This window comes from Pogoniulus pusillus, chromosome 28 (assembly GCF_015220805.1).
Source record: "Pogoniulus pusillus isolate bPogPus1 chromosome 28, bPogPus1.pri, whole genome shotgun sequence".
In the NCBI taxonomy this organism is placed as follows: domain Eukaryota; kingdom Metazoa; phylum Chordata; class Aves; order Piciformes; family Lybiidae; genus Pogoniulus; species Pogoniulus pusillus.
Genome location: NC_087291.1, coordinates 1 through 253913, shown reverse-complemented (window position 1 = coordinate 253913; position 253913 = coordinate 1). Strand labels below are relative to the sequence as shown.

General features: G+C 46.1%; 1 protein-coding gene and 3 long non-coding RNA genes across 18 annotated transcripts; 2 read left to right on the top strand and 2 right to left on the bottom strand.

Annotated features, from left to right (window-relative positions):
- Positions 1-11403: 11403 nt before the first annotated feature.
- LOC135188065 (uncharacterized) lies at positions 11404-90239 on the bottom strand. Its single transcript, XR_010307552.1, has 2 exons — positions 90178-90239; positions 11404-12877 (listed from the first exon to the last, which is right to left on the bottom strand). It is a non-coding gene; the product is annotated as an uncharacterized LOC135188065 (long non-coding RNA).
- Positions 90240-100594: 10355 nt separating this feature from the next.
- LRRC3B (leucine rich repeat containing 3B) lies at positions 100595-158089 on the bottom strand. Of its 15 annotated transcripts, XM_064166804.1 has the most exons (6): positions 157681-157871; positions 109099-109220; positions 108119-108217; positions 107943-108009; positions 103575-103720; positions 101686-101840 (listed from the first exon to the last, which is right to left on the bottom strand). In XM_064166804.1, the coding sequence occupies exons 1-3, from the start codon at positions 157801-157803 to the stop codon at positions 108214-108216; spliced, it is 249 nt and encodes an 82-aa protein (XP_064022874.1). In that variant the 5' UTR covers positions 157804-157871; the 3' UTR covers positions 101686-101840; positions 103575-103720; positions 107943-108009; positions 108119-108213. The 15 variants fall into 15 exon arrangements, with proteins under 15 accessions (XP_064022861.1, XP_064022860.1, XP_064022866.1 ...); XM_064166791.1 differs by lacking the exons at positions 108119-108217; positions 157681-157871 and adding an exon at positions 157929-158089 and having other exon boundaries at positions 100595-101840; XM_064166790.1 differs by lacking the exon at positions 108119-108217 and having other exon boundaries at positions 100595-101840; positions 157681-157830.
- A 352-nt stretch (positions 158090-158441) lies between these two features.
- Positions 158442-159139, top strand: LOC135188004 (uncharacterized). The gene is made up of 2 exons (XR_010307533.1): positions 158442-158868; positions 158972-159139. It is a non-coding gene; the product is annotated as an uncharacterized LOC135188004 (long non-coding RNA).
- Positions 159140-240343: 81204 nt separating this feature from the next.
- LOC135187921 (uncharacterized) lies at positions 240344-244024 on the top strand. The gene is made up of 3 exons (XR_010307495.1): positions 240344-240602; positions 242667-242846; positions 243483-244024. It is a non-coding gene; the product is annotated as an uncharacterized LOC135187921 (long non-coding RNA).
- Positions 244025-253913: the final 9889 nt, after the last annotated feature.

The following is a 253913-nucleotide window of genomic DNA, read 5'->3' as shown; positions in this document are numbered from 1 at the left end:
CTTGGATGGCAACACTCTGTGCTGGGTTAGGAACTGGCTGGAGGGCTGAGCCCAGAGAGTGGTGGTGAATGGTGCCACATCCAGCTGGCAGCTGTCACTAGTGGTGTCCCTCAGGGATCAGTGCTGGGCCCCATCCTCTTTAACATCTTCATAGATGATCTGGATGAGGGCATGGAGTCAGTCATCAGCAAGTGTGCAGATGACACCAAGCTGGGGGCAGATGTGGCTGGGTTGGAGGGCAGAAGGGCTCTGCAGCAGGACCTTGACCGCCTGGACAGATGGGCAGAGGCCAATGGGATGGGGTTCAATAGCTCCAAGTGCAGGGTGCTGCACTTTGGCCACAACAACCCCATGCAGAGATACAGGCTGGGGTCGGAGTAGCTGGAGAGCAGCCAGACAGAGAGGGATCTGGGGGTGCTGATTGATGCCCACCTGAACATGAGCCAGCAGTGTGCCCAGGTGGCCAAGAGAGCCAGTGGCATCCTGGCCTGCATCAGGAATGGTGTGGTCAGCAGGAGCAGGGAGGTCATTCTGCCCCTGTACTCTGCACTGGTTAGACCACACCTTGAGTGCTGTGTTCAGTTCTGGGCCCCCCAGTTTAGGAGGGACATTGAGATGCTTGAGCGTGTCCAGAGAAGGGCAACGAGGCTGGGGAGAGCCCTTGAGCACAGCCCTAGGAGGAGAGGCTGAGGGAGCTGGGATTGGTTAGCCTGGAGAAGAGGAGGCTCAGGGGTGACCTTATTGCTGTCTACAACTACCTGAGGGGTGGTTGTGGCCAGGAGGAGGTTGCTCTCTTCTCTCAGGTGGCCAGCACCAGAACGAGAGGACACAGCCTCAGGCTGTGCCAGGGGAGATTTAGGCTGGAGGTGAGGAGAAAGTTCTTCCCTGAGAGAGTCATTGGACACTGGAATGGGCTGCCCGGGGAGGTGGTGGAGTCGCCGTCCCTGGAGCTGTTCAAGGCAGGACTGGACGTGGCACTTGGTGCCATGGTCTGGCCTTGAGCTCTGTGGTAAAGGGTTGGACTTGATGATCTGTGAGGTCTCTTCCAGCCCTGATGGTACTGTGATACTGTGAGCTGGGGGTGTGCAGCCTGCAGCAGAGGAGGCTCAGGGCAGACCTCATTGCTATCTACAACTACCTGAAAGGATGTTGTAGCCAGGTGGGGTTGGTCTCTTCTGCCAGGCAGCTAGCAACAGAAGAAGGGGACAGAGTCTCATGCTGGGAGGTATAGTCTGGATGTTAGGAGGAAGTTCACCACAGAGAGAGTGATTGGCATTGGAATGGGCTGCCCAGGGAGGTGGTGGAGTCACTGTCCCTGGAGGTGTTCAAGAAAAGACTGGATGAGGCACTTAGTGCCATGGTCTAGATGACTGGATAGAGCTGGGTGCTAGGTTGGACTGGATGATCTTGGAGGTCTCTTCCAACCTGGTTGACTCTATGATTCTATGATTCTCATCTGTGGATTAGTGGGAAAATAAAATATACACAAATGGTTGTGGATTTTTAAAGTCACCAGGGAACTAAGCAACTCTTGGCTTTCTTACTCAGATGTCCAAATTATGAAGTACGCTGGGTAAAGTTAAAAGATCAAGAGTAGAGCAATGGAATTAAAATGTGAAATACTGGAGATGTGATGGCTTTTAGCATTGAAAAGCAGCAATGCTGCACCCTATGGAGGGAAAAATCTGTGAGCGTCTGAGTGGTGATGAGGGGAGTGAGAGCCAGAGTTATCTGTGCTGGGATGGAAGGATCCCCTTAGATCATTCGTCTGTGCTGGGAGAAGAAAGTCTTTTGAGAACATCAATTATGAAAACTTTGGGGGACTTGCTTTAAATTTGCAGCATATTTAAATTAGTGATGAACAGTTAAATAGAGCATGGTTACTTGTTTCTTTAGAACATGAATCAGCTCCTATCAGAAAAATGGATTGGTAGGAGGAAATTTTGAGAATCTGATCTGGCTTAAATAATCTGTTCTGTAATAATCTGCTGATAAAATGATTTAACTTTGTTATATTTGCTATAAATGAGATAATTCTTCCAGGGGAATTTGAACAACACATTGGTGTCATCTCCTAATTTCAGAGTTCTCAGTTACCAATCTTTAAAACTTGGATCAGAGAGTACCGGGCATACACAGTCACTGGTCTTAGCTTCTAAATGCTGCTGCTGTGTCCCCCAAATATTTTTTACTAGTTTTCTGTAAAACAGATCACAGCAGTATTTATCAGAAAGTGCTGTAATTGACTGCTTTTCCTGGCCACCTCCTAAGATTTGAAGTCACAGAATCAATCAGGTTGGAAAAGCCTTTCAAGAGCATCAAGTCCAACCTATCACCAGCATTAATCAAAGCACCACATCCAGTGGTGTCTTTTTTTCAGACACCTCCAGGAACGGTGACTCCACCACCTCTCCACGTAGCCCATTCCAATATCAATCACTCTTTCCATGAAGAATTTCTTTTTAACATCCAGCCTGAACCTCTGCTGGTGCAGTTTGAGATTGTATCCCCTCATTCTGTTACTGGTTGTCTGAGAGAAGAGACCAGCAACCACCCTCCTTTTAGGTAGTTGTAGAGAGCAATAAGGTCTCCACTGAGCCTCTTCTTCTCCAGGCTAAACCTCAGCTCCCTCAGCCATTCCTCATAGGCCTTGTGCTCCAGGCCCCTCATCAGCCTTGGTGCCCTTCTCTGGACATATCCAAGCATCTCAACATCTTTCTTAAATTGAGGGGCCCAGAACTAGACACAGTACTCAAGGTGTGACCTGACCAGTGCTGAGTATGGGGGCAGAAAGACTGCTCTGGTCCTGCTGGCCATACTATTTGTGACACAAACCAGGATGCCATTGGCCTTCTTGGCCACCTGGGCACACTGCTGGCTCTTGTTTAGCTGTCAACCAGTACCCCCAGGTCCCTTTCTGCCTGGCTGCTCTCCAGCCACTCTGTCCCCAGCCTGTAGCACTGCATGAGGTTGTTGTGGCCAAAGTGCAGAACCTGGCACTTGGACTTCTTAAAACTCATGGTGTTGGATTCTGCCCATCTATCCAGGCTGTCCGGGTCCCTCTTCCTACCCTCCAACAGATCAACACTTACTCCCTACTTGGTGTTGTCTGCAAACTTACTGATGCTGAACTCAATTCCCTCTTCCAGCTCATCAATAAAGATATTAACCAGGACTGAGTTCAGCACTGATCTCTGGGGCACACCACTAGTGACAGCTGCCAACTGGATGTGGCACCATTCACCACCACTCTCTGGGCCTGGCCCTCCAGCCAGTTCCTGACTCAGCACAGAGTGAATCTGTCCAAGCTCTGGGCTGCAGCTTTTGCAGGAGTTTGCTATGGGGGACAGTGTCAAAGGCTTTGCTGAAGTCCAGGTAGACTACATCCACAGCTTTCCCCACATCCACCAGGTGGGTCACCTGGCTGTAAAAGGAGGTCAGGTTGGTTGGGCAGGACCTGCCCCTGCTAAATCCATGCTGGCTGGGTCTGATGCCATGGCCACCCTGTAGGTAGGTGCCATGTGACTGCGCTCCATATGATCTGTTCCATAATGTTGCCTGGCACTGAGGTCAGGCTGACAGGCCTGTAATTTCCTGGATCCTCCTTCCAGCACTTCTTGGGAATGAGCACAACATTGGCAGCTTCCTGTCTTCTGGGACCTCTCCAATGAGCCAGGACTGTTGATAAATGATAGAGAGTGGCTTAGCCAGCTCATCTGTCAGGACTTTCATCACCCTAGGATGGGTCCCATCTGGTCCCATAGACTTGTGAGGATCCAAGTGGCTAAGCATGTCTCCTAACTGCTTCCTCCTGGATTATAAGGGGGGTGGGGTGGGGTGCTATACTGCTCCCTAATCCCATCTACTGGCTCAGGAGGTAGCTGTCCTAAATACAACCTGTGTTTCTATTGAATATTGAGGTGAAGAAAGTGTTGAGTACCTCTGCCTTTTCCTTGTCTGTAGTTCCTCTGTTCCTCTCCACATTCAAGACAGTGTAGAGGTCATCCTTGCTCCTCTTTTTCCCATTAGTACATTTATTAAAATATTTTTGGTTATCCTTCACAACAGTGGCCAGTTTAAATTCTAACTGGCCTCTTGCCTCTCTAATTTTCTTCCCACACGACCTAGCAACATCCTTAAACATTTCTTAAATTACCTCCCCCTCTTTCCAAAGGTGATACACCCTCTTTTCCCCCCTCAATTCCTTCAGAAGTTCCTTGCCCATTCAGGCCATCCGGCTTCCCCGTCGGCTCATCTTTCTGCACACTGGGATAGCCTGTTCCTGCACCTTCCAAGATTTGCAACCTTCCTGAACTCCTTTGTTGTTATGGGCTCTTTCCCAAGGTATTTTCTGAGTTAGTCCCTTTAATAAGCTGAAGTCCACTCTCCAGTAGCCCAGTCTTGAAGTTTTGTTAATGCTCCTAGTTTGTGTATTACACAGTATATATTGAAATCTCTATTATTTTGTGGTCACTCCACCCAAGACAGCCTCCAACCACCACATCTCATACCAGCTCTAATGTCAAGGCCTAATGACCTTAGAAAGTTTTCTGTTTGTAATAGTTGTATATAAGTTTTCAGCAGAGGCAAGCATCACAGATCTCCCATGGCTCCACTTTAAAAATGTGTTTCAGATGATGTCAAAATAAAGCATTTCAATATAAAAGTCATGTTTTTTTCAGATAAAGGAATGGAACAGGAACTGCAGTTTCTTACAGTGTTTGAAGAATTTCCAGTACTTACAGCTGTGTTTAAGGTGGTCACTTACATAAATGCTTCCTTGCTGTTGTGCTTTGTGATGTGCCATGGTAGTACCATAGTTATTTACCAGTGTGTCATGGCGATCTAACCCTTCATGTTCATAGAGGAAAGGAAACTGATCTGTTACCCCAAAACCACAAGTAATGATCAATTCCATAGTAAGAAATGCTCCAGAAGTTGTAGCAGAACTGACTCTTTTGTTGAAGACAGAAGCACTAGTAGACAACAGCTACCCAAACTTGAGTAAGGCCACCTTTTCACCTGATCAGTGACATTCTTTGTTCTTTGCACAGTGATGCCTCCCTGATTTATTTGCTTTCATCTTTAATGACTGTAACACTTTGACCTGTTCTTTACTTCTGATGAGGGTAATCAAATAAATCAGGCAAAATAGGCAAGAGACTTGTTTACATGCAGCATCAGAATAGTTGTTGCAGCAATCCAAAAGCTTTGGGTTAACGGTGCTGTTTGTAGCATTACACCAGTTCTGGGCCCCTCAATTCAAGAAAGATGTTGAGGTACTGGAACATGTCCAGAGAAGGGCAACGAAGCTGGTGAGGGGCTTGGAACACAAATCCTATGAGGAGAGGTTGAGGGAACTGGGCCTGTTTAGCCTGGAGAAGAGGAGGCTCAGGGGTGATCTTTTACTGTCTACAACTACCTGAAGGGATATTGTAGCCAGGTGGGGGTTGGCCTCTTCTCCCAGGTAACCAGCAATAGAACAAGGGGACACAGTCTCAAGTTGTGCCAGGGTAGGTATAGGCTGGATGTTAGGAAGAAGTTTTTCACAGAGAGAGTGATTGGCATTGGAATGGGCTGCCCAGGGAGGTGGTGGAGGCACCGTCCCTGGGGGTCTTCAAGAAAAGACTGGATGAGGCACTCAGTGACATGGTCTAGTTGACTGGCTAGGGCTGGGTGATAGGTTGGACTCGATGATCTTGGAGGTCTCTTCCAACCTGGTTGATTCTATGATTCTATGATTCTATGATTTTTTTTTTAACCATGCCATTCTCGTATAATGCACAGCAGCAGCGCCTCTGCCAGTCACAGCCCCCGACCTGACTCCTGATTCTACCTCTGCATAAAGTAACTTTTTGTGACACTGGGGAAATCTCTAGAGGTGCATGTCTTTTTTTCAGTGACAATCTGTGAAGGGTTTGCCTTTCAAACCATCTTTTGATGTACTTCAGGCTGACAAGGCAAAACTTGTATCTCCACATAGGTGTTCTTGTAGCATCTTACTTTTCTCAAAGCTCCTTTATTTGGAGGCACGTGTAACATACATTTTAGATGTGCTTTTCCCGTAGGTTTTTAACATCTTGCCTTAAAGAGAAACCAGGCTGGTGATTTCTGCTCTAATGTATAAACAAGATAAAAAAGTGTCATAAAGCATCATGGAGTCGTTAAGCAAGGAGAAGCGTGAAAGTAACTGTTGTGGTAGGCCTGATAGGCCCAAAATAGGCTTATACACGTCCTGCCTTGCCTAGGCATGTTTTTCTGCTCCACCAGAGAGGCAAGCACAGGAAACACAAAAGAACCTGGAGCCAGAGAGCCTGGCCTGCCCAGGGTCCTGTGGTGTAAGGTGCACACACTTAGCTTGTGCCTGCCTAGTGCAAGGCCTGTGCTGTTCCCAAATTAGGGAAGAGCAAGCCTATGGCTTTGCCTAATACAGTAAGCTTTGGCTAACTGCCATCCTGAGTGGCTGTTCTGTGTCCAAAGGGCAATGAATCTCAGCCCACATGGATCAAAGGAGATAGGCAGATGAACAACCTGCTTTTGCTTTGCTGCTCTGCTCCTCTGCTCTGTGCCTGCTCTCTCTGCTGTGCCCAGCCCTGCTGCTACTGCACACTGCCTTAGTGCTGCCTGCTGAACTCCACTGCCGCCAGTTACCAGGAGCAGACCCTGGATGCCTGCATGCGGTCGGCCTGTGTGGCCAGCTGACATCGTGCTGAGACTGCACCACCTCTGCCTCTGCACCTGAAGGTTTTGCCTAGAGTCCCTGGACATATATACAGACCATCCAGAAGAGCCAGGACACAAGGGCAGAGATTGACTGCATCCTTTCCCCAGAAGCCGGGAAGATTCAAGCCTCACCGTCCAACAAGACACTGTCTGGACTGTGGCCAGCCCCTGTGAGGGTAATAATAATAAAAAATCTGTGAGGAAATGCTCAGTGCCTCCTTGTAATTCTCTACTGCCTTCTGCCATAGAGTAGAAAGAGCTAGAGCCCAGCTACTGGGCAAATGGCGTATTGGCCGCAAGTGGCATTTGACCGTGGGAACCTTCTCTTCCAGTTCAATGACTGTTCAAATATTTTGCTGGTTATTACTAGATCTAGATATGATCTGTGGAATGTTTCCATGATCACGTAAGAACCGAAATATTATTAAAATCAGTGGTCAGGGGTGGTGAGAGATCTGAGTATCAAAATTAATAAACAATATTAATTTTGAAAAATATCATCTCACATCAATTAATTTTCCCTCCCCAACATTAACAACAGAATGATAGCTTAATTTTTTAATCATTTCAGCCTTCTTGAGAACTGTAAAGCATGTGTATGTTACTGAGAATTAATTCTGTTACTCAGAATTGAAGTGTAAGGTCCTGCCTCTGGGTTGGTGCAATCCCAAGCACAGCTCCAGGATGGGTGGCAAATGGCTGAGAGCAGCCCTGAGGAACAGGACCTGGGGGTCTGGGCTGATGCAAAGCTCAACATGAGCTGGCAGTGTGAGTGCAGCCCAAACAGCAACTGTGTGCTGGGCTGCAGCAAGAGCAGTGTGGCCAGCAGGGCAAGGGAACCCCTTGGCTCTGCTCTCCTCAGACCCCACCTGGAGTCCTGTGTGCAGTTCTGGAGCCCCCCAACACAAGAAGGACATGGAAGTGCTAAAGTGAGTCCAGAGGAGCCCATGAAGGTGCTCAGAGAAATGCAGCAGCTCTGCTATGAGGACAGGCTGAAAGAGTTGTGGCTCTTCAGCCTAGAGAAGAGAAGGCTTCGAGAAGACTATATAATGGCCTTCCAGTATCTGAAGGGGGCTACAGGAAGGCTGGGGAGGGACTACTGACAAGGTCTTTGTAATGACAGGATGAGGAGGAATGGGTTTAAACTGGCAGAATGGAGATTCAAACTAGATGTTAGGAAAAGGTTTTTTACAGTGAGAGTGATGAGACAGTGGCACAGGTTGCCCAGGGAAGTTGTGGCTGCTTCCTCCCTGGAGGTGTTCAAGGCCAGGTTGGATGAGGCCTTGAGCAACCTGTTCTAGTGGGAGGTGTCCCTGCCTATGGCAGGGGCTTGAAAGTGGATGATCCTCAAGGTCCCTTCCAACCTAAACTATTCTATGATTCTTAGACTGAATATTTCATTAGATTTTGATGAGAGAGAACTGTGGCCCCAAACTCCTTGTTTGCTATGGCTGACAGCCTGCATCATGTGATTTGGCATTGTGTATGCCTTATGAACATACCGAAAGGGTCTCCTGTATCACTAGTTTCAGTTCCCTCCTTTGGTAAGTCTCCAGTATGTCTGCCATGAAGTTCTAAGACCTTTTACAGCAACAAGAAGAAGACTACAACAGAACAACAGAAGGACCAGCAGGACTGGACTTTGGGACCAGGGAGATGTCTTTGGGACCCTTGCATTGTTGGTAGCTATAGGACCTCTTCCCCTTTTCCCTCTTCACTTTACTTTTCCTCCTCTCACTCTTCTCTACTTCTTATGGCCAAACAATAAAGTTTTACTGTTGACTGAAGTAAAATGCCTTGGTGTGAGTCGCCTGTGTTTTGCACTTCGAGATCACACTAACAAACCACCAGAAGTCCACTGTTCGGACTGTAACACATGGCCTCGTGGCTGTGGCACTAGCCTGAAGGTCAGGAGTTCTAAACACAGTCTCTAGTTTTTCCTGTTTGTTTTTTCTGACAATTGGCATCTGATGTTACTCATTGTGTGACGGGAAAGGGGCTAGCTGTTGTTTATGTGACTTGTAATATATTCTGTACTTTGTAAAGTTTCCTTTTCCAGGTTTTTTATGTTTCTTCTGCAGTTTCTGAGCTGGGGTTCATCCTTTCTGTTCTACTTTTGGTTTGCACAGTCTGTGTCAAGATTCTGTTGGTTGGTACTTCTTTTTTCTTTCCTGTTTTCTTTTGTGTAACCTGATAGCCCTGCAACAGAGTAGTACATTGTCCTTAACTAACAGCTCTGTCTCCTGGGCCCTTTCCTGACTTATGCAAAACCAGATTTGAGATTTACTGAAGGGATCAGGATAGTTTGGACACTGTACTGTTGGAAGGCAGCAAGTCCAAGAGAAACCAGGACCGGATCAGAGATTGCCTGTCTCTTTTCCAGCACCGTTAGAGCCTGGGAAGATCTAGAAGCTTCTTGCAAAGGGTTAACCCTCCTGGGGGAGTGGCCTTGACCCCTCCCCAAGGGTGGTTCTGAACACTACCAGGTGTGGTGGTTGGCCCACTCCCCCTTCCTGTCTAAAATCCATAAAAGCAGGGGGACTGCCTGTTTCTCTCTCTCTTGCCCTGCATCCCTGCTTACCAGCAACCACCATCCTATTTCCTGCTGCTCTTTGTTTTACCATGTGGCCATATGCCACCAGGTGGACAAACCATTGCCATCAAATCTGGTTGTATATTTACCTATTTTGTATCTTGTTTTCCCTTCTCTATACCTTTTCTAACTTCCCTTCCTCATATACCTTTTATTTATTGTTAAACTTTTCTTCTTTTGACTTCCAAATCAAAGTGAGATTAGTTATTTGGGTGTGCTTACCCTTCCTCCCTCTACATCTAATTCCTTTTCTTTGGGAAAGAAGGGGGAAGAGAAACAATTTATAGGGGCATCCTATAAATTGTTATTGGGTCTATCAACTATATTTGAGTCTCTGGGAAATTTAAATTAGAACCAAGACACTTCTCAATGGCTGCTAAGACACCAACAGAATGCCCTTCAAGTATCTGGGTACTGTCTGGAAACTGCAGTTAGCCTCAGGAATCCAGAGATAATATTTTGTGAGTAACTAGTCATAAGCCTCTCTATAACTGAATTCTATTGTGCCTCCTGCCTTAGCAGCAAAGAGCCTCTTGTATCTCCCTCGAGGGCGAGCAGCGTATGGGCCGCAAAATTATCTTTCCAAAATAGTTTAATGTTTGTTGTGGTATTGCTAGTAATTTCTTAAGTGTTCTAGATTCCCTGTTTTCCCTCTGTGTAATATCAAAATTAATAAATTGTATTAATTTTGGAATAGATCCTGCCTATACTGTTACAGTGGGTTAGGAACTTCACACACACACTGCCCCCCCAGTGAAATTTACCAGACCAACCCAGATATCTGGGAATTAAGATAAAGCTCTATTTACAGCAAAGCAAAATTTACAAGCATATATACACATTTACAAGTATTTACAACTATTGTCCTAGTTTGAGGCTAAATGGAATATTTTAATGAGAAAAAATACATTACAGGCTGCGAAAACAATGGTGATGGCTGCTGCACTCATAGGCTTGCTGAGATGTATGAAAACAAGGACACAAACATGGATAAGACAACGTGTGTGTGTGTTTCTGTCAGAGTCTGTGTGTTTCCCTGGGCTTCTTCTGTGTAACTAATCTTTCTGCTTCTAACCCCTCTTTGCCAATCCTCCAAACTCACCTGCACGTAAGGCAAACTCTGGGATAAGGTAGAGGGGTGGAAATAAGGTGCAGGGTGGTTGGGAGCCCCTCCTGGGGACTCTGGTTTCTGGGAGGGCTGTTGTGTTTCTGTATTACCTTTAATTTGTGTATTTCTGTCTATAGCTGTAACTATTGTAACTATCTGCTTGTATATTGTGCTGAGCTGTGAATATAAAGCTTCATTCCTTAACTTCTGGCCATCTGAGTCTAGTCTGGGTGATTTCATAAGGGGGGGGGGGGGTGGGGTGTGTGTGTAACTCCCAAACCATTACAACTATACACAAATTCGAAATAATCCGGAAATCCAAATTCCCTCCCAGACAAGGAAACTGCCCAGGAGCGCAAAGCCTCTCTTTCACTTCTTTTCCAGACAGACAAACAATCAGCAACGCTTACTTGCTATCTCTTAGTGGAGAGATTAGAGTGGAATGAAGGAGAAGTGAAAGGAGCAAGGTTTCTGGGGCAGAAGGGACAGAATTGTTTACCATTGTACAGGGTTAACCCTCCAGAGGGAGTAATCTTGAACCTGACCCTAGATGGTCTTGACCCCTCCCCAGGGGTGGGTCTGAACACTAACAGGTGATGGTTAGCTCCCTCCCCCTACCTGTCTAAAGGTCTATAAAAGCAGGAGGGCTTCCTGTTCTCTCTCTCTGCACTCTGTTTACCAGCATCACCATCCTGTTCCTCGTTCTTACCATGTGGCCATCACCCACAAAGTGGACAAAACCCATTACCATAAAAAAATCTGGTTGTGTTTACACCTTTTGTATTTGTTTCCCCTTCCCTATACCTTTGTAACTTCCCCACCTCAGATACCTTTTAAATTTATTGTTAAACTTTTCTTCTTTTTAACTTCCAAATCAGAGTGAGATTATTTATTTGGGTGTGCTTACCTTTTCCTCTCTCTACATCTAATTCCTTTCTTTTGGGAAAGAAGGGTGAGGAGGAAAGAGCACTCTACAAAATTATTATTGGTTCTATCAAATATATTTGAGTCTCTGGGAATTTAAATTAGAACCGAGACAACCTTTTGGCTTTTTATCCCTTTCAGCCAACCAATGAATGATATAGATGTCATTATTACTTTTCACAACCATTGATCTAATTTCTCTCATTAAAATATTCAAATTAGCCTCAAACCAGCACAATCCAGCCCTCTATATCATTCATTGTTTCACATAAAATTATATGTCAATCTAAAACAATATTTTAGTGAAGTCTGTATTTTCAGTTCATTCTTCATTCTGGCTATCTCAGATGTAGGTGATACAAAAGCTCAGAAAACAGGGAACAGTTTGTCTCTTCACAGATGAGATGAAAACAGGGACTCCCAGGTGATTTAGGATTTGTGCTTGTGTACTGTAGATTCCTTGTCGATTCTTTCTTTTGATGCCACATTGTACCTGAAACAGAAACTGCTAACAGCTTGTATTATACACTCTGAATTTAAACTCTCTCAGCTATAGTTAGGTTTCTTTGTGGAAGTGCTAGAAATACTCAAAATTTATATTCTTGAATACAAAATTACAAAGCTTTATTAACACAAATTCTGCACCAAAACAAGCAAACAAAAATCAAGGACGATAAACCATTTGCAATTTATTAAAGGTTCAGGTACCCAGCTGGGAATTATTTACACAAAATGTACAACAGCAATTTCTGAAAGAAATTCAGGGAAGGGAGGGAAAAAAAATTCAACACACAATTCAGAGCTGGAGAGCAATCACTGTGCCAGCCACAAGACGGACCCCTTTGCTCTCAAACAGAGCTACTGGCAGGGAACTCAATGAATCAATAGCCAAATTTACTCACCGAGCAGTATCTCATCAGTCTGAGCCACTGTGTTGAGACAATAGCCGAGGAAATTATAATCCCAAATTGTGTTCTCAGTGCAGCCACAAAGCCAAGTGAATAGCATGTAGTCCACTTGCCATGTGCTCCACAGGGTCTTACCCTGCTTGATATGCTGGGCTGGGGCAAGGATAGGATGATTTGCTTTCAGCCTTATGCTACATTGTGAACAAGCCAAAATAACGATCTGGTATGTTGCCATGGAGACAGGCCAACCAGGAGAATGGCACTCAATAGAGGTTGGATCTTCTTGAGTGTCCTTCTTTAAGCACTCAGCCAACCTTTCCCAGTCTTTTTGCTCAGTGCTAACCACATTTATCCTGGCCAGATAATCCACCTGCTGATTCCATGTAGCAGCAGGAGCATCCCTTTTGGAGTGCCCTTTGACCGACCCCCCCCTTGATGGGTCTGGCTGATTTCCAACAGCCTTTGCCAATCTCCTGCCCTCCAGACTTTGGTGTAGCCTACCTCCCACTGTCAGATCCACTCAGTGGTCCCTTTAAATGTTGCATAAGAATCAGTGTAGATAGCCTCTGCACCATTCTCTGTGGCCAGCATGAGAGTATCTTTGCTCCATATCTGTGAATGCTGTTGAAGAGAACAAAAGAGCTCTATTCAGGCCATTGGGTTCCTTTTAGAATATCCCACACTAAGAGATGTGTTCTGAAAAGCCCCATTCGGCCCTTAGGGTGTAAAGAGCCCAATTTCTAAAAGGCTTTGAGTCCATCCTTTAAGATACTCAAGGTTTCAGAATGCCTTGGTGTCCAGTCTCAGACTTTCTACCCTTTAGACAAGTCATAAAGAGGCCATGCCATTACGGAGAAGCCTGGCATATGCCTTCTCCAATAGCTCAAGGTGCCCAGTAACTGCTGCAATTCCTTTTTGTTATTGGGTATCTGGCTTCTCTTGAGGTTCCTGCTACCCACCAGGAACCAAGAAATTTGACTTCTTGGCTTGGGCCTTGACACTTACTGGGTGGTATCTGCAACCTGGTTTTGGTTAGCAGTTCCTGGATGGCTGCCACAGTTAAGCCAACTTGGTCTTTGTTGTCTCCACCAATGAGAATGTCATCTGTGTACTGATAGACAACGATACCCTTTTGGACCGTGACAGTGTCTAGTAAAGCTGCCAAGGCTTTTTGTTGAGTGTTTGTAGCCCTGTGGGAGGTGATTAAATGTGTACTGAACACCTTGCCAGTGAAGGCAACTAGAACTTATCTTCTTCTCACAGTAGGATCATAAAGAACATGTCCTTGATGTCCATCATTGTCATCCAGATGTGGGATGCTGCTTGAATGGCTGTCACCACAGAAGTCAGGCTTGGGACTGCTACTGCAGGAGGGGCTATGTTGGTATTCAGTCATCTATAATCAATTGTGAGCCACCACCACCCATCTGGCTTCTTCACTGGCCAAACTGGGGAGTTGTATGAGGAATGAGTTCTGGTGGTTATTTGCTTTTTTTCCAAGTCTGAGATCACTTCTGAGTGATCTTGCCTGGCTGCCACTGGTAGGGTACTAGGGAATGCATGTGGTACTAGAGGGAGGTAAAGCTGGAGTGGCCTGTAGGGTGTAACCTCTGTCCTACTGCCTTCCACCCTATATGAGCTGAAGCTCCACAAAGAACCATCAGGGAGGTGCCACTTTTTGCTGCCCAGAACATCGTATCCTAAAATATTCCCTGGATAAGGGTTTAGGGCAACCTGCACTATGGTATTGTCCCCTGGGAGCCATAACTTTCTCTGGGTCAAATGGCAAAGGTCAGGTGCTCCTGTAACACCATGAATTTTAAACTTCATTTGGGACGGTAAGATTCCCAGATACTTGGCTTCTTGCTCATTTAGAACACTAATTTGTGCCCCAGTATCAATAAGAAATTTAATAGCAATTTGTGTTGGTCCTGTTGGAATTAAAACAGAGGGTTCCATATTTTCAGACCATTGCAAGGTATGTATGAAGTGGTGAGAGAGGCCTGAAGCAATCACCACTGTATTTAGTTTTTTGGAATGTTCTTGGGGCCCTGGTGTTGCTGCAGAAGTGGTTTAGTCTCTTTACATGAAGCAGTGGGTAAATTGCTTTGGGGGGAGCTGCTGTGGTGTTTACTGCATTGGCCAATTTCATTCTTTATGGTAAGCTAGTGCTCACCATAATATATTCATATATAATCATATTTCTGATTTGCCACTTTGACAGTGTCCTTAATCAAGGCTCAGATACTCCCAATGAGAGTGCCTGCTGGAACCAGTACTTGGGTGGTGAGTAGGAGCACTGGAATTTGTGGAGAAGACTGCTTCTCCTGTGGTTGTCACCTCGTCGTTGGGTTCCTCCACTGCAGCACCAATTCTTCTCAGGGCTGCCACGGGGGCTTGCCTGGGAGGAAGCCTTGGCTGGACACACTGCCCATGTCTTGCCATACGGTGATGTTCCACAGTTGTTTTCATTTGTGCCAGGATGGCATGTCCTGCTGGCAGGCTGTGTTAGAGGCATGTGGTCCATGTCCCCAAGGTCTCTGCCATTACAAGAAAGGGCCACCAAAAGCTCCCGCCAGGTCACAATGTGTTCTGGGTCATTTCTTGGGTGGCTACTCTGCTCAACTGCCTGTTTGATCTGTCCTTTCAATGTATTGGTATGTCTTTTTAAAGCTGCAAGCATGCCCCTTAGGAGGAGTTTACGGAGCAGTGGCTCGACTGCAGCATCTAGAGAGGAATCAAGGAATGATCTGCTGTTTATGGCTTACATGAATGCCAGCTTTCAAATAGCTGTGGAGAGCTCAGCCAAGGTGATCACACTTCACTTTGTTCGCTCCTGTCTAGACTAAAGAAGCTGCAAGCCCAATAGGCCACTTGAGCAGTTAGGGAGAAGTCTCCTTCTGGTCCCAGGCTCAGGGAAAACCTCATGTCTCCAGTTGCCTTTTGCTTCTTTGGAATTCAAAAGAACTTCACTGTTACCCATGTCTGAGATTCAAAACACAAAGTCTGTAACAGATTCCTCTGTTCCCAAGCATATATATGCTGGCTCGTATTCAGTTGTTTGTCTATTACAACCCCCAGGTCCCTTTCTGCCAGACAGCTTTCCAGCCATAGTTCCCCAAACCTGTAGAGTTGCTTGGGGTTATAGCGGCCCAAGTTCAGGACCTGGCATTTGGCCTTATTGAAGCTCATGCTGTTGATGTCAGCCCATCGATCCAATCTATCCAAGTCCATCTGTAGAGCCTCCCCACACTCCTGCAGATCAACACTGCCACCCAACTTGGTGTCTTCTGCAAACTTGCTGATGATGCACTCTATGTCTTCATCAAGATGTTAAACAGAACTGGTCCCAACACTGAACCCTGAGGTATGCAACTTCTGAATAGCCCCCATCTCTATTTAACTCCATTGATCATCACTCTTTGGGCCCTTTCATCCAGCCAGTGCTTTATGCACCACAGCACATGATTGTGCAAGCCATGAGAAGTCAGTTTGTCCATGAGAATTCTGTGAAGAACAGTGCCAAAGGCTTTTCGGAAGACTAGGTATAGAATCATAGAATCAACCAGGTTGGAAGAGACCTCCAAGATCATCCAGTCCAACCTAGCACCCAGCCCTAGCCAATCAACCAGACCATGGCACTAAGTGCCCCAGCCAGGCTTTGCTTCAACACCTCCAGGCACAGAGACTCCACCACCTCCCTGGGCAGCCCATTCCAATGCCAATCATGCTCTCTGTGATGAACTTCCTCCTAACATCCAGCCTAGACCTCCCCTGGCACAGCTTGAGACTGTGTCTCCATGTTCTGTTGCTGGTTGCCTGGGAGAAGAGACCAACTCCACCTGGCTACAGCCTCCCTTCAGGTAGTTGTAGACAGCAATGAGGTCTGCCCTCAGCCTCCTCTTCTGCAGGCTGCACACCCTCAGCCTCTCCTCATAGGGTTTGTGTTCCAGGCCTTTCACCAGCTTTGTCACCCTTCTTTGGACACACTCCAGTATCTCAACATCTCTCTTGAATTGAGGAGCCCAGAATTGGACACAGCACTCAAGGTGTGGCCTGATCAGTGCTGAGTACAGGGGAAGAATAACTTCCCTCATCCTACTAGCCACACTATTCCTGATCCAGACCAGGATGCCATTGGCTCTCTTGGCCACCTGGGTACACTGCTGGCTCATCTTCAGCTACTATCTACCAGTACCCCCAGGTCCCTCTCTGCCTGGCTGCTCTCCAGCCACTCTGTCCCCAGCCTGTAGTGCTGCTTGGGATTGTTGTGGCCAAAGTGTAGAACCCTGCACTTGGCTGTGTTAAATCTCATCCCACTGGCCTCTGCCCACCCATCCAGCCTGTCCAGGTCCCTCTGCAGGGCTCTCCTACCTTCCAACAGATCAACACCTGCTCCTAGCTTGGTGTCATCTGCAAAATTACTGATGATGGACTCAATTCCCTAGTCCAGATCATCAATAAAGATATTGAAAAGGACTGGGCCCAGCACTGACCCTTGGGGCACACCACTAGACAATATCCATAGCCCTACCCTTATACAGTAGCTGGGTCATCTTGTCATATAAGGAGATCAGATTTGTCAGGCAGGACCCGCCATTCATGAACCCATGGTGACTGGGCCTGATCTCCTGGTCGTTCTCTATATATAACATGGTCATTCTCTATATGGCATGTAATAGCTCTTGAGATGACATGCCTCATGACCTTCCCTGGTACTGAGGTCAGACTGACAGGTCTATAGTTTCTCAGATCCTCCTTTCTTCCTTTCTTGTACATTGGTGTTACATTTGCTACCCTCCAGTCCATTGGGACCTCCCCAGTTAACCAGAACTTTGGATAAATCATGAAGAGTGGCTTGGCAAGCACATCTGCCAGCTCCTTCAGTACCCTTGGGTGTAGCCTTTTTGTCACCATAGACTTGTGTGGGTCTAATTGGCTTAGCAGATCTCTGACCACTTCCTCATTTATTGTGATGACCTTATTCTGATTCTCCCTGACACCTAGTTCATGAGGCTGGGCATCTAGGAAACTGCTGGGGACAGTGCTAAAGACTGAGGCAAAGTAGGCATTAAGCACCTCAATCTTTTAATCTTCCTGAGTCACTATGTTTCCCTCTGCATCTAATAAGGGACTAGGGAGATTTTCCCTAGTCCTCCTTTTGTTGTTCGTGAATTTGTAGAAACATTTCCTATTATCCTTAATGGGTGTAGCTAGTTTGAGCTCTAGCTGTGCTTTGGCTTTCCTAATGTGTTCCCTGCATAGATTTGCTACAGTTTCATAGTCCTCATGAGAGGCCTGTGCCCTCTTCCAAAGGCCATAGACTCTCCTTTTGTTCTTGAGGTCCAGCCAAAGGTCTCTATTCAGCAGGACACATGCCTTCCCTAACAACTCATTTTTGGCACGCAGGGACAGTCTGCTCCTGTGCCTTTAACACTTCCCACTTGAAATATGTCCAGCCTTCCTGGACTCCTATATCTTTCACACTAGCCAGCCTCATTTTGTGCTCTTCTCCCTTAAAGTTCTGTCTAAATCAAGACGCTGGTGCAGGCTGGGCTTAAGAAAGGCAAGCATTCAACTTCACACTGAAGATAAAAACTTGAGATAATGCCAAAATCTCAGAGAATTTACTCTCCTCTGGTCCTCTGGGACCTCTCCTGTCTGCCATGACTTGGCAAAGATGATGGAGAGCGGCAGAGTGATAATATCAGGCAGTTCTCTCAGCACCTTTGGGTGCATCTCATCAGGGCCCAGGGACTTGTGAATGTTCAGTGTGTGTAACTGATCCTAACCCAGTCTGCACTGACCAGTGCGGAGCACTCCCTCCAGGCTTCCTCTCCTTCATCCAGGGTCTGGAGTCCATAGGGAAGTTCAGTTAGGTGTAAAGACTGAAGCAAAGGCAGCTTCCTTTGTCAGTTTCAGTTCCAAAAGGGCTTTGGCCTTCCTTGTTGCCTTCCTACAAGCCCTGACTACTTCCCTGTAGTTCTCCCAAGTGACAAATCCCATATTTCTTCCCTGAGGTTTCCTTCAGGAGCAACTTGCTCAGCCATGCAGGTCTCCCAGCACATCCACCTGATATTCTACTCAAGGGAACACACCTAGGTTGGGCTTGGAGGACAAAGAGTGATTCAAGAGAGAATTTAGGAGAGAGGGCCTCTGGCACACCAGAGGAAGAAGAGGAGAAATACAGCCTTAAAGACTTAGTCAATATACTCATCACAATACCCTTTGTGAGATTGGCTGACAAGAAAGAGAATGGCTCTGAGGAGTTTGAATGCTCTTAGAAAAGTTCTGTTTCTAGGCCAAGGACAACCAGAGGAAGAGGATGACATCCAGGATTCCAATGATACCCTCAGAGAGATCAGGGAAGTTAGAAAGGAATATGCAAGGGAATCAGGAGAGCCAATCCTAAGATTGGCTGGTAAGATGCTGTACTATTGGTGCAAATGCCCTACAGGTAGGAAACAAGTCTGCAAAGCAGCTAGGGCCACTCACAAAGGAGTGGAGCGGACAAATACCTAGCAAGTCCTCTCCGTGAGGCTGGCTTGTGGACATGCCTCATGTTGGCTGTGCCTATGAGATATCCTTCCCGAGATGATATGCCATGGGCAGCTAAGAAATGGAACACAATTGAGTAGGGAATTAAGCTTCTGAAGGACTCATTTGGAACTTACTTTGACTTATTTTGGGCCATTTGGTCCTTCCACCATGGCTTTGTCGGTTGGTCTTTTTTGTTCAGTTGTTTTCCTCTTCCCCCCCCCCCCCCCGCCCCTTAAGCATACCTGCAATCATTTGCAGTGATGTCTGTGAGCCAGAGGGAGTACTGAATCTGCTATAATGTCCTACTTCATGTCTAACGGAATCTGTACATGTAAACATTGTATTACAGGAACCACCTATTTGTGGCCACAGTGCAGCTGACATGCAAAGCGTCCTTGTGGGAGATGCACTACAGCATTTACCTTTCTCTGGTTTTAGGGGATAGTCTCAGACCTCATTTTGCTGAAATAACGTCTTTGAATTCTTTTCTATAATAACACAAGGCTTTATTTTACAAAGTATGAAGACTTTAGCCTTTTGCAAAGATGTAACCTGGACCTAGGCCAAAGCAAACTTTATTTTTTTTTCTTCATAATAGAGATGCTTCATGAGACAGCTCCTGCCCCAAAGTGCTCATGGTTTGCACCCAGCCCTAGAGATTGGTGGAGGATGCTCCTACCATGTAAAGAGGGTGCACAAATTAGTGAGATGGTTGTCAATTCTGGAGTACATAGAAGACTAAAACATCTACATCTCTGGACTACAATGGAACTACAATGGAAAACACAAATGTGCTTGGAGACGTAGACACTTGTACACATACTTCACATACCTTTTTGTAACCCTGGGACAAAGGTAAACTGTAATTCTCACATGTAATTCTGAGCTGAAGGACGAAGTATCCAGGCTCAGGTCGATAAGGGAGAACAAAAGGGAGCTGGATCTGTGGGAGCAGGCACTGCAGATCGCCCCTGCTAAGGGAACTGCCCCTGGAAACAGGGAAGGATGGGTACAGATCCCTGTCAGAGGCAGTAAGGGAAGTCCACCCCAGCCCTCTCCTCCTCTTCCACTGCCCTTGCATAACAAGTATGAGGTGCTTCATGCAGAGGGCAGGGAGCATGAGAGGGCTGAGGAGCATCCAACCGGGACGATGCCTAGGGTGGAGCAGTCCCCACCAACTGTGGTGACCAGCTCCACAAAAAACAAGAAAAAGAGAAGAGTCTTAGTCGTTGGGGACGCAGTTTTGAGGGGGACAGAGGGACCAATTTGTCGTCCCGACCCGTCTCACAGGGAGGTCTGCTGCCTTCCTGGTGCCCGGGTTAGGGACATCACCAGGAGACTCCCTAACCTAATCCAGCCCTCTGATTATTACCCCTTACTGGTGATACAGGCTGGCAGGGATGAGATCGAGAAGAAGGGCACCAGGGCAATTAAAAAGGAATTCAAGGCCCTGGGGGAATTGATAGATGGGGCAGGAGCACAGGTGGTGTTCTGCTCAGTCCCCCCTGTGGCAAGGGAGTTCACAGAGAGGAACAGCAGAACCTATGCCATCAACAGCTGGCTCAAGGGATGGTGCCAGCAGCGGCACTTTGGGTTCTTTGACCATGGGGGAACTTTTACTGAGCCAGACCTGCTTAATCCTGATGGGGTGCAGTTGTCTAGGAGGGGCAGGAGAGTCCTGGCACTGGAGTTGGCAGGGCTCATTAGGCAGGCTTTAAACTAGGTCTGAAGGGGGTGGGTGAGGCAATTACTCTCTCTGAGAAGGAGAGAGTGGGAAGGAAACTAGGGACAATTGGGGAACCCAGAGCCCAGCTGAAGTGCATCTACACCAATGCACACAGCTTGGGTAACAAGCAGGAGGAACTGCAAGTCCTGGTCCACCAGGGTGACTATGAGATAGTTGCCATTTCAGACACTTGGTGGGATGACAGGCATGACTGGAGTGCTATACTGGGGGGATACAGCCTCTTCAGGAGAGACAGGCAAGGGAGAAGAGGAGGAGGGGGGGCTCTGTATATTAGGGAGTCACTCCATGCCACAGAGCTGGAGGTGAAGGACGAAGGGATTGAGAGCTTGTGGGTTAAAATCAGAGGGAGGACTAACAAATCTGACATCCTGGTTGGAGTCTGTTACAGACCACCCAACCAGGATGAGGAAACAGATGAGGTATTCTACAAACAATTGGAGCCTGTCTCAAGATCAGATCTTGTCCTTGTGGGTGACTTTAACCTGCCAGATATCTGCTGGGAACTTAATTCAGCAGCGAGGAGGCAGTCCAGGAGATTTCTAGAGTGCATGGAGGACAGCTTCATGACCCAGCTGTTAATGGAGCCTACTAGGGGTCAAGCTCAGCTTGACCTGCTGCTCTCCAACAGAGAAGGGCTGGTAGGAGATGTGGCAGTGGGAGGCTGCCTGGGGTGTAGTGATCACGAGTTAGTGGAGTTTTCAATATGCAGGGAGGTAGGGAGGCACTACAACAAAACCCACACCTTGGACTTTCGGAGGGCAAACTTCAATTTGCTTAAGAAACTTATTTGCAAAGTCCCCTGGGCAGCAGTCCTTGGGAACAAAGGGGTCCAGGATGGTTGGACCTACTTTAAACAGGAGCTCTTGAAGGCACAGGAGCTGGCAGTTCCCATGTGCCAAAAGATGAGCCGGCGGGGAAGGCGACCAGCCTGGATGAGCAAATAGCTCCTGAAGGAAGTGGGGGAGAAAAAGAGGGTGTATCACCTCTGGAAGGAGGGGAAGGCTTCTCCTGACGTGTTTAAGGAGGTAGCCAGATTAAGCAGGAGAAAAATTAGAGAGGCTAAGGCCCAGCTAGAACTTAGGCTGCCACCTCTGTGAAGGATAATAGAAAGCACTTTTATAAATGTATCAGTGCTAAAAGGAAGGGCAAGAAGAGCCTCCACTGCTTACTGGACCAGGAGGGGAACACTGTAACTGATGATGTAGAAAAGGCTGAGGTCCTGAATGCCTTCTTCACCTCAGTTTTCAACAGTAAGGAGGGAGGAGTTCAGGGCAAGTGGCCTCTTGAACTGGGGGATGGGGTCGGGGAGCAGTGTGTTCCCCTGGAAATTCATGAGGAATTAGTTCAGGACCTGCTGAGCCACCTGGACACCCACAAGTCCACGGGACCAGATGGGATCCATCCCAGGGTGCTGAGAGAGCTGGCAGCTGAGCTGGCCAAGCTGCTCTCCATCATTTTCCAGCAGTCCTGGCTCACTGGAGAGGTCCCAGGAGACTGGAAACTGCCAACGTGGTCCCCATCCACAAGAAGGGTGGGATGGAGGAACCTGGGAACTACAGACCTGTCAGCCTGACCTCAGTGCCAGGGAAACTGATGGAGCAGGTTAGCTTGGGGGTGATAAGAGTGCACCTGAGGGATGGCAAAGGGCTCAGGTCCAGCCAGCATGGGTTTAGGAAGGGCAGATCCTGCCTCTCCAACCTGATCTCCTTCTATGATCAGGTGACTGCTTGGTGGATGTGGGGAGGCCTGTGGATGTGGTCTGTCTGGACTTCAGCAAGGCCTTTGACACTGTCCCCCACAGCAAACTGCTGGCTAAGCTGTCAGCCCATGGCTTGGATGGCAACACTCTGTGCTGGGTTAGGAACTGGCTGGAGGGCTGGACCCAGAGAGTGGTGGTGAATGGTGCCACATCCAGCTGGCAGCTGTCACTAGTGGTGTCCCTCAGGGATCAGTGCTGGGCCCCATCCTCTTTAACATCTTCATAGATGATCTGGATGAGGGCATGGAGTCAGTCATCAGCAAGTTTGCAGATGACACCAAGCTAGGGGCAGATGTGACTGGGTTGGAGGGCAGAAGGGCTCTGCAGCAGGACCTTGACCGCCTGGACAGATGGGCAGAGTCCAAGGGGATGGTGTCAATAGCTCCAAGTGCAGGGTGCTTCACTTTGGCCACAACAACCCCATGCAGAGATACAGGCTGGGGTCAGAGTGGCTGAGAGCAGCCAGACAGAGAGGGATCTGGGGGTGCTGATTGATACCTGCCTGAACATGAGCCAGCAGTGTGCCCATGTGGCCAAGAGAGCCAGTGGCATCCTGGCCTGCATCAGGAATGGTGTGGCCAGCAGGAGCAGGGAGGTCATTCTGCCCCTGTACTCTGCACTGGTTAGACCACACCTTGAGTGCTGTGTTCAGTTCTGGGCCCCCCAGTCTAGGAGGGACATTGAGATGCTTGAGCGTGTCCAGAGAAGGGCAACGAGGCTGGGGAGAGCCCTTGAGCACAGCCCTACGAGGAGAGGCTGAGGGAGCTGGGGTTGGTTAGCCTGGAGAAGAGGAGGCTCAGGGCAGACCTTATTGCTGTCTACAACTACCTGAGGGGTGGTTGTGGCCAGGAGGAGGTTGCTCTCTTCTCTCAGGTGGCCAGCACCAGAACGAGAGGACACAGCCTCAGGCTGTGCCAGGGGAGATTTAGGCTGGAGGTGAGCAGAAAGTTCTTCACTGAGAGAGTCATTGGACACTGGAATGGGCTGCCCGGGGAGGTGGTGGAGTCGCCGTCCCTGTAGCTGTTCAAGGCAGGCTTGGACGTGGCACTTGGTGCCATGGTCTGGCCTTGAGCTCTGTGGTAAAGGGTTGGACTTGATGATCTGTGAGGTCTCTTCCAACCCTGATGATACTGTGAGACTGTGATACTGTTGTGAGAGAGAACTCATCCAAAATATCCATGACATTTAAGATCTTAAAGACTGGATGAGGCACTTAGTGCTATGATCTAGTTGAGTGGATAGGACTGAGTTCTAGGTTGGACTGGATGATCTTGGAGGTCTCTTCCAACCTGGTTGATTCTATGATTCTATGAATTCTATGATCTGATGATCTTGAGGGCCTCTTAGACTTAATATATAGTTATGCTTGTCACCCTGGTGCCATTTAGGGAAAGTACTGTGGAAAAGTGGGGAAAGAGGGGTTTTATTTTAAGTCTGGAGAAACTGATGGATGTTTTTTTCTTGATTTCAAAGAGCTTCATCTAAGAGCAACAGAGCTGAAGTCAGATCTTCAGTTCTGGCAAGGTCAGATCCAGGGAAGCAGAATTAGGTGACTATTCTGAAGGAACAGAGGGCTATGAAAGTGATTAAGGGATTAGAGCATGTGCCCTATGAAGAAAGGCTGAAGGACCTGAGGCTTTTTGGTCTGGTGAAGAGAAGCCTTAGAGGGCATCTAAGAAATGTTTATAAATATGTGAGGGCTAGGTGTCAAGAGGGAGGGGACAGGCTCTTCTCACTTGTACCCTGTGATAGGACAAGGGGCAATGGACATAAACTACCTCAAGATGAGGAAGAACTGCTTTATTCTAAGGGTCACAGAGCACTGGAGCAGGCTGCCCAGAGAGGTTGCGGAGTCTCCTTCTCTGGAGACTTTCAAGACCCATCTGGATGTGTTCCTGTGTGAATTGTGCCAGAGTCTATTGTCCTGCTCTGGCAGGAGATTTGGACTTGATGATCTTCAGAGGTCACTTCCAACATCTAACATCCTGCGGTAACGCGTGATCTTGTGATTACCCCATCTACATGACTTTGTAAGTCAAATTTCTGCACTTTTTTGATCACATAGAGAAAATGTTGAGCCAACCAGAGGCAAGAGTTTGCTGAATGGATCTTTACTCTCATGCCAGCCTCTGGTTCTGAAAAATATCAGGGCAGGCTTCAAATACACTATAAGCAGATGCTAAAACTTCTAGTTGAAAGTTAGATCTTTTCCATCTCTCTTGGAAATAATTTATGGAGCTTGAGTCTGAAAAAGTGTTCTCTGACTGCAGATCAGCACATAAGTGCTGGCATTAAGTGTTTGCAGAGGGTTTTTAAAGCTTGATGGCTTTCTTGCAAGCACAGAACAATCATGTACCATTTTGTTTTAAAATGTGTTTTGTTTCTTACATGGGAGCTGTAATAGACTCAGACAAAAGATGAAAATATCATATGCTTTTTTATTGCATTTCTTCTTCATGGTCAGTGTAACGGCTTTTATTGCCCGAGGTACTAAAAAGGAAAGTTCTGGAAACTATTTCAGAGAAATCGAAGAACACCTGAAACACACATAAACACATACTTATGTAGTTGAGCTTATGTATTGCCTAACTCCTGACTTTGCACTCCAGTGCTCTCCTGAGCTGGGCACAGAGAATATCTAAAACCAAACTACTCAACATAAAAAATGAATGATTTGCCCATGCTTTGTACCAAAAGCCCTTGCCTCACACAAAAGCACCATTGCCATCAAATCTGATTGTCTTTACCTACTTTGTATCTTGTTTGTTTTCCCTTCCCTATACCTTTTGTAATTTCCCTACCTCAAACACCATTTATTTATTGTTAAACCTTTTTTTGTTCTTTTAACTTCCAAATCAAAGTGAGATTATTTATTTGGGTGCACTTACCTTTCCTCTCTCTATATCTAATTCCCTTTCTTGATAAGAAGGGGGAAAGGCATCCTATAAATCATTATTGGTTCTATTAACGATATTTGAGTCTCTGGGAAATTTAAATTAGAACCGAGACAGACACCAAGCTATGTGGTGCAGCAGACACACTGGAGGGAAGGGATCCATACAGAGGGACCTAGACAGCCTGGAAAAGTGGGCACAAGCCAACCTCATGAGGTTCAACAAGAAGACCAAGTGCAGGGTCCTGCATCTGGGTCAAGGCAATGCCAAGCACAAATCCAGGCTGGGCAGTGAGTGGCTGGAGAGCAGCCCTCAGGAGAGGGATCTGGGGGTGCTTGTGGATGAGAAGCTCAACAGGAGCCAGGGGTGTGCACTTGCAGCCTGGAGGGCAAACCAGAGCCTGGGATGCATCAGGAGAACTGTGGGCAGCAGGGCCAGGGAGGTGATTCTCCCCCAATACTCCACTCTGGTGAAGACTCCCACCTAGAGTACTGCATCCAGTTCTGGAGCCCCTATGACAAGAGGGATGTGGAGATGCTGGAGTGTCGGGGTCCGGAGGCTGGCGAGAGACGGATCAGGGCACTGAAGAGTCAACTCTGTAGCTTCTATGCATCAGGACAATTTTATTAGGGTAGTGCAGTGTCTTATATAGTGCTCAGAGGAGGTGTACCCAACCAGCCTGGGGCTGGCACAAGTGGACAGTACCGATTGTCCCCAAGCCACGTGCAGGGTGCAGATAGGTTACCCTGTAGCAAAACAACCTGTGGTTCCACCCCAGGGGGCTGGCAGGGTCAGCCCCCAGCAGGTGTGCGTGGGTTGCTCACTTGACCGCAGCCTAGCTTCCTTGAGCCAGCAAGCTCAAGGACATCTCCCATCACAAGGTCTCATGTTTATAGTTCATGCCGCACTGCGGGAGAAATGCTCCCACACTGGAGCATATTCAGAGAAGGGTCACAAGGATGACCAGAGGGCTGCAGCACTTCTGCTATAAGAACACACTGAAAGAGCTGGGGCTGTTCAGCCTAGAGAAGAGGAGGCTCTGAGGTGACCTTATTGTGCCCTTCCAGTATCTGGAGGGGGCCCACAAAAAAGCTGGGGAAGGACTTTTTAGGATATCAGGTAGTGACAGGACTGGGGGGAATGGAGCAAAGCAGGAGGTGGGGAGATTCAGACTGGATGTGAGGAGGAAGTTCTTTGCCATGAGAGTGGTGAGAGTCCGGAATGGGTTGCCCAGGGAGGTGGTGTTGTAAATGGGACTAGTTGAAATCTTTGTTTGGGGAAAAATGCAATGAGGCAGATTTAAAAGTTATGAAATATTTATTAATATACCCAAATAATTCCCCCAAACTTATTTCCAACTCTCCACACAAGTTCTTGGATGCGGTTAGCAGAACTATGTCACAGAATGTCTATGCACAGTGGAATGTTGAAAGGTTTCAGAAGATGTCTTTGGTAGAGAGTCTGGAGGCTTCATTCGCCGCTTGTGAGGCTGGTTAAAATCCTTTAGCACCCTGAACAAAGAATGGAGAATACTCACTAGTCCTGATGGCCATGGCCCAAAACAGAGGCAGGAAAATATCCAACAGAAGTCCTGTGGCAAACTCCAGGTGGGCTGCAAAGTGGAATCCGCTGCTGGCTGAGGTGGCTGAGGCGGCAGCTGAGCGAGTGGCAGATCAGCGAGGAGTGAACGAGCACGCCAGCCCCTTCTCCCCTGTTCACCCCCATTTATAGGGTAATGGCCAAGGCTAGTGGTCTCATTGGCCACACAATCACCCAATCACCTCTGGCAATCACCCAAGCAGACACAGAAACAGCGGAACCCACAGGCTGTTGTCCTCCATAGAATGGGGGCGCATTCGCCTGCTCCGGGACAGGGGCGCGGTCCCCATGGAACCCCTCCCAGGCAAAGAGGCTAAGTTGCCTGGGTTCCTTTGTCCTGTTTTCCCACCTCTGGCTGCAGTGCAGACAGGCAGGTAAATAAGACAGGACATGCTTAAGCCCATTTTATGTCCTTTAGGACTATTCACCAGAGGTGGTTAGGCCCCATCCCTGGAGGTGTTTAAGGCCAGGCTGGATGAGGCTGTGGCCAGTCTGATCTAAGGTAGGGTGTCCCTGTCCATGGCAGAGCAGTTGGAACTGGATGATCCTTGTGGAACCTTCTGACCCTGACTGATTCTGTGATTCCTCTTGCAAGTGCTGCCACAGGCAACTGCCCATAAACCTCAGCAGCATGGATTTGAATTCCACCCATTCATTCTTAAACCCAGTAATGAACTCTACTGCAGTATTGATTTCAGTGCTGTGTTACCAGAAGGTACCAGTGCAGGCAGGAACTGTGAACATTGATCCCGAAGTAAACAAACCATGAAACGTCTCCAACTATCTCTCATAAAACCCTTATCTTACTGCATTCACAGAGATAACTGGTGGATTTTTTTCACCTTTGCCTCCTCCAGGTGAAGAAAGATTTGTTGCTGCAGATATCATGGGCTAAGAAACAGAAGTGCAAAATAAATCTCAGTAGGTGAACCACTAAGTTCTGAGTCTAATTCAAATGACAACAACTCGCTGAACAAATTTTCAGGGACTCTGAGGTAAATAGAAAGAATAGAATACAATATACCTTTAAGGTATGCTTTTTATATTTTCTTTGGGCTTTGCAACAATATACAAAGTCATGTTCACTAACTGCTTCTTCCTCCATTTCACCTTCCAGAGATTGCCTGGCAATTGGTGAATATACACTTCTATTCCTTTTATTTTAAATGACACCATACTTAGCAAGTTCTCTTTTATACCTGTGTATATGTGACATTCTGGTGTTAAAAAGACCATGGCAGATCCTTTCTCTTGATCATTTGCAAACCTGCCCCATTAGCTGCGTATTCCAGCTGTAAACTTTTCAATGCTACTGCTAGCATATGTTCAGTTGCTGCAGTTTTACTGTATTTCCATAGATAACTTTACAAGAGAAGATTCTCTTAGTTTGGTCTTTTAGTTTATATTGGTAAAAGCTTGACTAGATATTCTCCTTTAGATTTTACTTCTTATGTTGATTAGAAGTATTCTACTTGCTGCATGCAGTAAATTCCACAATGGAACTGAGGATATAAAGGATCCTCTTTGATGTCTTACTGTAGCAAGTGAGAAAGAGGCCTGAGGCCAGAACTGATTTATGAGCTAGTACTTCATGTATTTCACCTACTATAAGTCACTGAATTTCTAAATGGTAGCCTATGGAGGTTAAAAATCTGCAGTGCTTTCCTGTATTTTTTTCTTTTCATTTCAACAAACCACTTGGCCAGGAGGTAGATTATTTTGCATTAAGAGGCCTTTTTCTCATTTCCAGTAAAAGGAGAGCGGGATAAGGACAGGTCTCATTAAGACATTACAAGGCTTATTATTAGAACTGTTAAAGCCATCATACTTGATTATAAAAGTGCAAATTGGTTAACGATAACAGCAGTTAATTGTGGGTAAAATAAGGAAATTATATGAAAGTTAAATACAGTACAGTGGTTCTACACAATTAAAGATCTAGGAGGAGAGAGATTACCATGGAGAGTATAAGAAATACATAAAGTCTAAGTACATTTTAAAAGCATATTGCAAATGTCTATTAAATGAAACTGAATACAGTCAGTGGTGCATATTTACTCTGTTGAAACTCAAGTGAACCTACTTCTGCAAGACTAGAGACAGAAAATTTCCAACTTTGGCAGTGGTAAAATCTGCAGTCGTAGGGCCACCTGATAGAGATAAAATTTGCTGCTCTCCATTTGCCTTAAGATCCAGGCCTCACATCCACCCTTCCTCAAGCTTTTCCTTGCATATTGTAGTGGTTTGGGTGTTCCCCGAACTCCCACACTTGAGAAATCTCCCAGACTAGACTCAGCTGGCTCTGGGCCTCCATTTCTCTCTGCAGTGTTCCTGATTGCCACAGGAATAAGAAAATAGTAATTCCAATCTGAGGTTTGTTTATAATAATAGACTCTGAATGTTTCATCTACTGAACAAAAGCACTATGTCTTGCTTTTACATTTTGTAGAGTTGAATTACGCATGGAGCCATTTTATGTGTGTACTTACATGTACAGATACATATACGTATGACTGAGGTTTGCACCCCTGTGGAGGACATCTTGCAATCACAGACTGGAATTAATTGATAAGACAGAGTGATATGTACTCCTGGTGCTGGACTGGGCCTTTAGGGAGCAAGTTATGGCTGCCCAGCCACAGCTGGGTAACTCTGTACTGATTAAATAGGGAAGTATTAATATTAAATGCTCTCTGTATCTGCTCTGATTCATATTGAGTCTGACCTACTTGACTGAACTCCTTGAAGCAGAAGGCCTCCTGCTAAAGAGATCCCAAAAAGGGAGTTCTTCAGCCATATCTACTTCAGCCAGTCAACACAAAATTGACAAAACAGGAGAGTAATAGCCACTCATTTATTACAATTAAATCTGTTCTACTTCCAACACAATAAAATGACAGGTTCAGATGTGGGTTGGCAAAATACTGCACACTCTCTGAAGGTACTCTTGGTCATGTGGGTTCAGGTTACAGTGTCTCTAGGCTCATGGCAGGGCACTGCAAGTTAACTGTATCACACTCTGCTAGAATAGAAGGCTAAATTTTCAAACTATGATCACACTTAGGATAGTCCAAGGTAAATAAATTGTCTTTGTCCAATAGTGTACGGGCTCAATATAAATCCTTTGTGCCCCCAGGTGTTCTGCTCTCTCAGGACACCTCTTCCTATCTCTCTTGTTCCCCACACAACTGACAACAGGAGCAGTCTGTGCTTAGCAAGAGATGCTGAAAGATTATTTGTATTTTAAAACAAATTCCTTTTATGCCCACTTCAGATGTGGCACAGACACAGCCTGTTTTGCTATCATTGGCACAGCTTAAGGCATAGTCATTAGAGGACAAAAATACAGATTAAGAAATCAACAGGCTATTTTGCAGGCAGAAAGCAGAAAACCTTAGAAACCCAAAAGGTATTTGCCTCATTTAAGTTCTGCACCTGATGCTGTGAGGAAAACATTAAGTGCAGCTGGGGCAGAGTAGGGGAATGTGTTCCTTGCCTATAATTTCCCATGAATAGCTGTCTGCTCTGACATTTTATGATCAAGCTATTTCTAGAGCTAACCCTCTGCTTGTAAATACTGATGCTAATCTTGTTTTAGAAATGATTCATCTTGGCAAACACTGTGCCAGATAATGCCTGGACTTCAGCCACGCACAAGGCTTGCTGTAATAGATCAATCAACAGTGATGGTAAGTGAAGACAAGGAGAAGAATGTTCGGTTGTCTTGGTGGCACTTCAGACACATTCAGTTCATTCAAATTATTGTTTGGCTTTCCATAAACATTTGCACAAGAAAAAAACTAGCTTGAATTAATACTCCCAGAAAACAAATACTAGTTCTCAGGCTGAAGTTTGGCTGGTGACAAGAGAAAAACCTGATTTGGTAGAGAACAAGTCCTTTGCGGTGGCACAGTCACCGAGCAGGATAGCATGAGTAAAGCAAGAAGATACCTGGTCACAGTCCTGGGCTACACATTACAGGAATATCCATTACAAACTATTAATTAATCACTTACAAAAGGGGAGTCCAGGCCTTAAAAGACTGTCTCATCCTTCAGTTGTTTTTAAAAGCCATAGCCTATGGAGAATCAAAGAGCTGTTTATAAAACAACTTTATCAAGTCCAACTCCCTGTTAAATGATTAATGAATTACAGGAAGTTGACACTAGTTGTTATTGCTAGCAGGTGTGTAATTGTTAATAAAGGTTGGCACCACTGGAGATAGGCTTCCTCACTGTAGGAACTTTTGTACAAATGCAAAACATGCCCTACATGAAAGGCCATGTCAGCTTTAAATACCTTCCAATCTCAATGATGCATTAACAAAAATTTACTTTTCTTTTTTCACTGCACACCTGTCACTGAACTTTGACCACTTACCTGAAGCCAAAGCTTTCTTGTTATTTATGCCAGATGAAGCATACTAACAGCAGTTAAGTGTTACTAGAGAGAAGCAGTGAGCAAGTGTTTTGTACAGCTGGTCTGATTGCCTGTTCATCTGAAGAGTGAGATTACAGCTGCCGAAGTGCTTGAAGTGGCATGTTTAGAGCAGGTAACTACAACGAGAGGTTGCTGTCAGTGGAAACACAACATACACTAGGGCAAACACTTGCACTTGACTAGATGTGGGCAGGCTTAATGTTTATACAAGATTACCCAGATGGCATTATGTAATTGAAGAAAACATTGGATGCTTTTTTGGCTCAGGAGGCATCTGAATTGTAGCCTAATAATTTGCAGTCCCTGTTAATAAAACAAAACATGAAATTTTGAATTTTACAGAGCTATTACAAGTCCCAGACAGAATCTGGCAGGGATTTTATTCACCTTTATTTTTCCATAGCTTTTCCTTAGATTCTTGCAAGCAGCAGAACGTTTATGGCAATATATTTAGAGGTAAATTATTAACAAGGCAGAGTGTAGTATCATGATTCTGCTTCATTCCCATGAAAGAGACAAGTACTTCAGGAGAGAAGTCAGCTACTCATTACACAAGTCATAGAATCAACCAGGTTGGAAGAGACCTCCAAGATCATCCAGTCCAACAAAGTCACCACCTAGTGGTATGTAAAAACATGTTCTGATGTTCTTTAAGTACATAGGTTAAGTAAGCCTGTGATTTAGGAGATTTAACATCTCTAGTGCTGCTCAAACTGACCCTGAGTATATCTATGTGGCAAGTATGTGAATATGTGTAGTACATATATGTTGTGGTTTTTATATACATTTCATACATATTTTTTATGTATGAATATATAAGCGAGATACTTTAAACAAATGTGATATTAATCTGTGAAAATTTTCATTCAAATAAAGTTTTGCTTTATGTATTAAAAATTATGCAGCACAACAGTTTGTAAGTTAACTGGATTTCAGCCTTTTTCTCCTCCCTCTGTATACTTGTATGTGTTACTTCTCTTTCTTTATGGGCATCCATAATTGTTGTAGCTAACTACTGTTACTTTGTAACTTGCTGGAACAAGTGACATCTCCCCTACAGCAGCTGTCTGTTCAAAAGGAAGGCTATTAATAATGACAAGCGTATTCTTCCTCACTGTATTCCAAGCCCAAGGCAATTTTTCACTCTTCTCATTTGTGATAAAAACTGAGAACAAATGCATCATTATACTCTATTCAGGTCTATCTAGAAACGTTCAGAATTTATCGCTGAACAGAAGCTATATATAAGCCAGGACTTCCCTCCCCCTTGTCAACTTTTCCTATTTGCATTTATATTTAGCATCTTCACTCCAGGCCAAATCGTTGAGATCTTCTGTGACTTTTATCCAGTCTTTCTTCCTGAGGTTTGTTTGACAGAAAACTAAATGAAAAGTTCATAAAGAGGATGTGCACTGTAACTTCCGAGACGAAACAAAAACAGCCACATGGGAAACGAGATATGCCACAAGACTACAAAGGTACCCTGATGGATATATGACGTGGAGCTCGAGGCAGAGTGTGGGAATTGATATAGATGAAGTTTCACTGCCCTTATTCTTTAGACAGCACTGAGAGGGACCACTGATATGGAAGCAAGGATCAGTTTGTATCAAGGCAACAGAAAGACTTTGATGGACAACTAAGGAGGACTATGCTTCTCATCCCCCTAACATCTGTTCTAAGCTCCTGGCCCTTGTTTATTGTTTTGGCCTTGTGGAGGAAGGCTAGCTATCTTTTAGATTGTGGGAGAATGCTTTCTGTTTATGTCAATTATTACTATAAAGTTGTATGTTGTTTCCCTGTCTACGTGCTGTACCTACCACGATAAAGATACGTAAACCCTCAGGTTGTTAGAATGAATGTTCTCACTGAAATTCTCAGTGGATCTAAAGTGTAGACTGTGAATTCCTCCTGCAGCAGAGCAATGGTAAGAGGAATGTTGATCTGCAAATCAACTCCTTTGATTAGCAATTGGTCATGTGCAGCATTTGTGGATGAGACTTCCATGGGAAGAGTAGTATCTGTGACAGAGGCTAACTCAAATTTTTCATCACAGGGTTACTAACAGGAAGAACTTAATTTCTTCATGCTTGTGATGGTTTGGGCTCACTCTCAGGCCATCCCCTTTCCTTGGATGTCATCTTCCTCCTCTTCTTCCTGTTGTTCTGGTGGTGCTGGGCCTAACACAATCTTCCTCATAGCATTCCTAAACTCATTGGAACCATCCTCTCTCCTGGCAGCTAACCTCACAGCACTCCTCTCACTTGAGTATTGTTGTCTCAGCACATCTACAAGGTCTCGCAGACTAACTATCTCATCCTCCTCCTCTTGCTGCTGATCACCAGAGGTCCCCTGTCTTACATCCTCCTGCGAACCACTCTTTGTCTTAGCTTTTGCCTTAGCAGGTGCCAGAAGAGCCTGAGCAGCAACAGACTTGGATGTGTCTGCTGGAGGATTTGAATCTTTAGGATTCTGACTTGGAGGGTTTGAATCCTTAGGGGTCTGACCTGGAGCATTTGAATTATTGGAGGTCTGACTTGGAGCATTTGTATCCTTAGGGGTCTGATTTGGAGCTTGTGAGTTCAAATCTGCCTTGCTTTTAACAGGAGGATTTTGGTTCTGGTCTGCTGGCTGGGGGTTCGAATTGGCTGAGCTGGTGTCATTAGGATTTGGACTGACTGGGCTAGCGTTACCAGCATTGGTAGTATTATTATTAGTGGGATTATTTGCCTGTCCTCCTGGGATGCCTGCCAACCCTGAGGTGTTATCATTTTTGCTAGGGACATTCTGATTTTGGGTACCTGCCTGTGCTCCTGAGGCTCCTGCTAAACTCTGTGGCTTGTTTTGGTTATCCTTATCATTGTTTACGTTAGTGGCGGGAACGCTGGCTGTGTTCCCAGAACCTACAGAGGAGGGTGGAGAGGCTGGCAAGGGGGAAGCCGATAGCTGTGTTCCCTTGTTTTGCTGTGAAAGAGACTGCTTCTGAGACACAGAATTTTTCCTAGCTCTTACAGAAGCTGGTTTTGAATTTTTCACAAATAATACCAAAATTAATATGAAAATTAAAATCATAAGAGCCAGATTACTGCACACCAACCCCGCCACAATCTCTTTTCTGTAAAAATCCTTGCATGGACTTGGCATTTCAGTTTGGGGCTGGATGACCCTCATGAGAGCAGTAGATAAAGCAGCATTTTGACTGATCGTCACATTATTGACAAAAACTCTTGTAATATCACTAGTAATATTCTCAGTGACACTAAAACCAGCATAACCAAGAATAAAATCACCCCAGCTCCAGAACATGTTTGAAAGCTTAACTTTAGCCTTCTTAAAAACTACATGAAGCAAGAAATAACCAATTTGATCTTTGATCCAGTTGTACACAAAAAACCAGAAAACAGGCCACACAGCAATCCCCACCAAGTACAATAGCTGCTTGATTAGCTTCATCTTAATTCCCAGAGCTAATTTCCAGTCCTTCAAAAATCTCTAGCCCCACGTTGGGAAAGCCAATTAAAAATGTGATGGTTTGGGGGTTACCCCACCCCCCCACACTTTTGAATTTGCCCCAGCTAACTCAGACGGACCCTGGGAATATAGATGAAGCAATTTATTTACAGCTAGCAGAATTTACAAGCAGCTATTTACAATATATACAGTTATATACAGTTATATACAGAAATATACAAAGGATAAACAATACAAAAGCACAACTCCCCTCCCAGAAACCTGAGTCCCCAGGAGGGGCTCTCAAACCACCTCAACACCTCCCCCCGGCCCTCTCAACCTTACCCCAGTTCTCAGGAAGAAGAGAGGTGCAGCCAAGAGGTTAGGGAGCAGGGTTAGTAGGAGCAGGGTTAATGAGATGTGTCTCGGTCTAAGGCCAAAGCAAGAGTGAGAGACAAAATGGAGAATGTTTTCTTCTTCTTCCCAGAGCTCTCAGCGAGACTGTGAGAGAAGTAGACACAATTGTTTTTCATTTCACTGCCTGTTATCTAGTTCTTCTACCAAAACATTCCAGCTTGCTTCAAACTAGCACAATGCTATTCTATCATCCACTCTTGGGAGAGATTTAGTATAGAGACCTCTGAGGTCAAGGCTTTGTGGTAGAAGATCTTTCTATTGACTAGCACTGTGGTGATTGAGCCAGAGTCCATTAGAGTCACGAACATGAAGAGTTGCAATGAAACTATCTATAAAGCACCTGGCAAGCTTTGGGAATGAATCTATGTAAAGCCTGGACTGCAAAGCAGAGACTTCAAATGCTGTCACCATCTCGTTGCATTCTTGCAACAGAATTCTGGAAGAACAGAAAGAGTACCCTCTGTTTTGTACTGGGTTCCCTCACAGGCAAGATGTTACATGTCAGCTTAGTCACAGGTTTTGCCCATGCTTTTTATACTGTTTTAAATGCAAATAAAATATTCTACCTTAACTTCCTCCATTTAGCTATTGCATTCTCTTCTTATTTATTTTAGGCGAAGAAGAGGCATACAACTGGTCAGCTCAAAAGAACTAATTTCTTTGATCTTACTTGTGTGCTTGACTCTTCAAAGTCTGCCTGTGTGGTATTCCTTGGAATCTGGAAAATGGGAGAAAGTTAAAAGAACACCACCTCAGACTCATATGTCTGCCTCAGCCTGACAGCAATGCAGATTCACACTTCTCCAGATTACATATTACCCTTCAAAAATCAGTTACGTTCTCTCCTGAATGAATTTCCTGTAATATTTCCCTTTAAAATATATGCAACCTTACAAGTGGCCAAAGACATCCCGTGCCTGGCCTCTCTCCTTTCTGCTTGTGTGCTTAAAAAAATATACTTCTTGTAAATGCAGTCTAAAAGGCAAGATAGAATCTTAAAATTGGGACACCATATAACAAGCATAGTCAAAGAAAGAAAAGTGTTTTAAAAGAAGAAAAAAAGGGACAAATAAAAACTCTAAAAGAACAAAGTGGATTTTGGAAACAGTTAAGCTCCACCAAGGTTACTGGAAGAGCACTGGGAAGGTGAGTAGTAAGAACTATAGAATCATAGAATCAACCAGGCCAGAAAGGATCTCTGAGATCAAGTGCAGCCATTTTGCCCAGTCCACCAAGTATGTCACTATACAAGTAGATCCTCACACTACTCCAAGCGCCAGATCTATCTTTTAAACACATCCAGGGATGGTGGTTCAATCTGAGCAGCGCACTCCAGTGCCTGGCAACCCTTTCTGTGTACTTTTTTTTCCCCTAATGTCTGGTCTAGACCTCCCCTGGCACAGCTTGAGGCCATTACCTCTCCTTCTGTCATTAGTTACTTGTGAGAAAAGACCAGTGCTTACCTCTTTACAGCCTCCTTTCAGCTGGCTGTAGAGAGCAATAAAGTCTCCCCTCAGCCTCCTTTTTTGCAGACTAAACAGCTGCAGTTCCCTCAGCTGCTCCTCATGGGACTTGTTCCCCAGGCCCTTCACCAGCTTAGTAGTCTTTCTCTGTACCCACTCCAGTACCTCAATGTCTTTCCTGTACTATGGTGGCCAAAACTGAGCGCAGCACTCGAGGTGTGGCCTCACCAACTGAGTACAGAAGAACAGTCGCCTCCCTGGTCCTGTGTAGAGCCCAGCGCAAGAGAGGAAAAGAACGAGCAGTGTACAAGCACTTGACCTTCATTCCCACACTTTCAAGATGCCTCCCACAGGGGAGGAAAGCCAATGGGACACCTGGTCCAGGGGAAAACAAGTCATGGTGTAATTTAAAGACCGGTCTGTACTCGCCTGAATTATGTTAATGCATTGTTTGTATGATGAGATAAGAGTCACTATGAGGGTGACAGGAGCCTTTTTGGCCTTTTGCCTCTGGTTGTCTGTCCTGCATGGATCCTATGCTTGCACTGACCTAGAATAAAGAGCACCTGCTTCAATCCGAAGTGTGCTGTTGCACTTGTCAGATTCCTGCAGCAACAGCCATGCTGGCCACACTATTTCTAATACAGGCCAGGATGCCGCTGGCCCTCTTGGCCACCTGGGCACACTGCTGGCTCATATTCATCCTCTTGTCAATCAGTACCCCCTAGATCCTTTCCTGCCACACAGCTCTCTAGTCATTCTTCTCCAAGCTTGTAGCATTGCCTGGAGTTGTTGTGTCTCAGGTGCAAGACTTGGCACTTGGCCTTGTAGAAGCTCACAGAGTTGACCTCAGCCCACCAGTGAAACCTATCCAGGTGTCTCTGTAGAGTCTCTCCTCAAGCAGATCACCACTCCCACTTAATATGCTGTCTGCAAACCTTGATCCCCTCTCCCAAGTAATTGATAAAGAAACTGAACAAGACTGATCCCAATACTGAGCCTTGGGGAACAGTGCTTGTGACTGACGGCCAGATGGAATTAACTCCACTGACCACTACACTCTGGGCCCCAACATCCAGCCAATGCTCTATCCAGAAGAGTATGTGCCCATCTAGGCCATGAATAGCCAGGCTATTTTATGAGAATGCCATGAGAAAACATGCCACAGGCCTTATGGAAGTCCAGATGTCATGGAAATGAATAATCAAATATGAATTCTTAATAGTAATGTTGGTGTTAATAATATTTTTACTATTAATATTCCAAACATTGGGAAAATTGTCTAAGATTCTTTTGGATTCTCAGTCGACAGGAAATAGTTGCACAGGGGTATTTATTAATACAGAATTAATCAGTTTAAACAATCAGAACTTGGAAAATAGGGAAGCAAAACAGGAAAAATCTGAAACTACACCGCAGACACATATACTCACAACCCACTGGTTTCCCATATAAAAACCACTTCCAAAATCACAACAATGATCCCAGGAAGTAAAAACACAAAATATTCCAGGCAGAGACAGAGGCAGAGGAAACTATGTTGCTGCTAAGCTGCTGCTGCAAGTTGCAAACACACGGCCACCGTGATTCCAGTTAAAATGAGCCACCAATAGGGTGCTCCTTGGGTGGAGAGTCAGTGCTGAAAGGCCTGGTTTCTAAATTATACCCCCATTAAATACATTATTTTGACAATTAAACTGGCCAATAGGCACTAGCATCATTGTTTCAGCCAATGAATTCAAAGCTTTGTGCCTCTCGTGACTATGCAGGCACACTGAGGGGCAGCACCACACATGGTGGTGATGGGCTCCTGGCCATAGAGGCACAGCTTTGCTGGAGCCAAACCCTCCATTGCTTGACCGCTCATCAACTCAACTCCTGGATGCTGAAACAGGGGATGAGGAGCACAGTGGCCAAACTGGTCTGGCAGGACTTTTGCATTATCAGAACATCAGGCAGGGCCTGCCTGATCACCTGGTTGTCTTGTATATGGTGCATAAATGGCACTCAAGACGGTTTCTCCATGACCTTCCCTGTCACCAAGTCAGACTGACAGGCCCGTAATTCCCCAAATCCCTCAGCCTTTAGTATAGATGGGAGTCACATATGATACCCTCCAGTCCACTGGGACCTCCTCAGATAATCAGGACTGCTGGTAAGTGATAGAAAGAGGCTTGGCAAGTACACCTGCCAGCTCCTTCAGTACCCTTGAGTGCAACCCATCCAGCCCCGTAGACTTGTGCACGTTTAAGTGGTGTAGCAGGTCACTGACTGTCTTCTCTTGGATTGCAAATGCCTCGCTCTGCCTCCTCTTCCCTGTCTTCCAGCTCTAGGGGGCTAGATGACTAGGGAACAACTAGTTCTACTGGCAAAGACTGAGGAAAAGGCAGCATTAGGTACCTCAGCCTTTTCCCTCATACTTGGTCACTATGTTACCCCCGCATCCAGTAAAGGATCAAGATTACCTCTAGTCCTCTTTCTGTTGTTAATGTATTTATAGGCTAGTTCTTAGCTGTCTTTAACAGCAGTAGCTAGCTTAGGTTCTATACAGGGTTAACCCTCCTGGGGGAGTGGTCTTGACCCTGACACCAGGTGGTCCAGACCCCTCCCTGCAGGTGGGTCCAAACACTACCACTTCCTGTCTAGCCCCTGTATAAGAAACCGGTGATGATGCAGAGTGAGCTTGGCAGAGTGCCTGTAAAATCAGGACGGGAGCACTTGGCCTGGGAGGAGAGTCTGAGAGGGGAGCTTCTTCAAATGGGAGATTATTGTGCTAGTTTGAAGCTAGCTAGAATATTTTGGTGAGAAGAATTAGATTATAGGCTGTGAAAAAGGAAACAATGGTGATGTCTACTTCACTCTTATGCTTGCTGAGATGTATATGAACAAGAACACAAATGTGCAGAGATTTTTGCTAACAGGACATGAATTGACACACATGAGCACCCGTGCTGTGAAGTGTCCTTCAAGGCGGGAAACTAGGCGGTAAATAACAGCACTCCACATGCAGCTGCAGGAGGCAGAGTGCCAGCTGCAAGGGGGCAGGGTCGGCTAGCCATAGGGGGCTGATCCTGCAGGATTGTAACCTATCTGTACCACATGTACACCATAACCCTGGACCAATCTGTACTCTCCACATGTACGAATCTCAAACTAAGTTAGCTGTGCACGCCTCTTCCAAGTAAGCATATAAGTCACTGTAACATAGAAACACATTGGAGAACGACCATCTAACCACACTGGTGACTCAAGAGTCGTTTATCCCAGGTGCAACGCCGGCACACAGATACAGATAAGAGAGTCTCTCTCTGGGCTTTGGGCTGAATTTCTCTCTGTAATCTAACCTGCCATCTGTGTGACTAATCCATCTGCTCCCTAACCCCCCTGGTGTACCCTCCAAACTTACCTTGGACATAAGGCAAGATCTGGGGTAAGGGTGGGAGGGTGGTTTGGAGCCCCTCCTGTGGACTCTGGGTTCTGGGAGGGTTGCTGTGTTTCTGTATTATTTTTTAACCTGTATATTTCTGTATATATTGTAAATACCTGCTTGTATATTGTGCTGAGCTGTAAATATAAAGCTTCATTCAATTTCCAGAGCTGCTGAGTCTAGTCTGGGTGATTTTTCCAAAGTGTGGAGGGCAGGTAACACCCAAACCATCACAATTATGATAGCTTTGGAGTGGCTTAACAGCAAACGTATGACGTTTACAAGGAAGTTAATTGAAAAGATGGAACTAGACTATTCATAGTGGGGAATGGCAAGTGGCTGACTTCCAACTAGATTTATGTAAAAATGTTTTCACTGCAAGGACAGACAGCAGCAGTGCAGGCTGCCCAGAGAGGTTGTGCAGTCAGTCTCCATTCTGGGAGGCTTTTCAGGATCCAGCTGGATGATTCCTCAAGCAACCTAGTCTGAGTTCAAAACTGGCCATGCTTAGACTAGGGACTTTCTGATCCTTCCTGTCCAAATTATTCTGTGATCCTGATTACCAGCTGAGAAAAACGTGATATGCCAATGCTACCTTAAATGTTTTCCAGTCCTCTGGAATGCCCGGAGGCTGTGATCATCTCTTCAAGTTGAATGTTTATAATGCATCAATTATAGACTTAGATTAGACATGAGGAAGATTTTTTTCTGAAACAGATTAGCTAGAGAACGAGTCTAGGCTCTAATCCTGGCAATATGCAAGGCCAGGTTCGATGGGGTCTTGAGCAATCTGGTTTAGTAGGAGGTGTCTCTGCCTGTGGCAGGTGGTTGGACCTAGATGACCTCTAAGTCCCTTCCAAACCAAACCATTCCATGATTCTATGATTAAACTAGGGTAACTGAGATACAGCAAATTACTTCCAATTCTCTGGTGGTGTTGCAGTAAAAAGCAAGAATTGGTTAATACAGGCAATCACCTTGATGGCCTGAGATATGTCCCTTGCAAATTAATGGAAAAACTGAAACAAGATTTAATTAATAAAGATGTAAATAGAGACAAAACATGTGCACATGGTTTCGTAACAGTCACTATAATGCTGTTAAAATATAAACCTTGTCAGAGCGCAACTAATTTCATCGGGAAATATACATTTGGCTAACTAAACACTATTTGTATATTGTGTATAAATAAAAGATTTCCGTAGTTTAATTAATTCTGTTTGCTGCTAGAGGATAATCTGCATTTAAAAAAAAATAGCAACTGCATGGTACTGTTGCAAAATGAGCAATTAGTGTCAATGAAAGCTTGGATAAGATGAATTTAGAACTTGCTAAATGGCAGATTGCAAAGCTGTTGCCAATGTGAAATTTTCTCTGAATGTTTCTAGCGGCATTTCTTGCTGGTATGTACTACAAACAACATTGACCAAGCAATCTGATTAGTGATCTGGAAATAAATGCAATGTTTCTGTTGATTTAAAGCAATTCTGTGAATATCACATATGCTGGTGAAGCAGAAAAAATGATTGTATGGACTCTGATAAATTGCAGCTTTTTAATAAGGCTGAGTTACATAAACGTAACCGTAGGCTCTATCTTCAGAGTTGGGGAAGCACCAGTCTTGAGTCTCAGAGCTGCCACAGTGCAAATAAAGTCCCACCATGAACAAGCAAATGTAATGCAACACATCGCATTTGCAACCACAAATGTTGTGGCCAACACAGCTGCAAACTGCAGCCTCGAAGTGTAGGCAACGGTCCCATGAGCCAAGAGCACTGGGATGTGAAAGTGAATCACAGGAAAGCGCTCTGTGAAAGGAGTGTGCATCTGTCACTCCGTAAAGCAGCTCTGAAAAAGTCTTCCTGGAGCTGCTGCTTCTTTCCCCTCCAGTGGCAGTAACACTCCAAGAAGCCAAGCTGTAGTGTCTCTGGAGACATTCTCCAAGAACAAAAGCACAGCCCCCACATAGCTCCTTGCCATAGTGGTTCTTTTGGTTAACTAGCATAAGGACACTGTATCTGGGATTACAATTATCACAGCCAGAGAGGTTTCAAACTTCACAGTGTGAGTACCAAATATATGTTGCCTATTTCTTTGTAAAGGTTCCCTGTTTGTCTGCCACCTCAGTTTGGCAGCTGTGGAACCTGTCGAGTCTCTCCCTAGTGGACAAGTGGCGTATTGCCGTGGAAACTTTCTAATATAAAGAGTTGTTTTTGAGTTTTATTAAAGTGCTCTAAAGTGTTTAATATTGCCTGTGTACTGTACCTATCCATTGTAAAATATCTTCACAACTGAACCCTTAATAAATGTTGGCATGATTTTATATTAGCAAATATTAATTAATGATTTTATTAATACTATATTCACCTTAAAAATAATGTATAACATTAAATAATAAATTAATAATGTATTAAATAATAAATTAATAATGTATAACTAGAACCCTACTCCTGCTGAACATAACATTTCTTATACAAGCCATGATGCCACTGGCTTTGACACCTGGGCACACTGCTTGCTTATACTGAGTTACTTGTCAATTAGAACCCCCAGGTCTCTTTCTGCCAGCAGCTTTCCAGCCACACTTCCCCAAGCCTGTAGCGTTGCTTGGGGTTGCGACCCAAGTGCAGGACCTGGCACTTGGCCTTGTTAAAGCTCATTCCATTAACACTGGTCCATTAATCCAATCTTTTGAAGTCCCTCTGTAGAGCCTCCCTACCCTCTTGAAGATCAACACTGTCACCTAACTTGGTGTCATCTGTGAACTTACTGATGACACACTCTATGTCTTCATCAAGATCATCAATAAAGAAGAGAAATGGTCCCAACACCTGAAGATGCTGAGGAAGACCACTTGCGTGCTCGTGATTATGTTTTTAGGTTATCTCTCTACAAGGTTTATCCCCGGCTACGAGGCTGGCTGCGCTGTAAGCAGCACCGACCATACTAGTCCTTTTTCTTGTGTTTGGTATGGCTTTCATGGACCTATTTTTCTGAAATGAGAAGAGCCATGTGTGTCTGTTCCCCAGGTCTTCTCTGTGCAGGGAAAAAAAATACTAGGAAATTAACATACAACCAGATATTTGTTTTCTGAAAGCTGGAATAAAGAAACAATTTGGGAAAGAGGTACAAGCTACTATGCTTTCTACCTGGAAGAATCCCACCCCATATTACTATGACTGGCCTTATTACAGCCATCTCCAGCTGGCAGGAAAGTTAGGTATGTACTCAGTAAGAACAGGCATCAATGAAATTCACCTCTAGAGCTACCCCTACTGTGGTTGACTCACCTTTATTCATGCAGTGGGATACAAACTGCATTTTCAATAGCAGCACCTGATGGCTCTTAGGGCTGGACAAGAGAAGCTGCCTCATAGGAGAGCAAATTTAAACCGTTCCCAGTTGTCCCAAGGTAACCTCTTAAGGGGCCATGGTTACAAAAGGGCAGGCTGAACCAGTGCCACTACAGACCTTACCCAGCTAAAGTGCACTTTCAGAGTGGCACTTCACCTGCCTGCATAAATTGTGCATGTGAGTCATCTACCTAAATGTAGATGGGTCACCTTGTGACCTGTGAGGTCTCTGTGACTCAGCGTACTCTAAAGTCGGTGTCTGAAGTAAGGCAGATGGTATGCTCCCTAGAAGAGTCTTCTCTGTTGGCTGTGTAGGATGCTTGCTAAATAGGTCAGCTAGAGACTACAGTGCTGCCTTCATTAGCGTTTGAACAACTCAGCTTTCTGCAATCTGTCAGTGGTGGACAAAGGCTCTGATGGGCCACAGTCAAACTCATTGTGTACCACAAGAAGGAACAGATGTGATTTCATCATGAAACACATGTTCAGACTGGCTGATGCGTACTTAACCACAAGGAGTGCAGGAAGGCAGTTGAGGCAGGGATCATCAAGCCTTTGTTGGGGATATTTGGGCATTATTGATAATGAAAGTAATTTTAGACTTTTTTTCCCCTGACAATCACAAATGAGGACTGATCCAGCATTGATATCAAAAGGTGATATACTCGTTCCATTTGTTAACTGAGAGCAAAGAGAAGAAAGCCAGTTTGAACTCTGTACCAGAGACACACAGATAACATGGTGGTGCAGTTTTTTTCTGTTTTTTCTGATTATAGGTTGCATCTTAAAGCTGAGGTAGGGCTGCCACACTACCAGAATCAATGTGTCAAACAAAAGCCTGGAGAGGAGGAGGCTCAGGGGAGACCTTGTTGCTGTCTACAACTATCTGAAGGGTGGTTGTAGCCAGGGGGAGGTTGCTCTCTTCTCTCAGGTGGCCAGCACCAGAACGAGAGGACACAGCCTCACGCTACACTGGGGGAGATTTAGGCTGGAGGTGAGGAGAAAGTTCTTCCCTGAGAGAGTCACTGGACACTGGAATGGGCTGCCTGGGGAGGTGGTGGAGTCGCCGTCCCTGGGGCTGTTCAAGGCAGGACTGGACGTGGCACTTGGTGCCATGGTCTGGCCTTGAGCTCTGTGGTAAAGGGTTGGACTTGATGATCTATGAGGTCTCTTCCAACCTTGGTGATACTGTGATATTAATTTTGGAAAAAAATACCATCTCCCATTAATTCATTTCCCCTTCATAACATTTACACCCATCATTTTATCTCCTAGGTACTTCAGGTTTCCAGACAGCTTTCAAATTTTAAATTAGAAGGCATGAACAAGCCAGTTGATTAATTACAAGCAATATCTTATACATCAGATCTCAGTTTTCAGCTGCTAAGAGGGAAACAACCTCATCTGCCAGAAGTTCGCCTGTTTGCTCATGTGGCTACTTAGCATGGGAGCATACTTCTTTCTTTTTAAAGATCCTTACATGCGCCAGAGTTACACTTTGTTCCTTTATGCATGTGTGCATCGTGATACAGCGATTAATCAAACCCAACAGCCAGGTAGTGATTAAATGAGGTATTTGCTTTGCTGTATGATGTCAGATATGTAGGGAGTCACCTCAGCCCAATACACATATCAAAAAAGGCTATCCACCTACTTTCTATACAGTGGCAGCAATACCTGTTCATTTTTTTTTTTTGGGAAATTGTTTACATATGTATGAAATAACTTAAATAGATGAAGTCTTTTCACTTTTTGGTCTTTGCTGTCACCTCCTGACCTTCTAACAACATTGCAGTTTTGTTCCTTCTCCCACTCACTACTTGCCTCTTGTTGATCTCATGCCGGTTCAAAATGGGGCCCAAGCATTCTTCTTCTCTCTTTGAAGTTATATGCTGCGCTGGCGCAGCTGCAGTCTTATCTTCCCCTTTCCTAAGCTCAAGGCTTTACTGTTATTTATGCCTAGCAGCTTAATCAATACTACTTTTGTCTATAAACTTAATCCCTTAACTTCTGGGAAAGTTTCTAACAGTAAGAAAAATTAGTGAGATTCCTTCCTTCAATGGAAGTGGGAAAAAATTACATTCCCTTTCCTTTAGTGGAAGCCAAGCTTTTCTATGCCAGCCTAGAAAACAAGCTTTGAATTTCTAGTGTCTGTAAATGCGGCGCATCTGTCACAGCATGGAGGACACAATTCAAGGTGGACTTCAAAGCAATTGCATTTTCAGATATTTATGATCTGCATGAAGGATGACTGGCTTGTGCTTCACTCTGACACTTGTGATGGACATGGTTATTATGAATAATGTATATTAATACAAATATTAGTATTTACGAAAAATATTTTGTTAACTTATTTGCAAGGTCTTTATGCTCAGTTGTGCAAATAGATTACAGAATATGTACAGTTCATAGGGCAGTACCAAACAATTTCAAACAATTTAGTAAAACTAGCAAAATACATACAGTAAGCTTTTGGAAAGAGATTCCTGCAGTGCAATGTGCTGCTTGCCCTCTAGGGAAGACTTGCAAGGCTTTTTTCTGCTAAGGTAGAAGGCATAGAATAGAACCATGGAAACGTAGAATCAAACAGGTTGGAATAGACCTCCAAGATCATCCAGTCCAACCTAGCACCCAGCCCTAACCAATCAACCAGACCATGGCACTAAGTGCCACAGTCAGTCTTTTCTTCACCTCCAGGCATGGAGACTCCACCACCTCCCTGGGCAGCCCATTCCAATGCCAATCACTCTCTCTGCCAACAATTTCTTCCTAACATGCAGCCTAGACCTCCCCTGGCACAACTTGAGACTGTGTTCCCTTGCTGGTTGCCTGAGAGAAGAGCCCAACCCCACCTGGCTGCAGCCTCCCTTTAGGTAGTTGTAGGCAGCAATGAGGTCACCCCTGAGCCTCCTCTTCAGGCTGCTCCTCAGCCTCTCCTCACCGGGCTGTGTTCCAGGCCCCTCACCAGCTTTGTCGCCCTTCTCTGGACATGTTACAGTACCTCAACATCTCTCTTGAATTGAGGAGCCCAGAACTGGACACAGTAGTCAAGGTGTGGCCTGATCAGTGTTGAGTACAGGGCAAGAATATCCTCCTCCCTTGTCCTACTGGCCACACTGTTCCTGATCCAGGCCAGGATGCCATTGGCTCTCTTGGCCACTTGGGCACACTGCTGACTCATGCTCAGACTACTATATACCAGTACCCCCAAGTCTCTTTATTCCTGGCTGCTCTCCAGCCATTCTGTCCCCAGCTTGTAGTGCTGCTTGAGGCTATGGCCAAAGTGTAGAACCCTGCACTTAGCCTTGTTAAATCTCATCCCACTGGCCTCTGCCCACCCATTCAGCCTGTCAAAGTCTCTCTGCAGGGCTCTCTTACTCTCCAACAGATCAACACAATTACAGAGAAAGCAGAACCAAAGCAAATAGCTTTAATTACAAAGAATATTTCCTCACAAATTACTATCTCTGGGTTTCCGGGGCTGCAATACCCAAAACACTTGAAAGAGAGATGTTGATGGTATGATAACCCTTGGAAACTTATAGAGTTTCCCCAGGGCTCTGGCAAGGTGCAGGGGCTTGCATGGTATCCAACCTGGTCTTGATCCCTCTCGGGCAGACGGTGATCCTCCCAGGGCTCCAGACTCAAACACGGAGGTTTGCAGATGTGCAGGCAAACACAATGTGTGGTGGTGACCTGCTCTCTCTCTCACCATGTAGGCTGTGGTGAGGTCTCTATAAGTGGGCTCTCCAGCTAGAAGCAGCGTATTGCTTTTGACAGCTGTAGCTACCGATAGCACTAATATAGCTTGCTTAAGAGCAAGTTGTTCTCCCAGTAAACCCCTTCTAAATGGTCTTGGCTGTTGTTACCTGCTGATAGGGTTGTTTACACTATGGCCAGCTGTCTCAGGCAGCTTTGAGCAATGACGCTTGCCTAAGGCATGAAGGCATTTATGCTTCTCTCTGGTGAACTGAGGCACATCAAAGTTTCCAGGTAGACAAGCTTGAAGCATCAAAGCTTGTTGTTAAGCAGCAAAGTTGGTCTGAAGCAGCGAGGCTTCCTGGTCCCCAAGGCAACAGGGCAAGGCTTGCCTAGGCAAGGCACAGGAAGGAGAACCATGACAGTATGGCAAGTTGTTTACAACTTCTGGCCATACTTATCAGTTGCCTGAGTCTTGATTGCTCCATTGAACAATGGAGATTAACCAATCAGCATGTCACTTTGCCAAAACTAACCACAGTAGGTGAAAACAGGGGCTTGCTTTACCTGTATTTGGGAAAATGGGCTATGCACAAGGTAAGCACAAGCCAAGTATATGTACCTTGTTTACGACAGGATGTAAACAGGAGCAGACTCAGTGGCTCCAGGTGCTTTGTCCTTTTTCTCATGTTATTCCCCACACCATAGCGGCTCCCCCTTATGGTGTGTGGAATAATGTGGGTGTGGGGAGCAGAAGATCATGCCTGGACATGCCAAGACACATATCAGACCTATTTTTTGCCTTCCATGACAATACTCTATCTAGTCCTTAGAAGGATGTCATCATAGGTTAAGAGTTAACTAACGAATTGATCCCTGTGGGGACCCCCCATGCCTGGGGAGGCATCGGAGCATGTATCATGTTATTCCTTTCCCTTTCTTGCACACCCTCTATTTAAGGGGCAGGAAAGTCTGGCAAGGTCTCTTTCTCTTCTCTTACTTTTTGCTTTTGCTGTGTAGTGGAGCATAGTGCTATCTGGGAGCTGTTTTGACATGTGGATGGGCCTACTCCATTGACAGTAAGGGTTTTGCATATATCCTTATACAGATCCACTTTCCTGATATTTCTGTATCCTCCTTTTTTCATGAATGCCTTTTATTATTTGTTAAAATTGTCTTTTTAACTTCCAGTTCTCTGCAAGTCTTTTGCTACCCCTTTTCACCTTCCCCTACCTATCTTTTCCCTACAGGGGCAGCAGGAGGGGGAAGAGAGGGGTAACATATTTCTGTCCTATGGAGTTTTGGCCTTGAGAAATTAAACCAGGACAGATGCTTAATTTACTTTTCCACTGTAATGAAATACTACAGCCTACAATGAAGGCTTACTTCAATAGCTCTGGATCTTCAAATTAAAACATTCTGAACTCATATAAAGGCGGCAAGAGTCAAACTCCTTTTCCCCCTTACCCCAAAAAAGCCTTTTGTTTGCTTTTTTTGTTTCTTATCATAGACAGTTCTCCCATACTTACAAGTACTGAGCCCTTACTGAGTTGACCTCCTTAAACCAAAAGAATTGTCCAGCTAATTTGAGGGAACAATGAAGAATGAGCAGCATGACACTAAAGAGCAATATGCCCAACACCACCATCCTTGTCAGTGGTTCTTCATCTCTGCATCCTGGATGACCACCCAAAGAATCAACGTGCCTTCTGTATATAACTCTTTATCTCTCTCAATTCAATTTGTTGGAGGCTAACAAAACTTCAGTATCAAATGAGTAAAGTTAGGGTTCTTCTTCACTAGAGGGAAGGTGGGAAAGCCTGTCTCCTGCTTTCCAAGAAGGAAAGATATCCTGCTGCATCTGTCTCACTCCAAGGCCCCTCAGCTTGCCCACATCCATGGCAAGGTCAGCCTAAGTGTGGCATCAGCAATGGCATTCCTCAGTATCTGCCAGGTTACTGTCAGAGATGCTAAGGTCCTAATGTCTCCCTCCTAACATAAGGCTTTATGACTCCTGCTAATACTGACTTCATAGGGTTGGGACAGCCTTCCTCTTCATGCAGGAACGCTATCCCTGTAGGTACAATCTGGGCCTGCTGCCCTTTCTTCATCTTGCCAGGAAATGCCCTCCCAGGCATGGGAAATGCCTACAAAGGGTTTATCTGTGGCATTTCCCTAACAGCATCCTATTTGAATAACTTCTTACAGCATTTCCCCACAGGCAGACATTTTTAGTTGGCTTGTAAGAACATGTTTTTTTACTACCGTAGCAGAAGAGGTGACAAATGAATGACATCTGTTAATTTCCATCCCTACCTAATTCCCAAGTGCTTAAAGGCTTTAAGTGTGCAGAAAACAGCAGAGAAGGGGGCAGGGCAACAGAGCAATGCCCTGCAAAAAATGAAAGCTACCTTGGTACAGAACATTAGAATGGCATTGAAAGCAGTTGCACTTCTAAATTTGATGCCCATCCTACGTACCAAAAAAACCCCAGAAACAACACTTCTAATAAAATAAGCCTTAAATCAGGATATAAAGTGTGTGATACATCAGTACTGATCTGCAATGGCTTGGTCTGACTGCCTGATCCTGCTCTGCTGCAGTAACACTTGCCCTGACTCTCCCTTCCCTTATATGCATGGCATGACATGGCATCAGTATGGTATCAAATAGATCATTCACTGGTTTGGCTGTCTGTCTTGGCTGTACCCCTTCCCAACTTCTTGTGAAAAAATTAACCCTATGATAGCCAAATCCAGGACACTGGGGCACACAATAAAGTATTACCTATGGCTGGCAAGTGTCTTTGGACATTCGGTAGGACAGATCTTTACCTTGCTTGTATCAGCACAACATCATTTCCTTTGCAATAATTATCTGCTCCAGTATATTAAAGGCTCTCTTGTTCTTTTTTTGATGGACGTTCATATATGAACAAAAAAAATCTTAAAAGAGCTGTCTTAAACAGATGGACCAAAAAAACACACCCAACAGTGGACAGAAATACCAACATTATTCAGTGGCTTCACAAACTGTTCAGGTGACTCAGTCTGTGATTTGTTTGCAAGAAAAATAATGATCTAGGGCATGGTTTATTTCATCTCTGCCAGGATAGGCCTGTCTATTCTTGCAGCTCTAGCTGCTCTGCATGCATACCTCATTGTGCTAAACAAAATCCAATAATGGTATTGAAAATCACTCCCCACTATGACAGGACCATAGAAATGCTTAAATTAGACTAACCATCACAGAGCAAGCATGCATCAGATCTTTACTTGGGTTCTTCTATTGATCATAACTATTTATTTTTTTGCATTTTCCACAAATATATTCTAAATATAAAAAGCTGTGCTTGGTGGGGACAGATAAAGAAACAGAGCTAGAGAGTATGGTTTGTCATACAGACACTACTAGCTCAGTATGCTGCTGCCCATCTGGTTGCCTTTTCTCGGACCTGAGAGCATTTCCTTCTGCAGACCCCAAAATCTGCACTGCTGGGGTTTGAGCAGGGCTGAGTAACTGAACAGACTTAGGTCATTCTGATAAGGAGACACAGCTGCAGAAAAGTGGCCTTGGGAGGCTAGCAGAGAAGCTGCTATCTGTAGCTGAGCCGTGCGAGGAGGGCAGGCCGGTCAGCTGCGGCTAGCTGTGCAAAGGGGGATTAAGAGGGGTAGTTGGTCAGGTCTGCCTCTGTGCGTGTGGACAGCCTGTACTCTGCTATGTAAGCCTATCAGAAGTACATGCTCCTGTACTGGACTCCACGATATAAGCACCACACTTAGTTTCAATAAATGCATTGACCAACTATTGGTATGAGCCCATGTCTTTCCCGCTCCTGTGTGGCCTAAGTGAGGCCAACTCAACACTGCACATTTGGAAGCCATAGTAATAACGACTAAGAATAAACTCTATAATTATTCTGTTGGGTATTGAAGCTTACCTCAAAGACGCACCTCCTTCACTCCTATTTATTGGGTGTACCTTGACTCTCCTGTCCTTCAGTTCACTGGAAGTTCATCTACTTTTAATGAGACATCAAAAATGATTGGTAATGTCTCTGTAGTTATCTCAGAATTCTCTTCAAGAACATTCAGGTGAGAGTACATGTACTTGCTCATGTGGAGCATTTGATTTATTGTAATTTTCTTCATGCTTTTTCACCAATCCAGATAACTGATTCCATAATTGCTTTCTCACTTTATCACCAGCTGTTTTAAAAGTACAGCTTTGAATATAAAGCAAAATATCTATACATGCACGTATGTTGCTTGTGAAGCCAAACTAGGGTCAATGATAAATGCAAGATACAAATCAGAGCATATCTTAGCTTCAAATAAATGTACTGTTGTATGCCTTGATTTATTTGTTCCAGTTAAGAAGTCTGGATCCCAAATCAGCTTTGAATCCTATGCTTTCATTGGCAGACCAAGTTTCTGCATTAGAAGCCAGACTGTACGAGTTGATGGACAGTTTCACTCCTGATCACTTTTGTTTGAACTCCATGCACAAAGCAGATAGTAAAGTGAGATGTACAACCTGGGACTTCAATTTTGTGTAGATGGAATGCTCTAGCACACAGAATTTGCAATAGTAAGATAAAATTGTTTGCTTTTGTAGTAGGTAAGTAAATCCTGTCAATTTATTCAAATTATGGTACCTTGGAAAAACATCATTACAACTTAAGTCAGAGGCATAAGTAGGGCTGACAAAGCCCTGAAAAGTTTCAGTGAAAATTTCACTGAAAATTAAGTTTAAAATAAATGTTAATATATATCAGAATCATAGAATAATAGAATCATAGAATCAACCAGGTTGGAAGAGACCTCCAAGATCATCCAGTCCAACCTAGCACCCAGCTCTGGCCAATCAACCAGACCATGGCACTAAGTGCCTCATCCAGTCTTTTCTTGAAGACTTCCAGGGATGGTGCCTCCACCACCTCCCTGGGCAGCCCATTCCAATGCCAATCACTCTCTCTGTGAAGAACTTCCTCCTAACATCCAGCCTATACCTACCCTGGCACAACTTGAGACTGTGTCCCCTTGTTCTATTGCTGGTTGCCTGGGAGAAGAGGCTACCCCCCACCTGGCTACAATGTCCCTTCAGGTAGTTGTAGACGGTAATAAGATCACCCCTGAGCCTCCTCTGCTGCAGGCTGCACACCCTCAGCTCCCTCAGCCTCTCCTCATAGGGTTTATGCTCCAGGCCCTTCACCAGCTTTGTTGCCCTTCTCTGGACACCTTCCAGCACCTCAACATCTCTCTTGAATCGAGGAGCCCAGAACTGGACACAGCACTCAAGGTGTGGCCTGACCAGTGCTGAGTACAGGGGAAGAATAACCTCCCTTGTTCTGCTGCCCACACTGTTCCTGATGCAGGCCAGGATGCCATTGGCTCTCTTGGCCACCTGGGCACACTGCTGGCTCATCTTTAGCTACTATCAGTACCCCCAGGTCCCTTTCCTCCTGGCTGCTCTCAGCCACTCTGGCCCCAGCCTGTAGCGCTGCTGGGGGTTGTTGTGGCCAAAGTGCAGAACCCTGCACTTGGCCTTCTTAAATCTCATCCCATTGGCCTCTGCCCACCCATCCAGCCTGTCCAGGTCCCTCTGCAGGGCTCTCCTACCTTCCAACAGACTGACACTTGCTCCCAGCTTGGTGTCATCTGCAAACTTACTGATGCTGGACTCAATCCCCTCGTCCAGGTCATCAATAAAGATATTGAACAGGACTGGGCCCAGCACTGATCCTTGGGGGACACCACCAGTGACAGCTGCCAAATGGATGTGGCACCATTCACCACCACTCTCTGGGCTCTGCCATCCAGCCAGTTCTTGATCCAGCACAGAGTGAATCTGTCCAAACCATGAGCTGCCAGCTTGGCTAGGAGAAAATTTATTGTGGCTTTTATCTTCATAAGAAAGTGGTAGACACTCAGATCCATTTACTTCAATTTCTCTTTCTTGTAGGTTAAGACTGTAGGTAATGACTGCATTTTTTTTTACTGTTGCTTATCTGAAATAAATTAAAAATTTAAGGCACTGAAACTGTGCAGAAAGAAGTACATAATATTAAACACATCATGTTCAATTCTTAGGAACCATTATAATTCACTTGGTGCACAAAAGCATCAGTCCAATTTATGGTCTATGTGTAAAAATATCCCGGCATATGTAGTAGACTTTGCATCCTGGTATTAGAAAGAAAGCTTCACTGATCATGTTTATTAGGTTCTCCTCAAGTACATTCATCTCACTCAGTTTTAAAACATGGGTATCCGTAATAAGCACTTTACTATATTCTCCCACCAGTCAAAGGAACAAGATGAGGAGGAATCATGCTCTAAAGTAGCTCTTTTCCACTTGGTTAAAGGAACCCTTCAGAGTCTTCCTCCTCTAGGGTGGTCATATAAAGATATGGTTTTCTTTGGTTGTTTCTAGGAGTCTTTTTGAATCTTCAGAAGGCTACGTTCAGAAGAAAGATGTAAGCAAGAAACTAAGTCTTTTTTATTGTTTTACTTGTGGAACAGACATACTTCTACTGGTAAGAGATGCTCTTAGCACCTAAGTTTTAAAGAGCAGATTAAAACACATATTTTACTCCCAAAGGAAGTAAAATAAAGATGCTCCAGCTGAATTGGAAAGGAATACAGGAAAATTGTATTTAAGTATGTATAGGAAAATGCAGAATGCATGAATCCTTAACACCTAATAGAGATACAGGGTACATGAAAACTCCTCCAAAACCTTCACCCCAGCCAAACTGAAGCACAAAACCCCAGTGGTCTTTTTCTCCTCCTCCATTGTCTCCTGTTAGGCCAAAGCAGGCCTTGATTGTGCAGCAAGAAAGTCACCGCAGCCTTCAAGGCCCCATGCAAGTTTACTCCCCCCTTATTGTTACCATCTAAGACTCCCTCCAGAGAGCTGCAGGAAGGGAGAAAAGGAGAATGATATGGCTTTGATGTCCACTTATACAATGATAGCAGAATTATGGGATTGAATGACCAAACTAGGATTTCTGGAGTCCACCTCCTGGACGTCTCTGGTTTTCCTGGAGGACTCTGTGGCTTTCTTAGGGGAACTTGGGTCCCAAACCACCGCAGCACCCTTGCTGTTATTCTAAAAAGGAATTGCTACTACTGTTGTTTATCCTGGCTAAAGCCTAATAAAGGGTACACAAGAATTCACTGCCCCGATCCCTCGCTCCATTCCTTCTAAGATCTGTGTAGCTCAGATGGAGCACTACAGAGAGTGGCTACTTTCACTGTCAGTATGATCTTTTCGTGACGTTTACCCATCTCATGCAGCAGTAGGGCTTCCTGATTTGCAGTCATTAAGGTTTTAAAGATTCTTTCAACCTATCAGTTATAATAAATAGAAGCCTGATTCGTGTTAGGAGGAAACACTAGACGGAGATGTGCCTCCCTGGGACGGACAATCGGCGTGGGAACTGGCGGTGTTTTTCTGCCTGTGCCTGTGCTGGGGGGTTCAGAGCCAGGAGCACCCAGGGAGAAGCCTGCCAGAGCTGACCCTGACCGGTGGCACAGGCACAGGCGCAGGAGACAGCTCTGGCGCAGCAGGAATGTCAGGGACCTCTTTGCACACCTGATACATATGCATGACCTGAGTGCATAAATGGGACAGGATGCCGTGGGCCCCTTGCATGAAGGTGGTAGAGCAGCGACTCCCCCCGTGCCCGGTGCTTCTTGCTTCTGTTTGAAGAAATAAATTTCATATTGTCTTTGGTACTGACTGGTTTGTGCCTGAGATAATTATAACAAGTCATGCTAATACTCATAGCCAAATATGAGTTATTAGGCACCCTGCCTTAAGCATGTCCCTAAACTCCTCTTCTGTCTTAATATGGTTACCCTGGCACAGATGAATCTCGCAGTGATTTATCTACCCAGGTAGTAAAGAAAGATTTAATGTCGGCACCACCATGAATTTGGCACATAAAGCCTTTCTCCCGCACCAGGCTGGAGAAAACACACTGAACTACCTTTGTTAGTTGAAAGGATGACAACCTGAAAAGTGTATGCTGCCATGCACACTGCTCCATATAAGCAGAGAAACCTGCCCAAAGCAATCAGTTTTCAGTGTGGTCCTTTCTTTGGTGACACTGATGAGGTTATCACTGAAAGCCACGCTGGAAACAGACACGTGTGTACTAGGCGCTGAAGAGAACAGCTTAGATGATTCTTCAAAACATCTTGTGATAGTAACTTGTATAGATGAAGGTCAGAATGAAGCTAGAGAACATGCTATTTCAGGACACACATTTTACGTCTCACTTTGATGCACAAGTTGGGTGAGGGTTTTCTGGTGGGGCTTTTTGTTTGTTTTTGCAGAAGTACTCAAACTTATTTACACTGAAACTATTAAGTCACTGAGCTTAATAGTACCTTAATCATTCCAATGCTTTTGTCATTCACTTCAGGTTTTGCTTCTCAAGGAGACATTTTGAGAGGTGGGAGATCTTCATGTTTTTTCACAAGAGTTAGACGAACTTGAGTTTAAGCATGAGAAGTCAGTAAAGGTTAAATTGATGCATCTTATATCTTCCATAAGGGCAAGAATAGTCTGGACCTTCTTAACCACAAAAGCCAAATTATTAGAAATCAAAGAAATTCAAAGCAGGAAGAAAAAAAAGATAAATATATCAGCACAATTAATTCCCCACAGACCTTGTTCACTCAATCGGAAGCAAACACAACGTCGTGTTTGTCGCTGTTCATAACACCCACATAATTACTGCAATTCTCTTGCAACGCAGTAGCTAACCAGGTGTCAACGCACGTTCAGAAAGCACCACCTAGTTGCCGGTGAGATGTTAGGTCTTCCTGTACTGAGAACACCTGCTTGGGGAAGGTGGCTGCTCAGTGCACAAGCTCTTCTGCCTGCTTTTGGGCACCCTCTTGGTCTCTTGAGAGGCTGTGCTTGCAGCTCAGTGGAGCATAAGTTGTCTAGCACATCCCAGGCCTGAGTCCTCACAGATATTTTTGAAGTGCAAACATAAAACTTCTTGTATACTAATTGCAAATTATTTAGCTTTTGGCAGATTGTTTCTGCAGAAACAGATTTTGGAAACATTAGTGCTAGAGCAAATAGTGCTGTCATGGTTTAACCCCATCCAGCAATTAAGTAGTACAGCTGCTTGATCAATGCCTTTCATTGGGATGATGGAGAGAATCAGAAAGGCAAAAGTTGAGACAGAGACGGTTGAAGAGCTAAAGCAAAAGCTGTGCATGTGAGCCAAAAGAGGAATTAATTCACCACTTCCCAGCAGCAGGCATATCTTTAAGGATGCTTTCCATGGAGTGCAACAGATCTCATTCCCCAGGTGTAAGAAACTGGGCAAGGAAGGCAAGAGACCACCATAGCTAAGTCAAGACCTGCTGGTCAAACTAAAGGACAAGATGGGACTACACAGGAAATGGAAAACGGGACAGACATCCTGGGACATAGCCCGGTTGTGTAGGGACAAGGTCAGGAAGGCCACGGTCCAGCTGGAACTGAAATTGCAAGGGATGTAAGGAAAACAAGAAGGGCTTCTAAAGGTACATAAACCAGAAAAGGAAGGTTAAAGAGAGCATACCCAGCCTTGTGAGCAACAGTAGTGAACCAGTAACAACTGACAAGGAGAAGGCTTAGATTCTCAACAACTTTTTTTCCTCAGTCTTCACTGGCAATCCCACTCCTTGGGGCTCTCATGTTGATGGTTCACAAGATGGAGACTAGGAAGAAAAAGTCCCTCTCACCATAAGCAAAGACAAATTGAAGATATACAAGTCCACGAGTCCATGAGATGCATCCCAGAGTCCTGAGGGAAATAGATGATGTAGTTGCCAAGCCACTCTCCATCATAGTTGCAATGTCATGGCAGTCAGGTGAAGTCCCTAGTGACTGGAAGAAAGGAAGTATTACCTCCATTTTTAAAAAGGGTAGGAAGGAGGACTCTGGAAACTACCAATCAGTCAGCCTCACCTTTGTGCCCAGGAAGATCATGGAACAGATCCTCCAAGATGATGTGCTAAGGCACATGGAGGACAAGAAAGTAATTCAAGAGATCCAGCACCTCTGTGCCTTTACTAGGTGCAAATCCTCCCCAACCAACCTAGTGGCTTTCTATGATAAGAGTGACTGCATCAGTGGACAAGGGACAACCTATTGATGTGATCTATATGGACTTCTGAAAGGCGCTTGACACAGTCCCCCACAACATCCTACTAGCTAAGTTGGAGAGACATGGATTTGATGGGTGGACTGTTCAGTGGCTATGGAATTGGCTGGATGGTCACATCCAAGGGCAGTGCTCAATGGCTTAAAGTTCAGATGGAGAGTAGTGACCAGTGGTGTCCCTCAGGGATCTGTACTGGGGCCTTGATATTGATGATATAGACAGTGAGATTGAGTGCACCAGCAGCAGGTTTGCAGATTACACCAAGATAAGTGTTACTGTCAATAAGATGGAGGGAGAGGATGTCATCCAGAAGGACCTGGACAGGCTGGAGAGGTGGGCCCTGGTGAACCTCATAAAGTTCAACAAGTCCAAATGCAGAGCCCTGCAGCTGGGCCAGAACAACCTTCACTATCAACACAGACTTGGTGGGGGACAGAACACAGCCCTGAGTAAAAAGAACTTGGGGGTGCTGGTGGATGAGAAGCTGGACATGAACAGATAATGAGTGCTTGCAGACCAGAAGGCAAATTATATCCTGGCCTGCATCAAAAGAAGCATGGCCAGCAGATTAAGACAAGTGATTCTGCCACTCTGCTCTGGAGAGACCTCATCTAGGATGCAGAACTGATGGAAAGGGTCCAGAGGAGGGCCACAAAAATGATCAGGGGTTTGGAACACCTCTGCTATGAAGACAGGCTGAGGGAGCTGGAGTTATTCAGCTTGGAGAAAAGAAGGTTCTGGTGAGACTTAAGAACAACCCTCCAGTACCTGAAGGGGACCTACAAGAAAAGGCTGGACAGAAACTGTTTACAAAGGCCTCTACTGACAGGACAAGGGGCAAAGGCTTCGAACTAGAGAAGAGTAGATTTAGATTGGATGTTAGGGACAAGTTCTTTACCATGAGGACAGTGGAGCACTGGAACAGGTTGCCCAGGGAGGTAGTTGAGGCTCCATCTCTAGAGGCACTCAAGGTGAGTACCAGGCTCTGGGCAACCTCATCTAGTTGAGGATGCCCCTGCTTACTGCAGAGGGGGTTGGACTAGACAACCTCTGAAAATCCCTTCCAACCAAGACCATTTTATGATTCTCCCATTAGCACTTTCCACTAAATAATTTCTTTCAAAGGGATTATTGAATCTACACAGATAGTGAGTAATTTGGGTTAAATAGGGAAATAATATAATGAGCAGCAGCTACAGGGAAAGGAGAGGTCAAAAAAAGCAGCAACAGGAACTCAGGAAATACAAGGATACAAATAAAAGGCATGTGCTATCATCAGTCATGTGATGTGATGGGAACTCAGTAAATTGACCTAAAAATAGAGGAGACTGAAAGAAAACATTCTGAGAAGCACAGGAGAAATAATAACTTCAGCTGGTGTACTTCACCATACTTCCACAGACATAAGTACAGAAGCAAATCACTTCAGCAGAACAATATGAACTTACATAAGTGGCAAAAATAGCACTTGTCAGAAAACATTACTCAAAGCTAAAGAAAAACTCTTACTGAAGTAGACCAGCTCTTCTGTGAAGAGCTGTCATTATTCTATTAAGATTAAAGGCAGGCAATAATGCATAGATTAGGTTAATTTTAAACACAAGTCAAGCAAGAAACATTTGGTAACTATGATACAGATGGTAACAATCCTTAAAAAAGAAGGGATCATGTTTATATTTTCTTGCATGGCAATATTTTTTGAATGACAATGGCCAAATCAGAACACATACTTAAGTGGATCATGCTTAGCTGGATATGTATATGAAACATTTGAAACCTTGCTAGTTTTGCCTTGGATACAACTATTTTAGGCTCTGGAGAATTACTGAAGCAATTTTACTTATTAGAGACAACTGTTTATTTTAAAAGATAGGCATTCCCCATCAGTCTGTGGACAAAAGGACACCAAACACTAGATCACTTCAAACAACCAAAACTTGAGTTTTAACTTTCTTGCACTGAACTAAGATATTCGTTCTCCATTTTAACCTGTTTCAAAACAGCACTGCTCAGTTTCTGGATCACAACTGAAGTGATTTTACTGTTGAGAAACTTTGAAAGACAGAACAGATGAGGGAATGCTACTTTTCTCTTTTCTTTGATTTTTTTTTTCACTTGACTAAAAAGGTTTCATGAAGGTGGAGAAACTCTGCTCGCAAGAGGAGTAAAACAAGAGGAGGAACATGCTTCGTGGCTGATACCGTGCAGGCAAACAACACTGCTAAATCTGTGCTATAATCACTGACATTTTATGCAACCTTCTATAATTAAAAGCATGTGTCTTATGCAAGTAACATATGTTTTGTGCACTTGAGCTGAATGTTCCTATGCATTGAAGGAGCAACTTCATTCCTGGAGAAATGAAACCAGACTATTCTCCCACAATGCTGCTGGACTTCAAGAAGCCATGCTCAGCATTACCATTGCCACAGCCCTAAAGACTGAGCGTAACACTATCGCTATTGTAAATTAGCACAGCACGGGGAACCTCCACAGTACCGAACTGAACCTACTGAGACTGTGACTCCTGTTTGAGAAGGACCATTTAACTGCTGAGACTTCATGCAGTACCAGGATAATTGCATCCAGAAGTGGTTTTCTCTTACAGTGGTTACGTGAAAAACCCTGTAAGTGGAGACAGTGGCTCAAATGCACGGATGGGTCAGTGCATCCATTTTACACATTCAGGGGTGAACAGCCTTGTATGAACCATTTCAGAATGGTGTACAGAATAATGACAAATGGTAGAAAATACTCGATTTTCTGTTTCAGTAATGTCAATGAATCTGATAGCACAAATCCCACATTGTTTAATTGAAACTTTTAGTAGCCTTAAAACCATGTTAATTTACAAAATGGAGTTCCATCCTTCCCAAGGATCACTGAACACTGTATGAGTGTATGATTTGAGAACTCGCACAGTCAGAAAGTGTCAGGGAAGTATTATGCTTATTGGCTTTCAGTGGAAGCCAACAATTTTTAAACCGGCTAAACCAACAGCTTTGATTCACTATCCTCATTTTACAGCTGGATAGGCTAAACCGAATGAGGCATAATATACATGCCTCAAGGTTAAAAGATAATTTTCCAACATAGCAGTAAAGTAGCACACAAAATTTTCTTCAAAGAGAGGAAGAGAAAAAGGCAGTAAAATTTCAACACTACTTGGATCTCTTTGCAAAACATTAAAAACTTATTGAGAAAAAAAAAAGGTGCCTTTTTTTCCACAGGACTTTGAACGAGCTCTTCTCAAATGATTAGAAACCTTTTTGAAGAGCAAAGCTGAGGCTGATACCAACTTGAATTCTGTGCACAGTGCAGTTGGATAACTTAACAATAACTCTTCTTGTTCTCTTAATAGTTTCCCTTTGGTTTGTTTTGTCCAGAAACATTCCAGTGAACGATTTTCATTATTACCGTTTTGCACACAGGTCTGATGCTGAGCTAATTATTAATTAGCTACTTTATCCTGCAAAAAGGTGTCACAAGCTGTCACTTTGCATCATAGGATGGTGCAAATTGCCACTAAGAAGTCTTACAAATGTAAAAAATTGTATTAATGGCTTGATTATGTAATGATTTTAGAACTATCAGAAACCATACAACTTGTCACACACTGTGCCACCATTTCTACTATATCCTATTAAAGTTCAAGTTAAACTCAGTTCAAGTATTTTCTAGAACAAGCCTGTACACACATACAGCAGTATGCTCTGCTTTCTGTGCACAAGTCTTCTTGTTCCTCACTAGGAGCTCGACTATTAATCTTTTAAGTAGCAATGAGAAATGTGCTCAGGATCATGTAGTGGCACAGAAAGTTTAAGGAAGCCTCATCGCATGTTAGTTCCTCTCCCAATAGAGAGAGGGTTGTCTAAGGCTCCACAGTAGCACAAACTGCAAACCACACCTGCAGCAATGCAAGATCTGATTAACAAATCTGCCCAAACTTATTTGGTTAATAATAGAAAAACTCTTTCTAACCTTTTAGTGAAAAACATTAAATTTGGATATTTTAAAAGGATCTCCCTTATTACACATTTACCAGTCTGTATGTTCTCCGTTTTGACAGAAACCTCTGTCTTAAACATTGACATTGGACTAGAATAAGACCATCTAGCAAAGCGGCCAGTTTTGAGACGGGCCTTTAAAATAAGAAAGTAAATACAAGAAGATAGGAATATTAGGAGGATGATGGCTTTAAAAAGCTGAAAACACTGTATTAAGCAGCAACAGCATTGTTTTAGCTGTCATAATATAAGGCCTCTGGCAAGGTATGTGGGCAGAGCTGACATATTGTTGTAGGCCATAACTGGGAGAAAAACAAGTAGTTTTGCAGTTTCTGATGTCTGTGAAAGCTTGTCTGCTGGGTTTTTCCTCACCCTTTCCCCCCCCTCAGCTAAATCCACAAGTCTAAGAAAAGACAGTACCTTTCCACTTCTGTAACAGACACAGTACTATGGGAGAGAAGTGTAAGCGTTCTTTAGGACTTAGAGAAGTGTAAGATCTTTGATAATTTCATTAAAAAATAACCAAGCAACAAGAAATCCTTATGTGACCTTCAATGTTTGGGTCTTTGGGTATGTTGGGTTTGTTTTTTTTTTAATGGTAATTAGAGATGACTGGGAGGAGCATACTGCATTTCCCTCTACATAAGTTTTGCCCTTGCTTTGCCTAGTGATATATATACCTGTAACCAGCAGCAGAACATCCTAGCAGATGTTGCCAACACTGACAGCTCTTTGGTGAGAGAAAATAGTTTAGATAGATGGGTAAGTTAGGGAACTGCATTTTATCTTCATCCTAAAAGTCTACTACAGAGTGTATCTTTTTCTCCTAGCCTCTCATTGTTTTCTGTTGTTTTCTCACCTTTCCCCATGTAACTGCAGTAACAAGACAGGAAGGTGAGACTTACACACTGTGCAACAGACCACAGAAGTTTGCCTCTGAGTAAACAAGCCATTCTGTCACCAGGTACTTTTGAAGAGCTTGCAGCTGCACACTTTGACCTTCATGCTGAATTTGATGTGCAAAATGGAAGCACTTCAGTATGACATATTTCTAAAGCTAGACTTTTCTGGCCAGCTAGCTAATACATACTCCATCAGGATACTATGCCTGACACAAGGACATTTAGTTGTAGTGAGTGGCCAAGCATTCAACTCTTAATCCTCGTTCAAGTTACTCAAGTAAACACAATTTTCTTCTGGAGACTCTTAGAAAACATGATACAAAAGCAACGTTCTGTCTTTAAAGGTGGACATTAGCAAGCTGCATGCATTTTAATGGTAGTTCTTTAGGTATCTGCTCTCACACAGCTGGAGCACAGGAGTTAGCACATTGCATCATTGCATTTGCTAGTTACCTCTTACAGTGTTCTTGTTTTGCCCGTTCCCTGTGTGGTTAAGTATCCAAAGCATGCATTTTGAACCTTGTGAATAAGTTTTCTGGAGAGATTAAATGTCAATAAACAATTTCATAATTATTAACAGTCTTTGCCTGGATATAAAAATTAATATAGATTATTAATTTTGCACAATTTGTAACAAGCCACATGTAGGAATTTGTGTGAGGGTAAGAAACTTAGAGAAAACGACGGAGAACACAGCTCAGTACATGCTAGTTTGTACTCATCAGCTAACACACACCCTACCTGTATTCACAAATAGACAATTACATATACATATATTTGAGTGGATTAAATGTTCTACTCTCAGCTTCCCAGAGGATAATTAAAAACCAAAACTAATATGGTCACAATAGACCTGAACACACACACAAGCACCTCTCCTCTTACGTCTTCATATCTTCAGAGTAGTCTTGCCTACCTTTACAAGAAGAAACAGCAGCAGCAGTGGCACAAGCCATTACCTGTCGCAATACTTTCTAGTTACAACTTCTCTATCTTAGCTCTCTTTTGCTGCAGCATCCTGCAGTGCAGCAACAAAATTTTAAACATCATACCAGACAATTTGAAGAAAAACCCAAAAGCTATATTTGTCATCCTAGGCTTTGGACTAAACCCTTTAAGGGGGGTGTGGTGGGTTACAAACTTTCTCGTGCACACTACTGGAATTTACCAGACTAGCTCAGAAGGCTTGAAAGCAAGATGAGGCTATATTTACAGCAAAGCAAAATTTACAAGCATGTATACACAATATACTTACATGTATTTACAAGTGTATACAAATTAGAAATAATACAGAAATCCAAACTTCTTCCCGGACAAAGGCAACTGCCCAAAAGGGGCTCAAAGCTACCCACTCTTTCTCCCTCTGTTTTCCCAGGCAGGAAAACAAAAACAACCAATGAAGCTTATTTTATCATGTCTAAGTAGATAGATTAGAGCAGAGTGAAGGAGAAGCAAGAGCAGCATTGCAAAACAGAATGGGACAAATTATTAACATTTTGGCTTTTTATCCCTCTCAGCAAACCAATAAATGATACAGACTTCATCACTATTTTCTTTTCACAACCAATGATCTAATTTCTCTCATTAAAACATTCCAGTTAGTTTCAAACCAGCACAATCTACCCCCTACATTGCTCATTCTTTTGCATAAAATTATATATCTAATCTAAAACAGTATTTACAATGATGAAAAGTAAAGTTCATATTTTCAGTTCATTCCCATTCTGGCTATCTCAGATGTACATGATTCAAAAACTCAGAAAAGAGCAGTTTGTCTCTTTGTAGATGAGACAAAACCAGGGACTCCCAGGTGACTTAGGATATGGTAGATTCCTAGTAGATTCTTCCTTTGGATGCCACACTGCCCCGAAACAGAAACTCCTAACAGCTTGTATTACGCACTCTGAATTTAAACTCTCTCAGCTAAGGTTAGATTTCTCTGTGGCACACACTGGATTTCACCATTCTCCTGCATTACCCAGTATGTATGACCAGGACCTTCAGCAGACACCACCCCTTGGACAGGTTTCCCTTCGCCCGAAGGAGAAAATACCCAAACAGTTTTCCCTAACAGATTCTTTTCACATACAACAGGAACTTTATCACTGTCTACTGTTTGGACCAAGTCTGATTGTGCAGGTCCTGATCTGTTTACTGAACCTCTACTGTTTACCAATCAGGCTGCCTCTGCTAAATGTTTGTCCCAGTTTTTTGAAGTTCCACTCCCCATGGCATTTTAGAGTGGTTTTCAGCAAACCACTGCAGCATTCAATCTTTCCTGAAGCTCAATACCCTGCTGTTTGGCCCGGTTTTTTACAAGATTCGTTTTGAAATGAGTGCCATTGTCTGACTCGATTCTCTCTGGAGTTCCATGTCTCCACATGATTTGTCTTTCCAGACCAAGAATGGTGTTACATGCAGTAGCATGTGGAACTGGATAGGTTTCTACCATCTGGTGCTTGCCTCTACCATTGTTAGCACATACTGCTTGCCAGTACACGGACAAGGTAGAGTGATGTAATCACTTTGCCATGCTTTGCCGTACTTGTACTTTGAGCATCACTCACCATACCGTAAGGGCTTGATTAGTTTAGCCTGCTTAATAGCAGCACAAATGTCACAGTCATGTAGGACTTGGGTGATAGCGTCCATAGATATGTCAATGGATTCATTACACGCCCGCTGGTAGGTTGCATCTCTATCTCGATGTCCAGATGTGTCCACCAAGATAAAAACAGTTCGCCTCGGTGTTTCCGTCAAGGTCAAGATCAGTTAGTATCAACTTGAGAAATTCTAGCAGCTTGGTCTGCCTGCTGATTGTGTTGGTGTTCCTCAGTGGCTCTGCTCTTAGGCATGTGCCGCACCTTCACTGGAATTCTCTCCAGCCGTGCATCAATGTCCTGCCATAGACCAGCACACCAAATAGGCTTTCCTTTCCTCTGCCAACCACTCTTTTTCCAGCCCTTCAGCCAACCCCACATAGCATTGGCTACCATCCCTGAATTGGTGTAGAGGTAAAGGATAAGTTGGCAATTTTCATGTTCAGCTACAGCAAGAGCAAGTTGGATAGCTTATATCTCAGTGAATTGACTGGCTTCACCTTCTCCACCTCTTGCTTCAGTAACTCTCCTGGTAGGACTACAGAGCACTGATTTCCATTTTTACTTATTTCCAATAAGACAGGAACCATCTGTGAATAAAGCATAGCTCTTTTTCTCATCAGAAAGACCACCATAAGGAGAAGCTTCCTCAGCACAAGTTACTCTGTCTTCTGGAGGTTTTCTACAATTTGTGTCTTCTAGCCCATTGGAGATTACTTTCATTAGACCAGGTCACTCAACATTTCCCATTCGTGTTCATTGAGTTATCAAAGCTTAGACAGGGTTGCATTTGTGGCACGATGTGGTGATGCACATTTACATTTGAACATCTGGTTCAGAACTAGCAATCTAGAGTGAAAAGAAGTTGTAACTCAGTTCCAGTTACTTCAGGAGCTGATTTTATTCCTTCATAGACTGCTAATATTTCTTTCTCTGTTGTGGTGGTTTAGGAATTACCCCCCCCCCCCCCCCCCCCCCCTCCAAATTCACCAGACTAGACTCAGTTGACTGGAAGTTAAGTAAGCTACATTTATAGCTTAGCACAATTTACCAGTATATGTATACACACAGATATTTACAGTCATATACAAGTTAAAAGTAACAAAGAAACACAAAATCCCTCCTGAAACAGACTGCCCAGAAGGCTCCTGAACCAACCTCTGCCCCTTCCCCTCCTTCTTTCCTTGTCTCAGAAATAACCAGATCAATCTCCGTATAGCTCATGCGATAAATCTGCAGATATCTGAGGTAAGAGGTCAAAAGATGACAAGCAGGTTAGAAGAAAAGGTCAGATTGGATTACCTACATCTCATGCAAAGGAGTTAAGGCAAGATGCAACCAGACACACAGACTCATAGAAGCAGTAGTGAAAACTAAGCAAGAAGTGAGCGCCTTATCTATATTTTGACTACTGGCGTATCTCAGCAGAAGAGTGAGTGATATAGGTATCAGTTTTTCTTCTCACAGCCAAGGATTAGATTTCTCTCATTAAAATATTCCAATTAGCCTCAAACCAGCACAGAGTATAATTTGCCTATGAATCTTTGTATCCATGACTCCTGAAACCAAGGACAACCACGTTTCATTTGAAACTCTCTGCCATAGGCTTCAAGTTGGACCACTGTAATTTGTGGCCATATACAGAATATTTTTAAGATCTGGAGTGGTTCATGCAGGTCCTAAGCCCATTGCATGCACGATTTCTCTCTTTATCTGATCAAAGGCTGCTTGTTGCTCAGACCTCCACTCAAAATTGTTTCCCTTGTGAGTCACATCGTGCAGAGGTCTAACAATCTGTCTGCATCCAGGAATATGTAGTCTCTAAAATCCCACTGCACCCAATAAAGACAGTGTCCTTTTTATTTGTGAGAATTGCCATGGTGGAGATTTAATTTATCAACATCCCGTGGAATGAGATGCACTCCCAGAAACTGAGTTTCTCTGGCAGGTCCTTTCACTTTGTCCCTCTCAATGGCAAAGCCTGCCTTCAACACAATGTCAATTATTTTGCCACCTTTCTTGAAAACATCATCAGCAGTGATGTCATTGATGAATTGTAGATCTTTTGGAGCTTTACCTTTCTCCAATGCATTGTGGACACTGAGTGAGAAATCACTGAACTGTTTCTACCCCTGCGGTATACAGTTAAACTGGTACTGGATTCCTCTTCAGGTGAAAGCAAATTGAGGCCTGCATTCCTCTGCTATGGGAATAGAGAAGAAAGAATTAGCAATGTCTATGTTTGCATACCATTTAGCCTCCTTTGATTCCAGCTCGTACAGGAGTTCCAGCATGTCCAGTACAGTTGCATTCATGGATGGAGTCACTTCATTGAGGTCACAAAAATCCACTGTGAGATGCCAATCTCTATTTAGTTTTCACACAGGCTAAACAGGACTGCTGAAATGTGAGTAAGCTTTGCTGATGACATTCTGACTTTCCAGTTGACAAATCAGCTTAGGAATGGGCAACAAAGAGTCACAGTTATTTCTGCATTGCCTGTGATGCACAGTGTTGAGAAGCAATTGGCAGTTTCACATCCTCTATGTCATGATGTCCCACAACTGCAGATTCATCTGGATGCTCAGGTCTAATGGACAACTTCAATTTACCATCATCAACTTCTACAGATGCTATTTCAAAAGCCCACTTGTAACCTTTGGGATCTTTAAAACTATCTTGTCTCCAAAAGTCAATTTCCCAGAATGCGAGGAACATCAGGATCAGTTACTATAGTATGTTTCTTCCACTCCTTACCAGTTAGACTCATTTCAGCCTGCAACTTGGTTAACTCTTGAGATCCACCAGTGATTCCAGAAATAGTCATAGACTCTGTTCCTTTACAATTCGATGGCAATAGTGTACACTGAGGAGCTGTGTCAGCTAAAGCCCTGCACTTCTGAACTTTTCAAGTGTCATGCCACCCAATGAATACTTCCAATAGATTCTGTTTTCTCCATTAGCCCTTCCCACCTCCTGGCTGGAGGCAGGGCCCCCTTAATTCTGAGCATAGCATATACTTAGTGTTATGGTGGGAATAACTGCAATTATTAGAATAATTTCAGTTGTTCTGGGAAACTGAGGAAGTGACAGCTACCTTTCTGGCATTGTTACCTCTGATTTTGCCACTCTGCAGTTCCCTCACTCTTTTGAAAAGAACTGAAGTAGGTTGACCATCCTGCTTCTTCATGTTCTCACCAACTTGGCTGTGCAGGATTATCCAAAGAGACCCATGTCATTTATGATGTCTACGTGGAACTTGCCTCCTAGGCCGAAATGGCCTTCTGAGAGGTGAATTTCTGTTTCTGATGGCAGAATCATAGAATCATAGAATCATAGAATCAACCAGGTTGGAAGAGACCTCCAAGATCATCGAGTCCAACCTATCACCCAGCCCTAGCCAGTCAACTAGACCATGGCACTGAGTGCCTCATCCAGTCTTTTCTTGAAGACCCCCAGGGACGGTGCCTCCACTACCTCCCTGGGCAGCCCATTCCAATGGGAAATCACTCTCTCTGTGAAGAACTTCTTCCTAACATCCAGCCTAGACCTACCCTGGCACAACTTGAGACTGTGTCCCCTTGTTCTATTGCTGGTTACCTGGGAGAAGAGGCCAACCCCCACCTGGCTACAATGTCCCTTCAGGTAGTTGTAGACAGTAATAAGATCACCCCTGAGCCTCCTCTTCTCCAGGCTAAACAGGCCCAGTTCCCTCAACCTCTCCTCATAGGATTTGTGTTCCAGGCCCCTCACCAGCTTCGTTGCCCTTCTCTGGACATGTTCCAGTACCTCAACATCTTTCTTGAATTGAGGGGCCCAGAACTGGACACAGTACTCAAGGTGTGGCCTGACCAGTGCTGAGTACAGGGGAAGAATAACCTCCCTTGTCCTACTGGCCACACTGTTCCTGATGCAGGCCAGGATGCCATTGGCTCTCTTGGCCACCTGGGCACACTGCTGGCTCATCTTCAGCTTACTATCTATCAGTACCCCCAGGTCCCTTTCCTCCTGGCTGCTCTCCAGCCACTCAGTCCCCAGCCTATAGCGCTGCTTGGGGTTATTGTGGCCGAAGTGCAGAACCCTGCACTTGGCCTTGTTAAATCTCATCCCATTGGCCTCTGCCCACCCATCCAGCCTGTCCAGGTCCCTCTGCAGGGCTCTCCTACCTTCCAACTGATCAACACCTGCTCCTAGCTTGGTGTCATCTGCAAACTTACTGATGCTGGACTCAATGCCCTCGTCCAGATCATCAATAAAGATATTGAACAGGACTGGGCCCAGCACTGATCCTTGGGGAACACCAGTTGTGACTGGCTGCCAACTGGATGTGGCACCATTCACCACCACTCTCTGAGCTCTGCCATCCAGCCAGTTCTTGATCCAGCACAGAGTGAATCTGTCCAAACCATGAGCTGCCAGCTTGGCTAGGAGCTTCTTGTGGCAGACAGTGTCAAAGGCTTTGCTGAAGTCCAAGTAGACTACATCCACAGCCTTCCCCACATTCACCAGGCGGGTAACCTGATCATAAAAGGAGATCAGGTTGGTGAGGCAGGACCTGCCCTTCCTAAACCCATGCTGGCTGGGCCTGATCCCTTGGCTATCCTGTAGGTGCTTTGTGATGGCACCCAAGATGACCTGTTCCATGACCTTGCCTGGCACTGAGGTCAGGCTGACAGGTCTATAGTTTTCTGGCTCCTCCTTACGACCCTTCTTGTGTATGGGAATCACATTGGCCAGCTTCCAGTCTTCAGGGACCTCTCCAGTGAGCCAGGACTGCTGATAAATGATGGAGAGTGGCTTGGCCAGCTCAGCTGCCAGCTCTCTCAGCACCCTAGGGTGGATCTCATCAGGTCCAATGGACTTGTGAGGATCCAAGTGACTTAGCAGATCCCTTACTGCTTCCTCATGGATTAGAGGGGGACTGTACTGGTCCCTGACTCCATCCACCACTTCAGGAGTCCAGCTGTCCTGGAGACAACCTGTCCCACTAGTGAAGATTGAGGCAAAGAAGGTGTTAAGCACCTCTGCCTTTTCCTCATCCTTTGTCACTATGTTCCCCTCTCTATCTAACAAGGACTGGAGGTTGTCCTTGGCCCTTCTCTTGACATTCATATATTTAAAGAAACACTTTTTATTTTCCTTGGCAGCCGTGGCCAGCCTGAGCTCCAAGTGGGCTTTTGCCTCTCTAATTTTTCCTCTACAAGACCTAGCAACCTCCTTGAACTTCTCCTGGGACACCTCCTCTCTTTTCCAAAGGTGATACACTCTCTTTTTAATCTTTAATTCCTTCATCAGCTCCCTGCCCATCCAGCCTGGCTGCCTCCCTCGTCGGCTCATCTTCCGGCTCAGTGGCACTGCCTGCTCCTGTGCCTTCAGGAGTTCTTTCTTGAAGCAGGTCCAACCTTCCTGGACCCCTTTGTTTCTAAGGGCTATTTCCCAAGGAACTTTCCGAATTAGTTCCTTAAATAGGCTGAAGTCTGCCCTTCGGAAGTCCAGTGTGGAGGTTCTGTTGATGCCCCTCCTGGTTTCTCCATGTATTGAAAACTCTATAATTTCATGGTCACTGGACCCCAGGCAGCCTCCAACCACCACATCCCCTACCAGTCCCTCTCTATTTGTGAGCAGCAGGTCAAGCAGGGCTGCCCCCCTGGTAGGCTCACGTAACAGCTGGGATAGGAAGTTGTCTTCCACACATTGCAGAAACCTTCTAGACTGCTTCTTCTCTGCAGTGTTTAAGTCCCAGCAGATGTCTGGTAGGTTAAAGTCGCCCACCAGAACAAGGGCAGGTGATCTGGAGGCAGCCTCCAGTTGCTTAAAGAGTAATAAATCAACCTCTTCTTCCTGGTTGGGTGGTCTGTAACAGACTCCAACCAGGATATCAGCCTTGTTGGCCTTCGCCTTAAGTCTCACCCATAATGACTCAACTTGATCATCTTTGATTTCTACCTCCACGACATCCAGAGCATCCCTAATATACAGAGCCACTCCCCCGCCCTTTCTCCCTTGCCTGTCTCTCCTGAAGAGTCTGTAGCCATTGATTACAGCACACCAATCATGTGAGCTATCCCACCACGTTTCAGTGATGGCGACAATATCATAGTTTCCCTCCAGCACCAGAGCTTCCAGCTCCTCTTGTTTGTTACCCATACTGCGTGCATTAGTGTACATGCACTTCAGCTGGGCTGCTGCTTTTACTCCTAGCTCTAGCCTACCATCCTCAATTCCCTTTGATTTATCTCTGGTGCTGTCATGTTTAACCCCTTCCCCCTTCCATTCTAGTTTAAAGCCCTCTCAACAAGCCCAGCCAGCTTATGTGCCAGGGTCCTTCTCCCCTTCTGTGATAGTTGTGTCCCATCTGCTGATTGCAGACCTGTGGCAAGATGAAGTTCCCCAATATCAAAGAATCCAAAGTTATGTTGGATGCACCAACCTCTGAGCCACTTGTTCATCAAATATGCTTTCCTATTCTTCTCTGCATTACAGCCTGTGACTAAGGGTATAGATGAAAAGATTACCTGTGCCCCTGCTCCCTCAACTGCTTTCCCCAGTGTCTTAAAGTCCCTTTTAATAGCTTTTAGCCCTCTGTTATTAATCTCATCATTCCCTGCCTGTATAACTAATAAGGGATAGTAATCAGAGGGCTGCACTACAGTAGGCAGCCTTCTGGTAACATCCCTGACCCGGGCTCCAGGGAGGCAGCAGAGCTCCCTGTGGAAGGGGTCTGGCCGGCATATGGGGCCCTCTGTTCCCTGCAGAAGGGAATCACCAATAACAATTACCCTCCTCTTTTTCTTCTGGGTACTTGTTCTGATGCGAGGGGGCAACTGAGTTGCCCTCCCAGCTGGTGATGCTTCTGCCTGCTCCAGGATCACCTCATCCTCAACCTCTAGTGCCCTATATCTGTTATGTAAGGGCAGCTGGGGATGTGAAGATGGCTGGAAGGGTTTTCCCTTGCCCCTTCTGGCAGGCACCTGCATCCATTCTTCTTGGTTGCTCTGTTCGTCTCCCTCTGGCAAGGGGGACTGCAGAGCATGTTGCTCTTTTGTACCTTCCCTTTCAGCCTTCAGTCGTTCCACCTCTCCCTTGAGTTCAGCCACCAGGTTAAGCAGACAATCAATCTGCTCACACCTAATGCAGCCATTGCCTGTGTCGAGTGCCAGGCTCCAGCACTCCTCACATCCAGACGTCTGGACGCCTGTACTCCTACAGGTGGGCTCTGTTTGGGTGCCCACAGTTTTACAAGTATTATACAGCTTGGACCTAGTTCGAACCATGTCTGCTATCCTGAAGGTCTGCTGCGAGTTGTTAGCTGTGGTGGTTTTTTTTTTTCTTTCCCAGCGGCGCGCGCTGCGCTGCGCTCAGCACAGACAGCTAGCTCCTCGTTTAAATGTGCCGCTCGCCAGGCACCGCCCTCTGACTCACCTTCCGGCGAGTACTTAGCGCCTGCTTGCCGCTCCCTGCCTCCCTCTGGGCTCCTCAGATCGAGAGAGCCTCAAGAAAAGAGGAGAAAAAAGGCTGCGAGAAAGCGCGTTTCAGCTGAGCTAGCCTGGGTCCTGCTCTCTTGCCGAACCAGGCTGTGAAGTTTTTATCCATTCAGAACATGAAGGAATGTTGTCTTTCTCCTTCACCAAAATGAGTATGGAGAGTGACACGGAGGTTTTAGGTTCCTCTTTCATCTCATTTATGCTATCTTTCATCTCTGTAATCAGAGTTTTTATGGCAGACACTACAGAAGCGTACAGCAAACTGTCCTCTAGTTGTCTCATTTGGTTAGTGCATTCACCAACAGGAGGCCTTCCATCATTGTTCTTTTCCACAAAGCAGCTTGCCAAGTTATAAACGTAAGATGGAGAAGCAAGCTTAATAAACTTATTTGAAAGACCTATTCCAACAGGAATTTCATCAGGATTCTGTGTACTATGATCTCCAAGAAGTACTTCATTCACAGCAAACTCTCTCAGAACCTTAATTCCCTGCTCGACTGTGGTCCACTTCCTAGATGCCCATGGTAAATCATCTCTGGAAGGATACCTCACTAATACAGCCAACAGAAGGTGTGTCCACAGAGTAACCTTACCAAGAGGACTTGCTATGTGTTTGTCAATTCCACTTTCTTTTTGTGAGTGGCCCTACTTGTTTTGCAGACTTGTCTCTCACTTCTAGAACACTGGCACCTATATCACAGCATCTCACTAGCCAACTCGGAATTGGTTCTTCTGTCTCCTATCTGTCTGATCCCATTGCTGGGCTCATTAGAACTCTGGATATCATCTTTTTTTATCTGCATCTTCTTCTCTTTAGTCCTCATATAAAAATCTACTAAGGAATTTCCTAGACTCCTTTAGAACATTCATCCTTCTTAAAACATACTTTCAAACAGTCTTTCCCATTGCCATCATCACTATACTGTGGCTTCAATACCTTAGCAATGTCCCTAAGGATAATTTTCTCCTTCTCTGTCTCATCCTGTCTGCTAGATGTACCTTCTCCTATGTCCTCTTTAGGATCACTGCTTGTCCAAATTCTACTCTTTGCCTTTGCCTGAGCTAAGAAAGCTTTAGAAATCCTATCCAGGGGGTTATCCAAGACAGGTCTGTCTGGTTTTTGTGTCATTTTCCTGGGACACAGAATAGTAGGAGTGTTAGTAATAGGAGACTTGAGTAGCAGCTGCACTGTGAGAATCAGAAACCTTAATCACAGCTGCAGCTGGGCTGACTCAGTCAGAAGCCGCTGCTTGGCTGACAGACTCCTCATCAGGAGTGAGTGAGCTCTTGGCACACTTTACAGATTCTGCTGGACCCATTCCAGCATCTGCAGGTGGAAGTGTCCATGCCTCATTAATAATGGCTGACTGTTGTCGTGGAACGCAGTTTCGCTGCAGAGTTTATGGGGGAAATACGCGAGGCGTTGACTATTTTATCAGTGATTTATTGCAAAGAATGCGAATTCCCTCTTCCCGAAACTACACCACCACTGTGAATTCTTTTGATTGAGGTCGAAATAACATTTCAGAGAATGGCAAATTAAAGAGTCTATGATGTTTAAAGAGAGTTCTTTTGAGTCTCTGGGGTTTGAGTTAACAGTTCGTCAGCTACTCACAGTCTGTAGCTTGGTAGGGAGTCCCTTTCTCCCGGTGAGGGTCCAGGTATGTGCAGGCTTCCAGCCTCTGCGGCTCAGCGTGTCCGCCCGAGGCGAGGCTAGATCGGCAAGCAGTTTGTTGTCGTTAGAAGTCCGAGGAAGGACAAGACGAGGGTGAGGTCCAGAAGGGAAAAAAACCAGAAAGGCTGGAAAAACCCAGAAGGGCCTCGATCCTGGCCTGTCCACCATTTTTATAATGTTCAAAATAGGACTAGCCCACAATTTGGACCACTTTTACGTTGTTCACATACATTGGTAAAAAACAGTAAGCAACTTATACAATTGGATAACATTACCTAAACAATATAAAGACCACTCCTCAGGCCAGCCCACCTGCAGGTGCTGGGCAGGCCTAAGATAGTCGTTTCTACTAACCAAAACAATACCCTGTTGTCTGGAAAGCAAGGCCAAGTGAAAGGGAAACATGGCCAGTGTTTACCTTTCACTTACCCTAGGGAGAAATCTTCCCATGGGACTGAAAGATTGTTTTGGTTTTCCGATGCTCCTGGCTTTTAATGTGAGGCATTAGAAACTACACAATATAGCAAAAGCTTAGAGAGCTTTTGCTACTCTCCATGACAACTGTGCCTCTTTAATGGCTGACTCCCCCTTGTCTCTCCCCACAGGTTTTTCACAGCTGCTCTTAGAAACTTTCCCCTGCTGCTCCTGACCTTGTCTAACCTCACAAGTTTTGTTTCACCATCTGTGCAGACTACAGGCATGGCTCCCTGAAGTGGGATTATGTGATTTTTCTACACACAAGGCTACAAATAACCCAGTTATTGCATTTATAAGAACCAGAATTAAACATACAGCATCACTTTTCCTATAAACATGATCTTCCAGTTGTTCCACAAACTCCTCTGCACTCATAGGGAGAATCGACTCCATTACATTATATGAAATACTCAGAGTAGCATTCTTACAAGCAGTAGAATTATAGCCCAGCCAACCAAAAAAAAAAATTACCAAACCTTGCAAACATGGATTTCAGTTTTCTCTGTACCAGATTAACCACAAACCAGCCAAGATTTTGATAAACAGTCAAAATCAACCACTGATAGAACCAAAATATCACTGTGTAAATGAAGTGCCACACCATCCATAAAAGCTTCATCTTAGCTCTCAGAATTAATTAGCAATAAATCAACTTGAGCTGCCCCATGTTGGGTGCCAAATAAAAGAATGGTAGGTTAGGAACTTTCACACACACACACTACTGGAATTTACCAGACTAGCTCAGATGGCTTGGAAGTAAGATGAAGCTATATTCCCACCAAAGCAAAATTTACAAGCATGTATACACAATCTATTTACAACTATATACAAATTAGAAATAACACAGAAAGCCAAGCTTCCTCCTGGACAAAGCAAACTGCACAGAAGGGGCCCAAAGCTACTTCCTCTTTCTCCGTCTCTATCTCCCTTCCTGACTAGAACTGAAACAACCAGTCAACAAAGCTTACTTACTATTTTCTGCTAACTGGGATTAGTGGAAATCAGTATTAGAGCAGAGTTAAGAGAAAGTGAATACATCCAGTGACACAGATCAGAATGCCAGAGATTATTTACATTTTGGCATTTTATCCCTCTCAGCAAACCAATGAATGATATAGATTTCATCATTATTTTGTTTTTGCAATCAATGATCTAATTTCTTTCATTAAAATAATCCAATTAGCCTCAAAGCAGCACAATGGGAGAGTAGTTCATGTACTCTTTGTCCTTTGATGCACTGATAAAATAGTTAAGATCTCTTAGTAATTCCCTGAAGATCATAATTAAAATGTTATTGTCTTCATTAACCACAAAGTCTTGAAGCTCTTGTCATTTCAGTGCTATTATTCTTGATCTTCTTAGACACGACAGCTTGAGACAATGCTGAAATAAACCTGTGCAAACTCAAACTCTTTGTATCTTTTTCTCTGATAAAAACATCTAGGCACAACTAAAATATGAGCAAGCAACTTTAAACTAGACAGACCAAACATTCCCTCAAATCACCATCAATTTCTCTCCCTTGGCTAAAAATGCTTTCAGCAAGAGGAACTTCACTGTGATGAGAACAGCTCATTTGATTTTAATGGAATTACCTTAAACTACCGCAGGTAAGTGTTGTGGAGGGCCTGTAGGCCCGAAAGCAGGCTTATTTATGCCTGCTCTGCCTGGACATGTCTCCCTGCCTGCATCAGGGGTAAACGAGAACAAAGGGACACCTGATTGTGTAAGCCCCCACATGCCCAGCTCGTGGCTGCCTGGTGCTGGGCCCATGTGATTCCCATACCTGCAGTCCAAGCCTGTGGGTTTTACCTTGTGTGGTAGGGTTGGGCTGGCAGCCAACCTGATTGATCATTCGAGTGGCCAACGAGGCCATTAACTCTCAGCCCACAGTTGATAGATAGGGGTGCACAGGCTCATGTGCAGTCTGCCCCACATTACTTGCGGCTCCGCCACATTGCTTGCCTGCCCGCGTGCTTCCTTGCAGCTGTATGCCTGCCTTTGTATGAGTGCCTGGGGTGCACACTGCCGTGGGTTGCCAGGAGCAGACCCACTTGTCCGCGTTCAATCAGCCTGAGGAGCAAGCGTTGGACCCGTGCTTGGACCGCATGGAGTCCTGCCTCTGCACCTGGAGATCCTGCCTGCGCACCCCTGGAGAGAGCAGCCAGCAGGATCCAGCAGCAGTAAGGCCAGAGCCTGCCATTTCCCCTGACACTGGAGGATTCCAGCCTTAAAGTCCACAGGCAGAGACCCTGAAGAATTGGACACTTGCCATAGGCTGACGCAGCCCCGGAGGGTGATTAATCATTGATAAGAACTGTGAGTAGATGCCTCTGTAATTTCCATTACCTCTGCCATAAAGCAGAGAGCAGTTTTCAGCTCAGCTTTGCTGGGCAAACAGTATAAGACCCCAGGCAGCACTGAGCCACGGGGAAACTCTCTCTGTTAATAGTTTCAATGTTTGCTAGTTATGAATAAGCTTTCTGTAGATATGTATCCTAGAATGTCTTCATAACAGTGTAAAGAATCCTTTTAATATTAAAGTTCAATGGTTGAGGGTGGTGAGAGTTGAAATATTGGAAGATAATAAATATATATATTTGTATAAATATCCTCTCGCATTAATTATTTTCTCCCCTCCGCCAAATAGGTGTAGGCACTGGGAATCTCCCTCCGCGACAGTAAGGATCTGACCCACTACTGGATTTGATGCAGGAAGCCATTACAGAGGAGTGTTTGATCTCTGAGTTTGTGATTTTTTAAAAAGACAAAGCAGGGAGAACCATGCCAGGCATGACTTGATTTATATAGTCTGCCCTCTTCTTCACATCTTCCCTGACTTTTGAATGACATATAGAGCTGCTTTAAATGTATTTCTGTGGGAAAGCAAAGTGCAGAGATTATTTAGTTTTCTGCTTTAGAAGAAAAATATCCCTACTCCCCCCCCAGGCAGGGAAGACTCAAGAAGGATGTGGGGCGGCAACATGGCAGTGGTTGATCAAATAAACAGCTGCCACAGAGGTTGGCACTTTTTCTGCCCCACCTTGCTGTAAGCAGTGGTCTGAAGAGCATTATCTGTCTCATCACTGTCATCAGGAATTGCGACCCTCTTATCTTCAAGGACTTTGACCAAAAGTTATGTTAACATCTTAGCATGAGTCTACAGCAGCCTACCCCATAGTAAGCTACTTATTAAGTTGCTGTTTCCACACAATGTAATCTGGTACAGATGCAAACCTCTGTGGGAGAAGACCAGCCTGATACCAATGGTCTGCAGTTGCCACCTGTGATGGACGATTCCACTGTATAGGACCATCCCCTCCAAGCCAAAGAATGGAACTGCCATCATAAGAGACTGATGTTTCTGCGTTGCTAAGGAAACCATGAACTCAAGTGAATTTGCTCATTATAATATCATTATAATACCAAAACACACATCCTGGCCTCAGGCTACCTGCCTCCAAGGCAGACCACTGGCCTCCTTAGGCCCGGACCACACCTCCGTCACTCTTCCTTAAGCATGTGTGTAAACATCATGGTGTTACAAGGGGCAGAGAGAGGCAGTTTGGTCATTGGCAGGTATGAAATTGAATATAAAAAGATGTCTCTCTAGCAACAGGTGAAAGCTTCAAGAGCTTCTGCTTTAGCTCTTAACTTTATATCTACATTTCACTACAACAGAAGAGGTCCCTTCCAGGAACAAGAAAAGGCTACAAGAACAGAAGGACCAGCAGGACTGGACCCTAGGACCAGAGAGACATCTTTGGAACCCTTGCACTGTTGGCAGCTACAGGACCTCTTGCCTTTCCCTTCTTCACTTTACTTTCACCCTTGCTCCTCTCACTCACTTCTTATGGACAAAGAATAAAGTTTCACTGTTCACTGAAATAAAACGCCTTGGCATGAGATGCCTGTGTTTTGCATTTTGAGATCACACTAACGAACCACCACGAGCCCACTGTTTGGACCATGACACTTGCTCAGTGGGAACCAGCCTTGCAGCACAAGCAGAGCCAGTGGAGGAACGTCTCCTACTAATCCATTTCACCATTCCACAGATGCCTCAGTAGGTGCAGGTGGCAAGGGAGAAATACTTATCAGAGGTATAAGCATCCTAATACCCTTCTCTTCTGGCTGAGCTTTGCTGCCAACAGCCTTTCCAGAGCAGGTACCCACATAAGCAGTGTTATGTGAGGCAGAAAACAAGTCACGATGTCAGGATGCATCATGGTGACTGAACACAGGAATTCCCCCCGCAGCCCACCCTCCCTCCACAACAGCCACTCAAATGAATGCTTATCCCCATGCAAAGCATCCTCTCCATGTAGTCATCTTAATTCAGCCTCTCCCATCCCTTCCTTCCTTCCCTTTAGAGAACTTCTCTTACATAAAGACTACCATGCCTCTAGATTTTAACAGCTTTTCCAGATATTCTTGTAATGTCTTGCTCAAATTGGGTCCTCCACCCACACCAGCTATTTCTTTCTCCCTGGGAGCACAAAGAGTAGATTCCTATCACCCTGAAGCCTGCTCCTCTGCTTGAAGTGTATATGTGAAAACACCTCCAAGACAGGTGGACAGTTTATCACTGAAGGACACAGAGAACCCTTGTAACATAACTGCCAGGCAAATAATGTGTGTTTTGTTCAGAGGCAGATGCCCTGTGATTGGGCATGAATGCTCTGAGAACTTGGCAGAATCCTTGCCCTGGGGAAGCAGCCTCAGATGAAAACAACCTGTTAGGCTTTGATGTGGCATAAACAATGCATTAATTAAGTGCTTCTTCATTATGGCAATGGTAACTAATTACTATGCTTTTATTTTTATATAAAAGGTACCAGTGTTAGGCCCATAAGAGAAGAAAAAACAAAGTAATCACGATCCTTTTACATCGATACTGGAATAGCACATGATCAGGGCTATGACCCTCTGACCCTCTTCCACTCTCTCACCAACAAACCTGTAGAACAGCTTCCCCGGGATATTGCAGCCACCCTAGCCCATCATCCATATGGGCACTAACCCCCAGTGTTTGGCATATAAATTCTCACTCTCCTACCAGCAAGACCTAGCTGATTTGAACATTACCATACCTATGAAAGTGCACACACAACATGTGCATAGGGACAGGAGGCTGGAACAGCCAAGTCCATGTGTCATGAACAAATGTGGTTTTCTACAAGGGATGAGATCTGGTGTTTGAAACCAAGTTCACCAGAAAGAGCTTCATCTGGACTGCAGTACCAAGTGTCATCTGCTCACACTCCCAGTCTTCAGCCAGATCATGCAGTGCCTTTTGCCATCACCTCTTCAGATGTGAAAAAAAAAAAAATCAGCCTCTATCGTGCTCAATTCAACATCTGCAGCAGAAGCAGCACACTTGTCAGATGCCCAATACTGTGCTCATGTAATAAAACTGACTGCCATACCCACAGTCATCACCATGCTGTGTCAAAACAAATCTACTGCCATCAGACAGAAAAGCATTTCAGCACTGATTAAAGATTTGCCTATGGGATTTTCCAAATGTAAAGCCTATTTGATCATTGCATTTCTGCGAGTTTTCTGGGAAAAATGTTCAGCTTTTAATGACTCGCCCTTCTCAGTCCAAATTTGTTTGCTAATTATGGCTTCTGTTTACTTAGGCAGAGACTATGCATGAAATGTGTGTCAGGTCTCCTCAGGTCCATGATTATGTACCGTCATGTTTGTAAATGAAGTAGTTTCTATGAAAGGCCTTTCCTCTAGCTCCTCAGGAGAGCATGAAAATGCAGAGCTCGTTCCTTTCAAGACAACTTTTTGCTCACCTCCACAGTGGTGCTCACAGAAGATACAGTGGTGCAGAACAATGGTTGCTGTGGAAAAATACTGGCATACAAGCATTTAAACAGCAACAGTGGCTATTTTCCAGCGCCTGCTGCCTTTATCAATTCTGCTATATGCGAGAGGATCAATACGGACTCCACGCGGTTCAACGTGAATCCAGCTGGAGACCTTTATTGCTGGTTATGCCTCTGTTTATATAGTCCTGAGCACAGAGTACATGCTTACAAATAATCTTCTGTTGGTTAAAAACATGCGCTTACACATTAGCATAATCTAGGCAAGTACAGCCCAGTCTTTCACATACATCATGTCTTCTTTTTCCCCTGGGCCAGATGTCCCACTATCTTTTCCTCCCATGTGGGAGGCATCTTGAAGTGTGAGAATGAAGGTCAAATGCTTATACACTGCTCATTATTATTCTCCATTACATCAGATTCCCGCAGCTATGAACTGACATGGTGGGTGATGTTGACTGAAGCCAGTAAGATGCAGGACTTTTACACTGAATAAGCCTGTCCTCACACACACGAACTCAAGAGATTCTAGAGAGGTCTAAGTACAGACAAATGCAAAATTACTCCATATGTCTTTTATCATATAAACGATCACAAGTTAAGACAACTGTCACTGCTGTTTCCTGCCAGCATAAGAAAAGCAAGTTCCTTATTGCCACTCCAGAATTTTGAAGGTGCACCACTGCACAACTATGGGATGCTAATGTCTAGAAGTTAAACCCACACCAACCCTTCTGTACAAAAGCAATTGCCAGAACACTCATTCAGTTCATCCTACGTCAACAGCAATGCAGAAAGGCAACACTTTTGTTTTACCTACAGCCCAAAGCACACTCCTGGGTTTGGGAAGGAAGCCTGATAACCACAAAAAGTGCAAATTCAAGTCCAGCCAGGAATCACAATGTGAAATCTAAGACACAGATTTTGTTATCTAAAAATGTTATTTTCAACATTAAATTTTGCATATTGTACAATGCTTTCAACCATTATTTCAGAGTTACCAGTTTCTGAAGATAAATAAATGTTTCAAGGTACTACAGAACTTGCTTTTAGAAAGAATACCTTTATACATTATCTGGCCCTTCCAAATGAGTATTTTTCTACTTCAGATTTTTGAGTAAAATAAATTCCATATTGTTCTTTTATTGATCAGCTATTAAAAAAAACAACAAAACAAACAAAGCAACAACCCCCCCAAAAAAAAACCCAGAAAGTGCTGTAGCAGTTTAAAACTAACCCTCCATCCTGGTTCTGAATTAAAAACAAGATATAGTAAAATTCCAATGACAGTGAATTAAAAAAAATATAAAAAGTAAATTGAACAGGGCACTGAATGCAAAAGAAAACTAATAGGTAAGTCTGTATCATTCCATTGGATTGTTAAATAACACAAAGTATGCTGCACGGACTGTTCTTCCTCCCTTTTCTCTTCTTCGCTCTGGCTGCTTGCTAATCTCTAAGCATGGCTTTGCTGACCTTGACTGAGACTTTTTGTTTATGACTAAGCAGATAGCTCTCTACCTGGGAGGAGAGCTATTCCATTGTTCCCTTGTCCAGGGGAGTGGAAGAACAATTTGAAGTGCTTTTTTTGGCATTATTTATGAAATTTTAAATAACTGTAAATATATGTAAATATATTTTGGACATACTCATTGTATTTTATGCTTTTAGATTTTAGCTTGCTGTAAATATAGCTTCATTTTGCTTCCAAACCTTCTGAGCTAGTCTGGTGGTTTTATTTTAGGTGTAATTTTTAACCTTACACAAGGGTACACACATTGTATCTAATTTTCATTGTAAAATAAGTCCAATATATTTCTAATTTCACAGATCTCGTAAAAACCATGAGAAGAAACTAAATCTATGCCCACCCATGTGTGGTGGTAGGGACAAATGGCCTAAAATATATCCAGAACACGTCTCAAACAAATGTCCTCTCCCCTTCCCCCTGTCTAGGGCAATGTGGGAAAGGGACAAAGGACCAGACATCAGTCGGTCTGATGACAAAAGCTTGTTCGGACATGTTTTGCTCATGTCCACACCTTGTGCACGCACCTGGTGGATGCTCACCTTGTGAAAGTCAAAGGCTTTTGCCCAAATTTGGATAAATGCCATTCCATTGTGTAGCAATGCAAAAAGGAGAAACTAAAGGGGAAAAAAGAGCTGTGTAGAACGGCCTTGGTTCTCAGGAGCTAGAGAGGCTCCCCTGTGGGAGAGGAGCAGAGGAAGAGATAAAGGGCCAGCTAAGGTAACAGCCCTGGGGGGGGAAATAAGGCATGGAAGGGAAGGAAAAAACCCCAAGCTTGTAAGTCATGGATTTTGTTAATGCTCTGTCCGTGTTATAGTTTAAAACAGTAGCTCTGTCTGTAGTAGAGATTCTGCTGCTGCCCGGGTGGAGTCTGGCCACATCTCTCTACACCATTGGTAATGTTTTGGTTTTTCCTATGTTGTCAATGGCCAAATTAATTCTGGGGCAGTTATAAATACAAGCCAGACTGTAAACAAGGTACCTTATAGTTTTGTGCCTGGTTGCATGGTCCACCTGAGATCTTTACCGTGCCTTAGTTTACCCAGGAGAATCAAAAGTGCCCAGTGTATTGCTCATAGGCAAAAAATCACTGTCAAATGCTGACTGAAACCATGGCCAGTCCCAGTGCCTTGTAAAGGAACCACGGGCTGAATTCCAGCCTCCCCAGTTTTACCAAGAACCCTGCCAGCAGGCAACAGTTGCCTAGACCATAGTGAAAGGGGTAAGCCCGGGTGAGCCTAGTGTCCCCGAGAGCTGCACCGCTGCAAGCACGAAGTTGCAGCCTTGTGATTGATAAGCCACTTCCAGTATCTGTTTCTCAGCCAGACCTCACCACAGCTTCAACAGATCAAGTGAACCAGGACACTGTTGAAGAGCCTGAGACCTGCACAGTCTGTGAGCCCTGGGAAATTCTGAAACCCTGTCATGGAAGGCTAATAAACCTAAAACGTGTCCTGACTTTACCCACCCTTCTGCTGATGGAGGAAGCAAGTATAGGAGGAAAACAAAGGCTTGGGCCATTATGTTATGGTCAGTTTGGCAAAGTGCCATTCTGATTGGTGAGTCTCTGTGGCCAAAAGAGCCATTACACTTGGGCAAATAATATAAATGGAACTAAATGCAAGCAGTCACTGCTCTGCTCTGCTCTGCCCTGCCTCACTGCTTTGCTCAGACAACATGCTCTGCCTCGTGCTTCTTGACCAGCTTAACCCTGATGTTTTGGGCTTGAACTACCTGGAGACTTAAGTGCTTCAAGTTTACCAGAAGAGACACTGCCTAGGCAGACACTGACCTGGACCTTGAGGAGCATTTTGGAGGACGGTGAAGAGAAAAGTGGGCAATTCTTGCTTTTGGACCACCGCACCCTGACTTCCTGATGGAAGGATCTGCTGCTACCGCGAATCGCCACCATTCATGAGAACATGCTGAGCAGTTCCAACACTGCCTATTTATAAGTGGGGCAGAGCCATTTTGTGGCTAAACCTTATCCAATTTTCTGATTCTCCTAAATTACTAAATTGACCATAAGCATCCTTGTGAAGATTTTTCTGACCGAATTAGAATCCAAATTGAACTGGTTTGTATATAGTTTGTGGGCAGGGCTTTTGGAAATAAAAATAACTACATATTTTTGTAATTCCTGCCTTCTTGAGTTGCCTCAACTAATTCAAAGCCTCCACACATATACCTATGTCCTAGCTGGGAAACGTCCCAGAGCCCCAAGGGAATTCTGCCCAAAAGCAGAAGAGAGCCACTGCCACTGCCATGGCCAGCCCAGCCTGCGAACCACGGGAAGCTCCCCAGCAGCCAGCACATGGCTCAAAGCTACTTTGCTTTGTGTTTGAACAGCATGTACCACACTCTCTGGATAATAAACGCAGTCCCAGGAAGATTCCAGAGACATTAACCTGCGAGTAAATAATTTCTGTAAAGCCTCTCTGTGAAAAGGTTGCCTGCTTACCTAAAGGATCCCTGCTTAACTCTGTACCTTGTGCCTAGCTGCCCATGTTTGGCAACAAGGAGCCTGTCAAATTTCCCCCTGCAGGGCAAGCAGCATATTGCACTGCATATCTTTTCCACGTTTATTGTTCAGATTTTTCTGGCTTTGCATAACTGTTTAAAATGTATTGTACATATTCTGTAAATATCTTTGACCACAGAACACAATGACCCTACAAATAAGTTAATGCAAGAATTTTTATATTAATAGTAGTTAAGATTCTTATTAATATCAGCCTTATATTAAATAATTTCATACCATTGGCATCACAATGCACATATTTCCCAGTGAGATCTACCATTCACAGCCATAGAAAATAACTTTTTGTAAGTGAAAACAAGCTTACTGAACATTCAATATGATGAACTAGGAAGGTTATTCGTCCATGAAAGTAATATTAAACAACAAAACACTAAACAGAAGGGAAAAAAATCTAACATTTTGAGTATAGCTGCATTCCTGAAATCAAACTGGCTGTGCTTGTGTGTTTCAGTTTACAATACTGGAGAATTTGATGTCCCAGAACTAATTTGTGTCATTCTGTAGAAATATAGCCATGAAATTTGCTTCCCAAGTAAATTTGGCGGTATCAACATGCCAGGACATACTGCCAGGAAAAAAACCAAAACTAACCCAAAACCCAACCAACCAAAAAACCCCACCAGCCACCACCACCACAACAAAGCAAAACATCCTGTGGTTTTAAAGGATGAGGTCTCTGTGATCCTGAGCTCTGGTGCACCTGGCAGTGGTAAGCAAGTCACTTTCAGAGGCTTCAGAGATGTCATGCAAGCAGCAGTTTCCCTCCTTTCAAATATGGCTTAAAGCAACAAGGCTGGCAGTGTTGAGAGGGAGTCTGAGAAAACTGCTGTCAGGGTAGCATTTCCCAGACATGACATTTCCTAAAGCTTTCATCCTTAGTGACAGAAAGAAAGCAAGAAGAGGTTTTGTGTTGTCATAGCAACCAGAGCTGCAGCTTCTGAAGGTAGCAAAAAGGTGTGTTAGTTGCCCCATATCTAGCTGTATAAATATAAAAGCACTGCTTAAGAATCTGAAATCTCTCCGGTATTACCTTAATCTAAGAACACATCTTTTATTTTGCCATTAATTAAAAGGATAAAGAAATATTTTATAGAGAGCTTACTTGTTGCAGTTTCAGCTTTTTTCAGCCAATGTGCGTATTCTTTGTGGCTGAGAATTCCCATTTATAAGAGGTTTTGCTAAAAGTGAATGTCCATCTTAGGTACAGAAATAAAAACATGGTAAAGCATGAAATGCAGCACTGAGCACAAAGCTAATCCTCAAAGAATTCTTGTGCTGGGCCTTTTTTTTTCCCCTCCATTTTGTCTAGCTTTGATTTATGAAGATAACCTGAAAGTTCTGGAGTTAGATTTTCCCTTTCCCATTTTTATTTTGCCTTTCTTCCTTAAAAACTGAGTATAGTTGAAAGAGCATGGTCTTATAGCTACACATATGCAAGGAAAAAGTGTGATTTGAAATATACACGAGTTGGGTTTTTTTTCAGCTATGTAGGCAGCCATAAAAACAGATGTCAGTGCAAACAAGGTTTACCTGGTACGTGAAACTTCAATCTCCTTTCAAGTATTATGTACTGTCAGGTCAGATACTACCAGTGTTAGGGCAGATGCACTTAAAAAGACCTACCTTTCCAAACTAAGACGGAACTATAAAATTCTAGCAATCACAAACTCTTGGATTACAAAACAGAGTCTAACTATTGGAGAATACAGACATCTAACCAGACTGTTCAACACCTGGCCCTTTTTTATTCTGTTATGTGTTGCTTTTCTTTTTTTCCCTCAACGCAGTTTAATTTGCCATTAACAGGCCTTGGAGATTGTTGCATCTTTTATGAAATCTGCTTGCAGACTGCCCCAACAAACCAGTAGGATGCTCACAATATGCATCTGAAACCTCACAGCAGCATTAAAAGTAATACGGATGCTTCAATTACCAAAGACTTAAATGTTTCTCAAGTTTCCCTGTAGTAGGGAAAGCTCGAAACAATCTCATTTTTCATTATGGACCTTTTGTTTGCCTTAGAAGGCATATTCAGACTACAAACATCTCAAGAAATGCCTTCCAAGGCATGTAACTATCTCCTAGGAGATAAACATAGCCAAACATGCTGCAATGCCAAGAACCTACTCATTAACAAGTGCAGAAGATAACAGATTCAGGGACACAGGCCACATATGTACTCTTTTTATTAACAGGACTGTTTCTTATGAGGCATTATATTCACCCAACTTTTTTTCTCTCTAGAAATTGCTACTGCTTTCTGTAAGCCACAAGGGAAACAAAAGGTCCTTCATGAAGGTCTCTAATAGCTTTATATGGTAACTGATTGATTTGACAAAGAATCTCAGAAAAGGGATGAGCAGTGCCAGTGTCACCCCACTTTCTTTCATGTCACATGCAGATGGTATTGGGATAAGGATGGCATTGTGAAAGGCTGAGGATGGAGGTGTACTTGGCTCAGAAGAAGCGTGAATCATGGCTTCAAAGCAACAAAGCAACCTGCTTCATGATTAAATAGGGGAAATGAAAGCAAAGGAGTTCTTGTTTTATCTGCATGCATGTTTATGCCCACATCTGACATGCATGCAACTAACCACAGGGAAATGAGAGTGGATTTGAGATATGCATGGACAACTCACATATGTATGAATAGACATGAAGAAAAAAACAACACCTTCTGCATATATTGCTGTGGTGCATCATGTATACTGTGTTTAATGACTGCTGGTTGATTTCACTCCTCAAATTAATTGACACAAGCAAATCAAAACTAAAGATCCTTGGGTACCACAAATGGCACTGTGAAATGTTCATACTTCCCTTAAGTCTAAGTCATCACCAGTGTTTAACTGAAGAAGCAGAAAATGATACTGAGATTTGTTTTGTCAAAAACAAGGCCCTAGCCTTGTTTTAATCAAGAACCTATAGGGAAATACTCATCCCTTTCAGATAGACCACCAGCTGAACTCTAAGAGCAGTACTAAAGCATCTTGATGCGTCAGGGAAAATCTGAACTTTCCCACAGGTCTCCAGGGAAAAGCTGTCACTCTAGTTAACACAGTCTTGGCAGAGCTAAAGGTGTAAGAGCCTGAATCATCCATGGTAGTGCTGCAACTCACAGCAAGGAGATACCAACAATCAAACGCGATTTTGCTTTTCCAGAGCTTAGTTTCTACACCACACATGTGAAACCTCCTTGTCCATGCAACAACTGGCTCTTTCTGCCTCACAGCAATGGCACTGCAGCACCATCTGCATCTGACTGGATGCATGAGAGCATCAGTGCCATAAAAGTTGAGCCCACAGTCTCTTCAGCAAACAGTTGCAGCAAACACCCGAGAAGCACAGGCTTGTGAATCTCAGAGTAACCACTGCTGTTTCCAGGCATGAACAGTGGCTTTCCTTCTTGAGAATTTTATCCACATCAGTGCTAGCAGTGTTAAATAACCTATGACAACTCTGACTTCCATGAATTTGTAGAGTCCTATCTTTGAATATGTTTGGATTTTTTTTATCTCTGAGTAAACTGTACTTTATCATAGAATCATTTAAATCCATAGTTTCTAACAATGACACCAAACACCTGCTGCTTGGTATTGTTTAATCAAAACTGCTCTATTATGCAATGCAAGAAACAGAGACTGGACCTTCTCAAATTAGCTTTTTTGTGTACTGCCCCAGCTATTATCAGGTCTTCTGGCATCTCACCCCCAAGTTTGGGTATGTTTGATGGTCTTCTCCTATGGAAACAACTTCGTATCTTTGGTTACCTTAGTTCAGAGACAGCAGATCATCTTCTTTTGAAGATGAGGAGAACCTGAACTGAATACAATGTTTGAGATGCGGCATCGTATTTTATTCAGTGGTTTATCATGACATTCCACCATGCCGTTTGTCTATTTCCCTCCTAACAATTTGTGGTGTTTGTCTTTGAAGAGTTTCCCATTCTGCCTCCAAGACTCTCTTTCCGTTTGGTTATAGCCAATTTAGAAAACATTCTGGTGTTCACAGCTACGGATGTGCCATCTGCAGTACTTTTGCAATTATTCATGCAAAATTCAACCTTTGTTTTATCATCACCTGATAACTTACAAATGTAGGTATCTTCTGTATTTCTTCATAGTTAGCTGTAGCTTGGACAGCCTTCGAATAACTGTTTATCATCTACATATATATTAACTCCATTTTCCACATCATCCAGAAATACACTGTACAGCACTGGTCCCATCCTGAGATCTTTGGAACACCGTCTCATCAATTTCACTATTCATCCTCCCTCAAAAACACAAACAATTTCTTCTTACTTTTATCTTTTAACCAGTAACTAATTTGTAGGTTTTTTTTTTCCCTTTTCACAAGCTAGCCTAGGATTTTCCAAAAAATGGCCAAATCTATCCACAGAGCTCCCTTAGTATCCAGTTGCCTCTTGGCACATGCTAAGGCAAAATTCCTGTTTCTGATTTGCTTATAAAAAAATGTTCCACTTTTTTGGGGGCCACATTACAGTTTGAGAACTAACTCTGCTAGACTTAATACCCTCTTCTATTTCCCTTCTTCAGATTTCACTCAGTTTTAGACTGTAATTCTGGGCAACTTCATTTGCTAAGCAACACTCACTCTTTTCCAGGTATGGGAATGTCCTTAAATAAAAAATGGACTCATTCTGAGACCCCACTGCACATCTAAACATGCCCAAAGACTCCAAAATACCATCAAGTCCTTTAGCCTCCTGTTGCTCCTTTTACATTTTATTTTTTCCTGCTTGTTCCTAATACTTATGTTTTGCCCACTTTGACCTGAAAACACTGAGATAATTCTTCTCTAATGGCATCTCTTTGGTAAAATAGAATTTCCTGTCTTTACTCCCTGAGAAGACCGCAACCTGCACCACCATCCTTTCTGTTCATAATTGGCCTCTGAAAAACATGGCACTGTGGTGCGAAACCTTGCTACTGAAGACTTGAAAACATACAGCACATTACTGATGACAATCTAGATCTGATTACTGTACAAACCCGTAGAAGTATCAAGTATGAGCTTAAAAGTGCACTAAGACAGCTCTTACCCACATAGCCAGTAACACCAGAAAATTAGCAGAGAAAAATAAGCATTGAAAAAAACAACAACCCACAAACAGACAAAACAAAACCCTGAGAGTTATTCTCTATCCTTAGAAATAATTTAGAAATAAAAAATAGCAAAGTTTTTCTAAAAAAAATCAGGATGGAGAAATTAATCACAAAATTTTAGTTATTTAGCCCTAGCTCTACTTGTCCTGAAGCATCTTCGTTTTACAACAAATTAGAACACTCTGTTACACTTTTCTCACCTTATTTTCTCTCCTATGATACGCAAAATAAGGGTGGATATACATAATACCTCGATATGCATATCCAGTTCCTCTCATGTGTACTTTCATGCTAAGGTATCACAGCTAAAAATACACCAATTTACTTATTTTTGAGCAAAACTATTTCTGTAAATAATTCCTTTAAACATTATGCAATCGAAATTTAAAAATGTGTGCCACTGATTTCAGAAGGCAGCATATAGGCTTTTCTACAAACAGGATTTTTTAATAGAAAAGTGTTGTTATGAAATCATTAATATTTACTCAGACGGGAATATTAAGATTTATTATTTATTAATTTAAAATTTCCCACCGGAACTTTACAATTTCTATTTAGAGATTAGGCTATTGGGTTGTGGTTAAGTATTTACACAGAATGTACATGCAAGCAATACCAGCAATTTAAGCAAAAAACAGAGACTTACAAACAGTAATTCAAACTGGGGAAGAGATACGCGGCAAATGGTCCACAAAAGGGACCCTTCGGCCGCTAAAGAAGCGGCTGGGAAGAACCTTAGAGAGAATTTATACCCAAATATTCGGTTACTCACGACTCAGTTTCCACAGCCTTCCAGATAATCCAAAAGGGACGGTGCGGTCGCATGAGTAAACAAAGCCAGAGGGAGAGCTGCGATGCGGCGGCTTTGCCGGAAAAGGGGACACACTCCGACGGCGGAAAACTTTCCGGAGAGTTGCAGCTTTGCTTTACGTCGTGCTTGCCGCCAGAGAGAGAGAGCGAGCAGTCTGCAGCTGAGGACTTCGCAAGCGCAGCAGGGCAAAGAAAGCCGTTTCCCCCGCGGTGGTTAACGTCGGCGCGGCAGCGGCTGCCGTGCGGAACGGAGCGAGCGGCTTCTTCGGCTCGTGGCTTGTAGCGGCTGCTTTCGGCTTTGCAGTTCGCGATTCTCTGGCTCGCGGGGACGAGTGGTTCTCTCGGGCGAACAGCTTTTCACTGCAGCTTTTCTCCTTTGCGCGGCGGCTTCTCTTGCGGCTCACGGTTCGTAGGACGAGCGGCCAGGATGGCGGGACAGCTGCGAAGCAAGAGACCAGCTCTTGGCTTGCGTCTAGCAGCACCCATCTGTGGCTTCCGCTGCAGCTTTCGCCTTTTGGCAGCGTCTTACTCTAGGTGCGACTGCAGCCGGCACAGTAATTTTGCCGGCCAGGAGAGGCGGCTTGCTTTCGGATCAGCAAGGCGGCTGCGGCTTCGGCTTGGTGGCCTGGCTTTTCGGCTGCAGCTTTGGCAGCGGTACACGCGGAGACAAGCAGCTTTCACCAGCTTAGGGAGCAGCTACGGCGCGACGGCGCTTTCCGGGTAAACAAGGCGAAAGCGCAGTTGCTTACGGAACAACTCTTATTTAATCTTTGTCAAAGACAATAATGTTCAATAGCACTGAAATAAACCCAAGATAATTTAGCTTACAGCATGGAATTTTACCAAACATGGTAAATACATAAGCGTAGGGCAAGGCAAGCCACAGGTAACCCCCATGTCCTTGTTCTTCAAAAAAAAAAGGGGGGGGACACACATGCCCAAACATGCCTGGGCAAGCCTCTGCTAACAGAGACTGGCGGCACCTAGTTACTGTACAGTAGGGCACTGAAAACCCCAGGCTCAAAGGGAGGCGGGAAGGGTATCTGTGTTTGCAATGTGTTTGGGCTTGTTTGCCCTCCACCACAGGTATGCAATAAGCACAAAACCAAGTATCTTATGCTAAAGAAGAATGTCTTCTGTCTTTTGTGTTTCTATTCAGTGGAACAGAACTACAGCTCGCATATTTGAGCTGACAGGAATACTAGCACTGTCAAGTCCACAAAGCTGAGGAATGGTGATTTAATTCGTTTTTCGCACCAGCTGAAAGTCAGCTCGATGAGCTTCTGTCGGTTTGGTGTCAGGCCATTGCCTTAATTCTCAGACTTCAAACACAAATTTCAGAATTTGCTTTAAAAGAATAAAGGAAGAGTCTTGTGAGGACAGGTGTTGACAGGGAATTGATAAAAGAAAAGCAGTAGACCTGGAGAACTGATACGAAACCATCCCTGCAAAGCCTTTTTATAAAGTACTGAATAGCTCAGATTAAATTCGGTTTGGTCAGGATTTAAAGAGTCAAAAGATCAGCTGGGACAAAACTGTCCCAGTTCAAGAACCAATTTTATGGATCATGTAATAAAGTGGAAAAATGGAATAAACAAATTGTTTATAGTTTCATCAGTCAATTTTGGGGAGAGATTTCTAAAAATAAAATTTTAAACTGCTGCTTTGAAGTAAATTCTTAAAACCTGTGTTTTTCTTTTAAACCTGTCCAAAGTATTGTTGCTGCTTAATTAACGTTATCCACATTTGTGATGGTTTGGGCTCTTACCCGCCCCCACACACTTTTGAATTTGCCCCAGCTAACTCAGACGGCCTCTGGGAATATAAATGAAGCTATTTATTTACAGCTAGCAGAATATACAAGCAGCTATTTACAATATATATACAGTTATATACAGAAATATACAAAGGATAAACAATACAAAAGCACAACTCCCCTCCCAGAAACCTGAGTCCCCAGGAGGGGCTCTCAAACCACCCCAACACCTTCCCCAGCCCTCTCAACCTTACCCCAGTTCTCAGGAAGAAAAGAGGTGCAGCCAAGAGGTTAGGGAGCAAGGTTAGTGGGAGCAGGGTTAATGAGATGTGACTAGGTCTGAAGGCAAAGGCAGAAGTGAGAAACAAAATGGAGAATGTTTACTTCTTCTTCCCAGAGTTCTCAGCGTGACTGTGAGAGAAGGAGACACAATTGTTTTCATTTCACTGCCCATTATCTAGTTCTTTTACCAAAACATTCTAGCTTGCTTCAAACTAGCACAATCCACCCCTTGTCTACTTCGCTCAGAGTATCGCTGAGAATTATCCAATCTAATCTAAACCAATATTTACACCAAAACAATATATACAAGTTCAGTTCACACTTCAATCAGATGTAGGTGATTCAAAAGCTCAGAACAGGGACTCCCAGGTGACGTTGGGTTCGTGCTCACGTACTGTAGATTTCTTTCAGTGTTGGGCACTGATGTTATCTAGAACAGAAAATTCCTAACAGCTTATTTTAGACACTCTGAATTTAAACTCTCTCAGCTAAGGTTAGATTTCTCTGTGGAATACACTGAATTTCACCATTCTCCTGCATTACCCAGTATGTATGTCCAGGACCTTCAGCAGAAACCACTCCTTGGACAGGTTTCCCTTCGCCTGAAGGAGAAAATACCCAAACAGTTTTCCCTAACAGATTCTTTTCACCTACAACAGGAACTTTATCACCGTCTACTGTTTGGACCAAATCTGATTGTGCAGGTCCTGCTCTGTTTACTGAACCTCTACTATTTACCAACCAGGTAGCTTGTGCTAAATGTTTGTCCCAGTTTTTCAGAGTTCCACCCCCCATGGCTTTTAGGGTGGTTTTCAGCAAACCGTTGTAGCGCTCAATCTTCCCTGAAGCTGGTGCATAGTAGGGTATGTGATAGATCCATTCAATACCATGCTCTTTGGCCCAGGTTTTCACAAGATTGTTCTTGAAATGAGTGCCATTGTCTGACTCGATTCTGGAGTTCCATGTCTCCACATGATTTGTCTCTCCAAACCAACAATGGTGTTACGTGCAGTAGCATGTGGAACTGGATAGGTTTCCAACCATCCAGTGCTGGCTTCTACCATCGTCAGCACATACTGCTTGCCAGAACGAGATCGAGGTAAAGCGATGTAGTCAATCTGCCAGGCTTCACCATACTTGTACTTTGACCATCTCTCACCATACCATAAGGGCTTGATTCGCTTAGCCTGCTTAATAGCAGCACAAATGTCACAGTCATAGATGACTTGGGTGATAGCATCCATGGACAAGTCAATTGACCTATCACGAGCCCATCGGTATGTTCCATCTCTGCCTTGATGTCCAGATGAGTCATGGGCCCACCGAGCTAAGAACAGCTCACCTCGGTGTTTCCAATCAAGGTCAATGTCAAGTTCAGAGTTGGTATCAACTTGAGCAATCTTAGCAGCTTGGTCTGCCTTCTGGTTATGTTGATGTTCCTCAGTGGCTCTGCTCTTAGGCATGTGTGCATCTACGTGCTGCACCTTCACTGGAGTTCTCTCCAGCCGTGCATCAATGTCCTGCCATAGATCAGCACACCAAATAGGCTTTCCTTTCCTCTGCCAACCATTCTTCTTCCAGTCCTTCAGCCAACCCCATAGAGCATTGGCTACCATCCACGAGTCGGTGTAGAGGCAAAGGATAGGCCAATTTTCACGTTCAGCCACATCAAGAACAAGTTGAACAGCTTTTACCTCAGCGAACTGACTGGATTCTCCTTTGCCATCTTTCGTTTCGGTAACTCTCCTGGTTGGACTCCAAACCGCTGACTTCCATATTCGCTTGTTCCCAACAAGACGACAGGAACCATCTGTGAACAAAGCATAGTTCTTTTCCTGATCAGAGAGATCACCATAGGGAGGAGCTTCCTCAGCACGAGTTATTTTCTCCTCTGGAGGTTTGGAACAGTCTGTGCCTTCCGGCCAGTTGGTGATCACCTCCACCAGACCAGGTCGGTCGAGATTACCCATTCGTACTCGCTGGGTTATCAAAGCCATCCATTTAGACCAGGTTGCATCTGTGGCATGATGTGGTGATGAACCTTTGCCCTTGAACATCCAGTTAAGAACTGGCAGTCTAGGAGCTAAAAGCAATTGTGACTCAGTTCCAATCACTTCAGAAGCTGCTTTCACTCCCTCATAGGCTGCTAGAATCTCTTTCTCTGTTGCAGTATAATTTGTCTCTGAACCTCTGTAACAACGTCCCCAGAAACCAAGAGAACGACCACGTGTCTCATTTGGAGCTCTCTGCCAAAGACTCCAAGTTGGACATTGTCACTGGCAGCTGTGTACAGAATGTTTTTAATGTCCGGACCAGATCTCACAGGTCCCAAGCCCACTGCATGGACTACTTCTCGTTTAATTTGATCAAAGGCTGCTTGTTGTTCAAGTCCCCACTCAAAATTGTTTCTCTTACGAGTCACATCATGCAGAGGTTTGACAATCTGACTGAAACCAGGAATGTGTAGTCTCCAAAATCCCACCACACCAAGGAAAGAAAGTGTGTCCTTCTTACTGGTGGGAACTGCCATGGTAGAGACTTTGTTGATCACGTCCTGAGGAATGTAACGGCGACCATCCTGCCACCGCACTCCCAGAAACTGAATTTCTTTGGCAGGTCCTTTGACCTTGTCTCACTTAATGGCAAAACCTGCTTGCAACAGAATGTCAATGATTTTGTTACCTTTCTCGAAGACTTCCTCAGCAGTTTGGCCCCACACAATGATGTCGTCGATGTACTGGATGTGCTCTGGAGCTTTACCTTTCTCCAGTGCATTGTGGATGACTGAGTGACAGATGGTTGAGCTGTGCTTCCACCCCTGAGGCAAATGATTGAACTGGTACTGGATTCCTCTCCAGGTGAATGCAAACTGAGGCCTGCACTCCTTTGCTATGGGATTAGAGAAGAAAGCATTAGCAATGTCTATTGCTGCATACCATTTAGCTTCCTTCGATTCCAGCTCGTACTGGAGTTCCAGCATGTGCGGCACAGCTGCACTCATGGGTGGCGTCACCTCGTTGAGGGCACGAAAGTCAACTGTCAGTCTCCAGTCGCCCGTAGGTTTACGCACAGGCCAGATGGGACTGTTGAAAGGTGAATGAGCTTTCTCGATGACAGCCTGACTCTCCAGTTGACGAATCAGCTGATGAATGGGCAACAAAGAGTCACGGTTAGTTCTGTACTGCCTATGATGAACAGTTTGAGTTGCAATTGGCACTTCCAGGTCCTCTATGTCATGTTGTCCCACAACTGCAGATTCATCAGAAAGTTCAGGTCTAATAGACAATTTCAATTTATCATCCTCAATCTCTACAGATGCTATACCAAAAGCCCATTTATGACCCTTAGGATCTTTGAAACAACCTTGTCTCAAAAAGTCAATTCCCAGAATGCAAGGCGCATCAGGACCAGTTACAATGGTATGTTTCTTCCACTCTTTACCAGTTAAACTGATCTCAGCCTGTACCTTAGTTAACTCTTGAGATCCACCAGTGATTCCAAAGATAGAAATGGACTCTGTCCCTTTGCAATTGGATGGCAATAAAGTACATTGAGCACCTGTGTCAACTAAAGCCCTGTATTTCCGAACTCTTGAACTGCCAGGCCACCTAATGAATACATTCCAATAGATTCGGTTCTCTCCACTATCCCTTTCCTCCTTCTGGCTGGAGGCAGGGCACCCCTAATGCTGAACATGGCATGTAGGGTGTACACAGTAATTGGTGGTGTTGTGAGAGGAACTGCAACTGTTGGAACAATTGCAGTTGCTCTCGGGAGCTGAAGAAGTGACAGCTACTTTTCGGGCATTGCTGCCTCTGTTTCTGCCACTCTGCAGTTCCCTGACCCTCTTTGAAAGAGCTGAAGTAGGTTTACCATCCCATTTGTTCATGTTCTCCCCGTATGTGTCACGCAGAAGTATCCACAGTGACGCACATGATTGCTGATGTCTGGGTGGAATTTGTCTCCTCCTGGGCTGGAATTGCCTTGCAGGAGGTGGGCGTCTGTTCCGGACTGCAGAAACATGCACCCATTCAGATGATGCAGGAATGGTATCCTTTACCAGATTGGTAATGTTTTTAAGATCCTCCTTCAGTTCTTTCATGCTCTCTTTGATGCCATCTCTAATACCATCTTTAAGCTCTGTAGTCATAGTCTTTATGGCACAGATTATACCAGAATGTGACAAGCTGTCCTCTATCTGCCTGAGCTGGTCAATGAATTCACCAACAGTGAAAGATCTTCCATTATCACTCCTTGATAGAAATTTGCTGGCCAAGATGTTAGCATAGGATGAAGGAGCAAGCTTAATCAGCTTCTTCATGAGACCTGTTCCCAAAGGAATATCGTCAGGCTCATGAGTACCATGATCTCCATAAAGCACTTCCTTCACAGCAAACTCCTTCAGAAGCTTAATTCCCTGCTCAATGGTGTTCCACTTCTTGGCAGCCCATGGCAAATCATCCCGGGAAGGATATCTCATAGCCACAGCCAACAGAAGGCGTGTCCACAAGCTAACCCTACCAAGAGGACTTGCCAGGTATTTGTCCACTCCACTCTCCTTAGTGAGTGGTCCCAGCTGCTTGGCAGACTTGTCTCCTACCTGCAGAGCATCAGCACCAATGCCACGGCATCTCACTAGCCAGCTTAGGATTGGCTCACCTGATTCCCTTGTGTATTCCTTTCTAACTTCCCTGACCTCTCTGAGTGGATCCTTGGAGCCCTGGATGTCATCTTCCACCTCCTCTTCCTCCTGTTGTTCTGGTTGTCCCTGGCCTAACACAATCTTCCTCATAGCATTCCTAAACTCATTGGAACCATCCTCTCTCTTAGCAGCTGACCTCACAGTGCCCCTCTCACTTGAGTATTGATGTCTCAGTGTATCTGCAAGGTCTCGCAGACTAACTATCTCCTCCTCCTCTTCTCCTTGCTGATCACCAGAGGTCCCCTCTCTTACATCCTCCTGTGAACCACTCTTTGTCTTAGCTTTTGCCTTAGCAGGTGCCAGAAAGGCCTGAACAGCAACAGACTTGGACATATCTGCTGGAGGATTTGAATCATTAGGGGTCTGACCTGGAGCTTGTGAGTTCAAATCTGCCTTGCTTTTAACAGGAGGATTTTGGTTCTGGTCTGCTGGCTGGGGGTTCAAATTGGCTGAGCTGGTGTCATTAGGATTTGGACTGACTGGGCTAGCATTACCAGCATTAGTAGTATTATTAGCATTAGTGGGATTATTTGCCTGTCCTCCTGGGATGCCTGCCAACCCTGACGTGTTATCATTGTTGCTAGGAACATTCTGATTTTGGGTACCTGCCTGTGCTCCTGGGACTCCTGCCAAACTCTGCCCGTTGTTTTTATTATCATTATTATTGTTTATGTTACTGGCAGGAACATTGGCCATGTTCCCAGCACTTGGAGAAGGAGGGGCAGAGGCTGGCAAGGGGGAAGCCGATAACTGTGTTCCCTTGTTTTGCTGTGAAAGAGACTGCTTCTGAGACACAGAATTTTTCCTAGTTCTTACAGAAGCTGGTTTTGAATTTTTCACACATAATGCCAAAATTAATATGAAAATTAAAATCATGAGGCAAATATTAAAATTGTGAGTAGCAAAACAGTTTTACATGAGCATGTGCCTAGGCAAACAGTTGGAATTCCTGTCTTAGGCTGAATAACTCTCATTAGAGCCGTATTTAAAGCAGAATTTCCATTGATTGTCATATTATTCACCAGAGCTCCTGTAATATTCTTGGTAATATTCTCAGTGACATTAAAACCAGCATAACCAAGAATCAAATCACCCCAGCTCCAGAACATATCTGAAACCTTAGCTTTAGCCTTATTATAAGCCAGATCAATAAAATAAGCAACAATTTGAGCTTTTATCCAACTAAATGCCAAGAAAACAAAACCAGACCAGAGCAATGCCCCAACCAAATACAATAGCTGCTTGATTAGCTTCATCTTAATTCCCAGAGCTAATTTCCAATCACTCAAATATATCTAGCCCCACGTTGGGTGCCAATAAAAAAATGTGATGGTTTGGGCTCTTACCCGCCCCCCCACACTTTTGAATTTGCCCCAGCTAACTCAGACGGCCTCTGGGAATATAAATGAAGCTATTTATTTACAGCTAGCAGAATATACAAGCAGCTATTTACAATATATATACAGTTATATACAGAAATATACAAAGGATAAACAATACAAAAGCACAACTCCCCTCCCAGAAACCTGAGTCCCCAGGAGGGGGACCTTACCCCAGTTCTCAGGAAGAAAAGAGGTGCAGCCAAGAGGTTAGGGAGCAAGGTTAGTGGGAGCAGGGTTAATGAGATGTGACTAGGTCTGAAGGCAAAGGCAGAAGTGAGAAACAAAATGGAGAATGTTTACTTCTTCTTCCCAGAGTTCTCAGCGTGACTGTGAGAGAAGGAGACACAATTGTTTTCATTTCACTGCCCATTATCTAGTTCTTTTACCAAAACATTCTAGCTTGCTTCAAACTAGCACGATATTCTGTAGAGAAAATCCTGCATTTACTTGTGAATTCTCCATTATGTTAGCATCTCCAGCCCAGTCTCTTCCTTTTAGCTAGACCCCTTGTTTTTACCAAACACAGCATACTAGGTGGGATCCAAAGTATCACTCGGGGAACACAGAGACAGAAACAAAACACATTATACCGCAAAGGACATTTTTGAGACATTAGGAGAGATGTATCAGGAATGAACTTGGCTCAGCCTAAACAGATGCAGTTCAGTGGGGTTTCTTAGATATTACCAGTGCAATTTTATTTTCTCAGTCATATGTATTTAGTCCTACTGCACGAGGCCACACACGGCTTGGCAGGCTGGCAGCAACACTTCAGTAACACTACAAAGTTCAGCAAGATAAAGCTTGAAAAAAGGAAGGTGTAAAATGCAAACCAAATAGGATGTGAACTTAAGATTTTTACATAATGGAGGGGGAAAGGGGATGCAGAAATACCACATAGGTTTTTGGGCAGCCTGTACCCTTTACAAATGTTAACATTCTCTTAATAGGCCAAAACCTGTTCATCAAGATAAAACAATACAAACAACTAAGCTGGTCACAAGAACAGCTACTCAGGAAGGACTCGGCCCACAAAGATGACATAAAAAGTTGACTCTGTGCATTAAAAAAAGTATTTTATTTCTTGTTCCCTCATCTGCTTTGAAACAAATTCTAGATATCCTTTTAACAGTGTTCTGTAGGAAGATGATGAATGAGCTTGTACACTCTAAAATAAAAAAAAAAGAGTGTATTTGTAAAAAAAAAACCAGATAACCTAGTGGAGTACTGGACTGTGGAGTTTTAAAAATAAAATAAGCCTGTCCCTTAACACTTGTTTTTTTTTCAAAGAAGCATTTTATAAATTTTTTAATCCATACTTCTGCAATCCATATTTCAATATCAGTCAGGTTTGATCTACAGTGACTCAGAGTCAAGTACCATTTTACAACGGTAATAAAGGATGAGAGGAAAATAGTCATGTGAATTTGTTCCCTTTGAGAACTTTATCTGTGAAGAGAAAAACATCCAGTTTTTAAAAACAGCAGAGCTTTAAACCCTCCTGAGTTGCGCTTGATAATTGTCAAAGGTCCCTTCCAACCCAAAACATTCTGGGTCTATGAAAACACCTACTGCATATCCTAGGTGGAATTAAACTGCATGGACTTTATGTTCTCCCAAGCATTTATCCATAAAATCATACTAAAATACTTTGTAACACAATAGGATATACCCATACACACTTATTTAATTCAGCTTTTTAAAAAAGGCTGCACTCTTAAAATAAAGCCACTTTTAATTACAGGCACTATACAGATTTAAAAGACCTACAACTTTTTCTTTTATCATTAGCGGTACTCTGGTTTGAACATTGCTCTTGCCTTCGTGGTATCCTTCCTTCTGTTGGGGACACCAGCCTGAAGTTCACAGGAGGCAGTATGTGGATGTAAGACAAAACCCCACTGCATTCACTCACTTATCTCTCTTCAGTGTCCTACAATGCAGCTTATTCATGTTGGCTCCTTCTCGGTGCTGCTGAAACGGCCTCTGGAGCGTTACCCATGCATTAGTCCCTCACAACCAGATTCAGGATACTCTACTCTCCCCACACTACACCCCTCTCTCATTAGGCAATCAGTGCCAAAATCGGGCTACAATTCACCAGCACTTTACCTTGCACACCACGGAGAGAAATGGCCTTTTGGGATCCTCTGCTCCCAGACCTCAAAGCCCACTGTATTATCACTCCTCTCTTCTACTTCACAAGTGCAGGTGAGCTCTGGCACTGCACAGGTTTCTGATCAATAAATTACTCTGGTTTGCATGGTTCAAATTTAAGCTTTTATTTGTCTTTTAAATTAAAAAAATAGAATTCATTATTAAATAGTGAAATGGGTCTAAAGTAATGTTTACATATTAATTCACTTGTTTTACGGTTCCACCAGAGAAATCGTTAAAGTATACCACCCAGACAAAACTTTCTCTTAGAAAGATCAACAGTGGTGTAATTCAGTTAAACAGGGAAAAAACCTCCAAAGTCTTTATGTTTACAATGAACATTAGAAGTAAACTTCTGGTTTTAGCATCATCCAAATCTAGTTACCATCACAAAGGCAGTCATTATATTCAGAATACTATACCACAGTGCTAATGTCATCAGCTTCATCAGGTTTCTTTTGCCTGCTTGGCAAAGATTTCAAGTACTCAAGGTGCCTCCTTGCATCCTCCTGATTTTGCCGGACATAATAAACCACATATGAGATCACCATGGTGAACCAGCCAAACATGGTGACCAGCATGGCGTAATCAGTAGTCTTTTTAGGAAGGTTGCAGAGGTCAGCATCATTGGCAGCATTGAGGAACGGTCTCCCTGCGTGTTCATCCAGCACAGAAGTCTTGCAGATAACATTGTTGGCTGTCTCATGGTTAGAGGCCATGCTTCTTAACACCTGCTGCAGTGTGCAGTCACAGTGCCAGGGATTGTTTGCAATTCTAGCCCTGGCCTTTAAGTTGTTGAAAGCGTTTTTATGCACACTTTGAATCCTGTTGTCAGACAAATCCAGAGTCTGCAAGGTTTCTGCCACCCCTTTAAAGGCATGTTCATCTATAAATTCAATTCCATTTTTTGATAAATTGAGGACTCTCAGTTGGTGCAAGTCCTTAAAAATTTCATTGGGGATAGATGTTATCTGATTGGAGTCCAAATAAAGCAGGACTGTTTCTGGAGGGAGATCTCTGGGTATTTCCTTGAGGTTTGCATTGCTACAGCTTACGTTCAGTCCTCCAGAGTGAGAACAGAGACAGCCTTTTGGGCACATACTGGCAGAATGAAAGCACAGTATCATGAGGACAAAACTTTGTAAAAGCAGACACATGGATAGGGAACGAGTTAACCACAGGTCTACAAAATGCATGCTGAGGTGTCAGCATAATCACATGACCATTTCTCATTCAGCCAAGGGTGGTGGGAAAAGGATTGGCAAAGCTGAAACGTGGCTTCATTTTCTTCAGCGGCATTAGCAAAAACTGACTAACATGTGGGCTTCCTCTTCTTAGAAACACACCTACAGAGAGGAAGGAAAAGAAGTTCCTTATACCATAACCTCCAATTCGAATTTAGTTTTCATTTAAAAAAAATAATAAAATTGAATCAGTGAGATGCAATACTAAATAAATGATCTATTATCCTATCAGTGCACCAGAGGGTTTAGGTAACTCTTATTAGCATTAACCTGAGTTTGGTGCATAAATCCCCAAGAAATTTTTAGGAAGATAGACAGCAATTACTACTGGTTGCATAGGTTTGAGCTTGAGTACTTATTAGAGGAGCCACTTGTTTGTTTTTATCACAGACTCTTCTAAAATGGCTATGAAACTAAACTACACTTTCCCTTGCTAAAGTAAAAGCTATGTTAGCAAGAAGTAAGATTTGGATCTCCAAAAGCAAGAGGTAAGTGAGGAACTTGAGATGGTTAATGTAAATGTCTCTCCAAGTAAATTTATGCCATTTTAAGCCTAATTGAAAATACTTCAACAAGCAGATACTTTTCAAGAAACTGTATCAAGAAACAAAAGTTAAATGAACCAAATGATTCTGCAGGAAACAATAAATGTCTACCATATCCTTGTTTCACTACTCTTCTGCTTTTGAATGCTGAATTTCCTGTCTCTCCCAGCATTTTCTGAGACCCATGGAAGTCATTATTACTCTTGGTTTTCCTGAAAATTTTATTTTCATGTAACATAGACAGAAAGAAGTGTAACAATTTCTAAAAACACACACCTCACATCCAAACCAAATAAAGGTCACACAAGCTTATGTATGAGTCAAACAAAAAAAAAAAAATCTTATTAATGGCCTGTAATTTGCTAATAGAACATATGAAAAACATTGATTCTGCTCTCCTCTCTCAAGCTCGTTTAAAAATAATGAATATCCAGAAACTTTTCCATTTTCTCCTTTAATTGGAGCACATAAACTGACGTCTGATATGCTGACCAATGGGGTTTCCAAGATGACCTCATTTATTTTTACTTCTGTTGTGGTAAACTATAAATTTCCAACCACAACAGATCCATTAGTTTTCATGTCCATGCCCTCTGTCTTTGCAGCAGCTTGGGTATTTTCAGCCTTCAGGTTGTATTTACATATAAATTAATTTGTTGGTTGTTTTTTGTTGTTTGTTTGTTTGTTTTCTCTCTCAAATCTAAATTGTAGTCCACCAAATAACAATAGCCCTGCAGGGAGGATATGTGTGATTTTGCATTAAAAAGATGAAATTGCATTGCAATCATTTTTGCCTGCAGATCTCACCTACTAATAGCAGTGTCTGGCACATTATGGTAATATGGATCAGCTGTATCATGCAGAGTTTCAAACATAGCTCAATTTTCATAAAACCCTTTTGCTGAGGCTTAGTATGTCAATAACCTCACAGAAAACCAAAAGAACATTCATCGCAATTCAATAGCATGCATATTATGTGTGATTTTCCATTGCCATGGCTTGGCAATGGCAAAAGCTTAGCACTCATTGTAACAACTACAACTACACTACAAAAACTAGTGTATCACTACTGCTCTTCAACTTATTTATTGATCAAGAGACAGACTGCCCAAGAACCTAAACAGAAACCTTGCACTTGGACTCCATTAATCTTCACATCTAAAATTAAAAAGAACAGAAATTTTTATCAATGACAAATGGTGAAGTTAACCCTGGAAATGTGAAGCCATTAATAAGGGATGTAAGCTGAGCACAAAAAACTCCCTTTCAAGATAGAAATGTGCGGTAGCACCTCCACAACCAATGGAGTCCTTCAGGACTTCTGTGTAGGGAACAGGGTTTACGTGAAAGGAACCCATTATGCGAGGTATATCCTTGCCATGTCTCCCTGCTGCTCTTCGGTCACTGCAGTGCTTGGTCTTCAGATCAGACAGAAACCTACAACAAAAGGAGACAACCTCCAGAAGTTGTTTTTTTTCCCCTGACCTGCCCAAAAATGATAAGTACTTTCTAAAATGTGCAGTTCATTTGGAGGTGAAACTGGACCTGGCAGCTTCTCCCCTGGCAGCTCTGATCTGGCAATCTGCTCCTACTTCCAGCAGCCCTGGGTGCTGACACAAAAAGGCTTATCTCATGGAAAAAAAACCACCACCTATTTTATTTTCCCTTCAAGTTTGTGTGTCTCACTACTGTACTTCATCAAAAGAGTAGATGAGTGGTCCATCTTATCACTGCAGAATTAGCATCATATCATCACTTACTGCTGTATGTATTGGTTTTCCCCACAGGAATGAACTGGGTTAAACAAGCAAAGATCTTAAGTAGTCTCAATTTTGTGTAAGTACAATAATCACGGACCGTTGGGGTACCGCAGTACCACAGCTGTCAATACGCATGACCAGAGGTTAGAATTGCCACCAAGATGTCCTAAGTGCTTATATCTATGCCATTATCTCTCAAAAAAACTCCCAACTGCCTCACTGACCAAAGGTTTATTTCTACAGTATCCATACCTCCATCCTAACATCTGTTTAGCTAACTCATCAACAGTTCTTGCTCTTTCCAGGTGTAATCTTGCCTAATATGCCTGATCTCCTTCCTTGGTAATGGGGCTTCATCACTATCATCCATTTCCTGAGATATTTTCCCTTAGCTATAGCCTTTCCATTTCTTTTTCCCACAGGGGTACCAGCCTTCACACCAGTACATTTACCCTCTCCTGGATCCTCTTCCCTTTGCTTCATTAGTTGAGCAAACTTCTGAAACTCCTCAGGAGCAGCAAAAGTGTCCCTAACAGTTCCCTCCATGGGATTACCCTGCTCTGGTTTATACCCATCATCATCTGAGCTAACTCAACCCTCAATACTAGCTGCCATTTTTTAACTTCTCTTGACTCTTGATCTTAATTCTTCCATTCGAATCTCCCTGCTCACTGACATCTGTCTGAACTTCTTTGCTTGAAGTAAGACGTGTCTTAATCTCAGAGGTGCCTTTCATAAGATCATCTAAATTTGGTTTCTTTCACAGGCTCTGTTCCTTACATAGTGGTGGCATAGGGACTGAAGCAGGAGCAGTGGAATTAGCAGACTTGATGGCATTAGTGAGCTTGCCCTCCGAGGACCCTGCTGCATCCTCTGGTATCACTTTCGGTCCCTTGGTTGCAGGTGGAAGAACCTTTGTCTCAGCAGCCCCTTTAATGGTGGACGTGCCCATGTCAGGTACTCTTCTACTAATCAAAATGTTTGAGCTGTGTTTTTCGCAAACAAGTTCTTCAACTCTGTCTGTCTGAGGGACTTTGCCATAGTCCACACCATTTGCAGCCAAATCCACCGCTGCCACCATAGCCCTCTGCGACTGCACTCCCGCAGGGGTCCCACTGCTTCTTGTTCTCCATTCTATTCAGTGCTAACGGAAACCAGATAGTTTCTTGACTCCATGCTTCAGAGGCAGTGGGGTACAGAGCATATCCAGCTACTTTTTCTGAGTTCTGAGGCAAGACGTTTCACTGCTCGGTGAGCAATCTGTCTGCCCAGTGTCATGGCCTTAACCCCTACCTCCCTGCCACCTCACTCATAGCCTGTTTATTCTTGCATCTCTCTCTCCAAACTACAATCAGATCTACATTAGCACCCAGAAACATCAAATTCAAACATATTAGGCAAACCACTAGATAACTCAGCTCTCCCAAATAAATCTTAGTCTGACACCAACATAACATCTGGCATACCCTCAGCTACATTCCTAAACCTAAAATTTCCATAATAATTTTTCCAGCCTTTGTTAACACACCTTTTACCCGCTTCCACACCATTTTAGCAAAAAATGAGCACACATGATAATGCACTGAGGCAGTAAATCACTGCTGAACCAATAAGGTCAAAACCAATGCAATAATGGGCCACAAGATACCAAACAAATTCATTTTTTCTGAACTTCCTTATCCTGCTTATCAATCAAAAAACCAAACCAAGGTTGTGCTCCACGTTTGGAAAAGCACCAAAACTAATGTGCTGGGTTAGGGCAGATCCCTCCCCCAGTAAAACAAATCCACTACAATTCAGAATTTTAGAAAGTCTGAGAAAAAATGAAACTGTTTTTGTACAGTTTATATATAATAGTATAAGAAGAATAAACTACTACAGAAATATAATAATCTTAAGGAAGATGGGGAAGGGATCAAGCAGTGACGAAAAAGCAACAGCAGCCAAAACAGTGGTGGGGGAAGACAGCAGCAGGTACAGCAGAAGCAGCAAGGAGATGATACAAGCTGTGCTTCCAGACATAAGCTTTTGATGATCCAATGGAATTACATTAACTTATCCATTGTTGCCATTTTATGGCTTAACTCTGGAATGTTCACCTCTCCACTCAAAGACTCCAATACTCATCCACTTCTAAGTTTCTCTGTTCCCAACTTTTTTTATGTTTGAGCCAGAGATGTAGCTCAAATGGCCACACTAGAGGCGAATTGTACATGTCGAGGTGCTTCCTGTCCTCCTTAAACACAGCCCATACAACTAACGCGTGAATCTAGAAACTGCTCATATTTGTGTAAGTACACTGCCTTCACATGAAACTCTCAAGCTCCCAATAAGCTTTCAATGCAGATCACCTTTTCAAGCCCTGTCCTAAGTAAACTCCTACCCTTTAGAGCAGGGGTCCTCAAACTTTTTAAACAGGGTGCCAGTTCACTGTCCCTCAGACACTGTTGGGGGCCAGACTACAGTTTGTCAGAGGATGGACTATAGTTTGGTTCCAGCCCAGTAGTGTCGGGGGCCAGACTATAGTTTGGTTCCAGCCCAGTCGCAGCGGTTGCTTGGGGGCTGCAGAAGCCGGTGAGCGGATTAAATGGCTTGGCACCATCGGGGGGGTGGGGGGGTTCTGTAAATACCGTCGGGTCAGATTGAGGACCCTGGGGAGCCGTATCCAGCCCACAGGCTGTAGTTTGAGCACCCCTGCTTTAGAGTAACAATCTCCTGGCATGTCAACTTCAGAAGCTTGATACAGAATTAGAAAAAACCCAGGAAATAAAGACTTGTATGGGGCTCTTTTTATAGAAGTTATCTAGAGCAAACTTGCACTTTGAGTAAACATTAAAATTCGGTAACTAAAAATTCATTAAAAGTGAACACTGTGAAAATAGGATTCTTTTATCTGACTTCCAGAAAATTAATGAGATCTTTTATAATTGTGTTAAGACCTGACATTATTATAAGGTTTTTTGCACCCCTCTTTAAGACATTGACTATGTTGGTGTTAAAAGATACTGATACATCTAGTCTTCTACTTTCTATTAAAATGGACTTCATTTTGCCACATTGGATACTTTTGTTTTAAAACAAGCTTAGCAAATTACCCAATGAAACAGAAAATTGTTCACTTACTAATGGATTGTCTTCCTTGAACTGTTCTTCCTGACAGGTCAGTCTGTTACAGCACACACACAGACCTGTTTTGCTTTCTAGGTCCATAGAGGGCTATATAGTTTATGTCTTTGTACTCTTTTTTTTTTGCAGTTGTGATAAAATGACATATACTAGTTTATGTCTAAAACTACTACCTTGTAATTAGTATTGACAAGACAGCATTAAGATGGAGACTAAAGACTAAAATTCACAGGTGGTTAGTCCACTCGGTAAGTCCAGTTTGCTAAAGTACTGAGGATGGTACAATTCTAGCTACACCAAAAAAAGAGACAACTACAGATGGTGTATTTAGGAAGAATCACAAACTAGAACATAACCATGGGAAGAACTATTTCTCCATATCCTATCCATAAGTAATCTTACACTACCAGTTATCACAGACCTTCCAGTAAGGTAAACATTGGCTTGCCAAGCCTCTGGGGCACACTGGGCTAAAAACCTCCACGAAACCCTCTCTGGCTCCTACTGTAGGCAACACCTGACCACAACCATTTAAAAATGCATATAGTCTGATACAAAACCACCGTTGTCTCCTTCTACATCATACTTAAAATCTGTTACAGGGTTTAGATGATGGCTGAGAAGTGATAGTATCAAAATAACACTAATTATGAACAAAACAAGTGAAGGAAAAAAAAAAGTTATTTTTGTGCACTTCTTTGTGGACCTATGATAAAACTACACTGTGATGGCATGACAGACTGAATAGGCACTGCACTGTAAAGTGAAGATACCTGCAAGCTGAAGCTGAGCAGGACTCAAAGATCACAGCAGTTCCTTCTGATCTGTGCTGTCTGTGTGCTAAAGAAAAACAGATTTCATAGGTACCAAGTGAATTTCTCCAGAGAAACACAATCCTTTCAAACAACACCACCTGTGTACTATCAGAGTGAAAGGCACCATAGCACACCATAGCTAAGGTGTGCTCCTTAAGGTGTGCAACTCATCAGTTGCACAGACAGACTCCAAGATGGGCAGCTCAACCTTTTCTGTAGCTCTGGGACACTACCTGGAAGTTAAGTTGAACAGACGAAACAAGAACCTGGTCTCAAGTCTCAGCACAGTCTTTCATGTCTTTTATGCATCTCTCCCTGGCATTCTTCAAACACATGGCTGCCTGGCTGCTTTACAGCACAGTTACCCTGAATGTAGGCAGTTAAAATACTGTGAGGCACCAAACTAGAGAGATGCCAAGAGCTGCTTGCAAGGTGCCCAGTGATTTAAATTCCCAGATGAACACGGGAGATTTTCAGGATCTCATAACACAGCAAGATAAAATTCTAAAGCAGTGAGAAACACATAGGAGCCAACAGCAAATGAAGAGGGTGCAATGATTCAATCAATAACTGAAATGTCATAATTGATCACTGCAAGCTTGAATTCCAATTATATAATAGATTCACTGCCTAATGAAATGTCAAATGTACTCAAATTATAACACTGTCCCCTAAGATAAGACTGAGCATGCCAGTCAACATTTCTTTTTCAAAAACCTTCCAATGTCGACATCTAACAACTCCTCATAGCAGACCACTTCCAGTTGCAGATGATAACAGTCTACGTAAAAGTTTACAGATCCTAAGCTACAAATACTCTCTCTTAACAGTCACTGAGTAATAGAATTGTTGAGAAGAGCCACACGAACATTTTAAGCTGCTTTCTGATTGTGATATGACTGATATCACTCCTATTCCAGATCAAGTGCTGCGTGGGCAAATGAACCAGCACTTGAAGACTGATGGGTTTGGTTCATGTTAGAAAATGTATTTGATTTTTCTCCCTTCTCATATCAAGTCAAATTATTTTATAACTTAGCTGATAAATAATTATGTGAAGCTTAGCAGCTATAAAAACAGATCAATGTAAAAAAAACATTACAGATTATCTCACATCTTTCCTACGACGCTTTGCTCTTGGTAGGCAGTATATTTCTTGAAATCCAAGTTGTCGTGCTTGATGGAAATGGAAGAAACTTCTGTCAGGGATGCCGTCAGACTTCTTTTATTCAAGCCCTAAAAAGATAAATCACTTGCTTTTTGGAGGATGCTTGTTGCTGCTTACTTTTCTTAGTAATCTTCCACATCTTCTTATGACTTGGACTACAAAAGGGTCCTGTCCCTTCCCTGCTAGGAAAGAGCATTTTTTACGCATATCTATGCCATTTAAAAAAGGAAACAAAACATTACATTCAGTTATAGTGGACATGTACTGGCAACATGAAGTAAAATGAAAGGCATGAGATGAAAGATAAATATCACCACCTCTCAAATATCATTTATCACTATATTTGCAAGAAAACTGGCTTGACAATCTACAGAAGAAGGAACAAAGACCGAATATTTGCCAGTTATTGCTCAGCAAACATATCTGTAACATGGATTTTACCACTGTAAGAACCATATTAAAGATTCCAAAGAGAAATGCTCCAACAGAGACAAATGACTGTCTGAAAAGAGGTCTCCAAAGCTTTCTAGATTAGTGTGCATTAGAGCAAAACACATTTTTAGAGATTGGGATTATATTCTACCAAGATTTCATCACATCTTCTGAGACAACATCAACAGCCATTCTCTTTGGCAAGAAAACCCTTTCCAGTAGCAGCTGAGTCAATCCTCCATATGATCTATATTTGAAAAAAAGATATACTCTGAAAGCTTAATGTACCCTGAAGTGGAAATCATTTGTCTTCCTTGGGTAGAGACTCAGACTAAAGATTGTACTAATGTCTGGTTATGAACTGAATGCCTTGAAGCCTTTCAAGATGAGGCAATGCAACAGGTTTTCCGTAAACCACACAGAATCCAATGGAAAATGTTTTCAACTTAAATTTGCTGCTTACAATATCTGCTGATCTATTTTCCCCCCATGTTATAAAATAATGTCATCAAAGTGAAAAAGGTAATTGCCTGGTGGGACCCACACCCTGACTCTACTCAACAGCTAATGATGGATGCTCCTTCAACTGATTTCCCCACACTACCAGAGAAAATGTTTTCTTGATCTCAATATAATTATACTTATCACTTCGGTGTTTACCAGGATAATTAGTGACAAGTCTTGCAATTTAATCTTGATAAATGCATCTGGTGACTGCAGATGGTGCCTTCATCCAACTGAAAATCTTGATCTTATTTTGCAAATTGTAAATCTAACCCCAGTAACAAAAAACGTTACCAGAAACTAATAGGACTTTGAGGAATCACCTCACAAAGATAATCAATATTCAGACCATCTAGAGACCTTTCTTCCACTTTTAAGGCTGTTTATTTGGTCTTGCATACTGCTATCTTCAAACTCACTTGAGGTTCATCCAAATGTTTCTGCAACTTATGTGGTCGGAACAGAGAAGCTGTAGTTAGGCTGGGGAAGCGGTGCTGATAATAAAGTCAGCAAGACGGAAATAAGCATGCAAATTTGAAGGGTCCATTCAGCAAAGAACATGCTAGTGGCTTCTGAAAGTTGCCAACAGTTGCATGAAGAAGCCAGCAAGACAGCTGTTAGCAGCAGATGCTCAGGCACTAGGGAGACCTAAAAAAAAAAAAAAAGTTACTGCCTCCAAAAGTAAGATGGAAAAGAGAGAAGGAGAATGAAGCAGAGCATGGCTGAGAGTTGCTTCTTCCCTTTGCCCCCTTTGCCACAAGTTCTCATCTCTTGGGTTAGACGCCTCAAAAGGAAATACAGATGACAGATGCAAGCCAAGGCAGCGTCACAGTGGCAGTTCAGCGTTCAGTTTCACATACACTTGCATTTAATCAGGATCCAGATTATCCTGTTGCGTTAAGCCACATGAACCCAAAGCTGTTTCTCTCCATGCACAACTGCCCAGTGACATAAACATGGGCAATCTATGACACAAGGAATTTGCAAGGGAAGAAGTCCGGGCACTAGAAGCCACTCCTAAAATGAAACAATTTGATTAAAACCCACAAGATGAAAGTACAAAGAAAAACAATGTACTTTCAGGACAATTACTCTGTACTAAAACATCTGAAAGGGGTAGGTGGAGGAGAACTGCAAGATGTATTAGATTGCAAATAAAGAGAGGAAGCCATAAAAATAGAGTACCTGAGCAGCTATTAATTCAGCATCCTGTACTTTGAAATATGACAGCTGTATAATAACAGGACTTTAAAGAGGCACGGGGAAGTAGATGCTCTACCTTAGAAAAAATGCAAGGAAAAAGAAGTAACATTTGTATGTACAAGAAAATAATAAAGTTTGAAACTGTCAGTTAAAGGCTCTACATTTACAGTGAATGCTCCACACCACACACTCACAATCTTCTACTAACAAAAATAAAATTGTGATGTATCAATGCATTACACAAAATAACAAAAGAGACAAGCAAGCATGGAATAATTATGAGATCAAAAGGAAATATGCAATTATAAGAAATTCAGGTGATCTTCAGCAATCACATGAAACAATGAGTTGACTACAAACCATTTGGGCCTGCCAAAGAAACTGGTTGATTGGTGATGTTGGTTTTGCTCTGTCAGTGATTATCAAATATGCACTCTGCCACTCACATAGCTGAGAGCAAAGACCACATCTACACCACCACACACATCTATACTTCTCATGTGTGCACAAAAGGTATCAGCCAAAGGCAGCATAAACCTCTACAGTATCAAATCATCCACCACTAAAACCACATCCCCACTGACAATATTGTATAGGGTTAACACTCCAGGAGGAGTAACCCTGAACCTGACCCTAGGGGTCTTGACCCCTCCCCAGGGGGATCACACCAGCAGGTGATGGTTAGCTCACTCCCCTCACTTCCTGTACTATAAAAGGAGGGGGACTTCTGTTGCTCTCTCTCTCTCTTCCCACATCTCACGCTGCACATCTCCCTGCTGCACATCTCCCTGCATCAATCATACCACCATTGCCAGCTGTTTTACCCCGTGGCAGACACGAGGCAGCCAAAGCCACCAGCACACACTCAGGTTGTAATTTATACCTTTTGTATTTTGCTATTTTCCCTTCCCTATCCTTTGTAAACTTCTCTACCTCAGATACCTTTCTAAGTTATTGTTAAACTTTTCCTTTCAACTTCCAAATTGAGTGGGATTGATTTATTTGGGTGTGCTTACCTCTCTCTCTCCCTATGTCTAATCCCTCTCTCTGGGAAAAGGAGGGGGAAGAGGGGAGGGCACTCTACAAATTGTTATTGGTTCTATCAAATTTATCTGAGTCTCTGGGAATTTGAATTAGAACCCAAGACAAATATGTTAATCCATGTGCAGATTCAAATAACTGCAACTCCTTTTTCATCTGTTTGCCAGAGAAACTTAGCTTTTTGCTTTCAATGAACGCCATAGTACTGGACTAAGGATAGATCTTTAACTTCCATGAAAGCAAGATCAGCAATCTCCCATCAAGACTCACTTTTAACTTTTTTGTCTGCCACTGGCATTAGAGGTTGAGAAAAGACTAGGCCAAGTACTTCTGCAGCTCTGCCTCAGCTGAGGATCTCCCAGGTGAGTGAAATCTTATCAGCAGAAAACTTCAATGCCATTCTGCCCTGGTGGTATTTCCCTAATCAAGAGTGTAAGGCCAGATGGACTCATGAGATTATCTAGTCTGACCCCCTGCCTACCACATAATGTATCATCTTACCAGCAAACCTCATACTGAGCCCAGTAATTTAGGTCAGACTGAAGCACACCAGAACTGGGAACACTGCTGTGTGCCAAAGCAGTACTTTTTATACCTGGTGTTTTTGCACCATCCCACACTGGAAGGTAACACAATACCATCAGTGGAGTCTGAATGCACCCAGAAAACTCAGTTCTGTCAACATCCACTTTAACAAGTGAACTACTCTAGCAGAAATATCTGTACCACCAGGATCTAGACACTAAACAAAAACGTCTATTTTCAAAAGACAGGCTAGATTAAAAGACCACATGAGACTACTCTAACAGTTGCACACTACTGCATCTCCAAATAAGAGAAGAAATGGCTATTTTTTAATATGCTGGTGGGTTACATCAGGCCCTCAGCTGCCATAAAAGGACTCTGTAAATTACGTGTGTTCCACCGAAGCAACAATCAGCACTTGGAAATGGCTGCTCTGGAGCATCCTCCAGGCATCTCAGGAAGTCAGGTAAAATCCTTTTTTTGTTTTTTTGTTTTCCCAATCAAGCAGTGTTTTTCCGAAGTTATAAAACCTTCACTGTACAAGCTTTTATTCTGAGGACATATGATCATAGCAAATTGCTATTACAACTTGATGTAGGAGGCTGAAGTCCTTTAAGGGTTCTCTGACCCTTACTCTGAAAAAACATTTAACCTAGCTGCAACTCAGCGGCTTCATGTGAGGCAAGCCTTCAGTGTTCAGGGGGGTGAAATGACACGACAAAAGGCAATGGGTGGAAGTTGAGGCATAAGAAGTTTCATGTAAACATGAGGAGAAATTTTGTCCCTCTGAGGGTGACAGAATGCTGGAACAAGCTACCCAGCAGGTTTGTGGAGACTCTCTGGAGATATTCATAACTCACCTGGATGTGTTCCTGTGTAATCTGGTACAGGAGATCCTGCTCTGGCAGGGGGGTTAGACTGGATGAGCTTTCAAGGTCCCTTTCAGCCTCTGACATTCTGTGATTGTTTATCAACAATTGCTAAATATTAGGAGCAGCTCTAAAAAGGATCATAATTTCTCAGTGGAAATAAACAAGAGTCTTCATCAGACATGAAATCTTTAGCTGTGATAAAAACCAAACAAATAAAAAAAAACCCCAAACCCAAAACCACCACAAAAAAACCCACCAAGGCACAGTTGCTTAATACTGAGTGAGCTGAAATCTTCCAATTAGTGAGTCATTTTTCCCAAGGAGAAAAGAAAGCAAACAAGTGCCAAGACAAAGTGCTGCAATGGCTGCCTCCAAAATGAGAACAAATTGTTGACGTCATGTTTATTCTAAAGTCTTTGTTAGGAGACACCAGAACACAACAAGAAGAGACCAAACTGGAATTCAGCAACCCACTTAAAGACAAGAATACACCAGCTCTGTGTGTCCCCATGGAGGTTATATAGCCAAACTGACTTTGGTGGAGTCAGATAATACAAAAAGCAGGAGCTGTGAACAAAAAAGTGTCTTGATTAGCTGGGCAATGGTCCAATGAGCAAGAGACTCAAGGCTGCAAGTTCACAGGCAAGGAAGCTTATGTAAGAATAATTTATAGTAAATAAAGTTAGGGCATGATACTGAAATTTAAAGATAAGTGAGACATGATTTGTTTTACTAAGGCTTGTTAAAAAGTGAAAACAAACCAGATACACCAAAATGCCTCATTTACCTTGTTACAATTAGTACCTGCACCAAGATAAACTTAATTTAATGTATTTAGAATGGGAAAGAGTAGCAAGGAAAACTGGTTCCTGCTAATCACTAATTCTTGTTTCCCAGTTTTAAAACATTCTGGCACACAGACCTCCACAGCAAATGCATTGGAAATTCCTGATTACCAGTGTTGGGATGGGGTAGATATTTGTGCTGCAAAGCCTCCATCAGCAAGGAGGGAGGATGGAAAATCCTAACGGGACAAGCCCTTGTAAGAGGTACAGTCTCCTTGCAGGCGACTAGAAAGTGGCAGCCACAGCAGGAGAGGGCTTTGCAACTTATCTCAACAGGTTATCTGGCAGCCACTTAGGCACTGGCTTCATTTGGCAACAGATGTCCTCAACTGTCCCTCTTGCCACCCATCTGCCTCTCCCTTCTCATTCTCTGAAAAACGGCAAGTGGAAAAAAAAAAAAAAGACACTTTATAACAGATGAGTGTAGCAGTTTGCAGGAGACAAGAGAGTAATGAAAAGGCGTTAATATTAAAGTAATAACGCTTCTGGCCGGTTTTCAGTCTGAAATGCACATCACCATAAAACAATGCTTTAAAGCACTTGCTTCTGTTGCAAATCACTTGCACGTTATGGCACCATGCTATTAGCATAGAAGTTGTTTACTCATTTCAGTCGGATTCCAGGAGAACCATAACACTGGATTTTCTTGCTCAGTACAAGAGCACAAGTGGCCTTCGATTTTCTTTGGTATGCCAGGTCTGGCATGTCACCTATGATTCCCCACCCAGACACTAACCTACTCAATTCTAACAAGATCTATCAGAGTCACATCAGGGCTCTATCTGTCCCTGACATATGGCACACATACACCCTCCTTCTCCTATGGTTTCTGAAACATCAGCTACTCTCAATGTGGTGTGTTCAGCATAACTACAGTGGTGGCTTTGTCTACCCATACATGTCGCTTGTGACCATACACTGCCCCAGAATGATCTCAGTGGTAATAAGTAAAATAAGAACAATATTTTCTCTCCTGAAACAACTCCCTCTAAAAAAGTAAACAGATAATTAATGAAATATAACAGCAGAGAAAAATAAAAAATGCAAATTCTTTTGAAATGAAGATTTCTTTTTACCTTTTTTTTTCACTTATCCAGCTTTTTATTTGTTCTTCCCTTGCTCAAATAAAAGCAATTAATTCAAGTCCACCCACCTGCTTTTTTAAACTCTGCAACAAACAAACAATTAGAATTTAGGGGCTCTTCGTAATGATGGTCCAGCTACAAAGAAAGTTGTAATCTCACCAGCAGAAGAGTTCAAGATTAGTGCATCCCAGGAAGTGGGAAATCAAGAAAGGGAGATAGGAGACTCACATGGTTAACTAAGGAACTGCTAAGCAAACTTAAATGGAAGAAGAGAGTCTGCATATCATGGCAGGAGGGGCTGGATGCTTGGGAGGAGTATAAGACTGTTTTCAGAGGATGTAGGGATGCAACTAGGAAGCCTAAGGCCTTGCTGGAACTCAACCTTGCAAGAGAGGTCAAGGATAACAAAAAGGGCTTCTTCAAATACATTGCAAGAAAAACAAACACTAGAGGCAATGTAGGTCCACTGCTGAATCAGGAGGGTGCCTTGATGAGAGAGGACACAAAGAATGCAGATTTACTAAATGCCTTCATTGTCTCTGTCTATACTGCTGGAGACTGTCCTCAGGAGACCCCAATACCTGAGGCACCAGAGGAGACCATGACAAAGCAATCTTCCCTAGTTGATGAGGACTGGGTTAAAGAACATCTGAGTAATCTGAACATCTGTAAAGTCCATGGGTCCTGCTGGCATGCACCCACAGGTGTGAGGGAGCTGGCACAGGTCATTGCCAGACCACTCTCCACCATCTTCTCAAAGTCATGGCAGACAGAAGTGCCTGGGGACTGGAAGAGGGCAAACATCACTACAGTCTTCAAAAAAGGTAAGAAGGAAGACCCAGGTAACTATTGGGCCTCACTTCCCATCCCCGGAGGTCAGCCTCACCTCCATCCCTGGAAAGGTAATGGAGCAACTTATCCTCGGCACTGTCCTTAGGCATATCAAGGACAAGGGGGTCATTAGGAGCAGTCGGAATGGTTTTACCAAGGGGCAGTCATGTTTGACCGACCTGATAACCTTTTGTGAGGACATAACCAGGTGGATAGATGATGGCAGAGCAGTGGATGTCTGCGCGCAATCGCCCTGTATGGCCAGCGTGACACTGTGCTGAGCCTGCACGGCAGGGTGACTATGAGATAGTTGCCATTTCAGACACTTGGTGGGATGACAGGCATGGCTGGGCTGCTATACTGGGGGGATATAACCTCTTCAGGAGAGACAGGCAAGGGAGAAGAGGAGGAGGGGTGGCTCTGTATATTAGGGAGTCGCTCCATGCCACTGAGCTTGAGGTGAGGGATGAAGGGATTGAGAGCTTGTGGGTTAAAATCAGAGGGAGGACTAATAAATCTGACATCCTGGTTGGAGTCTGTTACAGACCACCCAACCAGGATGAGGAAACAGATGAGGTATTTTACAAACAGCTGGAGGCTGTCTCAAGATCAGATCTTGTCCTTGTGGGTGACTTTAACCTGCCAGATATCTGCTGGGAACTTAATTCAGCAGAGAGGAGGCAGTCCAGGAGGTTTCTAGAGTGCATGGAGGACAGCTTCATGACCCAGCTGTTAATGGAGCCTACTAGGGGTCAAGCTCAGCTTGACCTGCTGCTCTCCAACAGAGAAGGGCTAGTAGGAGATGTGGCAGTGGGAGGCTGCCTGGGGTGTAGTGATCACGAGTTAGTGGAGTTTTCAATATGCAGGGAGGTAGGGAGGCACTACAACAAAACCTACACCTTGGACTTTCAGAGGGCAAACTTCAATTTGCTTAAGAAACTTATTTGCAAAGTCCCCTGGGCAGCAGTCCTTGGGAACAAAGGGGTCCAGGATGGTTGGACCTACTTTAAACAGGAGCTCTTGAAGGCACAGGAGCTGGCAGTTCCCATGTGCCCAAAGATGAGCCGGCGGGGAAGGCGACCAGCCTGGATGAGCAAATAGCTCCTGAAGGAATTGGGGGAGAAAAAGAGGGTGTATCACCTCTGGAAGGAGGGGAAGGCTTCTCCTGACATGTTTAAATTAGAGAGGCTAAGGCCCAGCTAGAACTTAGGCTGCCACCTCTGTGAAGGATAATAGAAAGCACTGTTATAAATGTATCAGTGCTAAAAGGAAGGGCAAGAAGAGCCTCCACTGCTTACTGGACCAGGAGGGGAACACTACAACTGATGATGTAGAAAAGGCTGAGGTCCTGAATGCCTTCTTCACCTCAGTTTTCAACAGTAAGGAGGGAGGAGGAGGCAAGTGGCCTCTTGAACTGGGGGATGGGGTCGGGGAGTGGTGTGTTCCACTGGAAATCCATGAGGAATTAGTTCAGGACCTGCTGCGTCATCTGGACACCCACAAGTCCATGGGACCAGATGGGATCCATCCCAGGGCGCTGAGAGAGCTGGCAGCTGAGCTGGCCAAGCTGCTCTCCATCATTTTCCAGCAGTCCTGGCTCACTGGAGAGGTCCCAGGAGACTGGAAAATGGCCAACGTGGTCCCCATCCACAAGAAGGGTGGGATGGAGGAACCTGGGAACTACAGACCTGTCAGCCTGACCTCAGTGCCAGGGAAACTGATGGAGCAGGTTAGCTTGGGGGTGATAAGAGCGCACCTGAGGGATGGCAAAGGGCTCAGGTCCAGCCAGCATGGGTTTAGGAAGGGCAGATCCTGCCTCTCCAACCTGATCTCCTTCTATGATCAGGTGACTTCTTGGTGGATGTGGGGAGGCCTGTGGATGTGGTCTGTCTGGACTTCAGCAAGGCCTTGGACACTGTCCCCCACAGCAAACTGCTGGCTAAGCTGTCAGCCCATGGCTTGGATGGCAACACTCTGTGCTGGGTTAGGAACTGGATGGAGGGCTGAGCCCAGAGAGTGGTGGTGAATGGTGCCACATCCAGCTGGCAGCTGTCACTAGTGGTGTCCCTCAGGGATCAGTGCTGGGCCCCATCCTCTTTAACATCTTCATAGATGATCTGGATGAGGGCATGGAGTCAGTCATCAGCAAGTGTGCAGATGACACCAAGCTGGGGGCAGATGTGGCTGGGTTGGAGGGCAGAAGGGCTCTGCAGCGGGACCTTGACCTCCTGGACAGATGGGCAGAGTCCAAGGGGATGGTGTTCAATAGCTCCAAGTGCAGGGTGCTGCACTTTGGCCACAACAACCCCATGCAGAGATACAGGCTGGAGTCGGAGTGGCTGAGAGCAGCCAGAGAGGGATCTGGGGGTGCTGATTGATACCCACCTGAACATGAGCCAGCAGTGTGCCCAGGTGGCCAAGAGAGCCAGTGGCATCCTGGCCTGCATCAGGAATGGTGTGGCCAGCAGGAGCAGGGAGGTCATTCTGCCCCTGTACTCTGCACTGGTTAGACCACACCTTGAGTACTGTGTTCAGTTCTGGGCCCCCAGTTTAGGAGGGACATTGAGATGCTTGAGCGTGTCCAGAGAAGGGCGACGAGGCTGGGGAGAGACCTTGAGCACAGCCCTACGAAGAGAGGCTGAGGGAGCTGGGATTGTTTAGCCTGGAGGAGGCTCAGGGGAGACCTTATTGCTGTCTACAACTACCTGAAGGGTGGTTGTGGCCAGGGGGAGGTTGCTCCTTTCTCTCAGGTGGCCAGCACCAGAACGAGAGGACACAGCCTCAGGCTGTGCCAGGGGAGATTTAGGCTGGAGGTGAGGAGAAAGTTCTTCCCTGAGAGAGTCATTGGACACTGGAATGGGCTGCCCGGGGAGGTGGTGGAGTCGCCGTCCCTGGAGCTGTTCAAGGCAAGATTGGACGTGGCACTTGGTGCCATGGTGTAACCTTGAGCTCTGTGGTAAAGGGTTGGACTTGATGATCTGTGAGGTCTCTTCCAGCCCTGATGATACTGTGAGACTGTGATACGTCTGCACCTGAGGTCCTGCCTTAGAATCCCTGGACATATATACAGAACGTCCAGAAGAAGCCAGGAGAACAAGGTTAGAGACTGTCCTTCCCCTGAAGTTGGGAGGATTCCAGCCTCATAGTCCAGGGGCAGGGTTCCCTGAAGATTGGACACTTGTATAGGCTGCGACGTAGCGCCGGAGGGTGATTGATAATTAATAAGACTTTATGAGTAAATTCTTTGATGCCTCTGTAATTCTCAACTGCCTTATGCCACGAGCAGAAAGAGCTTGGGCCCATCCACTGGGCAAGCAGCGTATTGACCCCAAGTGGCATTTGATCACAGGGAAATTTCTCTCTCTGTTTATAGTTTGAATGTCTGCTAGTTATTAACAAGTTACTGTTTGATATTATTCCCATAATGTCTTTCATAATGGTGTAAGATACAAAATAATATTAAAATTCAGTGGTTGAGGGTGGCAAGAGTTCAGAATATTGACATTAATAAATGATATATTTTTATAAAATGTCATCTCTTGCACCAATTAATTTCTCTTCTCCGCCACAATTGGCGTAGGCAACAGAATCCCCTCCGCGACAGGTCCCACAGTGGTCAGTACTGGGACCTGTTCTAACCTGGATGAGGGCATGGAGTGCACTGTCAGCAAGTTTGCTTATGACACCAAACTGGGTGGAGTGGCTGCCACACCACAAAGCTGTGCTGCCATTCAGTGAGACTTGGCCAGGCTGGAGGGTTGGGCAGGGAGAAATTGAATGAAATTCAACCAGGGCAAGCATAGAGTCTGGCACCTGGGAAAGGACAACCTCAGATATCATTATAGGTTGGGGACTGACCTGTTGCAAGACAGTGAAGGTGAAAAGGATCTGGGGGGTCCTAGTTGATGGGATGTTGACCATGAGCCAGCAATGTGCTCTTGTGACCAGGAGAGTCAATGCCATTGTGGAGTGTATTGGAAGGGCTGTGGTTAGTCGGTCGAGAGAGGTTCTCCTGCCCTTCTACTCTGCCCTGGCGAGGCTGTATCTGGAGTCCTGTGTCCAGTTATGGGCCACCCAGTTTGAGAGGGACATAGAACTGCTTGAGAGAGTCCAGAACAAAACAATGAAGATGATTAAGGGAATGGAACATCTCTCTTATGAGCAGAGACTGAGGGAGCTGGGGCTCTGCTGTTTGGAGAAGAGACTGAGAAGTGACCTCATCAATGTTTTTAAGTATGTAAAGGGTGAGTGCCAGAAGGATGGAGCCAGGCTCTTCTTTGTGATGCTTGATGACAGGACAAGGGGCAATGGGTGGAAGTTGAGGAATAGGCAGTTTCATTTAAACATGAGGAGGAATTTTTTCCCTGCGAGGGTGACAGAACACTGGAACAGGCTGTCCAGGGGAATTGTGGAGTCTTCCTCTGGCGATATTCAAAACCCACCTGGATGCGTTCCTGTGTGATCTGGTACAAGAGATCCTGCTCTGGATGAGCTTTCGAGGGACCTTCCAGCCCCTGACATTCTGTGATTCTATGATTAAGTCAAGGACAAAGAGACAGAGGGTAGAAGAGCAGTGATACCTACAGGAATGTTCAAGGATGTCAGAAAGGCCTGTGGAAATAGAAAGAGGAAATAAGAACCAGAAACTGCTGTCATGTCTTGTGCTCTCACCAGAGGGAGGAAACTAGACCTAGGAATTTCACATGAAGACCACACCGGCCCACAAACCAGTGGGCAAACCCTTCACATCCTGAACCCCAGTGAAATTGGCAAGCATTAGCAACTTTTATAAATTACAGTCTTGCCAGAAGCTACATTAACAGGCCATGAATCAGCCCACCACCAGCAGCACCAACTACTATGTCAGAAAGAGATGCACTGATACAGTAAGCAACCCATGAAGGGTTTTACCCTTTATCTATTAGACGTTTTCACTGTACAAGTAATGCAAAGCATCCTACTAATTGCACACCTCCTCTCCCTCTTTTTAAGAGCTAATTAATGTCACAGGTAGCTTTACCTCTTTAACACATTCAAATCCCACACCTGAATAGAAGTCAACAGTTCAGGACATCCAAATAAGTCCAAATAGGCTAGGCAACACCTCTATTATCAAGTCTCAGTCTGCATGCTATGAAGAATGACAAAACTAATAGTAAAGCAAACATCAATTGAGAACAGCATTTTCAAATGTCTTTCTCTTCATGCTGCCCATCACAGAAAACATTACAATGTTCATTCTCCTTCCCTTAGTTTCCACAAATGCATTGCCACAATGCTAATGTAATCCTCTAAACTGCTTCACATTTGAGCATCTTGGGCACTCCTGACTCCTTCCCTTCTTGCCTTCTGTGGAGAGATTTTTGCTAAGGGGACATGAAATTACAAACATGAGCAACCTGTGCTGGGAAGTGCCCTTGAGTCCGTCTTGGGACTTAAGATACCAGGCGCTGGGTAGCACCTCCCACATGCAGCTGCAGGGAGTGGAGTGCCGGCTGCATGTGGGCAGAGTTAGCCAGCCCAAGGGGGCTGGGTTAGCCAGCCTAGGGGCTGACCCTCAGAATGTTATTGTATATCACCCTATCCATGCCATGCTTGTAACCCTGGACCAACTGGAGCTATCCACATGTAACCAATCCTATACTAAGTTAGTTGTGCACACCCCTTGCAAGAAAGCATGTAAGTCACCGCAGCATGGAAATAACGCGGAGAATGACTGTCTAACCATAGTGGTGAACCCAGTGGAATTTTATCCCAGATGCAAAGCCGGCAGCCTGCAACCAGCCAAAGGTACCTTCCAGTTCCCCCCTGCCCTTCCTTACCAGATAATGAGTTTAACAGACCAGCTTATGCACAATAAAATTGACTAAACTGAAATGTAACATCACAGTACAGAGGTGTTGTACACATTTTCAGTGACACTCATATTCTGGTCCAGGCAAAATTTGTCTGCATATCAAAACAGATTTTTCCTGGAAATGTCAGATTTTCCACCTCCACCTACAAATAGGAACACAGCCTTGCACACCTGCATTCTGAGGAACAGACCAGTATTAAACCGCAGTCAACACAGTGCTGTCAAACACTTTCTGCAAGCTGATCCACAATAGATGAACTGAATTTGGAAGCAGTCAAGGTTCAAGTGGCAATAACCCATGTGTTACTGAACCACCAGGGCTCTCAGGGTGCTCTGTGCTCAAAAACATCAACAAGAAGCACAGAAGGGATGCACTCAAAACCATGGCATTGTTCCCCTATATTGTCACCACTGTGACTTCATCAACAGAGCTGCCCCAGACCTCAGCCTCATGAGTGTGAAGAGGTAACCTCCTGACTTTCAGACATCACAGAGGACGCAGAGAAGGTGCTCTGTGGCAAGTCAGGAGACTGCATGCTGGCAAGCACGTGGTTACTCAGGGCACAAGTCTCAACAAATTCTAAAAAGCTAGTACAATGTGTTATTTCCCTGCTTTCTTCTCCGTTCAGTGGGATATAAAACTTCTTCCTCTTTTCATTAAAAAAACCCTGTCACCTTGCATTCTAAAAACTCTTGGAAGCTGCAACACTGAAATGTACTCAGGGAGATGCAAACATCTTCCAGGCAGAAGCCGGAAAGTAAAGCATCAACCATTAGGTTGTTATTACAAGTTCATCAATAGCATTTACCTACTAGATCATCATTTCATACTACCACAGAATCACAGAAAAGGGTTGGAAAAGACCAAGCCCAACCAATAACCCTATTCTACAAAGTTCACCCCTAAACCATATCCCCAAGCACCACATCTAAAACAACCTTTAAACATATCCAGGGTTGGTGACTCAACCACTTCCCTGGGCAGCCCAATCCAAGGCCTGGCCACTCTTTCCATGAAAAAAATCCTCCTCATGGCCAGTCTAAACCTACCCAGTTGCAGCTTCAGGTCACTCTCTCTTGTTCTATCACTAACTACCTGTGAGTAGAGACCAGTATCAATCTCTCCTTTGAGGTAGTTATAGAGAGCAGTGAGGTCTATGAAGTTTATGGTTGCACAAACAACTACATTAAGAATGAGTGATTAGTACCAGTCATTTTAGTAGCTGCCTTAATATGGCAGTTATTTATTTATAAATAATACTAGTCTTCTCTTAGAATCAATGTATGAGGAAAAAATAGCCTATAACCTGGTATTTTAAGTTATTAAATATTCTTCAGGCAAAATTATACATTCTTCCTTCATTCAATAAAATGTGCATATGGCTCAAAACTTGATGGTAGATGAAGAGGAAAAAAATCCATCTGACATCTTTCCCTTTATAGTGGCATTCTTTTAGTTAATTAACTTCTTATTTCTGCTGCATTGTCATGAAGTGTATACTAGAAATATTTTTGACACTTTAAAGGATTTTTTAAAATGTTTTTGGAACATACACGCTTTATATTGAATTTTATGAAAGCAATTTTAATATACTACTGCTTTTTTAAAACTTTACAGAAAAAAAATAAACCCCTGAGAAAGAAAACAATTTGTATAAACCATGACACATTATGAAAAATTCTCAATCAAAATACAAAATACAAATAACATCAGCATTTTTCTGTCTTACTAAAAAGATTCCTTTTTTTTTCTTTAGTGGTTATTCCACCTGGAGCTTTCAGTCACTTCTCTTCAAAATGAAGAGCAGTTGTCTCTTTAGTGCACTAATGGCTGGCTACAGTCCCTTATGAACAGACGAACAAAGCTGTGCTGTTGTTGGATGCTGTTTGGCTGGGCTTGCCACAAGATCTCAGTAGCAATCTGAAGTAGAAGCTGAGATGGTTGTAGTGAGATTCACAATCCTTTTTTGTTCAACACTGCTGGCATAAAGTATCCTATAAGATAGCACACTTTTGAAAATAATTACTGCAATGTCTGCAGTTGCCCACTAGTTTTGAGGCAGTGCCACAATTCCAACATAGACCCCATCTCACTTGCATGCAGGATGAGAAGCAACACTGGCAGACCTTCATATGATGGTAGGCTGAGTCCTCACTACTGTGGAACTCCCTCAAAGTTGCTGGCTGCTTAAGAAGCAAAGGCTCCCAGTGCCTCCGTGATCTAGAGCTTTGGAGCTGTGGGGTTCCTCTGAGCTGGAAATAGCATCTTTGCTTTTTGTTCCTTACCTCCCTTCCCCCATTTTACAACTGCATAGAAACCCTTGTAGATTGGGACTGTTACACCCATGTAAGCATTAAACAACCTTTCTCGGGCACAGACAACAGCTCTTGATGGTAACATGAATGTGACTGCAGACTAACCCCACCTGTTGTTCTGACACATGAAAAACCACCTCTGAAACCTCTGCACTGACCATCATCACTCCTGTTATACATCTCTGCACAGCCAGCACTCAGCCAGGCCAACACAGATGAGAAACACATTTTTGGTAGATTTATAATCCTTTGGCATTAGAATGTTTCTCTTTCAGCAAAATCATGTAAATATATTAATATACCTATATACCTCTCAGTTTGAGGCCATGAGATAACCAGAACTGGAGGACAGAAATGACTCTTACCCCTCTCCATGAGTAAGAATTAGGATACTCCACACTGATTGGAAGTTTAGAGAGAAATTCTATTTACAAGGCAATCAGGTAGAGTAAGTACAAAACCCACTGGGCCTAAACTGGCCTTCTAGAATCCTCCATCCCTTCCATCCTCAGTCAGCCTGAGCGTAGGCCAAAACCACCCTCCCCAGCTGGAGCTTATGAGGCCTCCGTGTGCTGCATGACGCAGCTCAATTCCCTGCCAGCCATCTCCCCCAACAAGATGAGATAAGAATATGCTATTCTCAGAGAGAAGTGAAGAAAGGCAGGGAAGAGAAGGGGAGGGTATCAGTCAGGCATATGATACCAGAAGATGGAATAGAATAACAATATTACAATATCCTGGGATGAGCAGGGTCCCAGGGGGATGGACCTCTGTCCCTATGGTTTTGTTATGGGAGACCTAGGATCCTTAAAACTACCACAGTAAACTATCATCAGACTTTCAACTTATTTAATACCGATATTCTGCAAAGAACTGGCTTGCATTTGGAGTATATTAAGTGTATCTCTGGTGGCTAAAGGGACAATGACTACCAGTAAAAAGGCAGTCAAGTGAAAAGAGATTTCTTCCCTCAATATTTTATCCCAGACCAAGGTCATGGGGATCCTGAGGACTGCAGGAAAGCAACAAGTCCTATTTTCAAGGACTCAGTAAATTATAGGCAGGTCAGCTTCATCTCCAATTCTGGCAAGGTGATGAGCAAATACATCTATGAAAAATTTCCTTAACATATAGAGTAAAATAAGGTGATTAGGAAGAACTCTGAGGTAGCAATTATCTCTCTGTCTAACTATCCTGCCCTCCCTTTCTCCATTCTCTCTCTCCCTCTCTCTCCCTTTTCTTTCTTTCTGTTTTGTTTGCTCCTCTCTCTTTCTCTAATAAATAGCCTTGATATATGACCTCGTTCCTGTCTTAATTTCACTCACAGGAATGTTCATAAAGCAACTGTCTCATTTCCAACCTTCAGATCAAGACAAGGTCCTACCACTGACCCTACTCTACAAAGACCACACCTAGGCCATTTCCCCAAGCACAATATCTAAACGACCTTTAAACACATCCAGGGATGGTGACTCAACCACCTCCTTGAGCAGTCTGTTCCAATGTCTGACTACTCTTTGTGTGAAATTTTTTTCCCTAATGTTCAGTCTAAACCTACCTTGTTGCAGTTTGAGGACATTACCTATTGTTCTATATCTAATTACCTGTGAGAAGAGACCAGCACCAACCTTTCTACAATGTTCTTTCAGGTCACTGTAGATAGCGATGAGGTCTCCCCTTAGCAGCTTCCTCTTCAAGCAGCCCGAGCTCCTTCAGTTGCTCTTTGTAAGATTCATTTTCCAGGCCCTTCACCAGCTTCATTACCCTCCTCTGCCTTCACTCTAGCACCTCGGTATTTCTCACATCTGATCGACTTGATAGCTTTCTGCAATGAGATGCTTGTCTCATCTACCTGAAATAAGAGAGTAGCGGATGTGACTTAACTTCAGCAAAGCTTTTCTTGTCTCCTACAACATTCGTATTGACAGACTGGTGAAGTACAGACTAAAGTAAATGGTGAACAGAAAACTGGCTGAACTGCTCAGCTCAAAATTCTGTGGACAGCAGCACAAAGTGCAGCTAAAAGCCCGTCACTAGCAGAGTGCCCCAAGTATCAGTACTGGGGCCAAACTCATTTAACATGTTCATCAATGACATGACCTAGATGATGGTACAGAGATCTCAGCAACTTGTCTGATGATGCAAAACTGAGTAAAGCATATGATACACTAGTAGTGCTGCCTTCTGGGTGGACCTGGACAGGATGGAAATATGGGCTGCTGAGACGTCATGAAGGTCAACAAGGGGTCTGAGTCCTGCACCTGGGGATGGGCAACTCCATGCAGTAGTAGATGCTGTGAACTGTTCAAAGGAACAAAACTGCAAATACTGATTTATGTAACTGAACTCACAATGAGTTGAATTACTGAACTGACAGCATGTCAACATTGACAATAAACATGCATAAACTCATCTGGAAATTCTTGCAAGGAGAAGATTTTTAGATCAGAGCAAGTCATGCATAGCCAAACTTTTGGTAAATAAATTCCTAAGAACCATTCAAGTGATTAACTGCTTTCATTGCATCAAACACTAATTTAGGTGCCTACTTTCATATAAGTTGTTTTAAGAATACTTTAAAAAAAAAATTTACAAATTAATTTTTAAATGCCTTTGGCATCAAAATGACATTCAAACTGGACAGAAAGCAAGGGCAAATTTTCATTGTTCATTTGTTCAGAACAAAATCCTGTAAAGTGTAACTAGAAGGCTTGAAAACAAAATTACCCAAATGTAACAAAGTCTATCCCTACTTCGGTATCTTATAAACTATTCCAAAGATTTCAGGAAGACCTGAACAGAGCTGTGCTAGAATAAGGTTAGTCCATGTTTTGTTACTAACTTTACCAAGTTGACCAGTCAAATTTTTAATAGGAAAGACATTTTTTCACCCTTCATTGACAATCCTGTCTTAGAAAAAATGAGGCTATTCACATTCCTCTACAGGGATGAGACACATGCCAAAGGAAAAGCAGAACTCTGCAGGAAGAAACCACCAAGGTTTTTCCCAAAGTCCCTTGTCGAGTTTTGTAGCTTTAAAAGGAAAAAAGGCTTTTATCCTGCTAGTCCTCAGCTTGTCCTAAGTCTGTTCAGTATTTTGTGACTACATTCACTCAGGATTTCTCTATGGCCTTCTCTCAGTGTCTTCAAGCAGAGCCAGTACAACCTACAGCACCATGCTCTGCAGACCCCCTTAGCAGAGGGAGGTGAACCAAGAAACAGGGGAGAATGGACAGGTGCCTGCCAGAAGGGGCAAGGGTAAACCCTTCCAGCCCCCCTCAACTTCTCAGTTGCCCTTGCACAACAGATAATAGGGCACTAGAGGTTGAGGGTGAGGTGGCTTTGGAGGCAGAAGCATCGTCATCCTGGGCGTTGTCTAAAGTAAATCAGTTGCCCCTTTGCATCAGAACAGGTACCCAAAAGAAAAAGAGGAGGGTAATTGTTATTGGTGACTCCCTTCTGAAGGGAACAGAGGGCCTCATATGCCACCAGACCCCTTCCACAGGGAGCTCTGCTGTCTCCCTGGGGCCTGGGTCAGGGATGTTACCAGAAGGCTGCCCACTGTAGTGCAGCCCTCTGATTACTATCCCTGGTTAGTTATACAGGCAGGGAATGATGAGGTTGGTAACAGAGGGCTAAAAGCTATCAAAAGGGACTCAAGGCACTGGGAAAAGCAGTTGAGGAGAAGGGGCACAGGTAGTCTTTTCATCTGTACCCTTAGTCACAGGTTGGAATACGGAGAGGAATAGGAAATTGTACTTGATGAACAAGTGGCTCAGGGGCTGGTGCCTCCAACAAAAGTTTGGGTTTTTTGATCTTGGGCAACTTTATGTGGCCTCGGGTCTGCCACCAACAGATGGGGTACAACTGACTCAGAGGGAAAGAAAGATCCTGGCTGTGCTAGTTTGAAGCAAGCTAGAATGTTTTGGTGAAAAGAACTAGATAATTGGCTATGAAAGGTAAACATGGTTGTGTCTCTTCGCTCACAGTCTGAGAGTTCTGGGAAGAAGAAGTAAACATTAGATAACATTCTCCATTTTGTCTCTCACTCTGCCTTTGCCTTCAGACCTAGTCACATCTCCTTAACCTCACTGCCACTAACCTTCCTTCTTAACCTCTTGGCTGCACCTCTATTCCTTTCTCAGGATTTGGGGTAAGGTTGAGAGGGCAGGGGGAGGTGTTGGGGTGGTTTCAGAACCCCTCCTGGGGACTCAGGTTTCTGGGAGGGGAGTTGTGCTTCTGTATTACATTTCCTTGCATATTTCTGTATATAACTGTATATACTGTAAATATCTGCTTGTATATTGTGCTGCTTGTAAATAAATAGCTTCATTTATATTCCTGGAGCCCTTCTGAGTTAGCTGGGGCAATTACAACAGTGTAGGGGGGCGGGTAAGAGCCTAAACCATCACACTGGTACATGGGCTGTCTGGGCTTATTGAGAGGGCTTTAAAGTAGAGTGGAAGGAGGAGGGGGTTAAACATGACAGCACTAGAGACAAACTGAAGAAGGTTGAGGGTGGTAGGCCAGAGCTAGGGGTAAAAGCAGCAGCCCAGCTGAAGTGTATGTGCACCAGTGCATGCAGTATGGGTAACAAACAAGAGGAGCTGGAAGCTTTGGTGCTGGAGGAAAACTACGATGTTGTCACCAGCACAGAAATGTGGTGGGATGACTTGCACAACTGGAGTGCGGTGATCAATGGCTACAGACTCTTCAGGACAGACAGGCAAGGGAGCAGGGGTGGAGGAGTAGCCTTATACATTAGGGATGCTCTGGATGTCATGGAGGTAGAGATTAAGGATGATCAGGTTGAGTCCCTATGGGTGAGAATTAAGGGGAAGGCCAACAAGGCTGACATCCTGGTTGGAGTCTGTTATAGACCACCCAGCCAGGAAGAAGAGGTTGATTTATTACTCTTTAAACAGCTGGAGGCTGCCTCAAGATCACCTGCCCTTGTTTTTGTGGGCAACTTTAACCTACCAGACATCTGCTGGGACTTAAACACTGCAGAGAAGAGGCAGTCTAGAAGGTTTCTAGAATGTGTGGAAGACAATTTCCTATCCCAGCTGTTACGTGAGCCTACCAGGGGGGCAGCCCTGCTTGACCTGCTGCTCACAAATAGAGAGGGGCTGGTAGGGGATGTGGGGGTTGGAGGCTGCCTGGGGTCCAGTGACCATGAAATGATACAGTTTTCAATATATGGTGAAACCAGGAGGAGCATCAACAGAACCTCCACACAGGACTGCCCAAGGGCAGACTGCAGCCTATTTAAGGAACTAACTCAGAAAGTTCCTTGGGGAAAAGCCCTTGAAAACAAAAGGGTCCAGGAAGGTAGGAGCTGCTTCAAGAGAGAACTCCTGAAGGCACAGGAGCAGCTGTGCCACTGTGCCAGCTGATGAGCCGAGCAGGGAGGCAGCCAGGCTGGATGGGCAGGGAGCTGCTGAAGGAAGTAAAGATCAAAATGAGAGTGTATCACCTTTGGAAAAGAGGGGAGGTGTCCCAGGAGAAGTTCAAGGAAGTTGCTAGGTCTTGTAGAGGAAAAATGAGAGAGGCAAAAGCCCATTTGGAGCTTAGGCTGCCACTGCTGTCAAGGAATATAAAAAAAATGTTTCTTTAAATATCTGAAAGGCAAGAGAAGGGCCAAGGACAAGCTCCAGTCCTTGTTAGATAGAGAGGGGAATAGAGTGACAAAGGGTGAGGAAAAGGCAGAGTTGCTTAACACCTTCTTTGCCTCAGTCTTCAATAGTGGGACAGGTTGTCTCCAGGACAGCTGGACTCCTGAAGTGGTGGATGGAGTCAGGAACCAGTATAGTCCTCCTGTAATCCATGAGGAAGAAGTAAGGGACCTGCTGAGACATTTGGAACCTCACAAGTCCATGAGAGCAGCCAGCCAGAGAGAGACCTGAGGGTGCTGGTAGAGAGTAGCTGAACATGAGCCAGCAATGTGCCCAGGTGGCTGAACATGAGCCAATGGCATCCTGGCCTGCATCAGGAACAGTGTGGCCAGCAGGACAAGGGAGGTTTTCTTCCCTTGTACTCAGCACTGGTCAGGCCACACTTTGAGTGCTGTGTCCAGTTCTGGGCTCCTCAATTCAAGAGAGATGTTGAGGTGCCGGAAGGTGTCCAGAGAAAGGTGATGATGAAGCTGGTGAGGGACCTGGAACACAAGGCCTATGAGGAGAAGCTGAGAGGGCTGGGGCTGTTTAGCTTGGAGGAGGCTCAAGGGTGACCTCATTGCTGTCTACAACTACCTGAAGGGACGTTGTAGCCAGGTGGGTGTTGGGCTTTGCTCCCAGGCAACCAGCAACAGAACAAGGTGGCACAGTCTCAAGTTGTGCGGGGGGGGGGGGGGTGGGGGGGTGGTCTACACTGGATGTTAGGAGGGAGTTCTTCCCAGACAGAGTGATTGGCATTGGAATGAGCTACTCAGGGAGGCGGTGGAGTTGCCATACCTGGAAGTGTTCAAGAAAAGACTGGGTGAGGCACTTAGTGCCATGGTGTAGTTGACTGGCTAGGGCTGGGGGATAGGTTGGACTGGATGATCTTGGAGGTTTCTTCCAACCTGGTTTCATTGCCCAGTATCAAGGAAATTTTCTATCAGGCTATTTGCTTAACCTAGCAATCCCACAGGTCCCAGGAATCCAGTCTGTGAAGGACAGCACCAGATGTCATTGGAAAAACAAGGCATACCACCTCTGTGAAATACTTCTACAGGTCCAGATAAACTGCAAGTGGAAAGGGAAGCACTGTTGCTGACCAGCTTTTTTCCAAAGCAAAGACACTGCACTATGGCATCATGTAGTCCTGTGCCTTGAAAAAGCCCCGTTACTTCAATTTTGAAGTTAATAACAACAAAAGTACTTCCAAAATTCAAGGACTGATGGCAGGCAAACTCCTTTGAAATGTCCAAAGCAATCTGGTTTTATATTTCAAGGTAACAATTTTAATTTCTACTTCTGTCTTACGATGAAGATAAGTTCCCTTAGGCACCAAGCCTAAAAAAACCCAACTGCTGCTTACAGTGATTCTCATGATGGAAATGCAATTTTTTTTTAAAATTTAATATTTTGTGGTCATAGGCATACTCTATTTCAAAAGCTGCTGTTTCTAAATTTTCTCGGAGCTTCCAAAACTTTCTGTTAATGTGTCTTCCCCCTTCTCCATAAAAAACATCCATTACTTTCTGGTTAGACTAATTAATGTGATTATTTGGATTAAACCCATTTAAAAAGCTATTTCCTAGACAAATTTTCTGTTTCAACATGTTAACCTTTTTCTGTTTATTTCACTTGCAGTATTTGATAAAAAAAAAAAAAAAAGGAAAGCAGAAAAAATAACCCTGAGAATAATGCCAGAGGAAATAATATCAGAAAGCTACAAAACAGAGGGAATTTATGTATGTACTTTAAGGCAAAAAAATACAATTAGAGTATCTATGTAAAGGAGACAAGTTACTTTGATCTTTTAGTCTTACCTGAAACCATTTTTGCAAGCAGCATTTTTTAATGCATGAGAAATTCAAATGTCCAGATAACTCATAAAAATACAATGTATTCATATATGACTATGAAAAGGAAGCAAGATTCAACACTATTGTAAAGAGAAGAAATGAATTGTAAAAATATTTTCAATCATCAAATGGAAGTCACACTCATTTAAGCAAGGATTTTGCTACACTGATAGAAGCCAATGCCATATGTTTTTCAAAGCCTTTAGTTGTTGCTTGTAAACTACTGTGCTTTTTTTTAATCTGCTTCATATAAAATGACAAAAAGTTTGTGTTCACATAACACTATCAGTGAAATACTTTTAAAAAGTAGTTTATAATGAATACTTTAGCTCTCAAAAGGTAAAGAACAGAATCAACCAACCTCTTTGTCCATATCCTACGATACTCATCTTCTGTAGAAACTACCCTAGTAAGTCAGCTGCCATGGCATGCCATAAAACTACTGATAGATACCAAACCCCCCTTGTTTATTAGCAGCAAGATACAATAGAATACACTGTCAGAAACTACCCAAATCCCCAAATCTAGTGTTTTGATAGATTTCATTTTTGAATGGGGACTTGATGCTTCACATTCAATCCATGCAGCCCATTTTCCCCTTCCTCCCTAAATTCTAAACATTTTTCTTAAACTTAGTTCTTCTGAGGTTCAATAGTGACAGTTTCTTGCTTAGACTCCCACATATATTTTGCACAAGCTGTTAAGAAGAATTAGCCTATGCTTCTCTTGTGTGTCATTCACCACAGGCCAAATTTTTTTCCACAGAACTTGGCACAGAAGAATCCAACTTCACAGCTGTGAAATCTTAAAGCTGCCAGGCTACTAAGTAAAACTGAGAAGGCAAGTATTTTTAAGTGGTATTTGGCCATAGAGTTGGATGGGAGACTGTTTCTCTTGTGCTCTGAAGGAACCTAATAAACTGACCTTAGAGAAATCTCAGTTCTGACCTTCACCACCCAACTTCTAACTTGTGGAAACACAGCCTGTCAGGAAGGCTGAAGCAAAGTTTTGCAAACTATGATTATGCAGACTGCAGAATGGCCATGAAAAGTGCCTGCTAGGTGAAGATGGACCCCAGGTGGCTAGCAGGCAAGGCGTATGAACACAGGATTTGGAAGATAGGCTGAGCATGCCCACTGTCAACTTTTTATATTGCCTTTAACTATCATAAGGGTATCACTCAGAAGCAGATAATGACAAAAATACTGCCTGGTATCACTTGCTTGTTGCACTTCACATAGTGCAAGTTTTCACTTCAAATTCCCCCTTACCATTCAGAGCCAGCAGATATAAACTTCAAAACCAAACGAATTAGAATTACTTAGATAAATTAAACCATGTGGTCTTCAGATCTTGCAAAAAAAGAAAAATTCATACAAGCAAATTCCCACCCCCACCTGTCACGGAAGGTAGCAGAGCCCTTTTGCAGGCCCCAGTTGTGCACAGGACCGTGGCTCACATGAAGGCCAGCCATTGCAAAATCAAAACAATATTTCTATCTGCTGTCCCAGCAGCTACAGGGCCTCTGAGAAGATTTCTCCCCCAGAGGGGTAAAAGGTAAACATTGGCTATGTTTTGAGACAAAGACCTTGGTTCCCATCGCCCAACGCACATCTGTTGGGAGGCTGACCCCTGGGTGGTCCTACAGGTTGTTTTGGGTAAGAATTGTCCAATTGTAAGAATTGATTATAACTTTGTACCAATCTGTAAATTAATGTAAAATCGCCTGAACTGGCTAAACACACCTCTTTTGAACACTATAAAAATGCTACATTTGCCTTAATTGGGAGCCCTTCGTTCTCCTCTCTCCTTCTGAATGACACCCTGCCTGCACACGCATCGCTTGGCATTCGCACCGCAGCATTAAAAATTACGGCCAGCTTGGTATGAACTTGGCACGAACTCGGCAGCCTCAGAAGCCAGGGCCCAGCTCAGCCCAGACCTGCAGGAAGCTCGGACAACGCGCCTGAAATTCATAAATACTTTGAAACTCTTCTGAACTGCATGTGGACAGTGAGTAACTGACAAACTCTTTATTTAGAGACTGAATAATCTCTCAAGACTCAAATGAACTCTCTTAGAATCACAGACTCGCTTCATTTTAGCCATTCTCTATTTTAATCTGCAACCGCGAACCAAGAACTTAGGTGGGACAGTTATAAATAAGTTTGGGGAAGGGGATTTCTAGTGTTTTAGTAATAAACCTTTTAACTTTCTTTTATACATCGGCCTCGCATGTTATTCCCCATAAATTCCCCTGAACTCTGTTCTGTAGCACCACCTGAAAATGAAAAAAAAAACCACAAAACTATACTCTGGTCATTCTTTCAGCTACACTTTACTAGGAAATCTTTTAGCACTGAACAGGAGCAACCAGTTTTAAAGTAATTGGTAAACGCGAGGCAGGCACTTTCCAGGCAGTTCGGGATGCAATAAGGCAGTGAGCAATGGCAGCAGGAATTAGCAAGCAGCAAGCAAGCATGAATATAATGGCACATTATGTTTACCTGCTCATCTCTTTTTATGAATGTAGCCCAAGACTAATGGGCCTTTGAACACAAAAAGCCAATCAGAATGGCAGTTAGCTGAGCTTGACCATATTAGGTGAAGCCATAGGCTTGCTTTTCCCAAATCTGGGAAGAATATAGGCCTTGCACAAGGCAGGCTAAGTGCGTGTACCTGGTTTACCACAGAAGCAAAACAAGTCTGGGCAAGCCACAGTCCTTAGATTCAATGGCTCCAGGTTCTTTGTCCTCTTTCCCACAGTTGCTCCTCCCCAAAACAGAAGGAAAGAGAGCAGAAAAACATGTCTGGGCAAGCCAGGACACGTATAGGCTATTTTGGCCTATTCAGACCTACCACAACAGTGATTTACCCTGAATGCTGCAAACATTTATTAGTTTGCTCATAAAGCTCATCTAAGAGCAGGGTAAGATCATGAGGAGGTCTCCAGTGAAGCAAAGGAATGAGTCATCAGCCTGCAAGCTAAACAACATGCTCATAGATTTAGACCAAGGTAAGCAGAGTAATGAACAAAACACTAGTCTCTAAATTACACCTCTAGAGAAAGCAGTCTAGAATGGCAACTCATAAACATAACTACCTAGCTTAACCTTAAAAAAATAGCATAGAGGGAATTCAGTGGGACACTTAAAGAATGACTATGGGCAGGATGGAAAGCACCTTGGAATTGTCTCCTTTCTTTCAGGAACAACACAAAAGGCTGTGAAAGACTGCCTTCCCACCAGACTGTGGCTGTGCCACACCACACAGCGACCCAGAGCACCCCTACCACATACACAATTGAATTCTGTCAAGCCATTACTGATCACCCCCCAGTGCACAACACATGGCACACTTACATTTAGCATTAGCAAAATACCAGTAACCCCTGAAGAGACTTGGATTTAATTCCACTCCAAAAATATATTCACTGCACTACAAGCAAAGCAGGAGCAGATAATAATAATCATCATCAGCTCTTTGACCATATTCATGCTTATACTGGATGTCTTGGAAAGGATAGCTCATTTTCCCAACAAGAATGTCAGAAATGGTACTTTCCTGAAAAGGAAGACTGTTTCAGACTGCTGATACTAACTCTGCATTTTCTTTCTAAACTATTAAAATTCTAGAAGCAGAAGAAGAATTCAATATGCAGAATTGCAGTTCAAATATTTTCAGAGCCCAGTAAAATCCTCTAGTACACATTCTTGTGAGTTAAAAAACAGATCTGCTGTGAGACACAGCACGCACCTCATAATAACAGCAAAGATTTATGCTTTTGCTCCCTGGGAAGTCAGTGCTATGTAAAAGGATATGACTGGCATTACAGGTCAAAATAAAGCATATTGCCCTGAAACAGACTGAAAATGGAAAGCAGACCTAGCAGCCTAAACACACAACACTACCAGGATAGGTAGGAAACACCACCATTACCATTTAAACAGCAGTCTCCATTTGATGACTTCTGGTTTGGCTTTGCATCTTCCTTCCTTTCAGTCCTTTGGAAACATCACTTCCAAGGGAGATGATGTGACATTTCCCCTGACAGAAAACTGATTAATGAGACATTGTGCAATTCCAAAAATAATGTGTTGAGACTGTAATTTCTTGTATCTTCTTCTCCAGATGCAATTTAAAGAAATTCTCTGCCTTAGACAATTTTATCCCTGTAACAGAGAGCGTCTTCCCACTTACCGTAAGGTACTCTGCATGGGAGATTTCCAAACCTATTGGGTAAGGTCCTTGTCAGTCTCCTCTTGATCACTGTGCAAGTGATCTCAAATTTTGGCCGTGCAATACTCTACAAGCCTCTAGGAGTGCTGTCTGGCAATTGCTCAGGCAGAACCGCAAAACTTGCCTGGGGCATCTCCTATTATATATATATCTATGCTTCCGCTATGTAAACTTTATGCCCCCTTATCTTTTCTAGAATTAGAGCTTCTTCAACTTCATTCCCACCGACCTTCTTTAGAATTACAGTTGCTTTTCTTTTGATGTAAAAAGTCAGGGAGAGACAAAGAGATCTATGGGTATACTCAAGTGCTTCATAATGTCTTCTGGTAGACAATTAACTGTAGTCTCTGTGTTAGAGAACTGCAAGAGATTCAGCTACTCACAGGATTGTGACATTTCTGGTGATTTTTGGAGTTACGCACCATCTCAGATAAGCTGCCACCTATCTTCATGACAGACCTCACCTGGTTAATACTACATAGATCTTGAAGAAATCAAAATTATTGGCAGAGCCATTATTAAAAGGCATCAGATCCTCTTCTTTCTTCTTACTGTAATACCAAGGTAGCCCTGAAGTGACCTAAGATGAGGGGACAGCTGGCAGCTCTGTCAATGACACCTCAAGCAGTACTGTCACAATATGACCCAGCATCTCTACTTTTCCCTTTTTTCTCTCTTTATATGCCTTTTTCCTCTCTTTATATGCCTTTTTCCTCTCTTTATATGCCTTTTTCTCACACACAACCCGTTTTTTTTGCACATGCAAATCAAGCAACCAGTGCTACGTTTTTTTTACAGGATGTTCAAAAGCCTTATTCCCTGTGTCAGAGTTTGATGTTATGTAGAATAATAGGAACAGGAACTAGAAAAAACAGAACTCCACCCAAAGTAATAAACTGATGCTGCTGAAAATTCTCCTGCCTCACTAAATCAGTTTCAAATTAAAGTAACAAAAGGAAAATATGCTTTGCAAAGATGACAGAATGTTAGGGGCTGGAAGGGACCTCAAAAATCATCTAGACCAACCCCCGATAATAAATACAATAATTACTCTCCATAGCCTTCAATACACAGCCATTTGCACCTGCAAAAGAAAATTACAAAACATTCTGCCTCTGCATTCATTGTTTTGCTTTGGTGATGCACCATGTACCTGACACTGCCTTTGTACCACTCTTGGACTCTGCAGAGACATCTGGGAAAAACACAAACCAATATTCAAAATTGTAAAAAGTCTCGTACCAGCTTTTGTTCAATTCCTTCATAGTGTTACCATCAAAAATCACTGTCATGAAGCTGCATATCCTGTACGTTAAGGAAAATCAAAGCTCTCCTTTTCAGAGCAAGTCCTTGGATGCAAACATTGCCCAGTTGAAAGCAGTCTGGCTGAGTCATGAAAGAGGTCAGGAGGCAGGATTGCACAGCAATCTTAGTGTTTCTGAATCAAGTACAGGACAAGGAAAGCAAAGGCAGGTGCTGGCAGCAGCAGAGGGCACCCAAGGAGTCACTACATGGCAAATACGTATGTGGGTTAAGACTGAACATACCTTTCCTTTGTTTACGTCTGAGCAAGCAGTCCAGATAAATGTGCACAACACCATCATCGTCCATTGGCCAGTTTGACCCAAAATATCTAGTTCTGCCCAGCGTCAAAGAAATTAATGGAGTTGAAATGCCACTGACTTGGGCAAGCAGCTCTGAAAGAAATAGGAGGAGAGACTGGAAAATGTGTCTTTATTGGGTCAAACACAGTCTTAGTCATGTCTTGGCCAATAGCTACTAATCTTCTGAGGTTTGCATAATTCCTTCAACAACAAGCTGTGTTTGACACAATTTTTAAAAAATATTTTTTAAAAAAGAAACCAAAATATTTTCTTTTTAATAAAACTATGAAGGCCAAAAACTTTCAGATCATGGATTTTACACCAACCAACTTCATTACATACCATACATGCAAATTTATTACAAGAAAATGTTACCTAATTATATTTATTATGCTTCTGACTTTTTTTGTTAACTTCTTTAATTAAAACACTTCTCCCTTTATGTAATTCATGACTGTTGTTAATGAAGCTCACAAAAGAACTGTTCAATAAATTCATGCAAAGGAGATGAAGCGGAGCAGAATGAGGGATTAAGTTTCCAGACTTCTGAGACAAAGAATTCTGAAATACATGCCAGTTGCGAGTGTTTGGAGCAGGGGGTGCATTCAGACTGCATGCTGATTGCAAAAGATTAACATAAATAGGAGTTGTTATTGCAGGTTTTTTTTTTTTCTTAATAGGAAATCCTTTGAATATAGGAAGAATAGGAAAAGAAATGTGAAGGTGGCTGTGCTACAGCATAGCAACTTCTTTTCTCTTTCCTTTTCTGGACATACCTGAAGAAACATACATCTATTCATCTTTAGGCCTTGAAGGGAAAATACCACTACTCTCCAGTAACAGGATGAAACATGTACATGTAGCCTCACTGCTCAGCAGTGAGTGTTTTGGCACATTTCCTACTCCCTTCCCAAAGCGCCCTTTGCCACAGCACCAGGTTATGCTCCAGAAACTACAAAGCCAGCAGCTACAAGTTCAGTCAGTACATTAAAATTCACAGTCATTAACGACTTTTAAAAGCCCTGCTTCTCCATTCACAACAACATACTGGACACACAAGCAATTTACATGTGACTTCAGCATTTTCAATACTCTTCACAGTATCACAGTGTCACAGTATCACCAAGGTTGGAAAAGACCTCACAGATCATCAAGTCCAACCCTTTACCACAGAGCTCAAGGCCAGACCATGGCACCAAGTGCCACATCCAACCTTGCCTTGAACTGCCCCAGGGACGACGACTCCACCACCTCCCCGGGCAGCCCATTCCAGTGTCCAATGACTCTCTCAGTGAAGAACTTTCTCCTCACCTCGAGCCGATATTTCCCCTGGCGCAGCCTGAGGCTGTGTCCTCTTGTTCTGGTGCTGGCCACCTGAGAGAAGAGAGCAACCTCCTCCTGGCCACAACCACCCCTCAGGTAGTTGTAGACAGCAATAAGGTCACCCCTGAGCCTCCTCTTCTCCAGGCTAACCAACCCCAGCTCCCTCAGCCTCTCCTCGTAGGGCTGTGCTCAAGGCCTCTCCCCAGCCTCGTCGCCCTTCTCTGGACACGCTCAAGCATCTCAATGTCCTTCCTAAACTGGGGGGCCCAGAACTGAACACAGTACTCAAGGTGTGGTCTGACCAGTGCAGAGTACAGGGGCAGAATGACCTCCCTGCTCCTGCTGGCCACACCATTCCTGATGCAGGCCAGGATGCCACTGGCTCTCTTGGCCACCTGGGCACACTGCTGGCTCATGTTCAGGCGGGTATCAATCAGCACCCCCAGATCCCTCTCTGTCTGGCTGCTCTCAGCCACTCTGACCCCAGCCTGTATCTCTGCATGGGGTTGTTGTGGCCAAAGTGAAGCACCCTGCACTTGGAGCTATTGAACACCATCCCCTTGGACTCTGCCCATCTGTCCAGGCAGTCAAGGTCCCGCTGCAGAGCCCTTCTGCCCTCCAACCCAGTCACATCTGCCCCCAGCTTAGTGTCATCTGCAAACTTGCTGATGACTGACTCCATGCCCTCATCCAGATCATCTATGAAGATGTTAAAGAGGATGGGGCCCAGCACAGATCCCTGAGGGACACCACTAGTGACAGCTGCCAGCTGGATGTGGCACCATTCACCACCACTCTCTGGGTCCGGCCCTCCAGCCAGTTCCTAACCCAGCACAGAGTGTTGCCATCCAAGCCATGGGCTGACAGCTTAGCCAGCAGTTTGCTGTGGGGGACAGTGTCCAAGGCCTTGCTGAAGTCCAGACAGAGCACATCCACAGGCCTCCCCACATCCACCAAGCAGTCACCTGATCATAGAAGGAGATCAGGTTGGAGAGGCAGGATCTGCCCTTCCTAAACCCATGCTGGCTGGACCTGAGCCCTTTGCCATCCCTCAGGTGCGCAGTTATTGGCCCAAAGAGAACCTGCTCCATCAGTTTCCCTGGCACTGAGGTCAGGCTGACAGGTCTGTAGTTCCCAGGTTTCTCCATCCCACCCTTCTTGTGGATGGGGACCACGTTGGCCATTTTCCAGTCTCCTGGGACCTCTCTGGTGAGCCAGGACTGCTGGAAAATGATGGAGAGTGGCTTGGCCAGCTCAGCTGCCAGCTCTCTCAGCACCCTGGGATGGATCCCATCTGGTCCCATGGACTTGTGGGTGTCCAGGTGGCTCAGCAGGTCCTGAACTAATTCTTCATGAATTTCCAGGGGAACACACTGCTCCCCGACCCCATCCCCCAGTTCAAGAGGCCACTTGCCCTGAACTCCTCCCTCCTTACTGTTGAAAACTGAGGCGAAGAAGGCATTCAGGACCTCTGCCTTTGCTTCATCATCAGTTATAGTGTTCCCCTCCTGGTCCAGTAAGCAGTGGAGGCTCTTCTGGCCCTTCCTTTTAGCGTTGATAAATTTATAAAAGTGTTTTTTGTTAACTTTCACGGAAGTGGCAGCCTAAGTTCTAGCTGGGCCTTAGCCTCTCTAATTTTTCTCCTACATAGTCTGGCTACCTCCTTAAACACGTCAGGAGAAGCCTTCCCCTCCTTCCAGAGGTGATACACCCTCTTTTTTTTCCCCAATTCCTTCAGGAGCTATTTGCTCATCCAGGCTGGTCGCCTCCCCCTGCGGCTCATCTTTCGGCACATGGGAACTGCCAGCTCCTGTGCCTTCAAGAGCTCCTGTTTAAAGTAGCTCCAACCATCCTGGACCCCTTTGTTCCCAAGGACTGCTGCCCAGGGGACTTTGCAAATAAGTTCCTTGAGCAAATTGAAGTTTGCCCTCCGAAAGTCCAAGGTGTGGGTTTTGTTGTAGTGCCTCCCTACCTCCCTGCATATTGAAAACTCCACTAACTCGTGATCACTACACCCCAGGCAGCCTCCCACTGCCACATCTCCTACCAGCCCTTCTCTGTTGGAGAGCAGCAGGTCAAGCTGAGCTTGACCCCTAGTAGGCTCCATTAACAGCTGGGACATGAAGCTGTCCTCCATGCACTCCAGAAATCTCCTGGACTGCCTCCTCTCTGCTGAATTAAGTTCCCAGCAGATATCTGGCAGGTTAAAGTCACCCACAAGGACAAGATCTGAAGATCTTGAGACAGCCTCCAGCTGTTTGTAAAATATCTCATCTGTTTCCTCATCCTGGTTGGGTGGTCTGTAACAGACTCCAACCAGGATGTCAGATTTATTAGTCCTCCCTCTGATTTTAATCCACAAGGTCTCTACCCCTTCATCCCTCACCTCAAGCTCAATGGCATGGAGTGACTCCCTAATATACAGAGCCACCCCTCCTCCTCTTCTCCCTTGCCTATCTCTCCTGAAAAGGTTATGTCCCTCCAGTATAGCAGCCCAGTCATGCCTGTCATCCCACCAAGTTTCTGAAATGGCAACTACATCGTAGTTCCCCCTGGTGGACCAGGACTTCCAATTCCTCCTGTTTCTACATTAAGCAATAGCAAAGTTTCCATTTGGTTTGGGGAAAAACCCAAATACACAAAACTCTTCTTTTTGAAAATTTTCTAAAAACCAGAAGTATGTAAAAAAGTCTAAAACCAGTTCTGGAGACGCATATAATACATCTTATTATACCTGGAGTGCATGGCCTATGAGGAGCATCTGAGGGAGCTGGGGTTGTTCCATCTGGAGAAGAGGAGGCTGAGGAGAGACCTCATTGCGCTCTACAACTGCCTGAAGGGAGGTGTGGAGTGAGGAGAGGGGGGCAGCCTCTTCTGCTTGGTGTCAAGCAACAGGACTAGAGCAAATGGTTTCAAGATGTGCCACAGCAGATTCAGGCTGGGTGTTAGGAAATATTTCTTCACAGAGAGGGTTATCAAACACTGGAATGGTCTGCCCAAAGCAGTGGTGGAGTAACTGCCCTTGGAGATGTTTAAGCAGTGTGTGGACCTGGTGCTTAGAGACATGGTTTAGTGTTGACCCTTCAGTGCTGGGTAGAGGGTTACACTCAATAATCTTTGAGTCTCTTCCGAATGGATGTTTTCTGTGATCTTCTGATTAATTTCCTCACTTCTCATAATTCACTTTCTTGTCACAGTAGGATCACAACACACAGAAAATGAGAAAAGTAAATGGCTTAGAGCAGGGCTTTTTGACTGTAATTGCAATTTGTTCAGGTCTATCACTGAAACACTCTTTTAAGGAAGAATTACAATGCCATTCAAGCACCTCAGCTATTTGGAGACTTGCTGTATTAAGTATTTACCATGCTTGCAGAGATCAGTATGACTCATCACAGAATCATAGAACCAACCAGGTTGGAAGAGACCTCCAAGATCACCCAGTCCAACCTATCCCCCAGCCCTAGCCAGTCAACTAGACCATGGCACTAAGTGCCTCATCCAGTCTTCTCTTGAAGACCTCCAGGGATGGTGCCTCCACCACATCCCTGGGCAGCCCATTCCAATGCCAATCACTCTCTCTGGGAAGAACTTCCTCCTAACACCCAGCCTATACTTCCCCTGGCACAACTTGAGACTGTGCCACCTTGTTCTGTTGCTGGTTGCCTGGGAGAAGAGGCCACCCCCACCTGGCTACAATGTCCCTTCAGGTAGTTGTAGACAGTAATAAGATTACCCCTGAGCCTCCTCTGCTGCAGGCTGCACACCCCCAGCTCCCTCAGCCTCTCCTCATAGGGTTTGTGTTCCAGGTCCCTCATCAGCCTTGCTGCCCTTCTCTGGACACCTTCCAGCACCTCAACATCTCTCTTGAATCGAGGAGCCCAGAACTGGACACAGCACTCAAGGTGTGGCCTGAGCAGTGCTGAGTACAGGGGAAGAATAACCTCCCTCATCCTGCTGCCCACACTGTTCCTGATGCAGGCCAGGATGCCAGTGGCTCTCTTGGCCACCAGGGCACACTGCTGGCTCATCTTCAGCCTACTATCTACTTGTACCCCCAGGTCCCTTTCCTCCTGGCTGCTCTTCAGCCACTCTGTCCCCAGCCTGTAGCGCTGCCTGGGGTTGTTGTGGCCAAAGTTCAGAACCCTGCACTTGGCCTTCTTAAATCTCATCCCACTGGCCTCTGCCCACCCATCCAGCCTGTCTACGTCCCTCTGCAGGGCTCTCCTACCTTCCAACAGATCAACACCTGCTCCTAGCTTGGTGTCATCTGCAAACTTACTGATGCTGGACTCAATCCCCTCGTCCAGGTCATCAATAAAGATATTGAACAGGACTGGGCCCAGCACTGATCCTTGGGGGACACCACCAGTGACAGCTGCCAAATGGATGTGGCACCATTCACCACCACTCTCTGGGCTCTGCCATCCAGCCAGTTCCTGACCCAGCACAGAGTGAATCTGTCCAAACCATGAGCTGCCAGCTTGGCTACAGGCTTCTTGTGGCAGACAGTGTCAAAGGCTTTGCTGAAGTCCAGGTAGACTACATCCACAGCCTGCCCCACACTCACCAGGTGGATAACCTGATCATAAAAGGAGATCAGGTTGGTGAGACAGGACCTGCCCTTCCTAAAGCCATGCTGGCTAGGCCTGATCCCTTGGCCATCCTGTAGGTGCTTTGTGATGGCACTCAAGATGACCTGTTCCATCACCTTGCCTGGCACTGAGGTCAGGCTCACAGGTCTGTAGTTTTCTGGCTCCTCCTTAAGACCCTTCTTGTGCTTGGGATCACATTGGCAGCTTCCACTCTCAGGAACCTCTCCAGTGAGCCAGGACTGCTGATAAATGATGGAGAGTGGCTTGGCCAGCTCAGCTGCCAGCTCTCTCAGCACCCTAGGGTGGATCCCATCCGGTCCCATGGACTTGTGAGGATCCAAATGTCTCAGCAGGTCCCTTACTTCTTCCTCATGGATTAGAGGGGGACTGTACTGGTTCCTGACTCCATCCACCACTTCAGGAGTCCAGCTGTCCTGGAGACAACCTGTCCCACTATTGAAGACTGAGGCAAAGAAGGTGTTAAGCAACTCTGCCTTTTCCTCACCCTTTGTCACTCTATTCCCCTCTCTATCTAACAAGGACTGGAGCTTGTCCTTGGCCCTTCTCTTGCCTTTCAGATATTTAAAGAAACATTTTTTTATGTTCCTTGACAGCAGTGGCAGCCTAAGCTCCAAATGGGCTTTTGCCTCTCTCATTTTTCCTCTACAAGACCTAGCAACTTCCTTGAACTTCTCCTGGGACACCTCCCCTCTTTTCCACTCTCATTTTGATCTTTACTTCCTTCAGCAGCTCCCTGCCCATCCAGCCTGGCTGCCTCCCTACTCAGCTAGTCTGCTGGCACAGTGGCACAGCTGCTCCTGTGCCTGCAGGAGTTCTCTCTTGAAGCCAGTCCTGCATTTCTGGACCCCTTTGTTTTCAAGGGCTGTTTCCCAAGGAACTTTCTGAGTTAGTTCCTTAAATAAGCCAAAGTCTGCCTTCAGAAGCCCACTGTGGAAGTTCTGTTGATGCTCCTCCTGGTTTCACCATATATTGAAAACTGTATCATTTCATGGTCACTGGACCCCAGGCAGCCTCCAACCCCCACATCCCCTACCAGCCCCTCTCTATTTGTGAGCAGCAGGTCAAGCAGGGCTGCCCCCCTGGTAGGCTCACGTAACAGCTGGGATAAGGAGTTGTCTTCCACACACTCTAGGAACCTTCTAGGCTGTCTCTTCTCTGCAGTGTTTAAGTCCCAGCAGATGTCTGTACTATATCTATCTATATTCTGAACATTATTTCCTGTGGTTTTGTATTAAACATGAAACAAAAAGGTCATGTGGGCCCTTCCATAGAGCAGTATAAATCTCCATGCATGCTATGTCACAAATGGCAGAGCAGTCAGCCACACCACCATGGCCCAGTCCTCAGTTCCCACTGTCTGGAGACTAAGGGGCTGCAAGCCCTTTCCCTTTATGCTCTTCAGCTCTCTACTTCCTCTATCCTGGATGGTGATAGGACCATGTCAAACCTAAATCACTGGATTTAGGTTTGACATGGGAAGGACAATGGCTTCTGCTGCCTAGCATTCACTGTGCCACAAAGCCAGAGTCCACCAAGGCGGGCTCAGGACTCTGGGCATCTCTGCTGCCAAGCCTTGCTGGCAGATGGGACGGTTCCTTCCCAAAAGAGATCAGACTAGGTGGGACAGACACATTGTCACCAGTGGTCTGAATGCTGCCAGGAACCAGCAGCCCATCTGTCTTGCAGCACATCTGTCGTGCAGCACAGACACTGATGAAGTGTCTAGCTAAGACAGTTTTAGCAGCAAACTCCACTGGCAGGACAGCACACCTCATACTGTCCTTCTATGTCAATGTTATTAAACAGTATCACCCTCTACAGTTCACGCAGGTCTTTAAAACAAAATGTACTAGCACAAAAACAACAACCCTGTCTAATATTTGCAGAGCAACTTTCAGTGGAGCAGATCCCATGGGATTTCTCAAGTCTTTTCCAGTCAATTGTATGATGCCACAGGTTTTCACAAGCATAGATAAGGGCAGAGTTTGAGTTTTCATGTTGTCGCAGTTCTAATTTAAATTTCCAGCGACCCAAATAAATTTGGTAGAACTAATAACAATATTTAGAGTGCACTTCCCTCTTTCCCCTTCTTTCCCAAAAGAAAGGGATTCTATGTAGAGAGAGAAAAGTAAGCACATCCTAATAAATAATCTCACTCAATTTGTAAGTTTAAAAGAAAAGTTCAACAATAACTTAAAAAGGTATCTGAGGTAGGAAGTTGCAAAGGTATAGGGATGGGAAAACAAATACAGAAGGTATAAATACAACCTGAGTTTGATGGTGGTGGCTTTGTCTGCCTCGTGGGTGATGGCCACATGGGTAAACAAAGAGAAACAGGAACAGGATGGTGATGGTGGTAAGCAGGGAGGCAGGGAGCACAGAGAGAGTGAAACAGGCAGTCCCCCTGCTGTTGTGGCTCTCTAGACAGGAAGGGGGAGTGAACTAACCATCATCTGGTGGTGTTCAGACCCACCCCTGGGGAGCGGTCAAGACCACCTAGGGTCAGGTTCAGGGTTACTCCCCGTGGAGTGTTAACCCTATACACATGTACATGGTTTCTTCCATTCACTGGCAGCTGAGAGGGATCAAACACTGACAGGGCACAGAAGCAGTTCTACACAGCAACATTGCAGAGGAAGGGAAACAAGCTCTGTGGCACTAGAGGAGGGAATTCATGGGAAGCACAATACAACCACTGTACAATCACTGAAGTTTGAAAGAGGGAAGAAGCAATAAGTCAGAAATGCTGTTCCCCCAACACGAACAGTAGGACTGCAAAAGATACTGTACCATACTTGCAGGGGAGAGCAAGGGATTTATAGGCATAAATTCTGCAAATCCTTTGCCTTCCTTGAATGACTGAAGCAAGATCCCAATCTCCTTAACTATAAAACAGGACTCAGCAGGAATGGAAAAATCAAATGCATTGTGTGACTGTCACTTCTATCACTTTGAGTGGAATTTTGTTTAAGTAGTCTGTCAGATGACAAGGGTAGATATGAATTCAATAGGTAACACTGAAGTCCCAGAAATAGTTATTTCAAGTATTTTTTAAATCACAAGGTGGGAACAATTTCTTGCTTCCCATTTGGACATATGCTGTGTTCAAATCGGTATGAACAACATTCATCCTTAACAAGTTCTTGTTAGTTCTGCACAGGTCTATGAAAAACGGAGACAGTGTGTACATTACAGATGTGTGTCTGGCTCACATACACCTTAATCAAAACAATTCCAGCAAGCTCAGATTTGTGCAGGTTTACCTCAAGACTTAAATGTGACTGATTTTCAAATCAAAAAAACACCCCACAATACTGATATTTCCAAGACAGATAGCAACCTAATCACTAACAGAAAAATGCCTGTACAACCCTGGTCTTAGTTATGTAGTTACACACATTCTGTTGGCACCCTCTCCTTGTAAGAAACCAGATCAATCCCCAGCAGACCCATCTGTCACCTGATCCAGCAGGAGTACAGGAGGACCAGCTCCAGACACTTGCATTTTAAAGTCTTTTGCTGTCTTACTCAGTGTAACCCACTAAGTCAGTACATCTGAAGAGCCCTCTGCAGCTAACAGTTCTAAAACAGGGGAAAACAACTATCAAATGAAAAGGGGAATAGAGACAGAAAGATATAAATAAAACAGTAAAAAAATGTAGGGATTGTAAACATTCTCATTAGTACCCAAATGTTTGCAAGGAAAATTAAACAAAATTTAGTTTGTATTAGCTTGCTAAAGTGCTAGGCTATAATAAAACATTTCACCATTCTTGACTGGGAAATGCAAACATGCTGTACTTGTCTAAGTCATTTGAAGACTTTCATAAACTTGTGAACACCTTATCTGCTTGTTTGGAATAACTATTTGCCCCTAAGAAATGGCTTAACCAACTGTCATTTCAGACCTCCTAAGCTAACCTGCATCTTCTAAACTCTTTGTTGTGTCAACATTTCTAATGTACTTTATTTTTTAAACATCACTTTGATTTAGAGAAAATTTAGAACAATGTCTTAAATGTTGTGAGGAAGGAAAGAAAATGGAAATGGTCATTTGGCAAGTTAGAGACATTGCAAAAATGCCACATAGGATTCTTCCATTGCTGAAAGCATTGAAATCGCACTTACCTATGTCATTAAACCATGCCCTTCTCTTACCTAAACCATGCCCTTGGCTAAGGGAAAAAAAAAAAAAAGAGCACTTTTGCTCAGTAAGGTTCTGGAGAAGACTTCCTGAAATCCTGAACCTTGAGGCCTTATGTAAATCTTGCCAATTAAAAACATCATTGACTCACACTGACAATATTCATGTTAAAAACTCAAATGGCAGTATTATAGAGCACAGCAAACATAACTAAGTTTGGCAGAAGTAGGTAATGAAATTTTGTGATTGTTTCTCTTACACCCTGGATCAACCAGTCATCCTAATAGAAAAAACACATTTTTGCAGAAAAGCTCAGTCCTTGAACAGACTTTTAATATGACAATTTCTGAACAAAACCCATTACTGCTGATAGCTATGACCTCTTCGCACAGATGCCCAGAGTCAGAGCTCCTGTCTGAGATGCTTCCCTGGTTGGATTAGGAGCTCCATGACTTGCCCTCTACACCACCGTTTGTGCCTCAGCCCTTAAAATCCCCATGCCCTTTTCACACTCAAAAGGCCCATTCCATCAGGACTGCCAAGAAAGTAATTATAGGCTTAATAAGGGTATGCCTTAGCTTTAGAGGGATGTTTTATCTTTTACCTTTCATTAGAGGCACAAATCTTACACAAAACGTTTCAGCATTTTGATCTTTCTGCCTTTCATCTCTTTAGATGAGCCTCCTGATGCAGGTATTTTTTTCTGGTACATTCCTGTCAGCTCTTCAGAGAGAGCACTTCCCTCTCATGCAGTCCCAAACCTACCTATGCCAAACTGTGAAGCAGTGCCCCCATCACATCTAAAGAACTATTCCTGACAGAGACCAGCTACTTTTGTTACATTCCTTTGGGGTTTTGGTGGTGGTAGTGGTAATTTTTTTCAGAAACGCCAAGGAAAACAAAATTTCCTTTCAAATAAACCCAGAGTCAAATCCCTAGTGAAAAACCAAAGGCTTTCATTGACAACAGGAACTAGAACACTGCCTAACAATTGCAAGGTGAACTTTAAAATGTCCCATAGTGCACCTGAAGCAGAAGTGTGCCCCAAAGCCATGGTCTGATGTGGCTGTAGGTGCACACTGCCCTTGCTGGGAGGAGGTTCACAGGGAGCCTGCAAACACCCAACTTCATATACTAAGAAAGGGCACAGAGCTGATGCTGCAAGGAGAGTTTCTCTCAGGGTTCTGCTTGAGGGAAAGGACAGAGTCTGTAGAGTTTGTGATGTGGTGATATGTACAGCCATACAAGAAGTCCAATCTGGAATGGTACTGTTATACAAACTAATACTGAAATTAATGCAACATATATTTTGTTGGACCTGACCTGCAGTCTGATTTCATATTAAGCAAGATTCCCAGCACAATAGCTTTTTGTATGTAAAATATAGAATTTGCAAGCCAAAACCATTGTCAAAGGTATAACAGCAAATACCCATCAGCAAGCTTGTGATAAAGAACCGTTCTCAGACAACAAAAGCTAATACAAGAGGATGCATCAATTATTGCTACACAAACCAGACCAAAAGAACAGCACATAGCTGATATGTTCATAGTTGTTCATGTAGCATGACAATGAAAAGGGCTAAGGTGATATTAGACAATACAATAGTATGCATTACATTTTTTAACAGATTCATGAAAATGTTTGATTTTTTTGCTCACAACCAAGGGAAGCTGCAATGCTACTGACACTGCAGTTGACTGTTGTTGTTCTAACGTGTTAAAAAATCTGCTATAATTAAGAAATTGCTTGGCCTCTATCTGTCTTGGTCTACCCTTCTGTCTCTCACTTGTTTAAAGAATTGAGAAAATCTGTTGAAAATGTGGCAGATAGTGAGGAAAAGAAACCTTTAAGGTTGACTCGTTCAAATTAGGCTCTTTTTGTACAGATGGAGCACCTGCTGTAACTGCAAGAACAGATATGTTGGTTTGCAAGAAAAGTATTTGGATCAAAAGTTATCTAAATACATTTGTATCCTTAAAAAAAGGGAAGATAACCTTGCAGCAGCAGAGTGAAGATCAATACTTGTATCTACAGAACAGGATCATGTACATTCAAAACTAGCAATATGTGAGTATGACTACCCATAAGCAGTCTCCTCTGATACATGCCTTCCTGTTCAGCACTTGTGCAGTCCATAATAAGCATATATTCATGAACAAACTTTGTTAAAAAGAGACTATTCAAAACCTGCCAATTCTCATCTAAGTAACTTGGTATCAACAAAGTTGAAAACAAGGGCAAAAAGGAAACACTATTTGAAGGTTGTGACGGCTGTTAAACTTCATTTCAGGAGAAAAAGCATCAAGAATCATTCTCACTTTCAATAGTAATAGCAACAAATTACACTTAATAATAGATAAGAATCAAGACGAATCTTAGAGACCATTTGAGGTATACCTAGGAGAAGAACCCATCAAATCCTAGCCAGACTTGCTAAAAAGACTGACCCCCTGTCCCAGGTTGAGAACTATAGGGTTAAAAATATCCTCTGGGGACTAGAAGATTGTTACTCACTTCCATAGTTTTGCTATCTCTTCATAAACTCATAAAAAAAAAAAATCAACATTTTAAAAAATATTATTGTTGTGGGTTTTAAATACAGCCAACAGAAATGAAGCTCTCAAATGAAATTGGAGAACAAGAAAACAGAATTTTATTTGGAGAAAGATTGAAGAAGGCATTACAAAGCAATTACCGCATCCATGGCAAGCTGCCTTGAATTCTTCCCCAACCCAAAACTAAATCTATACTCCGCAATCCTCCCCCACCCAATGCCTTGGTCATCCAAGAGGCCTACACACAAGCCTCTGGAGGCCCCAAAACAGTCTTACTGCTTACATGTTTTTCCCAATAAAGTGGCTCCCGCCAGACAGAGGGCAGGAGGAGGAAGAAAGGAGCATTAAGAGAGTATAGATTTAGTTTTGGGTTGTCTTCTCTGTATCTCCATCCAGATATAATTCTGTATTTTTTTCTCCAATTTCATTTGAAAGCTTCATTTCTGCTGGCTATCTTTAAAAACCACGACAGAATAACTGGTGTCCCATATGGGGAACAAACTCTGGTGTTACATGCACCAAGCTCTCCATTTTTGCTTGTTTCCAACAAGGCAACAGGAACCATCGGTAGATATAGCATAGTTCCTTTCTTTAGGCAAATCACCATAAGGAGGAGCTTCCTCAGCCCGAGTTACTCGCTCCTCTGGGGGATTTCTACAGTTTGTGCCTTCTAGCCAGCTGGTGATCATCTCCACTATGCCAGGTCGTTCAAAACTCCCCATGTGTGCTCACTGAGTTATGAGAGCCATCCGCTTAGACCAGGTAACATCGGTTGCGTGATGTGGTGATGACTCCTTTCCTTTAAACATCTAGTTCAAAACTGGTAATCTGGGAGCCAAAAGAAACTGAGAATCTGTTCCAGTTACTTCAGAAGCAGCTTTTACTCCTCCATAAGCAGCAAGAATCTCTTTCTCTATTGGCATATAGTTTGCTTCTGACCCTTTATATCCTCTACTGCAGAAACCAAGTGGTCAGCCACGTGTTTCTCCCACGACTCTTTGGTGCCCATACAAGATCTGATTCATCATCTGGAGTGCCAAGACATCACTAAAAAAACCCATTCACCTTTCAACAGTCCAAGATGGCCTGTACACCTCTGGAATTACTGGCTCTCAATCTTGTGAACAATCTCCTCTCTTTGAGTATTTTCCCCCTTCTGGAGTTGCTATATTTGCACATATTGATTCAAGATTTTTGTTTTTGGTAAAAATAATTTTGCTTAGATGAAGGCAAATATAACAGAACATCACCATTTCAAAATAAAACTTCAGACTTAAAGCACCACAGAATCTGTTTCCAGAAGTGTATGAAAAAAAATGTTAGTAATGTTTTAGAAATGCACATCTAAATAGACCATGGTAATTTTCATTATATAAGACAAAATAAAAATGGGTTCAAAACTCAAGAATTTAAATACTGGTATCTCAAACTTATTTTGTTTTTAGTGTTCATAAGCTGAAGTTTCCTCAAGACATAAAACCACCATGGCTTGATTATAAACACATATAAACTAGCAAGCAACTTCATCTAAAATTTCTGTGTAGTTCTAAGAGAAAGTACTACTTGCCTCTGTTCTTTAAAGTTCACTTGCATAAGAAGTTTACTTGCATAAACTGAGCAATAATTTTTTATTGTAACACTTTCACAATAGCAAACAGCATAGATTTGTCTAAATGTCATAAAGCCTCATCCTTTTGCTGCAAATGATTCACATGCACATAAAAACATACACAAAAATACAGAAGTACAAAAATTATCTGCATGAAGAAAATTCTGCCAAAGCAATATGCATCTGTAATCTAGATGAGGGAAGAAGCCCTCACATACTTTTCACATGTCCCACTAACTGCTAGTACAAGCATATTAAACACTGAGTTGTTCAACCATTCGAATGAAATGCTGAATACCCATGTGTTTTACATACAGAATACCTTTAGACAGTACAGTTGCAAAAGACAGTTTTGGTAAACTGCAGAAAACCAGTTCTTTTAAGATCAATGCTACCATTTGTGGGAGGAAGAAGTAACTTCCACAAAGAAGAAAATTTTAATGCTATTAAATCTAAGAACATTCTCAAAATAACACCTCTCAAGAAAGCCTGTCACTAAGGCATGCCACCTTTAAAACCACATGCCCTATTAGCTGAGGTTGTACATCCAAAGATGAAACAGGAACATAAAGTGACCTCCCAGGAGAACACTCTGTGTCAGATTTCCACAATTTGAGTAAAATGCAGGTTGCTATGTAAGCACTCCAATATATGAATTTAATACAGATTCTATTTTCCAATCAAAAACTTTAAATCCATTCCTTGCCCCTTTAATCTTTTCCTGTCCACCTTCTGTTTTCTTTATGCACTGCTTCCCCTTCTCAACTTTCTTTTTTAATTCTCTCTCCTTTTAATGTCACTCTATAATCACACTTTTCATTTACTGTTCCTTAAATACTTAAATTGTCTCCATTTGCTTTCTTGCTTCTAAGCCAGAATAGCATCCTTTTATGTGCTATCACTCATTTATATCACCTTTCATTTTCTCATGTTAGCACACCTTTATAGTACTATTTGGCAGGCAAAGATCAACCTTTGTTTTCCTCTCAAAGGATGTTAGCAGCTCTAAGAAAATGTTATTCATGAAGGACAAAATTCATATAATGCACACACTAGCTAGTTGAACTGACCCTGAAAAGCAGAGGCAAATCTTAAACGAATATAACAAAATCTGCAGAACTGATTTACATTTCTAAGTAAAAATTGCAATTATCCAGCTCAAGCTATCTCTGAAAAGGCCTTTTACCACCTCCATTTACATGATAGGCATTTTTATCTCCTTTCTATCTGCGAAGCTGAGATGCAAAAAGCCAAGTTCAATCCCTCAGCAAGGCTTCTAGTCCCAGTGAAATCAACCAAAACACCTTGGTGCAAAGTCGCTGCCATCTCCATCCTTCATAAAGGATGGAGAGTTCAGCCACTATTTTCTTTTACTTTTGTCCTATTTTGAGGGCATCTGGCCTCCTTCATCTGTTTCCATTTATCTCATTTTCTCATCCTTCCAAAACTTTGGACCTTCCAGAGAATGAAACCTCATTTTGTTTCGGCCACTACTGGATTTTCTTTGCTGATGGAAAGTAGAACTGAGAAGCTGTATTGATCCTTATAGTAAAAGGTTTTTCATATGTCCAGTGTTGAAGTCGGCGCTAAAAGAAGCTAATTAAAAAAAAAAAAAGAAAAACCTGCTTGCAGAGGGTACTCAGTAGAGCATTTATATATCCAGGGGAAGAGGAATACAAGTTACTTTTTTGTTTAGTAGCAGAAATATTGTGTTTATTCTTTAGAGTTCAAACCAAGTCTCTGTGTAGAGAGCTACAAATGCTGCTTAGTCTACACAGGTAAACAATGCAAGTCATCAGTGGCAAGTATGGACACAGACACCAATTATCCACAGAAATCTTTATGAAGCAGGAGCATACATCTTTAAACATTGTGAAAGAATGAGATCCTGCTCTGCAGTGGGTTTGGCAATTGTTTATCTAACCCACAACCTCAGATGAAGCAGCGAGTAAAACCAACACCATACCTTACTGCACCCACATGTCCATTGTGCACTGAGACCAATAGAGTGCATGTGGATGCAGCAGCACAGAAATCATTTTATGAAAAGAGAGGGATTAAAAGTAGCAGAGATTTTAATTCACCAGAAGAGAAAAACATTCTATTTGATGTGACACATCAGCTTTAAGAGCAGAAGGCACACATTGTTCATACATGCACTTATAAATCGTAAATACTTATTGAATATGCTGAGAAATCTCTGTATCCTTACTGCTTGCAGTTTCTGTTGACATACTGATATTTGATTCAAAACAACACTGAAGTGCTCTAACCAGAACTGCACTTTGTGGAGATTACTTTTAGTAAGTAAAGTAACATTTAAAAATGTTTGTCCGAACAAGCCAAGGTAAATGTTACATAGTCTATAAACTTGAATAACTTATTCTCGACTCATACTATCTTTACTTTAAAGTATGGTTCCATTTAGCTTGAGGGCTTTTTTTTTATTATTTCATGACTCCATGACAATATTCTATAGTTTTGCAAAGAAATTTTGTTGGATGAAGCAAAATTATAAAAAAATAATTTTAACAGCCACAGAACTCTAACTTCAACTGCATTCTCAAGTAGGGGTTGACTCAAAGACCATGCATGCAAGTGACAAGGACAATAGTTACATACAAATCCTTTAAGTCTTTGCAAATGCTATATTCTACTCTGAGGAAAAGCACCTTAGTCTATCTCCTGATTTACTCAAATGGTAACAACAAATATTTCTACCCATATTCCTGCTTGGTTAAATGATTAATTTCACTAAAAACCTTTATATCTTCCTGACAGAGAGCCACATATCCCTTGTGTTACTCTCATATATATTCCTGGTGAAGTGACAAGAAGTAAGGATTAAGAATCAAGATTCAGAAGCACCTCACTACTCCACTGAGCATCTAGAGGTGATTTTTCAATAAAGCAATTCATTTTCTCTGTCCTTAGTCAGGTCAGCCCTTTTGAGTAAGCTGAATTTTATAAATTTCAGGTCTACTGCTTGGATGTTACTTCTCAAGCTAATGTATCATGCATTTGCTCTGAAGTTACTTTTGACTCAGCTTCAGTGTGAGCAGTAAAAGCTTTTTGTTTCCCAAATGATTTGGAATATGGACACTGCAACACACACTGAAGAGACAAATCACAAATGTATCCCTAAATTAAATCGTGCTGTTCTGTTAATCTTTGGCAAAACTCTCATGGACTTCATTAGCACAGGACTGGATCCAGAGCATGAATTTATATGCTTACTAAATTATATTTATTTTTTGATTAATCTTTCATTTGAAGTGGAACACATTGATTCTTGACAGTTACAGATACAATTCACTCAGACCCCAATCTCCAAGATATTGAGCAGTTTCAGCTTGCTCTAAGGCAATGGAAAACTTCAACTACCCATAGAAGCTTATCCTGAAGTTGTCATAGATTTTATAGTAGACCTCAGAAAAAGCAAGATCAGGGCTCAGTGATCCAACCAGCAATAGCTAAAAAAATGTTAGAAAGCTGGACTTAATCTCAGGTTCAACTGAAATCAAAGACCTATGGGCACATCCCCACATAGTGCTGTATGCTGGAAACATCTGACAATGGAGCCAATCCTGCTATCCTGAGTCACTGGACTCAATCTCATAGCACATGCCAACTCTGCAGAAACTAAACTAGAAAGTTTCTGAAGAGGTTTGAAGGTTTTGCAAATTAGTTCAGTCTACAGATTAAATACTTACTTTTCCTCTAAATCAAAACAGAAGCCCATCGTATACCTGTCTTTTTAAACTACATTACTAAGAACAAGACCAGCAGGTAAGCCATACAAACAGTGTGGTGCTCTATATCAAAGCCTTCAAGCTACTGCTCAGTGGAGCATGACGCATACATTAAACTTAAATGTACAAGTTTCATTGCTACAAAAAGAAATTGCTGCCAGCTATTTTTCAACATTCACAAAAGGCTATCCTAGTCAGAGTTTTCATCTGAAATAGTACAAAAGTTCATTTCCTTGCAAAATCTGCAACATTCTCTTACAGATATTGTGGGGGCTTTCGGCTTTCTGACAGTCAACAACCATTACAAAAGTATTAGCTTGTTTTTTTCATTTTCATATATATGCAAATACCTCTGGCTTACTTCTTTGAAAGGCACACTAAATATTGTTTATCTTGTTGCCATTCTTCTTAACTAGTTGGTTTATTTAGGCTTTTCAAGTTACTTGGCTAGTTTCTTTCTGTCATCACACTACTTCTCTCTCTCAATGTCCCTAGACAGGAGTGGTAAACTGCAGCCTGAAGCACTCCACAATTTCCTCATCGATACTCTAAAATCTTCTAATCTTTGAAGGCAGGAGCTAAGAAAGAAAGAACAACACCCACTGGCACATCCGAGTCATTTTCCAAATTTTTGGAATGGAAATTCTGGACGTGTATATCGCCAGAACGGCAAGAGAAAAGCCTGCAGCTTCCAGAGCTCGAAAATAACACACACACACACAGAGTGTATCCAGTACGCTTTCACTGCAAGCAATCGTGACATTTCTGCGAGGGCTCTAAGGTTGCGGCCGTGCCCTGCTTGGGGGCGCAGTGCCGCCGCGGAACCCCCTGAGACGCTGCGCCCGCCCAGCTCCCCTCCGCCCAGCTCCCCTCCGGAGGGCTACACCTGTCACCCGGGGAACCCCAGCGGCCCCGGCGACGATCCCGCCCGGTGCCTTACCGGGCAGTGGGGGCGGGCTGGCAGCCGGTGGCTGCCCCGGCAGTCCGACTGTCACCCATTTGTTGCTCGCGTTCAGGCGGAGCTGCTCTTTCACCACAGCCACCGCCGCCCGCTCCGTAGCAACCGGTCTTGGTAGGTTTCAAAGTGGAAAAATCCCACGGCAACACACATGGCGTCTTCCTACCACTCCCTGCCTCCCCCGCTCCGCTCCCGCTCCCCGGCCGCCGCTTTTGCATGCTGATCAGAGCGACCTCTAACAGCCCTCCCCGCACGCAGCCAGGCGCTTTGGACACACACATACAGAGGTACACCTTTTTTTTTTTTTTTTCCCTTCCTTTTCCGCTGTTGCTCAGATAGGGGATCGGGGGCCGCGATTCTCAAATCCCCCGCTTGCTCCCAAGCTGAAGATGACAGCCCCCTCCCTGCAGCCTACGCCCCTTGATTCCCTTCCCTCCCCACTGCTGCCTCAGCAGAGCCTCAACCCTGTGGCCACCCCCCTCCCCCGCCCCGCACTCACGGGCGCCGGAGTCTGGCCAGCGTGGGCCGTGGGAGGTAGTATCTCTGCTAGCTGTCACCGATCTGTTCTGAGCAAGGCGACATGGCGCGCAGGAGCCCCTGGGCAGTAGCAATGTTTCTCCCCTCCCTCCTCATCGAGTTTCGTCCTACCTCTACCGTTTCCCTCCCTTCTTCCTCAAGCGCAACCCCGAGGCCCCGCAACTCACATCGCAGTGCGCCGCCTTCCCGCAAAACTTCGCAGTGTGCCGTCCTCGGCACCTCGGCTCGGCCAGTACACTGGCGGCGCAACAGGCAGCGCAACAGCTCCTAGAGCGGAGCCGCCGCGCCATGGGAGAGACGGGCGGAGCCTGCCGGCGGCTCGGCCGGGCCTGGACGCAGCCACCACCCTCTCCTGGCTGTCTGCTGCCTCTGCTGGGCGCGTACCGGGCGGGTGTGTTTGCCGTTCCGCCGTTACCTCTTGGTCCTTGTGCTGCGGCTGCAAGCAGGCAGGAAAAGGAAAGCGGGAAGGAAGGAAAAGAGAATCTCTTGTCGCTAGCCCAACGGCGAGCTGCCCCCCTCGGGGCTGACTGGCTCTCACTCTAGGGATCTAGTGGCTGAGTCGGGGCTGGTGCGTGGGGAGCGGCTCTTATGCGGGGTGCGCAGCCGCCGCGGCGGGGCCTCGTTGGAGCCCTGGTGGCGTTCTGCCTGCCGGTAGCGCTGCTGCCCCAGTTGCCTTGCGGGTTCTCCAGCAAAACATGAATAAGGTTAATTGTTTTGCCAATCTAACTGAAGGGCTATTACTGACAGTGTAGCACACTTGCTTTTGCAGATTTGCTGCTAGGCGATTTTTGCTACAATGCTGTGCCCCCGACCTAACCAAACCTTTGAACTGTTTGAACTGTTCTGTGTAGAACCAGTTATGAGACCCTGCCTTGGGTTTATCGTGGTTTTTGCCAGGGTTACTTTATTCTCTTAAGAGGTGCTTCTATGAAAAGTGTGCAGCAGTTAACACGGACTGTCAAAAGCGAGCTTGAAGGAGCACTGCCAGTTGGTTGCCTCATTCCCTCAAGCATGCGTTTTCTGTTGTGCACTCTACCCTGGTTCTGCAAAGTAATCTTTCTGTTTACCTCGCTGGCTCACTTGAATCATCTCCTTGTCCTCCATGTGCCTTGTCAGACCTTCTAATAGAATCTGCTCCGTGGTCTTCCCAGGCACAGAGTTGAGGCTAACAGGCTGAAAATTTCTGGGGTCCTCCTTTCTGCCCTTTTTGAAAATGGGCGAAATGTGTTCCTTCTGCAAACCACCAGGGACTTCACCTGACTGCCATGATGCTTCAGACATCATGGAAAGTGGCTTAGTGGCTACATCAGCCAATTCTCTCGAGACTCTGGCATGCATCTTACCAAGTCCCATAGGTAAGTTCAGGTTCCTCAGGACATCACAAACCTAATTTTTGCATACAGTGGAAGGGACTTCACCATCCTGGTTACTACCTTCTGATTTTTTGTTCTCACTTAGGAGGCATGGGGTGAAAGGTTGCCAGTGAAAACTAAGGAGAAGATGTTCTTGAGGACCTCATCCTTCTCCTCACCTGTTGTTACTAATGCATTGTTCTCACTCTACAGAGGGTATTTTTTGGTCATTAGCTTATTGGCATCACATGTGCCTCTTATATAATAAGTAGAAGTGAAAGGATTAGTCCTCTGCTAGGAAGGATGTAAGATGTTTGTATGGAGGGCTTAGGCTGCCTTAATTTTGGGAATTCCTCCAAGCCGTGTGGTTCACCTTCCTGGCTGGCCAGTTGTACCTGCAGGACATCAAACCTGTACTGCAAAGGCACCTGGGGAGCACAGTTAATAACTGAAGCAACACTTCCACCACGGCGGGTGGGAATTTGTTGCCACAGCACCTCATTGATTTGGTAGGGGGAGTCTGGGGGGCAGGAAATAGACAAGGCAGGAGTTTCTTCACTGCCTTGACCATGGACTTGCCTCCCCTCCCTCTTTTCCTTTGAGATACTGGCTTCAATCTGACAGGGGGTGGATACAGGGAGTACTTGACCCTCAGTGTCTAATAATAGGTAATCCTGTCTCTCCATCAGGGCTATCTCATCTTCTGCTTCTCTGATTTTTCTAAGCCTATGAACTTCATCATTCAATCTTTCAACTTCATCCTCCAGCTGTGCTGCCCTTCTGAGTAGGAAGTCTACCTGTTCACAGTGTATACAATTCCCCGGTACAGAGGAGAGATTGAGGCATTCACTGCAGCCTGTGGTCTGCATCTTAGCCTGTTTCATTTCAACCTCTGTCTGTGTTCCCATTTCCATCTTAGCCGGCACCAGGAGTCTGTGCTTCTTCTGCCAGGTGGAGACCATTATGCTACTATGGTGATGTGGTTATAGGCGAGCAGGTTAGGTTTTTGGTTGTGTGTTTGGTTTTGTTTTTCTGCCCCCCCCTCAGGTGCTACTCCCCTCACTGCAGTGAGCAGGCTGGCTCTCCCTCTGCTGATCTCGCGTTGGAATGAGGGGCTCCCGCTATCGGGTCATTTAAATTCCGTCTGTCCCCTGGCAACACCCCCTAGCCACGTCACTTTTTGAGCAGGTGCGCTGAGGACAGCTCTCGATGGTCCTGCACTTTCTCTGGGGTTCTTCTGCCCACAGAAAGCCCCCAGGGAAGCCCGGAAAGCCCAAACAAACCAAATCAAAAGCACACCTCAGCTAGCTGTTATCGAGGCTCTCCCTCCGCTGATCTCACATTGGAATCAATTTGGTGGCAATAAAGTACACTAAACCCTGTGTCAACTAAAGCCCTGAATTTCTGAATTTTTGAAGTGCCAGGCCACCTCATGAATGCATTCCAATAGGGCTGGGGTTACCTAGACTGTGCAGGGACCAGAACAACACTTAGACACCAATATGATGCATAAGTCAAACCTTTATTGTACCTAAAAGCACTGCTTATATAGAGCGCCAATACAACGTGTAATTCTGGTAGGTTACATAGCAGAATATGGGCTGTCCACACGCCTTAGAAGCAAATTTGGCTGGCTGGTCCCCTTAGTCCTCTCACTCAGCTAACTTTGCAGCTTCTCTGCCAGCTTCTTCAAGGTTGTTTTCCTCGAAGCTGCACTCCTTAGCTCACATCCTTCTCTGTGTACTAATGTTACCCTCGAGTTCTCCTACTTCAAATCACTCAGCACTGCCCAAATCCCAACACAATAGATTCTGTTTTCTCCACCATCTCTTTCCTCCTGCTGGCTGGAGGCAGGGCACCCCTAATGTTGAACATGGCATGTGGGGTGTGCACAATGATTGGTGGTGTTGTGAGAGAAATTGCAATTATTAGAATAATTGCAATTACTCTGGGGAGCTGAAGAAGTGATAGCTACCTTTCTGCCACTCTGCAGTTCCCTGACCCTCTTCAAAAGAACTGCAGTAGGTTGACCATCCCACTTTTTCATGTTCTTACCAAATTGGTCATGCAGGATTGTGCTAGTTTGAAACAGGCTAGAATGTTTTGGTGAGAGAAAGTAGATAATTGGCTATGAAAGGAAAACATGGTTGTGTCTCTTCTCTCACAGTCCCGCTAAAAAGTATGGGAACAAGAAGTAAACATTAGATAACATTCTCAATTTTGTCCCTCACTCTGCTTTTGGCTTCAGACTGAGCCACATCTCCTTAACCTCGCTGCCACTAACCTTGCTCCTTAACCTCTTGGCTGCACCTCTATTCTTTCTCAGGATTGGGGTAAGGTTGCGAGGGGCCGGGGAAGGTGCTGGGGTGGTTAGGAGCCCCTCCTGGGGACTCAGGTTTCTGGGAGGGGAGTTGTGCTTCTGTATTACTTTTCTTTTATATATTTCTGTATATAACTGTATATACTGTAAATATCTGCTTGTATATTGTGCTGCTGTAAATAAATAGCTTCATTTATATTCCCGGAGCCCGTCTGAGTTAGCTGGGGCAATTCTAAAAGTGTGGGGGGTGGGATAATAGCCAAACCACCACAAGGATTATTCAGAGTGACCCATTGATTGCTGATGTCTAGGCGGAATTTGTCTCCTGGGCCGCAATTACTTTGCAGGCAGTGGGTGTCTGTTCCTGATGGCAGAAACATGCACCTATTCAGATGATGAAGGGATGATATCCTTTGCTGGATTTGCTATGGAGGTTTTAAGTTCCTCCTTCAGTTCTTTCATGCTATCTTTAATGCCATCCTTTACCTCTGTAGCCATAGCTTTTATGGAAGACACTAGGGCAGAATATGACAAGCTGTCCTCTATCTGTCTCAGCTGGTCAGTGAATTCACTAACAGTGGAAGGTCTTCCATTATCATTCCTTGATGGAAACCTGCTAGCCAAGATGTTAGCATAGGATGAAGGAGCAAGCTTAATAAGCTTCTTTGTGAGACCTGTTCCAGGGGGAATGTCATCAGGCTTACGTGTGCCTTGATCTCCATAAAACACTTCCTTCACAACAAACTCCTTCAGAAGCTTAATTCCCTGCTCAATGGTGTTCCACTTCTTGGCTGCCCATGGCAAATATGTATCGGGAAGGATATCTCATAGCCACAGTCAATAGGTGGTATGTCCACAAGCTAGCCTTACTGAGAGGACTTGCTAGGTATTTGTCCACTCCACTCTCCTTTGTGAGTGGCCCTAGCAGCTTTGCAGACTTGTTTCCTACCTGTAGGGTATTTGCATCCATAGTATGGCATCTCACCAGCCAACTTAGGATTTGCTCTCCTGACTTCCTTCCATATTCCCATCTAACTTCCCTGAGCTCTTTGAGAGGATCATTAGAATCCTGGATGTCATCTTTCTCCTCTTCCTCTGGTTGTCCTGGTTGCCCTTGGCCTAGAAACAGAACTTTCCTAAAAGCACTCTTAAACTCCTCAAAACCATCCTTCTTGGCATCGAGCCTCACATATCTTTTCTTGTCAGAGTATTGAGTCTTGAGTATATTGGCTAAGTCTCTAAGGCTGTATTTCTCCTTTTCTTCCTCTGGTCTATCAGATATTCCCTCTCCTAAATCCTCTCTTGAATCACTCTTTGCAAATGTTTTGTCTTAGCCTTAGCTTTTGCTGGAGCAAGGAAGGCTGGAGCCTAAAAGGTGGTAGAAATCCCTTCTAGTGGGTCTGAATCATTGAAGATCTGACCTGATGCCTGTGAAGTTCAATCTGGTTTAGGGTTAGAGGCTGCTGCCTGAGGATTTGAACTAGGTGAAGAGACAGCAGAGAGTTGAACAGCTGGACCTGTTCTTTGGCTGCCTGCCACGTTATTGTCAACAAGCGAGGCTTTGGCAGTTGTCCCAGGACCTGCAGGAGGAGGTGCGCCAGTGAACAAAGCATCTCCCTCTCGCTCTCCCCCTGAACAGATATTGTTTTGGTTGTCTCCAGGCTTTATTTCTCACTCTGTTTGCGAGGAAACTTTTCTCTTTTGTTTTCTTAACGCATCAACATTGGAATTTCTTATGCACAATGCTAGAATTAATGCTAAAACAAGAGTTTTTAGGGCAACATTAATACATGATAAATATAGCACTGTATTGCATGTGTAAAACTCGCTACAGGGATCTGGGAGTTCTGTTTTAGGCCAGACAACACATATTAAAGCTGCTGTAGGAGAAAAAAAGAGTTGTAATATTTCCTAACTTATTAAAACCAGAATTGGTAACAGTTTCAGTAATATTAAAGCCTAACCAGCCAAGAAGATTCTCCCCCAAATCCAAAACCATTCCTTTAATCTTCCTCCACAGTTGCTGGGGTTTGAGCAGAACTGAAGTGAAAAGAGCAGGCAGGGTAACATTAGGTAATTCTGGTAAAAAGGGCACAACTGCAGAAAAGTGGCCTTGGGGAGGCTAGCTGTGAAAGTTAGTTGTTGTCTGTAGCTAGCTGCGCGGAGGGTGCCTTGAAGAGGAGCAGGCTAGTCCGCCCTGGGAATAGCTGATGATGGAGCCTATCAAAAGTACATGATCCCGGTAGACAGCAGACTTCCCTTTGAAGTGAGTCAGGTCTGCATATTGGGCCTTCTATTCCCCTCAAAAGGGAGTCTCCTATAACCATGACTCTTTTTTGGTATGTTTGTATGGTGGGCTTAGACTTCCTTAATTTTGGGAATTCCTCCAAGCTAGATGATTCACTTTCCTCATTGGCCAGCTGCACCTGTAGGACATCAGACCTGTTCTGCAAGGGTACCTGGGGGACCCCAGTAATAGCTGAAGCAACACTCCCACCCATTAAGGGGGTGAAGGGAGGTGGGGGAGGGGGAGGTGGACAAGGCAGGAGTTTGTTTACTGCCTTGGCCATGGACTTGCCTCGGCCATGGACTTGCCTCCGCTCCCTCTTCCTTTAGGTTACTGGCCTCATGCTGTTTGTGGGCGGGAGAGGAGGGAGGCAGCAGGGGGCACGGCTCCAGGGGGTACTTGACCCTTGATATCTTTTAATGGGTAATCCTGTCTCTTCATTGGGGCAGTCAGAACCTGGCACCATTTGTCTATCTCATCTCCAGCTTCCCTAATGCTTCTAAGCCTGTGAACTTTGTCTTTTAGTCTTTCAAGCTCACCTTGTAGCTGTGCTGCTCATCTGAATAGAAAATCTGTCTGTTCACAGTGTGTACAACTCCCTGGTACCAAGGAGAGACAGGCATTCTCTGCAGCCCGTGGTCTGCATCATTGCCTGCTTCATTTAATCCTCTGTCTCTGTTCCCATCCTCATCATAGCTGGCACCAGGAGTTTGCCCTTCTTCCATACGCCCAGGTCCCTTTCCTCCTGGCTGCTCTTCAGCCACTCTGTCCCCAGCCTGTAGTGCTGCCTGGGGTTGTTGTGGCCAAAGTTCAGAACCCTGCACTTGGCCTTCTTAAATCTCATCCCACTGGCCTCTGCCCACCCATCCAGCCTGTCTACGTCCCTCTGCAGGGCTCTCCTACCTTCCAACAGATCAACACCTGCTCCTAGCTTGGTGTCATCTGCAAACTTACTGATGCTGGACTCAATCCCCTCGTCCAGGTCATCAATAAAGATATTGAACAGGACTGGGCCCAGCACTGATCCTTGGGGGACACCACCAGTGACAGCTGCCAAATGGATGTGGCACCATTCACCACCACTCTCTGGGCTCTGCCATCCAGCCAGTTCCTGACCCAGCACAGAGTGAATCTGTCCAAACCATGAGCTGCCAGCTTGGCTACAGGCTTCTTGTGGCAGACAGTGTCAAAGGCTTTGCTGAAGTCCAGGTAGACTACATCCACAGCCTGCCCCACACTCACCAGGTGGATAACCTGATCATAAAAGGAGATCAGGTTGGTGAGACAGGACCTGCCCTTCCTAAAGCCATGCTGGCTAGGCCTGATCCCTTGGCCATCCTGTAGGTGCTTTGTGATGGCACTCAAGATGACCTGTTCCATCACCTTGCCTGACACTGAGGTCAGGCTCACAGGTCTGTAGTTTTCTGGCTCCTCCTTACGACCCTTCTTGTGGATGGTATCACATTGGCAGCTTCCAGTCTCTGGGGACCTCTCCAGTGAGCCAGGACTGCTGATAAATGATGGAGAGTGGCTTGGCCAGCTCAGCTGCCAGCTCTCTCAGCACCCTAGGATGGATCCCATCCGGTCCCATGGACTTGTGAGGATCCAAATGTCTCAGCAGGTCCCTTACTTCTTCCTCATGGATTAGAGGGGGACTGTACTGGTTCCTGACTCCATCCACCACTTCAGGAGTCCAGCTGTCCTGGAGACAACCTGTCCCACTATTGAAGACTGAGGCAAAGAAGGTGTTAAGCAACTCTGCCTTTTCCTCACCCTTTGTCACTCTATTCCCCTCTCTATCTAACAAGGACTGGAGCTTGTCCTTGGCCCTTCTCTTGCCTTTCAGATATTTAAAGAAACATTTTTTTATGTTCCTTGACAGCAGTGGCAGCCTAAGCTCCAAATGGGCTTTTGCCTCTCTCATTTTTCCTCTACAAGACCTAGCAACTTCCTTGAACTTCTCCTGGGACACCTCCCCTCTTTTCCAAAGGTGATACACTCTCATTTTGATCTTTACTTCCTTCAGCAGCTCCCTGCCCATCCAGCCTGGCTGCCTCCCTACTCAGCTCGTCTGCTGGCACAGTGGCACAGCTGCTCCTGTGCCTTCAGGAGTTCTTTCTTGAAGCAGCTCCTACCTTCCTGAACCCTTTTGTTTTCAAGGGCTTTTCCCCAAGGAACTTTCTGAGTTAGTTCCTTAAATAGGCTGCAGTCTGCCCTTGGGCAGTCCTGTGTGGAGGTTCTGTTGATGCCCCTCCTGGTTTCACCATATATTGAAAACTGTATCATTTCATGGTCACTGGACCCCAGGCAGCCTCCAACCCCCACATCCCCTACCAGCCCCTCTCTATTTGTGAGCAGCAGGTCAAGCAGGGCTGCCCCCCTGGTAGGCTCACGTAACAGCTGGGATAGGAAATTGTCTTCCACACATTCTAGAAACCTTCTAGACTGCCTCTTCTCTGCAGTGTTTAAGTCCCAGCAGATGTCTGGTAGGTTAAAGTTGCCCACAAAAACAAGGGCAGGTGATCTTGAGGCAGCCTCCAGCTGTTTAAAGAGTAATAAATCAACCTCTTCTTCCTGGCTGGGTGGTCTATAACAGACTCCAACCAGGATATCAGCCTTGTTGGCCTTCCCCTTAATTCTCACCCATAATGACTCAACTTGATCATCCTTGATTTCTGCCCCCATGACATCCAGAGCATTCCTAATATACAGAGCCACTCCTCCACCTCTTCTCCCTTTCCTGTCTCTCCTGAAGAGTCTGTAGCCGTTGATCACAGCACTCCAATCATGTGAGCCATCCCACCACGTTTCAGTGATGGCAACAATATCATAGTTTTCCCTCAGCACCAAAGCTTCCAGCTCCTCTTGTTTGTTACCCATACTGCGTGCATTAGTGTACATGCACTTCAGCTGGGCTGCTGCTTTTACCCCTAGCTCTAGCCTACCCTCCTCAGTTTTCTTTGATTTATCTCCAGTTCTGTCATGTTTAACCCCCTCCCCCTTCCCCTCTAGTTTAAAGCCCTCTCAACAAGCCCAGCCAGCTCATGTGCCAGGGTCCTTCTCCCTCTCTGCGTCAGTTGTATCCCATCTGTTGCTTGCAGACCTGCGGCAAGATGAAGTTCCCCAAGATCAAAGAATCTGAAGTTATGTTGGAGGCAGCAGCCTCTGAGCCACTTGTTCATCAAATATGCTTTGTTATTCCTCTCTGCATTCCAACCTGTGACTATGGGTATAGATGAAAAGTCTACCTGTGCCCCTGCTCCCTCAACTGCTTTTCCCAGTGCCTTAAAGTCCTTTTTTATAGCTTTTAGCCCTCTGTTATCAACCTCATCATTCTCTGCCTGTGTAACTAACAAGGGATAGTAATCAGAGGGCTGCACTACAGTAGGCAGCCTCCTGGTAACATCCCTGACCTGGGCTCCAAGGAGGCAGCAGAGCTCCCTGTGGAAGGGGTCTGGTGGCACATGCGGCCCTCTGTTCCCTGCAGAAGGGAGTCACCAATAACAATTACCCTCCTCTTTTTCTTCTGGGTACTTGTTCTGATGCGAGGGGGCAACTGATTTGTTTCAGTTGCCCTCCCAGTCAATGATGCTTCTGCCTCCTCCAAAACCACCTCATCCTCAACCTCTAGTGCCCTATATCTGTTGTGTAAGGGCAGCTGAGGATGTGAGGATGGCTGGAAGGGTTTACCCTTGCCCCTTCTGGCAGGTACCTGCATCCATTCTCCTTGGTTGCTTAGTTCATCTCCCTCTGGCAAGGCGGACTGCAGAGCATGGTGCTCTCTTTTACATTCCCTTTCAGCCTTGAGGCGTACCACCTCTCCCTTGAGTTCAAACACCAGGTTAAGCAGTCTGTTAATCTGCTCACACCGAATGCACCCAATGCTTGTGTCTCCCTCAACTTCGAGTGCCAGGCTCCAGCACTCCTCACATCCAGTCGCCTGGACACCTGCATTCCTACAGGTGGGCTCTGTTTGGGTGCCCACAGTTTTGCAAGTATTGTAGAGCTTGGACCTAGTTTCCACCATGTCTCTCTTTTTTGCAAGTCCGGTGGTAGTTAGTCAGTAGTTAGTTCGGGTGTGAAGGGTTTGTGGGTTTCTTTTGTGTGTGGATTTTTTTTTCTCTCCCCGGCACGCTGCGGCTGGGCTCAGCGGAGCAAGCCTCAGTACTGCTCTCTTGCCGAGCCAGGCTGCGGCGTCGCCGCTGCCGCTCCTCGCTTCAATCGCCGCTCGCCAGGCACCGCCCCTCTGCCTCAGCCTCCAGCGAGCGCTTAGCGCCGCGCAGCTTGCCGCGCCGGCCGCCTCCTGCCCCCTGCTGGGCTCCTCCCACTGAGAGAGCCCCAAAGTGGAGAAGAAAAGCTTCGAAAAAGCGCCTTTCAGCTGAGCTAGCCTCGGTACTGCTCTCTTGCCGAACCAGGTTTAAATGATTCCTCATGCTTAAATGTCTATCTAGAAAAAAAATTGAAAGATACATGCATTTTACTTTCAGAATAGATCTTGCTTTTAAGATTGAAAGTGCTCCATAAAAGCTGTTGCTTTCAAAGATTGCTCCTGTTTTTTTTTCCCTGCAGCAAATTTGTTGAACAAAAAAGTACTTTTATCTTCCATGAAATTGTTTTGCAAGTCAGGTCTTTGCAACTTTGGCCTGTTTAGGAGGCTGATGGACAAAGTCCCTTGGGATGCTATGCTGAAGAGTTTAGGAGTCCACGAAGGTTGAACTCACTTCAAGAGGGAAGTCTTAAAGGCACAGGAGCAGGCTGTGCCTGTGTGCGGAAAGACAAGTCATCAGGGAAGGCTCCAGCCTGGCTAAGTAGGGACCTTAGACTGGACCTCAAGAACAAAAGGGGAGCCTCTGGCCTTTGGAAGAGGGGGCAGGGCTCTCGTGAGGGCTATAGAGGTAGAAAAACTATGTAAGGAGAAAATGAGGTGAGCCAAAGCACAGCTTAGAGTTTAACCTAGCTACAGCTGTTAAAGATGATAAAAAATGTTTCTATAAATTCATTAGCAGCAAAAGGAGGACTCGAGAACATCTCCATCCCCTCTTGAATGCAGAGAGAAACCTAGTGACTAAGGGCAAGGAGGAGGCTGAGGTGCTCAAAGCCTACCTTGCCTCTGTCTTTAGCACTGGATCCAGCAGTACCCTGAGCACCCACCCTCGGGAAGGAGGAGTTAGGAAGGGGAATCAGATCGAGGACATCACAATAAATGAGGCAGTGGTCACTGATCTGCTACGTCACTTAGACATGCACAAGTCTGTGGGGTCAGATGGGCTGCACCCAAGGGTGCTTGCCGAGCCACTTTTCATTATTTCCAGAAGTCCTGGCTAACTGGGGAGTTTAGCAGATGTAAGGATTATCTACAAGAAGTGCAGAAAGGAAGATCAGGGAAACTATAGACCTGTCAGTCTGACCTCAGTACCAGGGAAGGTCATGGAGCAAGTAATCATACATCATATAGACAACAAGTCATCATGGGTTTATGAGGGGCAGGTCCTGCGTGACCTACCTGATCTCCTTCTGTGACAAGATCACGTGGATACTGCATGAGGTGTCCCTCAGGCAGTCGGTGTTGCATTCCTAGACTTTGGAAAAGCCTTTGATACTATTCCTCACACAATTCTTGTAGACAAATTGGCTACTCAAGGCTTGGCTGAGCACACTGTCTCCTGGATAAAGCACTGCTGGCTAGGAGGGCCCAGACAATGGTGGTCAATGGAGTTAAATCCAGTTGGCACCCTGTCACTAGTGGTGTTCCTCAGGGATCTGTGTTGAGTTGCCATGGCTTACTTCTTTACTGTATGTGAGATGGGTGTTGTCATCCTTGAGATTTTTTCAGGTACTGATTCCAGTGAAATGTAATCTCTTAAACTCTGATTGTTTGTTTCTTGGGAATGGGAAACCAGGAATCTGTAGAACAAGAAAAAGACACTACCGGACAGAAAATCTGAGAAATGTGCGTTCTGTGATACATTTCCCTGGACAAATGTATGACCTGGGAAACCATACCTACTGCTGTAATATCTTAAATGCCATGAAGCCCAAAAGGGCTGCTGAAGGAGCGTGACATGGTACCACGTTTTTTTTCAAGGGTTGTTTCGTCTTGACGATTTCTTCTATAGGGATGGAGACTCCCCATAGTTAGCACACAATGTGTTGTGCTTTCTGTGGACTTGATAGTTATGAACATGCTTTTCACAGATATCCCCAAAACTGCTCATAGGCATTAATATTGGTTTTGTACATATCGTATTTTCTAAACCTAAATTTCAATGTAATCAGCACAAGTGAAGGAACACTAAAAATTGCCTGTGGCAACGTCAGTCTTTTTTTGGCCATAAAAAAGGATACACTGGGATAGTTCAGACAGTCTTTCCCTTTTAATTGAGCATAGGATAAAGAATTGCTGTCCTGTATCTGTGGAAATTCATGGGGTTTTGTTCATATGAGAGAAGATAATTAACTAGGAAATGAAAATGGGTCTGTGTATAGGGTTAACACTCCAGGGGGAGTAACCCTGAACCTGACCCTAGGGGTCTTGACCCCTCCCCAGGGGTGGGTCACACCACCAGGTGATGGTTAGCTCACTTCCCCCACTTCCTGTCCTATAAAAGGAGGGGGACTTCCTGTTCCTCTCTCGCTCTCTCACACTCTGCACATCTCTCCCTTCATACCAGCATACCACGTGGCAGACAGGAGGCAGCCAAAGCCACCATCACACACTTGGGTTGTTTTTATACCTTTTGTATTTTGCTATTTTCCCTTTCCTCTCCTTTGTAAAATTTCCCTACCTCAGATACTCTTCTAAGTTATTGTTAAACTTTTCCTTTTAACTTCCAAATCAAGTGAGATTGATTTATTTGGGTGTACTTACCTTTCCTCTCTACTTCTAACTCCTTTCTTTTGGGAAGGGAGAGGGAAGAGGGGAGGGCACTCTACAAATTGTTATTGGTTCTATCAAATTTATTTGTGTCTCTGGGAATTTGGATTAGAACCCAAGACAGTCTGTGATGCAGAGGAGGTACTTAGAAGTCCTTAATTTTTGTGCTGTCCAGGACAACAACAGATCTTGGTCATTATTTGCAGATGTTCTGGGGTATATCACAGTGAATAGAGATTAGCCATTATTACTCAGCATCTGCTTCACTGTCCTCAGTATCCTATAAAATGCTGAGCCTTACCTGAATGGTCCAGTAAAAGAAACAAATCAATAAATCTATTTTTATTAGAAGTAAAGGAATGTTAAATATAATACCTGGGAATAGTAGCTAATCATAGAATTGTTGCTTAAAAAGTTTCTTTTTCTAAATCTCATAGCGATTAGAATAGCCAGTTATTATTAGTCATTAGTAACACCCATCACCACCAGGGCAGGGATTGCCAGTGTAGCAGAAGCAATGCTTAGCCCCTTTCTTATATGAAGCAGCAATTGTAAATGCGTTATACCAATGCTCTGAAATCAGTGTTGGTTTCCAGTAGCTTCCTAATGAGACTAATGGGCACAGCTTTGTCATAGTATGTGCTAAACAGTCTGGTATTTGAGAATAACCTTTGGCTTCCATGTTCTAGTGTCCCTAGGGAAACCAGCAGAGATTCAGTGTACCCTCTTTGCAAAGGGAGGTGCAGGCTAAAATCCTAGTAGTGCATTTAGATCTTGTTCTCAACTATGAGCTTTGTCAATGCTTGAGGCACATCCTGCTCTATGCTAACTTTCCCCCTTGCAATTAAGGCAGGGTGGGGTGCAGAATGTCCATTTATGTGTGGCTTTCTTATGTGCTTACCCTGTTTTTTATTACTGATGTTGGGATAGGTGCTTTGACCTGGTTTTGGAACTGGACATGTAGAGAAGTGTTTTCAAACTCTGAATCCAAATAACAACCATTCTTTCTCCTATGATTAGGAGAAAGAATGAGGACTGCATAAGGCGGAGAAAAACCCAGTTGCTATTTAGCAAATGCTTTTTTTAATCTACTGTGGTCCAGACTGAATCATCCGGCAGGAGACTTGCAGTGTGGAGATCTGTACCTGCTACATAGCTAGCTGTATGGCAGGGTACCTGTCATCCAGCAATTGATGTCTCATGGCTACCAGCCCCATCCATTACCTGGCCTCAGCCTAGGAGCTGAAGAAACAGATTCACTCCCAAAATCCAAACTAATAACAACCTTAGTCCATTATACCATGTACTCATGACGAAAGAACAACTTTCCACTTTCTGGTGCATCGGTGTTCTGCTTGATATGTCTTTTCACAGGCAGAGACATGTTCTGGCTTAACTAGGCAGGTGCAGATGGCCTGGGATTATCTTTGCACCTTTTATGTGAGTATGGTTCTGTCAGACACTATTTTTAACACCATAAGTAGAACAAATATAGAACACCATGAGTAGAACAAGTTATGAACAACCATTTTACTTTTGTAGAAGAGAAGAAAGAAGGTTTTGAAATTATTTTGTCACTGAATAATGAGATCTATCTTTCCCAAAGACTAATTATGGAATAATATAGCTTTCATTGGAAATGCTGAAAGAACATCTGAGAATGGATGTCTCTGCACATACTGTTATAAATAGCAACATTAAAAAGCATAATTACATTACCACTTGCATATTTGCAACACTGACCTTGCATTTCTACCAAAAAAAAGAAAGGGGCGAGGAGCAGCAGAGGTGAAGGAAAAAAAAAAATGGGGCTTCTAATATTGAGCTTTGAAGATCAATACTTCCTATTAGTGACACTATTGTGCATTTTTATACACTGATATAAGGCAATTTGCCTCATAGTATTTTAGGCTAAGCTGTATGAAAGAAAGGTATATTCATGCCTAACATTGGTGGCTGTCAGCTCCATTCTCCATGTTCAGTAAGTTATTGCGCAAAACATTTAATTTTAAAGGAGGCATGTTGAGGACCAGTGTGGGAACGCAGAATGCAGAAAAGTTGTGGGGTGCAGGTTCAGGACTGCTGTGGGAATGGAGTGGACTTGGTGCCATGGTCTAGTTGACTGGATAGGGCTGGGTGATAGGTTGGACTGGATGATCTTGGAGGTCTCTTCCAACCTGGCTGATTCTATGATTCTAATAAGTTGTTTGTAAGTCTATAGGTTAGCAAGTCTCTTTTAGGTTGACAGATCTATTTTTTTCCGGTATACCATGGTATTCCAAAGCATGCTATGTAGTACAAAATCCTGTATTTTTCTTCTTCAGCATCAATTCAATAGTTTAACCTTAGCACAGCTTTTTAGTTTCCCATGGATTTCTAGTGCTAGCATAGATAAGGTCAAGAGTTTAGAATATGGCTATTACAGAATGATTTTTGGCTTTTTCTTCATATCTATGGTAGTACTTTAAGATAGGGATCATGTCAAGACAGACAAAAAAAAGAAACAGTTCTTGTTACAATACACTGGCAGAATTAATTTAGCAAAGATCACTGGATTCAGTTCTCACACACACGCACTGAGATTTCACTTGCAGGTACTAGCTTTCTATAGCAAATACATAAAATGAGCTCACATTTCAGAAAGATGGCTTGCTACAGACCACCACAGCTATTAAAAGGTATCATCACACCTATGCAATTGTATGCTTAGAAATTAAAACAGATAACAGACCTCCCTACACAGCACACAATATACACTCATTTTACAAGAGAATCATTCCCTGTAATATTGCAACATGGGTAATACTTAACATCTGCTTATGCTAATTCAGCACTCAAAAAAAAAAAAAGGGGGGGGGGGGGGAAGGAGGAATTCTCCAGGTAACATCATACAGAGATATTCATCCTAGAAAAGATCAATAGGTTTGTTAGTGTAGGGAAGGAATGTGTTTGCTTGAGTTGCCTACAGATCTTCGATGGATGCCAGCTTGTTACTTCCGGTCTGCTATTGGCAGTGAGCAGAAGTCTCAAATGGCTATGCAGACACTGTGGCAAGGAATTGAGATGTATCTTGGGATATGGGTGTTGTTAACCTTGTGGACATCAAACACATCTGTGATTGTAACCCATAAGCATAAATGAACAACAGGAAGTGAGTATGCATAGGATGATAGCTGCATTATCCTGATACTATGCTAGGAGTTATCTTTGCTTTAACCACACTTAATGGTTAGCTTTAATCTTGCTTAATGAATTGGATTAATGCAACAAGCAAATGCTGTTTCACAAGCTTTCAGCAATCCTTTTTGGAGTTACAGGCAACTCTACAAAATAGGGATGCCATCGACCTTTGTTATTAGTTCAAGGGCTAGATACACTTGTTGGCAAAGATGGAAACAGCTGTTTTGTTGGTCCTCTGCATAGTAATGTTTAAAGGGCCATTAGAATTTTTTCTTGCAGTGACTCATGAAATGTTGAAAGCACATCTCTTCTGGTTTTACAAGAGTTCAGCATGTCCAGTGCTACTGAGTTGGTGATATTTTGTATTCTCTTATGAAGAGACTGTTCTTCTCAGAGTGCAATTCAATTTTGTTGGTGCATCACAGGGAGACCTTCATGGAAGGAGTGTATAGGGTTAACACTCCTGGGGGAGTGACCCTGAACCTGACCCTAGGGGTCTTGGCCTCTCCCCAGGGGTGGGCCACACTCCAGGTGATGGTTAGCCCACTCCCCCCACTTCCTGTGGTATAAAAGAGACAGGACCTCCCTGTCTCTTCCTCTTTTTCCTGCGTTCACACACACACACTGATACTGCATACCAGCACACCACGTGGCAGCCACGAGGCAGAGACACCATCACACTACTCGGGTTGTATCCATCCCTGTTTTGTATTTTGCTGTTTTCCCTTCCTTATCCTTTGTAAACTCCCCTACCTCCAATCCTTTTTTTCTAAGTTATTGTTAAACTTTTCCTTTTTAACTTCCAAATCGAGTGAGATTGATTTATTTGGGTGTCCCTACCTTTCTCTCTCTGCCTGTCTTTTGGGAAAAGGAGGGGGAAGAGGGGAGTGCACTCTATAAATTCTATAAATTGTCGTTGGGTCTATTAAATTTATAAGAGTCTCTGGGAACTTGCATTTGAACCCAAGACAATTTATTTGGCGCCCAACGTGGGGCTAGGTAGAAAGAATTCTTTCAGAGAAGATTTGGAAGTTAAAAAATGGATATTCTGAGAGTCTTAATCATTCACGCTTTTGCATGGCTGTTTTGGGGCTGGCTGTTAAAGTTTATAAGTTACCATGTCTTCTGGATTGTCATTCATATGCTCTGGGAATATTCTAAGCATTTGCCTGTCCGAATCTATGCCTATTTCCTGAATTCTGTTAGTAATCTAACTGTGTTTAGAAATGTTTCTGGAACACGGAATCAATCTGAGTATATGCATTGGAACACAGAAGCTCCAGATATTTTGGGGGAGAAATGGTACTGGATAGCTGTTATTTCACTGTGTGTAAATGTGGGTTTGGGAATGAACAAGGTAGTTCTGAATTTGAACACGTGGAAGTATCGTGTGGGCGCCGCCATTAGGATGCTTAGGGGGAGGGGTGGCCCTCACTGCCCGAGCTGCAGCTGCGGGGGGTGGGCGACAGGTCAGACCGGTCCGACCGGTCCGGCAGCCCCGAGCGCAGGCACCGCCCCTAGTGCGGCTCCGCCCCGAACTCCACCCCCGGTCCCGCCCAGGGCAGCCCCCCGGACCCTGCCCCCTCAGCCCAGCCCCCTCCATCTGGCTCCAATTACCACGCGGCCAGCCAGATCAAACCCGAACCCTCCCACAGACACAGATCCAGGGCAAGAGACCTCTTCGGGAACCAGCACCCCCCAGCAACAGCAACCAGCTGGAAATGGACCTGATAATGGAGTTATCCTTATCAGCTCCACGCCCAGAAAGGAAATCAGGCACACAAGGCAGGAGAGTATGCAAGGGCAAACAGACAGTCCCTTTTAGCCTGGCTTTTGAAATGTTGGGATGCAGGAGCAGAAACCGTGGACCTAGATCAGAGGGAGGCAAAGCAGCTGGGACCTTGTCGAGGGATGGAGGTGTGGATAAAGAGCTGGGGAGGCTCGATGGTACCCACTCACTTTGGGCCAGGCTTCTGATAGCTGTGAGGTACAGGTACCCGACTAAGGATGACATGATTTTCCATCCCCTTAAATGGACAGATATGGAACAGGGGATTTCATACCTGAGGCAAATGGCGGTACAAGAGATAATTTATGGGGCCGACCAGATGCCCTCGGACCCTGATGGTGTCCGCATGAAGCCAGCCCTCTTAAAGAAACTGACACAGTGTGCCCCTTCCACATATGCCCCTACACTGGGAGCACTGCTGCTGGGCAGAGACCCCAACAACCTTCCCACAATCAGGGAGTTTGTGAATGACCTAAGGCAGTTTGAAGACAGTTTGTCGAGGAAAACCTTAATTGCCACTGTAGAGACCCTCACCCAAGAAGTGAACGAGCTAAAAGCCTCTTTCTCTGAACTGCAGAAGGCAGAGGATGACTGCTCTTCACCTTCAGAATGGGTGCAAGTCTCAGCTGTAAGGAACACATGCCGCCGTGCTCCTCCTCCTCCTCCTCCTCGCAGGAGACCAGCCCAGAGCAGACAGGGTACACACAGGGGTTCACTCTGGAGAACACTGTGTGACCATGGGGAAAACATGGACAGATGGCACGGCCAGCCCACCTCAGCTCTATCGGCCAGGGTAAGGGAACTGCAGGGGACAAACACAGGGAATAACTCCTCCAGAAGAGGGGTTGCCCCAGTGTCCCGCAGGCAGCCCTCTCGCTCAAGGGGTGGTGAAGCCAGTAACTCGGGTCCATGTGCCTCATGCGGTCACACTGCTCAGAATTAGAGGTGCCCTGTCTCCAGCCAGGTGGAGGCCAGGGATAACAGAGTATACTGGGACGTGTTTGTGAAATGGCCTGGCACTTCTGAAGCCGAGAAGTACAGAGCATTGGTAGACACCGGTGCCCAATGCACTCTGATCCTCTCCAGCCATAGGGGGACAGAAACTATTACCATTGCAGGAGTCACAGGGGGGTCTCAGGAGTTGACTGTCCTGCAGGCTGAGATAAGCCTCACCGGGAATGTGTGGGAGAAGCACTCCATAGTAACTGGCCCTGATGCACCTTGCATCCTGGGGATCGACTTTCTTCGGGAAGGGTACTTTAAAGATCCGAAGGGGAACAAGTGGGCTTTTGGCATAGCAGCTGTAGAGACTGCAGACAAAGAGCAGCTGTCTATCATGCCTGGCTTGTCAGATGACCCTTCCGTGGTTGGTACCCACAAGGTGGAAGATGTCAAGTTACCTATCGCTTCTCATGTAGTTCATCGCAGGCAATACCGCACCAACAGAGACTCCCTGCTACCCATACAGCAGCTGATTCGCCGCCTGGAGCAGCAGCTTGTCATCAGCAAGAGCCACTCGCCCTTCAACAGCCCGATATGGCCAGTGCGAAAGGAGACAGGGGAGTGGAGACTCACGGTGGATTTCGGAGGCCTGAACGAAGTGACTCCTCCAATCAGTGCAGCCGTGCCTGATATGTTGGAGCTGCAGTATGAACTGGAAACGAAGGAGGCCAAATGGTATGCCACAATTGACATTGCTAATGCCTTCTTCTCCATCCCCATTGCAGAAGAATGTAGGCCACAGTTTGCCTTCACCTGGAGAGGAGTCCAGTACCACTGGAACAGACTGCCTCAAGGGTGGAAGCACAGCCCTACAATCTGCCATAGCATCATCCAGACTGCACTGGAGAAGGGTGGAGCTCCAGAACATCTGCAGTACATCGATGACATCATTGTATGGGGTGAGACAGCAGAGGAAGTCTTCGAGAAGGGTGAGAAGATCATTAATATCCTGTTGGATGCTGGGTTTGCCATTAAGAGAAGCAAAGTGAAAGGGCCTGCCAGAGAGATCCAGTTCCTGGGAGTTCGATGGCAGGATGGCCGACGCCACATCCCTATGGATGTGGTGAATAAAGTGGCCACTATGGTGGAACCCACTAACCGGAAGGAGACACAATCCTTCCTGGGGTTTGTGGGCTTTTGGAAGATGCACATTCCCGGGTACAGTCAAATTGTGAAACCCCTCTTTGACGTTACAAGAAAGAGGAATAACTTTGGGTGGGGACCTGAGCAGCAGGTGGCATTTGACCAGATCAAACGAGAGGTGGTCCATGCCATGGCCTTGGGACCAGTTCGAACCGGCCCAGAGATTAAGAACATTCTCTACACAGCAGCCGGTGAGAATGGTCCTAGCTGGAGCCTATGGCAGAAAGCTCCTGATGAGACAAGAGGCCGCCCACTCGGGTTCTGGAGCAAGGCATACAAAGGCTCAGAGAGCAATTATACCCCCACAGAGAAAGAAATCCTAGCTGCCTATGAGGGAGTCAGAGCTGCCTCTGAGGTGATTGGGACGGAGTCACCACTCCTTTTAGCTCCAAGGCTTCCAGTCCTGACTTGGATGTTTAAAGGGAAGGGTTCGACTCCGCACCATGCCACAGATGCCACTTGGAGTAAGTGGATGGCTCTGATAACTCAGAGGGCTAGGATGGGGACTCTCGAGCGCTCAGGCATTGTAGAGGTCATTACCAACTGGCCAGAGGGCACTGACTTTGGAAAGCCAGCAGAAGAGAAGGCAGTGACCCGTGCCGAGGCAGCCCCCCCATACAGTGACCTCCCTGAGGAGGAAAAGGCATATGCTCTCTTCACAGATGGATCCTGCCGCCTGGTAGGCAGCAAGCGGAGATGGAAGGCTGCCGTCTGGAACCCTACACGCAGGGTTGCAGAGGCAAGAGATGGAGAAGGTGAATCCAGCCAGTATGCTGAGGTGAAAGCCATCCAGCTGGCCCTGGACACTGCAGAACGAGAGCAGTGGCCAGTGCTATACATCTACACTGACTCATGGATGGTAGCAAATGCCTTATGGGGGTGGCTGAACGAGTGGAAGAGAAATGATTGGCAGAGAAAAGGGAAGCCTATTTGGGCTGCTGATCTCTGGCAAGACATTTCTGCACGCCTGGACAAACTGCCAGTTAAAATCCGACACATCAGTGCTCACATCCCAAAGAGCAGAGCCACTGAAGAACAGCAGCATAACCACCAAGCTGACCAGGCTGCCCACATCTGCCAGATTGACCTGGACTGGAAGCACAAAGGTGAACTGTTCTTAGCTCGGTGGGCACATGACTCTTCTGGCCACCAAGGAAGAGATGCCACATACCAATGGGCCCGAGACAGATCCGTGGACATATCCATGGAGGCCATAACTCAGGTTATCCATGAATGTGACATCTGTGCCACCATAAAGCAAGCTAAGCGCATGAAGCCTTTGTGGTATGGGGGACGGTGGTCAAAGTACAGGTATGGGGAGGCCTGGCAGATCGATTACATCACTCTGCCTCGGTCTCGCAGTGGCAAGCAGTATGTGTTAACCATGGTGGAGGGAAGCACAGGGTGGCTGGAAACCTACCCAGTACCTCATGCTACTGCCCGTAACACCATTCTGGGCCTGCAGAGCCACATCCTGTGGAGACACGGTACCCTAGAGAGAATAGAGTCAGACAATGGGACCCATTTCAAGAACCACCTTGTAAGCAACTGGGCAAAAGAGCGTGGGATAGAATGGGTTTACCACATCCCATACTACCCACAAGCTGCAGGAAAGATTGAGCGACACAATGGCCTGCTGAAAACCACCCTGAAGGCTATGGGAGGTGGAACTCTCAGAAACTGGGAGAAGCACCTTGCAGAAGCCACCTGGCTGGTGAACAGCAGGGGATCAGTCAACAGAGCTGGTCCTGCTCAGTCTGCCCTACTGCCCATAGTTGAGGGAGATGGAGTTCCTGTGGTCTGTGAAAGGAATCTACTGGGAAAGACTGTGTGGGTTGCTCCTGCCTCTGGTGGGGGAAAACCTATCAAAGGGGTGGTATCTGCAGAGGGTCCTGGTCATACATACTGGGTGATGATGGAAACTGGTGTTATCGAGTGTGTCCCTCAGAGAAAGCTCTCTTTAGCTGAAAAGGTTTTGAAATCTCAGAGTTGATTCCATGTGTTCCAGATATTTCAGGTTATCTTGTATTATAGTTGTATAATAGTTGTATCATAGTTGTGTAATACTTGTATCATAGTTGTGCAATACTTGTATTATAGTTCATAAGGGGTTACAAGCTTGTTTTTGTAGTTATACCCTCACCACTACACGGCGTCCAACAGAACCTACATCACACCAGCAGCTATCCAGAGTCCTACAGCCTCACATCACACCACGGCGTCCAACCAGAACCCTGCACCTGATTTGTCACTGATGCCCTGCAGTGAGAGACTGTTCCTGATTTCCCTCCAGAGGATGTCTACAGCCATCTCATCTACACCTGTTCCCCTGATGCCAGACACCAAGAGACTGTTCCTGATGTTTTCTTCACAGAGGGAAAAGACTCTTTCCTGAGTTCCAACAAGAACTGTTCCTGTTTCACTGACTTTTCTTCTGTTCCTGTCCTGCTCACACCTCACCAGCCTGCACCGGACCAGAGGAGCACATCGCCTTGGGATACAGCCGGGGACCAAGAAGGACTTCAAGAACTCTTAACCCACGGACACTTTTTTTTTCCCATCTCTGGAGAAGAAGACTGTTCGTAGGAAGGTGGAAGTGGTCTAACCAAGGGGTGGAATGTATAGGGTTAACACTCCTGGGGGAGTCACCCTGAACCTGACCCTAGCGGTCTTGGCCCCTCCCCAGGGGTGGGCCACACTCCAGGTGATGGTTAGCCCACTCCTCCCACTTCCTGTGGTATAAAAGAGACAGGACCTCCCTGTCTCTTCCTCTTTTTCCTGCGTTCACACACACACACTGATACTGCATACCAGCACACCACGTGGCAGCCACGAGGCAGAGACACCATCACACTACTCGGGTTGTATCCATCCCTTTTTGTATTTTGCTGTTTTCCCTTCCTTATCCTTTGTAAACTCCCCTACCTCCAATCCTTTTTTTCTAAGTTATTGTTAAACTTTTCCTTTTTAACTTCCAAATCAAGTGAGATTGATTTATTTGGGTGTCCCTACCTGTCTCTCTCTGCCTGTCTTTTGGGGAAAGGAGGGGGAAGAGGGGAGGGCACTCTATAAATTCTATAAATTGTCATTGGGTCTATTAAATTTATAAGAGTCTCTGGGAACTTGCACTTGAACCCAAGACAAAGGAGCCAACTTGCAGATATATATATGGATAGATAAATGGTTAGACTAACTGTCAATGATATAAAATATATGGATTCACATCTATAAGAAGAGTTGGTCTATAAGTGAAGTTAATACATGCAACCAGTTAGTTACATAACATTTCAGTTGCACACACTAAAAAAAATAAGTATGCTATCATATGATTCCTTAGCTAGATTAATTGTAAAAAGTTAAATCCGTTTTTGTTTGCTAGGAAAAATAAAATAACTCATGCAGCATCACTATAACCATGCAAATTCAGCTGTAAAGAGCAGTCTTAAGAGCATTGTCTGTCTCAGTATTGTCATCATACTTCAAAGACTTGGACTGATATTCAGGCTAACATCTTAGCATGAATTTTGCAGCAGCCTAATCCATAATAAGTTACTGTTAAAATTACTGAGCCTGCACAATGGAATGCAGTCTTCACGGATTTCCAGGTGCAGGTCCTGGGGGAGTAGACCTGCCTGATACCAGCGGTCCATACCTGCCAAGTATGATGAATGATTCTGCTGTCTACAGTCATTGCTTCAGAACAAAGGAATGGAGCTGCTGTCATAAGAGACTGATGCCCTAGTGTTGCTAAGGGAACCATGAACTTGGGCGAACTTTCATCTTGATAATGTCATTATAATAGAAAACCACACCTCCTGGCCTAAGGCTACCCACCTCTGAGGTGGACCATGCCTCAGTCACTCCTCCCTGGGCCCAGACCATACCTCAGTTGCTCCTCCTTGGGTGTGCATGAAAGTCTTACTCATGGAGGGCACCAGCATGTATGAAATTGATTATAAAAGATGTTTCCCTAGCAATGGGACAACTTAGTTGTAGTTGAAGATGACTTCTGGAGGGTGAATAGCCTATAGACTCCAAGTGGCATTAAGCTACAGGGAAAAACTCCTTGTGGGAAGCTTTCTCCTGCAATGAAGTATGGAATGTAAACATCAGACCCTGTGGTGAGAAGTGTCCTTGGAGCCTTACAGGCTCCCAGGGGGCTAGGCTGAGAACCATGAGCAACCCACGCACAGCTGTCAGGGGGTGGAATCTGCCGGCCCCTGGGGCGGGCACAGCCCAGGGAGGCTGACCCTGGCCAGCCCCCCTGGGTGGGAGCCTCAAGGTGTTTACCGTAAGCTAACCTATCTCTGCCTTACACTTAACTTGGAGCCAATCTGTACCTTCCACTTGTACCAATCTCAAGCTAAGTTAGTTGTGTACACCCCTTTTGTGGGCTATAAAAATCGCTGCATCGCCCTAATAAAACGCACTGCTGCACAGTAGCCACAGAGTCGACTCTCAGTGCCCCGATCTCTCGTTGCACCAGTCTCCATCCTCCGACAGATGGCGCCCGAACACACCGATTGAACCTCTGGATAGCTACGTGACCAGGTACGAAGAACCCGCATTCCGGATCACCCGCGGCTGCAGGCTTGTTAGGCCACGAAGATCCGGGCCTAGGCCGCAACCCCAGGCCTGCTAGGCCGCGAAGATCCAGGCCTGCTAGGCTGCGAAGATCCGGGCCTAGGCCGCGACCCTGGGCCTGCAGGCCGCGAAGAACAGAGCCTTGCACTCGGCCCCCGGGTCGTTGCAGCCTCAGGGAGGGGCTGAGGCATCGCTTCGCTTCCACATAGAAGGAGCTGGCAGAAATGTAAGAGATCGGACGCTACTATACCCCCTGCTGGGGAAGCGCACTATTTTTCCTTTTTTTTTTCTCTCTCCTCCCTTTTGCTTAACCCATTACTAACCACGGGGGACAGTGTCTGCGAATATGGGTGTGCTATAGAGATAGGCGCTTATTGAAGATTGGAACCGCTCATAGATATGGGGGTTGCTTTGGTAACAGTGGCTGTCGTGACGACGCATGCCACCATACAGATGGGCATGTCCTGGGGGCGGTAATCGTGCATAGTCAGGTCCTCCCCAGAGCAGCTGCCGCCGGAAAGCAGAACCACCCTCTCACCCCTGCCCCCCGCCCACGCGCTTATGGAACCTTGCCGCTGACATGGAGCCTCCCAGCTGCCCCCCTCTTCTTCTGTGGCTTTTTCAAAGTATCGGCAACTCCCTCTGGGGGACTTGCCAACCGACCACGCAAGCACTTTTGGATAAACGAGTAGCAATTTCTCTCCTTTTGAACTTTTTTGAAAAACGAGGAGTTTCCATGCCGAAGAAAAAGTTGACCTCCTTAGTGGCATATGGATTAGTAAGAGGACACTTTCAAACCTCGGACTCTCTTTTCGATGAATCCGAATGGCGCCGCTGTGGCGATACTATTTTTGACCAGGCTATTAATGGTGACAAAACAGCCAAAAGCATGCAAAAGCAATGGCACGATGTCACCAATTGCTTAAAGAAATATAAAATGGAACAGGCCCTTGCAGCTACGGCGGCGGCATGGCTTGCTGGCGGCTTGGACACTCAGGGGGAGAGACCAATAGAGGCACTGGTTACGCCAGCTAGCTCTCTCTTTTCCGACCTGAAAATTTCCCCGGGTACGGTGGTGCCTTTGATGACCCTCCCCAGTGCGTCTACTGTTCCGATGCTGTCCGCAGCACCCCAGCAGCCTGTGGCGCCAACTCAAGACATTCCAATGCAGCCAGCAGCGCCCCAACAGCCGGCACCGCCGACCCCAGATGCTCCGATGCAGCCTGCGGCGCCCCAGCAGCCGGTACTGCCGACTCAAAACCCTCTGTTATACCCTACACTGCCTCTACAACCGGCGCCGCTTCCCCAAGACGTTCTCAATGTCCCTGCCGTTTCGGTGCAACTGCCAGTGCCCCTGCTGCCAGCGACACCAATTCCCCAAAACATCCCCACCATCCCTGCCGCTCCGGTGCAGCCGTCTGCCCCCCTGCTGCCAGCGCCGCTGCCCTACTATGGTCCATTTTCCCCACTCCCGCCTTCTGCACCGTCTAGCTATTTCTGGCGCAAACTCCTTGTGCTACATTCCCATCTGCCCCCCCGGCTGCAGGGGTCCCGAGGTGGGCTTCCGCCGCGGAAGCTGGTCCTTCCTCTAAAGCCTGGGAACCGCCGCCCGTGATTAACTCGGACACTAGTGACTCCTCACAGTCCGATGCCGAAGACGGTATTGACAACGTTGCCGACGGCTTGCAGAAACTTAAAATAATACCTCCTGATAATGCCCAGCACTTGGCGGCACCACAAACTACAGAGATCACGGGAAAGACTCTTCAGCTTACACCCGCCTGTCCACAGCATCGGTGGCGTGCCGTTATTCGTGACACCTTGCTACAAGGAGACTGGGAGGCAGCTGCTGCTCTGGAGAGTGCAGTGGCATTCCCAGTCTTGTCAGCATGGACCGCAGATGAACAGCCAGGAGCCACTCACATGGCTCTTGATTGGAAGCTTCTTATGCAATTAAAAACAGCAGTATCTTCCAACGGTTTGCACTCACAACTGACTAAGCAATTGCTGAATTACATCTTTTCTGCCCATGTGCTATGCCCAGCAGATTGTGAGACTGTTGCGAGACTGATCTTAACACCATCCCAGTTCATGTTGTGGGAAAGCGCGTGGCATGATGAGTGCAGGAAGGTGGTGGAGCAGTCATGACAACTAGGCGACCCCTTACTTAATGTTCAAGCAGACATACTACTGGGAAAGGGGGCCTTCAGCTCACTGGACGCCCAGATATGACATCCCTTTGAATGGCACCATGCATCCATGGCAACTGCCCAAGCAGCTTTTAATATGGTACCTACAGAACCAAGAACACCTAGCTATACCACTGTTAAGCAAGGCTTAAGTGAGGACTACAGCCACTTCATCGATAGACTGGCAGCAGCAGTTGAAGCAGCCACTGAGTTAGATGCTGCAACCAGACAGGCATTTTTTCGAACTCTAGCTTTTGAGAATGCTAATAATAAAACCAAGCAGCTATTGTCCATTCTGCCTAGGGAGGCCTCAGTGGACGATATGTTGGAGCGAGTCGCTCGAATGCCTACAAACCAGCAGCAGACATTTGTTGCAGACAAAATGGATCAAGTTCTGGATAAACACACGCAGCTCGTAATGGCAGCACTGCAATCAGTTAATGCAGGAAATCGTGGCCGTCGGACCAACAACCCACAGATCCCCTGCTTCCGCTGCAGCCTAACTGGACACTCACGTGACCGTTGCCCACAGGCTGCGGTCTGGTGTGACAACTGCCGGGTTAACACTCATGCAACTGCAGCCTGTAGGCGTCCGGAAAACTACCAGCCCAGCACAACAGGCAGCCGCGCGACGACACAAATCGCTACTCCACCGATGCCATCTGCCCAGCAACCTCCGGCAGCCTCGGGTTGGATCTTACAACAGCAATGAGCGTCACTTTGATTGACAATCGCCCGGTCCACATCTCTACCTCCATGAAAGGCCTGTTAGTGATAAATGGCAAACCCACCGGTGCATTACTCCTGGGAAGGTCCTCTGCAGGGCTGGAGGGACTGATGGTCATTCCTGGGGTGATTGATGAGGACTACACTGGAATCATACAAATTGTTGCATACACTAACAGCCCACCTATCGTGGTGCCAGAAGGCAGTTGCATTGCTCAACTGGTACCACTGACTAACCTGCTACAGGACATGGCCCAGGCCCGTGCTTTGCCACAAAGAGGAGAACAAGGTTTTGGATCTACGGGTGGCTTAGCCATGCTAACCCTGTCCCTGACTCAACAACCAGTTACATCAGCTATCATTACTAATGGTCAGGACACAATAACTATAGACGTTCTCCTGGATACAGGTGCCGATATGACCATCTTTTCCACACCTGCATGGCCCTCACATTGGCCAGCAAGCCCAGCCTGTCTTGGGTTCAAATGCAAGTTCCCAGAGACTCTTATAAATTTAATAGACCCAACGACAATTTATAGACTTTATAGAGTGCCCTCCCCTCTTCCCCCTCCTTTCCCCAAAAGACAGGGAGAGAAATAAAGGTAGGGACACCCAAATAAATCAATCTCACTCGATTTGGAAGTTAAAAAAAGAAAAGTTTAACAATAACTTAGAAAAGGTATTTGGAGGTAGGGGAGTTTACAAAGGATAAGGAAGGGAAAACAGCAAAATACAAAAAGGGATGGATACAACCCGAGTAATGTGATGGTGTCTCTGCCTTGTGGCTGCCACGTGGTGTGCTGGTATGCAGTATCAGTGTGTGTGTGAAGAGTGAACGCAGGAAAAAGAGGAAGAGACAGGGAGGTCCTGTCTCTTTTATACCACAGGAAGTGGGGGGAGTGGGCTAACCATCACCTGGAGTGTGGCCCACCCCTGAGGAGGGGCCAAGACCGCTAGGGTCAGGTTCAGGGTCACTCCCCCAGGAGTGTTAACCCTATACACAGCCAGAGATGGTGTTGAAGGCATTGGTGGAGTATGTCAGACTCTGACAAGTTCACAGCAAATCAGTATAACCATAGATGGGAGGACAGGTCATGTCTTTGCAACCATCGTGCCTCTCCCACGAGGCGTAAATGTGCTGATTGGCAGAGATGTCATGACACAGATGTGAGTCGTGATAACTACTCTGCAGGTAATTTTTCAGCAGCGGCCACTGGACGGCAGCCGCCCATAATCAAACTTCAGTGGCTTTCTAATACACCGATCTGGATAGATCAGTGGCCGCTGCGAAAAGAACGGCTGCAAGAAGCACACAAGCTCATCGAAGAACAACTTGCTGCAGGCCATATCGTACCTTCAACCAGCCCATGGAACACCCCAATTTTTGTAATACCAAAAAAGTCAGGAAAATTTCGTCTCCTACATGACCTTCGAGCCATTAACGATCAAATGCAAGCTATGGGTGCTCTTCAACCAGGCCTGCCTTCGCTATCCATGATACCAGAGAACTGGGAATTACTTGTCATAGATCTAAAAGACTGTTTCTTTACAATTCCACTACACCCTGCAGACTGTCAGCGTTTCGCCTTTACCTTGCCAGCCATTAATAAGGAGCATCCAGCACGCCGCTTCCATTGGGTGGTCTTGCCCCAAAGAATGAAAAATAGCCCAACAATGTGCCAACTTTACGTTGACTTTGCGCTGCATCCCATTCGACAGATGTGGAAAACAGCCATCATTTACCACTATATGGATGATATCCTAATAGCCCAGCCAGAGCCCTTCCTCAATGCTCATCTGCAACAACTCATGACGAAACTCCAGGCTGTGGGACTTCAAATTGCCTCGGAAAAAATCCAGAAGTATCTAGGCTGGCATATTGCCAAAAACCTCATTTGTCCCCAGAAATTGCAGCTGACTACCAGTATTACCACACTTAAAGATGCTCAGACATTGATGGGGGACTTGCAGTGGTTGCGCCCTGTTATAGGGTTTACAAATGACAACCTACGACCCTTGAGGCCACTGCAACAAGGCACAGACCCTGCCAAAAAGGCCGAACTCTCTGACTTACAGCGGGAGACTATACAGAAGCTCAGTGACATGATCACCAGCAGATGGGTAGAATGAGTGGACCCGAGCATGCCTATTGACTTATCTATAATTAAGGGCGAGCACTGTATCTTTGGGGCTATCACACAGTGCAAATCTTGATCGAAGGACCGATTGTCTATTCTGGAATGGTTGTTTACAACCATGCAGCCGCAAAGAACAATAGAGACACAGACATGTACGATAGCCCAGTTGATCAAGAAGGGCAGGAGACAGCTATTGGACATTGCCGGAACAGAACCCGATACCATAAGACTACCTATCAAACGGGACGACCTGGAATGGTTTTTATGCCAATCAGAGGAGCTGCAGACCAGCCTTCTGAGTTTCCTGGGCCACATTTCTGTACAGATGTTGAAGTCTAACACACTCCAGTGGATGAGTCAGCAGAACTGGATAACTAAGCCGAAGCAGTCCCTTTCTCCCTTGCAGAACACGGTTAATGCATTTACAGATGCGGGAAGGAACTCGCATAAGGCTGCAGTGGTATGGCACTCAAGGACAGGGTGGCAAAAACACGTTATGCAGGGGACGGCCACGGACTCCTTGCAAACCCTGGAATTAACCGCAGTGGTGTGGGCCCTAGTTAACTGGCTCGATGCCCCCTTAAATGTAGTAACTGACTCAATGTATGTAGCTGGAGTGGCACGAAGAATTGAGGACTCTTCTATCAGAGAGGTTAAAAATCAGCGTCTATACCAATTACTACGTTCACTATATGCAGCCATAGCCCAGAGAACGGCTCCATATTGCATTATTCATATCCGTAGTCATAAGTGGGAGATAGGTCTGGGGGAAGGAAATGCTAGAGCTGACAGGTTAGTGGCACTACCTGGACGGCCTGCCCCACTTGATCAATTTTCCCTAGCCAGAGAAGCCCACGCTACCTTTCACCAGAATGCAAAAGGACTGAAATGCCAGTTTCAGATCTCTAACAATGATGCCAAGGGAATCGTACGTTCCTGCCTGGTCTGCAGTCATATAGGGCCAGGATTAGGATCGGGTGTGAACCCAAGAGGACTCAAGGCTTTAGAATTGTGGCAAATGGATGTTACTCATGTTCCCTCCTTTGGCAGACTGCATTACCTCCATGTTACTGTTGATACCTATAGCAAACACATGTGGGCAATGCCGCTGTCAGGAGAGAGAGCCGTTCACGCTATCAAACATCTAACAGGGAGCTTTGTGGTGATGGGTGTGCCAGAAAGAATTAGAACAGACAATGGCCCCGCATACACTAGTGAGAAGTTTCGGAGGTTTGTGCAGAAATGGGGCATTACTCACACCACTGGCATAGCCAATTCACCCACGGGCCAGGCTATTATCGAGCGTTCCCATCAGGTGATTAAAAAGTTACCTTGAAAAGTTTCAGGACATAACTGACCCGGCTGAACGTGTGAGCAAGGCCCTTTTCGTTATTAACCATGTGTGTATTTCTGGTGACGATCCAGGACCACCTGCGGAGGTGCATTCAGGTTTGGTACAAAAGGGAACACCTCCAGTGCAAATGACAGTTATGTATAAGGACCCCAAGACAGGACTGTGGGGAGGTCCGGCCTCTGTGATTTATCTGGGACGAGGGTATATGTGTGTCTCTACCCAGTCAGGTCCCTTATGGGTTCCTTCACGCTGGACCAAGGCTGTACCTGGAAATTGCAATAGCAGCAACCCCCTGCCGAGTCAGCCGAATGGACAACGAACACAGCCTGTTTGATTTTTCGAGACATAGACTGGGGTCTTGATGACTATATCGGGCTCTGGAACCTTACTGTTTTTTTCTGACTCTAATTGTAATATATTTTGTACTCTAGGCACTTGTTTGGATAAGATAGTGATGCTTATTAATTGTATTGGATTTTTTAGGATAATGTTAATAGCACAGTAATTCTTAGGCAATCATAATAGAGTATAATTAGCATTTGATAGATATTATACTGGTATACTATGGTAAGGCATTATATTTTATATTTATAAGTTCCTGCTTACTCCCCCTATACTAAGGATAATATGGTACCATATTTTATTTAATCTCCCCCCCCTTTTTTTTTTCTTTCTTCTTCCTCGATTACTAGGCTTATAGGTTAAGACAGTATTATAGCTATAAGATTTTTCCTTAACATATAGAAATGTTGTAGAATTTTGTCTTTTATATAGTTGCACAGTAGACAGTAAAAAAAAAAAAAAAAAAAAGAGGAGGAAGAGGAGCTAGAAAGATAAGGAGAGAGGTATGGAGAAACACTGCAGTTTCTTTGGGCACATCACACAAATAAGATCAGTGGATTTGTCAGCTTAGGTACTGAATATGCTCGTATTATGTTTCATCACTTGCCCGTACAGGCCTTAAGGTGGATACCAGCTTGAGTATGATTGGCCTGTCCTCTCATGAAGTGAGCAGAAAATCTTGCTCAGATAGCAGAGCTGTGGCAAGATCTTGGGAGAATCATGAGATGATGGTTATAAGTATTTGGATTATAAGGTTTCGGATCTTGGCTAATGAATTTGGGTATTTTCATGAGCTTCAGTGATTGTAGCTTAATGGAATAGATTCAGTCTGGTCCCTTTGGTGAAGGCCAAAGCCCACTTAAATTGGCACAAGATGGCGAAGTGATTTTTTTTATCTCTTGCAAGGGCCCTGCAAGGGATGAAAAACACTGCCCTAAATTCTTGAAGCAAATGAAGAGCTGTGGGAAAAGGCCTAGAGGGGTAGCCTGAAAGTAACATCTAAGGCGCACCCTTGTATTGTATTTAGGGGTTTGTAGTTCTTAAGCACAATAGTCAGACGCAGCTCATAGCCGGGGACTGTAATGGGAACATCAAGATCTCTGAGAATTGTGAAGTAAATTCAGAGCTATGGGAGAGATATTGGACAATTCACTCGCCCACATCGGCTACCACAGTGAACCGACAGACTTGCACTCTCCAGAAGCTGTGATGTTCGTCTGGACTTTTGGGTTTTTGAACATTTGACTCGCTGTCTCTTGCAGAAATAGCCTCATTATTAATGGGGCTTGGGAGGCCGGTTTGCCAGATTATTGTTACTAGCAAAAGTTCTTAACAAATGCATTCTCTTCATCTTAGCATCATTGACCTGCACTCCTACTAAACACAGCTCGTATAAGATCCAACTGTGTCATTGCCTAGGGTGGAGCAGTCGCCACCAACTGTGGTTACCAGCTCCACAAAAAAACAAAAAAAAGAGAAGGGTTATAGTTGTTGGAGATTCTGTCTTGAGGGGGACAGAGGGACCCATTTGTCGTCCCGACCCCTCTCACAGGGAGGTCTGCTCCCTTCCTGGTGCCCGGGTTAGGGACATAACCAGGAGAATCCCTAACCTAATACGGCCCTCCGATTATTACCCCTTGCTGGTAATACAGGCTGGCAGGGATGAAATTGAAAAGAGGGGGACCAGGGCAATTAAAAAGAAATTTAAGGCCCTGGGGAAATTGATAGATGGGGTGGGTGCGCAGGTGGTGTTCTGCTCAGTTCCTTCGCTGGCAGGGGAGTTCACAGAGAGGAACAGCAGAACCTACAATATCAATAAATGGCTCGAGGGATGGTGCCAGCGGCGGCATTTTGGCTTTTTCGACCACGGGGGAACTTTTACTGCGCCAGACCTACTTGATCGTGATGGGGTGCAATTGTCTAGGAGGGGCAGGAGAGTCCTGGCAATGGAGTTGGCAGGGCTCATTAGGCAGGCTTTAAACTAGGTCTGAAGGGGGTGGGTGAGGCAATTACTCTCTCTGAGAAGGAGAGAGTGGAAAGGAAACTAAGGACAATTGGGGAATCGAGAGCCCAGCTGAAGTGCATCTACACCAATGCACGCAGCTTGGGTAACAAGCAGGAGGAATTGGAAGTCCTGGTCCACCAGGGTGACTATGAGATAGTTGCCATTTCAGAAACTTGGTGGGATGACAGGCATGACTGGGCTGCTATACTGGGGGGATATAATCTCTACAGGAGAGACAGGCAAGGGAGAAGAGGAGGAGGGGTGGCTCTGTATATTAGGGAGTCACTCCATGCCACTGAGCTTGAAGTGAAGGATGAAGGGGTTAAGAGCCTGTGGGTTAAAATCAGAGGGAGGACTAATAAATCTGACATCCTGGTTGGAGTCTGTTATAGACCACCCAACCAGGATGAGGAAACAGACGAGATATTTTACAAACAGCTGGAGGCTGTCTCAAGATCAGATCTTGTCCTGGTGGGCGACTTTAATCTGTCAGATATCTGCTGGGAACTTAATTCAGCAGCGAGGAGGCAGTCCAGGAGATTTCTAGAGTGCATGGAGGACAGCTTCATGTCCCAGCTGTTAATGGAGCCTACTAGGGGTCAAGCTCAGCTTGACCTGCTGCTCTCCAACAGAGAAGGGCTGGTAGGAGATGTGGCAGTGGGAGGCTGCCTGGGGTGTAGTGATCACGAGTTAGTGGAATTTTCAATATACAGGGAGGTAGGGATGCACTACAACAAAACCTACACCTTGGACTTCCGGAGGGCAAACTTCAATTTGCTTAGGAAACTTATTTCTGAAGTCCCCTGGGCAGCAGTCCTCGAGAACAAAAGGGTCCAGGATAGTTGGACCTACTTTAAACAGGAGCTCTTGAAGGCACAGGAGCTGGCAGTTCCCATGTGCCAAAAGATGAGCCGGCGGCGAAGGTGACCAGCCTGGATGAGCAAACAGCTCCTGAAGGAATTGGGGAAAAAAAAGAGGGTGTATCACCTCTGGAAGGAGGGGAAGGCTTCTCCTGACGTGTTTAAGGAGGTAGCCAGATTATGCAGGAGAAAAATTAGAGAGGCTAAGGCCCAGCTAGAACTTAGGCTGCCACCTCTGTGAAGGATAATAGAAAGCACTGTTATAAATGTATCAGTGCTAAAAAGAAGGGCAAGAAGAGCCTCCACTGCCTACTGGACCAGGAGGGGAACACTGTAACTGATGATGTAGAAAAGGCTGAGGTCCTGAATGCCTTCTTCGCCTCAGTTTTCAACAGTAAGGAAGGAGGAGGAGAAGAATGGCCTCTTGAACTGGGGGATGGGGTCAGGGAGCGGTGTGTTCCCCTGGAAATTCATGAAGAATTAGTTCAGGACCTGCTGAGCCACCTGGACACCCACAAGTCCATGGGACCAGATGGGATCCATCCCAGGGTGCTGAGAGAGCTGGCAGCTGAGCTGGCCAAGCTGCTCTCCATCATTTTCCAGCAGTCCTGGCTCACCGGAGAGGTCCCAGGAGACTGGAAAATGGCCAGTGTGGTCCCCATCCACAAGAAGGCTCGGATGGAGGAACCTGGGAACTATAGACCCGTCAGCCTGACCTCAGTGCCAGGGAAACTGATGGAGCAGGTTAGCTTGGGGGTGATAGGAGCGCACCTAAGGGATGGCACAGGGCTCAGGTCCAGCCAGCATGGGTTTAGGAAGGGCAGATCCTGCCTTTCTAACCTGATCTCCTTCTATGATCACGTGACCCGCTTGGTGGATGTGGGGAGGCCTGTGGATGTGGTCTGTCTGGACTTCAGCAAGGCCTTTGACACTGTCCCCCACAGCAAACTCCTGGCTAAGCTATCAGCCCATGGCTTGGATGGCAACACTCTGTGCTGGATTAGGAACTGGCTGGAGGGCCGGACCCAGAGAGGGCTGGTGAATGGTGCCACATCCAGCTGGCAGCTGTCACTAGTTGTGTCCCTCAGGGATCAGTGCTGGGCCCCATCCTCTTTAACATCATCATAGATGATCTGGATGAGGGCATGGAGTCAGTCATCAGCAAGTTTGCAGATGACACCAAGCTGGGGGCAGATGTGACTGAGTTGGAAGGCAGAAGGGCTCAGCAGCGGGACCTTGACTGCCTGGACAGATGGGCAGAGTCCAAGGGGATGGGGTTCAATAGCTCCAAGTGGAGGGTGCTGCACTTTGGCCACAACAACCCCATGCAGAGATACAGGCTGGGGTCGGAGTGGCTGAGAGCAGCCAGACAGAGAGGGATCTGGGGGTACTGATTGATACCCGCCTGAACATGAGCCAGCAGTGTGCCCAGGTGGCCAAGAGAGCCAGTGGCATCCTGGCCTGCATCAGGAATGGTGTGGTCAGCAGGAGCAGGGAGGTCGTTCTGCCCCTGTACTCTGCACTGGTTAGACCACACCTTGAGTACTGTGTTCAGTTCTGGGCCCCCGAGTTTAGGAGGGACATTGAGATGCTTGAGCGTGTCCAGAGAAGGGCAACGAGGCTGGGGAGAGGCCTTGAGAACAAGCCCTACGAGGAGAGGCTGAGGGAGCTGGGATTGGTTAGCCTGGAGAAGAGGAGGCTCAGGGGTGACCTTATTGCTGTCTACAACTACCTGAGGGGTGGTTGTGGCCAGGAGGAGGTTGCTCTCTTCTCTCAGGTGGCCAGCGCCAGAACAAGAGGACACAGCCTCAGGCTGTGCCAGGGGAGGTTTAGGCTGGAGGTGAGGAGGAAGTTCTTCCCTGAGAGAGTCATTGGCCACTGGAATGGGCTGCCCGGGGAGGCGGTGGAGTCGCTGTCCCGGGGGCATATTAAGGCAAGATTGGACGTGGCACTTGGTGCCATGGTCTAGCCTTGAGCTCTGTGGTAAAGGGTTGGACTTGATGATCTGTGAGGTCTCTTCCAACCCTGATGATACTATGATACTATCATACTGTGATACTACGATACTATGACAAAGCTGGAAAGCTAAAGAATGGTGCATGTGATTCAGGGCTAGGTCATTCCTGGCTGGGTCCATAAGGTGAATGAGTGTTTTTCCTAAACCGCATTTCTATGGGTCCTCAATGGGTCTAGGATGTAAACGTGTTTCTGCTTCAAAGGAAAGGAGCTAGGAGAAAGTTTCTTTTGCCAGTGTGTGAGTGAGCTGGAAAGCTGCAGAATGGTGTAGGGGATTCCAGGCCAGGCCATTCCTGGCTGGGTGTATAAGCAGAATGAGTGCATTTTCTAAACTACATTTCTATGGTTCCTCAATGGGGCTAGGATCAAAACGTGTTTCTGCTTGAAAGGAAAGCAGCTAGGAGAAAGTCTCTTTTGCCAGTGTGTGAAGGAGCTGGAAAACTGCTGAATGGTGCAGGGAATTCCAGGCTAGGCCATTCCTGTCTGGGTCTATAAGCAGAAGGAGTGCTTTTCCTAAACTACATTTCTATGGTTCCTCCATTTGGCTAGAATAAAAACATGTTTCTGCTTCAAAGGAAAAGAGCTAGGAGAAAGTTTCTTCTGCCAGTGTGTGACGCAGCTGGAAAGCTGCAGAGTGGTGCAGCGGATTCCAGGCTAGGCCATTCCTGGCTGGGTCTATAAGCAGAAGGAGTGCTTTTTCTAAACGGCATTTCTATGGTTCTTCAATGGGCCTGGGATGTAAACGTGTTTCTGCTTCAAAGGAAAGGAGCTAGGAGAAAGTTTTTTTTGCCAGTGTGTGAGGGAGTTGGAAAGCAACAGTGTGGTACAGGGGATTCCAGGCTCGTCCACTCCTGATTGGGTCTGGAAGAAGCTTGATTGCTTTTTCTAACCGGCATTTCTATGGTTCTTCAATGGGGCTAGGATCAAAACGTGTTTCTGCTTGAAAGGAAAGGAGCTAGGATAAAGTTTCTTTTGCCAGTGTGTGAGGGAGCTGGAAAACTGCAGAATGGTGCAGGGGATTCCAGGCGAGGCCATTCCTGGCTGGGTATATAAGCAGAAGGAGTGCTTTTTGTAAACCGAATTTCTATGGATCTTCAATGGGGTAGGATCCAAATGTGTTTCTGCTTCAAAGGAAAGCAGCTAGGGGAAAGTTTCTTCTGCCAGTGTGTGACGCAGCTGGAAAGCTGCAGAGTGGTGCAGGGGATTCAGGGCTAGGCCATTCCTGGCTGGGTCTATAAGCAGAATGAGTGCTTTTTCTAAACCACATTTGTGTAGTTCTTCAATGGGGCTAGGATCCAAACATGTTTCTGCTTCAAAGCAAAGGAGCTAGGAGAAAGTTTCTTTTGCCAGTGTGTGAGGTAGCTGGAAAGCTGCAGAATGGTGCAGGGGATTCCAGGCTAGGTCATTCCAGGCTGGTTGCATAAGCAGAATGAGTGCTTTTTCGAAAGTGCATTTGTATGGTACTTAAATGGGTCTAGGATCAAATGGTGTTTCTCCTTCAATAAAAAGGATCTAGGAGAAAGTTTCTTTTGCCAGTGTGTGACGCAGCTGGAAAGCTGCAGAATGGTGCAGGGGATTCCAGGCTAGGTCATTCCTGTCTGGGTCTATAAGCAGAATGAGTGCTTTTAGTAAACCGAATTTCTATGGTTCTTCAATGGGGCTAGGATCCAAACTTGCTTCTGCTTCAAAGCAAAGGAGCTAGGAGAAAGTTTCTTTTGCCAGTGTGTGAGGGAGCTGGAAAGCTGCAGAATGGTGCAGGGGATTCCAGGCTAGGTCATTCCAGGCTGGTTGCATAAGCAGAATGAGTGCTTTTTCGAAAGTACATTTCTGTGGTTCCTCAATGGGGCTAGGATGAAACATGTTTCTCCTTGAAAGGAAAGGAGCTAGGAGAAAGTCTCTTTTGCCAGTGTGTGAGGGAGCTGGAAAGCTGCAGAACGGTGCAGGGGATTCCGGGCTAGGCCATTCCTGGCTGGGTCTATAAGCAGAATGAGTGCTTTTTCTTAACTACATTTCTATGTTTCCTCAATGGGGTAGGATCCAAACATGTTTCTGCTTCAACGCAAAGGAGCTTGGAGAATGTTTCTTTTGCCAGTGTGTGAGGGTGCTAGAAAGCTACAGAATGGTGCATGGGATCCAGGCTACTACATTGCTGACTGGGTGTGGAAGCAGAATGAGTGCTTTTTCTAAACTATATTTCTATGGTTCCTCCATTTGGCTAGAATCAAAATGTGTTTCTGCTTCAAAGGAAAGGACCTAGGAGAAAGTTTCTTTTGCCAGTGTGTGACGCAGCTGGAAAGATGCAGAATGGTGCAGGGGATTCCAGGCTAGGCCATTCCTGGCTGGGTCTATAAGCAGAATGAGTACTTTTTCTAAACTACATTTCTATGGTTCTTCCATTTGGCTAGAATCAAAACTTGTTTCTGCTTCAAAGGAAAGGACCTAGGAGAAAGTTTCTTTTGCTAGTGTGTGAGGGAGCTGGAAAGCTGCAGAATGGTGCAGGGGATTCCAGACTAGGTCATTGCAGGCTGGTTGCATAAGCAGAATGAGTGCTTTTAGTAAACCGAATTTCTATGGTTCTTCAATGGGGCTAGGATCCAAACTTGCTTCTGCTTCAAAGCAAAGGAGCTAGGAGAAAATTTCTTTTGCCTGTGTGTGAGAGAGCTGGAAAGCTGCAGAATGTTGCAGGGGATTCCAGGCTAGGTCATTCCAGGCTGGTTGCATAAGCAGAATGAGTGCTTTTTCGAAAGTACATTTCTGTGGTTCCTCAATGGGGCTAGGATGAAACATGTTTCTCCTTCAAAGGAAAGGAGCTAGGAGAAAGTCTCTTTTGCCAGTGTGTGAGGGAGCTGGAAAGCTGCAGAATGGTGCAGGGGATTCCAGGCTAGGCCATTCCTGGCTGGGTCTATAAGCAGAATGAGTGCTTTTTCAAAACTACAATTCTGTTTCCTCCATGGGGCTAGGATCCAAAACGTGTTTCTGCTTCAAAGGAAAGGAGCTTGGAGAAAGTTTCTTTTGCCAGTGTGTGAGGAAGCTGGAAAGCTGCTGAATGGTGCAGGGGATACCAGGCTAAGCCATTCCTGACTGAGTCTATAAGCAGAATGAGTGCTCTTTCTAAATTACATTTCTATATTTCTTCAATAGGGCGAGGATCAAAACATGTTCCTGCTTCAAAGGAAGGGAGCTAGGAGAAAGTTTCTTTTGCCAATGTGTGACGCAGCTGGAAAGCTGCAGAATGGTGCAGGGGATTCCAGGCTAGGCCATTCCTGGCTGGGTCTATAAGCAGAATGAGTGCTTTTTCTAAACTACATTTCTATGGTTCCTCAATGGGGTAGGATCCAAACATGTTTCTGCTTCAACGCAAAGGAGCTAGGAGAATGTTTCTTTTGCTAGTGTGTGAGGGAGCTGGAAAGCTGCAGAATGGTGCAGGGCATTCAGGACTAGGCCATTCCTGGCTGGGTGTATAAGCATAATGAGTGCTTTTTCTAAACCACAATTCTGTTTCCTCAATGGGGCTAGGATCAAAACATGTTTCTGCTTCAAAGGTAAGGAGCTAGGAGAAAGTTACTTTTACCAGTGTGTGAGGGAGCTGGAATGCTGCGGTGTGGTGCAGGAGATTCCAAGCTAGGCCATTCCTGGCTGGGTCTACACGCAGAAGGAATGCTTTTTCTAAGCGGCATTTCTATGTTTCCTCATTGGGGCTAGGATTCAAACATGTTTCTGCTTCAAAGGTAAGGAGCTAGGAGAAAGTTTCTTTTGCCAGTGTGTGACGTAGCTGGAAAGCTGTAGAATAGTGCATTTGATTCAGGGCTAGGCCATTCCTGACTGGGCCTATAAGCAGAATGAGTGCTTTTTCGAAACTGCATTTATATGGTTCTTCAATGGGGCTAGGATCTAAATGTTTATATGCTTCAAAGGAAAGGAGCTAGGAGAAAGTTTCTTTTGCCAGTGTGTGATGCAGCTGAAAGCTGCAGAATGGTGGAGGGGATCCCAGGCTAGGCCATTCCTGGCTGGCTGCATAGGCAGAATGAGTGCTTTTAGTAAACCGAATTTCTATGGTTCTTCAATGGGGCTAGGATCCAAACATGTTTCTGCTTCAAAGGAAAGGAGCTAGGAGAAAGGTTCTTTTGCCAGTGTGTGACACAGCTGGAAAGCTGCTGAATGGTGCAGGGGATTCCAGGCTAGGCCATTCCTGGCTCGGTCTATAAGCAGAATGAGTGCTTTTTCTAAACCGCATTTGTATACTTATTCAGTGGGGCTAGGATCCAAAGGTGTTTCTGCTTCAAAGGAAAAGAGCTAGGAGAAAGTTTCTTTTGCCCGTGTGTGACGCAGCTGGAAAGCTGCAGAATGGTGCAGGGGATTCAAGGCTAGGCCATTCCAGGCTGGGTCTATTAGCAGAATGAATGCTTTTTCCAAACTGCATTGTATAGTTCTTCAATGGGGCTAGGATCCAAACGTGTTTCTGCTTCAAAGCAAATGAGCTAGGAGAAAGTTTCTTTTGCCAGTGTGTGAGGGAGCTGGAAAGCTGCAGAATGGTGCAGGGGATTCCAGGCTAGGCCATTCCTGGCTGGGTCTATAAGCAGAAGGATTGCTTTTTCTAAACCGCATTTGTATAGTTCTTCAATGGGGCTAGGATCCAAACGTGTTTCTGCTTCAATGGAAAGCAGGTAGGAGAAAGTTTCTTTTGCCAGTGTGTGAGGGAGCTGGAAAGCTGCAGAATGGTGCAGGGGATTCCAGGCTAGGCCATTCCTGGCTGGGTCTATAAGCGGAAGGAGTGCTTTTTCTAAACACCATTTCTATGATTCTTCAAAGGGGCTAGGATCCAAACATGTTCCTGCTTCAAAGCAAAGCAGCTAGGACAAAGTTTCTTTTGCCAGTGTGTGATGCAGCTGGAAAGCTGCAGAATGGTGCAGGGGATTCAGGGCTAGGCCATTCCTGGCTGAGTCTACACGCTGAAGGAGTGCTTTTTCTAAACGGCATTTCTATGATTCTTCAATGGGGCTAGGATGTAAACGTATTTCTGCTTCAAAAGAAAGGAGATAGGAGAAAGTTTCTTTTGCCAGTGTGTTATGCAGCTGGAAAGCTGCAGAATGGTGGAGGGGATTCCAGGCTAGGCCATTCCTGGCTGGGTGTATAAGCGGAATGAATGCTTTTTGTAAACCAAATTTCTATGGTTCTTCAATGGGGCTAGAATCCAAACATGTTTCTGCTTCAAAGCAAAGCAGCTAGGAGAATGTTTCTTTTGCCAGTGTGTGAGGGAGCTGGAAAGCTGCAGAATGGTGCAGGGGATTCCAGGCTAGGCCATTCCTGGCTGGGTCTATAAGCAGAAGGAGTGCTTTTTCTAAACCGCATTTGTATCGTTCTTCAATGGGGCTAGGATGTAAACGTGTTTCTGCTTCAAAGGAAAGCAGCTAGGAGAAAGTTTCTTTTGCCAGTGTGTGACACAGCTGGAAAGCTGCAGAATGGTGCAGGAGATTCAAGGCTAGGCCATTCCTGGCTGGGTCTACACGCAGAAGGAGTGCTTTTTCTAAACCGAATTTCTATGGTTCTTCAATGCGCCTAGGATCCAAAGGTGTTTCTCCTTCAAAGCAAAGGGGATAGGAGAAAGTTTCTTTTGCCAGTGTGTTACGCAGCTGGAAAGCTGCAGAATAGTGTAGGGGATTCCAGGCGAGGTCATTCCTGGCTGGGTCTACACGCAGAAGGAGTGCGTTTTCTAACCGGCATTTCTATGGTTCTTCAACGGGGCTAGGATCCAAACATGTTTCTGCTTCATAGCAAAGGAGCTAGGAGAAAGTTTCTTTCGCCAGAGTGTGAGGGAGCTGGAAAGCTGCAGAATGGTGCAGGGGATTCCAGGCTAGGCCATTCCTGGCTGGGTCTATAAGCAGAATGAGTGCTTTTTCTAAACCGCATTTGTATAGTTCTTCAACGGCGCTAGGATCCAAACGTGTTTCTGCTTCAAAGGAAAGCAGCTAGGAGAAAGTTACTTTTGCCAGTGTGTGGAGCTGCTGGAGAGCTCCAGAATGGTGCAGGGGATTCCAGGCTAGGCCATTCCTGGCTGGGTCTATAAGTAGAATGAGTGCTTTTTGTAAAGCGAATTTCTATGGTTCTTCAATAGGGCTAGGATGTAAACGTGTTTCTGCTTCAAAGGAAAGCAGCTAGGAGAAAGTTTCTTTTGCCTGTGTGTGAGAGAGCTGGAAAGCTGCAGAATGGTGCAGGGGATTCCAGGCTAGGACATTCCTGACTGGGACTATAAGCAGAATGAGTGCTTTTTGTAAAGCGAATTTCTGTGGTTCTTCAATGGGTTTAGAATACAAACGTGTTTCTGCTTCATAGCAAAGGAGCCAGGAGAAAGTTTCTTTTGCCAGTGCGTGACGCAGCTGGAAAGCTGCAGAATGGTGCAGGGGATTCCAGGCTAGGCCATTCCTGGCTGGGTCTATAAGCAGAAAGAGTGCTTTTTCTAAACCGAATTTCTATGGTTCTTCAATGGGGCTAGGATGTAAACGTGTTTCTGCTTTAATGGAAAGCATGTAGGCGAAAGTTTCTTTTGCCAGTGTGTGACGCAGCTGGAAAGCTGCAGAATGGTGCAGGGGATTCCAGGATAGGCCATTCCTGGCTGGGTCTAAAAGCAGAAGGAGTGCTTTTTCTAACCGGCATTTCTATGGTTCTTCAATGGGGCTAGGATCCAAACGTGTTTCTGCTTCAAAGCAAAGCAGCTAGGAGAAAGTTTCTTTTGCCAGTGTGTGAGGGAGCTGGAAAGCTGCAGAATGGTGCAGGGGATTCCAGGCTAGGCCATTCCTGGCTGGGTCTATAAGCAGAAGGAGTGCTTTTTTTAAAGCGAATTTCTATGGTTCTTCAATGGGGCTAGGATCCAAACATGTTTCTGCTTCATAGCAAAGGAGCTAGGAGAAAGTTTCTTTTGCCAGTATGTGACACAGCTGTAAAGCTGCAGAATGGTGCAGGGGATTCCAAGCTAGGCCATTCCTGGCTGGGTTTATAAGCAGAAGTAGTGCTTTTTCTAGACAGCATTTCTATGGTTCTTCAATGGAGCTAGGATGGAAACGTGTTTCTGCTTCAAAGGAAAGCAGCTAGGAGAAAGTTTCTTTTGCCAGTGTGTGAGGGCGCTGGAAAGCTGCAGAATGGTGCAGGGGATTCCAGGCTAGGCCATTCCTGGCTGGGTCTGTAAGCAGAAGGATTGCTTTATGTAAACTGAATTTCTATGGTTCTTCAATGGGGCTAGGATGTAAACGTGTTTCTGCTTCAAAGGAAAGGAGCTAGGAGAAAGATTCTTTTGCCAGTGTGTGAGGGAGCTGGAAAGCTGCAGAATGGTGCAGGGGATTCCAGGCTAGGCCATTCCTGTCTGGGTCTATAAGCAGAAGGAGTGCTTTTCCTAAACTACATTTCTATGGTTCCTCCATTTGGCTAGAATAAAAACATGTTTCTGCTTCAAAGGAAAAGAGCTAGGAGAAATTTCTTTTGCTAGTGTGTGAGGCAGCTGGAAAGCTGCAGAATGGTGCAGCGGATTCCAGGCTAGGCCATTCCTGGCTGGGTCTATAAGCAGAAGGAGTGCTTTTTCTAACCGGCATTTCTATGGTTCTTCAATGGGGCTAGGATGTACACGTGTTTCTGCTTGAAAGGAAAGGAGCTAGGATAAAGTTTCTTTTGCCAGTGTGTGAGGGAGCTGGAAAGCTGCAGAATGGTGCAGGGGATTCCAGGCGAGGCCATTCCAGGCTGGGTATATAAGCAGAAGGAGTGCTTTTTGTAAACCGAATTTCTATGGATCTTCAATGGGGTAGGATCCAAATGTGTTTCTGCTTCAAAGGAAAGCAGCTAGGGGAAAGTTTCTTCTGCCAGTGTGTGACGCAGCTGGAAAGCTGCAGAGTGGTGCAGGGGATTCATGGCTAGGCCATTCCTGGCTGGGTCTATAAGCAGAATGAGTGCTTTTTCTAAACCGCATTTGTGTAGTTCTTCAATGGGGCTAGGATCCAAACGTGTTTCTGCTTCAAAGCAAAGGAGCTAGGAGAAAGTTTCTTTTCCCAGTGTGTGAGGGAGCTGGAAAGCTGCAGAATGGTGCAGGGGATTCCAGGCTAGGTCATTCCAGGCTGGTTGCATAAGCAGAATGAGTGCTTTTTCGAAAGTGCATTTGTATGGTACTTAAATGGGTCTAGGATCAAATGGTGTTTCTCCTTCAATAAAAAGGATCTAGGAGAAAGTTTCTTTTGCCAGTGTGTGACGCAGCTGGAAAGCTGCAGAATGGTGCAGGGGATTCCAGGCTAGGTCATTCCTGTCTGGGTCTATAAGCAGAATGAGTGCTTTTAGTAAACCGAATTTCTATGGTTCTTCAATGGGGCTAGGATCCAAACTTGCTTCTGCTTCAAAGCGAAGGAGCTAGGAGAAAGTTTCTTTTGCCAGTGTGTGAGGGAGCTGGAAAGCTGCAGAATGTTGCAGGGGATTCCAGGCTAGGTCATTCCAGGCTGGTTGCATAAGCAGAATGAGTGCTTTTTCGAAAGTACATTTCTGTGGTTCCTCAATGGGGCTAGGATGAAACATGTTTCTCCTTGAAAGGAAAGGAGCTAGGAGAAAGTCTCTTTTGCCAGTGTGTGAGGGAGCTGGAAAGCTGCAGAACGGTGCAGGGGATTCCGGGCTAGGCCATTCCTGGCTGGGTCTATAAGCAGAATGAGTGCTTTTTCTTAACTACATTTCTATGTTTCCTCAGTGGGGTAGGATCCAAACATGTTTCTGCTTCAACGCAAAGGAGCTTGGAGAATGTTTCTTTTGCCAGTGTGTGAGGGTGCTAGAAAGCTACAGAATGGTGCATGGGATCCAGGCTACTACATTGCTGACTGGGTGTGGAAGCAGAATGAGTGCTTTTTCTAAACTATATTTCTATGGTTCCTCCATTTGGCTAGAATCAAAATGTGTTTCTGCTTCAAAGGAAAGGACCTAGGAGAAAGTTTCTTTTGCCAGTGTGTGACGCAGCTGGAAAGATGCAGAATGGTGCAGGGGATTCCAGGCTAGGCCATTCCTGGCTGGGTCTATAAGCAGAATGAGTACTTTTTCTAAACTACATTTCTATGGTTCTTCCATTTGGCTAGAATCAAAACTTGTTTCTGCTTCAAAGGAAAGGACCTAGGAGAAAGTTTCTTTTGCTAGTGTGTGAGGGAGCTGGAAAGCTGCAGAATGGTGCAGGGGATTCCAGGCTAGGTCATTGCAGGCGGGGTGTATAAGCAGAAGGAGTTCTATTTCTAAACGGCATTTTTATGGTTCTTCAATAGGGCTAGGATCCAAATGTGTTTCTGCTTCAAAGCAATGGAGCTAGGAGAAAGTTCCTTTGGCAGTGTGTGAGGGAGCTGGAAAGCTGCAGAATGGTGCAGGGGATTCCAGGCTACGCCATTCCTGGCTGGGTCTATAAGCAGAAGGAGTGCTTTTTGTAAACCGAATTTCAATGGTTCTTCAATAGGGCTAGGATGTAAACGTGTTTCTGCTTCAAAGCTAAGGAGCTAGGAGAAAGTTTCTTTTGCCAGTGTGTGAGGGAGCTGGAAAGCTGCAGAATGGTTCATGGTATTTCAGGCTAGGCCATTCCTGGCTGGGTATATAAGCAGAAGGAGTGCTTTTTCTAAACCGAATTTCTATGGTTTTTCAATGGGGCTGGGATCCAAACGTGTTTCGGCTTCAAAGCAAAGGAGCTAGGAGAAAGTTTCTTTTGCCAGTGTGTGAGGGAGCTGGAAAGCTGCAGAATGGTTCATGGTATTTCAGGCTACGCCATTCCTGGCTGGGTATATAAGCAGAAGAAGTGCTTTTTCTAAACGGCATTTCTATAGTTGTTCAAGGGGGCTAGGATCCAAACATGTTTCTTATTTAAAGGAAAGGAGCTAGGAGAAAGTTTCTTTTGCCAGTGTGTTACGCAGATGGAAAGCTTCAGAATGGTGTAGGGGTGTGCTAGTTTGAAGCAAGGTAGAATGTTTTGGTAAAAGAACTAGATAACGAGTAGTGAAATGAAAACAATTGATGTCAACTTCTCTCACAGTCTCGCTGAGAACTCTGGGAAGAAGAAAGACTTTTTCTCCATTTTGTCTCTCACTCTTGCTTTTGCCTTTGACCTGGTCACATCTCATTAACCCTGCTCCCACTAACCTTGCTCCCTAACCTCTTGGCTGCACCTCTTTTCTTCCTGAGAACTGGGGTAAGGTTGAGAGGGACGGGGGGAGGTGTTGGGGTGGTTTGAGAGCCCCTCCTAGGGACTTAGGTTTCTGGGAGGGGAGTTGTGCTTCTGTATTGTTTATCCTTTGTATATTTCTGTATATAATTGTATATAACTGTATATATTGTAAATAGCTGCTTGTAAATTCTGCTAGCAGTAAATAAATTGCTTCATCTATATTCCCAGGGTCCGTCTGAGTTAGCTGGGGCAAATTCAAAAGTGTGGGGGGGTGGGGTAACCCCCAAACCATCACATTTTTTTATTGGCTTTCCCAATGTGGGGCTAGAGATTTTTGAGTGATTGGAAAATTAGCTCTGGGAATTAAGATGAGGCTAATCAAGCAGCTATTGTATTTGGTGGGGATTGCTGTGTGGCCTGTTTTCTGTTTTTCTGTGTACAATTGGATCAAAGATCAAATTGGTTATTTCTTGCTTCATGTAGTTTTTAAGAAGGTCAAAGCTAAGCTTTCAAGCATGTTCTGGAGCTGGGGTGATTTTATCCTTGGTTATGCTGGTTTTAGTGTCACTGAGAATATTACTAGTGATATTACAAGAGTTTTTCAATAATGTTACAATCAATCGAGAGTCTGCTTTATCTACTGCTCTCATGAGGGTCATCCAGCCCCAAACTGAAATGCCAAATCCCTGCAAGGATTGCTACTCAAAACAGAGCATGGCATGGTTACTGGGCATTATACTGGCTCTTGTAGTTTTAAATTTCATATCAATTTTGGCATTATTTGTGAAAAATTCAAAACCAGCTTCTGTAAGAACTAGGAAAAATTCTGTGTCTCAGAAGCAGTCTCTTTCACAGCAAAACAAGGGAACACAGTTATCGGCTTCCCCCTTGCCAGCCTCTCCACCCTCCTCTGTAGGTTCTGGGAACACAGCCAGCGTTCCCGCCACTAACATAAACAATGATAAGGATAACCAAAACAATTCACAGAGTTCAGCAGGAGGACCAGGAGCACAGACAGGTACCCAAAATCAGAATGTTCCTAGCAAGAATCAAAACACGTCTGGGTTGGCAGGCATCCCAGGAGGACAGGCAAATAATCCCACTAATGTTAATAATACTACTAGTGCTGGTAACGCTAGCCCAGTCAGTCCAAATCCTAATGACACCAGCTCAGCCAATTTGAAACCCCAGCCAGCAGACCAGAACCAAAATCCTCCTGTTAAAAGCAAGGCAGATCTGAACTCACAAACCCTCCAAGTCAGACCCCTAATGATTCAAATCCTCCAGCAGATATGTCCAAGTCTGTTGCTGTTCAGGCCTTTCTGGCACCTGCTAAGGCAAAAGCTAAGACAAAGAGTGGTTCACAGGAGGATGTAAGACAGGGGACCTCTGGTGATCAGCAGCAAGGAGAAGAGGAAGAGGAGGCAGTTAGTCTGCGAGACCTTGTAGATGTGCTGAGACAACAATACTCAAGTGAGAGGAGTGCTGTGAGGTTAGCTGCTAAGAGAGAGGATGGTTCCAATGAGTTTAGGAATGCTATGAGGAAGATTGTGTTAGGACCAGTACCACCAGATCAACAACAGGAAGAGGAGGTGGAAGAGGACATCCAGGGCTCCAAGGATCCACTCAGAGAGGTCAGGGAAGTTAGGAAGGAATACACAAGGGAATCAGGTGAGCCAATCTTAAGCTGGCTAGTGAGATGCCGTGGCATTGGTGCTAATGCTCTGCAGGTAGGAGACAAGTCTGCCAAGCAGCTGGGACCACTCACTAAGGAGAGTGGAGTGGACAAACACCTAGCAAGTCCTCTTGGTAGGGTTAGCTTGTGGACACGCCTTCTGTTGGCTGTGGCTATGGGATATCCTTCCCGAGATGATTTGCCATAGGCTGCCAAGAAGTGGAACACCGTTGAGCAGGGAATTAAGCTTCTGAAGGAGTTTGCTGTGAAGGAAGTGCTTTATGGAGATCATGGCACTCATGAGCCTGACGATATTCCTTTGGAAACAGGTCTCATGAAGAAGCTGATTAAGCTTGCTCCTTCATCCTATGCTAACATCTTGGCCAGTAAGTTTCTAGCAAGGAGTGATAATGGAAGAACTTTCACTGTTGGTGAATTCACTGACCAGCTCAGGCAGATAGAGGACAGCTGGTATAATCTGTGCCATTAAGACTATGACTACAGAGCTTAAAGATGGTATTAGAGATGGCATCAAGGAGAGCATGAAAGAACTGAAGGAGGATCTTAAAAACATTACTAATCTGGTAAAAGATACCGTTCCTGCATCATCTGAATGGGTGCATGTTTCTGCAGTCCGGAACAGACGCCCACCTCCTGCAAGGCAATTCCAGCCCAGGAGGAGGCAAATTCCACCTAGACAGCAGCAATCACGTGCATCACTGTGGATACTTCTGCGTGATACATATGGTGAGAACATGAACAAATGGGATGGTAAACCTACTTCAGCTCTTTCAAAGAGGGTCAGGGATCTGCAGAGTGGCAGAAACAGAGGCAATAATGCCAGGAAAGTAGCTGTCACTTCTTCAGCTCCCGAGAGCAACTGCAATTGTTCCAACAGTTGCAGTTCCTCTCACAACAACACCAATCATTGTGTACACCCTACATGCCATGTTCAGCATTAGGGGTGCCCTGCCTCCAGCCAGGAGGAGGAGAGGGATAGTGGAGAGAACCGAATCTATTGGAATGTATTCATTAGGTGGCCTGGCAGTTCAAGAGTTCGGAAATACAGGGCTTTAGTTGACACAGGTGCTCAGTGTACTTTATTGCCATCTAATTGCAAAGGGACAGAGTCCATTTCTATTTTTGGAATCACTGGTGGATCTCAAGAGTTAACTAAGATACAGGCTGAGATCAGTTTAACTGGTAAAGAGTGGAAGACACATACTATTGTAACTGGTCCTGATGCGCCTTGCATTCTGGGAATTGACTTTTTGAGACAAGGTTGTTTCAAAGATCCTAAGGGTCACAAATGGGCTTTTGGAATAGCATCTGTAGAGATTGAGGATGGTAAATTGAAATTGTCCATTAGACCTGAACTTTCTGATGAATCTGCAGTTGTGGGACATCATGACATAGAGGACCTGGAAGTGCCAATTGCAACTCAAACTGTTCATCATAGGCAGTACAGAACTAACCGTGACTCTTTGTTGCCCATTCATCAGCTGATTCGTCAACTGGAGAGTCAGGTTGTCATCGAGAAAGCTCATTCACCTTTCAACAGTCCCATCTGGCCTGTGCGTAAACCTACGGGCGACTGGAGACTGACAGTTGACTTTCGTGCCCTCAACGAGGTGACGCCACCCATGAGTGCAGCTGTGCCGGACATGCTGGAACTCCAGTACGAGCTGGAATCGAAGGAGGCTAAATGGTATGCAGCAATAGACATTGCTAATGCTTTCTTCTCTAATCCCATAGCAAAGGAGTGCAGGCCTCAGTTTGCATTCACCTGGAGAGGAATCCAGTACCAGTTCAACCGTTTGCCTCAGGGGTGGAAACACAGCTCAACCATCTGTCACTCAGTCATCCACAATGCACTGGAGAAAGGTAAAGCTCCAGAGCACATCCAGTACATCGACGACATCATTGTGTGGGGCCAAACTGCTGAGGAAGTCTTTGAGAAAGGTAACAAAATCATTGACATTCTGCTGCAAACAGGTTTTGCCATTAAGAGAGACAAGGTCAAAGGACCTGCCAAAGAAATTCAGTTTCTGGGAGTGCGGCGGCAGGATGGTCGCCGTTACATTCCTCAGGACGTGATCAACAAAGTCTCTACCATGGCTGTTCCCACCAGTAAGAAGGACACACTTTCTTTTCTTGGTGTGGTGGGATTTTGGAGACTACACATTCCTGGTTTCAGTCAGATTGTCAAACCTCTGCATGATGTGACTCGTAAGAGAAACAATTTCGAGTGGGGACCTGAACAACAAGCAGCCTTTGATCAAATTAAACGAGAAGTAGTCCATGCTGTGGGCTTGGGACCTGTGAGATCTGGTCCGGACATTAAAAACATTCTGTACACGGCTGCCAGTGACAATGGTCCAACTTGGAGTCTTTGGCAGAGAGCTCCAAATGAGACACGTGGTCGTCCACTTGGTTTCTGGGGACGTTGTTACAGAGGTTCAGAGACAAATTACACCGCAACTGAGAAAGAGATCCTAGCAGCCTATGAGGGAGTGAAAGCAGCTTCTGAAGTGATTGGAACTGAGTCACAATTGCTTTTAGCTCCTAGACTGCCAGTTCTTAACTGGATGTTCAAGGGCAAAGGTTCATCACCACATCATGCCACAGATGCAACCTGGTCTAAATGGATGGCTTTGATAACCCAACGAGTACGAATGGGTAATCTTGATCGACCTGGTCAGGTGGAGGTGATCACCAACTGGCCGGAAGGCACAGACTGTTCCAAACCTCCAGAGGAGAAAATAACTCGTGCTGAGGAAGCTCCTCCCTATGGTGATCTCTCTGATCAGGAAAAGAACTATGCTTTGTTCACAGATGGTTCCTGTCGTCTTGTTGGGAACAAGCGAATATGGAAGTCAGCAGTGTGGAGTCCAACCAGGAGAGTTACCGAAACGAAAGATGGCGAAGGAGAATCCAGTCAGTTCGCTGAGGTAAAAGCTGTTCAACTTGTTCTTGATGTGGCTGAACGTGAGAATTGGCCTATCCTTTACCTCTACACCGACTCGTGGATGGTAGCCAATGCTCTATGGGGTTGGCTGAAGGACTGGAAGAAGAATGGTTGGCAGAGGAAAGGAAAGCCTATTTGGTGTGCTGATCTATGGCAGGACATTGATGCACGGCTGGAGAGAACTCCAGTGAAGGTGCGGCACGTAGATGCACACATGCCTAAGAGCAGAGCCACTGAGGAACATCAACATAACCAGAAGGCAGACCAAGCTGCTAAGATTGCTCAAGTTGATACCAACTCTGAACTTGACATTGACCTTGATTGGAAACACCGAGGTGAGCTGTTCTTAGCTCGGTGGGCCCATGACTCATCTGGACATCAAGGCAGAGATGGAACATACCGATGGGCTCGTGATAGGTCAATTGACTTGTCCATGGACGCTATCACCCAAGTCATCTATGACTGTGACATTTGTGCTGCTATTAAGCAGGCTAAGCGAATCAAGCCCTTATGGTATGGTGAGAGATGGTCAAAGTACAAGTATGGTGAAGCCTGGCAGATTGACTACATCACTTTACCTCGATCTCGTTCTGGCAAGCAGTATGTGCTGACGATGGTAGAAGCCAGCACTGGATGGTTGGAAACCTATCCAGTTCCACATGCTACTGCACGTAACACCATTGCTGGTTTGGAGAGACAGATCTTGTGGAGACATGGAACTCCAGAGAGAATTGAGTCAGACAATGGCACTCATTTCAAGAACAATCTTGTGAAAAACTGGGCCAAAGAGCATGGTATTGAATGGATCTATCACATACCCTACTATGCACCAGCTTCAGGGAAGATTGAACGCTACAACGGTTTGCTGAAAACCACCCTAAAAGCCATGGGGGGTGGAACTCTGAAAAACTGGGACAAACATTTAGCACAAGCTACCTGGTTGGTAAATAGTAGAGGTTCAGTAAACAGAGCAGGACCTGCACAATCAGATTTGGTCCAAACAGTAGACGGTGATAAAGTTCCTGTTGTTCGTGAGAAGACTCTGTTAGGGAAAACTGTTTGGGTATTTTCTCCTTCAGGCGAAGGGAAACCTGTCCGAGGGGTGGTTTCTGCTGAAGGTCCTGGTCATACCTACTGGGTAATGCAGGAGAATGGTGAAATCCAGTGTATTCCACAGAGAAATTTAACCTTAGCTGAGAAAGTTTAAATTCAAGCTGTTAGGAGTTTTCTGTTCTAGGTAACATCGGCGCCCAACACTGAGAAAATCTACGATAGAATCTACAGTACGTGAGCACGAACCTAACATCACCTGGGAGTCCCTGTTCTGAGCTTTTGAATCACCTACATCTGATTGAAATGTGAACTGAACTTGTATATATTGTTTTAGTGTAAATATTGGTTTAGATTAGATTGGATTATTCTCAGCGATACTCTGAGCGAAGTAGACAAGGGGTGGATTGTGCTAGTTTGAAGCAAGCTGGAATGTTTTGGTAAAAGAAATAGATAATGAGTAGTGAAATGAAAACAATTGATGTCAACTTCTCTCACAGTCTCGCTGAGAACTCTGGGAAGAAGAAAGACTTTTTCTCCATTTTGTCTCTCACTCTTGCTTTTGCCTTTGACCTGGTCACATCTCATTAACCCTGCTCCCACTAACCTTGCTCCCTAACCTCTTGGCTGCACCTCTTTTCTTCCTGAGAACTGGGGTAAGGTTGAGAGGGACGGGGGGAGGTGTTGGGGTGGTTTGAGAGCCCCTCCTAGGGACTTAGGTTTCTGGGAGGGGAGTTGTGCTTCTGTATTGTTTATCCTTTGTATATTTCTGTATATAATTGTATATAACTGTATATATTGTAAATAGCTGCTTGTAAATTCTGCTAGCAGTAAATAAATTGCTTCATCTATATTCCCAGGGTCCGTCTGAGTTAGCTGGGGCAAATTCAAAAGTGTGGGGGGGCGGGGCAACCCCCAAACCATCACAAAGGGATTCTAGGCTAGGCCATTCCTGGCTGGGTCTATAAGAAGAATGGAGTGCTTTTTCTAAACCGCATTTCTATGGTTCTTCAATGGGGCTAGGATGTAAACGTGTTTCTGCTTCAAAGGAAAGCAGCTAGGAGAAAGTTTCTTTTGCCAGTGTGTGAGGGAGCTGGAAAGCTGCAGAATGGTGCAGGGGATTCCAGGCTAGGCCATTCCTGGCTGGGTCTACACGCTGAAAGAGTGCTTTTTCTAACCGGCATTTCTATGGTTCTTCAATGGGGCTAGGATGTAAACATGTTTCTGCTTCAAAGGAAAGCAGCTAGGAGAAAGTTTCTTTTGCCAGTTTGTGAGGGAGCTGGAAAGTTGCAGAATGGTGCAGGGGATTCCAGGCTAGGCCATTCCTGGCTGGGTCTATAAGCAGAAGGAGTGCTTTTTCTAAATGGCATTTCTATGGTTCTTCAATGGGGCTAGGATGTAAACGTGTTTCTGCTTCAAAGGAAAGGAGCTAGGAGAAAGTTTCTTTTGCCAGTGTGTGAGGGAGCTGGAAAGCTGCAGAATGGTGCAGGGGATTCCAGGCTAGGCCATTCCTGGCTGTGTCTATAAGCAGAAGGAGTGCTTTTTCTAACCGGCATTTCTATGGTTCTTCAATGGGGCTAGGATGTAAACGTGTTTCTGCTTCAAAGGAATGGAGCTAGGAGAACATTTCTTTTGCCACTGTGTCAGAGAGCTGGAAAGCTGCAGAATTGTGCATGGTATTCCAGGCTAGGCCATTCCTGGCTGGGTCTATAAGCAGAAGGAGTGCTTTTTCTATACCACATTTCTATAGTTGTTCAATGGGGCTAGGATCCAAACATGTTTTGCTTCAAAGGAATGGAGCTAGGAGAACATTTCTTTTGCCACTGTGTCAGAGAGCTGGAAAGCTGCAGAATGGTGCAGGGGATTCCAGGCTAGGTCATTCCTGGCTGGGTCTATAAGCAGAATGAGTGCTTTTTTAAACCGAATTTCTATGGTTCTTCAATGGGGCTAGCATCCAAACATGTTTCTGCTTCAAAGGAAAGCAGCTAGGAGAAAGTTTCTTTTGCCAGTGTGTGAGGGAGCTGGAAAGCTGCAGAATGGTGCAGGGCATTCAGGACTAGGCCATTCCTGGCTGGGTCTATAAGCAGAATGAGTGCTTTTTGTAAAGCGAATTTCTATGGTTCTTCAATGGGGCCAGGATGTAAACGTGTTTCTGCTTCAAAGGAAAGCAGCTAGGAAAAGTTTCTTTTGCCAGTGTGTGAGGGAGCTGTAAAGCTGCAGAATGGTGCAGGGGATTCCAGGCTAGGCCATTCCTGACTGGGTCTATAAGCAGAAGGAGTGCTTTTTCTAAATGGCATTTCTATGATTCTTCAATGGGGCTAGGATCCAAACGTGCGAGGGAGCTGGAAAGATAGTTAAGGCAGTCCTATGTTTTGTGATTTGTCTTTTTTCCTACCGTTCTAATTTTGGCTCGGGCTAGTGTGAAGTGTCTCTGGAACGGGGTCACTGTGGTCCCTTCTGATCCTGACTGATTCTATGATTCCAACAAGTAGCTTTTGACTTAAAAACCCCTGAGGTCACTGCAGCACCTCTCTTTGGAGTAAAAGAAAGGGATTTTGCTGCACTTCTGAGAACTGTTTCCAGATCTGAGCCTTAGTTTTTGTGGTTGGTTTTGGTTCGTGTTTATAAACAGCAGTAGCTAAGCAATCCTCTCTGAGCCATGGACCAGAATCTGCTGCATCCTGTTCAAGAAGCAGGTCCCAGTGTGATCTGGTGCAGCTGTAGCACTTCCTAACTGCTAGGTTTGGGAGGAGGGCATGTGTCTCAGTCGTTTCTGAGCTGTGATAGCAATCAGGTGTCTGCTTAAGTCTTGAACCTCTGCCACGTGCTGCCACGTTCACCAGATCTTTCTCCCGGCTTCAGGGAGAGAAGGAGTGTCCAGCTCCCAGAGTGGGTGTCAGAAGCAATGTGAAGTGAAAGGGGTTTGCTGAGGTCATGTAGAAAGTTGTCTGAGGGAATCTGGCAGTTTGGTTTTTGATTTCTTCAGTCTCTAAAGTTTTTCTTGGAGCAGCTTCACTGCAATCCTTTTAAATGCACAGAATATCAGCACAGGCCCTTTTAGACAGTCCTCCAGCTTTGCTGCAGGTCCCTTTCAGACACTGCCGCATAGCTCGAAGCTCTGCCTTCTCTTCTGCAGCCTCAACAGCCCCAGTTCTTTCAGTCCTGCTTCCCAGGAGAGGTGCTGCAGTCCTCTGTTCATCTTTGTGGCCCTCATCTGGCAGAAGAGCTGTGTTTTTCCTCTAGCTCCTGCAGAACGGCCTTAATTCTGGTGTCAGCAGCTCCCCCTGTGTCTCCTCTGCTGTCTGTAAATCCCTCAAGAGTAGATCAAGGAAGTGCTGAGTAGCCCCAGCTGGAGTTGAGAGCTGTCCCTATAAAGTGAGTGTGTAGGAGTGGCAGAGCGTGGGCTGTGCCTTGCGTGCGGTGTGCTGTTTGCAAAGCCAATAGGCAGAGCGGCGCTGGGCTGAAGGCGCTGCCCCCGGCCGGGCGTAGAGGCGCTATCGGTTGTCTGTGCTGCCCCCCTGTGTTTGGTCGTGGGTACTGCAGTTGCGTAGCGGCTGTGGTGTGGCGCCGGTACTGAGTGCTGCCACCGTGTGTTTCCTTGTCCACACTGCAGTTCCTGAGCCGCGGCGCTCCCCGTTCTCCTGCCTCGTCTCTAAAGGCCGTGCACGATTGAAGTGGCTGAAAGCTGAGGGGAGGGGAGGAGAGGAGGGGAAGGTGAGGGGTGGGAGGGAGAGCTGAGAACTAGGTTGGATTTGTGAGGATTCGAGAGAGGGGTTAAAAGCGGCGCGCTCGGGGGGGGGCGGGCCGGCGCTCGGGGGGCGGGCTGCTAGGGCTCCGTAGTCAGACACATGCGCCAGTGGGAGCGGGGCGGAGCATCGCGGGTGGAGCCGCAGGGAGCGGCAGTGACGCTGAGCCGGCTGCAATGGAATGGCGGCGAGCACAGAGCGGCAGGCAGGCAGGCAGGCAGGGTCTTTCGGAGCCAGTCTGCGCCGCGACTAGGCGGGGGGTGCGGTACGCAAATGGCGGACGCACGCGTCTCCGCCGCGCCTAGGGGCGTACGCAAATTGCGTAGGCGTCTCCGCAGCGCCTGGGGGCGTACGTAAATTGCGTAGGCGTCTCCGCCGCGCCTGGGGGCGTACGCAAATTGCGTAGGCGTCTCCGCCGCGCCTAGGGGCGTACGCAAATTGCGTACGCGTGTCCGCCGCGCCTAGGTGCCGTTTTGCGCAGAGAGAGCGGCCGCGGCAGACACACTCAAGATGTCGACCGCGGGGATCCACACTCAAGATGGCAGCCGTGCCAAAGCGGCCTCCCCATTGGCTGGCCTTGACGCACTCAATATGGCGGGCACGCGCGCACAAGCAGGCTTCCTATTGGCTGCCGGGACGCACAGCTCTGGCCGTCCCGGGCGCCACAGTCAAGATGGCGGCCGCGCGGAAGCTGCCTGCCTGTGAGCTGCCGTGACACGCGGAGCCCTAACCAGGCTCCCTCTTTTGGTGCTGTGAGTATGAATTGCATATCTGTCACCTTAATTGTGTTCCATCGTGCATTACTTGACTTTCCAGCTCCTGGGGACTGGCTGTCAGGGTGACTGATAGTAAACAATCTTCTTCTTTGCTGCTGGAAAGGTAGGAATAAGGAGCACAGTGCAGCACTGTGTTCTAATGAACTCTTGCATCCTCTCGTGCCCTCTGTGTGCTGCGCTGGGGATCTTAGGTGTCCCTGGATTGGATTATTGTGATATGTGAAGTGAGCCCACCACTGTCTCTGAGTGTTAGTGACTCTAGGTGTGGTGTTTTGTTGTTTTTTTCCCCCCAAAGCTGTAATTTATAGCTTAGGGAAGAAATGCTCTGTTGCTCTGATAGTCAGAACAAGCTTTGCTAAGTGACAGGTTCGGATGGTAACAGTGGTTTTACACAGCACACTGCCCCTCTTCAGTGTTTCCCTTTCATTGCTCATTGGGCTTTTAGAGAGCAAAAAATTGCTTTGCCTGCTTTTGTACTGAGACTTTTTACCTTGATGGGAAAGGGTTTTGTTGCACTCCTTTTTTCTGTTGTTACTGTTCTTTTCCTCTGTCTGTTCTGGTGGAGGTTAAGAGGGATAATTTTTCATGGATAGAATTGCTTCAGTTTTAGACACATGAATTGAATGCATGAGTTTAGACTCGTTGTTCTTTTTGGATAGTTTCCTGTCTTCAGCCATTATCCAAAGATGCCCTCAAAAGAACTTGCAGTAGAGCTGCCAGCACCCTGCAATCAGCAATCCTTAGACCAGGAGCTCTATCGTCATTCTCAGAAGCTGTTGGCATTTGTGATAGGCCTCTTGATATTTGTGTGCAATATCCCATCCCTTTCTGTCTCTTTTGTATGCATTTTCCTGGAGGGTGCATCCATTATGGTGGTGTTTCCCTTGTCAAGATGAATGCAAAGATGCCTCAGCTTCATAGAGCTGTGAAGAAAGAAACTTAGACTGGACTGTGTGCTACTGGTTGATAAAGAAATCCATGATGGCTGGTAAAGTGTTGAAGAAGTCTAAAGCCTTACCACACTACTTGCATCTCAGACATTCTCCTGTAGCTCAATCTTGCAAGTACTTGACAGAGCTGCTTTTGAGTCAGGTCCTCTTGTTGTAGGAGATGGAATAGGAAAGGAACAGACTGCTAATAGAGAAAGAATTGTGGGAGGTATTTTCCCTTGGCTCCTCTGTTGCTTTGTTGCATATTTGCACAAGGCAGTTTAGTTGTTGGGAAATGTAACTGGCCTGGTAGAGCAAGTCCCTGCCCAGCTTTTTTGTTAGGAAGGAGTTCTTCCCCATAAGGGTGATGAGTCTGTGGGCTGGATTGCTGAGGGAGGTGGTCGAAGCCCTGTCCCAAGAGGTGTTTGAGGCCAGGCTGGATGAGGCTTTAGGTAGCCTGATCTAGTGTGAGGTGTCCCTGCCCATGGCAGGGGGGTTGGAACTAGATGATCCTTGTGGTGTGTTCCGACTCTAACTCATTCTGTGCTTGTGCTAGAGGAAATAAGAAACTGAAGGCTAGCCAGGAAAATAAGCTGTGATGTTCTCCACGTGTGGTTCTTGAACAGTAGCATTGCCAGTGGGCCAACAAAGATTGAGCAATGCAGACTGAAAGGCTTTGGATCATTAAAACACTAAGACAATGGGGTTTATTATGTGGAGTTCCAGGAGTAGTAGACTGATTACGACCATTTGCTTTCTGAAAAAGACTCTGCATGCTTCTGTGCTAAACAGACAGAAGTCTTGGCTGTTCCAAGAAGATGACACAGTGGTGGTCAGTTTCTTTACTATGCAGTAGCATCTTCAAGCCGTTGGCTCTGTGTGTGCATGTGTGCAGGTAAAACGTGTGTTTACTTGTCCGTGCATATATACATGCCCAGAGGCACATAGCCCTTCTGTCAGGTGAGAGATTCTGGAGAAATGATCTTTGCTCTGATGCCTAAAATGACAGTCCTGTAGAATCCATCTTTTCCTGGGTGTGTTTGGGTTTGCCAAAGGCTGAGTGTTCTGCCATTCTTGTCCAGCCATCACTTTTTGTATTGAATGTTTCATTTCTTCTTCTGTGGGGGGATATTTTAACCAATATTTTGTATTTCTTTACCCTGTCACTTGATCTTTTGTAGGATGATGACAGAGTCTGCATGGACTTGAATAGAATTCAGAAGGGTGCTGTGGCTGTGCCATCGATGCATCTGGCTGCTTCACAGCAGAGGTGGCTGACTTGGCTGGACAGTATGTGAAGGTTAGTGGTCTTGGAGAAAGTAAAACACTGCTTTTATTCAGGGCAACATTTTCAATGGCATAAGTCTTCTTTCCCTTAATAGCTTGGTCTTCAAGGTGTCTTTGAGCTCTGGAAGAAGCCTAATGTATTTTAACCTTTGCAGCAGGGTTTCAGTGGGTTTATTACAGTATCTGAAAAAGAGAAGATTCGAAATGGGATTAGTACTGTGTATCTGGTAGTGAAAGGGAAGAGCAGCATCTCCATTCTGTATCTACTGCAGAATGAGTTTCCCTTTGCTTGTTCCTTATGGAAATGTAATGCATGAAGCCTCCAGGCAAGTATGCAGAGGCCTCTCTTCACCTCTGGATGACTTCTGCTTTTCCAGATGTGGTCATCAAGCTTGTGCCAGCCAGGTAGTGTAACACGACTTGTCAGAGGAGAGAAATCCACTCATTTTCCCTACTTGTGGGATGTGTTGCAATGTGAATATACTTGCCAATAGAGGCAGGAGAATCCCTGTAAAAGAAACCAACAGGAACTCCAGACTACTGCAGACACGGGCAGAAAGGAGTTCCTGTTTAGCGCTGTGTGCAAAGACAACAAATAGTTGTTTGGTTGGTTTCCTGCTGCTGCAGTTTGACAGCAGAGCATGTTCCTGTAAACACAATTTGCTTGAATAAGGCTTTAAAATCTTGTGTTGCATTTCAACTCAAAGAGCTGTCATTGCTAAGGCAAATAAGAGAGCACTGGAGGCTACGTGTTTAGCTTTTGCTCGTGGGAATCTGAACTTAAGACTCTTGGAAAATATTCTAATGCTGAATTCTTCCAACAGTCATTTGTGGTTTTCTTTTTATCCCTCAATGTCACGTTGACACTCGTTCAATAGATGGCCTTTGATTTAACATTCAGCTTTTGATTGAACGTTCAGCAATTTGATTTACCATTCCCTTCCAGTTTAGAATCTCACTGCTGGTCAGTTAGTGAGGTACTGTCAAATAGGCTTCCACTTCAGTAGCTGTATTCACAGCAGAGGAACGTGCTGTAGTGAGACCTAAACGTGAGGCTAAGAAGCACCATGTGACTTGCTGCCACAGAATCAGAAGACTCAATCAAAGTTTGAAGTTCTCATTTAATAATAAATTGTGTCTTGTGTTAGTGCTACAGAAAGTCTGCGTTTGGTACACAGCTGTGTGTGAGCTGGGGGCAAGGAAGGACTGTTGATGAATGCCAAGGTTTGAGAGCAAGTAGCTTTATTAGTGAAGTGTTAGAGTGCCTCTGCAGTAAGTGCATCCATTGTATAGTAGTTTTTTGGATTGTTTGATGTGTAAATACTGGTTTATGATAGAGGTTGTCTTGATTTGAGTATTGGAGATGATTCCTGTACTTCTTTACTAAAATAATGGAATTTGTATTTTGAGGAAAAAAATGTTTGTTCTGTCTTTTTAGGATGCAGATAAGAACATCACTAAAGTACTGAAAGAGAAAGGCAGACTGGTTCACAGCAGTAGTTTTAAGCACAGCTCTCTGCTGGAGGTAAGGAGACATGCATATGCTCTAAGACTGAAGATTCTGAGTAGTTCTTCAGATTTGTTTCCTCTCTCTTCTCTTCTGCCATAGATCTGGTTCATATAAATGTAATGCTGATTTTTTTCTCTGTGATGGTTACAGATGTATTTCTGTAGTTTGAATTTCTTGTCCTTTAGGGTTACATATACTATTTACTGTCTACCACTTGAAGATGGCTGTACTAAGTCTAACCAAAAGAGCAGCCTATTTTCTGTGCAGATAAGTACTGAGTGTTAGAAAAGGGTATTTGGATAGCCTTTGAATGAGACAAGTATGGAACAGAATGTGTTGCAATGTTTGTGTTCAAATTTGCCACGTTTTGGATAAAGTAGGTAAGTTATAGCTGTTATCATAGCTACCTCTTTTTAACCTTGTCAAGTCAGTTCTTTCTTTGGAGTCTGGTAGAGTCCAGTAGCTTCTCATGTCTGCATTGTTGATTAGAAGCAGTTAGCATTTACCTGCTGCAGTGGGTAGTACGTGTAAGCCGTGAATGTTCTTCTGCACAGTCATTACTGAGTGGAGCTTGCAAACAACAGTGATGTCTCTGACCAGAAATAGCAGTTGGCATGTTTACTGTATCTGTGGGAGCTTCTTAGAAATATTTGGCTTTGTCAACTAGAAATGCAGAATGAGCCCTGGCAAAGCAGATAGGTGATTCGGCACAGTGGCTTGCCAGGAATCTTCCAATCTTCTTTGTCAGACTGGGAATTCTACAGAGGCTGAAGAGCTCCTCCATGTACAAGTCTCCATGGGCCTTTGGATATGACAAATACAGGCTAGACATGAAGCTTCTTTTCATTAGTGTCCTCTCTGGTTTTAAAGGTGTACAATTGGTATTGCAAAGATTAGTTGAAAACAGATCAAGTTGAAAAAAGGAAGCTGAGTTATTTTTCAGTAGGTATATTGTATTAAACTGTTACAAGTAAAGCTAGTTTTCATGCCAGCTGGAGCTTCCCACTAATCACCTCTAGAATCCTAGAATCAGTCAGGGTTGGAAGGGACCACAGGGATCATCTAGTTGCAACCCCTCTGCGATGGGCAGAGACACCCTGCCCTAGAGCAGGCTGTCCAGAGCCTCATCCAGCCTGGCCTTAAACATCTCCAGGGATGAGGCCTCAACCACCTCCCTGGGCAACCCATTCCAGGCTCTCACCACTCTCCTGCTGAGCAACTTCTTCCTCACATCCAGTCTGAATCTTCCCCACTTCCAGCTTTGCTCCATTGCCCCTAGTCCTGTCCCTACCTGGTAGCCTAAAAAGTCTCTGCCCAGCTTTTTTGCAGGCCCCCTTCAGCTACTGGAAGGTCACAATAAGAATAACAGAAAATAATGGGGAAAACTGTACTTGAATGAGTGACATTTCCATATTTGAATGTTGCTGGTGTCTTTCAAAGTCTTTTCATCTTCCCTGGACTAACTGAAAACACCTCTTTCAGTATGTGACCTTGCCTGAGTTGCCTGCTGTTGTGGTCTTCAAAGATGGAGCTTCCTTTGTTTCTGATGGTAAGTAAAAGTGGATATTGGCCATATCATGGAATCAGCCAGGCTGGAAGAGACCTCCAAGATCATCCAGTCCAACCTAGCACCCAGCCCTAACCAATCAACTGGACCCTGGCACTAAATGCCTAACAAACAGCCTATAGCTCTCTTGGCACAACTTGAGACTGTGTCCCCTTGTTCTGGTGCTGGCTGCCTGGCAGCAGAGCCCAATCCCAGCTGGCTACAGCCTCCCTGCAGGCAGCTGCAGACAGCAGTGAGCTCTGCCCCGAGCCTCCTCTGCTGCAGGCTGCACACCCCCAGCTCCCTCAGCCTCTCCTCATAGGGTTTGTGCTCCAGGCCCCTCCCCAGCCTTGCTGCCCTTCTCCAAACACCTTCCAGCACCTCAACAGCTCTCTGCAATGGAGGAGCCCACAACTGGACATAGTACTCAAGGGGTGGCCTGAGCAGTGCTGAGCGCAAGGGCAGAAGAACCTCCCTTGTCCTGCTGCCCACACTGCTCCTGAGCCAGCCCAGGCTGCCGTTGGCTCTGCTGCCCACCTGGGCACACTGCTGCCTCCTCTTCAGCTCCTCTCTCCCAGCACCCCCAGGGCCCTCTCTGCCTGGCTGCTCTCAGCCCCTCTGTCCCCAGCCTGCAGTGCTGCTCGGGGTTGTTGTGGCCAAAGTGCAGAACCCTGCCCTTGGCCTTGTTCAATTTCATGCCTCTATTAAATTTGGCCTCTGTTACATTAACTTCTCTATTACAGCTGTAACTTAGGTTTTCCTTAGTTAACTCTGCAGGGCATTAGGCACATTCAAAGTTACGTCAGTTTGTAACTGGGGCTGTAAAGAATGGTTATGCATTGCCTGTGCTTCTGATTTCAGGAGAGTCCCATTTCATTCTTGATGCTTTTTTTAAGAGAGGCATACAACTGAGCTCCCTCAGAGAAGCAGCATGAAGTGCATGAAGGATGCTGGCTGCACTCAGTACAGACAAGGCACATTGGAGTAGTTTAACAAGATGCTTGACATTTGCCCTTAATGGTCATTGTCTTCAAATGCATCATTTGGGAGTTAAGTTGCTTGGCATTTGCAGTTGACTACTTCGTCTTTGGAGTGAAGGAAGGGAAAAACCAGAGTTGAACACGTCAGCTCTGTAAGTTTTCTCTGGGTGATCAAAGCATGCACAAAATCCTGTGCTTGTGCTCTTGAAGATTCTAGGAGCTTCACGGGGACTCAGGGAGCACAAGTTCTGGATTTCTGTGGGCTGTCTCTAGATGAACACCTGAATGCAGTGAATCTAAAAGCAGCTGTCTCTCATTTGAAGTTCAAGTGATGTGATTGATCTGGTGCATTATAGGTGCCAAAAAGGAGAGCTTCTTCACCTGCTTCTCCGGTGCAAGCTCTTCTGTCTGTCTGCTGAGATGTTTCTGCCTGTTTCTCTGGCAGAGAAGTGTTTGCTTTTTGGGCTGGGTAAGTAGGAGATCTGTTTTGTTGATTTGCTTTGTTTTGTCGCTGAATACTTGGTGCAGCTGGCCTCAGATGCTGTTTCTTCACAAAGGACACACTACTGTGTGATTGGTGGGCATAGAAGCAGTAATTGCTGATAGAAGCACGCTTGTGACCTTGGCTGTAAATTCATGAACAGACATTACAGTGTTTCTGTCTCTGCAAGTCAAAGTACTCTCATGCTGAAGAACTTCTTCCTCAGATCCACTCTAAGCAGCCCTGCTCTCCCTCAGCTTCAGACCATTCCCCTTGCCCTGTCTTTAGACACCCTTATGGAAAAAGTCCCTCTGCAGCCTTCCTGCTGCAGGTTCCCTTCAGGTACTGGGAGGTAGCTTTAAAGTCTCCCTGGAGTCTTGTCCCCTTCAGGCTGAGCAGCCCCAGCTCCCTCAGCCTATCCTCTTAGAAGTGCTCCAGCCCTTGGCTCATCCTCGTGGTCCTGCTCTGAACTGGTTCCAGCAGTTTTTCGTTCTTCAGCTGGACTGTGGCCATGTGGAATGTTTTGGGTTGTGCTTTTGCCTTTGCATGCTGAAAGACTTCCTGTGTTTTTGTACCATTCTCTTCCCCCTTCCCCTCTTGCCTTTAAGGGAGCACACACAGGGAGAAGCTTACTGAGCGCCCTCTGAAATGCTGTAGGAATTCTTTGCTTTGCAGTGTTTTACACTGTGGCTCTTCAAACCTGTAACCCATCTGCTTTCCATTGCCAGCGAGCTGACCATCCGTACTACCGTCGTCTTGAATGCCTCCAACCAGCAGTGTTTGCTGCCAGACAGACACCTTGAGAAGACAGAGGACATGGTTAAGTTCATGAACGATATCTTGGATGGTGCTGCTGAAGTAAGTCTTTGTTGTGGCTTGAGATATATTGGTTGGTGTTTGGTTTTTCCCCCCTTAGCTGCGGTGGCTCTGATTGTTACGCCGTGTGATTTATCTTCCTGTCCTGGCTGTCTTCCCGTGCTGGGTGCTGGCAGTGAATACGTGGTGAGGAGTGCTTGGGGTGTGCCATCCTTTGCTGTTCTCACTGTGGGAACTCCAAGAAACATGGAATGGGTGCGTTATGAGTGATGCACAATTAATAATCAGTATTAATCTTGGTATCCAGGCAAAGGTTGTTAATAACTATAACCAACCTGTTTCTTATCATTCAATCTCTGCAGAAAGCTTATTTACAAGGTTCAAAGCACACAGCTGGGGTATTTGTACACTTAGAATCATGGAATCAGCCAGGTTGGAAGAGAGCTCCAAGCTCATCCAGCCCAACCTAGCCCCCAGCCCTCTCCAGTCAGCTAGACCATGGCACTAAGTGTCTCATCCAGGCTTTTCTTGAGCAGCTGCAGGGATGGCGACTCCCTAGGCAGCCTCTGTGGTCTGAGAGTAGAGCAGCAACTTGCTGTTAGTTTGCTGTGATGGTCTCAAACAACTGTGGGAGAGTTTGGCATGAGCCTGTTGGAATGCTTAGCCTTACTGGAGGAGCTGGGAGCGCCTGGGCAGCATGAAATGCAAGAGCAATTGCTTTTCCCTTCCTTCTTAAGGGACTTAAGGGTTGGGAGGTCTGAAGAATGAACTGTTGGGATCATAACTGCAAAGTGTCAGCAGTTTTGACATGGTTCCATTTGACATTGCAGGCACAGGCTGGTGATGGACTTCTGCAACGAAGCAAGAGAGTCATCTATGAGGCCAAGGCTGCTGTAATGGTAGAGTTTATTGCTTATTCAGTGAGGTGATGCTCTTGTCAGTCAAGAAGGACTTAGTTGCAGAGGCTTTAGAAATGCTTTGATGTAAGCTTGTTGCTATGCTGTGCCTAGTGTATCTATTGTCACTATTTATAACTAGGCTTAAACCAAATGAACTTCTTGATTAAAATAGCCAATCATGTCTGTTGGGAATCACGTTCGGTGGAGCGCTATGGGAAGATGACTCTTTGTTCACCAATATGGTTAGATGGTCAAATCCCCTTTATTTCCGTGATACAGTGACTTATATGCGTTCTAGCAAGAGGCGTGCTCAGCTTAAGATTGGTTACAGTCAGAGGGTCCAGAGTTACATGTAAGGTGTGCATAGGTTAACTTATCACAACATTCTAAGGGTCAGCCTTCCAGACCACCCACTCCAGCCCCCTTGGTTATCTAGTCTCTGCCCACTGCAGCTGTGTGTGGGGTGCTCAGTTGTTTACATCTCGGTTTCCTGGCCTCGCTGGGAACCAAGGACGTTCTCAGCGCCAGTTACCCATGTTTATGACTTTATGTCCTCGACTGGTGAGAAATTCTTCCACAATTCCCTCTTTTTCTTTTTGAGCAACCCACACCTGGCTAACTACCTTAGTTAAGCTCTTCTTAATGCAAGCAAAGACAATACAAGCGCATAGCAGAATTATTATGAAAATAACAAATAGCCGTAAGCCTTCTCCTAATAAGCTGCTTAACCACCCCGGGATTGTCCCAAACAGGTTCTGCAACCAGTCATCAAAGGTCGATGTTTCCTTTTCGATCTTGTCAATATGACCTTTCAACCAGGTTATACTCTTGTGAATGGACTCACCATGATCTGATAAATTCAAACAACACATCCCTTCGAACTCCTGGCAGCCATGTCCTTGGGCTAGCAAAAGAAAATCAACGGTTGCTCGATTTTGCAATAGGGCATGACGAAGGCTATTTTGATCAACCAATAGTTGTCCTAAAACCTTTGTGGTGACATTGGCTTGTTTCGCTGACCAACACACGAGTCTCTCTAGCTGTACTAATGCTTTTCCAGCTGCTCCTCCTGGTAGAAATACAGCTAAGGCAACACGAGCAGCTGTGGATAACAATTGAACGTTGTCATTGCAATTAGGACTCAATTTTAAAGATCGCTTAGACCGGTGTCGGGCTAGGTCCCTGAGCTGACTAAGATGAGGGGCAAACATTGTCAGTTTACCCAGATAACATGGACCTCCATAAACGTTCTTTGGTATGCCTTGCCAGGCTCTATCACCACAAATAAGGAACACACCAGTGGGAAGTGCCTTGGCGGTTCTGTTGTTCCACAACAGATGACCTCAGCCCCTTCTTGATGCTTTAACACCATAACGCCAATTGTTTGCTCCAAAAGCACCTAAGGGTCTAATATGGGCCTTGTCACTGTCGTTTGAACCGCAGTGTCCGCCCTCATTGCTAAGGAAGTTATCATAGGCTGTTTAACACAGGGGTGAATGGTGCAGCTACAAATCAACAGTGCTAAAATCAAAGGAATAAACCTGTTAGAGCTTTCATCAGTAGCATTAGTCTGGCAAGCTAACAACCCAAGCTTAGCTAACAATCCCAAAAGCTATTTCTGCAAGCGACAGTAAGTCATTCGTTCAGAAACCCAAAAGTGCAGACGAACATCACAGTCACAGGAGAGTGCAGGTGTGCCACGTCTGCGCTGGCTCTGTGTGGCAGTCGATGCTGCAGACTCGCAGATCACTCAGCTGTCGAGTATTCTTCTCAGACTCCCATAGTTCTGGATTCACTCGATGTTCTCATTACACTCCTTAGCTATGAGCTGTGTCTGACTATTGTGCTTAAGAACTACTAACCTCTAAATACAATACAAAGATATGCCCTAGATGTTACTATCAGTCTATTCTACTTAGGCCTTTTCCCACAGTTCTTCATCTGCTTTTAGAATTTAGGGCAGTGTCTTTTTATCTCTTGCAGGGCCCTTGCAAGAGAAAAAAGTCACATTGCCATCTTATGCCAATTTGAGTGGGCTTTGGCCTTTACAAAGCTGTCAAACTGAACCTATTCCATTAAACTACAATCACTGAAAACTCATAAAAGTACCCAAATTCGTTAGCCATGGTTCAAACCTTAAAGATCCATACAAATACAATCATCATGTCAGTGCTTCTTTCAAGTCCTTTCACAGTTCTGCCATCTGAGCAAAACTTCTGCTCACTTTAGGAAAAAACAAGTTGGTCATAATCAGGTTGGTCTTCATCAAGGCCTGTGAAGATAAATGGTCAAACACAAGCGGATACAAGAACAAATGCAGACATATCCATTGCCTAGGCTAGCAGATCCACTGGCCTAGTCTGTATGCTGTGATTGGAAAGATCTCGAGAAAAAAAAAGATTTCTTCTGCTATCCTACTGTCCTCTAACCCATATTCCCCTTTTCAATAATGCCTAGATATACCCAAGAAAAACATCCCATAACATCCTTATGTCCTAAGTTCCCAAAACTACAAACCCTTAGTCTTAACTTATCTTACTCTAAGAATCTATCAGGTATAGGAAATTCAAGAAAAGCAAAGAAAATTCAAGAAGATAACAATACCATGGTATTCTCAGAAAAAGGAAAAGTCAGAATTGTCACAAGGCTCATTTCATTGCAATTAGCAGCTGTTCCAGTAAGCTTCTATACTAGTCCTGTCTTTATCTGTTATTGGGGGAAGGAGCTGACTGGCATTAGCCTACAAGCTCTATCATTCCCTGTTCCTAGTCCAGAATCTGGTTAGTGACTTGCAATGTGGATCTCAGTGCCTACACCCTCGCTGTGAGAGGCAATGCATCTGAGTTCTAGTCTGTCCTGCTTGGTGGCTTCCGTGTCTGTATAAGTTTCCACCCATGGTCAGTGGCATTGGCATCTCTGCTATGTCCTAGCAATCTCCCTCTTTTTCTTTTTGCCACTGAGCAGAGGGTGCAAAAGTCATTGCTGCCTAATCTGTAGAAGGAATTAACCAGTAAGGTGATGGTAAATACCCCAGCCAGGAACTACTAGCTATCATTTCGAATGCAAACTGTTATCATCAGGTGACTAAAAAATACACCTGTGCGTGTCCATGCCTGTAATAGGGTCAAAAATGGTCCTAAGTCATCCTTGTCATTCTTGCTATCATTTCCATAAACTTTCTGACATCTGTCTTCAGTAGCACAGTATCATAGTACCATCAGGGTTGGAAGAGACCTCATAGGTCATCAAGTCCAACCCTTCACCACAGGGCTCAAGGTCAGACCAGGGCACCAAGCGCCACGTCCAACCTTACCTTGAACAGCTCCAGGGCACCAGGGATGGCGACTCTACCACCTCCCCGGGCAGCCCATTCCAGTATCCAATCAGTCCCTCAGTGAAGAGCTCTCTCCTCACATCTGGCAGTGTCTAAACAGCTTCGAGGCTTCGCTGCCTCCTAGCAGGGAAAAAAAAAAAATCCATAAGAGGAGATAACTCTGGCAGGAAAAAAAATCCGTAAAAGAAACAACGGGCGGGGGAGGAACGGGGCCCCGTGGGCCCTCCACAGGTGGCTAGAGGGGGGGGAGGAGGAGGGGGAGGAGGCCAGCAGCCGCAGCGCCGCTTTTGTCCTTGGCCCTTCATCTCGCCCAACCCCCAGCTGTTTCAGGTCAGCCACCACTTGGTGTTTTCGGCCTTCTCCCATCCCACTACCAATCCTTAGTACACAACATGAAATCTACCCTGAAAACTCCCAAACTGCCGTCCTCCCTCTCAGACTCTTCAAGACAGACAGAGAAAAAAGGCAGAGGTGAAGCTGTGAGCTATCGAACTGCTAATCTCCCTGTAGCCATACAAACGCAAATTGACTAAACTCCGAAACGACCCAAGGAAAGCCACAAATCCTTCCCACCCCACCGACCCCTCAGCATCTCCCTCAGTCCCCCAGCTGTTGAAGACTCGCGGGAGACCCCTCGGCTTTGGGACGCGGTCCGTCGGAGATGGGCGGGCGTGCGGCGGTGAAGGGGGCGGATCTGAAGACTGTTCCACCGAGCCGCGGGAAAGGGAGGGTCCCGAGCCGTCCGGTGCGGTCGTGTCTGCTGTCGGTCCATTCTCTCTTTACCGTCCGTTCCTCTGTTCCTTCAGTAACGTCTTTTACCGGCTGAAAACTAAAAGTCCATGTCCCGTATCGCATGCAGCCATCCGCGGGGACGCACGGGCCACAGCGGCAGATTCAACACAGTACACACAGCGGCAGGCAGCCGCCCTCCACGCGGCAGGGCCGAAAACTTTTGCAAGCTGAGAAGCGATTGTAACTGGCTGCCGGCGGGTCGCTACGGGCAGCCGCCATCATGGGTGTGTCAGTGAGTCGCTATGGGCAGCTGCCATCATGGGCGTGTCAGCGAATCGCTACGGGCAGCCGCCATCACGGGTGTGTCAGTGAGTCGCTATGGGCAGCTGCCATTATGGGTGTGTCAGTGAGTCGCTATAGGCAGCCGCAACAACTCAGTCCCAAGCGCGTCTCTCCCAGCGCTCCAGCTAGACCGATCAAAAAGTCCTTAGCTTCCTACGCGCAGCCCACAGAGCTGAAGCAAGACGAGATGTCTCTCGGAGACTAAGACTCGTCAGCAGGGACAGAAAACAAAGTCATTCACATAGTGATAAACAATTGCACACGCCCAGTTCTTTTCGGGGGCTTGCAATGCTTTGCAACGAACAATCAGCAGAGAGTTGGTGTGGTCTGCATGCCTCGCGGCAAAGTTGTGTACTCAGAGCGGCTCGCAGGCTCAGCTTCAGTCACAGATGGCACTATAAAGGCAAATCGCCGGCAACCTTGTTGCGAACCGCGTATTGCTCCTGCGGTCAACGTGGCTACAATTGGGTTACCGGGCGCGGAGGTGGGGCGGGCGACATGGGTGCCCACCGGGATCGTACGGCACGCTCATTTTCAACTCCGCCACAGAGCTGGCAACCTTCCCAGCCACGCCTTTAACGGAAGCAGCTCTGCCGAGACCGAAAAACCGAACCACGGAGCTTTCTTTCTTCGGGACGCTCGGGGCGGGGGCGGGGGAGAAACCTGGCGCCGCGCACGCGTCAGAGCTGTTCAGAGCGGCCGGCAGGGCAAGAAGTACCAGGAGAACCACCGCCGCCGCCTTGCATTCGGCTTTCATCCTTAGTAACGCACGGAGCACCTCCCGCCGGGCGGGACTTAGCTGGCGGGCGACTCAGAGTCTGTGCCGCTGCTAAGAACCGCGTCCCACAGCGCGTCTCCGACCTCCCGCTGCACTTTCGATCTTAAAATCACGGGAGGCTCTTTACTCGCATGACCCTGCGCACACGCCCGGGCCAGCAGCTCTCAGAGCTCAGTGTCCGGCGAACTTCTCTCACGAGATAAATATGCCAGCAGATGCAGTGCCCCAGCAAATCCACTGTGGGCCTTACCTGCCTTACACACGGGCTGTTCACTCCGGAAATGAACGTCCAGACTACTGCCACCTCGGGGCAGCGCTACCCGGCCCAGCGGCACCGAATGACGCTTACTCTCTCCGATACGGAGAACGTCCCACAAGTTGATCGGACCCCTCTGTCTTCGGGCCAACCCTCCGGCCTGCAACGCAGTCTCACCTGCAGCCAGCTTGTGTCCTGACTCCTCTGTTCGAGCGCCAGATGTTGGAAAACACGTTCGGTGGAGCGCTATGGGAAGATGACTCTTTGTTCACCAATATGGTTAGATGGTCAAATCCCCTTTATTTCCGTGATACAGTGACTTATATGCGTTCTAGCAAGAGGCGTGCTCAGCTTAAGATTGGTTACAGTCAGAGGGTCCAGAGTTACATGTAAGGTGTGCATAGGTTAACTTATCACAACATTCTAAGGGTCAGCCTTCCAGACCACCCACTCCAGCCCCCTTGGTTATCTAGTCTCTGCCCACTGCAGCTGTGTGTGGGGTGCTCAGTTGTTTACATCTCGGTTTCCTGGCCTCGCTGGGAACCAAGGACGTTCTCAGCGCCAGTTACCCATGTTTATGACTTTATGTCCTCGACTGGTGAGAAATTCTTCCACAATGTCTGCCATAGTTCTCATTGTTCCACCTGCATGAATTTCACATTTTTCACTCTGCTGTTAGTCTGACATATTTTAAGGGACAGAATCATGAAAATCCAACCTCTTTTCCTTGAGCTTTTTGCCATCGCTTCAGAGGTTCTTTTGTGTTCTGAGCAATGTTTTGGTTTCAGTCTGTTCCAGTCCTCTGTCAGCCTCACAGCCAAGAAATCTCTGCTCCTGTTGAGGCGGAGCAGCTTCTGTCTGTTGTTACTTGTCCTATTGCTGAGCACCACCAAGCAGCAGCTGGCACCTTGGTGCTGACCCCTGCTCTCTCCCCCGCTCCTCTTCGCTCTCTCCCCCCCTTCCTCTTCGCTCTCTCCCCCCCTTCCTCTTCGCTCTCCCTCCCCCTCCTCTTCGCTCTCCCCCCCCCTCCTCTTGGCTCTCCCCCCCCTCCTCTTCGCTCTCACCCCCCTCCTCTTCGCTCTCCCCCCCCCTCCTCTTGGCTTTCGCCCCCCCTCCTTTTGGCTCTCCCCCCCCCCTCCTCTTCGCTCTCCCCCCCACCCTTCGCTCTCCCCCCCCTCCTCTTCGCTCTCTCCCCCCCCTCCTCTTCACTCTGCCCCCCCTCCTCTTCGCTCTCCCCCCCCCTCCTCTTTGCTCTCCCCCCCTCCTCTTCGCTCTCCCTCCCCCTCCTCTTCGCTCTCCCCCCCCCTCCTCTTCGCTCTCACCCCCCTCCTCTTCGCTCCCCCCCCCCCTCCTTTTGGCTTTCACCCCCCCTCCTTTTGGCTCTCCCCCCCCCCTCCTCTTCGCTCTCCCCCCCTCCTCTTCGCTCTCTCCCCCCCCTCCTCTTCGCTCTCTCCCCCCCCTTCGCTCTCTCCCCTGCCTCCTCTTCGCTCTCTCCCCCCCTCTTCGCTCTCTCCCCCCCCTCTTCGCTCTCTCCCCCCCCTTCGCTCTCTCCCCCCCTCCTCTTCGCTCTCCCCCCCTCCTCTTCGCTCTGCCCCCCTCCTCTTCGCTCTCCCCCCCTCCTCTTCGCTCTCCCCCCCTCCACTTCGCTCTCCCCCTCCTCCTCTTCGCTCTCCCCCCCTCCTCTTCGCTCTCCCCCCCCTTCGCTCTCCCCCCCCTTCGCTCTCCCCCCCTCCTCTTCGCTCTCCCCCCCTGCGCTCGCCCCCCCTTCGCTCTCTCCCCCCCTTCGCTCTCTCCCCCCCCTTCGCTCTCTCCCCCCCCTCGCTCTCTCCCCCCCTCTTCGCTCTCTCCCCCCTCTTCGCTCTCCCTCCCCTCTTCGCTCTCTCCCCCCTCTTCGCTCTCTCCCCCCCCTTCGCTCTCTCCCCCCCCTTCGCTCTCTCCCCCCCCTTCGCTCTCCCCTCCTTGCTCTCCCCCCCTCTTCGCTCTCTCCCCCCTCCTCTTCGCTCTCTCCCCCCCCTCCTCTTCGCTCTCTCCCCCCTCTCCTCTTCGCTCTCTCCCCCCCCTCTTCGCTCTCTCCCTCCTCTTCGCTCTCTCCCCCCCTCCTCTTCGCTCTCTCCCCCCCTCCTCTTCGCTCTCTCCCCCTCCCTTTGCTCTCTCTCCCCCTCTTCGCTCTCTCTCCCCCTCTTCGCTCTCTCCCCCCCCCTTCGCTCTCTCCCCCCCCTCTTCGCTCTCTCCCCCCCCTCTTCGCTCTCTCCCCCCCCTTCGCTCTCTCCCCCCCCTTCGCTCTCTCCCCCCCACTTCGCTCTCTCCCCCCCTCTTCGCTCTCTCCCCCCCTTTGCTCTCTCCCACCCTCCTCTTCGCTCTCTCCCCCCCTTCGCTCTCTCCCCCCCCTCTTCGCTCTCTCCCCCCCCCCTTCGCTCTCTCCCCCCCTCTTCGCTCTCTCCCCCCCTCTTCGCTCTCTCTCCCCCTTCGCTCTCTCCCCCCCCTTCGCTCTCTCACCCCCCTCTTCGCTCTCCCCCCCCCCTCCTCTTCGCTCTCTCCCCCCCCTCCTCTTCGCTCTCTCCCCCCCCCTTCGCTCTCTCCCCCCCTCCTCTTCGCTCTCTCCCCCCCCCTCGCTCTCTCCCCCCCTCCTCTTCGCTCTCTCCCCCCCCTCCTCTTCGCTCTCTCCCCCCCCTCTTCGCTCTCTCCCCCCCCTTCGCTCTCTCCCCCCCCCTTCGCTCTCTCCCCCCCCCCTCTTCGCTCTCTCCCCCCCTCCTCTTCGCTCTCTCCCCCCCCCTCTTCGCTCTCTCCCCCCCCTTCGCTCTCTCCCCCCCTCCTCTTCGCTCTCTCCCCCCCTCCTCTTCGCTCTCTCCCCCCCTCCTCTTCGCTCTCTCCCCCCCCTCCTCTTCGCTCTCTCCCCCCCCTCCTCTTCGCTCTCTCCCCCCCCCCCTCTTCGCTCTCTCCCCCCCCTCCTCTTCGCTCTCTCCCCCCCCTCCTCTTCGCTCTCCCCCCCCCTCCTCTTCGCTCTCCCCCCCCCCTCCTCTTCGCTCTCCCCCCCCTCCTCCTCTTCGCTCTCCCCCCCCTCCTCCTCTTCGCTCTCCCCCCCCTCCTCCTCTTCGCTCTCCCCCCCCTCCTCCTCTTCGCTCTCCCCCCCCTCCTCCTCTTCGCTCTCCCCCCCCCCTCATCTTCGCTCTCTCCCCCCCCCCAATTAACGAGAGCCACACCAGAGGCCAGAGCTGTGCTGTCGCAGCAAGCAAAGGAGGCAACGAGATGCTGTAGGGACTCTGACTCTTGCTGCCAGGCTGCAACAAGAGGAAGGGAGATTCTGGCCGCAAACATGTGAAAACATGAGAGGAGCAAGGCAGGAAGCAGAAAAGCAAACCTATCTCATGAAGGAAACAGCAGAACTGCAAGCACAGCTTTAAGCACAGCATACCAAGGAGGAACAGAAATCCCAAGCAGAGCAAAGGGGAGGAGTGGCTTAGAGAAAAGCAAAAGCACCCCACAAAGCACACAGCCAAAACACCACCCCACAAAGGACACAGCCAACCTACCCCCGCAAAGGGGATCAGCCAAAGACTTCTGCCTCTCCTGGGGCAGCTTAAAAAGGGGAGGTCAATTGAAGTCTCCTCCCACCCCATCTGTGGCCACTTTGCCCTCCCTGCTCAGTGCCCTTTATAAGCAGTGCAGGAGGAGCCCAACCCCAAAGTTGGGCCCGTTGTGGGCCAAGGGATCCTCCGCCTGGCATCCCAGGTGAGTGTGCACGGGTGAGCACCGGGTGCGTGGTGGAGGGTTTGAAAGGCCGGGGGGCCTGGCTGGCCCCCCGGCTAGCTAGGGCCACCTTAGGGCTAGGCTACTGACCCACTGCAACATCCACCTTAGCTCATGGGTGCTAAGTCTGTGTTGTTATTGAGGCTCAGTTTGCTTTAGGAGTTTGGATCCTCAAAGGTTTTGCTCTAGGTTCTGCGATGGAGGCAAAGATGGAGCAGGAGCACAAACTGGAGGTGGTAACGGATGAGGATCTTCAAAAGTTTTACTCTAGATTTTGCGATGGATGTGAACATGGACCAGGAACATGAACTGGAGCTGATAACGGACCAGGAGCCGCAGCTGGTAATGGAACTGGTAACAGAGTAGAAGCTGGTAACGTAGAGTGGAGAGGAGGAAAGCAGCAGAGAGTGCCTGGGGGAAGGTGGAGGGCAGCGGCAGGATGGCAGGGGCTGCCCAGAGAGGTTGTGGAGTCTCATTCTCTGGAGCCTTTCAAGGCCTGTCTGGATCTGTTCCTCTGTGAGTTGAGCCAGTCTGTATGGTCCTGCTCTGGCAGGGGAGTTGGACTTGATGATCTCTTTGGGTCCCTTCCAACCCCTGACATCCTGTGAGCCTGTGGTTATGTCTAAGCTTGACTTCGATATTGTCTACGAGCTTGAATTCAGCATTATGTATAAGCTGAAATTAATTACTCTAATCACACCTGGTTTCTAATCTTTTCCAGCCCCTTTGGTTATCTAGTCTCTGCCTACTGCAGCTGTGTGTGGGGTGCTCGGCTGTTTACAGCTCCATTTCCTGAGCTGACTGGGAACCAAAGACGTTCCCAGCATGGGTTGCTCATGTTTATCAATTCTTGTGTGCTGTGCTAATCAAGAATTTCTCCAACAGATTATTTAATTTGACCCGGGGGAAAGTTAAGATGGGAACTTTGTCAAAATAGAGAAGTGAAGAATATTTAATCTATTTCCTGAAATTTCCTTAGCTGATGTCAGAAATTAAATTGCATTACTGCTCAAGCCAAAACCAATAAAGCACTTCAAGCACAAATAGCAAGGAACTGGAACATTCTTACCAATGAAACTGGAGAATAGAGAGAAGTGTGGAGCACTAAAACTAGCGTCATAGAATCAGTCAGGTTTGGAAGGAACCACAAGGAGCAGCCAGTTCCAAGCCCTTTTGTGGTGCAGTGGTAGAATTCTCGCCTGCCATGTGGGAGACCCAGGTTTGATTCCCCAGAGGGGGGGATGTGTTGGTGGCCCAGGTTTGAGTCCTGGCCAATGCACCTAAGAAGGAGAGAAGTCTCCGTTTGGAAAAAAGCACCAAGAATTGATGAAAAAAGCACCAAGAATTGATGTCCCGGTTTGGGCGAGGTGCCCCCTGGGGAGAAGTCGACTCAGCACAACACAAAACCCATCCTTTTTTGAAAGTCAGGGAAAGATGAAATTGTATTTTCTTATAGTATAACAATGTAAAGAGAAATAATAACTAGAGAAGGAAGGAAAAAAAACCCAAACAAACAATACAATAACCTTAAGGGAGATGGGGGAGGGGTCAAGCGTCGGCGAAGCAGCAGAAGCAGCAGTAGCCAAAACAGCAGCCGGGGAAGATAGGCGAAGCTGCAGCAGCAGAAGCCAGCGGGGGAAGGGGGAGAACAAACTGTGCTTCTAGACATTAAGTTCTTGATGCACCAATGAAATTATATTAATTTATCTATTGTTGCCATTTATGTGGCCTATCCCTGGAATGTTCATCTCTCCCCTATGTCTGAGCTAGAGGATCAGCTCAAACGGCCACAAGAGGGGCCGGGGAAGGTGTTGGGGTGGTTTGAGAACCCCTCCTGGGGACTTAGGTTTCTGGGAGTTGTGCTTCTGTATTGTTTATCCTTTGTATATTTCTGTATATAATTGTATATTTTGTAAATATCTGCTTGTGTATTTGCTGCTGTAAAATAAACAGCTTCATTTATATTCCCAGAGGCCGTCTGACTTAGCTGGGGAAATTCCAAAAGTGTGGGGGGGTGGGTAAGAGCCCAAACCATCACAGCCCCCCTCTCTTTGCTCCCTGGGTTGCCCTCCCCTTTGCTCCCCACGTTGCCACCCCCATGGCGCCCCGCTTTGCCCCCGTCTCTCTCCCATGGCGCCCCGCTTTGCCCCCGTCTCTCTCCCATGGCGCCCCGCTTTGCCCCCGTCTCTCTCTCATCGCGCCCCGCTTTGCCCCCGTCTCTCTCTCATCGCGCCCCGCTTTGCCCCCGTCTCTCTCTCATCGCGCCCCGCTTTGCCCCCGTCTCTCTCTCATCGCGCCCCGCTTTGCCCCCACCCTGGCGCCTCATTTTTCCCCGCCCTCTTGGCGCCCCGCTGTGCCCCCCTCCTTGGTGCCTCGTTTTTCCCTGCCTTCTTGGCGTCCCGCTTTGCCCCCCGTCTCTCTCTCTGTGACCCGCTTTGACCCACTCCTCTCCCTTAGCGCTCCACTTTGCCCCGTCTCTCTTTGTGTCCCGCTTTGACCCACCCCTTTGGTCCCCGCTTTACCCCTATCTCTCTTTGAGCCCCGCTTTGCCCCATCTCTCTCTCATCGCGCCCCACTTTGACCCATCTCTCTCTCTTTGCGCCCCGCTTTGCCCCTTCTATCTTTGCGCCCCACATTGCCCCTCCTCTTTTCTCCCCGCTTTGCCCAACCCTCTTTGTGCTCTGCTTTGCCCCCCTCTTTGCTCGCCGCTTTGCCTCCACCACTTTGCTCCCCGCTTTGACCCCCCCCTTTTATGCCTCACTTTGCCCTCCCCCTCTTTGCGCCCTGCTTTCCCCCCACCTCTTTGCACCCTGGTTTGGCCCCTCCTTTGTGCCCCGCTTTGGTCCCCCCTCTCTTTGCACCCCACTTTCCCCCGTCTCTCTCTCTTTGCACCCCGCTTTCCCCCGTCTCTCTCTCTTTGCACCCCGCTTTCCCCCGTCTCTCTCTCTTTGCACCCCGCTTTCCCCCGTCTCTCTCTCTTTGCACCCCGCTTTCCCCCGTCTCTCTCTCTTTGCACCCCGCTTTCCCCCGTCTCTCTCTCTTTGCACCCCGCTTTCCCCCGTCTCTCTCTCTTTGCACCCCGCTTTCCCCCGTCTCTCTCTCTTTGCACCCCGCTTTCCCCCGTCTCTCTCTCTTTGCACCCCGCTTTCCCCCGTCTCTCTCTTTGCACCCCGCTTTCCCCCGTCTCTCTCTCTTTGCACCCCGCTTTCCCCCGTCTCTCTCCCTATGTGCCCTGCTTTGCCCCCTTCTCTCTTTGCGCTCCACTTTGCCCCCATCTCCCTTTGCGACCTGCTTTGCCCCACCCCTCTCCCTTAGCGCTCCGCTTTGCCCCGTCTCTCTTTGTGCCCCGCTTTGACCCACCCCTTTGCTCCCCGCTTTACCCCCATATCTCCTTGCACCCCACTTTGCCCCGTCTCTCTTTATGCCCTGCTTTGCCCCCTCTTTGCCCCCCTTTGCGCCCATCTTTCCCCCCCTCTTTGCACCCCGCTTTGCCCCCTCCCTTTGCTCCCTGCTTTGCCCTCCCCTTTCTTGGTGCCCCACTTTCCCCACCCCTCTTTGTGCTATGCTTTGCCCCCCCCCTTGGTGCCATGCTTTGCCCCCCCTTTGCGCCCCGCTTTGCCCCCCATCTGTCTTTGTGTCCTGCTTTGCCTCCCCCGTTACACCCCGCTTTGACCCTGCCTCTTTGCACCCTGCTTTGCCCCCCGTGTCTTTGCGCCCCGCATTGCCCCAATGTCTTTGTGCCCCGCATTGCCCCAATGTCTTTGCGCCCCGCATTGCCCCCCCCTTTGCGCCCCGCATTGCCCCCCCCTTTGCGCCCCGCATTGCCCCCCCCCTTTGCCCCTGTCTCTATCTCTTTGCGCCCCGCTTTGCCCTCCCCTCTTTGCGCCCCACTTTGACCCACCCCTTTGCTCCCCGCTTTACCCCCATCTCTCTTTGAGCCCCGCTTTGCCCCGTCTCTCTCTCATCGTGCCCCACTTTGCGCCGTCTCTCTCTTTGTGCCCCGCATTGCCCCCGTCTCTCTCTCTTTGCGCCCCGCTTTGCCCTCCCCTCTTTGCGCCCCACTTTGACCCACCCCTTTGCTCCCCGCTTTACCCCCATCTCTCTTTGAGCCCCGCTTTGCCCCGTCTCTCTCTCATCGTGCCCCACTTTGAGCCGTCTCTCTCTTTGTGCCCCGCATTGCCCCCGTCTCTCTCTCTTTGCGCCCCGCATTGCTCCCGTCTCTCTCTTTGCTCCCCGCTTGTCCCCCCCCTTTGCTCCCCGCTTGTCCCCCCCCTTTGCTCCCCGCTTGTCCCCCGTCTCTCTCTTATTGTGCCCCACTTTGACTCGTCTCTCTCTCTTTGCGCCCCGCTTTTCCCCCACCTCTCTTTGCGCCCCGCTTTTCCCCCACCTCTCTTTGCGCCCCGCTTTTCCCCCACCTCTCTTTGCGCCCCGCTTTTCCCCCACCTCTGTTTGCACCCCGCTTTTCCCCGCCTCTCTTTTCACCCCGCTTTGCCCCACCCATCTCCCTTAGAACTCCGCTTTGCCCCGTCTCTCTTTGTGCCCCGCTTTGACCCACCCCTTTGCTCCCTGCTTTACCCCTCATCTCTCTTTGAGCCCTGCTTTGCCCCATCTCTCTTTTCACCCCGCTTTGCCCTGCCTTTCTTTGCACTCCGCTTTGCCCCTTCTCTCTCTCTTTGTGCCCCGCTTTGCCCCATCTCTCTTTGCACCCCACTTTGCCCCCCCCTTTGCACCCCAATTTGCCTCCCTCTTTGCGCCCTGCTTTGCCCTCTTTTTGTGCCCCACTTTCCCCCCCCTTTGCGCCCCACTTTGGCCCCCCCCTCTTTGCGTCCCGCTTTGCCCCGGTCTCTCTTTGAGCCCCACTTTGCCCCGGTCTCTCTTTGCGCCCCACTTTGCCCCATCTCTCTTTGCGCCCTGCTTTGCTCTCCCCTTTGTGCCCTGCTGTGCACCCCCCCTTGGCACCTCGTTTTTCCCCGCCTTCTTTGTGCCCCGCTTTGTCCCCCCCCTTTGTGCCCCACTTTGCCCCCATCTGTCTTTGCGCCCCACTTTGCCCCATCTCTCTCTCTTTGCACCCCGCTTTGACCCGTCTCTCTTTGCGCCCCGCTTTGACCCCATCTCTTTGCGCCCCGCTTTGCTACCCCCTCTTTGCGCCCCGCTTTGCCCCCCATGTCTTTGAGCCCTGCTTTGCCCCCCTTTTCTCCATGCTTTGCCCCCCTTTGCTCCCCAATTTGCCCCTGCACTTTGCTCCCAGCTTGTCCCCCCCCTTTGCTCCACGCGTTGCCCCCCTTTCTGCCCCTCTTTGCCCCCTGCGTTGTGCCCCGCTTTGCCCCGTCTCTCTCTTTCTGCGCCCCGCTTTGCTCCCGTCTCTCTCTCTTTGAGCCCCACTTTGACCCATCTCACTCCCTTTGTGCCCCGCTTTGCACCATCTCTCTTTGTGCCCCGCTTTGCCCCCCCAATTTGTGCCCCGCTTTGCCCCCCCAATTTGTGCCCCGCTTTGCCCCCCCAATTTGTGCCCCGCTTTGCCCACCCCGATTTGTGCCCCGCTTTGCCCACCCTTGATTTGCACCCTGATTTGCACCCTGATTTGCCCCCCCCTTTGAGCCCCGCTTTGCCCCATCTCTCTTTGCGCCCCCCTTTGCCCCCCGCTCTTTGCGCCCCGCTTTGCCTCCCTCTTTGCTCCCCTCTTTGTCCCCCCCTCCTTTGCTCCCCCTTTGCACCCCCTCTTTTGCTCCCCACTTTGCCTCCCCCTCTTTGCGCCTCGCTTTGCCTGCCGCTTTGCCCCTGCCTTTGCTCCCCACTTTGCTGCCCCTTCTTTGTGCCCCGCTCTGTCCCCGCCCTCTTTGCGCCCTGCTTTGCCCCTTCTTTGCGCCCCACTTTGCCCCTTCTTTGCGCCCCGCTTTGCCCTGTCTCTCTCTCTTTGCGCCCCGCTTTGCCCCGTCTCTCTCACTTTGTGCCCCGCTTTGCCTCCCCTCTTTGCACCTTGCTTTGCCCCCATTTCTTTGTGCCCCACTTTGCCCCCCCTTTGCACCCTGCTTTGCCCCATCTCTCTCTCTTTGCGCCCCGCTTTCCCCCATCTCTCTTCCTTTGTGCCCCACTTTGACCCATTTCTCTTTGTGCCCTGCTTTGCCTACCCCCTTTGCATCCCGCTTTGCCCCCCCCTTTGAGCCCCACTTTGCCCTCCCTTTGCACCCCACTTTGCCCCCATCTCTTTGCGCCCCGCTTTGCCCCCTTCTCTTTGCGCTTCGCTTTGCCCCCACCTCTTTGCACCCCTCTTAGCCCCCCCATTGTGCCCCGCTTTGCCCCTGCCTCTCTCTCTCTTTGCGCCCCTCTTTGCCCCCATCTCTCTCTCTTTGTGCCCCACTTTGCCCTGTCTCTGTCTTTGAGCCCCGCTTTGCCCCCGTCTCTCTCTCTTTGCTCCCTGCTTTGCCCCCCCTTTCTCCCCACTTTACCCAGCCCTTTTTGCGTCCCACTTTGCTCCCCGCTTTGACCCCCCCTTTGCATCTCACTTTGCCCTCCTCCTCTTTGCACCCAGCTTTCCCCCCCCCCCTTTGTACCCCGGTTTGGTCCCCCCTTTGTGCCACACTTTGCCCCCCCTCTTTGTACCCCTCTTTGACCCCCCTCTTTGCTCCCCGCTTTGCCCCCCCGTCTTGGTGCCCCGCTTTGCCCCACCCTTTTGCGCCCCCCTTTGTCCTGTCTCTCTTTGCGCCCTGCTTTGCTCTCCCCTCTTTGCACCCTGCTTTGGACCCCATCTCTCCCCCTTTGCACTCCGCTTTGCCCCGTTTCTCTTTGTGCCCCGCTTTGCCCCGCCCTTCGCGTCATGCTTTGACCCCCCCCTCTGTGCCCCGTTTTGCCCCCATCTCTCTCTCTTTGTGCCCCGCTTTGCCCCCGTCTCTCTCTTTTTGCGTCCCGCTTTGCCCCCCCTCTTTGAGCCCCTCTTTGCCCCCCCCCCTTTGCACCCTGGTTTGCCCTCCTCCTCTTTGCGCCCAGCTTTCCCCCCCCCCCCCTTTGCACCCTGGTTTGGCCCTCCCTTTGTGCCCCGCTTTGGCCCCCTCACTCTTTGCGCCCCGATTTGCCCCCACCTCTCTTTGCACCCCGCTTTGCCCATCTCACTCTCTTTGCACCGTGCTTTGCCCCCTCTCTCTCTCATTGCGCCCCGCTTTGCCCCGTCTCTCTTTGTGCTCCGCTTTGCCCCCGTCTCTCCCCCTTTGTGCCCCGCTTTGCCCCCGTCTCTCTCTCTTTGCGCCCCCGCTTTGCTTCCTTCTCTCTGTCTTTGCGCTCTGCTTTGCCCCCACTCTTTGTGCCCATCTTTGCTCCCCAATCTTTGCTCCCTGCTTTTCCCCCCCTCTTTGCCCCATGTTTTGCCCTCCCCCCCTCTCTTTGTGCCCTGCTTTGCACCCGTCTCTCAATCCGCCCTGCTTTGCCCCCCCCCTTTGTGACCTGCTTTGCCCCCCCTTTGCACCTCTTTTGCCCCCCCTCATTGTGCCCCACTTTACCCCCCTCTTTGTGCCCATATTTGCGCCCCGCTTTGGTCCCCCCTTTGTGCCCCGCTTTGCTCCCCATCTTTGCACCTCACTTTGCCCCCTTCCTTTGTGCCCTGCTTTTCACCCCCTCTTTGTGCCCATATTTGCACCCTGCTTTGCCCCCCTTTGCACCCTGCTTTGCCCCCCATCTTTGCACCCCACTTTGCCCCCCCTTTGTGCCCCGCTTTGCCCCCCCCTTTATGCCCATATTTGTGCCCCACTTTGCCCCCCGTTGCACCCCGCTTTGCTCCCCTCTTTTGCCCCCCCCCGCTTTGTGCCCCTCTTTTGCCCCCCCCGCTTTGTGCCCCTCTTTTGCCCCCCCGCTCGCTTTGTGCCCCTCTTTTGCCCCCCCTGCTTTGCGCCCCTCTTTTGCCGCTCCCTCGCTTTGCGCCCCTCTTTTGGCCTGCTATCACTTTGTGCCCCTCTTTTGCCCCCCCGCATGCTTTGTGGCCCTCTTATGCCCCCCTGCTCTCTTTGCATCCCTCTTTTGCCCCCCTACTTGCTTTGCACCTCTCTTTTGCCCCCCCTCGCTTTCCCCCTCTTTTGCCACTCCCTCACTTTGCGCCCCTCTTTTGCCCCCCTGCTCGCTTTGCTCCCCTCTTTTGCCCCCCTGCTCGCTTTGCTCCCCTCTTTTGCCCCCCTGCTCACTTTGCTCCCCTCTTTTGCCCCCCTGCTCGCTTTGCACCCCTCTTTTGTCCCCTCCTCGCTTTGCACCCCTCTTTTGTCCCCTCCTCGCTTTGCACCCCTCTTTTGCCCCCCCGCTCCCTTTGCACCCCTCTTTTGCCCCCCCGCTCCCTTTGCACCCCTCTTTTGCCCCCCTGCTCCCTTTGCTCCCCTCTATTGCCCCCCCCTTTGCTCCCCTCTATTGCCCCCCCCTTGCTCCCCTCTTTTGCCTCTTTCGTTGCTCCCCTTTGCTGCCCAGGGAGGTGGTGGAGTGGCCGTGGCTGGAGGTTTTGAAGCCAAGCCTGGCTGGGGCTCTTAGTGCCATGGTCTGGTTGAGTGGCCAGGGCTGGGTGCTAGGTTGGACTGGGTGAGCTTGGAGCTCTCTTCCAGCCTGCTTGATTCCATGATTCTAAGGAGATCTCCCATGTCCCACCCTAGCTGGAAAACATCTGCCATGTGCCAGTCTGGTTGGATGCTCTCTCCATGAGACTTTGGGGTTTGATTTGTTTGATTTCCCACCTGGCTTTTAGCCAAATCTCTCTCTGGTCAGATTTGGTGGCATTTGTTTGTTTTTCACTCCTCCTTCTACCCCCGCAGCACCTGAAGTGAATTGAAGTCTCCTCCCCCCCCAGCTGTGGCCACTTTGCCCTCCCTGCTCAGTGCCCTTTATAAGCAGTGCAGGAGGAGCCCAGCCCTAAGCTGGGCCCATTGTGGATCAAGGGATCCTCTGCCCGGCGTCCCAGGTGAGTGTGCACGGGTGAGCACCGGGTGCAAGGTGGAGGGTTTCAAAGGCCGGGGGGCCTTTGAAGACGGCGGGCGGTAGCGGGACAGCGAGGCCGCCCGGGGTGGGCGCTCCGCGACCCCCCCCGCTGCCGCTCGCTCCCCCCCCCCCCCCCCCCCCCCCCCCCGCACGTGGTGTGAGTGGTGTGAGCGGTGTGAGCTTGCAGGCCAGGAGGAGCCTGTCGGTGTCTGCAGGCGTGTGCAAGCAGCTGTAGAAGTCTGTCCAGGTCTGCAGATGTCTGCAGGGGTCTTCTAAAAGGTCTGGAGGCTTTTCTGAGTCTGCAGAGGTGTGCGGGGGTCTGGAGGCATCTGTAGGTACGCTTAGGGGTCTGGAGGGCTCCCTGGAAGTCTCTGGAGTTCTCTGGGTGTCTGGAGGTCGTTAGGGGTTTTTAGAGGTGTCTGTGGTGCTGCAGGTGTCTCAAAAGGCTGTAAAAGTCTTGAAGTGCCTTGCAAAGGTCTCGAGGTGTCTGTAGAGGTCTTTAGAGGTCTGCAGGGGCCTCCTAAAGATATGTAGGAGTCTGCAGGGGCCTATTGACAGGTCGGGTGGGGTCCCTAGAGCTCTCTAGGAGACTGGAGTGGTCTGTAGGTTTCTGTAGGGGCTTGCAAGTGTCTGTAGCATTCAGTAGGTGTCTGGAGGTTTCTGTTAGGGGTCCACAGGTGTGTGCAGGCATCATTTAAGGCTCTGGAGGGGTCTATAGATGTGTGCAGGGGTCTGTTAAATATCTGGAGGGGTCTGAAGGGGTCTGGGGAGCTCTGTAGGGGTCTGTATGTGTATGCAGGCAGCTGCTGGGGTCTGTAGATGCCTGTAGGGATTTGCAGGGGTCTTAGTTGTCCGTAGAGGTCTGCCTGGGTCTGGAGGTGCATTTTAGTGGGTCTGGAGGGCTCTGTAGAGTGCTGCAGTGGTCTGTTAAAGGTGCGGAGGGGTCTGTAGGTGTCTGCATTCAGTGAAGGAGTTCTTTGGCTCCAGGGCACTTTTGTCTAATGTCTCTGAAGTGTGACTGTCCCAAATGAGATAGAGGTGCACTGGCAGTGTGTTTGCAGATGGCCCCAAACTGAGTGGTGCTAGAGAGAAAGCAGAGGGGTAGGATGGCATCCAGGAAACACCTGAGCAGGCAGGAGAGCTGGGCCCAGGTGAAGCTTGTGAGGTTCAACAAGAACAAATGGAGAGTGCTGCAGCTGGGTGGGAGCAAGTGTGTCTGTCACTGCAGGCTGGGGGTGGAGGTGATAAAAAGCAGCCCTGAGAAGGCCTTAGGGGTGCTTGGGAGAAGCTGAATATGAGCAGACTGTATGAGCTTTCAGGCCAGAAGGAGTCTGTCAGAGGTGTGTAAGTGTTTGCCAGCTTCTATAGAGGTCTTCAGGCGTATGCAGGGGCATGTAAAAGTCTGTGTGTGTCTGTAGGGGCCTGTTAGAGGTCTCTAGGGTTCTATAGAGGCTTGTAGAGGTCTGCATGAGTCTGTAGATGTCTCTGTGGGTCTGGAGGGGTCAGTAGTTAGATTTTAGGGGTTTGCAGGGATCTCTAGATATCTGTAGGCATTTGTAGGTGTTGTGAGAGGTCTTTGAGCGTATGTAGACATTTGTAGGTGTTGTGTGAGGTCTTTGAGTGTAGGCATCTGTTTAGGCGTGTATGGGTGTGTGGAGTTGTGTAGATGTCTGCAGGGGTCTCGTAGAGGCTTGTAAAAGGGTCTAGGATCATGTTTGGGGATTCCAGGGTCATCTAAAGAGGTACGAAATGAGGCTTTGGGGATGTGAGAAGAGTTATTGTGGACATCTAAATTGGTCTGGGGTCCTCTGGGGGCTCCTGAGGGGTCTATATTTGGTGGCCACAAGGCAGCAAGCATCTGCAGGCTGGTGCCTTGCTTTGTGTTCCGTGACTCTTGGCAAATCGGGAAGCACAGGGGATGGGAGTTCCAGCATGAAATGGGTTAAAGGATGAGGCTTCCTGTGAAATGCGTTTAGGGTGTATTTAAAATTGTCTTGCTGTTTTTTTTCTTGTTGATTCCTGCCCCCCCCCCCCCCACTTTTTTTAGGGAGCTTAATTGCTTTAGCCAAAATCAAGTTTGAGAGATGTGTGGAGCCTCAGCCACAAACCCTGACTGTTGGGGGATGCTTTGATAGCAGAATGCAGAGCTGCTGGAAACCCAGCTCCTCCTTGCAAGTGGTTCAGAATGGGACTCCCTTTGGAAAATGGGGACAGAAACCTCTCTTTGGTGAGTTGCTGTGAAGTGCCATCCTTGGGAACTGATCTCTGACCACCTTGAACTTATTTGGAGGAAAGGAATTTCTTCTGTAGGCTTGTTACCTCCTGCTCTGTGTCTCTGTTAGCCTCTTTTGTAGAAAGAAGGAGAGGAGTTGGATTAAAAGCCCTCTTGGATGGTTCTGCTGTTCAGGAGGGCTTTTGTATTTCTTGTATTACTTTTATTACTTGTTGATAATTGTATTTATTTGTAAATAACTGTATATATTGTGTATATATGCTTGTGTATTTGTGCCACACTATAAATACAGCTTAATTCCTTAACTTCCAGCTGCCTGAATTAGTGTGGTGCATTTGTGGGGAGGAGGGCAGGAAACTGCCAAATGACCACATCTGTATTTAATGTACGTTCCTTTCTGCTTTCCAGCTGGAGAGCTGTTGCTGCTGATTTGCAGCAGGCCTGTAAAGGGCAGGGGTGGATCGAGGTTTTAAATGGTTGCTGTAAATAGCATTTATGGCTTTAGAAACCTCCTTGCAATTATAATTTAGATTGTGGGAAATTTTATTTTTTGTTAAAATAGAAAGTATTTACCCATATTTATTAAATTTATTTTGTAGAATGTTGTGGGTGTTCTTTTCTCTTTTACAGAGAATGAAGATTATGGAGGGGAAACTGAGGTGACTTCAGAGCAGAGGATATTTTGAAGGAAAAAGCTGAACAGGTCTATTGGGAAGGAAGCAAAAACTCTGGAGGAAAAATCTGAGGTAAACAAGAGGACACAAGTGACATTTTATAGGGGAAAAAAGTGAGTTAGTCTCTAGGGGATAAAAATGAAGACTGTAGGAGGGAAAAGCTGAGGTGATTGGGTGGAACAGAGCTGACATGATGCATGAAAAAACTTAGGGTAACCCATAGGGGAGACCATGACCATTTTGGAGGGAAATCCTGAGGTAGGTGAGGGTATGTGGGTAACATATTAAAAGAGAGACCTAAGATAGTGTCTGTGAAACAAGATACTCTTGTGTCACCAGAGTTATAGTCAGAGGCAAGTCCCTTTGGCCAGAGTACCTTGCTCACCTCCCATTCTCCAGCCCGATGCCGATCCTCTTTGCGATGTGTCTTGCTTCGTGATTCCATGCCACGCCTCTTCCACCATCAGTGTCAGCTGCTGCTGAGGAAGAAGGACAGAGTTAGGCTTCAGTAGCACCTCCACCTCCATGCCTAAGGGAAACAGGGACCTCCCCAGAGGCACCATCCCTAGTCCAAGTGCCTTTGCGCTCAGCTGGCAGCCCGTGTGGGGTGCCCGTGTCCTTAGCGGGGTGCAGGTGTAGATGGCCCTAAACTGGAGAGAAGGAGCCTCTGTAGGCCCCTGGGACCAGGGTTGCCCTGCCAGTCGGGGCCCGCTCAGTGCCCTGGCATCCCAGGCGCTTTTTGATGCCAGCAGCGAGTACAGCGCACCATAAGCAGGATCGTGCAGCCTCTGCGGCAGCTGCTTTGCGTGCCCAGCTGGATTTGTGCGGGGTTCCCGCCTCACAGCCCGTCTCCAGTCCTGACCGGGAGTGTGCCGTGCGCCGCTTGGGTGAGACAAGGCAAAGTGGGAGGGCTCTGCAGCGCTGGGGCTGCCTGCGGGTGGGAAGCTGGCCGGGTGGTGCCCCTGGGGAGGTGCCCATTTCCCGCGGGTGCGGAGGAGGAGGCGCCAGTGAGGCCTAAGCCCGCCCTTGCTCGGCGGTTGCTGGAACCGACAGCGGAAGAGGCACGACAGGGAATGGTGAGGTAAAGGACATTGAGAAGAGATGGGCTGTCGGTCTGGAGAAGAGGAGACGGGCGAGGCGCTCTGGGCAAAGGGAGTCGCCCCTGACCGAAGGTGTGGTAAGACGAGAGCTTTGCCGTCACCTCGAGTGTGGCCTGTGTGGCTTTGTGCTGGACAACCTCCACATAAGTAGGACTCGGTCTTTGCTTGTGCCGTCGTTTGCCTTTTGGCGGTTTGGTCCTTTGGCTGCCCGGAGCCCAGCTGCCCTGTAAGGAAGGCACGAGGCGGTGTCTCCACGCCCGTTGGGGAAAGGGATCAACCTGGTCCCTGAGCCCCCCCGTAAGCAGGGTAGGGTCCTTTCCGCAGCCCCGGCAGCTTGTCAGCTGTGGGCTCCCTGTGCAGCGTGGCCCCATGTACTCGGGGCGTGTCACGGCTTTTGTCCTTTGGCCGCCCCTGAGGGCCTTTGGTGTCCCGAGGCTTCCCTGAGCTCCACAGAGTTTGGTGCGGCCAAGTCTGACCCTCTTCTCTCCTGCTGCGGGGTAAGGATGACTGTCCCATCGATGGCTGCCCAGAGCTTGCTCCCTCTCCTGGGAAGAGATGTGCATATGGCCCCCTCCCTTGCCTCTGCATGTGTGTGCTTGTGTGCCTGAGCGTGCTTGTGGTGTAGGTTGCTGTGAGAAGTGCTGTAGCTTAGCTTAGGCTTCCCAGGAGGGAAAGAGGGGCTCTGGGCAGTAACAGGGGAGTCTCCTCGGAGTGCCCGAGCGGAGTGGGAGCTCAGCTTGCCCCTCCTTGTCTTGTAGGGACAGAGCGTAGGCCCTGTAGTTGAGGGCCTGGGTGTGTGCCTCCGTGGCAGCCTGTCCTGTTGTCAAGGTGGCATCTCAAGAGCCCTGTAGTCGGGGCCTGTGTGATGAGCTGTGGAGCCTTCTGTCTCTGTGTGTCGCCAGGAGCGGCCTGAGGTCCCAGTGAGCAGGGCCTAGGAGGCTGTTTTGAGCAGCTGAGAGGAGCGCACGTTCCTGGGCCCTTAGAGGGTGGAGGTGGCTCCCTGGGCTCCTGAAGAGGTGTTGCTGTGCTGCAGGCAGGTGGGCCGTCCCGTAAGTTGGGCGCAGTCTGGAGCCCGTGGCTCCGTAGGCGTTTTTGGGAGTGCCGAGGCGAGAGCGGCCGCCCTGTAAGTGGGGCTGTGTGTCGCGGTGCCCGGCGGGAGGTTGGAGGGAACTCCCCTGTAATCAGGGTGGGTATGTCTGGCCCCAGGCTTTCAGAGGCATGGCGTCAGGTTTCTTTATCTCAGCGTGTACGCCTTGGCCCCAGGCTTAGAGTTGGGGGTTCTCCTGCCATGACCCAGGTCTTTGGCTGTGAAAGCCTGCTGCCTGGCTCCTGAGTCTGCTTCCTGTAGCTGCGGGACCGGTTTGAGGTCTCCATGACCTCTTCTCAGACGCAGGTCTTGTGTAGCCCCAAACTGTTCCATGAACTCAGAATATTTGACAGAAACTTTTCATGAAAATGGTTTGTAAAGATGGGACGAGACCTCTCATTGAGGTAGTTGACTTCCAGTCCTTGGACTTGGCATTGAAGTTGAGACGTGGTCTTGAACTCTCTTCTTGGAGTTTGGGAATGGTTGGACCCATGATCTTGATGATTTTTTGTTTCAAATTGAGGTGATTCAAAATGGCTATGACATAAAGCTAAAGCTCTGCTGTACCCTGAGGATACGTAGTACCCATGCTGCCCTTAGCATTAGTTGTATCCTTTTTATTGAGTACGTCCATTGGTGAAATGACCACGGGAGATGCGGAGTTCTCATCTCACTGAAGATCTCAGAAAAGGTGTGTTTTGCTGCCCACCATGCGCGTCTCTGCTACGAATGTGCAAGCGGGAGGAGTGGCTGATACTTCTTGAAGCTGTGCTACTCTTCAGGCCCATTTTAGCAGGTTGGGGAGCTGCAGAGAGGACACCTGAGGAAGGTCAGCAAAGGTAAGTGTGGAGTCCTGCATGTGGGGAGAAAGAAGTATTAGATGTTGTGTGTTGTATCTTTCATCCCGCTGTGTTCTAAAATCTCTTAAGAACAAGTGTTGGCTTGGTAGAGTGCATCTATTTTGTCTATTATATATAAAGGCTTCTAGACTATAACCTCAAATAGAGCTGCATAAGGTTTTCTATATACACAACTCATATGTTAAAAACAGTGAATTTTCCATTGTGTGTGTTTGTAGCAGACATAATGAGATGGGTGAAGGAAGAGAATTATCTTTAAGGGCATTGTTAAAGTATTGAAATGACAGCATGGTGATGATGGCAATGGGAAAGGCTCTTGGAAAGCACATGTTAAGAGGGGTGAAGGTTCTGGGGTGGTTAGGAATGTTCTTAGGAGACATTTGTATAGAGGCCAAAGAGAGAATGGTGCAGATGAAGAGAATGTTATCTAGAGTTGTAAGGAGCCCAGAAGAAGACAGGAGAACCAATTCTAAGCTGGCTAGGGAGATATTGTGTTACAGGTGCCAGCATTCTAGAGGTTGGTGACAAGCCTGCAAACCACATAGGGCCACTTAAAAAGGCAAGTGGAATCGACTAATACATAGCAAGCTCTCTTGGTAAGATTACACTGTGGGCATGCCTTTGGTTGGCTGTGCTACTGAGGTACCCTTCTGGAGGAGATTTGCCACGGACATCTAGGAAGTGGACCACACTTGAGCAGGGAATTAAGCTTCTGAGGGAGTTTGCTGTAAAGGAAATACTTTCTGGGGATGATGGTATGCAGAATCCTGATGAAATTCCTGTTGGAAAATGTCTTTGAAAGAAACTTCTTGACATTAGATGGAGGAGCAAGTTTAATAGTTTGGTAAACAGGTTTGTGTGAGAGAACAAGGATGGAAGACTTCCTACAGTTGGTGAATTCCCTGACCAAATGAGGCAGTTAGAGGACATTTTGTCCCACACTTCTTTAGTGTCTGCTTTAAAAACTCAGGCTGCAGAAATGAAAGGTAGAATAAAAAAGATGGAGGAGGCCCTTAAAATCTCCATATCTAAGTTGGTGAAGTAAAAAGCATTTCATCTGGAGATGAATCCAGTACCAGTTGAACAGGTTACCTCAGGAGTGGAAACACAGTTGGACAATGTGTCATTCGGTCATCCACAATGCATTGGAGAAAGGTAAAGTCCCAGAACATCTGCAATTCATCAATGACAACATTGTGTGGGGCCAAACTGCTGAGGAAGCCTTTGAGAAAGGTAACACAATAATTGACATTTGGTTGAAGGCAGGTTTTACCATAAAGAGGACAAAGTAAAAGGACCTGCCAGACAAATACAGGCAGGATGGTCACTGTCCCATTCCACAGGATGTGCTAAAGGAATTCTCCACCATGGCAGTTCCTGTGACTAAAGAAGACCCTTCCAGTTTCTTGGGTGCAGTGGGATTTTTGGAAACCTGGATTCAGTCAGATTGTTAAACCTCTGCAAGATGTGACTTGTGAAAGGAACAATTTTGAGTGGGGACCTGAGCAGCAAGCAGCCTTTGATCAGATAAAGTGAGTAGTCCGTGCAGTGGGCTTGGGAGCAGTTCATACTGGTCCAGACATGAAAAACATTCTGCATCCAAATGCAAGTGGCAGTGGTCCAACCTGGAGCCTTTTGGCAGAGAGCTCCAAATGAGACATGTGGTTGTGCACTTGGTTTCTGGAGTCATTGGTGCAGAGGTTCAGGAGTGAATGACATTCCAAAAGAGAAAGAAATACTAGCAGCTCCTGAAAGAGTAAAAGCACTTCTGAAGTAATTTGAACAGAGTCACAACTTTCAGCTTCTAGATTACCAGTTCTGAACTGGATGTTCAAAGGCAAAGGTTTCTCACCACATCATGCCACAGATGCACCCTGGTTTAAGTGGATAGCTTTGATAAGCCCAGGAGCACAAATGGGTACTTTTGCATGACCTGGTCTGGTGGAAGTGTTCACTAATTGGCCAGAAGGTACAAACTGTCCCAAATCTCCAGTAGAGAGGGTCTGCTCCTGGTAACTTGTGGCAGTGGAGTTTACCAGGCAGCAATAAGGCAGCGGTCGTGCAATAGGGTGGATGGGAGACTGGGCTCCGTGGAGAAAGGCAGGCAATACAAGCAAATAGCAACAAGCAGTGAAGCAAAAGCAAGCAAGCAGGCAGGCACTTTGTTTACCTGTGTACCTCCTATTTATCACATGTGGGCTGAGAATAATGGCCCCTTGGCTGTCAGAATGACCAATGAGCTTGGCAGTTAACCAAAGCATACCATAATAGGCAAGGGCCACAGGCCTGGCCTCCCCCAAATATGGGGCTAGCATGGGCCTTGCACCTAGTAAGCTGCAAGCTAGGTGCATGGGCTTACCCAAGCACGTTACACAACTTGGGCCCTGGGCAGGCCAGACTTTATGGCGCCAGGTCTATTGTGGCCTTTTTGTGTTTGTTTGTGTCTGTTTAATGTGTTTACCCCTGGTGCGGTCAGAAAAACATGTCCAGGCAAGACAAAACATGTATAAGCCTATTTTGGGCAACTGGAAACACAGACTTTACAAGGATGGATAAGTATTTGTTTAGAATTGACAGATGACTGTATGTAGAACAGTGAATGATCTAGAGGAGTGATTTGTCATGGTTCGAGGCCAATTGCAATATTTTAATGAAGGAATGAGCTGTTTGGTTGTAAAAGGAAAATAATGATGAAGTCTGTCATTCATTGGTCTGCTTTCTGGGATAGAAAGAATGTCAACAATTTGTACCACTCTGGTCTGTGATGCTGGATCTAATAGCTTCCTCCTCATTCTGCTCTGGTGTCTGTTTTACTGATTGTGGCTATCAGGAAACAATGTTTCAGCCACTCACAGTTACTTAAAACTTGCTGTAAGGGGCCACTAGGCCCTTTTGTGTGTAGTACACTGGGGTAACCTTACAGGGCCTCCTGTAATACTAGAGAATTCCTAAGACATCACTCTAAGTGCTCTGTGGGTATGGGCACACCAATATTGGTAGGCTCTTCTCCTGTTGTGTCTATAATTCTTTGTCTGCCCTTGCAGATCAACTCACCTATTGCTTCCATTTGAGTTTGAATGCTTGTTTTTGGTCAATGATAAGATTGCATTGTTTGTCAAGGGCACTGCTTGCCTGGGGATCCTTTCCCCCTTTTCCTTTTTGCCATTGACAAACCATGGCAAAAGAGCGCGTGACACGGTTACGGACGAGCAGCAATAGCGGTAGTTCGGCGAGTCGTCGGCTGACAGCACCGGCAGCAATCTTTTGAGCAAACTTCTGCAAGACAGATTCAAGGAGAAACCGTTATAGATTGACAGGCATCAGTACCACAGAAAAGTGGCAGAAGAGGAGCAATATCGGCATTAGCGATACCCACAATGTTTCTAAGCCACTGAATGTTGCCCAGGAGCATCTGCACGTCAGTAAGGATAGTTAACTTTACATCCAATTCAGCCTTTGGTGGCTGAATAACTGAATCAGAATTTTTCTACTCTAGATAATTCTAAGGCGCCCTCTGCTGAACCTTCTCAGCTGCTACTGTTAAACCTTTCTCCCTCAGTTTTGCAGTGATGTGGTTTGTACCTTGATCAGTGAATTGTGTCCGTCTGCAGAACAGCATGTCATGCATATAGTGGTAAATGATGGCCTCAGACCAGAGGATCAAATGGGTGCCAAAGCCCAAGCCACATATAGTTGGCATAAGGTGGGAGAGTTTTTCGTGCCTTGAGGCAGTACAACCCACTCATAACGCTGACTAGGTTCTGCTTTATTGACAGAAAGTGGGGTAAAAACAAAGCTTTGTCAATCTTGGTTAGCCACTGCAGTCATGAAAAAGCAATCTTTCAAATCAATTATCACAATATGTCAATTGTGTGGTAACTTAGCAGGAGAGGAGAGACCAGGCTGTACGGCTGCCGTTGTCTGCATTTGGTCATTTATTTTTTGGCGGTCACACAAGAGATGTCATCTTCTGGATTTCTTTGGGATTACAAAAATTGGAGTATTCCACAGGCTAATGGAAGGTCGAATGTGGCCACCAGCCAATTGTTCAGGTACCATATTTTTTTGCCTATTGCGACATTTCTTGCGTTATCGGCCACTGCTCAAGCCAAACAGGATCATCTGAGAGCCAAGTAAGTGGCAATACGGGTGGCTGCTCGGCAGTGGCTGTCACTAAAAAGAATTTTTGTCTGTGGTAAGCATATCACCCATCTGATCTAGTACATCCTGTCTGATTAACATCTGTAAACATCCTGGTAACGGCATGACATACAAAAAGGTGACAGCATGAGGCTCTTTTCCCAATTGTATCACATAAGAATTCCTCTGCAGCTCTGTTTGTCTGTGAGGGATTTGGGGGTTTGTATTCCATCTCCTTTGTTTCTAATTGTAAATACTTGTAAATATGTTGTGTATATGTGCTAGTAAATTTGGCTGTGCAATAAATACATCTACATCTCAGCAGTGGGAGCAAATTCCAAGTAAGGTAAGTTCCAAGAGCGGTAAGTGCCTATCCCACCACAGAGGTTTAGGGGGTTGGGGTTAGGATTGGAGTGAGATTAGGGGCTTGGAGTTTAGGAGTTGGGTGTTGCAGAATGGCTAAAGGAAAATGGACATGACTTAGAGGTGGGCAAGCAGGATGAGTATATGGAACTAAATTAAGGCTGTGCTAGGCCACACTGAAACAAAGACATATTGAATAAACAAAGGCAGCATTTAATATAGCTAGCTAGGGAGGCGCTGTCCTTGACGAGTCAGTGCACAACTCAAGCAGAGCAGGATACAGCTAACTCTGAGTAAGATAAGAAGTAGTTTGCTGCTTGCAGCTGCACGTAGCAAGTAGGTGCACCATGCAAATGGGGTATTTAGAGATTCAGCCATTTAGCTTCTTACATGTATGCATATATTATCTGTAACACATATAAGCGTGCGTCTACTAAATAAAGTTGTCACTCGCTTTTGATCCACACTGGATTGTGCAGTGTCCTTGCATATTTGAGATTAGCCCTTCTCCGCGAGATCTGCCTCACCGCAGTAGGGAGTTAGTATTAAGGGTTAGGGGTTACAGTTAAGGGATTTGGCTTAGGGTTAAGTCCATTAGAATTGAGGTTGGCATGAGGGTGAGGGGTCAGGGTTAGAGTTAGGTGAGGGTTGGGAGTTAGGGGTTGAGGTTAGGGGTGAGGGGTCAGGGTTGGAGTTAGGCACTAGGGTTGAGGGGTTAGTGCTTGGGGTTAGGGAGTGAGGATAAAGTTAAGGGGCTGGGGATTGATTTTCAAAGTTGGGAGTTATGGGCAGGGGGTTAGGTGTGAGGGTTAGTGTTAGTCACCCATTAGGGTGAGGGGGTTGGGGTTAGGCAGCTGTTAGGGTTAAGGAGTTAGGATTATGAGGTTGTGGTTAGTCACCCGTTAGGGTTGGGTTCAGGGTTAAGGAGTTAGGCTTGGTGTTAGGGTTAGAGGGTTAGGGTGGGAGTTAGGGTTGGGGTCAGGGATTGGGGTTAGGGGGTTAGGATTTAGGGAGTAGGGTTGGGGTTAGGGAGTTACGGTGAGTGAGGGGTGAGGGGTTGGGGTAGGGGTTAAGGTTCGGGGTTAGGGTTAAGGGGTGAGAGGTAGGGGTTAGGGTTAGTGGGTTAGGGTTTAAGGGGTTGGGGTTAGGGTAAGGGTTAGGGTTAGGATCGTTATGGGTTGGGGGTTAGGGTTAGGAGGGTTGGGGTAGGGTTAGGGGTGAGGGTTAGGGTTTAGGGGTTAGGGTCATTAGGGATAAGGGTTGGGGGTTAGGGTTAGCGTTTAGGGTTGGGGTTAGGGGTTGGGTTTAGGGGTTAGGGTTTAGGGTTAGATTTAGGGATTTGGGTTAGGATTAGAGGGGTTAGGGGTAGGGGTTAGGGTTAGTCCATTAGGGTTAGGGTTAGAGTTAGGTTAGGGTTAGGGTTTAGGGGTTAGGGTTAGGGTTAGTCACCCGTTAGGGTTAGTGGTTAGGGCTAGGGTTAGGGTTTAGGGTTAGGGTTAGTCCATTAGGGTTAGGGTTAGGTTAGGGTTAGGCACCCCCATTAGGGTTAGGGGTTAGGGTTAGGTTGGGGTAAGGGTTAGGGTAGGGGTAAGGGTTAGGGTTTAGGTTGGGGTTGGGGTTAGGGTTAGTCCCTTAGGGTTAGGGTTAGGGGATAGGGTTAAGTTAGCGTTAGGGTTGGGGTTAGAGTTAGGGGTTAGGGTGAGGGTTAGTCAGGGTTAGGGTTGGGGTTAGGGGTTAGGGTTAGGAGTTAGGGTTAGGTTAGGGTTAGGGGTTAGGGTTAGCGGTTAGGGTTAGGGTTTAGAGTTAAGGGTTAGGGTTAGTTAGGGTTAGGGGTTAGGGTTAAGGTTAGCATTTGGGGTTAGGGTTAGGCGTTAGGGTGAGTCCATTAGGGTTAGGGTTATGGTTAGTCAGGGTTAGGGTTAGGGTCCGTTAGGGTTAGGGTTTGGGTTAGTCCGGTAGGGTTAGGGTTAAGGTTAGGTTAGGGTTAGGGTTAGGGTTAGGGGTTGGGTTGAGGGTTAGAATCCGTTAGGGTTGGGTTAGGGTTAGTGTTAGGTTAGGGTTAGAGTTAGTCATAAGGGGTAGGGTTAGGGGATTGGGTTAGGGTTAGGGTTTAGGCTTAGGTTAGGGTTAGGGGATAGGGTTAGGGGTTAGGATTAGATTAGGGTTAGGGTTACGTTAGGGTTATGGGTTGGGGTAGCGGTTAGGGTTGGGGTTTAGGGTTAGGGCAAGGGTTAGGGATAGGTTTAGGTTAGGGGTAGGGGTTAGAGTTATGGGTTAGGGTTAGGGGTTAGGGTTAGGGGTTAGGCTTAGGGTTAGGGTCCGTTAGGGTTAGGGTTGGGTTTGGGTTAGTGTTAGGTTAGGGTTAGAGTTAGTCATTAGGGGTAGGGTTAGGGGTTAGGGTTCATCACCCGTTAGGGTTAGGGGTTAGCATTAGGGTTAGGATAGGGTTAGGGGTTAGGGTTAGGGTTAGTCCCACATCCATTAGGGTTAGGGTTAGGGTTATTCACCCCCGGTAGGGTTAGGGTTAGGGTTAGGTTAGAGTTAGGGTTAGGGGTCAGTGTTTGGGTTAGGATAGGGTTAAGGTTAGGGGTTTGGGTTAGGGGTTAGGGTTAGGTTAGGGTTAGAGGTTAGGGTTTGGGTTTAGCGTTAGGGTTAGGGGTTAGGGCTAGGGGTTAGGGTTAGGCTTTAGGTTTAGGGTTAGTCCTTTAGGGTTAGGTTTAGGGGTTAGGGTTAGGAGTTAGGGTTAGGGGTTAGGGTTAGGTTAGGGTTTGGTTAGGGTTAGGGGTTAGGGTTAGGGGTTAGGGTTAGGTTTAGTTAGGGTTAGGGTTTAGGGTTAG

Excerpts from the sequence above, each read along its gene's own strand:
- LRRC3B (XM_064166799.1), bottom strand. The coding sequence starts at position 101,690 with ATGCATTTTGTAGACCTGTGGTTAACTCGTTCCCTATCCATGTGTCTG.